Source organism: Larus michahellis, chromosome 9 (genome assembly GCF_964199755.1).
Source record: "Larus michahellis chromosome 9, bLarMic1.1, whole genome shotgun sequence".
Lineage (NCBI taxonomy): Eukaryota > Metazoa > Chordata > Aves > Charadriiformes > Laridae > Larus > Larus michahellis.
This window is the reverse complement of record NC_133904.1, coordinates 23157182-23400825: the sequence shown is the minus strand read 5'-3', so window position 1 is coordinate 23400825 and position 243644 is coordinate 23157182. Positions and strand designations below refer to the sequence as shown.

The 243644-nt window shown below is 42.5% G+C and overlaps 1 protein-coding gene and 1 long non-coding RNA gene across 16 annotated transcripts; both read right to left on the bottom strand.

Moving 5' to 3' along the window:
• Window positions 1-17633: 17633 nt before the first annotated feature.
• On the bottom strand, window positions 17634-228482 carry NEO1 (neogenin 1). Of its 14 annotated transcripts, none has more exons than XM_074601904.1 (29): window positions 228057-228482; window positions 165059-165376; window positions 141544-141819; window positions 137254-137407; window positions 128793-128929; window positions 96432-96586; window positions 95334-95454; window positions 69594-69753; window positions 63505-63659; window positions 62815-62963; window positions 60564-60702; window positions 56493-56542; window positions 55447-55591; window positions 53968-54078; window positions 50116-50310; window positions 49223-49318; window positions 47851-48074; window positions 43981-44119; window positions 41205-41312; window positions 37980-38174; window positions 37224-37256; window positions 32717-32785; window positions 31732-31879; window positions 29528-29766; window positions 28649-28741; window positions 22987-23145; window positions 21353-21607; window positions 20882-21018; window positions 17634-18463 (listed from the first exon to the last, which is right to left on the bottom strand). In XM_074601904.1, exons 1-29 carry the CDS (start codon window positions 228169-228171, stop codon window positions 18380-18382), a joined length of 4359 nt encoding a protein of 1452 aa, XP_074458005.1. In that variant the 5' UTR covers window positions 228172-228482; the 3' UTR covers window positions 17634-18379. The 14 variants fall into 14 exon arrangements, with proteins under 14 accessions (XP_074458005.1, XP_074458003.1, XP_074458001.1 ...); XM_074601902.1 differs by having other exon boundaries at window positions 47851-48026; window positions 69594-69813; window positions 228057-228434; XM_074601900.1 differs by having other exon boundaries at window positions 69594-69813; window positions 228057-228321.
• Window positions 228483-234412: 5930 nt separating this feature from the next.
• On the bottom strand, window positions 234413-238835 carry LOC141748875 (uncharacterized). 2 transcript variants are annotated; one of them, XR_012589125.1, is made up of 4 exons: window positions 238768-238835; window positions 238003-238086; window positions 234969-235030; window positions 234413-234510 (listed from the first exon to the last, which is right to left on the bottom strand). It is a non-coding gene; the product is annotated as an uncharacterized LOC141748875 (long non-coding RNA). The 2 variants fall into 2 exon arrangements; XR_012589124.1 differs by lacking the exon at window positions 238768-238835 and having other exon boundaries at window positions 238003-238627.
• Between the last annotated feature and the right edge of the window lie 4809 nt (window positions 238836-243644).

The window sequence follows — 243644 nt, the reverse complement described above, 5'->3', positions numbered from 1 at the left end:
AGGTTTTCCTGTTGAGACAAAGATCCGAGGTTGACGTGGGCCATAAAAAGGAACATCAGGTCAGGCCTGTCGCTGGTGTTGTACAGGCCTGTAGCTGGAGAACAGCTCTGGTTGGCCTCAGCTTTGCATCGCTTTGCACCAGCTGTGAACCTGACCTGCAGCACCTAGTTATGGGGGGACTTGGATGGCTTGCTGTGCGCATCAGAAAGTTTCACTTCCTCCCAGGTTTTCTCCTGTGATCAGCAGGTTGCAGAGGAAGCAGGAAGAGGGGTGAGTTTCGTTAATGCAGTTCCCTCTAGGGATTCCAGAAGGGCTGAGTTTTTGTTTGGACTCCATCTGAAGAAGATAAAGGTGACCAGGAGATGGAGAGGCCTGACTTCTTGTCTCTTTCTTATTCCACTGATGCTCTAGCAATCCCTTGTATGTCACAAGGAGGGCAGTGAATATCCCCTCTGTTTTTTTATAGGCGTCGTGGAGGTGGGTTATGGGAGAAGTCCTGTCCCTGCCAGCATGCCAGACAGCTGGCCTCAGCCAGCAGAAGAGCCTAAGCTTCAATCTCTCCATGGTTTGGAAAGCCTGTGTGCTGCCTTCCAGGTTGGGGCGTGCAAAGCAAGGGGAGGGATGAAGAAAGAGGCAGCACTTTAACCTTCCCTCTCTCATTTTAATGTCTCAGTGTCCATGGGCTGACTGCTTTGAAGAGAACTGGATAGAAAAAGATTGAGAAGTGGGGTGCAGTCACTCCAGCCCTCTTCCTCCTTAGCCCAAGGGAGCTTGAGCTTTGAGGCACCAAGGGTAATACTGGTGCCAAGCCAAGAATCCTCCAGATCTGCAACTATGTTTACGCCATTAAACCAGATTAGACCAGAAATTTGGCCAGCCATGGTCCATGCTTCTCCTCTGATGGGGGAATTGAAATCGTTTGCTTGATTTCACCAGCAATAACAGCCTGCACCTGATTGGCTTTGGTCTCGCCCTGCAGTTGCAGCATCACTGGACACATCTGGGGCCTGGCAGGCACCCTGAGCTGGATTTTTTGGGGTCCCCTGATTTAAGGCAGTCAAAGTTGGATGAAGACAGTAAGGGGCTATTGGGTGCACAAAGCTTTTACCTCTAGGGCAAGTGTCTCCTTTTCTTTTACTTTGATCCTTTCTTTCTGTGTTTTTCTTAGGCCAAGAGGTGTCTCTGGCCACCTCACTGTAAAGAGTCAGGTGCTCAACTTTTCTAACACTTGTTAGAAACCCATGTCCAGCCTCCCTCTGTTTCCAGCTATCATGGGGTCCCTCCAGCCCTCAGAGGGAAAGCAGGACTTCATGCAGCAGTGCCAAAAACTTACTATTACCACAGTAATGATACAGGTTCATATAACTCCCTCTCTTACCTCCTCCCACCCCCAACTCTCTCCCAAAACACTGGCTGACAGTTGTTTTTTATACCGAATTGTTTGCAAAACTCTTTACATGTGCCTGTATCTTGGATGTTGCTGCAAGCATTCCTGGGCACTCCTGCTTCAACGTGCTTTGGTGGCTCAGAATTCAGATGTAATCAGCTTTGGTCTTCCTTTAAGGGTCAGGGGAACTCTAGAAATGTTTTTTCTACTAGCTACATACAACTATATATGTGTGAGTGTGTGTGGTGGGAGGGGTGCATGTGTGTGTGTGTGTGTGTGTGTGTATAGATTTTATATATCTATATATCTATATATACACACATGCTTTTATATATATAGTATACAATTATACACATATGTAGTCTATTTATGCACATGTGTAAGCACGCACACACACACACATATATTTATATATATATATATATCTCCTAGTTTTAAAATACATGTCAATTTTGACCCTCCTGTAGGAGTGATTGGCGGGTGATAATTATAATATATAGATCCTGCTTTTCCAAATATGTACAGGTTCATCTCGAAACAGACTCAGTTGACGGAATTGAAGCAGACTCACAGATCCTTTCATATTTTCCAAGGTATGAGGCAGTTCCTAGAAGGAAGACTTAGAATATCCTTTTAAGTTTTCTGTTTGTTTTAGCGATCCTTTCTTCCCCGTATGCTAGAGGGCCCCTAGAATGAGCATCTCAAGAGGTTGGGAGCTGAGCTGTTTGGGTCTGGTGTATCTAATATAAGCAGGTGGCAAAGGTCTTCAGCCCAGCAATGCCAAGCCCTCATGGATGACTGTCCTGTGATTGCTGCATTGGTACTTGAATCTCAACAACCCCTGTGGACACTCAGACAAATGGAGGTGCACAGAAACATCCTGAGGGCTGTCTCTGGTAGACGTGCGTTCCATCCACCAGTCTGGTGAACATCCTTCTTCAGTTGGGTTCCTTTCCTTTGTTTTTCACGGGGGCATTGTTTGATTTTCCAGTTCTTAGCAGTGCAGTAGCCAATATTGAGTTACTTCGACTGGACCCCAGTCAACACTAGGCTTGTCTCAGTAGGTGGAACTGTATTTATTATTATTGTTATTTTTTGTTTTATTTTGGGGGGAAGGGAGGGAAGACTTCTAGGGGTGGGGTTTGCAATATAAAACACACAATAAAAACCTTAGTAAATAAAAATGTGAAAAACTCATCCCTCTGACTTGCTGTCTGCTTTAAGTGTTGAACTTCAGGCAATATGAGATGAGGTTTAAAGAAGAAAAAAAACTTGGGTGGCATTTCAGTCCTCTCCTGTTCAACAGAGAAGATGCTGGGTTTTGTCTCACTTCCTGTCTGTATTTTCCTGATGTCTTTAGAGCGTTTAGTAGTGTGTTTACGTGCTGCCACATCTCCATCTCACACATTCTCGTAGGAAGTCTGTATCAAGCCATTGGCAGTAAAATTTTAAAACTTTTGCCTACACTTGAGTTTTTAACAGGAGAAATCTGGTAGTTGTTTTGCAAATGTGTGTATGAAAATCCTTCACGTTAATGGCAGACATGGAAACTCTGGCTGACTTTGTGATCCTTGGAGAAGAGCCTAAGGAGCCCTACCACAGGATACAGACCTGAACAACTTGGAATAGGGACTGTCATGGAAAGTGGACAAAAAATGAGAGAAAGGAAATAGTCGTTTCAAGGTCTCAGACTAAGCTGGATGGTGATGCCAAGGTCAGGACCCTATGTATGTTGGGAAGGTAAAACTAGCCTCAACTCTTAGCTTTCATTTCACTCCTGTGAGATCCTCTTTGAGTCTTTGTCCAAACCCACTCTAGGAAGTATGCACAGAATTGATGATTTGGGTCAGTAGCCCACATGGGAGCTGTATGGCCTCGTGCCCTTTCTTCGTAGCCGAGAAAACGTAGGGCAAAGCAGCCCAGCTGGTGCAATTTGTCCTACAAGCCGTGGCAGCGAGATGTAGCTAGATACTGTCCTCCCTGCTCCCTCTTCTCCAGTTATTACGAAAAGCCTCACCTCTCACCTCTGTGCAGTGCCTCACCTCTGCCTTGCTGATAGTCTCACATTTATTTTTCCTTCCCTGAAATCACATTTTCTTTGTAGCTTCTCATCCAATGGTTGCATTTAGCCCTCTGACATTTTGTCCAGCCTCTGAAAGACTTGAATTTGCTTGCACGTCAATAGTGTGTCTTTCCTGCTGAGATGAGAACAAGGTCCAGAACCTTCTTTACCAGGACTCCCAATGCCAGAGATGGCAGGAAAAAAAAAAAGAAAAAAAGGAGCCCCAGGGCCATGAATGAAATCAGTATTTTGCAGAAAAGGATCCACAGATGCACACACACTCCCACTGACAGCGCAGCACAGGCTCAGTCCAAGCGGGACACTGCTTTTCTCTTCCCTCCTGCTTCTGATGGTACAGGAAAATGGGGGACCCTGTCAGTCTTCCTCTATCAGTTCTCTGACTTTGGCTGTAAATGAGCAGAACTGGTGAGGAAAGAGTAAACCAAACATTTTAATCATGCCCTTGAAACCAGATGGCTCTGCCCTGGTGGGTCGATTGTCCTGGAGTTTCAGTGAGGGGAGTTCAGGCAGTAAAATGTTTGGCTTGCCTTTCAAAATGAATGTCTGTGCTGGGCTTTTTTTTTTTTTTTTACATGCCATTACTATTATAGAGGAAACTGGGATTATGAGTCAATCCTGCCCAATGAAAAATGTCTTTTAAAATTCTGTTTCACGGAAGATTTGTAAACTTTCAAGGTTTTCATGCTGGAATAGAAAAAAAATCCAAGTTTTGAGCTCTTAAACTTCCCTGTGAAACCTGTTTTCTGTTCTCCCCCAACATCTAACAGGGATTCAAGACACAGCCCCACTGCCACGAGTTGCAGGACTACATCAGGAAGATCTCATGCCCTTCCTGAGGGCAGAGCAGATCACGGGAACCCAATAACCATGAGGTCCTCATGACAAACATGATACCAGAAGAGACATGGCTTAGCTAATGGATTCCAGTCTTTACCTCGCCCTGAGCCTTTCAGCACAGCTAGTAGCCTCGTCTCTGCTCTAGGCCATTGTGGATCAGGATGGCAGGGGCAGCTTTTCCCTGACTAAAGAAAAGCCCTGGCTCCGCTCTCTGGAGAAGCTGGAAAAAGCCCCATCAGTTGCAGACAAGTGCACATGGAAGGGCTTGACTGGTTTAGTGTATTTGTCATAGAATCATAGAATATGTTGGGTTGGAAGGGACCTCTAAAGGCCATCTAGTCCAACCCCCCAGCAGTCAGCAGGGACAGCTTCAACTACATCAGGTTGCTCAGAGCCTCATCTAGCCTGGCCTTGAACGTCTCCAGGGATGGGGCCTCCACCACCTCTCTGGGCAACCTGGGCCAGTGTCTCACCACCCTCATTGGAAAGAACTTTTTCCTAATGTCTAATCTAAACCTGCCCTGCTCTAGTTTAAACCATTGCCCCTCGTCCTACCGCTACGTGCCCTTGCAAACAGCCCCTCCCCAGCTTTCCTGTAGGCCCCCTTCAGGTACTGAAAGGCTGCTATAAGGTCTCCCCGGAGCCTTCTCTTCTCCAGGCTGAACACCCCTAACTCTCTCAGCCTGTCCTCACAGCGGAGGGGCTCCAGCCCTTGGATCATCTTTGTGGCCTCCTCTGGCCCCGCTCCAACAGGTCCATGTCCTTCTTGTGCTGAGGGCTCCAGAGCTGGACACAGCACTCCAGGTGGGGTCTCACCAGAGCAGAGTAGAGTGGGAGAATCGCGTCCTTATCGATGCCTCCTTATCTTACTGAAAGGACTTAAGACTGCCCTGGGATTTCATGATACTTGCACACCGGCTGTCAGGAACAAACTGTTCAGATACCAGAGCCAAGGCACCCTCCTATCAACAGGGTGGTTTCTCCACGTCCTGATCACTACTACCTCCCCTGCAGTGCCTTGTGAAGACCCAGCATGCTTGTCTGGGTCTTGGCGTGGGGGCTTGGAGTGGGAAAAAAGCAGGATCACCAGCTCTTGTGATTTCTTCCTTTCCCCAGCCACAGTTTGGCCAGGGCTGTTCATGGGAATTTCAGCCTTGTCTTGGGAAACTGTCCCGGACTGTCTGTCCTCCCCGCTCACCCTCCCCCCTAGAGAAGAGCAAACACTCTCTAGTTATGGGAGAGAGGCAGAGGCTCCTATACTCATACCTCTTGGACACTGTGAGAGATTTTGGGGTGTTAAGAGACCACAGAACAGACCTATTCCTGGCAATGCTTTCCTGCAGGCAACTGGGATTGTCCGATCCCCTGCACCAGCCAGCCTTAGGCAGGAAGGAAAGTGATGCCAGAGCTGCAGTAAGAAGCAGGCTGAGGCTCAGCTCTTGGAAATGAGGTTTTTCTAACTCTCTTCCTCTTTGCAAACTCACTGTGAGCTGTTTGGACCAAAGCGATGGGGTTCATTGAGCACAAAATGGTGGAACCCTGCATGGACAGCATCCTGGCAGGACCCTCAGCAGACCTCTTCCCTCAGCGTTTTCCTCCGGCCACAACTGCTGTAAGAGAGACCCTGCAGCATCTCCAGTGTGTGTTCAGGAAATCTGGCACTGGGGATGGAGGTGTGCATGCCCTGCCTGAGTGCTTTTTTTATCTCGTCTGCAGATTCAGGGATCTCATAGCACTGGGCACAGGACTGGTGAGCTTGGAGGAGGCAACAGGTACCCTACAAGGTACTCCAGTGAATGCCCAGAAGGAAAACGGATTTGCACCTTTCTGCTCCTTGTTAGGGGAGACATTAGCAAGTTAGGAACCACCACTTTAAATAAATGAACACACCACAGTGTATATTTTATTTAAAATAAAGAAAACCAGACACTGATGACAGCTTTCACTCATTCACTCCACTCAGCCTCAGGGGCTTGCAACTTCCAGCCCAAGGGACTGATGTGGCGGTGGGATGTGAGCTGCAAACCCCATGAGCTGTTACTTTGTGGAAGAGGATAACTTTGGGATGTGGAAGGGAAGGTGTGCGCAAGGCAATGCTCCTGTTTGTGTGCAAACCACAGCAAGTAAAAGGCAAATGAGAGAGTTGCTCAAGGCCTGGCACTGCTTGTGCAGGGTCACCCACTACTGCTCCTCCACCTTCGGGCAGAAGCAGGAGGAAACGGTGGCCAGGCAAAGAATCAACATCGCACTGCTCATACCTCTGTAGGACAGCACAGGCCTTCTCCAACCCCTTGCAGAGCTGAAGCAGGTTGCCCACGTGAGCTGCTCTGCAGCCACCTCAGGCCAGACTGCCTAGCACACCGCAGGTCACTGCAGAGAGCATGAGTGACTGAAGGGGCCCAAAAACCCGCCTGGGGGGCTGGAGACATGGTGAGGGGGAGGAAGGTGAGGACACAGACAGTATGTTCATGTCCTCAGATGATGGGGTGGACCAGCCCAGCCCATCTCTGCCGGCAGGCCGTGTACCTCACTGGGACAAGGGTACAGAACAGGAATACAGACCGTGGGGGAGGCACCAGGGTGGGAGAAACTCCTGTAGCTGAGGGAGCTGGAGCCCAGGGAGGGAAGAGAGAGGGGCCAGGGTTGCCTGGGAATATGCTTGGATTGAAAGGTTGACCAGGAGTTTCTGCTTCCCATAGGCAAGGGCAGTGTTACAGCTTCACCGCTAGTGAACCAGAGACAGCAGCTGCTGGCACCAGAATGGGCCCAGCACCTGATGAGGTGCATCCCTTGAAGGTAATCCTCTCACCCCAGCACTGGTGGGTGGCAGCCACCTCTCCAAGCCCCTGAGAGGTTCATTTGGGGCATCAATACCATGTGAGTCCCAGGAGAAGGGAGGGAAGAGGCCAGCCCATGCCAGGACCCTAGGAACCCAGTGCCAATGGGTTCCCAGTGCTGACCCCCTCAGCTCCAGTGCTTACCCCCTCTGCCAGGCTGGTGGGGTCGTGCTGCAGAAGAGCTGGACCAGGGTGATGGCTGCAGGGGTAAAAGCCCAGGAACTGGGATGTACTAGCATAAGCAATTAGTCCATTTTTGCTGGTGGCACTTTAATGCCATACACTCCCTCCCCATCCACCATTACCCCCTTGCAGGCACCCCCTCCACCCCTGTCAGGGGTGAGCAACTGGTGGCCTGTGAGTAGGGATGTGGGTGGCCCTTTCCCACTGCTGAACTAAAGCTGGGATCCGTGGGAAGAGAATCAGGGCATGCAAAGATGCAGTTTCGGTTTACCCTCAGAAGTCGGAGGTGGTTTTGCAGCTGCTTTTCATCAGCCATGCAGTTCCTTGGTCACATTTGTCCCTTTCCCCACACAGGGAAACGCTCGGTTTATCATGCCGGGTTTTTTTTGTGTGTGTTTGTTTGTGTGGCCCCTCAATTTCTAAGCTCAAGCCTACACTCAGAAATGTGCAGAAGTTAAATCAAGCAATTAAAACACATTGTGAGCAATACCATGCCCCACCCGCCCTATCTTGCAGAGGCGGAGGCTTAGCTGAACACTGCTTTTCTGGCAGGAGGGAGCAAAGCGGAGGAGCTGGGGGGGCGCCAAGGCCCTTTTCCCAAGTCACAGCTGAGCACTGCCTATTTTCAACCCAGCCCATCAGTGCTGCTGAAGGCTGAGGTCCCAAGTGTTTTCCCTGGTTAAGGTATTGCCTCACTGGACACACATGATGCCCCTGCATGTGAGCTGGCTGCTCTCAGTGCCCCCTCCCTGGCGCCCCTGTGAGCAGCACCTCAGTGAAGCTGGGGGAGCTTAGGGTCTGGCCTGCCCAGGGCTGTGCTGTGATCAGAGCTAGTGCCGTGCTGGGGCCTTTCCAACATCTCCCACCCTGGCCCTGCCAGGCACTGGCCCTGGCCCTGCCTCTCTCAGCTCCCAGCAGTCCCAGGAGACCGCTGCCTGGATTGGCAGTGTGTCTTCAAACAACCCACTTCCTGCTTTCTTTCTCCCTATTGGTAAAAAAGAAGGTTAGTTTTCACACATGAGTATATGCATGTTCGTTTTGTCGCTTAAGTTATTTGCAGAGGCCTCAGACATTTTATCCCAGTAATTCCAGCACACCAAGCCTGTGCCTAAGCCCCACTTACTTCAACTTTAGGCTCTGATTTTAATGGAGCTGAATATAGTGCCATCTACTATTGTCAAATTCAGGGAAGAAAATCCTAACGTGGTTCTGCCACTTAAATTTGCAGGAAAGTAGATGATTGATTTTCTTTTAAAAAGGCATTGCAAACCAGCTGCCTTTCAGCCTCCAGCTACCAGCTGACCCTAATCACCAGCAGTGACTGTTCTGCTCAAGTCCACCTTTTAGTAGGCACCTGATTAGAGTAGACATTGACTGAAGTCTCTCAGAAGAGGTAGATGCTCTTTTGTTTTAACAGAGGAAAACCAACAGCCTGGTAGGTTAAATAGGCGCTTTAGCCCAGCAGATGCCGGGCCCTTTGTAGGACATCCACTGAGTGACCTCTTGTTGGCATGGGCACTGCAGGACCCGGCTCTCCTGTCCTGTGTGCAGGGCCGGACACTTCCTCCAGAAATCCCCCACCAAGGCAGCCAGGCTGTGTGTGCCCTGCCCTGCCCACTGGGAAGGGAATGGGAGGAATGGCAGCTGGCTGAAGCTGTCCTGCAGTGCTAGGCAGGAAGGTGTTAACAGCATCTCCCAGTGCCACATGTCTGAGCGCCTTCCCCTCTCTGGGAAGCTGCTCTCCCTGACTGTGCTGCAAATTAGACAGCTCTTCAGGGTCATTTTATTTTATTTTTTTATAAACTTGCTTTCTTCAGCGGTGATGGGAATGGCTGGGGCTCGCCCACACATGGCTCACAGCAGCCTCTCTGGAGGACCACCCGTGCTTTCCCCCTCCAGCTCTGTCGGAGGCAGCATGTAGGACCAGTGGGGGTGGCTCAAGGGGGGGGCATGGCCAGCTGCCCTCCCCAGACACAGTGCTGCCTCTCAGGTGTCCTGTCCACCTGCGCTAGCCTCCTGCTGTGGCCAGAGGATGCTGTCAGCTCCGGCCTTGTGCATGCCCATCACTGTCATCTCCTCTCTGCAGAGGCTGGGTGCTGACGTGCTGCTCTGCTGCGCTGTGTGGGCCAGCGCAGCCCGTGGGGTGGCTTGCCAGAGAGCTGGGGAGATGGAGACGGGAGCTGCTCTTTGCTATTGCTGATGCTCCACTTGGCCCAGCTGCCTCACCATCTTGGAAACAGCCACCTGGGAGAAGAGAGTGCACCCTTACTGCCCAGCATGGGGAAGGGTAAGGCACTGCTGGAGCAAACTCACCAGAGTCAGAAGGGCCCAGCAGATTCAGGAGTGACTTCTTGCTCTTAGTGAGGGGGGAAGGATGGAGGACGGGCCTTCAGTGCTGCTCCTTTGTAAGCATTTCTGCCTCCCTCCCCAAGAGCCGCCTGAATGGATTGCGAGGAACACAGCATCCCTGGCCAGCTTGGGGAGGGAGGGAACAGCCTGTTGGGGGAAGGACATTGCTGGCCTGAACCACATCTGTAGCTCATGGCTGCACTGCCAGGCAGGAATGGCATCCTTGATGGATTATGAACCTTTTCCCTGATGCCTCAGGCTCTTCTTGCAGCTCACGGTTTGTGGCAAAGATTTAGTGCCAGGACAACTTGATCTTTCATGTCTCTGTAAGCTGTGTGCTCCTGGAAAAGCTGTGGCAACTGAGGACATACATACTTAACTTTAGAAAGATGCTAAGCGTGTAGCTTTTAATCAGATCTCCATGAAGGCTTGAGTGTGACACTGTACAGCCATGGTGAGGGTACCTATAGGAGCTGCAGATACCCCAGGGATGAACAGGGAGACCTGGAGGCACTTGCGCATGGGCACAACACACACATTTTTTTTCCTTCCTGCCTCCAGCAAAATGGTCTCCAAAATCATAGGGTTCAGTTCAAGTAGTATGAATTTGGTTCCAGTAGTGTGAGAACAGGCAAACATCAGCCTTGGGGACTCAGGAATATCCTCTGAGAGCCCATGAGGGGACTCAGCCTCCATCTCTAGTTTGCCGTCATGCTGCTGTTTGCTTGCTGCGTTTTACTAGAGCTCAATGGCATGTCTCACACAGTGCCTAAAGCAACCCTGGTTGGAAAGGGCTGTCCCCACTCCAGCCCACATCCCATTAAAAATCCAGTGCTGCCCAGCCCTCCATTTCCAGGCCTGCCTGTAAAAGAGCCAGGCCGGCCTGCAGAACAAAGCCCAGCCAGGTGGCCAGAACCAGCCCGCAGCGATGAGCAGCACTGGGTTGGGCACCCAGGGTAATGCTCTGCAGCTGGGAAGGGTCCTGCCCTGGGGATGGAGAGGGGAAACACCTGGGGCAACGTGAGGCCCTGGGGTAGACTCCAGCCTGGCTCCTCACAGCAAGCAGCAGGCTTCTCCAGGTAAGAGGGTTGGGGAGGATTTTGGAGTGGCTTCCTATCTGAAGCCCATCTTTTGGGGGGTGGTGGTGGTCCTCCTAATTCCTGGCTGCTGGGAGCAACTGTGGGGGAAAGGCTGAGCCTTGGCTCTGTGTTCCCCGTCCATAGTGGGGATAGCTGGGGCTGTCCCACACTTCGAGGTGGCCCTGGGGATGTGGTTGGGGTGAAAGGGTCTGGAAGGTGCCACGTGCTGCAGTGCGTTGGTAGCTGGGCTGTGTGCCCTCTCCCTTGGGTCCCCTCAGTGCTAGCGGGTTTGGGGCTAGGACTGGACAGCCGTTCTCCCCCAGCCCCGTGTCTGGGGGTGCCTTGTCTTTTTGGCTTCACCACCTTCCCCGCATGCCCAGCTTCACTCCCAGCAGCACTGGCTGCAGCAGCAGGGTTTTTTTCCCCTTCCAACCACAGCTGACAGCAATCCCCCCACGGGGCTGAGGTGACCTCAGCTCAGTAACCCCATGTATTACTGAACCCATCATTTGGCTGCTGGAGCTCATTGAAAAGGCAGCTCTAGTGACTAGGTGAAATGCTGCAGGCCAGGTATTAACAGCCTGGGGACCCCAGGCAGACTGGGCTGGGGAGAACCACCCTGGTTATCTGTGCTGGTGCGCAGAGCTGGACAAGGGAGGACAGCAAATGCTGTAGGGGTCGGGGGGGAATGCAGCCAAGGGACCTCCTGTGAAGCACCTCCTCATGTGGCTGTGCCTGTAGCCTGGTCTCCGGGGATGTTGTGAGGGATACACATCTCTTTAGAAGAGGCTGGAGAAATACCGTAGCCTTTGGTTTGCTCCAGAGGAGCAAGAGCAGGCAGGCAGAGATAGGGGGCTGTGAGAGGGAGAGGGCCCAGGCTGGGGATGGCAAGGTAGGGTCCAGCTGCTGGAGGGGTCCTGCTCCCTGGGCTTAGCAGGGCCAGAGCACTCTGGAGGTGGCTCTTCCTGGGTCACAGCAGTGTCACCCTGCACAGGACAACACGGGGCAGCCTTCGAGTTTGAGAGGTGCTGGCAGAGAGGTTACAGATGGCACCAGGCAAGGTTTCCCCGGCAGCTGCTCACTGCCAATACCTCAGTGCCCTTCTCCAGTGACAGGGATTTTTTTTTTTTTTGTCACGAGGCTCCAAATCCTCGCTACAGACAGGGAGGAGATGGATAGGAGCAGCGCGGGACCGGGGCTGTGCCTCATGAACCAGCAGCAGCTGCCAGGGAAACCCCTGCGTGGGAGGGAAGCCACCCCGGCCTCGCCATCCTCAGCACAGAGCTCGGCCAGATTAAGTGGATGCTGTTACCATGGTGACGGTGCCCACGGAGGAGAAATGGGGTCTGGTGTTTTCCTCACGTACAAGGATGCCGGGATGAGGGAGGATGCTGGGCGGGATGAGGCTGCCAGGCACGCAGCCATCGCCGGGTTTCCCCACTTTCCCATTCCACTGGGGAAACACCTCCCTGGGCTGTCCCTGAGCCAGGGCACAGGACATGCGTCTCATCACAGCTGGGCTCTACTGAGCCCAAGGACAAACCTCCGCACCCTGCAACTTCCCCCTCTGCCCTCCCCCACCATGGTGCTGTGGCCCCAGAGCTGGGTGTCCGCACCCTGGCCCCCCTGCAAGATGGGACCTGGCTGTCTGCTTTCCAGTGTCCTTGGGAGACTGTGCTCTCGCACTCCCTGGGAAAGGGCCCTAATGGGGGGGGCCTGAAGTCAGGTCAGGGCTTTCCAACACACACATCTGACTGCCCCGGCTCTGTCCGCAAGGGCAGACACCCCACCCAGGGACCATGAATGAGGTTACAAATGGGGTTGTTCTTTCTTTTCCCCTCAGGTTTGCGGCCCCCTCTTCACAGAATGATGAAATTCTAGGAGGTGGAGGCACTGACAGCCAGCCTAAAATGAAAGAAGGGGAAAAGAGGCACAGCAAAGCCTCCAGGTAGAGGAGCCTGCGACAATCCTGTGAGTGCTCATCCCTTGCCTGCAGCCCGCTAAGGGTGAGTACTGCTGATTTGGATTAAGTTAATGTGTGATGATTTTACTGCTACATCACTAGCATGTCTCATTTAATTCTCCCAGCCTTTGCTGCAATGGGGTTGCTGCAGGATATTGTAACCAGGGCTGTCCTGTGTCTGGTTCAGGTGGTGAGGGTTTGCGGATACTAGAGCAGCGCTACATCATGTTTCCAAGGCTGGTAGTGGTGTTACTGGTGCATTTGTGTGTCAAACAAAAGGGCTGTAGTTAAACTGCCATGAAAACCAATCGCTATGGGCAGAGCACCCTGCAGTATCCCCTCAGCCAGGGGCTGCTTGGTGGCTGACTGAGGGTGGGATGTTCTGAGACATCTGGGTTATGGAACAGAGAATTTACTCCTAAGAAATTACCAAGGAAAACTAGCGTTTGCTCTAAACTGCAGCCCTATGGGAGCCAGCTGTCTTGGCCATTGTCCCTACAGAGAGGAAGGTCTGGAGGAAAGCGCTGGAAGAAGGTGGGGAAACAGGAGCTGAGATTAATTGGGAAATAACTGGAAAAAGTTGATTCTCATTTACTAAAGGACAGGGAATAGGTTATTATCCTAGCGCAACCGCTACCAGCCCTGCTTGTGGAGGGGAGATGAGTCAGGCAGCTGCGCGTGTCAGGAGTCCTCTCTCAGGTGGCGGGGTGCGTGTTTCCCCACAGCAAGGTGGCCCAGCAGCACTCAGGGTAGGCTGAATCCTTCTTTGTTCCCCCTCACTGGACTTTAGTTTGGCTCCCTGGCACTCTATGGCATTCAGGCTTTTCCTGCCTTTTCAAAAGGCAGGGGTACAGTCTGGATCTGTGAGTGATTGCTACCTTTTCACTCTTAGGCTCCTGTTCCGCTTGCCACTTTTCCACATTGTGCCTGCCAAACGTTGGCTTCCCTTTGCCAAACCCGCTAGTCCCATCATCTGCTGCCCCTGTCAGCCCTGCACGTTTGCTTGCTAGGTCCCTTTGACCTCCAGAGTGTCCATCACACTGGAGAGCTGGCAAGCTTTTTCAGAGGCAGGAATTTTGCTGTGTCTGTGTATGGAAGGTTCTAGAGGGTCACATGGCAGCTCATTTGCCTTTTAAAAGTCACACAGGCTGTATGTGTTCCCACAGGAAGGGGAGATGTAACCTGGCTGAAGCCTGTGTTGAGTCAGGGGATACCTGGCCCCACAGAAATGTTGTAATGGTTTAACGTTTTTGGCCAAGGCAATTTAGTTGAGTCATGTTGAGCCTCTACGGGAATGCTTTTATTTGAGATGAACACTAATTTGCTGTGAGTTAGTTTAAATCCTGTCTCAATTTGTCCCAAGAGAGGTGGCTGTTTCTAATGGGCAAAAGCCTGCTGGTGTTGCACCAATTTATCGTTAAAGGTGTTTGAGGCAACCTCTTGCTTCTGCATTGGAAGCCAAAGTGCGGGCAAGGACAGCCATGGCGATGCATGAAAAACCTGTGGTTTGCAGCTCGAGATCTTTACTGACCTGCTACTAACAAGAAAGCATCGCTAATGTTGGTTTCCTTAACCTGTGCCGAAGAGAAACCACTGCTCCTCTTCCAGGTGGGTACAGCAGCGGTGCCGGCGCTGGTTTCGCCGTGCGGCTTCGTTCAGCAGCGAGTCACCGCTGCCCTCTAGTGTCCCCGTCCCGCACTGCCCGCAGCCCGCCGCAGCGCCAGCCCTGCCCGCTTAACGGGGCCTTCCTGACTGACAAACTGCCACCTCTTCATCTGGCTTGATCTGCAAAGCCAATAACAGCACAGCAAATGAGCTGCATTGACTCACCCGGCAAGAATTATCCTTTTGCTTTTAAAGTTAGAGGTTACCAAGTAGAGGCAGTGGGTGCTGTTTTTCTTTTTTTTTCCCCGCTGTATCCACTCTGCCTGCCTGCATCTCAGATGTGCCTTGTGGCATTCCCAAAAACTAATGTCTGTCTTCCCCAGTTCTCCTTTTCTGTACACGTACGCATGTGCAACCCCACTGGTTCCAGCATGGCTGAGAAGTCCCTGACCAGCTGCAGGGTCATGGCATCCCTTCTGGAGAATTTCTGGGATCCGGTTCCCACCCGAGACCTCAGCGTGGTTGCACAATTTAATGAGTGAACGGAAGGCCCTGGCTAGCAAAACAGGGGGCGAAATGGGGTGCAAACCAATGCAGTGGCTTGTGCTCCTGTTTGCAGAGGTCAGGATGAGGAATGGCCTGGTGCTGCCAAGAACAGGGGACACAAGGAACTGGGGGCAGTGGCTGGTTTGCAGAGAAGAGGCTGATGATCAGTGTGAGTCCAGTATTGAAAGAGTCTGGAGTCAGTATGAGGGTAACAATAAGGGTATCAATTACTGCACTTTAGAATCTATAGACAGGAAGTGCTATATTCAAAGCATTATAGTAATATTTTTCAGTGATTTACTGCTTTACTAAGGCTATAAAATGTACTTTCACCGATTTGAAACCCCTCCTTCTGATGCTTGCGTGTTAGAAGGTGACACCTTTGCTATTGAGCTTTGAAATGGAGGGGAGTTAGCCAAAAACTACGTGCTCAATGGTTGCATGGAATTGGGTGGGGGGGATAACAGCTCCCCTTCTTTTTCTGGAGGACACACCCTACAAACCACAACAAAAAAGGTGCGAGTAAAATTCCAAACCTGGTCCCCATATTGATTAAGGAGGGAAAAAAAAAAAGGTATAGGAATAATGAAAAAAAGAACAAACTCTCCAAGCAGCCCAGAATTTGATTGGATTAAAAAAAGTGTATTGGATGTCCAATACAAAATAATAAACATGAAGTTATTAAAAAAAGCCATAGAGTATACAGCAAATACTACAGAAAAGCAAAAAAATTGTACAGAAAGGTAGACGTCTACAGCAGTCCTCAAAATTATTCTACATGAGAATCATAAAACAATATACAGGTTTGGTTTTTTCCCCAAATGTCTCTGAGGGAAGCTGCCACTTAACAGCTTGACTATGACACTACAAGGATACACAATGTTCCAAATTTAAAATCACAGGATATGTAAGAAAACGTAGCATTAAAATGTGAAAAAGTGCAATACAGATTGTACACTGAATTGAATAAATGTTTTTTGTTTCTTTTTTTTTAGTTTCACCTTAAAAAACCAACTTTGAACAGTTGTTTTATCATTAAAAATATTCCCCCTCCCCAAATTCAATGACAATATTAACATTCATGGTGTTATACATAAGTAATATTCACAAAAACCCACCAGCTAAGAATACTGCGTATGTATGATGGTATTTCTTTGGGTATAGGTAAAAAATAGGCAAAGGAAAACATACACCCCCCCGCCTTCCAGGACAGGGTGCGTATTTTATTATTTAAATACATATTCTGTAGCTTATTTTGCCCTGAATTGTATTGATTAAAAGTCCAAACATCAATTATCCAGGTGGCCCACGGTGCTCCAGTTAATTTGATACCCACCCGCTCCCTCCCAAAATAATAAATAAACCCATCAAATGTCCTAGAAATGACAACACAAAGAGTCCAGGAAAAGAAGGGAATTAAACTTCAACCCAAACCCCTGCTGCTCTCCAGGATGATTCCTTGGCTCTCCCTTCTCTTGCTGACAGGGACTATGAAAACGGGCCCAGAGCTTTAGCTTTAGTCACAGGGATAAAAGACAATAAATGAAGCAAAGTTCTTGTATTCTTTTTAAATTTAACTGTAAGCAAATTACAGTATTTCCTCTTAATGTTCCCACAGGTAGAGCCATGTAGCAGAAGCACCGTGGGCCATTGGCAGCAGTGCCCTGCACCCGAAACGCCCGTTACCTGTGTGTTCTCCATTGTTATCGCTGAGCTCCAAGATCACAAACCCGATCGCTCAGAAGGAACGGATTCTCCATCCCAATCATCAGTAAGTTTTGGGTTTCCTTTAATTTTTAGAAGTGAAATTGCCCATGAGTTTGTTAGGCAGCTAGGTTTTGGTGGTTGTTTTTTGCTGTTTGTTTTTTTTTTTTTTTGCTAAAATACAGTCCCTCTTTTTATGCCATTCCTCCTCACAGAGCATGGCAGGGCCAGGCCATCGTACCAGGAGAAAACAAAACCCCTTTTCCTTCTCCTCACATAGGAGTTCCCTTTTCACTTTCCTTCCTTTCTAGACAGATACGCGAACAGCACCTGAGTCGCTAATACTGTTTTTCTTTTCAAATGGTTTCCAAAGTGTAAAAAAATACATTTTTGCCTTGCTTATGTCTCTGAAAAATCCTTAAGAGAAAGATTCTTGTTTAAATGGCCTGGGACAGAGAAATTGCGCTGGGGCTGGACTTGCTGCTGAAGGACGCTGTGGCCACGTAGCGTGCTCAAACAGATGCCGTGGGCTCCTGCTGATGAGAAGAGGTCCCCAGTTCTCCGCTTCGGGGGGGCCCGGGCAGCTCAAAGCTGAGCACCCCCAGCAGAGAAGGGCCGTGCCCTGGGCACTGCTGCCTGCGCTAAGCTCTCCCTGCTGAACGAGTGCCCCAGCTGTGGGCTCGTCTTTTAAACTAACACCACCAAAACAGAGCACTGTTGCCAAAATAAGCTGTAGTGTCATCTAAACATAAGGAACCCTACTTTCCAGGAGGAAATTTTCTTTAATGTTTCTAAAGGAGACTCTCACCGCAATTCAGTAGCCAGAGACACAGTATGCAGAAGTTACAAGGAAGGACGTTACAGAAGATGTGTTCATTTTCTGCAGCCTTTCGAGTCGATGTAGAAAGACGGGAAAACAACAATAATGAAATCTCCCACTGGATCCCCTCCCCTTCCCCATCTACTTTTCCCCACTCAAAATATTGAAACTGCACAAAAAGCGACAAACAAGCCTTTCAAATTACATTTCAATTCAAACAGACTGGTAATCTCACAGTGATGAGAGGAGAAAGTCAGGCTTTTAATAATTATAATATAAAAATAATAAAAAAAGCTTACAAATAGCAGTGCAGCATCCCAAAAGGCCGTGGATTAACTGCCAGAAGGGGACGTAATTATACGCAGAATAAAAAACAAAACAGAACAACCCACGCTGGCAATGAATTTTCATACACAATAGAACAAGCAGTCAAATGTCAGTCTAGGCTGTGGAAAACAGTTTCTCCTTTTTCTTTTTTTTTTTGATTACAATATTTTTTCCTTTTTATAAAAAAAAGATAAAATAAAAACACAAATAAAATTGTACATAAATGCAAATGTCCAACACTGAAAAGGCAGGGCAATCACACCACTGAGACAAAACCTGACCAGAAAAAAAAAAACCCAAACGTAAAGTCCATTTTTTTTTTCCTTTTGTCTGGATGCTAGATTTCAGCCTGCTGCGTCCCATCCTGCATGGTCTCAGCAGGGAAATGGAATTCAACTTGGCAATGACTTCGTTGCAGGACGATGACGAGAAAGGTCATCTCTTTTTTGACCAGCTGTAGCACAAATGCACCGGTTGGTTCGTTTGCTTTCTGTGTATGCTCTCGTGTGCTGTCCCTCTTTCTGTTTTTTTCTCTTTTTTTTTTTTCTTCTTTTTTTTTTTCTTCTTCTTTTTTTTTTTACTCTGTACAATTCCTTGTGTTCCAAGGCTGAGTCCCAAGACTTGTGAAACTGTTTGGAGTCATGTCCTGGTGAAGGTGGTCATGCTGTAGTGATGGCATTAAGGTCCTTCATAAGTCCTTCCAGGTGGGCCATCTCTTTGGTCAGCTCATCCGGTTCGTAATTCTGTGGGAGGCATAAAGAGTTACTGACAAGGTGACTCTCTTTAAGAGGGACAGAATAAGAAATAATCAGTGATTCTGGTCCAGATTGCGACCCTGACACATGAATAAGCAGAAGCAGATTTATCGACAGTTACAGGAATTAATAACTCTCTATTTTAAGCACAGATCTTTTTGCACTAGTGATTCATAGTTTCACTGATTTTTAAGACTGTGATCTTCTTATCTGTTTTCCTTGTATCAACTCCTGCTTCAAGATAACTTAGCTTCCTTTGAACCGAAGTAGATGTTTTAGAAAAATCTTCCCAGCTTAATTGGAAAAAAAGGTCAAAAGAATCACTTCCAAAAAAACTGTTTTGAGAATCATTATGTGTGTGAAAATCATACTCCCTTTTTAGCCTCATTGTCTAGCTTCAGCGACATTGAACATTCTGTTATCAATGCACGTGTGCAGACAGATACCGCCAACTAGTTCACCTCAACACCCACCTTTTCTAAGGTGACCAAGGCTTTTCCCAACCCCTTACCTTCTTGGAGCACTTCTCCAAACCCTCTTTGCTCTCTCAACACCGTTTTCACAGAAAGCGAGCCAGGCTGCAGATGCTGTTCCAACGCCAGCTCTGCTCGTGCCAAAGCAGAAGCAACGCAACTCCTGGGTGATAGTTTCTGCTCTATATAGTTAAGGTCCATTATTGACCTTCTGACTAGAGTCTAATAATACAAAAGCTACTGCTCAGCTGATCACGTACCGTAAGACTGGAGCCCTTGCCAGAGTGGAGCCCTCAGCCCTGACTCTGGCCTCACTTCCTTTGCTTCTAGAAAAGAACCTTTTCTCTCATGTAAATAGAAACGAACGCAGCAGGCACTCTCCAGTTTACCCAGCAATCTAGATTGTACCAGAAAAGTCCTCTCTGTCCTGCATCCGATGCATTATCTGCCGACTATTGACAATGATAAATAGCAGTGAGGTAGAAGTGCTCAGATTTATTTGAGTGATGCTACGGGCTCAGGATCAATTCAAATCACTGTCTAATCCTCATTTTTAAAACTCTTAACTAGCATTTAGTGTACTAATTTATTAATGAAGAAATTTATTAGTGGATACATTATAAACTTGTTGATGAATAAACTAATGAGTATATTTTTGGTACCAACCAAAAAAAAAAAAAAGAGTAAAGTAGGAGTGACAGCTAGACAGAAGGGCAAAAGTGCACCAAATGAAGCATGCGTGCCGTTTCTAGACCAGGGCGTACAGAAATAAAATCAAGAGGGTGACAAAAACAATGTGACAAAAGGAAAGGACAATAAGGGAACAAGGAAAAAAAAAAAAGAAAAATGAATTCAAAATAAGCATTTCTTGTAGCAGTAATACAATAGCTAATACAGTAACTTGTTGGCTTGCAATCTGAAAGGAAAACAGCTCTTCCAGTGCCTGACACCCAAAACCATCCTCGCTTCTTAAAAGCTACTTCCAAAGAAGCCCAACAGTTTCTTTTCCCCCATAAAGTCAGAACACTTTTATGAGTATCTAAAAACCTGTTTGGGATGGTGGCTTTAAACATTTTGGCATGAATGCTAAATTTTCCATTGGCAATGACACTTTGGATGCTCTGCAGCAGCAGAGGAAGCTGCAGCTGCACAACTTTAATAGGATCCAGGCACGGTATGCCTGCAAACCAGACAGCGATAAATGACATCTTAAAGCAAGCATGAACACAACATCTTCAGCTGCACAGAAAAGCAAACAGCGCTGTTGGAGGCCTTCAGCTCTGTGAACAAAGATGCTCTTTACATCAAGATAAGCAGGCAAAAACCAGATGTGCAGGGCACTTCCACGGCCCCAATACGGGAGCCTGCATACAGGAGCCCAAGTCATCAACTAAAGCTCCATTAGGCACTACGTACTGTAAAGAATGAAAAGCCTAGTGCTATACATGCTATTTGTCTTTCCTCTCCTTCTGTCATTGTGATAGGCTGGCAGAAACCAGCAGCGTTGAGTCAAGAAAGGAAATCTCTGAGAACACAACTCTGTGTTCAGCTAAGAGCCTCCCTTCAGCCAAAATGTCGTCAAAGGTTTCTCGGTTCCTGACTGAGTGGGCCTTGTGGACCAGAACAGATGGAAGCGCTGCATCTGTTTAGTATTGGGGAACTAGGAATGACAGTACGCTTTTAAGTACTTTTCACATTTAGAAAGCGCTACTAACACTTGCAATTAAAGTCCCAATTCTCTGACTTTGCTGCCTTGCGTAGAAGGTATTTGCACTAGATTTTTTTATATGGGTTAACAGAAGCCTCATTATTCTCTGCCTCTGAGTCTCACAGCAAGCATTACTAAAGTTTACAAGTATCATATAAAGAGAGATTCACCACGGTCTGATAATCACTGCCAAAAGCAAGGCACTGGCAGCGTAAGAGTACCTACGCTTTCCGAGTCCTCGAGCATCCTGGTGGTCTCCTGCACATCAGGGGCACTGGGAACCACCACTGGCATGGGAGGCCGAGTTCTTCCTAAAGTCCCAATTGACGCAGTCTTCACCGAGTGAACTGGATGGTTAGGAGCTGAAAATAAATTGTTACATAGTTATGCCTCAGTTAATCAGTTCTTTTGCTTATTCAGAAAGCTCTTGAAAGTAGGAGAATGAAAAGGATTCTATTAGAGGAAAATGAATGGTTCAAATTATGGAGTGCTGAATTTTTGTCTAGTTCTTCTATGTACATAAAAGAAAAAGGCCTTGAAAATCATACCAACAAAATTGCCTCCAGCCTCTGTTGTATTTCCTTCAAAATATTTCCTTCTACCCCCCGCCCCTGCAGGAGCTTCTCTCATTTTCTTCTTAAAATCTCCTTTTTCTCTTTGTGGCAAGTGCCATGTGGCCAGTTTTCCCCCGCTCACCTTGCTGAGTCAGCAGCGGTGTGCTTGGCAGCGCAGGGTCGTACGTGGAACCAGCTGGTGGAACCGCTGGCACCGCAAAACTCTTCAGCGGGTGGGAAGGACGGACGTGTGCCGTTGGGAGGTTCTGAGCCGAATCCTCTTCTTGTGCATTAGCCAGGTAAGACCCCGGGGTGCTTTCGGGATCCTGGTGGTCAGCACATGTCTGAGACAAGGAAGCCGGCATCGTGTCCGTGCTCGGTGTGTTTCGAACGGATTCTACAGCAGACACAAAAAACCCCAAAACAGGTGTTTCTTTTCTTTAACAGAAATGTTCTCTGTGGTCAGATGGAAACATAACAGTAGTGTCTGCAAGCACCTTTTCCAAGATCGCTGTTATAAGCTAAGAAGTGATCACAGATTAACGATCTGTGGCGCAAATAACACCAATTCTGTGTAACTGTCCTGTGCTAAGGTGAATGGCAACAGCTGTCTAATAACAAATTAAGCCTGAGAATGACTCCGCAGGCATAATACCAAATCCACAGTTTTGCTCTGAAACAACTGCATATAATAAGAACTCAGATAAACAGCATGGAAAACAAATCTGCATCCTCATTTCACCATTGAGTATTTCATAGTATTGGCATTCTTTAATATTAAAAAAATTAAATATACATTAAGCATATATCACTGTACTGCATATAGAACAACTAAATTTTTTTCTGAGGTAGACTTGAAATCTCTTTACTTGCTGAAAGCTAAAATGGAATCACAGGCTTCGTTTGTTTGTCTGCAGCAGACTCCACCCTGATCTAAGAGAACAATGAGATGGCATATTGAATTTAGGGCATCGTGATCCTCCTCAGACCACATGCAGAAGATCTGGATTGTGAGAGCTGTCACTTCATCAGTGTAAAAGCAGAAAAAGGGAACCCTCTGCCTCTCACGTCTGTCTGGCTGTGCATTTGCAGCCTCATGAATTGCTTTCATAAGGAAACAGGAAAGAACGCTGTTGGCTGGGGCACCTTAATTGAAATGCAGACCTTCAACTAGCGAAGCTCAGAGTTCACTTCATCTCAAGATGTTACCTATGTGCAATTTTGCAATACTGCTGGTTCCGAATTTTTCAGAGCACTGGAGACATTACAAAAACTATCGCAAATGATTGCGCTTCAAGCTTGAAAACGCTGTGCAGAAATCACTGCAATTTTCTGCGTGCTTCAGGAAGATTAACTGATGTCAGCTCTCAGTAGCAAAGTCTGGGCTTTTGTCCTCTCTTGGTTTTAATCACTACTAATTGGAAAAAACCTATCATATTAAGTAGGTCAAATTAGATTTAATCTGATGTTTCAGACTCAAGGGCTGAAGGCTTTAGAATAAGGAATCTTGCTATTTGAAGTTGTATGTAAGACATTAAGCCTCCTTTTCCAAGGACACCACCAGGTACCTCAAGGATCAATATCTGACCTACACAAGATACTGTTTACAGAAAACTCAACCCATTGAGGATTTTTGTTTGTACTTAAACCCATCACTCTGATGCTCGTGGAACACCACAATGGAGATCGACCAAGTTAAGTTTCAGGTTTTGATTTCCACACGTTCAACTCATTGTTCCGTTACAAGCAAAATCTACCTGATGGTTTGTATCTCACCTGTGGAATTGGCCCTGTCTGAATGGGACATGGATGTGCCAATCGGCCACGGGTTGACCTGGTGATGGAGATAGCTGCGAGTTGGAGAAGCGAGGCTGCCGGAGTGGAAATGATGGTGAGGGTTATCGAGTGAATGGATGGGATGAGCACTAATCACAGCTGTGAATGAATATAAGACAGAAAAATGCTTAACATACAGACAAGCATGCACATGTACTGAAATGCACCATATCCCTCCCTTCTCCCACAGCACCACGGAACAGGGGAGCCAACTGCTCGGCAGAGTTACAATGACACCAAGATGACATGTTTCAATGCCAATTTTCCAGCTCTGCTCCAGCACTTTAGTTCCCTCTGTGCCAAGACACAAAATCCCCCAAAGAGGCAGAGCTCTTCATTTTCCTGCACAGAAAGTGCTTCTCTCTTGGCTGTATCTTTCAAGCGCTTTCTGCTACACTTGAGAAAAATTAAGCTCAGCTCCCTTTAGAACTTCCCTGTATTTCACACTGTGCTATAAATGTCAGACCTAATACAGGAGACATACGGGTTCAAATTCCAAAATAACTTCTGGCTGTCATTGAATTTCTTAACATTGTAACCAAATGTGGCATCTTTGGTTAATTAAATAATGCAAGACAAATGGTAAGAGTAGGGCAAGACACCAAAGGCTCCATTTATTCCCTCTGTGCAGACTTAATAAAGCTCTGCTCCAGTGCACTCAAACCTAAAGCCTTTCTTTTTCTTTTTTCCCTTTTTTTTTATCTTGCTGTTTTCTTTTTCCTGTTTGCAAGACATGAATTTCATACTTAATGTAAATCATCCTTTGTCCTCACTCTTCCGTGATAACAGCAAAACAAACTCTCACTGCTCCCCAGCTGGGTGGAAGAGCACGTGCAGAATTTAGCCTTATGCCAGACTAAAATACTGAATTGCTTAAAATCATCCAAAAGAGTCTCAACACAGAAAACAGGAGGGAAATGCTACCATTAACACCATAAAGAAAAACAAAAGGTCGTGGCTGGTTACTTTATTTTGAACCTTTTCTGGAAATTCTTCAGATGTGCTGCCTTTGAAAGTTACTTTCTAGGAATGACGTGATGCACAAATCCATCGTTCTAATGGTGAGTTCAGTTAAGACTTCTTGTGCTGATGCATGCGGTTTGAACTCGGAGGCTGACTAAACAAACCTGAACCCTCTGACTTCCTCATTTCCTGGAAAACAGCCTGTCAGCAGGACAGGATATGTGAATTGGCCAGTGGAGGCAATATACGTAGAGATTTTCAGCTGTTGGCAATAGAGAATTTCTCCCCCCGCACTGAGATGCTAACGTCATCATCAACCTCTTGTAAATGAAGAGTAACTAAACTCTAATACTGAGTAATCAGTAGGTCTCGATTTAAGTCCTGTGAGATAACTGTCAAGGGGATGTGAAAAGTCAGATATTCTCATTTCAAGCAAGATTAAAATGCCACTCTGTCTTGCAGGGAACTGCCAAATGGAGGAATAACCCACAAAAGCCTGGAGCTCAGAAATCCAGCAGAGACAGCAGTCACCAGAGACACCAGGAGTTCTCTTGCATGTCAGGAAGGTAGGAGGCATATAGTTTAAGGCATAACATTTTCCAGGCATAAACATTTTGATTACTTCTACCTGTAGAAACCACTGCTCTACACCTGTGTTTCGGCAAGCGTTTCGATCAAGAGCAAATATAATGCATGTTAGTACAAAGGCTGCCAATACGTTTTTGCAACCACAATAAAAAATCATGCACATACACTAGACATTCAAGACATTTCCTAAAAGCTTAGAGATGGGGAGAAGAACACAAAATCGTAGCAGCTCTGAAACACCAGCCAAAGCAGACTCTGGTGAGCAAGCGGAGAAAATCTGATGCGGTGAAAAGCCATGTCCCCAGAAAGCTTACCCTGCCACCCAGCTGGAACTGCTGGGTTTTGCTAATAATTTGCTGGGTTATCAGGCCTAAATCTGATAGCTTTGCAGGTCAAAAAGCAGCCTGTAGCACCAGCAGCTCTTAATGAAGATCATGATGCACTGTTGAATTTCAAGGAAAAGTTCAGATGAAGAACTGGATAGAGAGAAACATCGTGCGTTCAGGAAGAAATAGCCTTCTGCTTCCTAATGCCCTTCCAGGATTTTTTTTTCCAGTTAGGAAGGAACTAACTAGGCACACACCATTACTGTAAATTATACTGAAATTCAACATAATAAATTATCCTAATTTAGTATTTTAGAGGTAAATAATTAGATTTGAATGCTACGGTGGGAGAAGCCATAGGAAGGCATTTGCAGGCACAGACTTAAACACACTAAACAAATGGTCCTGCCGTCTGTGTTGCTTGCTGAGAAAGGGCCTCATGTACTGGTGTCAGTTTTCTCTGTAGCTTTTACAAAAAGGTATCTAAAGACATTTTGTTAATGTTTTCACTTAGTATAAAATAGAAATGTACAGTTGGAAGCCCTCAGAGCTTTTGCAAACAGGATAAAAAGTCAAACAAAATCACAAAAACAACCTCAGGCCCTAGGGCACCAGAAGACCTTCCGTATCCGTCCTGACATGTAGTGCATCACGCTAACCTGGCACACCAAGCCAGCTGTGTCTGTGTCTGTGTCTGGTTCGTTCTTGCTGGGCAATAGCTAACAAAGAGGGGGAAAACAGGTCAGCTTTTCAAGCGAACACTGCAGCACTGGGACCAAAAATGGATGTCACAGCTGGGTTTAGTGCTGCAAGGGAAGATCATATCCACAACTGCATCTGCCAGCATTATCGCATCAGCTTGAACACCATCAAAAGGTAGAACTGGAATATAGTCCCTCCCTAAAATATGTATCACCACTATCACTTGTGTCAGCTGTACATCTTTTCATCCTACCTGGGACCGATCACCTAAGTTGCTGAGGATCTTTCTCACCAAATAACACAGTACTTTGCTACACTGCTCCGTGGAGCGCTCGGAGCACTGCAGCACAGGCTCCTGCACGAGTTCATCTTGTGCTACGTGTATCCAACGCTGCGTCCCATTTAGAGGAAAAACACACGGAAGAGCGCAAGGGAAGACTTACTGCAGTCTGAATTTGTTACAGGGTCACACAAGTCTGAACTCATCATGTTCTAGCACCTGGCATGGGACAGGAAATCATCTGAATCCAACAGCTGCCATGTTAGACACCCGTATTTGACAGCAAACAAACTTTTAAGAAAATAATTGGAGTAAAGATGACTAGGGTAAAACTGTATCCCTTACTCCTCCCTCATACGTGTAAAACTATATCCTCTACTCCTCCCTCATACACATAAAACTGAGAGAAAACAAGGAGCATCAGACTATTTATTTTAAAACCAAGGAAAAAAGATACTACTCTTGTAAAAAGGTTTTTAAACAAGCCAACAGTCAAAAATTCACAAACTGAGCTAACTGGGTCATCAGGACCCTTGAAAAAACACGTGGAGGCCAAGAAAACCTAGCACCCATTTCAGTAAATAAAGCAGAAAGTTAGGAAGTCGAAACCTAACTGAAATCATTCCACAAAACACGAGAGCTTGTGGTAGCAAATTGCCTGGCTGCAGGGTAGAACGTGAACGTAGTGCTCAGGGAAGTCTAAGGCTCAGACCAGGTAAGCACTGTGTGATTGAGCCTCACAGTTTTGTCACTGCGTGCTCACTGCTGTCCCGTTTTCTTGTGTTCAGTCTACTTGTGTAGGGGTTCAGCCAAGTCCCTCTCCATCTCAGGCACATCACTTGAAAATCAGATATATCGTTTAACTCTTAAAATATTTCATAATAATAATACTAATAATTAAAAGATATTTCTAATGACTCCACAACATTTCAGTTCAGCACTTTTGTTCAAATCGTCGAGTCTGCCCTGCCAGGTTCACAAAACCTCAGCCCCTATCAGTGGTCTATCCATGTTCGAATCAATTTGTGTAACAGACCCATTTTGGAGCAAAGCTGCTGTACATTTGGCAGGCTTTTGGTATCCTTCCCAAAAGATGAGCAGCATTACTCCTGCTGAGCCATTTCTTCTGCTCAGCACTAGCTCAGGAGCGGGGACGTCCTGCACCGAGACGGATGGTGATCTATTGCCCCAGCTCTCGAATTCTCTCCTACTGGCTGAGCAGCTGAGCTGTTCCTGAAGCTGCTCCTGAGCCGCTACCGCATTTTAGCTTGAAGCCATACTGATTTTGGTTTGTCATAGGAGGGTGGACTGTCAGCTACAGCTGGTCAAGAACCACTTCACAAATGTCCATGCAGTGGGGACAGCAGTTATACCAACGTTTTGGTATAAGAGTAAGATCACTGCAGATATGGGTACACATGGTCATTTAGAAAACAGTAACCACAACTGCTGTAAGAGTAAATCACTAATCTTAGAGTTTCAAGACAGTAAATAAGTCAATAAAGGGAACCAGCAAATATAATACAGCTAAATTTTCAAAAAGGCTCTGACAAGAGTCCACTGTAAAGTTAAAACACTAAGTTGCTGCTGAGGGAAAGCTCTTTTATGGACTGAAAGCTGGTCACAGATACGAAGCCAAGGGAGGGGCTTGGTAATCAATTTTCAAGACAGGGGAGAGTCAGCAGGAGATTCCCCAGGTATCAGTGCTGGGACTGGTTTTAATCAATTATCTTTCTCAGTGACCCAAACATGGAAGCAATCAGAGAAATCTTCAAGTTTAGAAATTATATTAAGGTCTTTAGGGCAGTCAAATGCTATTCCGATGGCAATGAACTTTGGAAAGACCTCTGACCACAGGACTGAGCGAGCAGGCGAAGAGATGGCAAGTAAACTTCAGCATTGCTAAATAAGCTATCGCACTGAAGGAAAAATAATCCAAACAGTACTTATATGATGCCCAACTCGGAGCTGGCAGTTACAACTCAGCAAAGAGTTTTTGGAGATATAGTTGACAGATCTCTGATATCATTAGCTCAATATGCAGCTGCAGCCAAAAAAGCCAACGGAATCTTGTAGCACCTCATTCAGCAGGAACACGGCAGAGGACGTGGTCTCCTGCTCTGTACCTTGGTGGTACTGCGTGCAGCTCTGGCCTCTCTGCATCTCAAGAAGCACGTAGGAAAGTTAGAGATGGTTCTGAGAATGGCAACTGAAGCGATCAAGGGGATGGAGCAGCTCCTTCATGAGGGGTGGCTAAAAAGGCTACGGCTGTTTGCTCTGGGGAGGAGAGAACTAACAGTGGAGCAGAACCTAACAGAGATGTACCGACTCCCTGCAATTCCTATGTAACAGCTGGATACTGACAGAGTACAAAGGGAATGGACTATACGAAGCAGCCAGGCTCGTAGCCTTTCCCTACAAAGCACCTGCAGCTGCCAACTGCTGGGGACTGGGACAGACAGACTGCCGGACACATTCCTAACTCTTCCCTGCTTCTGCAGCATGCCTCCTGCTCGCTCAGATACAGCTATTCTGTTTTTCCTTTTAACTTGATCTAACTCTGCCTTCATGCTCAGGGACTCGGGATGCTGCCTTCGAACTCTTTCCATGGCGGATACGCCAGGACGCCTCAGGAGAAGTGGGTAGGAAGCAGTATGGGAGCGTGCTGGTGCATACAGTACCAACACGGCTTGTTTGGGTGCTCCTGATTTCAAGCCAGCTGGTAGGTGGGCTGTTGACTTACGCTGAGGTGGTTGAGAATCAAAAGGCATCATCATCTTGGGCCTCATCCCCCTTCTTCCCGCCAGGGTGGACATGCTGTCCTCTGACTCATGCCCTGAAGGAAAAACACTGAAGGTTATTTACCATTGCAGCAGGACTTCTGTGATACCATACCAGATGATTTCAATCCTCCTCTCTTTATTTCTGGGCTTTCCTGTTTGTAAGCAGTTCTGTGACTCATAATTGATAAAAAAAGCTCTTTCATCCTCCACGAGAAGACGGCAAAGAGGACAGTTAGGGGTAAAGATTATTGGGCTCTGGAGAAACTCTCCAGGCCACAATGCCAACACAAGCCTCTGGCAGTGCAGCTCTGGGCAGTGAGTGGCAGCATGGAGTCACCCATATGGCTGAGACAATTAACAACCACTTGTTAAGAAAGTGGTTAAGAAAGTGTTAAGGAAGTGTTAAGAAAGTTAAAAAAAAACTCACCCGCACCAAAACCTGATTGTGTGTTTGACTGCTGAAAAAAATGTCCCACACCTCTCAACAGCTTAATAGGAAACACTTGCCAGATGATCTTCTGATTACTAATCGGCATTTACCAAGGGAAATTCATGATTTAACTCTCGGGCACTCAATTTTCTCACAAAAACATGTGATCCATCCTTTTCAGAGAGTCTTATAAACTAAGCACAAACCCCATTCGCTACTTGGAAAAAAAGAACATAAAAAGATAAGGGTAACTGAATAAACTAGGCACAGAACCAATTCACTACTTGGAAAACAAGAACATAAAAAGACAAGGGTAACTGAATAATATGTCAATAAAGTGATTTCACCAGGTAGAGTAAGACCTATTTAATTTTAAACATCACGGTCAAAGTACTTGTTGATCGCTCACCTCTGTAAGAATTCCGCCTCTGATGGATATTGCTGTCCATGGAATTATCAACCGGGGTGATGTCTTGGGAGTTGCGAGGGATTGGGGTATCTGTCATGATCGGATTGGGATCTGGAGATTTATCAATGGGTTTTAGCTCCAGTCTTTCGTGATGGATCCAGAGGTCAGGAGGTTTGACATCTTTGGAGTTTCCTTTGTACTTATGGGACCCATTCACTGATTTGCAGGCAGCTCGTTTCCTTGGGAAGCAAAACAAATGAAATGTTCTTAGATGCAGGCTTCCTTTCACTTGTTGAAAAAGGCAAATTTTCACTGAGATTTCCTTCAGATCTTGTATCCAGCTGAGCAAAAGCTACCCACTGGGCAGGAAGCTTTGAATTTTACATATAAGCACATCTGACATCTCAAAGCGTGTCGTGCAGCTCTGATGCCATGAAATTTATCTCAAATACTACCACATGCTGCAGAACTGTGCTCGACAGTCTAAGCTTTCATTAACAAAAATTAAGTTTCCAGTACTTACGGTTATTAAGAGAATATTCCAAACATGAAGTGTACGTACATCATGCTGTGTGCGTACTCCAGGGCTTACAAACAACCTCAAACAATAGCTGCAGAAGGAGTGTGCAAATAGCCAATTATCCCAATAGGATGGTTAACTCTAAAGACTAATGACAAGAACGTTCGTTTTACCACTGCTCAGGTTACACACATCTAACTAACGTGCTTTTTCATCGCTGCTGAATAGCGGCAGCAGCAAACAGATTGCGAGGCAGATGTCCGACATGGCGGAATTTTGTAAAAGTGAAATGTAGAATTCCAGCACTGCCCTCCACGCACACTCCTCACTTTGGACCCTGGCAATGATGGAAGCAGGCGTTCCTTCAGGGTAGCATGCTTGCTAGAAATGGCTCAGATATGACTAATAAAATTTTGAAAGTATCAATGAACACCTCTCTGTAGGCGATCCGCAGGCAGAAGTGCTGCTGGCACCCTGCTTTGGGCGCTGCAGCCGAACGAGTGAGAGAGATCAGAAGGTCAGTCATTGGCTGTGACTAACTAACATCACTGCATGCAAGGCAGGTGGCATTTAGAAACTGGGAAAACAAAGGCAAGATTTCACAGGGTTATGTCTGCTCCTTGAAAATAAAACATGTCTCTCAGGCACAGAGCCATGAATTTTGCCCTCTCCCAAGCACATCCCCCAGTTGCTAGACCATCACTCATATACCCTTGCTCCCCTTGTTCTCCTGGAGAACCTGCGTTTTTGCAGGATGGTTCAGCATCAGCAAAGCAAGTGCAGATTATCTTCTAACCATAATAGATAAGAGATTATCTGTTACGCATAACAGTCTTTTCAAACTTAAAAAAAAGCTTTCAGCTCTGTTCAGTTCTTTCAAAGAGCGTAGAGAAACAACCTTCAGGAGCCTATAAAGGCAAGCATCACTGCTGTAGTCTGAATTCAGATGCTCTAAAGGAGGGCAGAATTCAGACGCACACCTATATTTAGGATTTTGGAGCACTTTCTAAGGAGTCCGATACCTGGTTCAGATTCCGCTCCAGCAACCTGTCTAAAAATTGGATATTATCATGCACAGCTTGTAAACCTACTCCACCCAGTGAAGTACATGCCAAGAACAGAAGTGAGAATCCTCCGGAGCTGCTGAGCTCCCCCAGCTCTAAAGAGATGAATCGACTGGAGGTTGGGTGCTGCTCTGCCCAGGTGAATTCTGCCTCCGCCCCTGCTGCAAAATGAGGCATTAACTCCCAGATGACCATGCCAACTTCCAGCAAGACATTCATCAGAAAATGCTGCGAGTACCACAAACACACAGAGCTGATTTTAAAGAAGAAATGCCAGATAAACCCAATTTTTAAAGAATAATTTCTCCTCAGAGAGGGGCAAGTGCAGGTATACTTGAAAGCATTGCCCCAGTTTGTCTGTAAACTCTTGATTGTTTGTAAACTCTGAAACACTGATAAGGAAAAGCAGATCATCATCATACGCATGACAACCTACCTGTATTCATGCATGTTGTCTTCTGAACACAAGAATTCAAACTGCATTGCTAACCTGTTGTCGGAACAGAATTTCTACAGCCCACAAGGCTTAAAAGTAATAAACTCTAAAGTATCATAAAGATTAAATAATAGAATTAAGTGAGAAAGGTAGGACAGGGCAAAATGCCACCCAGACATCTTACTTTTTTTGGTGGGAAGTTGTACGACGAGTGCAGAAGACGGCGACTATCACCACTATCACAATGGTGATGACTCCAACAGACACTATGATCACAAGGAGCATGTTGCTGTCCAAGGGAGAAGTAGGACTTCCATGGGGACTGTTACTGCCTGGAAATTCGGGTGGGGAGAAAGGGGTTATTCATTATATAGAAAAAGTCCCCATCAAAGACTTGTAGAATCATGCAGATTAGCAGAATGAGAAAGACGGTTTGTCTGCCGGGATTTCAAGAGAAGCGCTTGCTTATTCTTCTGTCATTTGCCAACTGTGTTTCTGTACAATTGTTATATCTATAAGGTATTTTATAGACCCATTTTCAACTAACAGTCTATAAAAAAGTCTCTGTTGACCCTACTCAAATAGTTATCACAAAAGAATGCAATAATTTAGAGTCTAAGGAGAGTTAACCTGGGACTTTGCTAAAACTCCAGCACTATAGGCATCCCCTTGGACCCAATAATCACAGGAATCGGCATCAGTATTCTACAGCGGTCACTTGCCGCTGAAAGAAAACACATTTTATGTAACACTAATAAGTGTTACCCTAGGGCAAGGCTTCCGCAATGCACAGTGTTAATAAGGAGAACGAGTTAAGACGATTTTTTTTTTCCTTCCTAATATGTTCTCACCGAACTAATTTTACACTTGTGCACTATAGCAGCCATTTAAAACTAAACTGAGAACACGATCTGTTCGTGGAGACTGCAATGTAAATGCATGCGATGATATTTTCTCCACGTAGCCCACACAGCGGGCAAGAACACTCTGACAGAAGTATGATACAATTTCATGAGTGGGAATAGCTATCATCATAAAGAGAAAAAGTTACTGCAACAGATGTCATCAGGGTTGTAAACAGCTGACTATTTTCAGGAGGATATACCATCAGTCGGTGAAACGCCAAAAGGCGCAGCATTTAAATCGCAAAGCTTTACACCAATACTTACCACCAAGCGGTGGTTTGTAATCTGCTCCTATGTCCACTGGGCGGCTTCCTTTCCCTCCAGACCCTGACGCTGCAAAGGTCATATATGTGATAATTTTATATACATAGATACACACACACGTACACATAAACACACACTTTAGCATTTCTAAGGTAGCTCTTTCAGAACTTCTCTGAACCACTGTGAACATTTTTTTCTTCTTTTCTCTCCCCTACAACACGATTTGGCTTTAAACAGCAACCGTGTTTCTCCAAGGAGAGAACCACTTCTTCAAAAGAGCTATTTGATAGTTAGTTTCCTGCATTACTATTTTCCTAAGTAAGCTTAGGAGCCCCTAGTAGTATTCATTTTAAAAAAGATAATAAAAATTACTTGTAGAAATACATAGGTATATATTGAGGCTGTGCCACACTGGTACAGACAGTTAATCATCTTGAAACAGTAATTGTTCGGGTTTCTTTGCCTAATACCTACTTACAGTAAGTGTGGAAGACTGGAGGTATGTGGAGGACCAAAAGCACAGTAAATGTAGTATTAAGTGCCTGCCTATCCATAAAAACTTGCTTCCAGCCTCTCCCCATTCTTTGCTGTTTGTTTCACCTTTGCCACGAGTGACAATGAACTATCACAAAAGTGTTTTTTTGGGGAAACCTGGGAAAACAAATTGATTCGTTTCAAACCATTGTATTTATAGGATGACAATGGAAGTAAACAGATCTGTATGCCAATTAGTACAAACTGAGACAAATTACACAGCCCCTCCAGAACTTCAGCTGCTGCTCATGGGCTCCTTGGTGCTAAACACAAGAGCCGTCCTCTTTTTACCCCAACAAGAACCTCCCTTCGTGTAATTCAGGTCTAATTTAGGTCCCTTGCTGCCGCAGCACGACGCATCAAGTCACAAGTTCACCTCTGATGTTAAGGCCTTCCTGCAGATACAGACATACAAAACCCTGGTTCTTCCACTTCTGTGTTTTCATTAAAATGCACTAACACAAAATTACCACGAATGCTAAGAATACTGCAATAGGGGCAACACAGAGCGAGATGCAAAGAACGACATTCCTCTTGTTACAGGGATCCATAATACTTTGCACATTTGTACACTGCTATGCACAAAAGGCAAAACCACAAAAAAAAAGGTCCACAAATGCAGCGGTTTCTCCATCAGATGAAGGATTTTCTCAGCTAAAAATCCACTCTCATCAAGAAGTAATAAGTGTTAAAGGATGTGTAACAAATGGAAATTCTGAACCTGAAGTCAAAGCCTGTAAATTAGTCACCATGAAATAAAGACAATTGGTAAAAACACCAAAACGTAGCAGCATGAATAATGATGAAGCTCCAAGAAGGATAAGAAGGAATGCTACACGTGTACAGTGAGGAGTTCGATGTAGTCTAAAATAACTGAAAAGACGTATTGCAGGACAAATCTATAACAAAAAAGGCACAGAAAGACAAAGTGCACCTGCCAGTCGGGAGGGGACACCGCGTTCAGCAAAACGTGGTCTCACCTTGAAGTACTGGACTATAACTTTGCAGCAGCAATGAAATAATTTAACAGAATTTTAAACAGTTTGTATTTAATATATTTACGTGCGTACGACCAGGTAACTTGCACTCAAAAGACCTGGAGAAAGCCCCATATGAAGATACGCTGAGGCACCAGAGAAGCTGCGGGAGACGGGGGGAATGAAAATAATTGATGATATTTTAAAAGGACAAATGCATTTTTAGTGCAGCAGCTGGAGCCTTAACAGAGGCGAGATCATGGAGAAGGTGACAGCTGGGAGATAGTGGGATACTTCATGCCCATCTTTCTGTTTTATTGAAAACAGGTATTTTCAAACGAACTAAATGTCAGACTATAAATTTGGTTGGTAACAGTAACTATGCAGACATGCTATATTTAGACTTCCATAAAACATTTTACTGAGTATGATGCTTTGTTAAAAGCAGCATAATAAAAAAGCAATGTGGCACATATTAACAAGATTAACAACTAATTAACTGATAAGAATAAGAATTATAATTGCAGAACCATTATTCATGAGGGATATTGCTAATGAGTTCTGCCAAGACCTGTGCTTGGCCAAGTGTAATTCAATATCTTTAATAACACCATGAAAGAAAATTAAAATAATTGCTGCTGAAGTTAAGAGATGACATAAAATAATGGAGTAGATAGTAAGATCCAGCAAATCACCTGCACAGACCAAGCGGGATCATGAGGTCCATGGGGTCTGCGCTCCCTCGACAACGTATAAACCCACACAGCCACCCACAGATGTTATGTACTCCCATGGGTGTATATGTGATAAAATATATATATCATATTTAGACGATAAAAATGTTGGAAGGCAGCGATACGGAGAAAGCAGTATTGTGGCAAGCAGTCATATTTCCAAAGGGTGTAGGCATCCCAGGAATAACCACCTGCGCAGGATCCCTGTGGAGCGTGGCAGCGCAGGGGTGCCCTGTACTGGCACCTGCTGTGTGCTGTCGGTGTCTGCACACTGCCAGAAAAGCAAAGACGAGATACAGAGTCCGGTTTTCGAAAGATGATGAAATTTAGGAACCTAACCGAGATGCTTCTCAGCATCTAATGCCTGAAACCAGGGATCAACAGTTTAGCCTTTAAGTTCCGGGGAGCTCATCCCTTACGCAGTGCAACCTGAAGGACGACCGACCCTCTCTGCAGCTTCTGTGCACATAAGGGCCGTATCTCACGGCCTCTCTCGGAAGCGCTTAGGCACACCACAACAGTGGTACGTTCTGAACAAGCATGCTGCATCTCCTGCATGGACACCAGCCTTTTTTCCAGGATCTTACAAAGTTTGTTGTTGAGTTTTTCCATTTCCTTCTATATTAAGGAACAGCTTACTTGTCAATCTCGACGTTACCCGTTAGGTATCTGCAGCCAGACAATGTAGTTTTACTTTGTGTTACTTCAGGATAGTTTTCCTATGATTAGATACCGTGACCTTCGCTTTTGTGCTTGGCCAGGGCAACTCCTTGAAGCCTGACGGCAACAGCCGGTACCTTCTCCTAACACAAGCTCCGTGCTACAGGAGTGTGCGGGAGAACAATACGCTGTGCTGGATACAGAAGAAAAACACTGAAGTAGGGGAGAGAGAAAAAAGAGACAGAACCACTAAGGCTGGAGACTCAATCCCATCGTAGTTGTGTTCCTTCCAGTCCCAAATAACTTGTCCGCTATTTCCTGAAGGACACAATTCTATCATGTAGTGATCTTGTCCCAGAGCAGCTTGTCCGCTCTTCAGCTCCTCTTCTCCTTTTCTACAATTTACCTACTGCCATGATTTATAATCTCCGAGTGTTCTCAGAGGAATTCTAAAACAAAACTTTCTTGGCTTTTATGTAGGGTTTTATGATTTATAAATTATATAATTTTATAAATATTAATGAAATTGTTACTAGAAGAATCTATGAATTTAAGATGCTAACGCTGAATGAGAAGATTTAGCTATCTGCTGAGGTTAGAACAGTGCGGAAGAGAACACAGCAACTTTCAAACGAAACCTTTTAATCTTCCCCTCGTCCCTCCCACTTGCATTTGAGCACTCCTGATGGCACGGGGAGCATCTGCTTCCCCGCTGACAAACGGAATCTCTCCAGCGTCTCTGTTACACGAGCCTGTATATGAATATACTCCATAACTGTTTATTATCAGCACTATTTGGTAGACGGAAGGTAAAAGCATATTTAATAAATTACTTCTAAGTAACAAGCTGAAAGGCAAGTCAAAAAAACCCCACAACTCATTCTCAACCCCTTTAGGACCTATTTAATTGTATTTCTAAGTTGCTTGCCAATGTCCTTTTAAACTCATCCCTTCAGACTAATTCTTCCCCCTTTTATTGGGCTTGCACGTTATTTGGAAGAAAGCAAAAATAGCCCTGGGACATTCACCTTATAATTCAATGTCGTAAAGTCAAAGCTCCCATTTTTCAAGCTAGCATTTTAAAACCTTAAGGCTTTTAGTAGCTAATGCTGTGCTCTTCGGGAGAGTCTGGAGTCTAAATGAGCTGACAAGAAGATTCTCTCTTCCAAAAAAAGCTTTCCAGAGCAGACATGCTTCCCTTTATTACGAAAATAATTACAGATGTAGAGCTCACAAAACGGCACTTGGGCTAATTAGGTAACTGTTTGATCTTCCACCTCTGCGTAGCGAGATCTTGCATCAATGGTCAGAGGCTGGGAGATCACTTCATCCTATTCCCTTCTGACAGAACGATTCAGCCCCAGCACAACCCGCCTGTCCCTTCATCTGACATCCGACTACAGAAATCACTCGATATTCCTAGCACCCAAACCACAAACGGGACTTCCAGTCCTTCCACTATTAAAAGCACAACAGGAACTTGGTCATTTACAGTTACAGCAACAGATATTTGTTTCATTTAAGAAATGCAACCGCACACGGACAGGAAAAACAAAACGTGTGAAGGATGGAATAAAAGAGAAAGCACAGCTATTCATTTACCTTGGTCATTAGGCATTTTATCTGAGGATTCAGCTAGTGGGACAAGCACAGGGAAGGAAAAAACAAGAGAAAGATCACAAGGCTTGAAGGAGTAAGAGACAGAATTTAAAGTTTCACATAGCACATCAGACTAGCTACGGCTCTTATTTCTAACCACCAACACTCATTTGGAAAAAGTTCTATTAGCAAATCTACTCGTAACTTTTTATTTTTCACCTCTCCTTAGAGTACTTTTTCCCAAGCTCTCCTCCGTTCGTACTGTTTCACCAGTTACCCCCACCGAGCGGCTCTTGACTGAAGAGCCTGTAGTGTCACACTAGGTCCCATCCTGTCACCCAGGCCACCCGCCAGCAGCTGGGTACCACCCCCACCACCTCGCTCCATCTCATACCCACCCCACTGTTCACCCCATTGTGAGCAGACGTGGCACACAAGACCGAGAACCTTAAAGCAACTAAAAACTGGTTTTCTAAAAAGCACATTTAGGACACGGACCCTCAGCATTAACACGTACATGACCTAAGTGCCCGCCAGTAAATTTGAAATAACACAATTAATCAAACAGCTGAGCAACATTTGCATATGTATTAACTACATACAAGAGCAATCCACTAGAAAATTTCATTCTAGTCAAACTCCATTGTCTTCCTGTCTTTTCCGGTTTAAATACGAAATCCATGCCACTGGTATCTTATCCTTAGAGAGGCTGCATTCGGAACACGAGGAGGAAGATAACTGATACATGTGATAGTTTACCTTTTGGGGTTCTGAACTGAACGGCCTCAGACATAGGCCCCATGCCCTTCGAGTTGCGGGCCTGAATTTTGAAATAATAGGGCGTATCGAGGGTCAATTCCTGTATCTGATGGGTCAGTCTGTTTCCCACGACGGGTTCGATAACCCAGTCGTGTATTTCAGCATTCACATCCGTACTGTAGTAAATGATGTAGCCTAGGCAAAGGGAAAAGCAAAAGAAATTTATACATAAAAGAAACGGGACAGTCATAAGATCTCACAAAAAATGTTCTGTTGACTTACGATGTTTGCACAGCTAAATTATGAGTTATAGGTTTTCTGAAAGTGTAGTCTTACTTTTTCAAAGACCAAGAATGCATTTAAATATTAAGACAGCCTTCCCATCTTAAACTTTAAACTGTTAAAAGTATATGTTGAGAGAAGAAAGCCATTTAAAATATCAAAATTATTTTTTATGACGGTTCACTGAATATGGAGAAATTCCTCAATTCCATCCCTTTACCTGTTCATAGACCAAACAATGTAGAATAAGATAAAAGTTGTCCCTATCAAAACATCCTCGAAGTATTAATATTTATAGAAAAGTTAAACAACAAAACGTCCTCATGCACAGCTAAAGAATGTGTATTTAACAGTTTATAATTATTTTATTATTTTTCAGTTTATCAACAAAGATGATCATAATCTGAAGAGAACTGAAGTTCTCTTGCATGACACCGAAAAAAGGGCTGGGAAGAGCTTATGTTCTGTTATTAAAATATGCTGCGATTACAAACCAATATCAAGTAAAAGCTTTATCATGGTTTTTTATGTAAGAAACGCACAGCCCTGGCATGAAATAAACACTTGCACAAAGACAGGGTAAGGTCATCAGCTGCTTCATGCACAGATTGCTGCTTCCCTGGCCCGAAGACCCCAGCCTGGGGGTTAGGGTAAGGAAGGGGAGCTGCTCTCTGGAGGGCCTTCCACTTCTCTAAAGCAACGGAAGATACTGCTGACACCCCAAATTTGCAGAACTCACAGTAAGCAGTATGGCATGGAGGGGACGCGTGAAACGCCAGCCGCAGCTCTGGCGTGCTTCATTACTTGCCTTGGCAGCACAGGGACGTACTGAGCGGGAGATCTAATCAATTCCTACTCGTACAAGTCAAAAGCAACAGATCTGAAACTTGTTTAAGGACAACATGTGCATGTGTGTGTGTGTGTGTATATATGTATATATATATATATATATAGTGAGAGTGAAAAGCACTATATATAGTGTAGTGGCACAAGACTACCGATTTAACTTACGACTGTACCCATTGGCCATCAGCTGTAACGATGCACCAGCGTCTGGAATCCAGACTAGCACAGCTCAGTGTTTCCCATCCATCCCACCCACATCAAAAGGAGATCAGGGCCGTAGGGACAAGTATTCCACAGACAGGCTATCCAGTGCATGGAATTACATCATCACTTTTACGGTATTACTTAATGCACAGAATGAATTGAGCCGAGTTAATGAGTAAATTACCCAAGTAATAAGCTGCTCGTCCCGCTGACAGTGGCTCTCCCCACCAGAGGGCACTCAGCGCACGCCTCCCCCAACACTGCCCTCTTCCCTGGCAAATTAAATCTAATGTTTGGTGGACTCAGACTTACCACAGAATGGTTTATTTTATTTTTTTTACTTGTTAATTGCTGCTTATGCAAAACCCAACAATACTATATACATTTTCATTCAACACATATGAATAAATGTAAGGTTCTCCTTTGCAGTACAGACACCACAAGGAGATTTTTTACCTGGAAAATGGAACGTGTGTGTTAATTTTGCTAACTGCGCTGTGCAAGGAAATGCTGATCTCTTTGTACATTGTCTTCCCTTTCTCATGTACACACTCGATGTAAGATGATGACTTCTCTTTTCAGGACTGTGCGTAACCTAGGGATATTTGTGCCTGACATTTCACACCTCCCTGAGCGACCCTCACTGACGACTGGCAACCAAGTCCTTTAATCGCCAGTTAAGGTAAAGGCTCTTGGTTCTCCAGTCAAACCTTCCCTCCATATAGTGGAAACATCTCACCGATAATAAAATAACAAAGAATTGGCTTTATAATCAATATAAAAAAAAAATATACAATGTATAAACAGATATACGCCTGCAGAGACATAGAAATGGCTCAGCCCGGCACCGTGGTGCAGTGAGGAGCTGTCTGCGAGAGGTGCATCCTTACGGCCCCACGCGTGGACACGCTTGTCCCTGCGCGCAGGGAAGGGCCGGGCACGGGTGAGCTGCCCTCAACCCCCGGCCCCCACACCAGGACAGAGCTGGGTTCTGGCTGCCTCCTTAGTGCCGCTGTGCCTTGCTGGGGTCTGTCTTCCAGCTCACTTCCAAGTTTATTGTAATTACTAAAGGTTAAGAGCCTCCAGTATTCTGCCTTTTCAGAGGGATCTAATTAGTTTTTGCCTCCTGTCTAGAACCTGGGCTACAGCCCTGCCTCATCAGACGCCAGGCGGTGACAGGTTTCAAAGGTTTGATTCTGCACCTGAGTTAATTCTGAGAACAAAAGCAAAATCATACGCTGCAAACTATATGCCAAAAGAACCTACTTTAAGCTTAAAGCCTGGGGTAAAAAAGGAAAATTGAAGTGAATTACTTCAAAAAGCCTTTAGAAATGTGAATGCAAACAGAAATTACAGAAAGGAAGCAGTAATTAGTATTTTCTGTAAAATGATTTCTCCTACGTGAAAGTGACGCACAGTTACAAAGGCAAATAACAGTTTACTCCTAATGGTTATGTCAGGGGACTAATAAACTGACTTTAAGTCTGTTCTGTGCCACAAAAATGACAGAAAGATGACAAAGAGCACTGGGATGGAGTCTTCTGTATAAAATACTGAGGGGCCAGAGGCATTACAGATGTATTTCTGGAGGCACGCTATTAGAATAGCACAAGCTGATGAAGGCAAAGGTTATTGAGATACTTAAACTTCCAATTATATTTCTGGTTAGACTCCAATTTCACACTGCAGTTAGTTTATATCTTAATATATTTTTACTAGGTACAAAAGTAAATAATTAATCTGAGCGACTAAAAGATTGACAACGAAGATATAGACCTCTTGGCTAGCTCTAGGCTAAATGAAGCAGGGAACATGCTCACATAGTTATGCAGATTGTATTCTGCCGTTAACCAGGCATCTTATATCTGCCTTTATTGCTCATGTAAACTGCACCTGTAATTTTGCCATTGGCTTCGGAGGGAGGCTGCCAGTTCACAATTATTGTCCGAGGTTTTCCCTCTTTGCTCACCACAGTCACGTCTTTGGGAGGAGAGGTAGGAACTGCAAACAAACAGAGAGTCAGGAACAGGTTGCCCAATTTCACTGGATATAAACAAGTTATCTCAGCACCTTTGCTTTTTATTTGTTTTACCACTGATAAAAGGCACGTACAATAATAAACCCGCTTGAATGTTCGATCTTCAAATAAATCTACCGTCCTAGCGTAGTGGTCTTACTGATTTACTCCGTTCAGCTGGCACATGCCATCTGGTGCGCAGCATCGCCTCTCCGTAAGGAGTTACCTGTTTCCAAAGCACTTCAGCAACAGATGCTGTGATTCATGAGTGAGTGAGCCCACGTGCCTTCAAAAACACGGCATCCTTGCACGGCTCTAACAGCTAGGGTCAGTGACTGCTGACCTGAATTTCTTCGGTCACCATAAAATAAAACTTTGTGAAATAAATACATTTTATATGCAAAGGCGTACAAAATAGCTCCGTATTTTCAGGTTTACGGTGGGACCAAGATCTTGCAATGCCAGTCTGCCACTGAAATCTGAATCAGCAAAGTAAATTAATCAGCGATTTAGAGTCATAATCTAAAATTGCCGATTTACTTTAGTGAAGAATGATTTGTGATTTGCAAGGAAATCTGCACCGCAGAAGCATTTGAAATCTAGAAATATTTGCTGAACACCGTTGTCCAGCCTCTTCCCCTGGCTTGCCCGAGAGTCGGACTGAGGCGGGGGGAGAGCTTTTCCTTCGCCCATCAGCCTCCGACCCAAAGCTCAGGAAATGGCCCCAGTTGCTGCAGCAAAGGCTGAAACCGGACCCCCTTCTCCCCGCACACTCCAGCGTCCAGCTGGGGCTCGGATTAATGGCTTGCAAACGCACAGAGCCGACATCTCCATTAACCAGCCACAGTTTGCAACGCCACGTGACGAAAAACATAAGACTTCTCATTAGGTAACTTTTAGCAAAGTAAATCCGCCTTGGATATTTAATACTGTAATAGTAACATTTAGTGCTTACACAGTGCTTTCTGCATTTAAGGAGCTTTATGTGTATTACCTATTAGAAATTAATCTGTCCATCCTCTGAGATGGCTACCGACTGCCCTGGTGCAGGATGACAGCTGGAAACCAGGGAGAGCAAAAGCTCAAAAGTCACTGTAACTATTATCGCAAATGCTTATAAACCTGCTCAACAGAAACGCACAGACATAAAGCACAGTTCAAGGCCCCGTAGTAAGCTTCAGAGAAAAAAAAATAAAATAAAATCAGGACTAGCCCTCAAAGGATTACTAATTCACAGACCAGCACTAAACCCAGTATCCCCTATTTTTCTTCAGCCCCAGCTGAGGAGCGGGTCCCACACAACGCCGCTACTCAGGAGTATTCAAAAATAGTGAGTCACACACTCCGGAATTTGGCAAGTAATATAAATCACAAGATCTGTTATGAGAAAATATATTTAGCCTTTTTTGGTTTGGGTTTTTTTTTTTTCATTTGCTTCTTAGTTCCCTAGCTTTTAGGTTGTATTTGCAAATATTCTTTACAACCACCCTGACTAGAAATTTACTTTCCATTTAGATGAAAAGAAATGAGACGTCCTGCATCCCGCCCTTGCTCCTGTACTTCTTGAGTTTCAAATTTTCTTTTCTTTTTAAGAACTTTATTTGTGCACCTTTGCAATCTCTCCCCTTAGCGTAGATTTAGGGATGAGGATTGTCTGTCAGCACATGAAGTGTTTTACCGTGGGATGGACTCAGCCCAGCCCTGCGCTGTCAGATGGGCAGCTGACTCCACACCATGGCATTCCCACCAAAACCTAAAGCAACTGGAGCTCTCGAAGGGTTTATGGGACTTCAGAGTACATTGGGAGCTTTCTGATTTTATCCTGCTTTGGCTTTTTCTTATTCTTGTTATAGAATATTTGGATGAACTCACCAATTCTTTGCATGCTTGATTTTTTTGCTGTATTTTAATTTACCATGAGAACTAGAGGGTAATCTGGATACCCATCTTTTGTCCCTACAGTTCAAATAGGCAGAAACCTAAGCATAATAAGGAGTAAATTTAATTGCACAGAGATCATTTAACACTGCAGGATAAAAAGAGCTAATGAGGGCCCGGTCCTGGCCCTCGCAGTTACTCAGTGGCGCCAAGTTTCTCCCAGTAGCTACAAACCGTTTTCTGTTTCGTACTTTGGGAGAGCATCATTTAACAGCGCTGCGACGGCAATTCCTGCTGAAGAACAAAACTGTAGGTCTGATTTGGACATCTTAATTTCTACTGGGATTTTATTTTTAATTCATTTGCCTCATGGACTTCCTCACTGGGTAATAATTATCATCATAATTATAGCAATTTTTAATTATTATTTGCTAAAGTATTTTCTTTGTATTTGCTATTAACATGCTATTTCTGAGACGTTTCAAATGTACGCTTCCTTATTCTCTCCTGTCCGTGAACTGCGGTACATTATTCATTACTTCTCTGTAATTTGATGTAAATTCTTTTGCGTGCAATCATCCCTTTGAATTTTGAAGTATGTTGTTGTTTTTTAATCAGAATTTCTGACTACATAAAGAAAACAAGCCCCCAGCAAGTATTCATCAGCATAATCATTTTAAATACATGCTTTCCCCCCCTCCAGAATTCTGGCAGACGCGACTTTATTCATCTTGCCAGGAACGGCAGCCCTCCCAGAAGGAGAGGAAGAAGTACCTAATTCAAAAGTCGTTCCATGTGCTGTCATGCTCCAAGTACTCGATCTCCGACCTTTAGTCACCATCACGGAGAATTCATACAAGGTGTTGGGTTTTAACCCCGTCACTAAATAGCTCAAAGTGGTCGCATTCGCAGTCTGAAAGAAAAACAAAGAGTCAGTAACTTCCCAACTGAAAACCATCAATCCCCAGCTCTCACACACCCTTGTCTCAGGGAAGTGTTTAAAACATTTTAGCATCGTTACATTTTCATAACCACGGTCATTAATTCTGTAACGTTTTTGCTCTGTCATGCAAATTCATTAATCAAGTATTAATGTGCAGTTGTTTTTTCCTAACCTAGAAATTCTCTCTGCAATCAGCAAGGGCATTTAATAGCAGTCAATTATAAATTTTAAAAAAAAAAAAAAAAAAAAAAGGCAATACAAGGTCCAGGGCACACTTGTTATGCAGCAGGCTAAATCACTGTCTACTTGGGGGGTTTAATTTACGGCATTTCATTAGCTGAGCTGGCTAGGGGAAACAATGCAGCACAGCTAACAATAACCGGCCTTCCTCAAACCTGCATCTGCCTTCCAAGCTCCTGGCAGAATTTACTGTAAATTTTTAACATACTTAAAAAAAAAATTAAAAAGTATCAACTGAAGGTACAGGTGCTGAGACTTGAAGATAACAAAGCTCTACTAATACATGGATATTTTTCAGAAAAAATGGTTATCTAGGATCGCACACTTGAAACTATACATGGTTTATAGTGGAATTTGTAACAGCCATTTAGCTAGAATTTTCGACCTTTTGGTTAAAATATCTGGTATTGGTTATACATGACTTGAATACGAACAGAAGGTACTTGAGGCCCGTGACAAAAAAAGAGCTGTAGCTACATTTATGTATATTCATACATAAAGCACAGAATTAAAGTTAGGTGTTTCAATATTTGACAGGGCCATACAACTGTATTAATAACTATTGCCTTCAGAAAACAACTGTTTTCAGCTAATTAATTTTCAAGAAAAAGACCGTCTATAAATACCTGTTCCTTGAAGACTTTATGAGTAACACAGCAAAGAAACCCCTTATTTCTCAACTATCAGTGACAGCTTTTTTTGCTGCACTGGGTGAAGGGTCAGAAAACCATTAGCCGAGTGATACTTAGATTTGTTTTTTAGTTCCAAAGTAAACGCGATTGTGGCCGGATGGGTCAAGTACCCAAGCGTGGAGCAGGACAGCTCTCACACCAGTCCAGTGCCAAAGCCTCACTGACCACCACCTCCCCGGCACAAACGCGGAGCCGTGTGCTCAGAAGAGCTTTCCATCGGCTCTCCAAGAGCCAAGGAACATTTGCTCCCGGCTCTTTGCAGGGCAGCTCAGGGCCATTAGGAAATTGCCGGTGCTTCGGTAGAAGCTGCGCAGACCTTTGGCCTGACCACGTCCAAAGCAGAAAGCTTTTCCTAGCAGCTGGCGTTACAAGCTGGTTTGCCCCCTGAAAAGCACACCGTTTCTTCCTCTCCAGAATACCTAGGGAAATTCCTAACACCACTTAAGCATTCAATTCTGTTTATAGTATTTTTTAGCTCCTGGCTGCCGTCACACGTGGCAGCTGGAGTCCTTTTTTACAGGTTAAAGTTGTACTTTTCATCTCTGCCTTTGAAACTTGGTGTCTTTTAGTTTCACTGCACATCATATTGAATGTAAATGACACATGAAAGGCTGAACTGGAGTGTTAGACTTCTCTGCTTTCTTCATTTTTTAACACCACTTACTGTTTTTAAGATCACAATATATCCCACTGTACTAAACCCTGCTCACCTACTAGAAATAAACTTCATAAATACTACCCTGTAAAATTTATTTTCCTTTTATACAGTCCTAAAAGATCTAAGTTCAGATTTAATATTTCAGCTTATGCTCGAGAGCACACCGATAAATCCCAGGTAGCCTGCCAGCAGGACAACTCTGCCCCACCAACAAAGATGCTTTGAAAAACGCTCTCTGATCCACATTAGTGAAACTACACGGTTCAAAACACAGTGAGTCTTTTAGCTTCAGGAACTGTATCACATCTGGTCCTGTGTTTATATGCTCTAGGTTGACACAACTCCTACAGAAATTGAAGAAAATCGGGCTTCTTAAAGTGGAACCTCTTACGTTGTATTTGAAGCATGCAGCCTCTTCTTTAACAATAGCCTGGGAATGTCAGCATAGAAGGGGGGAGCAAATGTAGAAAATACGAATGAACTGTATCAACATCCAATTTACTGATGAGAGGGAGGGATGAAACAACTCTGTGTTGAACAGATGTAGCTTTGGATACTAGAACTGACACAAAGATAAGATTTCTGTGTGCAAGCGGTGTAACGGAGAAGCTTCGATGCAACTGGGTGAACAGCCTCTAAACATGCAATAAATAACAAAGCTGCTAGAGATGGCCCTGACAAATAATATACTAGCTCATAGTCAATAAAGTTACCAAAGACCTGACTGAAATACAGCAGTTTATTGAACAGCAACGGCTGAAAAGAGGTTTTGCCTTTCTTAAAATGAGCAGTTGTTACTGTTCAACACAGCGGTACAGAATCCATGATTGAAACAAAGGAAGAAAAGCAGGATGTGAGTTCTCCAAACAGCGTGGGTTAAAAATGATTAGAGCAAATGTTCTCCAAGTTATGTCCCTCCAGGCAAATGCTTTTTACAATGAGTAATTTTGAACCGTATTCCATCATTACATATTATTTTTGGTCCAACAATAAACCTTCGTGACCACTGGCCACCAGCACTGAGAACGGTGGGAGTATTTCATTTACCACCAAGGGTGGGTTTTTTTAAGCATTTAACTAATGAAACTGCAGCATTATATAAATCACTCCCGAGACATCCTCTGCATATGACTCAGGAATGTGGGTTCATAAATAACTCGCCTTTAGAGGAAGAACACACATATATACATCTTTTCATTTCAATAAAAAAGAAAATCTGGTTTGTAACAAGATTACTCTGCAAGAGCATAAAGGGAGCTCCACTAGCTGGATATTTTAACAACCATTTCCTTTGAGTCTCGTTTCAAATGTGAAATTTGCAGTCAGCATTTTTGAGGCCTCCAGATAACTCTGAAAATTAAAAAAATCCAACCAACCGACTAAAAACATCCAAAGCAATAAGCCGAACCCCCAATCTAGTCTCCAAATCAAAATAGCAGATGAAAACCAAGAAAGGCAGGGATATCATAATTTTATTGTTATGTATTTTGCACCCATTCAGTTCCCAAAGGAAAGGTTCATTATCAACTCTGTATGAACAGAAAAGGTTGTAAAAGGAAAGTTAAAACCATCAGGGTAAATATTTTCCCTGCATGACTCGCCCCAAAAATGCAGATTGTTCCGCTCACCGGAGAGAAGGCGTTAGCAGCGCTCACCTTATTCACGCATTAGCGGCCCCTCTAAAGGTAAGCCCACCTCCGTCATACAAAGCCATCGTGTCGGGGTGAAGCAGAAAGGACAAAATGGTGACCACCGTGACCATGGTTTCACAGCAGAACCTACTCCGGGAAGCGTCTGCCTGCCTTTCCCGAGCCAGCTCTCCCACCCCCTCACACACAACACCCCGTCTCCCTCTCTCACACTCACGCACACAAAAGAGACCACAAAAACAACTACTTCCACTACACTGAGAAGAACCCTTGAAGTGACGATGTACCTGAGCAGTACCGAACTCAGTCCGGGCAGCTCAAATAAAACTGGGCACATTTCTATACTGATTCCTAAGTGCTTGTCTTTACTCTCAGCTTTCGCTTAACCCTGACTTGCACATGAATGACACGTCTTCTCACTGAAATAACGCAGCCGTGTTAGTGGTGTCGAAACGCCAATACCTTGTACTTCGTATTTGCAGGAATATTGGTTTTCCAGCGGACTGTGTAGTAGCGAGCATCTGTGATCTTCTGGTTCTTCGGCAGAGAGTTGTCTGCCCAAGTGATTCGTATGGTGTCGTGGCTCAGGATGGAAGCCTGAACTCCCACCGGTGGCATCATGGGAGACGGATCTGGCACTGGAGTGTATGGAGCATTAATAACAAACAAATCAACCTCGGAAGTGTCTAGGGAATTGATGGGTAAAAAGTCATGTATTATAATTAAAAAGGGAGAAGGTGGCATTTTAATGTAAACAAAAACAAAAAAGGGGAAATGCAGGGTAGTACAATGAAATGAAAGGTGAGAAATGGAGAAAAAGAGAGAAAAGCCAGAGTTAATAGGTGACATACGACTGGCTAATAAAATTACTCTTGCATCGTGTTCCTTTCTTAAGACAGTAAGACAATATATATATGCTAGTATATATTAATAATCGTATTAGTGTTCAGTGCATCCAGACATGGCCTAAGAACCCCAGACATACAGTAATTTTAGCTTGGACTTTATTTGCCTCAGAACGTCCACTGATTCCTCTTCCAGAAAACAAGGAGGAGGAAAAAGAGCTGGCGGCCTTCTAGATGGGTAAATGCCGCGTTATCAACATCACAGGGAACTGCCATCATCTTTTAAAGAATGGTAATGGCAATCAAGTTCCAAGTATCATACAAAATTGCAGTAACTGAAGAAACTGCAATTCCAATGTCGTCTACAAAATCTGTAAGAGTTCCTGCTCTTCAGAAGACTAAACCAAATAGAAGCGGTAACATCTATACAAAATAACTAAATAATGTCAACAGTCTCGTGGGGAGCAGAGTGAGCCAGAGCACAGCAATCGCTCGCTTGCAAACACATTTGTCTGCCTAAAATCTTTTACTAATGTATTACATGATGGAAAAAAATATATACTTGTTTAGTGTAAGTGACAGCAGATTGAGACTTAGACAAAGAGAATGCAGGCATCATATTGAAAACCTCAGCGTAAAAGACCAGAAACATCGATACTTGTCCATAAAAAGCAAAATAAGGGCAATGCCTTTACAACTGCACCCACACAATTTGTGCTAACGGTAACTTTTCGAATGAGAACATCACTAAGTAGTTGAAAGCTAGGTTTTGTAATTTAAAAATGAAACCAGTTTTAGGTGGTTTAACAAACAGACGGAACAGGCGCGGTAATCGCGGTGAGCCCAGTCAGCTAAAGCGATGGAGTCTACTCGACGCCGCTGAAAAACAAGACCCTTACAGTACAGTCCAGCCTATCCGCAGTGGCCCTGCGGAGGTACGTCAGAAATTCCCAGCTGGGGGGAACTCCAGAGCGGCCCCTGGCCTTTACCTGAGTGCGGGCGGGTGACCGCGCTCTCGTACAGAGGGATTCCTTCACCAACGTTGTTAAACGCCTTCAGAGTTATGACATAGTGGGAGCTCGGGTCTAAAGGGGGGAAGAAATTAAACACTTTTTTAGTGCAAACTGTCAGCGAATCCTATTTTCTGCTTCTCCATGTTCTCTGTTCAGTCTTTTATTTTTTAACTGAAATACATGAAATAACAAGACTAAATTTTAGTTGAGAATGTCTCTGCGCAGACCTTCGGTTAGTGTTCAATAGTTCTCATGCAGCAGAAGTCTACAGTTGCAGCAAACCCACCCGAAGTACTGTCAAAACAGTAGTCAGGAAAAACATTTAATAATTAACATTTTTAAATTGCTCTACTATAATATTGTCCAAAACTCCAATTTTATGGAACTTTGCAATCCTAATATTTATTTTGCTTTCAAGGTATTTTACCTACCACAGAGAATTCTGTGGAGGGGCGAATCTGTATTTTTCTTTTAAAGTAGATGCCACTGTATCTTGGTGACATTTTAGTTTCTTTTTTGCCTGAAGCCACCTGTTCTGCAGCAGCAGCAGGAGAATAAGGGAATGCTGCTCGGCATGAAAGATTCTGTAATAATCATTAAAGGGAAAGCATCAAATCAATGCTTCGAACCTGGTGAATTTAGGATTCTGGGTTTGGAGGTTTTTTTATTCCTCTGCCTCTACCAGCAGAAAACTGAGTTTATTTGAAATTTATCAACAGTTTGGCATCAGGCATAATATCAGAATAAGGAAAAAGATCCTCTTAAAAACATGCCTGTAGTTTCATTTATTTATAATACCGTAAAAGTAGAAAACAGCAATATAAATGAGAGGTAAAAGGTGGGCGCTGATGTTCATTCCCTTTGCTTACCCAGGTTTTCAATGGTGTAGTATCTCTGCTTATAGTCCACCTTGATGGTCTGCGCATGGGGACTGCCAATGCCGTACCCTATGGCGTAGCCTCTCACCACGATGTTCTGGTTCTCGGGTGGAGTCCAGCTTACTACGATGCTGGTGACAAGCGGACGGACATGTAAGGAACTCGGAACTTCAGGAACACGGGTTTCTGTTAAAGGAAAATGATGGATTAAATAAAGGTAATGACATGAAGAGCTCTGAGTCTGTAGGGTCAAATGTAGCACTTGTACTCTGTGGCGACTGAAATCAGTACGCTCCAAAGGAGAGAGCTCTATTGTACACCAGAGAGTGAAGAACTCTAATAAGCAGAAGAAAATTAACATAGTTTCATATACTAATATATTTTAATAGATACTCTCTTTAAAAGAAACGACAATTGTACTGAAGAAAAACATCAGATTTCCTTTGAGGCAAACTTTTTTGATGTTTGTGCATGTTCTTTCCCATTTGTAGTTCTTCAAAATACGCATTAAATTTATCACACCCTCCCCTCCACAAAGCAATCTACTTTTAGTTCTATCATATTACTTACTTGTGAGCATTAAAATAATCACATGGAAGACACACTGGTGATAAAAGGAAGGTTCCTCAGCTCGTTGTACAACTAAATAGAGTATTCCGAAGAACTGTCAGTGAGGTGGATATTGCACGTGCTGCAAAGGTTTGTTGTGGTTTGTCCTATACTCGTCGCTGTTTAAATCCTCCAGTCTCTTCTACACCATTCACAGGCTATACAGACAGACTACGCAACCCTACCACGAGATCAAATAATCCTCAGAGTCCGTATTGAGCGCTCAAGCCCTGCCCCGACAAGCCACACCGATCTAGTCACGACCCAACGGAGGGATGGAATGTGGATCCTTAGCAGCAGCAGGACCCCGCGGTATCTCACCATAATCCCCTAATATTTTTACTAAAAGGATTTTCCCCCAATGTTGATTACAGCTCAAAAGCAATCTAAAAGCACAACTGCACTGTACGTACTAGTGTCCACACCTTTGTTTTAACTTCTCAAAAATGAAATAAGTACTTCTGCCAGGCTACTGGAGCCTGCCATACCTTGACAGATTTTAAATAATTCTGCGCAACAGCAAGCCGAGTTCCCCACTCTAAAATAAAATCAGTTCCGAGAGTTCTGCTTCCTGCAGGGATTTCATTTTAATGAAACATGCTGCATTTATCTAAAAACATTTAATAAAGCATCACAACAGGATTATTTGGCTCCTAATACGGCACTGGCCTGCCAGCCAGGGGAGTTCGTGGTCTCCAGCTGATGCAGCTGATCAATTAAAGTTCACAACTAATAAAGACAAAAAAGCTACAGAATTGCAATACAAGAGATGACATTTTTAACTGCGCAGAAGTTAGAGCATTGGGCATAAACTTTGTACAACTGTTTGACACCGCTTGCGCACACGCTCCCGGCGGGACTTGCACCGACTCCGCAGAACTACACAGCCCTGCTAACGCGAAATTGTAACTGTCTGGCTCCCATTTACATTGATGACACTATAAAGTGAATTATTTTCTATTTAAATTCAAAAAGCAGCCACGGAATAAAATGGAGTTACGCCTTACATGTCTACCGAACCCAAGAAATTCAAGATTAGCTGTAAATGCATTTGCATGGTATTGAAATTACCCACGAGCTTACTAAAGAAAGAAAAGCAAAAAATATACGTCATCTTTCCAGTATGCACATACACCAATATCTCATACACATATAGGGAATGATATGAATACCATGCTACACTGTCTTAACTGTGAATTTTTATTACTTTATTCACTGTAGAGTGTATGCATGAAATTCGATTTCCTGCAAGGACTGCAACACTCCAATTTGAAACTCACTAAAATTAAAAAATCAACACAGAACCAAAGGGTTCTTTTCTTTTCCCTCCTTCTGTCCGATTTAAATTTAATCCTGATGCTCTTGGCAAAGTGTTGCTCGCTCTCATTCCAATGCAGAGAACATGGTCATTACCTTGTGTAAGTGCTGCCTGTGCACAGAGCTGTGCTTCAGCTCGGGGAACCAGCGGTTCCTCAAAGCCACAAGGTTGTGTCACATCCGCAGAGAGGAAGATACACACACGGACGAAAGCCATTTCAACTCTAAAAAGGCATTTTCAATACCTACAAACCTGAACTCTACTGTTAACACTGGGCTTTGCGCTGTTCTTGATTAAGCCATGGAGGATAAGCAATGACAAGTATTAAGATGAGCATCAACTTTGCACAACGCAAAGACTGAAGCCGGGCTCTCGAGTGCTTCATCAGCCGACTGCGGAAGCAATTTTCCAACAGTCCAGAGTAAATATTGAAGGTCTTTTATCATTCTCTCTCCCCGCTGCCAGCATAACTGAATCCCGAGCCACACAGATGTGAAAGCCGTTACTGGATCCCGTGGCATGAAGCTGGAATGACCCTCCAGCTCCTCTAACAAAGCCAAGAGGGAGACGGCCGGTACAAAGCACAAGGTTACCTGTGTGCAACAGCACTAATTAAACACTTTTCAGAAATAGGAACTGTCTACCCAGAACCACCAGCTCCACGCAGGCAGTTCCAAAGGGATTCGCCCCAGCCATCCTTTTAAAAATGGCACTTTTCTTCCATTTTAATTGTTCTTCGTCAGATGCTGGGAAATGCTCACAGATTTGCTCATTTGAATTCTGCAAGAATCAGGTTCCCTCTTGCGAATTATTCTAGTGTAGTAAATACCAAACATCTGGACCAACTATCAAAGGTCGACATTTTTCACAGAATATTTTCTACTTTTATTGCTAACCTCTAAACTGGAAAAACAAGAGGTTAACATGGTGCCATATACCGTATATCATGGATCCATGGATTTGGTGGAAAAGACTGCATCTCTGATGGAGTTATGGTCCAGACTGCTCTACCACTACTGAAAATAGATCAATCTCCCTTTTCTTTTAAAGTGGCAAAATAACAATTACTGGGGGACGAATGTTCTCTTTAGAAAGAGCCCAAGCCAAAAATAAAAATAAAAAAAAAGCCCAGGAAAAGCATTTTAACAAAGCATGGTACCAGTGAAACAGCGGCAAGACTGCAAAGGTCTCTGGGCCACACACCAATGTTTTCCACCGTTTCTTGCTTCTTTCCTCCTACTGTGGCACCTCTCTCCTGTTCGACAGAGTCACAGCTCCAAGTGTGCAACCACAGTGCAGACACCGATAGTTGCACTGCTGCCAACAGGAGCTCCTCTAGTCCGTCACCACACGGTATCCCCGAATACCAAAACACCACATCACCACTCTGTGCTCTCTGAGGCACACTTCGATGGTTTCATTTGCATAATTTCGGTGGTACGTAAGTACATAATCACTATTTCACCTCCCTCCAGGAAAACAGTCCCCCCACTCTGTTTCATAGCATGTAAACCCCTGCATAATTAACAAGATGAATTTTATTACAATATAAAAAGCAAGCCACTATTACCATTATATGAATCTGATAATGTATGATTATTTAAATATTGAAACACTGACGTTGTAATTCATAATTGGGTGTTTCTTAGCAGAAAAACACAGTGCCAACATACAGCAGTAGAAAGCGTAGAGGCAGGGTTTAATTTCAAGCTATTTAATTGACTTGGCAAGAATTTTATGTTAAAATAAAAATTAATTTTAATCATAAATAAAACACATTGTATAATTAGAACACAGTAAAAACAACCGAATAAAATCAGGCTTGCCTTTTAAAAAGGCAATCAAACATTACTGTGCCCTGTCCACGAATTCTAATGCTTTTGAAGTCACAAGTATCGTCACACTTATGATCTTACCATCTAGGTCACTCTCAAACGTTTCCGCTGATACCCAGTCGGTGGCAGGTCCAGTCCCGTTAACGGTCAGGGCAGCTACTCGGAAGCTGTATTCTGTGCCTCGTTCAAGACCTAAGAGACAAAGAGCACCCAAGACATCACCACCAGAACTCTGACCCTGAGCGCAGGAATCACAGTTCCTAATTAAAATACAGGTACAGCCTGAGGGCGAATTGCCTCTCACCCACCATTGCCCCCTGAGCGGAACAGGCGGCCAGGAACAGCAACAGCAGCTCCACTGATACCAGTCGGGGTGTGACAGCTGAACTGTGACCAGGGACACCCAGCGCTGTGACACTGCAGACTGTCCCTGTGGGCCACTGGCAGACACCGTGAGGTGCTGTCTGCAGCCGGCTTTAATTGCTGGCGATTAATTAGTTTTAAGTACAGAACCACCCGCATCCATAACTAAAAATAGTATACAGTATAGACAACAAGTGACCAAAATGAGCAAATAGTTGATTTATGGCACATAGGAGTGGATAATCAGTAACGCAAGCAGTATGAAAACACACTCAGAATTTGGTATATGGAACTTATTAAACCGGCTTTGTTGCTGGCAAAAATATTCTCTAGTTACAGGCGTATATCGACTCCCACTCTGAGAAAACTAAAACTGAGTCACAGCTGGAGTTTCTGAGAACAAATCAAAACATCTCGTTAAAAAGCGTGTATTCATTTTCTAGAGAAGCACAATTTCTTCTCTTTTGACCAACTGCTTGTTTACCGAGATTTAAAAAATGAACAATCTGTAGTCTTGCTCCTGTTCTCGTGTACTGTTTATTTCTGCTATACAAAATTATAGTTCTGGTAACAATATATAATTTATACTAAACCATGTACTAGGCTGTATTTTCTTTAAGTGTATAAAATCAAGAGAAGATATATTATGTTCATGCCAGAAAGAAGAAAAAAGGTTAATGTCAGTGAAATTGGGTGGGATGCTGTGCGCGGGTGCCTGAGGTGAGAAGCTCACACGCGGGATCTGCGCTGGGCTGGTGGGCGAGTGGGGCAGGACAGAGCACAGACACCTCCACCACACCCATGCGCAGAGAGGGGAGTCTGCCAACCGCCCCCCCCCCCCAAACGGCATCTCTCCAACATCCGTCTCCAGACTTTTACTTCTGGCATTTGGTCCTGAGCTTATCGTGTCTGTCCGTCTTCTCCATGCAACCCCTATGCCTTCTCTATAGGTTTTAAGAGGACTCATCCAGTCCCTCGGCAAATCAACGGCGAAATGAGGGCTAGAAAACAGGTCACAAGACTTCGGTTACTGTGAGCCAGCCCACACTACCGCATAACCTACGACACTCATTTTAAGTGCTTTTATTTTTCCTTGCAAGGCAAGAACCCTACACAAACATGTCTTCTCAGCCTCAGCCCGCTAAAAGCACCTAAAAACCTCCTTCTGCCAACAAATGCTTGCAAATAACAGCTCACCTTCGATCAGCTGAAACAGCTGGGTCCCACCAATGCTCTCCGTTACGTCACTCTTGCGGGACGCCTTACGGTAGCGAATTTTGTAGCCAGTGATTTGCCCGCTGTGTGTCCCCACAGGAGGAGGCTGCCAGTGCAGCATGATGCTCTGCGGAAGGCAGGAGGTCGTTACAAAGCCATCGCCCCCCGCGCAGCCAGGGAAACTACTACTAATGCTGCTAATACTTCACGAAACACAAAACAGAAAAACACGCATACAGGAAGTACTGCATTTTCATACAGTAAGCCATAGGCTTATCGGTAAAAAGTAAAGCACCTCTGATTCATCAGCAGCCCAGGTCACGCCTGTGCCTCGAGAAGTTCAGCTCAAAGCGCTTCAATCCTATTAGACCTTCTGAGTCCAATTTCACAAATGGCCCCTTGGGTTTCCCTTTCATTTTCTTCAGGTTATCTTAAGACACATGTGACTTGAGGATCTATCTTTAAGAACTGGTATTGCCTCTAAAGGGTACAAGTTATCTGACCGGTAGTTTATGTGGAGGAAGTTATTGATTTTTAATCATATGGGAAGTAGAAGAAAGTATTTAGAAAAGAGTTCTTAGAAAGGGCTTTTTAAAAAATCTCCAATCATAATCACTAAACTCGTAATGACGGAGTACATAATTTTCTCTTTTGAAGTGCCCAGGACACTACAAACGCAGTTTATATCCACATGCACATAAACAATAGCTCATCAACAGGAACACATTCAAGCTCTGGTGCTTCAGGCCTTTGAGCCTGATTAAACCTTATTCATAATTAGCCGCCAGGCTTTGGTACACTGTCACTGTCCTCACTGCATCCCATGATGTACAGCCCACAGCTGCATCAGAGTTTCTAACGCTTCAAGCCCCATGTTCAGGTATTCTCCTGTTGAGCAGCTCATGCACAAAGAGCTGAAAAGCAGCACGGTAGAAAAAAAGACCCAACGCAGCTGTAAAATTTGGTCGATCTGAGATCCACCAACTCTTTATTTACCCACTACCAAGGGGAAATTCTCCACATCTTACCTTGGAGTTCCGTACCTCCAGCGTTAGATTCTGTGGTGGAGCACTGGGGACTAGAAACATTAACGGAATTAGAAAACCAAAATTTCCATATACCATATCAAATACTGTATTTCCATACACAACTACTCTCTGCTATTGTTCATTATGAAAGTACAAACCTTGCTGGTTTAAGAGACCATATAAAGCAACTCCAAAATTCTACCAGATACTTTATGACATACAGTGACCGGCTTAGGAGGTTTACGGATTCTCATCACAAAGAACGAACTCACTTTTTATTCAGGTCTTTACTTATCACAGGTATCTAAATAAAAAACGTCTGAAATGTAAAGGTACTTCCCATAAACTCTGAGAGAAGAGCACATTCAGTACTTTTCAAAATCAAGTCTTTAATTTACATGCCAGATTCTGTGAACCCACATTTAAAATTCTAGCCATGTTTTTTTGTTATTGTGACTTTCTGCAACAGGAAAAACTCAAGACTCAACTCAAAACTCAAGAGTCAACACACCGCTGTGTTACTGAAGAGGTGAAGCGCATTGCAAAGGTAGTGTCTGCTGCTGAACTTCCACTCTTTGTTAGTTCTTTACCAGCTGTAGCGAAGCTCCATCAGACAAACAGGCAACGTAAGAGAGAACCTGAGACGGAGGAAATCCTCGTCGCGGCACTTCAGCCTCACAAACATTTGCTCAAAGGCAAAGATAAAGGTTCCCTGGGAGGAAGGTGAGGGTCCAGGCAAAGCACAAGGACAGGCGAGCGGCACAACAGGACTCAAGATTGTTCCGGCCTGAATAATGCATTTTCCAAATAACTCACACCAGCCACAACAATACCTAAGAAAACACTCCTGAGCACGTACAGTGAAAGTGGCCTGCGATAAGGGAAAGGTACACTGCGGTGTGGCTAAACAAATACCCCTCTCCCACTAGCCCACAACAGAAACAGAGACAACGAGGATTTGCTTTTCCTTCTCTCTTGCCAACTGGACTGAGTCTGAAATCACCAGACCGAGGGGTTAAAGTGCTACGTCCTTCAAAAAGCAAGAACACAGGTTAAGAGAAGGAAATGAAATAAAGTCACGGGGTTTTTTGATGTTTGTTTGTTTTACACAGTTGGCGCCTACTTCAAGAACAACCTAAAAATACGTCATGGGTTTCACAAGGAGTGATTAATAATTCATGCTTATATTGCAGATCTGGTGAGAGAAAGACAATCAGTAGGACAACAGGGAGGGATACACGTATGTAAATATATTCATATACACATATCTCACCACGTGCACAGTTCACGTTACGTCAAAGTAAGCTTAGACTCAGATCAGACTATGAACTTGTCCAGGCGGGCAGATGAAATGGATTTCCTACGGGCTTCGCGAGGAAAGGCAGAGCCCAGTGTGGTACATTGTAGAGTGGTGCAGAGATTACCGATGACATACGTGATTGCTTCCTCTAGACCAAGAAGACATGAGAAGAGATGCAATCCTTGGTTCAAACTGTAATACCCAAAGAGCTATCCCGCAACAAACCACCGTAACATACTTAGATTAGGAGCAAAAACCTACATAAAACCACGGCAGCTTGTTAAAAGAGAAGTTAAAGGTGCTTGGAGAGAAATCCCCCAGGAAACATGGAGATTGTTTACAGACACCACAATAACAAAACACAAGAAGAAAATATGCATTGTTCATCCGGAAAGATTTGACAGATTGAAGGGGAGATCGGCATGGTTAAACAGCAGGGTTGTAAGACTGCAAGATGACATCCTTCAGAAAGCTGTAGAAAATAAATATCCGTAGGTTAAAGGTCAAAACCTAAGTCGGGCCAGAAAGAACTTCAGGAAAACTTGAAAATGACATTACAACTAGTGATAAATTCTTCTTCAAACACAGAGCTGGAAGCCCTTCAGAGAAATTGTAGAGTTAGCAAATGCTCAGAGTATGACAGAAAAAGAAAATTAATTAAGCCGCACAACTACCTTCTTTGCCTTTGTACTGAGCGAAAGGATGAGGAGAGGTTTCCATGACACCCTGTACAAGGGACTTACAGAATCTCTAGAACAGAAATGTCAATAGAGAGGATTATGGAAGAGTCAGAACAGCAGTGTGTTGCCAGGCTCCGATGCTATTCATCCAGGATTTCTCAAGGAGCTGGGGACTGAAACGTTTGCCTGACTGACAGTGGGCTGTAACCTCCCACAAGTTACCTCGACACTGGGAGATGGGAAATTTGATGCCAGTCTTTAGAAAAGGCGTTCCATTTGAGAAACTTCAAGTAGTAAGTCAGAAACCTGTATTAGGCAAATAAACTGAAGCTACAATAAAACACGAAATTCCTAGCTACATGCAGTAATAATGTATTTGTCACTTTTTAAAGGGAAATCTCCCATCGCAAACCTGCTGGAGGGCTCTTAAGAAACGAAGCAACGAAGGGACAGAAGAGAAGTCCTTGCCTGAGTAGACAACTGGCTAAAAGAAAAGAAAGAGAAGGCAGGAACGTACGTGGTGGGGGGTGACCTGTGGGCCTCGACCATGGTGTGCGCCGAGACCCCTGTTGCTCAACACACTCCTAAGTGATGAAATGAGGATGAGCAGCAGGGTGACAAATGTTAGTACAGACAAGATCCGACGGTGAGGAATTGCATTAAGACTTCAGGACATGTTGTGCCGGGGTGTTAAAGTGACAGATGAAATTCATGGTAGAACAAGTTACACAAGTGGGAAAAATGAACCTGCCTCTATATGCAGAATGATGGCCCTAACGGACCAAGTCCACCAACACCAGCCTACCCCAAAAATGTCACCTCAATGCTCAGAATGAGCCAAAAAGTCAGTCAAATGCCAGCAACTACGCACTTGCATGTTTGATACAGTTGTAGTTCCCTCTACCTCCAATTTTGGAAGCATGCAGGAGAAAAGCAGCCTAGGAAAAGTTCAGAAAAGGGCACTGAAGGTTTAAACAGCTTCCAGAAAAGTAATGGCTAATGCCTTCTGAGACTTTGGGAGCTGGGAAAGAGATGAATGAGGGAGAATACAGCAAAGGTCTAGAAAGTGAGGAGTGGGACAGAGAGGGCTGGCGCACACCAATTATTCGCCCTTTCAGGCAGTACAGCTATAGGCAACAGCTGACATTGACATACAGCAGGTCCAAAACAGACAAAAGGGGGTGATTTTTCACAGAAAGTTTATTTGTAGAATCCTTGTCCACTTGATGTTGTGGATGCTAAAAGCTGACGTGGGTTAAAGAGGATGCTGGCAGGGTTTCACGGAAGAGAAACTGAATTAGTATTAGTATTTACGCAGAATTAGTAAATACGCAGAAACCACTAGAGAGTCAAGAAGTCTCGGAGAAACAAACTTTTGGATGCAGAGAATCCCGGACAATATTCCTCTCTGCTCCTCTGCTCTGCTTTTGGTCACTACTGGAGAGAGGATGCCAGGCTAGGCTCGCTTTTGGTCTGACTGTTCTTACACATAATTTAACTTCTCTACAAAAATCAAAAGTTAACATTAACTCTGATCATTCTGCAATTCTTCACATATTTGCTCACATTACCTCTTTATTTGCCTTACAGAAAAAAAACTGTTACTATTTCCTGCTTCCATTCTTATATGCAATTGATTTAATAGTGCTGGAGTCCAAAGACATGCATCATTTTCCCATACAACCGCAATTAAAATAAAAACACTCCAGAAGCAAAAGTCTGCTCATATGTAAAAATATTATAGAAGCTAAAAAATAATTTGGAGTCGTTGACTTCAATTTAATCGTGTTTCTGTCCACTCTTAATACTTTGTAGACTCAATAACCCATGAAATAAACTACTGATGTTGAAATGAAGGACACAGTTGTTTCGTATTCAGAATCAGGTACAGTAATTTTCTTTCACCTAATTTGGAAAGCCTCCGGGGGAACTTTCAGCATGTGTGGCCATACACAACCACTACATTATTAATAAAATAGGGCAACAATGAACTAAAAACATAGAAGTCTTCCTGGTTAAAAATTCACTTAAAGGAAATTGCCACATAATTCCTGCCAAAAAAAAAATAATAATTGGAATAAAGCAGCTTACCGTCTGACAGCGTTCGTACAACCACATCTTGGGTCGAGACTCCAGGACCGTGTTTATTGTAAGCTACCACTCGGAAACTATACTCTGTGTATTTCTTTAATCCGTTAATGGTGTAGGAGAGTCCTCCTACATCAACATCCTGTTCACAAACAAACACGCGAACAAGTCAAGGTCAGAAGCAGGTCTGCAATTATTATAAACGTCTAAGACTTTCAGTGCAGTAATAAAGTCACAACCAGAACGACACCTTTCTGTAGCCCCTGCAGATCAAATGCCCAGTTCCTATACAGCCAGGACTTGTGAAGATGCTCACAGTGAGCTTGCAAGAGAAAGCGCTACCTCTGTGCCATGAATCATACTGCGGCCACTGGTTCCGTGAATGAAAAGTGACTGGGCAAATTTCTCTATTAGGAGAAAGTATTATTGCGTTTTGAATAGTGGGATGCAGAAGTAGAAAATGACATTTTATCTTGTCTCTAAATTGGAGAGGAATGGATGTGATGGATGGACCACTCAGTGGATAAGGAACTGGCTGGATGGCCGCACCAGAAGGGTTGCGGTCAGTGGCTCAAAGTCCAAAAGGAACCAGTGATGAGTGGTGTTCCTCAAAAGTTGGTACTGGGATTGGTACTGTTTAACATCTTTGTCAGCGACATGGACAGCGGAATCGAGTTCACCCTCAGCAAGATTGCCAATGACACCAAGCTGTGTGGAGCAGTCAACACGCTGGAGGGAAGGGATGCCATCCAGAGGGACCTGGACAGGCTTGAAGAGGTGGGCCCATGGGAACCTCATGAAGTTCAACCAGGCCAAGTGCGAGGTCCTGCACATGGGTCGGGGCAATCCCAACCACAAATCCAGGCTGGGCAGAGAACGGATGAAAAGCAGCGCTGAGGAGAAGGACTTTGGGGTGTTGATGGACGAGAAGCTCAACATGAGCCGGCAACGTGCACTGGCAGCCCAGAAGGCCAACCGTATCCTGAGCTGCATCCCCAGCAGCGTGAGGAAGGGGATTCTGCCCTCTGCTCCGCTCTCACGAGACCTGACCTGGAGTACTGCACTCAGCTTTGGAGTCCTCAGCACAAGGACACGGAGCTGTTGGAGCAGGGCCAGAGGAGGCCCCGGAGATGCTGGGAGGGCTGGAGCCCCTCTGCTGTGAGGAGAGAGCTTGGGGGGTTCAGCCTGGAGAAGGGAAGGCTCCGGGGAGACCTTCCAGCCCCTTCCAGTCCCTAAAGGGGCTCCAAGAAAGCTGGGGAGGGATGCTGGATCAGGGAGGGGAACCATGGGACAAGGGAGAACGGTTTTAAACTCAAAGAGGGGAGATTTAGATGAGATATTAGGAAGAAATTCTTGGCTGTGAGGGTGGTGAGCCCCTGGCCCTGGTTGCCCAGAGAAGCTGTGGCTGCCCCATCCCTGGAGGGGTTCAAGGCCGGGTTGGACGGGGCTTGGAGCAGCCTGGTCTGGTGGGAGGTGTCCCTGCCCAGGGCAGGGGGTGGTACTGGGTTGTCTTTGAGGTCCCTTCCCACCCAAACCATTCTGTGATTCTATGATCTAAGGATTACAACTTCCTTATTTAAAGACAGATGTGAAAAATTATTTTAAATGCTATCAAAAATATTCTTCCCTTAGCTTTTTTTAAACCTGGAATCATATTCATATGCATTCGGATGGATAATTAAATGACTGGGATTAATCATCCCAAAATTGTGATTATTCTCAGGTGGCAACCTATATTTGTACAGAACATCCTGGATTTTTCCAGTAGAATGATAAGAAAATGTAATCAATTAGACACCACTACCAAAATATCCATCACTGGATCAAAGAACTCAAGAAGCAAGGACAGTTCATATTAAGGATAATGCTAAAATCAGTATTTAGCCTACTTAACCAAAATAAAACCAGCCAACCTCCAAAAACTATGCAAACATCCTTTATGCTACTTGCACCAGAACTCTTAATGATATAACCATTATCGAGTTCTTCTCTTGTGATATGATGGACAACCCCAAATTCTCCTTGAATACCTAACTAAGCCATCAGATAAAATATTGTTTTAATTCCAAGACATATACATTTCGTGCTGGATTTTTTATTTTAAGTATTTCTGTATTTTAGGCCCAAGAATTCAGTCTATCAGAAAAACGAGCACTTTCACAAGTTGTTTCTAGAAATTTGAGGTAAAAACATAATAAAAGACAGAAGGCTGTTAATGGCATCGTGTATCAGGCAGGAAGAGCCGGCTCTGTACCTGTTCAGTGTCCTGGCCTTTCTCCATGTAGTAGAGCTTGTAGTTCTGGATTTCTCCATTGCCAGCCAGCGGCGTTTCCCAGGTGACAGTAACGGAGGTGGGTGAGCTGGCGTACGCTCGGATATTGGGTGCTGGACCAGGAAGCTGAACTGAAATGTAAGCACGGAACTGCTAGTCGCCAAGTCTAACCATTTACATTGTCAGTAGCTCACCATTTTCCCATCAACTTCACTATTAATCAACCCCAGTTAAAAGATGGGTATTTTTTCACACTTCAGAATTTCACATGCATTCATTGGGGTTCAAAGGCGGGACCAAGTTTCTGAAGGAGATCCTGCTCCCTGCGTCAGACGTTTTGACCCGAATGATCCGAACAAATGACACACTTTGGTTTTTCCTAAGGTTTTCTTTTTTTTCTCTTACAGTTAACATCAATTTAAAAGTATTTCTTTTATAACAGAAACTTTAGAGAATTTAACAAGTAATGTCTGATCAGTTCTGCTCAAGGGGGAGAATAAATCACGTAAAGCACATCAAGATGGTGGCTTGGAAAATCATTTTGAAACTACGGTCGGGAAGTGCAACTTTGAAGAGTATCAACTTATTCTGGGAAAGGTCATGAATGGGGAAGACAAACAAACAAAAAAATTGATCCCAAAGTCAAGAAGGCTCACAATATTTCCGGCTTACCCTCAGGCTGGGTTGCCACCTTCAGCGGCGCAGAGCTCTCGCCGGGGCCGTGCTTGTTCTGAGCCACAACGCGAAAGACATAAACCGTTTCTGGCATCAGGTTCTGGATCGTCACTTGTGTCTCTCCAGGACGACTTGTATTTTCAACACGTTCCCTTCAGGAAGCCAAAGGGTTGGGCACAGAAACAGTCATTGATTAGTAAGAGGGTTTTTGAGGGGCAAATAGAGAAATAGTTGCTACTAAGATGTATGCCATTTGAATACATCTAATGTGTTAATGATGTGGTTATTTATACAGCGCAGAGCACACAATAAAACAATAATATGCCAAAATTGCTGGTGACAAACAGCTAATTTTGTAACTTCTCTTTGAAAAAAATAAATGTACTGAAGTAAAAGAATAAATTATGCTCGACATCACAAAATTCTAAGTAGTTTCTTTGTTATTCTCGTAACAGCATGCGATAATTCACAGTGACAGTTTATCCTACTACTCTGAAGGCAGAAGAAAAAATATTTAAGCAGCATGCAGAGTCTGGGGAGATTTAAGGCATTTTTTGTTAATGTTGTGGGGCTGCTTTCTGTGCCTTTTTCAAAGCAGCTGTTTTAATGTATTCTTCCACCTCCAAACTTTACTTTAGTTCCTCCCTAATATTTAGATTTGTTAAAAACACCCAGGGGCTCTGGCTCGCCTCCGCCCAGGCAGACAGCTGGGGCATTTACGCCGTTTACGCCACACAAGTAGCGGAGTCAAGACAAGGCAGCGTCTGCCCGTCCCTCGTCCCCGACAGGGGAGCGGAGCAGCCCCCGGCACCGGTTCCTCTCACACCATCCCCAGCCCAGCGGGAGGGCGCGCACCTCCGGGCTGCGGGACCCCCCGCTTGTCTGCCAGTTAAAAAAGGCCGACATTTTGCAAGCTGAAAGCCGCAATCCAGCTGGGAGAAGGCACTCTGGGTGCTGGGGTGAGGGGGCAGGATTATTGCCCCACATTCGGAGATCCTCCATCGCACCCTCGGTCACGGGGAGCCGGGGCTTCACCCCGGGAAGCACAGTTTTCCGTGCGGGCAACTCCGTCAGCTCTTATCAAGCTCTGGATTGAGGGGAAGATGAAAAGATTAATCATCAACTAACTGCAGCCTTTATTTCCAAGCCACTGCCGTTCTCAGGTGAAATCGCGGGGAGCCGGGCTCGGGCAGCGACACCCACACGCTGCACTGCTGCGAAAAGGGGCTCCCTGCGCCCTGAAAATCCACATCAAAGCAGGATGACAAAAGAAGAAATCAAGAACTTCCCCACTGAGAAAATAAAGAGAAAATGGGACTGTTTTGAATACAATTCTTCCCCTTTTGTCTGCTAGACTTTGTTCAGCTCTACAGCAGAGGGCAGACAACTCTCAGCCCGATGATTAGCTGCTATTAAATCACTTTTAACACAGAAGCCCAGGCAAAATTATTCCACAGTCTCCTCTTTCCTACCTTCCAGCCATTATGCGTTAGTTTACACCATGGAAATACGATGCCAAAAGCCCCATTTTTAATTTATTTCTTTTTAAATCAACTGGTACGGTTGATTTAGCATAACTTGGTTGAAAACATTTCGAAATCCCCATTGATTTCTGCGCTATTACACTGTATCTATACCGAGGGAAACAATACCCTTTCCTGTAACTAAAGAACGAGTTAAACACATTTTCTAGAATGTTCTCCTTCATGAAAGTTGAGCTAAAACGGCATTGCATAAGCAGCTTAATTTATTCCAGATATCTTTTTAAATTTCCATTGTTAAACAAGGGGTACCACTATAGCATATTTGAGTTAAAAATGGGTACAAAAGATTTTTCTTCTCCTAATGTTTATAAAGTATTTTTTGCAAGAAAGCAGCTGACAGAGAAGCGAGACACGCGCTGAAGAAATACCATACCCACCACAGAATGAAACTGGGTGGAGCAGGGAAAAAGATAAATATCCCTCACTAACTTTTGCAGTTGTAGCTAGCACACAACGTTTGCTTGAAAATGCGTTTTCAAATGGATAATTTCCTTTAAGATGCGTCTTAGATACAACGCTGGGTATTTGCAAACTGATTCACAACTGGGGGATAACATTTGTCTCCCATTGACATGCAAAATATATTGCATTTTCTGCCTCAAATGTAAACGCACTCACTGATTTTATCTAGGAAAAAAACCCCCAGCAATCCAAGGTTATTATTTAAAATTACAAAAAAAAAATCGATTTTTTTTTTTAAATGGAAAGACAACATTTATCAAAAAATAAATAGACACATCAAAGTACTGCAATTTTCGGTAATAACTAGGAATTGTGCCTTCCCTCACAACACTATGTTAAAAATGCGTTGAGATTAATCTAATGAAGTGCTACGTGAATCTCTCATTTGCGCCCTTTCTTAGGGCGCCTTGAGCACCATTTAGGAGCTGTGACGTGTTTAGGCAGGGATAAGAGGTACCAACCCAGATGGGCCATACTAGTAACTCTGGCACCCTACTCAACATGACGACTATTCTAACTCACTCCAGTTTAATCCCAATTAAGGAGCTTTGTAAACTAGAGTTAAGGTTTAAAATAGCTATCAAGTACCTAAGGGAAAAAGCCTATGGTTCAAAACCAGAAACAAGTGTTAATCTGGAAACGTGAAGGTTAACGCTACACTTCTAATAAAACACAACCTTCCGGGCCCGGTTAGGAAGGGCGGGTGCCCTGTGCCAGCTGGAGAGCCTGGTGCAGAGCTCGCAGACGTTTTGACGCTGTGATTACACACAATTAAACTCCATTTTCTGCATTTGAAGCACACTAGGGTGAACCCTAGGTTTAATATCATTTGAATATCTCACACGTGTGACGCACCATCTTGTACCAGCAATGTGCTAGCTATTTCTTTTATTTTTTGGCCAAATCCGGAAAGTTTGGACCTCTGCCTGCACGCCTGTCTGAAGTTTCACAGAATTAAACCTCCCTTTGCCCACCCAACACCTTTGAATTTTCAAACCCTTTTCAGGGAACTGCCTTAAATTTGGAATACCTAACGCAAGGGTGAAATAACCAAGTACAATCTATAGGGCGGACAGTCATTTTTATCTCATCAGACAACTTGAGTTCTTCTAGAGGTGTGTCCATAAAGCCACGAGACACTTCATTCCCACGTAATTCCCTCAATAAAAGCCTCTCTGACACCATGAAGCCAACGCGAAGAGACACCACCAGCTGGTGACATTCTGTAGCCAGTGAAACAAGCAGAAATGCGCTCATTTCCACGCTCTGAAATGCTGCTCTTCCACGGATAGTTTCAGTTTCTGTGTTAAAGAGTAACCTCCCAGCCCTACAGACCCGCGTCCTCACGCGCTCCTCCTCGGCAGACACTACGTACACTACCAGAACCACCTTTCATCAGCGCAGAAGTAAAAAATTTCCTACAACTTTGGCAGCATTTTGCATTTTTGCTGTAATTCTCTGTTTGCTGCTGCTTACAAATCTTCTGTGACGTTCAGCTTAGGGGCCAATGTTTTTCTGCAAGCAGACACCGAGTTTCAAAGGTGAAATACAGCATTTCTCTGGGGCGGGGGCAGAGGGCAGGAGGCACCTCTTGGCATCCAGAGCTGCTGGCGGCATAAAGGGAAGGCATGGGGCAGAGGAAGAGCCTTTCGCAGGAGCACCCCATGATTCCCGGTGGGAAAATCACGTTCCAGGCACCTTGCAATCCTCTAAATAAGTTCAAAGGGCAAAGTTAAGGAATACCTTACCACATTTCTGTGTGTCTCTCCTTTCACTCAACAGAGAAAACTAAAAGGAACGTAAATCAGTGGTGGCTGAGCCAGGTTATACCTGAGGAAACGCACACCTTGTACGCTGCAGAGGGATTTAAGTGCTCCAACAATTCACAAGGTGAAAATGACTCTCTACAGCTCTTTAAAGATGGCTTAGAGATGTCAGAATACCTAGCTAAGCCAGGCCATATTAGGTTGGCGTGTTTATTTTTCATTTTTCACAAGCCTGGACTAAAAGGTAAATAAATACCTGGTCTGATCACTGCTCAAACGCAAGCGAGGAAGAGACAATGCTCCGTTGCTAAAAGGATCCAGTAATGCATGCAATGAAAGCAGTACAGGTAGCCAAAAATCTAATAGTATGAGGAGATGGCACATATGTGCTTAAAGCCACAGCAAAGCTACACGATCACGTAGAATTCAAGGACTACAAAGCGATCATTTAAGCAGTGTTTTAAAATGCTGAAAAAGAAAGGAGGGCTGCACATCCAAGCTTGACTTCAAAATTTTCTGATTTCTGACTGCTCAGTTGTCTGTGACAGACTCATCTATTTCTTTATTCAACAACCAACCAAGGGTTCCACAAGGCCCAACCAAGTGGTCAAAAAGTACCACGTAACATCACCATGGTAAACAGAATATTTTTTTCTTTCCTTTTTCGTAAGTTTTACTGTTCTCATTCTCTACATCCAGGTCCAATGGCAGGATTTCACAGTATTTTCATACCAGGCTGGGAAATGAGCGATACCAACTGTCTTTATGAGGCATAACAAAAAAACTTCCAAAACGCAAAGGCCTGGTGAAGCTCAGAAAATAGGGAGTCCGTGCTAATAAAAGGCTTTCAGAACTTACTTTGAACCCTGCTCCACAAGAACACTTAAGCAAACAAAGATCTCATTGAAGTCAATGAAACCACCTGCTACACATAAGCACCAGCTCAAGCACTTCGCTGTGTAAACCTTCCGGGGACTACATTAACCCAGGCCGGGAGGGCTGCTGTGCAAGGACTGGAAACAGCCGTTTCTGCAGATTGTCCTATGATTTCCTTATTTATTCACCACAAATTATGAGACGCCCTTTGTTGTGCACACGCTTTTGGCCCAAGAGGAATATTCTTCTAGATTTCTACAGTCTTGTGGGTAGTGGAAGGGGATGCGTTTTGTTCCCTTGAAAGCAAGACCCCATAGAGGGAGAGGCATGGAGGCGTCTCCAGCAAATCACTGTCTAAAACCCCAGTGGGTAGAGCAGTTCCAACAGGAACACGAAGGAGGAGAGGCAAGAAGCAAGAACGGCTGCAAGATCCCACCTTTCTCCCTGTCTCACTTAAAATATCTCCAGTAAGAATGAATATTACCAAAGTAAGGTAAGTAGTAGAAAAACAGCATTTGTGAAGCAAAGAAAATTTTACTAATTGCCTCCATTAATTGTCACGAGCCTGGACATGATGTGATGTCTATCTACAGACTCAAGAAAGAGTGGCAATTCCGCACAAGCAGCAGTGCGTTTTATGTTCTCTTCAAATGACTTTCTTAACTTTGAGCCTCACGCTCCAGTCAGTAAGCAGGCAGATCATTTTCTCTTGAGGAATAAATCTGATAAGGAAGCTAATTTGCAAATAATGACGCACTGCTCAAAATGATTGTTAGCTCCAATGTCTTCAAACTTACCACAATTTGAAACCCTAATTCTGAGCAGTAGATCCCATCAGTAAGAAAAAGGGTAGACTAAACTAAACCACTGGGATAATAGGTCAAAAACTCACGGATGCTTCACATCCACGAAATTTCTTCACATTCATGAAATTTCTGTCTGCAGGGATTACTAGGAGAGAATCAACATTTAACCAAGCCCTACGACGTGGTTCTCTCTAGGATCAGACTACAGTGACAGGGTTTTAAAGCCTGAAGTGGCTGCTCGCTCGCAATAGCATATGGATTATTCGGAGGATGTTTCTGTGCCCACTGTGGATGGCATTTATAGCGGTGTCAGTGTTCCCGAAGAGGTGTTACAGTCTACGCTTGCTCTTAGTCTCTAAGCAGTCTGCTAAAAGCAGGTAGCAACTGTCTGCAGTCAATCAAACACATGCACAAGCGTTGCCTGTAAGAATCCGTATATGCAGCAATGAGGCAAACAAAAACGCTCTTCCTCTCATGGGGGTGCAGGAGGGAAAGGAACGCAACCCCCGGGACTCCGCAGCCTGTAGGACTTTGAGCATTAAAGACTTCAGGGTTATTGTGCTTCTAAGCAAAGCCAGCGTGAAGAAGAGTCACGAAAGAGCACGACCCATTTTACACGTGGAGATCTTTACCTGTTTATACCTTCCTTGGTGTAGAAGATTGAATAGGTGAGGTTGTCGCCTTGAGGGTCGGAAACAGGCGTCCGCCATGTCAGTCTGATGAAGCGAGTGGAGACGAGGGTGGCCACGACATCCCGCGGGGCTGAAGGCAATGGTCCTGTTGTAGCTGGTGCTAGATGGTCATTAGTGGCACTGGTCAGTGAAGTGGGAGGTAATGTTGGGATGGCAACATCTTGTCATGTGCAAACATTGGGGAATATGAAGGGCAAACATCACCACGGTTTAAAAAAAGAAAACAGAAAAAAAAACACAAAAGAAATAAACAAAACCACGATGGGAAACAAAAGAAAATGAACACACACAAAAAAGGCCATTAAACTGAAGGCTGACATGCAGGCAAAGGTAACTACTGAAAACTAATGGGAAATATTAAAGGACACGTCACTGTCGAGCAAGCAGACCAAATCTCCATTGTAATGGAAGTGGCAAGGGAAAGGGAAGGGTGAAAACTGAGGATAAAATATGACCTTGCAAGAGGACATACCAGCGGCAAACAATATTTTCATTTCTTTGTAAACCAGATGTCATACCAAACGTTTACCAATAAAAAACCCCAACTTGCATTATGTACTGAAAAATACACCCAGACCCAATTTTCTACTTTATTTCATTAATATGCTGAATTTATACTATCCTCAATCAGAAAAAAAAGACAGACAGAATACACAAAATTCATTTAGGAAGTGCAAACTCATCCAGGTTGTGCGATTAAAGGCTGACGTCAGTTCCCCCAGTACGCGCTTTCTGAGCCGGTTGGGTTCTACTGCTGCCCGTGGTAAGATGTGGTGACTGAACTGGCATGGCAGTAGAAATAGAGATTTTTTTCCTAACTTTCACTAAGGTCAATTTTCTTCCCATCAATGCTCTTCCTCCCTCTCGTAACACACATAACATCATTTTACAAAGGTACTAACAAGCATCAACAACTCTTGCTTCATATTATACGACGACTTTACAAACTTTTTTGTGGTAAGTCATGCACGTCTTCCTGTATTACTACTTTAAAGCTAGGATAAATCTCCAGGATTATTGCATTAAAGGGTTGGCAAGTTAACAGCGCAAGCTGTAACGTACAAATAGCTGTTCTCCAAATCCTATTAAAGCAATCCATCCAGTAAATCTAACAGTAATATTCTGAGCAGCTGGACCCCAATTACCACAGAGTATTACAGGAAACACAATTAGTAACAAAACCCTGAAGCTCAGGATACCCTGATTTTTTCTGGATTCCTAACTCTTTATCAAGCTTAAGCCACCCGATGACATTTTCCACACCAGAATCTATGTGGCCAAATACCTTTATTCACTTACTAATTATGGAAACTAACAAAAATGGCTCAGATTGCCCCCAGAAAGACTTCAGGACTAGTCGAGCTTTTGTTGAGAGCTGCAGCATCCCCACCCAACGTACTGCTGGAATATGTGGACCTGTCTCGATAGACAAGGAGAAAACTGCACCCAAAACCCCTGACTAACCCAGAAAGCGTCATGTGAACAACCAAACCTTCAGGCAGACACACTGAGGTCTCAGCTGCACTGAGACCATCTATCATCAGCAACATCCTAATTTTAAATCCTAAAAACACCTTGTCAACCAAAGCATCATCTCACACATAGGTCTTGACTTTGCAGAATTCTCATCTTTTCATTTCTATTTCCCAGGCAACTACTGACAATGGTGGAAGAGCAAAATATTTGGTTTTGTCACACTTGCACAATGTAATAAAAGTACATGGGCAGAACTATGAAATGTTTAACTGTTTCACGTAAAACACGACTGTACACAATACCTCGCAGACAAGGGTGTATTTCTTGAGAGCAACAACCACCACCAATGAGGCCCAGCTCCATGGGGACAATGGCAATGGCCTCCCTCCCTTCCCATGCTGCTGTGCCCGTTACCACTCCATCCCATCTCCCACCCCCCTCAAGCTCCCATTCACCTTTCATCTCCTCTCTCTGACACCGCCAACAACACTCCCCCAACAACTACTGCTGTAAATACAACCACCAACTTAACTACATTTCAATTCCGTGTCTCTTCTTCCTTTGATACGAAAATCAAGACTTTTTACTTAATACCCATTTCTTTACAGTGCTCTGCAAGACTCCCAGAGCCAGGAACATACATATTTTGGCACTGAAAATACAGATCATGGAAAGACAAGTACTTGAGAGTATCTTCTTAATTATCCTTTCCACACTGTAATAGCCACAGACCACAATTAAGTATTCTCCAGCACCCCCCTTCTGATCAATAGACTACACCATTAATTTTACGTTCATTGCAAAATCTAAACTATTTTTATGTTCCCATAATTAGGTTTCTTACAGAAACACATGTTTTATCTCTTCTTCTGGACTCAGACAGGGCCTCTGCACCCCGAGGGGGAACCTTGTCATTGCAGACTCCTCAGTACAGCCTGTGTCATTGCACAGCTTCACCCCTTCATCCATGGCACAGCACATACCAAGGGGCGGCAGCAGGGTCTCAGGACAGAAAAGGGTCTAGATAAAGTTATCACCACTTACAGTTACCACTCGAAGCTTACACCAATCTAAAACATCACCATTTCTCAGAGCAGTGAGCACCGAAGCGTGCTGAGGATAACCTCTTGACACCAGTGCTGAATGACCCAGCAAGAGAGATGCTCCTAGATCTGCTATTCACAAATCACAGAATGGTTTGGGTTGGAAGGGACCTTAAAGATCATCCAGTGCCACCCCCTGCCCTGGGCAGGGACACCTCCCACCAGACCAGGCTGCTCCAAGCCCCGTCCAACCTGGCCTTGAACACCTCCAGGCATGGGGCAGCCACAGCTTCTCTGGGCAACCTGGGCCAGGGGCTCACCACCCTCAGAGTGAAAAATTTCATCCTGATATCCAATCTAAATTGACCCTCTTCCAGTTTGAAACAATTGCCCCTCATCTTATCACTAAATGCCCTTGTAAAAAGTCCCTCCTCATCTTTCTTGTAGGCAGTATAATATTTTCTATATAATAAAATAACAAAAAAAATTTCAGAGATTTGATAGTCAATGGCATCCTCAGCTGAAATGACCCTTGGATGGTAGAATTGAAGATCCTGAGGAAACTGAGGAAGGCATTTGGTGTAATCAAGACACTGAACCACAGGAGAAGAAACCTGAGCATGGTCAGAGGACATGTGCAATCCCATGGACAGCTGCCCTTGCGGGCAACAGAGCCCAGGAGAGCTGGGTGACCTTCAGGGACAAACTCCTCCCCAGAATGACCCCTGAGACCAAAATGGCTCACCACACGAAATACAGAAACACCAGCCAGGCATGCAGACATGCAATTAGGAAAGCCGAATCTGGACTGGATGGGTGGCTGGTGGGGTGTGCGGAGCGCCGGCTGGCCCAGCAGGCATCCAGTGTTGTGGTGAATGGGGTGAAGACAAACCGTCGGCCCAGGTAATAACCAACATTACCCAGGGCTTGATACTGGGACAGAGAGGGTTTCATGTCTTCATCCGCGCCCTGGGTGAAGGGACAGAGATCACACGCAGCAGGTTTGCAGGTTATACCCGACTGGGAGGAACAGTAGATGGATGGGCAGAGAAAGTGACCTGCCAGGCTGGAGGAGTGGGCTGGTGGGAACCTCAGGGTTCAACCCTGACAAACGTGGAGCCCTGCATCATGGTCAGGGGATCTACCCAACAATCATCTCTCTGCTCCTAGATGACAATTCGAGTGCCAATTCAATATCACGCTTCCGGTCCCAGTTATACCAGCCAAGCTCCTCCCATGTTTAAATTCAAGCCTGTGTTAATAATCCCCTGGGACTGGAGACTTACTGCCACTATCTTGACTCCTTCCACCTCATGTGTGCCCTGAGGACCAAGGTACGGTACTCAGCGAAACACCTCCTGGGTGTCTGTAGCTTTCAGCATCTTTCCAGAGGGCCTGCTGGATTGACTTCCATTTCATTTCAAATGTCTGTTCACTTTACACTTTAGATGAATATTTTCCCCTTGCAGAGAGCTTTAATTTCCCACCCTTCTATTAACTAATTACATTAATATTATTTAAAACCATAAAACAGTTTGAGAAATAATCTGTAGGGAAGCTGTTACAAAAACAAACTTGTGTTTTACAGCTGCATCAGCCAAACGCCTTCCGAAGCAGCAGCTTCTGAGCCGTTCTGGTGAACTCTCTGATTGATTGCTTCACACCTTTATTTAAACTACTTAACATACGAAGCTCCTCTATTTCTTAAAAAGAAAGTTAAACTTTCTTTAACTTTCTTAAAAAGAAAGTTAAAACGCTTCATATCCAGCAGAACGGGCAGTTGCTAGTTCGGTACAGAAATTTCTTATAACCACCCTTTTGGCTGTTCATTTTCACTCAGGGACGACTGAAGATTAATTTATCTCCATTCTCTATGAACTTCCAAAGAACAGAACTCCAAAGAACAGTACCAGCTGCCACTCTGCAGTACCGCGGTTGTTTTTTAGAGCTGGGATACTCATTCACACTCAAATGCAAACCACGCATCTTCCATCACCTTACAGTAATGCTTCGGTTTCTCATATGTGCCTCGGTAATATTGTCGGCTGATCTGCTTCAAATTACCCGCTCTTGACACAAAAGCTAGACCTTACCTAGCTTTAAAAATCCTTCTATTTAGTTAAAATGTAATACAAATATTTTTTAAATAATTAAATTGAAACAAAATGCTGAAATTTCTGCAAGGAAAATTATTCCCCTGATAGATTTTTAAAATTCGTCTGCTTAATCTAAAACACATCCCACATACTCATGTATTTGTCTTCCTATATAATGAAAAAGATCCATCTTTCGCTTAAGTGATCTGCACGCGGTGCTTGAAGAACCTGCAGGCAGCAAGATGAAGAGTCTGGGAGAGCTGCCAAGATTCCCCAGATTAACAAAACCCCAGTTTTATCCTCGCCCAAGACTCAGACCCAGAAATATTCCTTCTGACAGCATTATAGGTAGATCGGTCAAACACAACAAAAAACTAGCGGCGTCTGAAAAATAAACCGTGAAGCAAATAAAAGCACAAAGGACTTGTAAATCGTACAAGTAAGGTAAGCAATGAATAGGCAAGAAAACTCCCCCCCGAAAGCTGCAATTAAATACCAGCTTGGTAGCAATTTGGCACTGTTGATAGCTGTGGAATGTATTTAGAAGACAAGGTTATTTCCCTCCCTTTTTTCCCCATTCTTCCTCAAAACGCCTTGAGTGCCATTACAAACTGATTTGTACACAGCCGTGTGAGCAGAATGCTCAGCAGTGCCGAGCTGTGTTAATGAGTAATTACACTAAAATTAGTTTTAATGCCAATAAGGGAACAGCTTTATTACTTCAAGCTTTTAAGCAGGGCGTAACAAGTAACATGGCAAAACAAGTCTCTCCTTTCTAACAGATATTTCATCACTTTTTAAAAAGTAACTATACTCTGGACCATTCTTTGCAGGCCTATTCCTACACAGCTTCATGTTAATCTCATTTTTTAAAAAACCACAAAATATGCATATTCAGCAAGTGTCAGGCTAAGATCATGGAAAAAGAAGGATGCTGTTGCACACCAGGCATATATACAACAGATTTATCTTTTCAACCTCTGCTGATGTATCAGTTTTTCTGAGCTTGTGTTTTTCTAAGGGATCAGGAACAAGTCCTCGTTCAATCTGGCATCACACAAAGGCGCTACAGTCGAGATATCGCACGTCGTCTTGAACAGCATCCGAAAGAAAAAACAAAGCAAAACAGCTGACGCAGAATGAATCCCCCCTTAAACCGGGGCTCCACTGCAGTCCGGGGAGACTGAGGGTGAATAAATGTTGCTGAGAGGATACATTAAAACTGTGGCAATACAATTTCAATTCTGGATCAATAGACAAGGAAAGTCGGTTGATTTATCTGTCTGCATCTAACGAACTTAAAAGCTAATGAAAATAAGTTAAAAACGAAGCGAAACAATGCAAGCAGTTCCTTTTCTGCTTCGCGCAATAATTTTTCTAATGCTTATGTAGTAACCTGGGCCACAGAATGATGTCTGAACTACTAACAAATACAGATAACGTTCAACTACTGAAACCCAGCCACTGCAGGGCATCCGGCACGCTGCCAACGGGATGAGGTAGGCAGAAAAAGGAGAAAGTGGGATTTTCTTAACTTTCCACTAGCAATTATTTTTACCCACGGTTCCTATACTTGACACGGGACTCCAACACGTAGCGTTGTGCATTTGGGCTGCGAATCCCCCTGGCCCAGCGCAAGAGCAGATTCCCGCCCCCCTCTCTCCCTACAGACCTGTGTTTTGCAAACCGAAGGTGCCCAGCTCATTTTGCTGCGCAGAACGAAGACGTGGGGGACACACATCTGGAGTTCTCAAGTCCCTTCTGCCAAGCTGCTCTTTCCAAGGGTTTCTTCTGAGCAGACATCACCTATTGCAGACATCACCTATTGCAACTATTTTATGAGAACGTTCTGGGGAGCACACAAACACCCGCAAGGAGCTGGACTCAAACAAACAAATAACCATCAGTGACTTCTCTAACCGGCAAAAGCACAATGTTTTAATTTTAGCAACATTAGGCTGGTAAAGTTGAAGAAGCAAAAGCCATGAGTGCCTACCAGTTTGATACACTAATGCGGTCTTCAGCTTTTAATCATGCAGGAAAAATGACCCCCGCTGCTATTAGCGTAATTCACTGTGGGGAGATAACAAACAATTTGAACGTGTGTCTGTAGTGCTACTCTATCATCATCATTTCAGGATGCTGATGTGATCTTTTAAAAACAACTCTGTCAAACATGCCACACCTGAAAACTAGTCATTGAAATGCTCTATTTGTTAGCTAATGATTAGAAATATTTTCCATGTTGTCCAGCCCCTCCGGTTTAGATTTCCTTTTTCCTCCTTTCTTCCTCCTGTGGCACATCATTGGCATACTCACGGCTTCCTCCTGCTTTGGGCAATAACATTCCAATTATACCATCGGATATACTACACAAAGGAAAAGCGGAATAGGAATGTTATCTGCTTCAGCTTTGCCGCCCTTATCTGAGTGACCTGGGACCAGTCCAATTCTCAGTGCCTCGGCTCCCTCCTATGTATAACGAGGATGCCACTGCTACAACCTACCTCATGAAGGTAGTATTGAAATGTATCAAATTAAGATGCATAAACACTTTAAGAACTACTTAATGGCCATATTTAGGCTATTCTTGGCCATATTTAACTTCTTGCAGAGTCACAGTCACAGTGCCTGTCACAGAATCACAGAACAGTTTGGGTTGGAAGGGACCTCAAAGCCCACTCAGTGCCACCTCCTGCCCTGGGCAGGGACACCTCCCACCAGACCAGGTTGCTCCAAGCCCCGTCCAACCTGCCCTTGAACACCTCCAGGGATGGGGTAGCCACAGCTTCTCTGGGCAACCAGGGCCAGGGGCTCACCACCCTCACAGACAAGAATTTCTTCCTAATATCTCATCTTAATCTTTCAGTGTAAAACCATTCCCCCTCGTCCCATGGCTCCCCTCCCTGATCCAGCATCCCTCCCCAGCTTTCCTGGAGCCCCTTTAGGGACTGGAAGGGGCTGGGAGGTCTCCCCGGAGCCTCCTCTTCTCCAGGCTGAACCCCCCGAGCTCTCTCCTCACAGCAGAGGGGCTCCAGCCCTCCCAGCATCTCCGGGGCCTCCTCTGGCCCCGCTCCAACAGCTCCGTGTCCTTCTGCTGTTGGTGCCCAGGGCTGGAGGCAGCACTGCAGGGGGGGTCTCACAGAGCGGAGCAGAGGGGCAGAATCCCCCCCTCGCCCTGCTGCCCACGCTGCTGGGGATGCAGCCCAGGCTGCGGGGGGGTTTCTGGGCTGCCAGCACACATTGCTGGCTCATGTTGAGCTTCTCGTCCACCAACACCCCCAAGTCCTTCTCCTCAGGGCTGCTCTCCAGCCATTGTCTGCCTAGCCTGGATTTGTGCTTGGGATTGTTCCGACCCACGTGCAGGTCCTTGCACTTGGCCCCGTCAAATGAAAGCCTCAGGGATTTCTGAACCGTGGCTGAGGCTCTGTCTACATAGGAAGGCAGCAGGAGAGGAGGCACCAGAGGGTGCTGATTCTGAAAGCCCAGTACCCATGTCGTATGGACTCTATGGGTTTCACTTTGGACTAGCCCTTACTGTGAACACGCACCAGGGACCAGAGTCCATCTTCCAGTTCAGTTTCATTCCAAAGACACTGAGATCCAAGACTACTCTGAGATGCAATACAATGGGTAAGGAGCAGGCATGGGCGGGAAATTTCATGAGAACTCTCCTGTTGGAAACGCAAACTTTCATGGAGAGGCACCCTCAGAGGACATAGATAATGCAGCAAGCGGAGAACAAGATGGACCTGGCCAGCAGGAAATAGTTATGGGGATAACTGAGGAATCTGGGGCACCAGAGAGTGGGTAATATATACTATTGAAGAAGAAAAGAAAGTCCTCTTAGTAAGGACTTCAGAGAGGATTTTATAGCTTTTACATGTAAATAAATCTTTGATTTCAGCAGAGACCTACTACAGCAATAGAGACCTACTACAACTAAAAAAAGCAAATTACTATTTTGCTAAAAAAACTGTTGGAAAAAAACATGACCTAGGACATTCAGATCTCTACACACCTTCAATATTTTAAGCGTATACCATGAGAAAAAATATCTCGGAGGTACCAATATGTTTAATTTTGACTTGGGGTATTCAGATAAAACTGTTTACTTGATAAATAATATTTTTCATATAAATTGCTCTTTAACTGATAAAGGTAAATTTAGGAAAGGTAATAAAGACTTTGAAACGTTTTTCTTAATTTTACCTAATGCACTGCTTTCCTAAACTTGAGCTTTAGTACAGGGTATCATTCCTCCTGCTTTGGAAAAGAAGGATTCAACTTGGATCAGGATTAAGACGCTGTGATACTTCAAAGAGTCATAGTCAAAAAACATTGATTTTCTTTTGTGTGCTTTCCGTCATAGCATTCAAAAAAGACAGCGCTAACCGTTTGCAATGTAATAAGCATGAAATAATAAAATGAGTAAGGCCATGCTATACAACTGTCCTTTACAATTTTGCTTTCTCTCCTTCCCCCCCTCCCCACTCCGTGTTTTTACTCGTATCAAATTGTCGTCCTTCAATGCTTACTTGATAAATTTATGACAGAAGGGACATCATCCTGTTATTCCCAGTAGCTCTCTGCATGATACCATAACCAAAGAAAAACACGTTAACTGGCCCTAATAAGTTTTTACAGGACAAATGACCACAAGGCTGAAGTTGGTACTTTATCTCAATAGATCAGTTATAATAAGTGAATTACTTCCTTCCCCTGGAAAAACTAATTAAAAGAAATCTCTCAGACTCCTAATTCTTCTATTAAGAGGTGCTTTGATGCAAAACTGAGAAAGTGAATAAACAGACATGGGAAGAAGAGTGTATTAAACTAATTTCTGCTGTATATAATGAACACACATTTCCTGGATTTCCTAACGACAACCAGCAGCACCTCCATTCACCCGGTGGGAGACACAGATCTCTGTCTCCTTGACGTGACCGTAGAAAGACAACAAAATTTCATATTTCAGAGAAAATTCAAAATTATATCAATAGTCCTGTAGAAAACTGCACTTCACGGGGTAATTCAAACTGCAGAACTGCGTGCGTGTCATTGTGCTAGATAAGGAGATTTGTCAGAAAAAGAAAATACCAGAGAAATTTAGGGCAACACCTACAAGGAAGCACAACTGAGGCCAGCTGGGCATAAAGCCTACTAACCTTGAAATTACTTCTACAATTAAGATTGCAGGAACCCTTCAGAAACGCAAAGCGCACCTGCTGAGGAAGTGACCCCAGAAAGGCGGCCTGATGCCTGCAGGCCTGGAACGGCGCTGTACTATGGAGCAGGGACAACGGGCTCAAGAACTAAAACATACAAGGTTTTTACGCTCTATATTGCAGCGGTTTAATGTGTTATTTGCTATGATTAACTGAAGATCCATTAGCAATGCTTACCATTGTACATAAAAGACATTTGGTACCAAAACGGACAGAGAAATAATAGAATTTTTGATAATGGTATTTTTCCAGTGACTTTTTTTTTTTTTTTTTTTTTACAGCATGTTCACATGGCAACAGTATCTTAGTGGCTCTTTGTTCCACCACTCCACTTGCCCAAAGAAACCTCCAAGTCACCAGCAATTTTCAGCCCTGGGTGCTTTTTCTATACATTTACACACTAGCCTTATTAAAGCCAACACTTTTAATTTCTGTAGTATTTTAACTACTTTTGACTATAATACACAATCAATTACTGATGGGAAAACAAGGCGGTGTTGTCCAGGAGTTGATGTCTGCTGAAATGGAGAGAGTCTCCTCTCCCACCCACCCCTCGCATGCTGTAGAACTGGCTGTACTTCCATAGATCCAGACACAAAACCCTGTATGGGCTTTACGGCCTAGACCCCAGAGCCAATTTGCCTCATTAATCCAGAAAAAAGAGCGGACAGCTTCCCGTGCAGGCCACAAGAGCTGGAGGGACTGAAAGGGTTTGACAGACACCAGAACTGGTTCAAAGGAGGTGGCAGAACTAGACTTCCCTCTGGGACATGAAGAGCCATGAGATGGTGTCAACTGCCCATGATGCTGTTGCCTGAAGCCAAGAAGAGTCTGAGCGAGCTGCCCAAGGGGACGCAGATGACATCCACCACAGTGGCACCATCAGGGGACCCAGCCGGGCTACGTGGAGCACCCAGCTCCAACTGGAGCATCTCCCACTCCTGCCCTGGGAGGTGGGCATTCATCTCAACCTACGAGGAAGCCACTTCAAGGAGCTAAACCTGGACATTATTATCATCTTCTTTTCACTACTATAAAACTTGCTGCTTTATTGTCCTGAATCAACTAACTACTTTTTCACACAAGCCAAGAACCATAGAACACTTAGGCTGGAAAAGACCTTTGAGAGGATCAAGTCCAACTGTAAATCTCCCTAGATCGTCTCAAAGAAGGGAGAGGACTGAGGACAAGAACCCAACACAGCTCCTGGAATCAACTTTGTGCCCAGCAGACTTAAAAAAACAAATGCAATTCCCCCATCCTGAGGAACAGACCCTCCCCCAAACAAAAGCAACCGTCATTTTCTTCATAAAATCAAACAGAGATGCTTGCTTACTTATTTCTCCATGCTGAAAAATTTTTGCCTAAAGTAGACTGGCAAAACGTCCTTTTTCTTTTTTTTTTAATTGCCTTAGCTTAATTTACATGACCACTGGGAATGAGAACTGTTATTTACTCTTCAGTCAATGCATTCTACTTGCAAAAAGCCCACCAAAAATACCTAACAAGCAAATGTGTAACTAATACCCACTGATTGAGATTTTTAAGCATTCATCTGGTTCTATGTTCTAATGTAAAATGGACACTGACGGGCACTGAATAAATTGTGACTATATAAAGATACTGATAAACACGTTCTGACCATGAGCCTTGTTTTTTAAAGGAAGTCATAAAACCCATTCCGATAAAGAACACTCCTCCTGTTTTCATTTCACGATGAAATGCTTTGGTGTAGAGGAAACAATTTGATTTTTTTCCTGTCTCCTAAAACAAGCATTAAAAAGGTGGGACGCCCCCAGTGACGCACTCCAGGCAGCCTCTCCTACAGCCCCCGGCACAGCCCCCGCCGTTCGGATCAGATACCGGTGTTTCAGGGGAGGATGTACAGAAAAAAAGCCCCGCGTGCATTTTGATCACGAGACTCACACTATGAAAAAGGAAAAAACATCTCTCTACCTATCCCTGAGGAGTTTAAAACTAACTACTTTTAAAGAGATTTTGTTACTGGAAAGAAATTCAAACCGTAACTACATATTGCAAAATGATGGATATAACAATCTTAAAACTCTGGAGTAAAGATTTCATTTTTAAAAAAGATTTAAGTTTTTTATTAATGAGCACTCCTTGAGAAAAGAGAGTCAAAACCCCTAAATGAAACACACGTATAGAACCCCAGGCAGTAAATACACATGTAAATGCCCCAAAAGAACCCTGTACAGGTTATCCTCTTCATGTCAATATCCATAACTTGAACTTTTATGTGGAACAAAAATCTCTCCAGAACAGCAGAGACTGCAACGGTATGTTGTGATTTGACCTTAATAACAGGAAAGCAATAATTTTCTTTCAAAAGCAAATGCGCTACATTTGAGCAAAGCTCTTTATGGAATAGTTACTAATAGAAATACCGCGTATTTTTGGAAAGCGTTCGTTTTGACAGCAGGCATTTGCATATTTGAGGAGTTAGGCAAGACTGCTCCCTCAGGCTGAAGTTTCACTGGGACTCCGCCAATGCCCGGTTTTATCACCGTGAGCAGACCCCTTCCCCCTGCCTTCATGCCCACTCTCTCCAGTGCTTTTCCCAGTGCTGCCCAGTGCTCACCCAGCTTTTGCACACCCAGGGCCACAGTTCTGCCCATTCTGCGAATGCTACAAATAACTAACAATAAGAATTTCAACCAGCCCGATTTAGGACTAAATCACTGCTGTGACGGCAGAGCAGTAGCGATACACCGGTACCAGGACCAAACCACACTACTCGACTATCTAAGGATGTATTTTCTAAGAAACACCACAGGGTAATTGCTCGCTTTCTCTCTTTTCTCCATAACAGCCTAAACTGCAATAAATTAACCCATGCTTGAGGTGAGGTTGCTAATCCACCAGCTGCAATTCCTCCTACCGTCCCACGCTCCTTCTTGTAAATAACCTTGATAACCCGTGATTTTAAACTGAAATATCTTATTTAAATGACCACAACTCTCCTCAAAGTTTCCTCTGGATAAAAAGTGCGTCTTCCCATTGAGGCTATCTGTGGCTGACGCGAGCCATCCACAAGTGCCTGCAGTAGGCAGAATTTATCCGAATGTGAGCCTACAGAGTTGGTTTTCTCCGAGAAATAACCTGGAAGTGAAAAATAATTTCCCTCTGTATGGGGGCTGTTGACACTTTGAACAGCTCTGCAGCAACAACTGTGGCAAGCTGAAGTTCCAGCAGATGAGACTGAACAAGCTGTTTGTATGTCAAAATAGTACTCATTTCTGCTAATCTCTCCAACATCAACTTATTTAACTACTTGTTTCTCATACGGATTTAGTGCAATCTATTTTTCTTTCATCTAGGTCGACACATACAATGATTATTTTTTTAAGGGAGAGAAGATGCCAAGCAAACCCCCCCCCCCATTCCCACTTTCAGGCTGTAACCACACGTGCAGCAACACTACTAGATGTGGTATTGGGGTTTTTTATATTAATTCCCACGTCATTTCTCTGTTAAGACCATACGCTTGCCGCTTCCAGCTTACCCCGGACCCACCGCTTCCACAGAAACTACATGAAGTACCAATCAAGATGTTTGGGAATTCATACAAAGGACACCCGAGCCAATCTTAGGAACTCTAATTAAGATATTATACTCTCTATTTTTAAAGAGCTGGGTAATGTTCTTTTGCTTCTTCGTATTTCTAATTCTAAGAGAAACAGTAAACCCCATCTGCATTTTTAAAATACAGCTTCTTTCACTAGCAGAGAGCCTGGGAATGACAGCACGCAAGAGCTGAGGTTATTCCCTACATGCATACAAGTAAAGTCTACAGCAACACATGCAACACTAAATGTGGATCACTCTGGTCACTGACTGCTGTTAAAAACTCCCGACCGGCCAGATTAAAAAGCAGTTATACGTAAAACGGTGCTGAAGAAGAGAACGAGGGGGGACCCTGGCTCCAGTCCCAGGGTGAAACAGCCATAGCTGAGACTCAGCAGCCCCCATGAGCTCTGTGACTTGGACCCAGAAAAGCAGACCCAGGTACAACTTTCCTCCTCCTCCTCCTCATTTTCCTTTAGCACCTTCAGCAATAACGTGCCCACAGGAAAACCATGCAGAATCCATTCGTCTTTGACTCCACAATTATTACGTTATTTGGGGGGGGGGAACAGCGGGGAAACAATCAAGGAAAAAAGAAAATACCACACCAGGATATTTCCAGTGCAGTGAGAACTGTGACAATTTTCAGCTAGTTTCAGTACTGAATGCACATTTTAAAAAATTAAATTCAGATTTGTTAGATTTATTTGGTTTCCTTATGGTATAAACCCCATAAGCCTATTTAGGTTATCTTGGCAAGACTGCTGGAAAAATACGCGACATCAGAAGTAAAGAGACCCTCTTCCTAGATTCAGATATTCAGTTGTATGAATCTAATTACACACGCAACCAAACTGTAAACCAATCCTTCTTCTTTTTCTCCAAATGGCATTCAGCTGTCTCTGATATTACTGTATAATTTAGCAACTTTGAAATATAAGCAACCAATTAAGGCCATATCCACACGTTTGTTCCCCCCTCCGGTGCGAGACTGAAAATCTGATCTTTTCCTTTACAACCTGAGGCTAGGATCAATTACAAAGTAAGGCTACTTCTGTCAATCTTCGCAGCCCTGGTTATGAATAATAAAGGCAGAGGAAGTGCCTTCAGTAGTCGCAACAGATACCAAGCTAAAGCGACTCCTGCTGTTGTACTCTTCATCTAAACAACAAACAAACAAAACCCACTAAAACCAAACACCCATCAGGATACAATGAATGCATCCTGGACTGCTGACGTTCTTCACCCGGATTATTTTTATTTTCACCTCTAACACAGTCAGAGGAACAAGTAAACACCGCTCAACAACTGTAGCCCGTCACACTGAATACACTCACGTTTGCTCGATAGCCTTTCAGAGCTTGGGTTCCCGGTAATAACCACTGCTGGCGAGGTAGTAGCTAGTGAGGTAGGAGCCAAGCTGATAGCAACAACAATTATATAAAATGTAAGAGGATAAACAGAAAATGAAATTGGTGAATTTGGTAAGTGATATTACAGTAAGGGTATTTGCTTTTATTAGCCAAGGTGGCAAAGAGACTTTTATTGGACTGAGAAACTCTACTGGGAATTCAGGATGACCCAGAAGAGATGATATACAACTGGGACTCAAAGCCTTTGATCCTGTTTCACAGTTGGTGTACAGACACATTCTAGATCATTCCGCTTTTGCCGTGGTACAATAAATACAGAATAAGTAGAGGTGAAGGGTAGAAAACATGTATTAATATCTGTTAAATGTTCCTCAAAACACAGTGAAGCTTTTCTCCACTACCACCTATATATATATACTATACCACCTAATATATATACTACTAATATACTACCACCGCTTTTCGCTGCCTCCACCTAATATCCCTTACGTATTATTCCTCTTTACAACATGATATATAATATCTTTAAACCCAAGTACCTTTTAACCATTAACTTCACTCATGAAAACTAAAAAGGTGACGTAGTGCAAGTGTTTCAAAGGAAAACTGCGTAAGTAGCAATCCCAGGAACCCGTATTTGCGCCGAGCAGACTTAAATTTCAGCCACGGTGCCCAGGACCCGATGGAACACCTTCACAAGGCTTCGCATTTCTTTGCCAACTCAACTGTAAATACAGCCATAAAACAAGAAATGAAAACTAATAAGCGCAATCAAAGCATCCTATCAATTTTGTTATGCCTTCCTGCAATTCACCACGCACTGGCAAACATTAATCTATTACTAATTTAATCTAAATTAGAGCAATTTATTTAAAGCGCATGCCAACTTTAAACATGAACAGTCTATTGAACGCAGAATATGAGAGCTGTTTAGGTCCCGGTTTCATGAACTTAAAATTCAGGAAGTTTGTGATCTGGTGTAGCTTAGTTTCATCAGCTGGACTTCTCAATAAGACTATATATAAGCGGGGGCCATAAAGAGGGAATAAATAACTAAAGGTAATTTTTTAAACAGGGCTTGAGTCAAGAAATATAACTAACTGAATTAAACAGCTTTCTGGCAACTTCGAACATCCATACGGTCACGAGAAACATAAATGCTGACTTTCACTACGGAAGACTAGCTAAGTAATGTAAATTAAAATCAAAATTAAAATGAAAAAAGTCTTTCAGCATTAAAGAGGAGAACATACTGTTATGTTTACAGAAAATCAGCAACGAAGTGTACACAACCAGTAACAAAATAGAGCTTGGCTTTGGTTTTACAAAACACTGTTTAAAGTCAGTTTGCAATTTCAGATGCTGTTTATGTTCCTAAAACACAACTTTCCAAGGGAGGCTCACAAGCTGTTCATCTCCCGTTCCGAGGGAACCATTCCGACATTCTAACTCAGTGACTGAGGCAGCAAGTTTAGAAAACCTTTTGCCTACTTTAAACACAAGCAATGCCATCATTTTTCATAAGCTTCACCGTGCAACCAGTATTGCGGTCGTATTTGTTACTTTCATGGCTTTTAGAGTTTTCGCAGAATTGTAGGATCTACAGCATCCTAGAACTCTTCCATTTAAAAAGATGAGCACTTCTGCACGCAAATCTTTTGGTCGATGTGAATCCGCATGTGCGCACAGAAGGGCGGAGAGCTCATGTGCCAGGACAGCGGTATACAAGGAAACGACTTGGATTTTGTCATACAATAACTGCCATGAATAGTCTATTTTAAATGGCATATATCATATAGAAGATATTTGGCTCAAATACCACAGTCCCATAACCTTCCGTACTGTTTTCTAAAATTAAGGGACAACTTTTGACATAAACTGTGATAGACACCGTACGAAAGTCATGTTTTAATGTGGCAAGTGGGTGCCTACATTAAGCAAAGCCACTGAGTCTGTTGAGTAAAAAACCCACGCGGCCCTACGTTGATATACGATAGATGAAAGCGGGGAGACTTCTCAAGGGCAGAGGAAATTCCCCTGCTAGTCTTCTCTCTAAAGATCCCCACGGCAGTGGATTCTCCACCCTCCCCAAGAGAGCAGCTGGGATCTCTCCCATCTCACCAGGCTGTCGGGCCCAGCAGCGCCCAGTGCCCTTGCACAGATCTGCTCTCAGGGCACATCGCGATGTCCTCTCCCCCGACAGCCACCCTTCCTTTATTGCCAGAACTTTTTCCTCTTTACAGAAAATTGGAATTCTTGGCTGCAGGGGTTTGCAGCCTTACTATTCCGTTTTCATCTACAAATCGTTTCTTCTCTGGTGGAGACTGAGACTTTTGAAAGCCCCTCAGGTAAACCACAGGGACCTCTTCCGATTTGCCTCGCATTAAGACAAGTAAAATTGTATTAGACAAAACAAATAGGAAGACACTTTTGTTTGGGCGAAGAAACAGAACAGTCTTCAGGAAGAACACCCAGCAGAGTCCTCCTCTTTTAGTCAATGGACTGTTTTTTCACCTTGCTCTGACATTTCATCCACAATACCCTGCATTTTTTTCACATTTCAGACAACTCCATAGAATTCTGTGGACTGAGAAAAATATTTACGGCATTACCTTGACAACAACACTATAAATGTTCTTGATTCACAGTATGTGACTGCATACAAAATGCTCTTAAAAATCACCTCTCTAAGATGTGAGCGGGTCTGAGAGATGACATTTGACATCTGTGAAATCATCCAAAATAGGTCCTGAAGTAACGTGTGAGTTGTCTGCCTCCGGGCTTGAACCAGACCAAGGGTAGAAGTTAAATTTATGTAAATTTTTACATATGGAAAATACCCAAAAGTGCAACCGAGTTTTTCAAATCAGAGCACGTGCCTGTTGGTGCCAACTTTTGGATTTCTTTCAGCAGAAGCCAAAATTTGTCAAAGAGAAATCATATTTGCCTCCTACTACAGAATAATGGAACTTACAGATATGGAAAACACAGAGTATTTCATATCTCTTGATTTAAATACGGCTTTTGACACTGCCTCGCATGACATTTTCAAAACCAAGCAAATACGTTCCAGACGAGGCTACTACAAGAGTGGATTCATAACGGGCTGGAAAATCACACTCAAAATAATTCTCAGTGCTTCAGTATCAGAAGGAAAGGGGATATTGAACTGGGGTGTACAAGAAGGTATGCTGAGTTCCATATGATTCAATATATTTTTTTAAACAACCCAGATGGTGGAGCAGAGCACGTGCCCGTAAGGTTTAAATGAATGCAAAGTCAGGGGGTTGCAAGCACCCCAAAGGGCGCATTTAGAATTTCAGAGCACGCTGTCAAAGTGGAGCCACAGCCTGCAAAAAGCCACAGTTCGGCACTTTGCAAGTTAAGCACAAAGGGTCCAAGGTCTGCCTAACAAGAAATTGGAAATCCAATTATAGTTGGAATTTTTTTTTTGATGGGTGTCAGTCTAGGGGAGCTGAAATAGCTTCTATGAGTAGAATCTGACCCACTGAGATCTCTGAGTCTGTGTCAGCCTGAAGTAACCTCAAACAATCAAATACCGCTCACGGTACAGAAATGCCAGATTTTCGGCACAGTCTTCGCTGAAATGGGCTGACTCCAAAAAAACTTGAGTGGATTTCTGATGTTCTTCTCCCCGCTGCGTGTCAGGGAAGCCCCCACCGTGCCTTGCCCTACTCTACCAGGACTCCTGGCCCAGGCTTGAGACAGCTCATAGCCAAACGCTGGCAGAGAAGTATCAACATAAAATGGAATTACTCATGCAGCAACGGTCTTGGACAGAATTCAATTACACAATAGCACCAATTTAGGTCAATAAATGATGTCTTTAAAACTCTCTCAGAATTAGGATTCATATAAGGCAGTGGAGGAATTAATATCACACAGTGCAACTGAAATGGTATTATACTTTAATCAAATTTGGTTTGTAATGTCAAACTGTGCCGAAATACCAGACATTTATGTTTCTCCTAAGGAGATCAGCAGGGAAATGCATACCACAAAACTGTCATAATTTGACTATTACATTAATATTATATACAAAGAGATAAATGGGGTCCATTCACACCTCTCAGACTGACAGTTTTTCTGAATCATGGAACACTAGTAGTTAGGAGGGATCTCAGGAGTTCACCTGCACAACCCCTCGATCAGAGCAGAGCCACCAGGCGCTCAGGGCCTTGCCTAGGTGTGTCTTGACTATCTCCAAGAGCAGATTTCACAACCTCCCCGAGCAGCCTGTTCTGACTGCAACTACCCTGACTGTGAAACTCTCTTCTCTTATATGATCAGAAATTCCCTTTTTGCAGACTTTTCCTGTTTCCTCCACTTGTTCTATGCCCTCCATCACCTGGTTGAGCAGTAAGACTTTGTTACGCTTCCATTCTTCAGGATTAATCAAACTCATTTCTCTCAGAGTCACATCTGAGTACACCTCAGTACATCCCGTGCTCCCTTATTATCTTGGTGGTTCTCCACTGGGGCTCCAGTATGCCAATGTCTTTTGCGTGTTGGGAAGCTTAAAACTGCCCTAATGGGTCTCACCACTGCCAAGAAGGGGAAACAATCACATCCCTTGACCTCCTGCCTATCCCATCAAATCCTTTTCTGCAAAGCTGCTCTCTTCGTTGGCGGCCAGCCCCTACCACTGAGTGGAGTCACTCTGGCTCCACGTTTGTCAGGGTTGAACCCTGAGGTTCCCACCAGCCCACTCCTCCAGCATGGCGGGTCCCTCTGTCTGCCTGTCTGTCTACTGCTCCTCCCAGTCGGGTATAACCCGCAAACCTGCTTCATGTGACCTCTGTCCCTTCACCCAGGGCGCAGATGAAGATATGAAACCCTCTCTGTCCCAGTATCAAGCCCTGGGTAATGCCGATCATTGCCTGAGCTGCCAGTTTGTCTTCATCCCGTTCACCATGATGCTGGGGGTCTGCTGGGCCAGCCAGCATTCCGCATGCCCCACCAGCCACCCGTCCAGTCTGTACTTCCCCAGTCCAGCTGCAGGGATACTACCGGAGATGGTGTCAAAGGCCTTGCTAAAGGCAAAGTAAACAATATTCACTTCTCTCCTTTCGTCTCGACCACAGGGCCAACCATTTAATCTTAGAAGGCTACTGGGATAGTTGGGCACAATTTGCCCTTGGTAAATCCATGCCGGATTTTCCCAATCATCATCTCTTTCATGTACCCATAACACGGCTTCCAGGGGGATCTGCTCCATAACCTTCCCTGAAATGGGTCCAGCTCCAGCTGAGCTTTGTCTTTCCTAGTTCCATCCCCACACATCCAGACATATTCCTCCCTTTTCTGCCTTTGCTTCCAACTTCTGTGTGCTTTCTTTTTGTGTTTGAGCTCAGTTAGGAGCTCCGTCTTTATCCCTTCTGGTCTTCTCGACATGCATGCTCAAACTCCTGCACTTTGGAATAAACCATTCTTGTGCTTGGAGAAGACTGTCCTCCAGGATCAACTGGTTTGCCTCTTGCCCATCAACACAGTCTCCCATGGGAACCTGCCAGAAAGATCCCTGCACAAGTCAAAATCTCCTGTTGTGATGTCCAAGGCTGTAATTCTGCTAGTTGTTTTGCTCAGTTCTCCTAGAAGTCTAAATTCAAGCATCTCATGATCACTGTTGCCAAGGCTGCTCTGACCTTTGAATCTCTGATCAGTCCTTTTTTGTTCCTGAATTGCAGGTCCAACACACCACCTCCCCTAGTCATCTGGACACATAGAACCTGTATCAAGAAATTCTCTTCAGCCTACTCCAGAAACCCAATATATTACCTGCCACACCACCAAGCTGCCATTCCAGCACATACCAGATGGTTAAAAAAGCCACATAAACACCAGGGTGTGCAATCTCCAGTTGTGCAAAGAAGGCTTCGTCTACTTCTTCCCCATGATTAGCTGGTCTCTAGCAGACACGGACTGCAATGATGCCCTTCCATCCTGTGATCCTTAGGCATAAGCTCTCAGTTGGCTCATCACCCTCTCCAAGGCAAAGTTGCGTGCATTTGAGTCAGCCCGCAGCATACGGCACAACCCTCTTCCTGGCTTCCCCACCTCATCCTTCTAAAAGAGCCTGCATCCATCCCTTGGAACTATCCTGAAACACCCCTGCAATCCCAAGGGCCTCACACACAGACACACATACACACAGACTTCTAATTCCTCCTCCTTGTTTCCCATGCTGGTAACATTTATTCACACGCAGGACATCCTTTCTTGGATATAAACTATTTTTCATGAAAAATTTGAGTTCAACGAAATGGACAGTTCCACTACAAAAAAATCTTGACTACTGAATACCAGCAGCATCTTCAATTCATTCACTTCAGGATCTCATTCCTTATACATCTCACAAGGATGGCACAGAACAGCAAACACTAACTTTTGCAGTATAAAAGTACAAAAATCACACAGTATACTACACTTACTTTGGAATTTTGAAGGTGATACAGTGCATCTCAAATAATGTTTTGAAATTGTTCTTTTTTAAATAACATGGCATATTTGTTTACAGTCTATGATTTTTCTTTAAACAGCATTTAATTTATTTTTTTTTGGTGCCTGAATACTTGTCAAATGCCTATCACATAGGGGTGACAGGGAACCATCTGCCTCCCCGGCAAAGGCACCTCCTTTTACTCATCACCACCTGTTCTTTTTTCAGTCCCCAAATGGCAATCCCGCGCCACGCCAGATCCACTGGCAAAGGCCAGGTTACAGGGCCTGGCTCAATTCTTCAGCCTTGTCCCTAGCATTTAACCTCCACAAAGAAAACCTAAACGTACCCATTACTGAGGTTTTCACAGACCACACAAAATAAGGGTGTAAGAACAACGACAAGAAATAGCTTTGTTGTCATTAGTCATATTGGTATGTCTGATCCATAATTGAGATGGTCAGAGGCTGACCCATCAGGATCTAATTGTAAGTAAGAAGGGCTGAGGCCGTGTAAAAAAGGAGGGGAGAGATCTTGAGATTGTTGAGAAAGTCATTCCCAAGGCAGGACTAAGGTTCTTCCTTCTCACTGGGATTGGCAGGAGTCCTCCATGATGGCATTTGCAGGACCTAAGAAAAGCCTGTCTGTCGCTTAATGAATGAGGCAGAGAGAGGAGCACTGAGACTGCAAACGCTGGCAGAGGGCAAATGCAGGGGAATGCAGTCATCGGGGTACTCCCCTTTCTGCAGGTACTTCTTAAATTCCGCCTAAGGGGCAGACCAGGCAGCAGAGCCCAACTCCACTGAAATTCCCGAAGGTATCTACTCTCCCAGGGAAGGACACCATCTGAGAGACAGCGACAGGATTTCCAATCTCAACATATTCTGAAAGCAATTGCGATGCTTTCCAACCCGCTTGCAAAACTCTGCACCTGAAGGGAAGTACAGGGGATACTGGTGGAAGAGTATTTCGCTCAGACCACTTACCCAAACCCTACTCCTTTCTCTTCCCTCTTTCAACCTTCTCAATTACAAACAGTTGTCCTAAAATCTCTTCTCTCCATGCCACCATTCTCTTCTATATGTTGCAGAAAATGCAAAAGTTATGGAATCTGTACAGCCAATCCATTTTCAAGTACAGCTGTCTTTTCTAAACTTATTAACAGAGACTTACAGAATTTGAAAATAAAAAACCAACTCCAATAAGCCTTCAAATTGCCCTTTTTTAGCTAGTAAATTCTTTGCTTTAATATTTCCCACAAATTGCTTTCACATCTATCGCAAGCTTTTCAGAATTAACCCCAAATAAGACCAACCCAAAAGAAACTTAAGTCTGATCAACAATTATATTAAGCTTATTCTAGCAGATGAGAGTCTGCATTTACACTGGTCCGTGTGGCTACACACAACACACGCTCACATACATTCACGCATCAAAACTGTCAGTGTGCAGAAGACGAGGTGGATGACCAAACTGCTGCTTTCTGCGACGGCAGAAATCAATGTCCAAACACAGGCAGCTTTTGTTGTAGCAGATAATCACTTTGCATACTTTACGCCTGTTGTATTTAAAAATTATGCTACCTTCTAAGACCGAAGAAAAGACAGCTGTGGTATTTTACCTTCAGACCACTCAAATACCTTTAAGGTAGACATCAGTAAAGCTATGGGTAAGGCAGCAATGTTCTAGGCGGCAAAACCCAACGCACTGGAGGAATTCCGTATGAAGGGCTTACATTGAACCAAGTTAATGCACAAATGAGACAACTAAGTTCTGATCTAATGTTCAAAGTGCAAACAGTTTTAGTGGTCTATTTGTATTTAACCTTTCTCAGCACATCTCCCTCAAAGTCTGAGCAACTCGCCCTTTTCCAACTACTCAAACTCATCTTGATGGCAGCCAACTACCCCTTCCTCACTGTCAACTATACCACAATCAGCGCTGGAAGTTCATCAACAGATGCCCATAAAATAGTCTTGCTCCATTTCTTCAACATTGGCCCAATAAAGAAGACTTGTGGCCTGCCTGAGGAACTGCATAAGGCTTCTACTTTCCAATATAGATTTAATTTATTAAGGATCAATTTGATATGTTAAGCAAAAGGGCTAAAGGGAAATAGTTTGTAAATAGCCAGATGTTTGCCAGTTCCATTTAAGAAGGAGAAAGCAGAGAACAGCAAGGGAAGGCAGAAAGTGCTGACTGGCAAGTACAACTTTGCTGAGCACCTTGATCAACATTTATTTACTGAAATTGCTTTTCAAATTGGCAAAGTAGGTATTTCTCATCATCAGGTATGAATTTAAAAAAAAACATCTTTCTGTATTAATGACTGAAGTGTTCAGAATAGTTTCTGGTCAAATTATGTTTTTAATTTTCATATCAAGGTACCTGTCATGAAAGAACAACTATATATGATACCTTCACCCTCTTTCCCTGAATGTTTCCTTCTTTGCCATTCATGTATTGTGAGAGGGTATTAAAATAAGATAACAAATATCTGTATTTTCTCCGACTGTGTATATTATATCAGTTTTCATATATCACAACTGAGTAAGACATAGCACAGTCATTCCTAGTCGCACTACTTGTTACGCCACTACTCAACAACAACAAAAAATACGATGCACTTTCAGTGATGTACCGTGTGGTTATCTCTACTGTTGGAAAACAACTAAAATGCATCAGTGTTACACAGGGAGTGCACTGTTAAAAACACTGCAGGCCACGTAACAGAATGATACGACTTCGGGGGTGCATCTTTACACCCGAAATGAGACTCCACCAACACTTCATCCACAATCCTTTGGCAGCATGCAAAAGAAAAAGGACAGCATTATAAGGCAAAGTCCTTCCGCAGAAGAGGACAGGTTGCCAGAGCAGAACAGGAAGGAGAAACCACTGGGCAAACAGCAGGGAGGGAAAGGAAGAAGAGTGAGACCACGGGAACTAAAATAACAACAGTAATAGTAATTTATATACCACTCCTGGGAACTGGGTGAAAGTACAAACTTAAGCAGGGCTTCAAAACCCAAGTACGTTAATTATTCAGTATTTTTCAAACGTGGAAAATATGGAATAATGCTTCCACTTGGAAGATTGGAAACTACTCAGGTGATTCATGCATATAGGAGAAATAATTTTACTTTTAATAATTTTTCTGGCAACCTGATAAGAGTAGGCCGTTGCTGGATCCAGGCGCCTAACACTACTGGGAGGTTGGAATCCCACGGCTCTATAGTATTGAAGCTACTGAATCTAGTAGAGGGCACCTTTCATTCCCCAAATAATTGTGGAAAGTACAGGCATCTCTTCAGCCAGCAATGACACATACCCATATCCAAATGAGAATTCAGAAGTTACAAGTGCACAACTACTCTAGAAACAGAAAAGAAATGGAAAATCTCTCTCTCTATGGCACGCTTGTAACAGTTTGTATGTTGAACGCCGAAACCAGGTCTAGCAGATTCACACCTGTTAAAATTCCAAGTGTGAAATTACATCATGCCTCTGACTTACAGAAGACTTTCTCCTAAATCCTTTCCATCCAAATAAAAAAGAAATTAGAATTTTGAAACAATGTCAAGAAAAACCCAAAAAGTCAGGCAACACAAAAGCCCCCAAAAGTGCACAATTAATATTTTCTTGTCTGACTTGTCTCTCCCGTCATCCCCTTTATTATTAATTTTCTTCCTTGTGCTCTTAGAAATTATTTTTAAGAACTGTGTGACCTGAAAGAGCAAAACAAGCTGATGCCTTAGCAACGGTATTTGTACTGCCTTTTTCCTGGAAGACAGTAGGGCTTTAATCGTAACAGCAATTATTCTCTTTTAATATCCAAAATATGCAATGCAGGAGATTGCAAGAAGGTGAGCATTGTTAGTAATTCCACTAACTGGAGCACAATAACAAGTATTTATCTTAAACTGCAGCTGTAACTCAAAAATTTTTTGCAGTCACAGTTTGCAGAAATGACAAAGCTTGCTACTTTTTAAACTAATAACAGAAAAAAGCTTCTGAGACTGGAATGACTTCGATGTAAAATACTTCATTTGTGGTGTGCTCCATAAGCACTTATTTTTCAGTTTGATAATTTCAGTGATGGTTTTCATTTCAGCTATCCTGTTATTTTTTTTAAAATCTCAGCATGCAACAGTATTTCAGGTTTCTGGCTATGGTTTATTATTGCACTAAATATTTAAAAAATATTTTCCAAAATGCAAGGAATACAATAGATTTCCTGAAATTCTCCCAAGTAACTTGAAGTGTACAGCAGATGACACTGAATCACTCATATGATTTAAAAAACCCACCCTACTCTAGCTGTTACAACTGCAGAAAAGGGACCTGTGGAACAGGTCCCGTGAAATTGTTCCTCCCCGTCTTTTGGCAGCACTCTACTGTGACAATTTATCTTACCGAGGTCAAGTATTATCAGCTGGGCTCCAGCCTGCGCATTTCCAACATCATTTTCTGCAATGCACTGATAGAATCCTTCATCTGATTTCACCAGACCCAAAACTTGCAGATTATGTTCTTTCTGAAGAGCAAAGGAAAAACACAACGCTTAAAAATGGGTTGCAGTTGCAAAAACAATGGCGTTATTATGGCACATTACTATGACAGGAGAAACTTCTGAACAGTAACATGGAAAAGTATATTTGGAGTTCCCGTCAGATTTCATCTCTCTTGCACTGAATTCTCAAATTATATGGTATCAAAAAGCAGCAGAAGCTCTTACTAATGGCTATCATTTTCTAGCATCACATATCACTGGCAAGTCATAACATTTCCACAGCCACTTTTATGATATTTTAAGCACTGCATATAACTGCATGGCTCCCTGTTACAACCCTACAACCTCAGGTATACCCAATTATACAACCATTAAGCTCTCAACTATGTCTCAATAATGACTTTCACTACATCTAAAATTTCCCTCCAGAAGTACCGCTCTGCCAAAATTCATGATCCACAACTCAGCTATATTTATATTTAAACTCCTGTTTCAAATTGTGACTTTATAGAATCATGGAACAGTTTGCGTTGGAAGGGACCTTTAAAGGCCATCTAGTCCAACACTCTGCAATGGGCAGGGACATCTTCAACTCGATCGGATCGCTCTGAGCCCCGTCCAACCTGACCATCGATGCTTCCAGGGATAGGGCATTTTCACTGATCACAGACTGCAAAAAACACAGTCAGTCAGTGTTCACAGGTTCAACCAACAAAGTGTGGTTTTGTCATTGTGTGCGTGTGTGTCTCTCATAGAAAATCTAATTTATAAAAAAATAGATTCATACAATACAAGCAACATGCCTTAGCGTTTCAGTAAAATGACTGAATACGGAGCATTTAAGGTTTCAAAAAGCATTTCTCCTCCAGGCCCAGAAGATCAATAGGATGAAACCAGGAAGCTGGTCCTATAGAAGGAACCTAGCTTTCATGCCTATGTGTTAGAGGACCAACAGACAGGCCAACAGCTTAAAAAATCTGCAGAACAGACAATATACTTACAACGATTTTGAAGTAGTCACTTGGGATCACCATGTCTCCATTCTTGACCCATTTCACAGTTGGAGTAGGTTTTCCAGTCACCTCACACTCAAACACAATGTCCATAGATTCATGAGCATAAATATTTGTAGGCCGCTTCAGGAATTCAGGAGGAACTTCAAATAAAATGGAGGAAAGACAAAAGATGGTGTTAGCATCCACAAAAACACATCAGTTGTGCTCCTACACAAAACTACAGTAAGATTCACCACAGAAAGATGGTTTCTAGCACAAACAGTAGCAATGTTGGCAGAAATTTTCAGATCGGGGTTTGACAGAAGCTGACACAAGCTCTGCGTTATTTCAAAATTACATTTGGGTCAGTTAAACGGCCAGCCATTTTAATTTAAAATGACCTCCTGAGAACACATGAAAGAAGAAATCGAACCGAGATGTATAAAATGTAAAGTTAAAAGGTATTTTAAAACCAAGAGACAGAGATGCCATTTGGAAAAAATTATTTCCGTGGCTGAAGGACACATTGCAGTCGCTTATCTGCTGCAGGCATGTTGCTGCATGCTAAAGAGCCCCCAGCAGGTCGTGGATTCAGACATCATTCACACTCTTCCTTCAGAAACTCACAATTCATCTGAGCAGATCATTTAGTGCTCCATTGTGCAACAGTTTTACGCCCCTTTCCCAAATCAAGAAGCTTGTGGGATAAGCTCCCAGCCAGACAATCAAAGTTACACAAAAGCCTTCACCCCCTCCTGCAGCAAAGCTTCTTCATTTGCAAAACGGAAAGATTGTAAGTTAGATTTGAAATAAAAAAAAAAAAAAAAAAATCAGGCCACACTGAAAATGGCTGTCTGTAACTTGTTCGGTAATCTGCACCTCGGTGCACAGCGAGGCCAGCTGGGGCTCCTACAACGCAGAAGAACGCAGCCAGGCTACGCTCTGTAAGGGGACAGCAGCAGCAATTTATTTATTCCGGTAAAATCCTTCAGTTGATACACCAGAGATTTTTCAGGGAGTTTTTCTGAACTCAATACTTAAGTCACTAGGTAAACAAAAGCTAAAAATTACATTAAAAATTACTTCTAGAAATGAACGGATACAAAAGTAAGATGAAAGTTTCCTAGGGTGCCATTGCCTTCTGTTTCTGTGCAGAAATTCAGCTATCAAACAGATAGTGCTGTATCACCCAAAGACGTTCTTCTCTGCTTTGTGGAAGCCCAAGAAACACTATGTGCAGGACTACACACATCCCTTGTATCGCAGCGACGATGTATTACAGACATGTATGACCAAAGATGGTTCTTGCGGAACACAGTAAACCAGACGGGCTCTTCACATTTAAGACACGTACCAAACCCTCTGGGCCTTGGCTGCCTTTTTTACATGGCCTTATGTACTCAGAGTAAGACTGATTAAATTAAAGCTATTTAAAATCCATAGAAATTCAGCGATACAGAATTTTTTGGTAATACAAACCCCAAAGTCTCCAATGCACAGACATGTTAAAAACCTTCTCGGAACAAATGTGCCCACCAAGAAGCATCCAGCGGCATACGAGGGCTCGCAGCTCCTTTGGCTTTGTGGCAGAAAGAGCTGCTGTTACACATACAATTTGAATATCATCTATTATATGAAGAACATTCACCTATTTATTTGTTTTTACTTCACTCACAGACATAAGGGTGATTTGCTTACTTATGCTGGCAGATCTGATTGTTCGAGTTCCAGGAAAGTCAAAAGTGGCCTTCTGCCCTTTAATATTTATCAAAGAAAGTCAATATGGAAGGGCTGCAGAGTTTAGGCAAACATTTCACACGCTTCACCTATCGATGGGATTTATTTCATGCTAGGGAATAAGGAATACTAGATCATGTTTTACTTCTTCCTATGTAATGATCGTAAAGGTTTGTAGGTGGATTTAATGCTTCTAAAAATAGGCAGCTGGAGACAAGCAGTTCTCCAAAATAACCTCAAATTTTGCATTATAAATGAAGTAAGAGAACATTAACATATGGAAATATTTGTTTATAGAGTAAGAAGATGGCTTAACTCTCAGATGAACATGTTAAACCTATAGCAGAAACCAGATAAAGATGCACATACACATTCACTGCTCAAACTCTCTCACATAGGAGCCAAAATCTAGATGGGGCCGAATCCAGTTGCCTATGACTTCAGACATCCATTTCATATAATCACTTCCATACATTTACCAAAAGCGCCATAAACTCCACCTCAAAATGATTTAGATATTTTTGTATTTACTGTCTGTATCAGATGGCTGTTGTAACTGTACATAACTCTGACATTTGAAAACTGTCTTCTGAATTTATTTCTGGCCAAATTACTTATTCTTTATGAAAACAGTGCCTTTTATTTGAAACTTTTAGTCTTCCCTGGCATTTATCCTTGGCATTTTTATTTCTTGTGAGCTGCACTATTTCTCCACTCCCTTGCCACGTCCTAGCCTTTATTTTGGCAGGCTCAACAAGTTGTGTTTGCTTAGTGCTGGTAGGACAAGTCACCCACAGCCTCCTCGCAGACCCTCTCTGTTTGCTCTAGTTTGAATTAATCTTTGGAGCCTGCAGAGTTTCAATTATTTGCATGCAATTTCAGATGTGTCTCCCCAGTGACTTGAAAAACAGCACAAATACAGTGTTATCACTATAGCAAATATCCTGCCCAATTCATTCTACCTTTCCTAGATGCATTGTACTGATGTCAGCCTGTGACAGATCATCGCTCTCTCATCGTTAGCCATTTTTAAATAATGAGTAATTTTGTCCCAGTCTGCTTGATCAATAGTTTCTGTTCTCATTTCGTTTCAATCTCTTTCTCTGTATCTATACAGACACAGATGCATTGATTCTTGAAGTGCTTACATAGTTGAAGAAAAAAGGGGACATAAAAATTGGAAATGTGAAAAGTTAGTTTTTCCATGAACATACAATTATCCTATTTTCATAGTGTTTGTTACAGGCTAACATTTACTTCCTTAGCCATATATTACACTTATTACAGGAATCCTAATAAACACAAGTCAGTAACATTCAAAAGCACAAAACTTGTGTAAAAAAATTAATCTGATGACCTCAGAATAGACGCAAATTGCCGTACTGGGTAGTCACACTGTGAAACTCAAGTGTGCGAAAAGGGATATGTAAGAGAAGTTCAATAAAATCACGAGCGGCTCTTAACATGAAAAATAGCTGCTCTGCGTTCAAGACTGCCTTTGCCAAAGTTTGTTACTTTATCAAAAGAAGCATTATGATACAATTTGCCTTTAATTAAACCACATTTTTATCCAGTTTTCCATTTACTTCTAAGTATTTCATGGTTATCTCTTTCAAAAGCATACTTAGACACTCTTTCATTTTGGAAACGATGAGCATAAACGTCACAGAGGAGACACACGAGACCTTCCCTCGAGAAGAGCAGCACCAGAAAGGCCAAGTCCCTACTGCTGGGCGTAGACACGTTGTGTGCCCAGCACAGACTATGATGGGAGGATCCTATCACAAAGCCTTGGAGACTGATGTCTCCAGTGGTATTCCGCATATTTTCCTCTTGGAATACGTTGCCAGAAGTTCAGGCTTCCTGCAACATTCACCTTTTAGGTAAGAGGCTTCATGATACCCAGGAGGTTTTATAAGCAACCCCACAACCGAACCACAGCTGGAAGAGCAGCAGGAGATTGGGAATGGTCATCGCTAACCTGAAAGGCTGAGAGACGAGTTGGAGGGTGAGGAGGAAGGAGGAGCACCATAAGGGAACTGAGGGACCATCACATCTGAAAGAAAACTAGCGCGAAGTAAAGTTCTAGGATTATTTCTGTTTCTCCACTAGTGTTTAACTTGTAATAAAGACATTTGGAAAGTAGTCAAACATCTTTAGCAACTGACTTTGCTTTAACGTGGGGCATCATCCACAAGCAGGCACTAATATTGAATCATAATATTCAATATTTTTTGGCCACAAAAATCAAAGTTGAACTTGATATCCTATTACCTGCTCTCAAATATTTTTGATTTAGAAGATTAAGAATTTGAAACACATTATTTTTTCAAATTGACTTTGCTTTCCTGGCTTTTGGGGCAAATGCCAAGCTGCTTACAAAGGATAATAATATGAGAAGTTCTCGCTTTATTATCATTTACTTTCCAGTTAATGAATTAAAAAATGATTTTAAAATACGCTTTTATCGTTTAACTATGTCAATGTTTAGCATTCACAGAGATTAACACAATGCAAGTACAGATGCTTGTGGTAGAGAAGTTAAATTGATAACCAGAGAGCAAATGAACCAATTACCATATAAAATAAGATTTGTAATAGAAGATTATGTGTTCCATTACCAAACAGACAATTAAACTTCAAAGACAACTTGGCAGCTCAACCCACTCTTCCATCCCTCTTAATGTTAGCACGCAAATAGCAACTATTTAAATTGCAAGATGCTTCTGCAGAATTTCACTTGCACTGTAGTACCCTTATAGATTCGCCATACGAGAGTATCTTCCATCCTGTAGATTTAAAAGACAAAATATTTTGATCACAGCGGTGATCAAAAAAGAGAAGAAAAACCCAACAATCTATGTCAGCAGTTGATTCAAACTTGTAAGCTAAATCCCAGTAAAGGTGAAATAATTGAAGAATAATAGGCTTCTTTAAGCCAACGGCTGTACAATGATGGGAAGAGCTGAGGAACTGCACTTAACTCCAAAGGAACTGCACTCCAGGTAAGTAGAAACGGAAATGGATGCTGGGTGTGGATCCCATTCCACAAAGAAAGTGATCAGAAGGAAACAGAACCCAATTGCCCCAACTCTCTGCTCCTCCACCTGTTCAGGGATAAGAGTGACAAAAGGCAGCACGCTGCCATAGAGGCAATGCACGCTGCCACAGAGGACCGAACTCTGCTCTTCTTCCTTGTGCACCAGCATGATCGGCCACGGCAAATTCACAAAGAAAAACGTTGGCTTAGGATCCATATTATCTTTTAAATGCCCAAGGACTAGAAAGCTTTGAATAACTATACTGAGAGTATTAAAGCAGCATCATTTATCCTGAACTTCAGAGAATGACTATTTCTTCAAATGTCTTTTCAGTGGTCAGTAGCTCTTGACTGTTCTCTCTCATTAAGACAGAAATTTTGTGGCCTTCAGGGGCATAGTCGAAAGAATCTATTTTCAATTAAGCCATCTGCACTGCTTCAAATAAGAGAGAAATTAATTACATTCAGTCCTCCTCTCCGTCTCTTGAAGAGCCTTCCTTTCAGTCTTACAACCGACATAAGAACAAAGGTTTCTGGTTTCACAATCCCATTTCAAACCTGAAACATCAAGCCGAGCTATAACTACACAAGAAAAGGAAAAACTCAAGTTCTGCACAATTAACCAATCAGAACTTTCAACTGTCTTAGTTACAAGCACAATGAACCTTTCTCCCGCAATAACCAAATCAAAATGCTGCTATTCTAGACGAGATCTCATATTTATGCTCGTTAACCTTTCCCAAAAGTCAAATCCCCTCCACATTCTCCCCAGAAGGAGGAAAACCCTCTTGGTGGCAAAGCAGCGATTCCTGTTCACCAGACTTGAGCGACAAAGAAAACCTTGATGAGGCAGAGAAGTGATCTCACACAGACGGGCCATTCACATCACCAGAGTAAGAAAAAAAAATAAAATTGAAAAGTCTAAATTATTTTGTTTTAAAGTATCCAAGAATGAACTAAGCATTACACATCTAGTACTCCTCAAAGGCCAGGCAGCTGCAGCTGCACCATTATCTCACTTCCTAACATGTATAAAACACTGTCTGTCGTACATGAAGCACGTAAGAACAGTCTCATTTTGATGCAACAGAAACACAGATTGCAAACGATACTTTTAAAAGACTTACTCTCTTTTTAAAAGGCATTAATAAATAGAGCTGTTGGTCCAAGCATAGGGTCAGATGAAAACCAGCACGCACCTGACCGACTGCAAAAGGGAGATATCATCTCTATTAGAGCGTTTTGCTGTTTCTCCACGTCCTCTATCACCTTCCTCCTTCCGGGCAGATGAATCACTCTCTTGCTGCCATCAATTCATCAAACTCCCATAGACAGCACTCCTCTGTGCACTACCTCTAAGCCCCTCACGAGCGACGTAACGACACAAGCACCCCATATGTATAACATGCTGGCTCACAACACCCACTTCATGGTCCTCCCTAACTGTAAATCAAAACTCACTGTCACCACTGCCCAAAGGAGCTTTTGACTAGTCTGAGGAGGTCTCCGGTAAGCCTGGAATGGTGAAAAGCCTCACCTCGAAGTCAGGAGAACTGCTGGTGACTGCTGGCCCAGCAACGAGTAACTTGAAACAAACCCCAAGATCTCGCTCGGCATCACAGCATCACAAACTGACAAGACAATTCATACCACGGTTATATTTCCGGATTAAATATGATGCATATGCTGTGTCACCTGCTGATTTCTATAGCACGAGCAAAGACTATGCATTAACTCTGCTGTAGGGCTATTTCCCTTCACACCGACACAGCGTTATAACTTCTTCAACAGCCTCAGGCAGCCAAAGGACTGAAATGCAACTAATAGAAATCCTCAAGGACAAGACTGGAGTTGCCATTTCTGCTTCCTCAGCCACCTACAAAAGCCCTCAAATCCACAAAAATCAGGAGTGTGTTTTCCAAAGTCACGCGCTTAAATCATAGTTCTTGTCCACATCTCTATCCTCTTCCTTCTATTCTTTTGTCCCTGACAAATATTTCTCTATCCATCTATGCTTACCGTTCAAATACAAAAGCATTTTCTAAATCCCAAAGTTCTTGTGTACTCCAAACAGCACATATAAAAACTAAGTAGACTGGATAATTTTTCATAGTGTATCTATGATTAATCACGGCTTAAGTATTCCTGGTCAAACGGCTTCCATTTCATAACTACATTTCTGATGTATACTCCGGGTAGAACCCCAACCTTGTATTTCAGTTAACAGTCAGGATTACGAATAGTATTTAAAGTGGGCATAACCCCCATTTCTTATCAGCCTAAAATGGTAAGCCCAGAGGAATTTCATTTTCTCCTCCAGGGAGAATAAGATATCCCATTAGGGTATGTTACAAATCCTAACAGAATCCTTATAAAGTTAAACTTAATTTTAACAACTGCAAATTCATTTCTGAGGCGGCTGTAACCCTGCATTATGCTGATCACACTGTTCAGTTGCTCATTCCCACCTTGAATCAGCATTAACATATTCAGCGGTATCACTGCAATACATACGACCACCTCCAAATCTACCTGTCAAGTGACAAATCCTTCTATTGTAATAAGATGTTTCGCAGCATTTAAAAATCCCTGAACGTTTTTTGTAAATTTGCCAAACTGGAGGGTGTTTCAGTGGCTGGTTCCATCTCCCAGCCAGACCACAGGACACCATTTCATCGCTTGGGAGAAGTTTGCTTTTCAGTGCTAACCCCAGAGAAGACTGCATTACGTTCAGAGTGAATTTTATTTAAACTAACAGCAATTTCCCTGGTCAGTTAGCTGAACCCAACTAATTTCCATCAGCCAGCTGGCGTGACACGTAGGGCAGACTGACGAAAATGTTTTAAACGATTTGTATTTACCATCCCCCTTGGGAGCACCCATGGAGAAGACCCACAATGTTAAAAACAAAGGCAAAAGTGCTTAAGTATCATAAGGGAAACAATGAAATTAAACAAATACAGGATAAAATAGAACATTAAACCATTAAGGCGAGAGCAATAGTTGTCAAAAGTCTCAGTTCTATCATACATTCACCTAAGTCTATGAAAACATTTTCTGCTTCATGGTATCAAAGTGTAATTACAAACAAGTTAGCAAGCCTATTGGCCTTCTAAATACATGTTTTTTCAAAATTTTGATTCTGCTCCAAAATAGCATGAAATCCTTCACCTCCTGCCATTCTCACCAAAACACAGATAAAATGCACGGACTGATGTTTACGGAATTTTTTATTATCTTTTAATCCCATGCTATAGTTGTACAAATCAGCTGGTTTTCTTCAAGTGTATCCTGAAAAAAAAATAAATCGCACTTTAAATGGAAACGGGGAATTATAACGTTCTTCCTTAAAAATGGCAAAGGTATACGGATAAGTACTCTGAAAAAAGAGATTTAAAAGGCAAAACTATGTCGCAGGCAAGTCAAAAGTCTTCCCGACCTCTGAGCAGGGCTGCCTGTCCTTAAAACACACTTAATATGCAGCTGGAAAATTTGCATAGCAAACAAAAGCTGACAAAAAGGAATGTTTTCAGAGAAACGTCCACAGAATAGAAAAATGTCAAATGACTATAAAAAAATTCAGTGTATCAAGACACGAAAAAGTTATAAAAATGCAAACTAGGACATGGCACAGCATCTTTGATTGTGCAAAGCCCGAAGTTCCAGTTTATGAACAGAAATTGCAGTCAGAAGATGAAAGTTTCTGTGGCAGTGACCTAATGTTATTTTTCTTGCCTTGTAAGATAATGACTGCCTATGTCTGTTTTTAACAAGTAAACAACTGACGTTTTTTTTCACGTTTCAGACAATTAAAGCTAACATAACCTCTAGCTCACTGGTTCCCTGTCTGTGCCATCTTGACCAGTATGAATTCATAGAATCATACAATTCCTGACCATCCTCTACCATCCTGACCAGTATGAATTCCTCCCCCGTTCTTTACCAGGCAAAGCAGAGAAGGAGGGACTGCTCTTCCCTTCTGCCCACGCGTCTCCACCAGACCCCGTCAGACCAGTCGGACTCTGCTCACCAGCCGGAGAGGCCCCACGAGCCCTCCACGCTCCGCTATGGTTTTGCCCATGTGGACTGTGGTGCTTTACAGCTTCCTCTGCACAGCTACTACAGGAGATACGATTTCTGTGGTGGCAGAAGGGCAGGCGATGACCAAATTGCATTCCAACACTAATATTTTACATTTAACAATGAAAAGCTTTCATTTAAAAATCACTAAAGTATGAACTATTCTTACCCTAAGTAAACATTTCAGAAGCAGAAAACTAGAACACCCACGACATTCAATGATATTACAACTATCAAGAAACCAGATAAGGATGGATAGTACAGAACAATAATAAAGAAAAATTATATTGATCAATTAGAAAGGTAGAATAAAAACATCAGGATACAATTCAAGAAGCATGCATTGCTTTTTCAGGGAGAAATACTGAACTGTATCTTTACGGAATAGGAAGTAATAGCAATAAACTTAGCAGAAAAAGGTCTAAGAAACAAAGACTTTATCAGAGATCACAAATATGACCATGAACTAAACATGACTCCCAATGTCATCCTGGTGTGAAAAGAAGTGATCACACCGGGAGGGATAAGCAGCAGCTCCTGAGATTCCTCTTCCATCCATCATGCGCTAATGCCTCTGCTGACCGTGTTATTTGAGCACCACATTTCAAGGAAAACATGAACTCTGATTTACAAGAAAGCACTGAAAATGATCAATGACTCAGAAAATTGGCTCCAAAAGAAAAATGGAAATCCTGGATTCAGTTATTTGAGCAAAGGCAAGGTGAGGCAGTCATGCAATCAGATAGGTAAGAGCGCCTCAAATAGGTAAGAGAGCTTAATACCTAAATACTTACTGCAACGGAGAGGAAAATCGTGTATGTATTTATGCATCTTATTCTTGCACAGGAAGAACTACATAGGAGTAACATCTAATTCCTGCCCTATTCTGCAAAAAGATAAAACTCTAAACAATTAATTGCTCACTCTCCGCTTGGGTATGAAAATGAGGCTTTAAGTATGAGCTTCAGTAAAATCAAAAAACCACCTTTTAAAGCATCTTCTGAATATGCAGGACTCTAGATATTCAGCAAAACCTCTCCTTAACAGCCGTGAGCTGTTAGCCCGGCACACGGATTGGGACCGCAGACAGTCGGAGGTTATGTACGCCTACACACCAACGGGCTTGCCTGGGAAGTTTTCCAGGTGCAGAAGCACACAGAGAGTTCTCCGAGCATCCTATAGACTACCAGTATTTTTCTTTACGTTTTTGACTCGTGGGGCGCCTTAGCAGTTGCAGCCCAATTCAGTACACTAATTGCATGCCGGTGTTAAACCTTTGGCAAGATTGCAACATCATCCACACCTCCCTTAATCCTATCTATACAAAGGTAAGTGTAAATAATGTCTATTATCATCAGCCGATCTGTTCAACAACAGCGAGAAGTGTTTAGAGAAACCACCTTATCTAACCAGAACCTGCTGAAAGAAAATGTAGCACTAACTCTGCAGTGCTTTCTGCAGTAACCCTACCCTGAAAGCCGCGAACAAAGGTTGCTTATCAGCAGGACGCATCCAGGAACATAAAAACCCAGGGAAGGCTGCAGAGTGCCACACAGCAGCCAAGTGCAGGTATCAGGGAAAGAAGCAAAGCATAAAAGCAATCCATCTCCATATGCGTCCAGCAATCCCCAGACGAGGGGTTTCCTGAGAAAGAGGAGATACCATTGTGTTTACTAGTTCCGGTTAGATTGTAAAAACTTGTTCTCACTGCTTTCTGGACCCAGGTAAGCCTTCAGGAGCCCTAAACTTCCACGCGATGCTCCCTGAGAAAATCCACCATTTTTTGCATGTCTTTGAGTCCATCAACCACCTGATGTCTCTTGGTTGTTGCAACTGAAGAGGAAGGAGCATTCATTTCCTGTTTGCTTTCCCCACGGCACTCATGATGTTACAGAAAAGAACAGTTTTCAACCTTCCGTGTGACTTTGATCCTCCTTGTTACATTCTCCACACCTTCTCTGGCTTACTACACCTAAGAGCTTTGCTACACTGAAGAGGGGAGGGAACAAGAACTGCCCCCGGCATTCAATATACAGGGCCATTACAGATTTAGACAGCACCGTAACAATTTTTCTGTTTAGGTGCCAATTCCTAACGATTAGGATTAATTGCTTTTTTAAGATCTTGCATTTTCCAAAGACCTACATATTACAACTTCCATATTTCATGCCTGTGCAAAACCCAGCAGTCCAGAGACCGCTGCTGTATAAATTTATAGAACTGTTTAACTGTATGTACCACTTTATAGTACATTGAACTTCGCCTGCCATTTAATTGCTTGATTGTTTCTTACACAACGCGGCGTTTCTGAGGCTCTTCCCAGCCAGCATTCACTCTCGCAGCCCCAGCCATCTCCCAAGGAACAGCAAAGTTTGTCCCCTAGAAACCTTACCTCACCCTTTTCCACATCACTTACAAAAACGCCGAATAGACTCGGCTCCACTTTTTCTATACGTGTTAAACAATCGATTTGTTCTCTTTTGCGTGTGCGAGGTCACTCCCTCTGACTCCACAGCACCGTCCTCTGAGGCTCTCGGCGAGAGGGACTGTTAGAAGCGTTCTGGGAACGGAAGAGCCCACAACGTCCTGCAAAAGGTTCTCAACAGTGAAGGGTGGCTTTTCCCCCACAAAATATACGCAAACGGATTCAATACACGGTATTTCCCAGATGTCTAACAACACTATATTTTATTATAATTTTTATCAATTTAACTGGTCCAGACATCAGATTAACACGTCCATGGTTTCCCAGATTTCCCCCAAAAGACTTTTCAAAAACCTGATGTCACATTGACCAGATATCTTTAGTCTGATTTTTTTTTTAGTCTGATTAGCCAATTTAAGTGATAGGTTACACACCACACTTGGTAACTCAGGATTTCACACTTAAACTCGTTGAGAAATTTCGAGTGAATACCATCTGCTCCTGATGATTTCTTACTGTTCACTTTATGGATTTGTTTTGAAACACATTTTACTATCTCTACTATTTCAGGTATACTCCTGCCCGCCAAGCTCCCTCTCCTTTAAAAAATAAAATATAATTTAAAAAAAAAAAAAAAAAGCTTCCAATTTTGCAGAGAACAGGGATATAAAGAATTAACTTTTCTGCTTCGGGCCTTTTTCTCACCCCTTTCTCTTTACATTCAGTCATCTGCCGACCCCACGCTTTCCCTGGCAGGCTTCCTGGCCCTGACAGGCTTGGAAAAAAAATATTAGAGGATTTTTATGTTACTAACAAATGACTGAAAGCTTTGTACTATTTTACTTGCATGTAAAATGTGAAAAAGAATTTTCTTTACCTTGCTGTTAGGAGATTTCTGGTAGGGTTTTGGGGGTGGGTTGCTTTTTGTCTTTCCGATATAATTTTTGACAGGTATTAGGCATTCACTGTGAACATCATACAGCTCCTTAAACAAACACCACTTGCCAGGTATCTAACCTTTCCGGCTACGCCTTTTCATTTTGTTTTTAGTAAGGTTTCTCAACATTATGTAGATCCCCTTCTTATAAGCCTAAATGCTGATGGCGACAATCAATGTCACCAGCCTGGAGAGGCAATCGGCTGAACAGCCCTAATACTGTGGGTTTCATATGTAAGCCCAGAATCTCAATTTAAAGAGATTCTGCGTTAAAAATTTCAAACGTACCCGGTGTACCATCACCTTCATGACAACAAGGCATCACGTCTCCTCCGATCCACGTGAACTCCTGGCGTTTGGACAGAAGCCGATCAGGTCCCGGGGTGAGGAACGAACACCCCACACCACGACGCTGCTGAGCTCCGTTTGTTAAGCAGACCATGCAAGAGAGAGGCGGTGGCTGGGAAACTTCTATGCTCGTGCATGTCACCAGCCCCAGCCCACCCCAACACCAGGCTGGTGAGTGGGAGCAGCAGAGCTCCAAGAAAACTCGACTCTCCCTTGGATCAGTCTGTCTTGGGTTCTGCGGCAGCAGCTCAGCACCAACACGCAATGGTTCCTCCTTGGGCACTCTGCTCCTACATAACACCTTCCCAGGCTCAACCATTCCGACTCACTCCATCATTGACATTTGGGGTATCTCTCAGTTGATGAGATGTGCAGTAAAGTGCAAATGGTATGCTTCCCCCGACATGGTCTATCACTCGGTCTGCTTCATAAACCCAGCTCATCAATGTCATGTTGCCTGGTGTTGGTTCCCCACCACCCTCCATAACACAAATGGGTGGAGAACACAGACAAGCCTCACAGGAGGTGTAGAGAGAGCTTTGGGGACAGTCTACTTGGAAGAATTTGAGTTGTGTGCACTGCATGGTGCCCCAAGAGCAACAGAAGGTGCTGTTTTCCATATAGGAAGAAGCCCCCCTCGAGGAGCCTCATCCCACCTCCCTGCAACGAGCAGCTGGGGCATGGGGAGGTGGGGCTCAGTCGCTGGTCACACAGCACACACCAGTACTGCAGGGGTGCGACGTGCACATGGAAATGGGAAGCGATGCAACTGGGATCCCAACGCAGCTGGCAAAGGCTTACTTTAGGATGGCAAAGCAGCAGTGTGTGGCCACACTAGAGTGTCCGGCCTCATGTTTGCAAGGTGATGCAGATGGATATGGTAGAAAATTACATGCAATCCCCTGAAAACATTACTCAAAAGGATAAATAGTGGTAGGCACTTTTTTTGTTGTTTTACAGAATTTTCTGCATTCTGTATGTTTCCCTGAAAAACCAACTTGTCTGTCTCTGCAATTGGCAAGTCCGTGGTGATAAATGAACCCTCAAACACACTGCCCGTGCTGTGGGGTGACGCTTTCGGCAATGCTGAAAGCCTGGGATTTGTTACTGATTGTAATTGTATCTGGTTCAGCCTGTAATGCCCTACTCTGCTAACTGCCCCGGGCCTGGAAGGACTGTCCCTGCAGGTGAACCGCAACTGGAGCCCAACAGAGACGCAAGAGCAGGGGTAGCAACAACACAGCCCTCCCGGAGCTTCACTTCCAGATGACAGACACAAGGTGTGCTGTACAGCCACTGCCCTCTCAGCCACAGCATCCATAATGGATCAAGGAGTGGAATATGGCCCTAACGCACACGCTGAGCAAAGGGAGAAGACATCCCAGAAGCTCCTTGGCTCTGCATGGATCAAACATGGAACTTTCCAAACATGGAAAGCTGCTTTCATAAGACTTAGGAGTGTCAGGAGCCATTAGTGAGTCAGTGCTTGTTCTATACTAACCTAAATTGTAATTGTTTTGCACAGAAGAGGTGAACGCACACATGAAAGTTCACGCTGTTTGTAGACTAATGATGTGCAATGTAAAGTGAATGAATAATTGTGTGCACGTACAAAGCCTGCAGTTGCCAGCTGTCAGCAAGATCAAGGTGTGGAGTGGCACAGGACCATCCCAGCATCTGGGATAAGAGGTGAGTAAAGCAGAGAGGCCAAGTGTGGTGAAACATGGCCAGGAGGACAGGGCAAACAAGAACTGAGTGCGATGAGCCTTGATGCTGGCCACAGATCAACAACAGGCAAGAGACCTTCATGGGAGAGCGCAGGAAAGGCACACCATGATACCATCATGGCCTGACGTGATGCCAGCACCTGGCGAGGAGGACCCTGGGGCAGACATCCAGCCCCACACACAGCTCATGCCAGGGTGGGGCTGTGAGGCCTGAGAGCTCGCTGGGGGCTGGGAAGGGCCCTGTCATGTCCCCCAGGCCCCCTGGCGTAGTAACTGGGGCAGCTGCCACTGCTGGTGGCAGTGGGGGTCAGCACCCAGCTCTGCCTGACACGGCTTTGCCCCGCCTTGGTCTGTTTAATAAATCCAGCTCAGCAACACGAGGTTGCTCATGTTCCTTCTTCCAACACAAAGCTTGTTTCCCATTTTGTGCACCTGGTCCAGTCCAACACTGACTGTTAGATATTTTTTCTTCACCTTCTTCCTATTTGAGCTTTGCTAATTTCTGTTTCCTTTTTTGTGAGGATGTGGAGTTTTTGCCTCGATACCTTCTGCACTTGTCATCTCCCCTCCAGTCCTTGCAGTAAAATGACCCTATGAGCATTTTTAATTTTAAATACCAAAGATTTATTTCCTTTTTGTTAAGGCCGAGCCCACCCTTTGTGTATGGACAACATACAAAAAACAACAGTTTTTTCACCCTCTGTGAAAACTTCTGACCACACTGCCTTGGGACTAATGTGCTGTTATCAGGGGTGAGCTTGACGAATAAGGAAGAACTCAGGACAAAGAACAGTGGACAAAATAGAACTCTATATCAAAATGATATAAACAGATCATATGCAAAAGCTTATCAATCATAAGATTAAAACAGAGCTCACGCACAATGCTTATCAGTGCACATTACTGATTATCATTCAAAACAAGCCTTCTAAGCAACTTCTAGGATGATTTATAGAAATAAAAACCTCAATCTGAGCATCAGTAATGCAAAAATGTTACAGTCATTATTTCTATCTTTTACTAAGCCCTCCTTCCCCAGTCCTTCTAGGAGAAATGAAGCCTGTTTGACCCCGAATCTACACCAAGTACCACGGAAACATCTGAATTAACAAGAATGCTCATCAAAATTTAAACTTCTTATAACAGCACCACAGGCAATGAAAATTTTATTGAATTCCAGAGCCCTAATTTTCTACACAAAGAACACATGGTGAAGAGGCAGCAGAGACACCCCTCCGGCAAGATGGAGGCCTGGAGCCTTTAGGCCCATGTTTCGTGTTTTCGTTCAAAGCGAGTTCCAGTGGAAACCCTCCATTTCAGTTCCTATCACATCACTGCTCACACGCAAAGCTGCAAGAGAAACTTGGGAGACGATTCTGTTTAGATCCCCTCCTGCCCCTGCTAAAATGCCACTGTCTAGAATAAAACACTACCGTGGATCCTCCGTCTATACTGGGACTGTTTAATGAAAGGATCTGCAGAAGTGCTTCAATCATTGTGGGAAATAAAACCCATTACTTCTGGCATTTACAGCTATTTATTCTGGATATGGGGATTATTTTTTTTCCCCTGAAAGGTATGTTTAAAGCAATTGCCAGCATAGCAAGCACGTGTCACGACATACAAGTTCAAACACATCCACCAAGTTTCAGCCCTCAGTAAAATGCTTTATCACATTGTTTATCATTATTCATTTATTATTGTATAAAGACCTTTTAAAGATGATTACCACACTTAATGCACTTGCAAACACTGCAGTGTTACCATAAAGCTAGTAAATGGTTATGGCAGCTAAGGACGAGCCTTTCCAGTGCAAAGGTTTGGTTATTTTCTGAATTATTCTTATGGGTAAAGCTGAGGCCTCCATCTACAGTGAATGACACCTAAGTGCCTTGGTAAGAATAAATCAAAAACTTGCAAAAATGTGAATTTGTCAAGTTTTCCACAGGCATACCTTCCTTGAATTCCATTTTTCAAAACCTCAAATCGTAAGTGCACAATTGTTAGATCTTTTTGATCAGCGAAGGAAGAAATGGACTTTATTTTTAAATTTTTCAATTTGTCAAAGATGCATAAGAGAAGGGAAATGCCTAGAGAATGGGGAGGGGCCTGGGGAGCAGTAGGAGGGGGTGAGAAAGCTGGGAGAAATCCAGGCACAGAGATACAGGTGGAGGGAGAGAGCACAGGACGAGAAACGGCCCGGCTGGACACAGATAGCGAGAGCGATGGGCACTGGCAGCACCACGATTCCTAACAGGAAGGTACGGGGACTAACAGAGACGGGAAAAAGGAAAGAGGTGGCGAAGGAAAAAGGCATGAACCAACCGAAAAGGCAGAGCGAGCAAAGAGCAGGCATCTGAAGGGACCCGAAACCTGAAAAGTAGGATTTAGTAGGACACTAGAAAGGAAAAAGACATCGATGGATGTGGCATAGGAGAAAGTTTAGGGACAGGCTGGGACATCAGAGAAAGAAAAATTCTGCAAGTGTTGCCCCCTTTAGAGGCTGGTGGTGCCCAGGAAGGGCAGCCGTCCCTTCTTGTACCCTCAGCAAATGGACATGAGCCTCCAATCCCACCCACCCCCCCAGCACAGCAAAGAGCCCCTGGTAGCTGGGCAGACAGGGAAGGGGCTGTTTCCCTCCCGGCTCCGGTGGCGCAGATCAGGATGAAAGCCGCTAACTCTGACTCCCTGCCGGAGCCGCGCAGGGCCTGGCAAACGCACCACGGAGAGGCAACGAATGGTCCCATATCTAACGGGGGCCTAGAAAGGCAGATGCCTTCCCCATGTGTGCCTCACTGGTGGGACCAGGGAGGATGTTTGAAAAGTAAACCCAGTTTTTGACAGGCGACCGCAACCCCTCTGGCCTTGTGATGTGGGTCGGCAGTTGGACAGAGCAGCAGAGCCACTCACCCTCCTCCAGCACCGAACGCCAATCACAGCTCTAAAGGGACATATTAAAAGACGCATATTCTGAAAAAATCAATGTTTAAGTGTCTCACACTGGGCGCTAAAACAGCTGGATACATTTCATCTTAATTTTTCTGTGTCTCAGTCAATTTTTGAAATGGATTCAATACCACTTCATTTCAGAGTGCAAAAATATGTTCATTAGTGTTTATGAATGATTCAGATTCCATGGTGCTGAATATCAGAAGGGAAATAAATATGGATTTGAACTGAACATAGTAAATAAATGATGGTACTACCCTCTGAATAAGAAAAAATATCAAATAGTGAATATTTTCCCAATAAAGTACTACTATGAGGTTTGTGTACTGCAGAAGGCAGTAAGATCCTATGGAGAAAGAGGAGGAAAACACATATTTTAAGATTTCCGTAACTTCATCCCATAAAAAAGGGAAAGGACTAGATGACAAATTAAAGACAGCTAGCCTTGAAATTTCCTATTTTTGAATATTTGCCTGTGCAGCCCTCACAATGGGGCAGTGCATTTGTGTGTTGGGGACTGAGAAGCTGTCAAAGGCCAAAAAGGGCATAGATTTTAAGATAATTTCAAGTATTAAGCCCCTCTCATCTTTACCAAAGCGCGATGGGAGCTTCCAACAGCATGCTGCTGCAGGGACCGGGCATATCCCTCCAGTAATCTCCTGCTAGGAAAAATGCTTTTTTTCTGATCAAGTCAAAACAAAGATGGAGAGTTTGTGATTTTCCTATTTTTTTTGGCTCGTAACAACACAGATTCTGTAGGCTTGTTTTACACGTCAATTAAGAGTTATCCAATTGCTTTCATTTCCAGATCAATGAACGCAGGCCTATCTTCACATCAAAGTCCCTTCTAATTTACAAATCCCCAAAATAACCTTAATTACAATCCACTTCAATAATAGCTTCCATATAAGGAACAAGCAAACAAGCTAAGGCTCTGCAGTCTGAAAAGAAACAACTACAAAGGATACAATAAAGACCTATAAAATCATGTCTGGTACAGTGGGGGAATAAGGACAAATTGCTTCCGCCTTTTCCCATGCAAGCTAGGAAAAGAAAAGAAAAATCCACTAAAGTTAACAGAGATTGGTTGAAAACAAAACAAAAAGAAGGTGCTGTTCTTCCCAGCGAATACAAGATGTTTACATGGGGGGAAGGGGGCAAGAGTGGGAGACGGATTAATGGAAGAGAAATCTATTGAGGTTTGCTGAATAATGGAGAAACTACTTGGAGCTCAGAAAATTCCCAGTCTGCAAATGGCCGGAGAACAAGACATTACTCAAGGGATGCAACAAATAGTCTTGCCCTTTATTTAAATTGTATCAGCCATCTGCTTTTGGACACTGTTCAGAACAAGATCCTGAAGATACGGGCCTCTCGCTTGCCCTAGCGCCACTACAGTTGTGCTGCTGGGTTCACTTCCCTCACAAAAGCACGCGCATCATAACGCTAAGGTGTCACACACCTTTGTTTGCACAGTGTTATCATTAAATTAAGAGGACTTTAAATGCACAGCCATCGTCCTGCCCTGTCTCCATCCCACCGGCTGCTCCACCACGGACGTTCCCGCTCCTGGTCCTGTGCCAGCCACATGCCGCTCCATCGACACAAACGGGAGGGCACCTCAGGCCTCAGACCTGGTGGTGGCCACATCTTGCAAGAGGAGTTTTAACACGTATCTATGATGCTGACGGGAGTGTCAGCTGGGTACGGTGAAGACAATGGTGCCACCATCAGCAGGTGTTTTACCAAGGGAGCACACCGGAAGAGTTCTCCACGCTTCAAGTACAGGCACTCCCAAAGCACAGGCTGTGACCAAAGGGAACGGACCTTTTCACATCTGGGACACTCCGCATTATATTTGAGCTGGTATGGCCAAACTTAAAAAAAAAAAAACATTTCACTGTGCTGAGAGATCAAGAGTTTTACAAATTTGAGGCAGAGGCAGGATGGATTTGGAATATCTTTCAGCTTCTCTATGACTGAACAGAAATGCCGCGTCACTACGACACTGTGCTGAACCAAATTACTATGTTCTGATTTCCCTTTTTAAAAAAATAAATAAAATTTGTATCCTAACAACTTAAAGATACAAAATAAACCTAAGGCAATCTTTGTACACTGTTCAATTAGTTGCACAAAAGCACATCATCTAATTAATTTTTCAGCTTCCCGGAATTACTAAAGTTGGAATCTGGGGATGTGCTTCTCACCACACCGCAAGGCTCAGTCACAAACTGGCAGCTGAAGTGACTCTAGAGAAGTCGTGCCATGTGCAACAGTGCTTCCCCCTCCGACAAGGCACCAGCTGAGAGGTGGCCACCGCTTGCATGAAGCCTGCAGTCCATTCGGTTTAAACTTAACCCAAAATAACCGAGTCCCTGGCTCTGTTTCTGCAGTCTGAGGAAAAGAACGCAAAACACAGAAGTAATGCAGCAAACCAGCATGATTTGAAAGCACAGTTAGAAATCTGCCAAAGTCTTCTGCCTTTCCAGTTTGCTTATCTTGAAACACTACCCAGTACAAGAGTCACTGCTTTCCAGTCACAGCAGCTCACAGGCAGCAACTGGAACTCAGGAAAGCACATACCTCAGTCCAGTTCTTTTTTCAAAGAAAATCCAGTAATTTTGGTGTTCCTAAAGGCAGATAAATCAAGGTAGAGATTACGGATAGGGAGCAAATCTCAAATCCATGACAGAACTCTTGTAAGTTTGCAGTATTTTAGGAAATAATTCTTCCTAGCAGACAGAAATATTAGCCTGGGGGGCATTCACACAATACTGAGACAAATTAAATAGATTAGGAAGAAATGAAATAAGAGTCTCAATTACTCGTATTTCAACTTAGTAATTAATAGTGACCACTTTAACATAAATAAAGCACTACAGCCTCCCCAGAAAAAGACTGGTGTGAAATTCTAAAGAATATCTTATAACCTTTACTATTTTTCACAAGGTAGTTGTCCTGGTTCCGGTGGGGATAGGGTTAACTTTTCCTGGTATTCCATGCCATGTGAGCCACGCCCACCCTGAGCTGCCGGGGGAGGGGGCAGGAAGTTGCTGCTTAAAAGCGGGCTGGGGTGTCCCGGGCCCGGCCGGTCGACGAGCAGCGGGGAGCGGCGGTTCCGTAATCGCGTTTGTATATTCCCCTATCCGTGTTGTTGTTGTTGTTGTTGTTTGCCTGTTCCCTTTGCTGTTCTGTTAAACTGCCTTTGTCCCAACCCAAGAGTCTTGCCTTTTCTTACGATCCTTCCTGTATTAGGAAGGCACGTGCGAGCGGCACGTGGTTCTTTGTTGCCATCTGAGGCTAAACCACGACAGTAGTACAACAGTGGATCACTATTTTAATAAAAAGGGAAGAGTGCTCTTTCAAATAAAGTTTTACATACCTGAGCTACTCCAGGCAAACAGAAAAATTAAAACTATTCCCCTTCTCCAGGAAATTTCTCTTTTACTTAGAAAACAATGATCAACAATTATAATCCAATATGAAACTAAAGAAACAAAGCTTAAGTTTTGCAAGAGAACCAGATTAAGATTTGAAGTCACAATATTTTGCCCAAGTACTCAAACTACTCATTTAATGTTGCTGTGTGGTTAATACAATGAGCAGAGCTTTACCAACAGTAATACAGAGAAAACAGTCAATGGAAACCACTTAAGAAGCTTCATAAAAGCTTTATTCCTTGTATTCTATTGCACTCGCTTACAATCCAGCTAAATTTTACATAAGTTAATAGGTTAATTGTTTAAATCCTCAGTTCTCTTGCTTGTAATCCTCTGAGTTGATGCCTATACTATACCAGTTATAATCAAAAGAAGTAGCAGGGAAAATCACTCCTATAATGGCTAATCACACTAACGATAATTTAAGCAAATTAGTAGAGCCATAACCATGCAACGTTCAGATTAAGTACATGGCTGGAAGGAAACCCACAGTCAGTGCCAAGGACAGATACACCGCAGCTCACGAAACCTCCCGTGCCTGATCCCACATACCAAAACCTCCTTTTTCATCTCCACAAAGCCTCCAGTGGGTATTTTCCCTCACTACTCCATGCAAATTCTTGGGTAGCTGTCCAAAACAAAGTTTCAACTAATTATTTAAAGCACAATGATTTGGGCCTTATGTTTTTTCTGCAGCAAGGAGACTCTAACAGGACAGTGCTGGTGCTGATGCACTCCGTTTTTCTATTATCTTCTCACTAGAACCACCTTCCACAGACACGGTTTACTCTGTACCTGGCATTTCATGATGTGCTGGAGAGGAAGCAGAACAGGCAACAGATAAATGCTGTAAATCAGAGCTATGTTACTGTTGACATTGTCAGTAAGCAGAGTTATTAATTATACATGTACTGGAAAAGCTGAAGAAAAATTATTTGCCCGGAGGGGATAGGAATGGCAAAATTATATTTTAAAAATTCTCCCCAAAGCATCATGCACAGCCTATAGTAAAACATCTGAATTTACTGGAATGTATGCTGAACGGCATGGACTCAACTCTCAGAAGCTATGAACCCATCTCAAAAGAGACTTCATTCCAGAAGACTGACATATTTTAAATTGCACTTCTAGCCTCTCGGCATTGTCGCTGTGCACAAAGCCTGCCTCCAGCTGCTCAAAAGGCTGTATGCAGACTCGCAAACGTGAAGCACATCATCCATTTCGTAAAAGATATTCCATTAGAATAAACAAAGAAAATTAATTTGAAGTTGGAACTCAAAAATATGATTGAGCTTGGTGAGTTATAAAGCATGAAGGGTGATTATTTTCCAAGGCTGCTAGAACTTTCGTATCTCCTTCCTGTACAATTCTGCTCTGCGACATCCCTATGCAAAAAATACGTTGTCGTACTTCCGTGAACGGCTCCTTGTGTTTACAGATCTTGTGCTTTACTGATAAAAAGCACTTTTGGGGAAGATTTTGCAACTTACACAGCTACCACCACCGCAGGCAATGCATTTGTTCATTTATAAATAAGAGAAATAAGTCTACGTTCTGCGTATTAACTTACCAATGACAGTAAGGTTACTGTAGCAATCCTGGAGGTTTATATTTGGCCTTTCAAATATTGTAACTTATGATGAACACCAAAAATCCTCTTGTACTTAAGTTGTATCTACAGAACAGAATACTTTACTGAAGCTAAACCCATGTGATGTGAGTCAGAGGCACATGAGCTGTGGAATGCCACTTCCAGAGCACGCCGGTGCTTTGAATTACCACACAGTATAGCAGCTTATGGCCTCACTTTGTAAAATGCTTTGCTTTACACTAGACTGAAACTACACCTAACCTCCTAGGGATGCAAAACAAAGACCATGGAAGAAAACTTTGAGTCGGCACTTGAAAATAAAGAAGACTAGCAGAGCTGCCAGAAATCTGGGCTGTTTAGAAAAATATTCAATATAAAGATCTCCTTCTGCCATTTACTAACCACTAACTCTCCTGCTGCGAGCCTGGTTTCTTTCCACCTAACATTTGGGATCCTGGTCACATTCTGTTACAGGCTCCTTCCAGCACTTTTCCGAAGAGAGAACCTCAGAAGTGTCACCAAAGAGCATGTAACAGCTTTATTATGCGGATCACACCTGCCTCAAAGGTCTTCACATCTACTGCAAAACAGTATGTTTAACTTAAATCGACGCCGCAACTACAGAAACTGTGTTTACTCGAGGAATCTAACTCCATGCTGGTTTTGTTTTAAATTATTCTCATCATGAAGAGAAAATAATTAACTGCAAGACTGCGTAGGGAATAAGCCACCACAGATAACAGCCCGCCTCCTTACAACAAATTACCGAATTGTTTCATCTTTGTAACTTTGGGATAAAGTTCTAGGTCTATAGTCTTTATAATGAGACATCTAGTAACTGCAACAATCCAGCTCTCATTAGAGAAATAAATTATCCAATGGGATGAGAGTCAGCTTAACTATCATAAAAATTTAACTTGAAAGAAAGTATGTGTGTACTTTATGGTACAGTCTCTCTCTTGAGACTTCAGTAATGCATGGTGTTCTTCAGCATTTCCAGTTTAACATCACCCTCAGATTTCATCACAAAATGTGGTGGTGCAAAAACAATGCAAAAGCCTCTGGTGAAATGGAAAAAACTTAAACCCCTTAAATCCAAGAATCAAAGTTAAAGCTTGATTCAACCAATCAACCATGGAAGGATGACCCTGATACATAGAGAAAAATACTTGCCATTTAGGGCACAATTTCTATAAAAAGAGTTCTCACTTAGAAGAAGAAGGCATTTTAATGAGCTTCTCAGTTCACACATTCGAATTTCTGGGAAGTCTCTGGCATATGCAACTTAAAAACTACTACTGACTCCTTCAGTTTTTATTTTTAAAATTGAAATTCTGTCATCGCTTTTTGATAGGGAATAAAAGCAATAAGAAAAAAAACCTATAGTCTATCTCTGGTCTATCTTACATCTACGATATCCTTACCAAGTATTCAAGAGCACTTGAGAGCAGGAGGCAGTTGTGCTGCCCGACTGCCTTACCTTTCATCACCGGGTGAAAAACATGCATCATTTATAGCACTGGGGCAGCCATGCAGAGGATGAACTTCCCACCCAGTATTAATTATTCCTCCTGTCTAACTCACAAGGAACCTCACGGTGTGCTTCACATCGCGTACCATACATATTCATGCATGATATACATGATATGACAAAATTCAGGGAATTAGAGCTTTTGTTCCAAACTATCTGAAGGAAATACATCGTCTAGAAACAAGCTGAAAACGTACAGAAAAAAGAGATGGCAGGTTTCACTGCATGCCTTCCCAAAATTAAAAAGCCACCTCAACAGTATTATTTCAGAGGAGCATTTTATTGCAAGGAAGCAGCATAAGGAATGAAAACCTGGGAAAGGGAGCGGAATAGCGGCTCATGCAGGCCTGACTGCCCTGTGCTGCCGCACGCGTCTCTCTCCTAATCAGCAGTGTAACATACTTCATCACGTCACTGACTGCAGAAGGTAAATCCTGCTCCAAGCGAAAAAGTACATTTTTAGTTTGGAGACTAGACAAATACATCTAAATATGAAACTTAGGCAAAAACATGCATTTTCTGTAACTGATTGTCTAGGCCAAAGTTATTGATAGCAACCTCAGCCTATGTTTTTTTAAAAGCCGTTGTGGGGGAAAAAGTATTTCTTTCCATAAAGCAGCAGCTGGTTCAAACCCCCGTTAATATAATCTTAATTTATTAGAAATTCTAGCCGAAAGAGAAGACAGCTTTTACAATTCCCTTAGTTCAATATCAGTTTCTACATTGTAGATACTTAAGACACTGCTGCTTAGTATAGTAACATTTTCATCATCCCCAAGGATTACTCAAGAACATTTACAAGGAAAACCATTTGTGTGAATGGTACGGGTTACCGATAATTTGGTTTTGTCTTTCCTAATGGTATTTTTTAATACATATATATAAAAATAAATCACAAAGCTTTTTTTTAATTCAAAAGTGAGCCTCATCTTCCTTGAATGTGCAGTTCTGGAGGCATTACCTGCATCCCCTCCCCCCAGTTCAGTGATGGGCACTTAGTCAAAAGGGTCTAATCTTTGTACTCATTAGCACTTAACCATTTTGGGCTGTTTTGCATTTTTTTCCATGCCACAAAAATCTGTTTGAAAACGATGCAACACCCACATAACACAAAGAAAATTTTTCCAAATATAATTGAATTGTCTAGTGAATTACAGATGTTTCATGTAGAGCAATCTCACGATTAATGGTTGTCAGGCGCTCAGAAAAGATACTCTTTTAAGAGAAAAAGCCTATCTTGCAGCTCTGTTATTATCTACAGACCACTCTGGCTCCACCTCCACCACACCTGCACCCACTGCTGGGCTGCTCCAGAGAGCTTGTCCCCAGGACAGCGTCCAAACCCAGAGGGATGCCACATGCATGGTCCTTCCTGCTGGGCAGCGGGAAGCCACCGCTGCTGGGAAGAGCCCGTGCTGCGAGCTGATGTTTCTGGATGCAGCAGGGGTGTGACATTCCCAGTCACGGCACGATCAAAGAGTGGGATTGATTTCAGGTTCCCAAATGTAGCCTTTCACATCCTGTGCCAGGAGCTTCAGGGATGGTACACCCATTTCCAGTTCCTCATCCTGGTCTGCCAGTGGGTGGGTGTCAAGCTCTGGCAGCAGACCATACCACGCTCACACCTCTGCAGCACTCTAAACCAAAACACAGCTGTCAGGGCAATGAGGGCCTAGTCTGTGAAGCCTACAGAACACCTCATGGACCTGTGGATCGTCCATACCGGAGGGGATGCCCCCTCCAAGGCCCACACGTAACCCTTGCCTTCACGGGCAGGTTTCAGCAATCACCCCGGACTCCTCCTGACGGCAGGAATTAGACTCTGCGCAGCACAAGGCACCAACGGCAGCTGCCTCTGCTCGACCCTGACCCCAGGAAAGGGCAGAAAACCAGCCCAGCCCCAAGCTTCACGGAGCAGTTGCCCCCTTTGAACACTGAAAAAAGAGAGGAAGCAGCAAGGCAGAGATCACTGCTTGTGATGGCTCCCCAACGCTTCTCGTTACAACATTCAGTTTGTGTTGTTCTGTAACACCACCACCGAATTGTGAACATTTGCAGTTCTACAAGGGAATCCTCCTTCCAAATGCCAGCAAAGCTCATTCATCCTTTTTGGAAATACGATTAAAGAAAACACATTTTTGTGCCCCTACTAAGAATTGTGGAAAGCTCTCCTCAACAAGCTTTACTGTCCCGTGCCTCTGAAATATAGCAAGAAGTGGACAAACGTTCCTCCTGGTCTTAGAAAAATATCAAGACATACCAAAATAATTCACAATGGTTCACCAAATAGAGCAAGTCTTAGAAACTGAGCAGCTACAAGCAGAGGTTCTGCTGAGCCCAAGCCCTGCATAATAGCAGTGGGCAACAGCAATCAGATCACAGCATCCTTAAACGCAACCAAAGCGTGATGTTTTGCATGATGCAAAGAACAATTTATTTTTGTGGAAAATAATTACTTAAAATTATTTAAGTTACTCCAACAGCAACTACACAAAGGTCACAGAACACTTCACAGAAAGTCTGAGCTAAGCACACCATCAGATTGGTGAAAACTTCCATTTTTTCCCTCCTTTGGGTGCACCAAAACTTGCTCCGAGTGTAAGAGACCCTCCATTCCCCACATCAGGTGCCACACTGCCAGAGGAACGCTTCAGCTGGTAGAGTCCCCAACCAGCTACAGTTCTGCTGTGTCCTAATAACATTGGCTTTTCAAATCTGATTTGTGCCACCGACTATTAATTTAAAACCTATTGGTTAGGCAAAATATAGGCTTTATCTAGTTTTCTTTTATTATCCAAATTACTACCCAGCCCTTGCACAGAATGCACAAAAAAATTTTTCTTACGCTGCAGGACCAACACTCCAATATGTGTATTTTTTGCAAGAATAAGGATTTTCCATTAGCACAAGGCTTTTCAGCTACACTGGAAGTATTTCCAAGTATTTCCTTTAAAAGCACAAAATTGATAATTCTATCAAAACACTTCTGCATTTGTTTTTTGCATGCGATTTGCTCTGGCAGCACAAAAGAGGTAGTGATCACCCTATGCCACGTGCAACCTCCGATTCATCACTACAGATACCCAAAATAAACCTTTCCTTTAATTTTAGTATATTAACACAGTACGGCCTTTAATGCATAGTATTTAAGATACACTATCAGATGCTGAACACTGTCCTAGATGACTCGAGAGCCAACCTTCTGCAATTACAAAAAACATAGAAAGGTATTAACATAGACAACAAATCTGGCTCTTCTCACACAAATGCAGCGATTCGTTTATTTTAAAGTCTTCAGACCCACCACAGCAATTTTATAAGGAAAAATTTAAATGGAAATTTTTGTGGTTTATTATTTTCTGGTTCAGAATTAACTGCAGTAAATATTTCAACCGAAAGAGAAAACTCCCTCTAAAGTCATTATCTACAACATAGGTACCAAGACAGGCGACAGGAAGCCCACAGGGTGATCTAACCCGCGTCACAGCATTTGCAGAAATCCCAGGGGTGCTGGGCCCAGTAATAAATTTGAAATATTTCCCAGATGAAGAATGAACTTATAACCTTCTCAGTATTTAACTGCCACTATGGCTCTTCCAGGCCGCAGGTTTTAGACTGAACAGAAGCCAGCTGACTACATTTTAAATACATTTACTACTTGTTTCCCCAGCTTTTCTTTCATCACTTTCCACTCTTTATCTAACGGAAATACTACAGATTCTTTCATCGCTGGTGAGAGCAAAACAAATTTTTCCAGGGCTCTCAATTCATTACACGTGTTGTAAATAAGTGTGGTACCCAGCACCGTTCCTCCCACTGACAGCAACGGGAAGGAACGCTGTCAACACAGCTCAGAGAAATTCGGCTTTGTATCAAAGATTTTCAGACACCAAATTCTTGCCTCCCTTTGTGGGAAGTGACCAACCCTGGCACAGGTGCCTTCAAGGTGCTTGGCCTGGGAGCATGACGACACACGCTTTTTGTGCCCAAGATTAACTCAAGGAAAAGCGAGTAGGTACAAAGCTGTATGCAGATTTTATCCATTTGATATTTGTCCCTAAAGGCTATCTCCAACATGGATGGGATTCAGAAATACTACGCTTTACGGGCTGAGACTCTCTCAGCCACAGATCTTCCCGAGGACATTTCATGTTCTCTTCCATATTCAAACCACTTCTCAGATGAGAGAGTCAAAAATTTGCCGTGTGACACATGCGTCCATGAAATCTCCTGTTTGCACACACGTAACTAGAAACTTTTATTTTCTGTAACTCTCTGATGCAGAGCAGTCTTGTGAATTTGCTGCAAGGTGTCTCCTCACGTTGCAGTAATGTGCATATTCCCCTTTTCAAGGAAAAAGCCTGAAAATTGTGCTTCCAACAGATCCATCGCTGAGGTCATCAGACAGTTTCTCCCTCACCCGTTTCGGTCAACATGATCTAAGGTAGCTCAAACCGCCTCAAAAAGTCTGGTTTAAGTTAACTAAAGTGCCTTAGAGCTCACAAAAAGCAGGTGAGTCAGCAGATGACAGAGGGGCTGTGGGGAGGAGAGGTGTGGGGACAGTGCCCACCTCTCCAGTGGGCACGGCCACGCGAAGAGCAGGCAGAGCTCTGTCTCCCACTCAGCAGGGTATAGAGAACTAATTCCAGGTGGCTGACAGAAGCCATACCAACACCTATCATCTTCCAGGATGTAATTTACAATTTTGTATTTTGAATTCCCTACACATTTCTTAAGAGATCCCCTCGTACCATACTAAAGAATAACAACATTTAACAATGGGCTGAAATTCAAAGATGTTTCACAGGTAAAGGTACAAAGAATGTTACTGATGACAAAAACAGGTATTCATTTATAATTCTTTCTTTTGTCCTCCTCAAAAATGTAGACTACATAAAAAAAATGCACTCTTCCTTCCCTCCAAACCCACCTAAAACGTAAATGGTTTCTCAATTAAAAACACTTTCAACACCACTATTTACTTTCACCAGTAGTGAAATACTATTCTACCCTGTATTCTTAGGACCTGTACTGCATACCTTTTGCATATTCTTAGAATAGTCTTCACCAAAATATTCCATTAATTTTCCATCATCCTCTGAATAAAATGAAATTCCCATAACTCTAGCTCCCAGATAAACTTTGTAGATAAAGATACTGAGGAAACAAGTTTGTGTAATATGCTTCTGGACCCTTAAGTGCTTTTCTAGTCAAGTCCTTTCCAGTTAAAGCCATTTTTTCCAGATTCTGTCCTTCTGCAATGTATGTAGGGAAATTAAATCAATTTTTTTTAAAAAAAATTAAACATTAGGGCAATAGAAGGCTCCTCTAACCCTTTTTTTCCCCCCAGTGACTCAAGGTAGCTCATTCAGCAGACTGTCTCCAGGTGTGTGAAACAGATGATATCTTGAAGTGTCTCTAACAGGATCTGAGTAAACTGCGTTAGTTTAATCCGAATTCAAAACAGCGCCAGATTTAACAGAGAAATATGAGACACTTCACAGAACCCTACCCTTTAATGCAGAAGGTCAGCAATTCCATCCTTACGGCCAGGAAGGAAGGGGGATAATAGGGATAAGGATACAAGTAATCAGTCCAACACAGCAGCTGCGCGGCAGCTTGTGCCACTGGTTCCACCACAAAGAGAACACATGTGAGCTTCCAGGGGTTTATATCCTTGTTAAAGGATATACAAAAGCTGGTCTTGGAATGAAGTAACATTTAATGAGCATTCTTTTTATTCTGTGCACAATTTAAGCTTACAACTGTATAAGGCGGGATGTTTCTAACTAGCTGTACGTTTCAGTCAATCCGCACCTGGCACTGCGGGGAAATCTCAGATAAGAGGAATGCCATTTCACATTAACCGTCCCAACACTGTCAAACAAAGCCACCTTACTCACGCTGAAATAGAGATCTACAAATGTCTCACTGAATTGCCATTCTGAAATGTTGATAGAAGGAAAAAAAAATTGGACATCCTTCATACCACCTCTAGTATGCTACTGAAATCTCCAAACAAAACCCTCCAGGTGCTTCAAGAAAAATAGATGAGACAAGGAAATGAATTACCCCAAAAATGGATTTCTTGTATGAACTTCTGCCAGACTAGATTCTAAGAACGACAGAAGCAGCTTAAATTAAGCTAAATCACACAGTTATTAGGTGTGAAGAGACGACAATTTTTCTAGTCTGGAAGAAAATGATACAGTGATTGGATAACAGTTACTCAAACTATTCAACACTTCACCAAATTACAGTAATGCAGAAATAGAATTACTCTCTACAGTGACCTCTCAAAGGAAAGGAGAATTAAGATTAGAACTAAGTAGTAAAATTAGAAATGCAACTTTCCAAAATGCATTCTGTATAATCTTTAATAAATTTTAATACTCAAGCATTAAAAGAAATCCCTTTTTTTTGTGCCAGGCGCATATGGAAAATTCAGCGTAAAAGAACTGGCAGAATATATTCTAAATCTTTCCAATAAAACAAACAAATCATTTATATTAGTTTAGATAAGGAGCAAAGAGTGATCTCAAGATCACTTGCACCCCCCAAGTGACCTGGCTGTAATACCCTACATTAAGGCTACAATCTCAGCCTTATCTATGACTTGCTTTGCCTAACTGCACCCTATCATTAATATTACTAATTTCTGCCATTGCCCATAAAACTCAAAAGCCTCATGCCAATTCTATAACATATATAGGTTGGAACTGAATTAAAAACAGAGTTGCATAAAACCATCATAAGGTGGTACGAAGCACCAAGCATGGATGTATCTAATGAGACAGAGCCCCTGTCTTTATTCTTCCGGCCCAAGACACAAGGTAAGAAAAACGTGAGGTTTCTTCTGCGGGACCAGAATTTGTGGTTTTCAAAACACTTCAAGTCAAAACAGAGCTACATTGCATTTGCACAGGCCTTACAGAGAATGGATTTTTCAGATCATCTCCCCCAACTTTTAAGGGAGGGCAGAGGGAGTGAAAATGCCTGTCTATCAGTAACCTGCAGAAAGCAAAGTCCCACGGCCAGCGGGGGACACAATGCCAAGGTGCAGCTTCAGGTACAGGCAGCAGGTAACAGTGTACAGCGAGCACTGATAATGTGCTCCCAGGAGAATACTTCCCCCCCCAATATGGTTGGAAACAAATTCTGCACCTTGTTAATGTTCCATTTTACACAGACATGCTTAAATACGGCTGTGACAAGGCAGAAATGCTGTGGATGCCAATATAAACCTTCCACACTCCACTTCCCTAACGAGGAAGGCTTTAGCTGTTCAATTCTGAAAAGCTCAATGACCAACTTTCTTTGAAAACCTGTTGTCCTTTCTTTATATATATATTTAATTTATAATTATTTTTTTTTAAACCCAACTGACCTTCTCCCACTCTTCTACACCAGAAGCATACCTGGAACTTCGTAAATAAGTTAAGACATGTAAATTTTATCACCTTAAGTATATATGCCTTGAGTACTAAAATTTGTAAAACCTTTACACATTGTGTCGATAAAGAAGCGAGAACTCTGCTAACGTGCCTTTACATAACACTTCATGGTATAAGAACAGTTATCCCACAATGTAACACAGTACCTTTTTTTGTCATGGAAGTTTCATCTCTAAACAAGCCTTCCCTAATAGTTGTTCCAGTGATTACATTTATCCCTTCAGACATATTTTTAAGACAAACCTTCTAGTACCACAACCCATCGTAAAACAAGTCAGTTAAGCTCTTACAAGGATACTGCATATATGAACCATTCTCACATGCCAGTAAATTCTAGCAGAAGAATTTTAAACCAATATTAAGATCCTATTAATAAAAAAAAAAAAAAAAAAGACAGATTTCTTCATGAAAAGTAAGAAAGCTCAAGACGACAAACTTCTGCCTTTTTTTCCCCTGCTCCACAACAAATCTACTTTATTTGCACAGGTTACCCAAGATGTTTTTGAATCAACATTTCATTGCTGTTTCTAGTACAAATAGCTTGCAAGAGTAAGGAAGACAGTTATACAGACAATAAATCAGTGTATTACTAAATAAGAATCTCAGCTTTTATCTTCTGTCAAGCTCCTTGAAAATAACAGTATATTTTAAGGATTACAAAAAATACTTTATATATGTCCTTTTCAAGGAAAACTTAAGTAGTAGTGCTACAGGTCAATTTTCAGATGTGATTAGCCACACTGTGACCTTTGTCATCCTTTATAAGAGTATATGGCAGTGAGCACAATTAATATTATAAGAGCATATAAAGCAGTGTTTAACCATGCTCAAGATGTATTATATAAACAAATTCCTCATTTGAATATTGATAAAATTATAAGCAGTTTGAGTAATAACTCAGAGTAACACATTATAAGAGAACTGTGAGGGGCGTTTGAAGGTCTGGGGGGTTTTTGTTTGTTTCAGTTTGGGGGTTTTTGGGGTGGGGTTGTTTTTTTTAAACAGAGCAAAAAACCAATGGGGTCTTTAACTGATCACACAGTAACACTCTTATGAAAAGTCATCTGGAGATCTGTTTTCTCTGAAAATTAAATATTCGACCTACCTTGAACTGTAAGTTCTGCCTGAGCTTCAATCGTCTCGTTTCCGTTATCGGCTATGCAGGTATACGTCCCGACGTCCTCTTCTGTCACATCACTGATCTCCAGGCTGCCTCCCGCAAGCAGTAGTCGTCTTTCATAGCTGCGCAAAACAGGACATACGGGTGATTTGATGGAAAAATTGCCTTAAATGAAGTGTTACCAGAGAAGCACACACAAACACTCTACCTGAAATAGCTACAAAACCCAAAGAATTGTTTACGTGTAATACTCCTGGGTGCCATTTACAAGGAGCCATGTTAGCAAGGAAATTTGAACTTGATGGTTACATTCCATATTTGGGCTTCGCATTTAAGTTCAACTAGATCAAGTCTGCAAGAGCAGCTCATCGTTTTGCACTTTCAGCTTCAGTTCTTAATTAAATGTGATCCAAGATATTTAGACAACAGGAACTAAAAGCTAAGAGAAGTGAAATAACACAACCACATCATAAAAAAACCCAAAACCCACAAACATCTTGCAGACACAGTGGAAATGACTTATACTTGAAAAGTTAACTGAATTACAACACACCAGACTTATGCCTGTACAACATAAGTAACAGCAATGTATATTCTATAATGTAGAGTTCACATATTAAACGATAACCATTTCAGTAAGATTTCAGACTAAGATATAGGTTAAACAAAATTCAAAAGATAAATTCAACAAGTTGGCAAAGTTTCTGTTTAGAATTTTCTCCCCTGACTTAGAAAGGGCGGAGAGACGGTTTACAATTCAGGCCTTATAAACTACCTGCTTTTTAGGCTAAACGTAGTAGCTAAACGTAGCATTTTCTGTTCCATGTTGCACCCGCAGCACTCTTCTCCCATTGCAGCCATCATTCTCCTTTACGTGATACAAATTTGTACAAGGGTTTTCCAAGATTCATCACCATTCCAAGCATCCACAATGAAGAGCCAGTAACACTACCAAAAACTCCAAGCTGAGACAACAAACCATGACCGGATGCTGATCCAGAACCATTCCTAATTGCAGCTGAAAAAAAAGAGCACGTCTACCTTATGGCTTCCTTTCCGGCATTATTGAGCAATGGCTTCGCAGACAAAAATGGACTGAATTCTTTCAAAAATATCATCTGAATAGCACATTGTAACAATTAACTTTTTTGGTCTCTATAGAGTGGCCAGTGTACAAAAATCAACCTAATTGCTTTCTCCATTTGAGATTTTCCTGGAATTATATCAGTAGAACCATCTTACCTTCTTGGAAAGGTAAATTCATAGGACACAAAGACTTTTGACTCCCCTAACTAATTACCACATTAATATCAATTTATGATAGTACTATAATTGTTAATCAAATTTCTGATTCCATACATTTAAAATCTGGACAAACAAAATCATTATTGGAATTACGTGAAAGAAACCAGTCTTAAAAGGATCCAGGGAGATGTCCTACCCAGGTATAGCATAAAGAAAGGGATCCTGCTTCCATGACCTACTAACAGCAGGACTACAAAAAGTTTGGGTTCTAAGAAGTGTGAGAAATTTGAGTGAAGACAGAAGTAATTTTGAAAAAACATATTAGGAGCTTTAAAGAGAGGAACGCCTGAAGAAATAGTAGAGAAGTACACGACCAGCACTGCAAACAGGTTCTAGCCAAGAGGAAAACAGCAAGAAGTTTGTCATTAAACCTTTTTTTGGAACCACTCAACAGTGATTCAAGGACAGAAAGTAAGGAGATGGTAAGATGTATCTTGGATTACTTTGATAGAATTTTATTGTCATTGCAGCCAAAAAAGCAGAAGCCTCCTACTGTGGATCAGATGAAAGACTAATCTGTAGGAAATAAAACAGGAGCTTTAGTGCTAACTAAAAATAGGGAAGGATGATCCATCTCACATCTCCAGCAAGAAAACTCCGTACAAAGGACATGAGAACAGAAGCTGCCAAAACCGTATTGCTTTTTTATCCCCCTCTTCTCCCACTTTTTTGTATTTTATTTACCTGTATTCTATCCAGGTAAATTCATTAGATTTAAATCACACAAATTTGTTGAAATTAGCACAAAGGAACTGAACCTAGAAGCGTTGGACCACACCACCTCCACGGCAAACCTGACCGTCTGAGAAATCTCTGAGAACATCCAAAAAAATGTAAGAAAACAATGCTCTTCCCAATCCTTGATCCTCTTTGTCTGCATCTGGACATCAACAGTCCACAAACACAGAAAAGCTTTCCAAACATCGTCAAGGTGAACAGTAACAACATCACCAGAGCTTATTTGTGGGAACGGCACATTAGACATGTTAAGACTGCACTAAAACCATGCCTAAAGAAAAATAAACAACTAAGACAAGTCTGGACCTCGACACATCCACATATTGCAGTTTTGTATCTCCTTTTATTATGCAAAATAGCTTCTTTGATTATTTGTTCTAGCAGTTGTGGCACATTAAATTAATCTGAGTAGCATATAATCTGCTGAAGGCTGAGACGAATGCAGGAAGAACTGGAGCCAGCGGGTCAACGTGCCAGGTCTATGGCTGGCCATCAGGAGACAAACCAGGAAGGAAGGCTGGGCAGAAAAGACTGACGGGATGCGAGAAGCTGAGACTAGCATAACTGCAAAGGAATGACAAAAGGCTATACAGACTCTTAGTGTAATTTTGATGACATATAGTGCCTTTTTCTGAATATCTACCAGTTTCCACAGTTATTCATCTAAAAGGAACACGTGCCTTAACGATGCTTGTTTTTCCCAGAGCCACCCTCTGGAAAAGTGAAGTAACATGCATGGTGAGACAGGAGACTCATCGTTAATAACCAGCAATTAAGATGTTACTAAAACTATAAAAAATTACTAGATGTTGTCACGTTAGGCAACACAAGTTTGTGGGATAGGATCTCACACGCTACTTGCAACGTGACAGCATTTACGGAATCCTCCTTTTTGTCAAGAAACAAGGTTATGTAGTTTTCAGCCATCTAAATTACATGCAACGTTTTTTATTCTCTTTGATTATTTTCCTCAAGAAAACCTAGAGTTGAGTTCAGAGTTTACCAACATGTGATCCAAGACAAGCTCCCTGCTGTGGAAAACAGGGAAGAAAACAATGTGTCAGCCTCCTTGGTGATCCCTTCTGCAGCAGTAGCTGCCGAAGAATTCTCGGCTTAAAGCAGAACTGCTTTTGTAATAAAGTAAAATGTCTTAATTTTGTAAGTACAATGAAGCATTTCCACAAGACTGAAGCAATCAGATTTCAGACACTGGAGACAAAGAATCAGCTTAATATAAAAGCGGTAACATAATTTAAAGTGTCATTAAAACCAGCAAAGATTGATCATTCAAATGTCAGGGAAGAGCAAAATCAAATTCAAGCCTTTTTTATGCATCCTGTACAGCCCTCAGTTACACACTCCTAATGTACAATTACTTGAGCTACTTTGGATACCTAACTCGCATGGTTTTTTTAAGTTCATTATCACAAAACATAGTGAGCCTTTATTAATTTACTGGATTCAAACAGCCAGTTATACCCTGAGGTTTTGGCGCTCTTTTTTCCCCTTCTTTTAAATTACTATTCCCAAAACATCTTATAATCTATTTGCAGTCTTGGTAAAGTACAGCAGATAAAATTAGACAGCAAATTAGATTATTTTGTGGAATCTACTACCAGAAAAATCTCCGTAATTACTCGGCTATGTTTAACCTTTACCGAGTTGGGCAAGCACAATTCAGTTAATACAAATCACTCGGAGCGCCTGGCAAACAATGAGATGTAATAATTAAAAACACCACACATTTATGTGAAATATGAAGGAAAAAACCTACATTAAAAATATGTATGTGATCATATAATTAAAGGCTTTATTTGAATGCATACAGCAACAGCATAAAATTAGTGCCGCAGATGCAACCTCAGCTTTGCGATCTCCTCACTTTAGAAAATGATTAACCATACGACCGTGTCTCAGATTACTCCAGGAATTTGTCAATGACATAAAATCTTGCTAAATGGAACAGCCCAATAACACCAAAGAGTTAGCTGTTCTTCAATAGCCTTATTAAAATATAATGTTACTGTTCAGGGTCTTTTCAGTTGTTTATTTTCAGATTAACCACCTCGTTTACTGTGGTATGTGCATTTGTGATTTCTTCCATATAAGCGTCCGACTATAACTCAAGACACACAATATATGCTGTCTGAGCACATATCGATCCAACACACAGGGAAGGCTTCAAAGAAGAACTTCATCTTCCAAACATTTGAAACTCTCGGCGTATTTCCCAAGCTCCGAAAAAAAACCTCACCTCACCGAAATTTCACTTTTCAACTTCAGAATCATCAAAAGCACAAAAATACTCCTGCATTTGCTAACGAACAGACCCTCACGCGGTAGGATCCTTGGCCAGACATTAAAAAAAAAAATAAAAATGAAAGGCTCAAAGTTAGCAAAATCTGAAAACTATCCAAGCTGTATATAGCATTTCCATTATAGCCTTTTATATCAGGTGATAATGACAATGCGGTAAATTTTACTTTAGAAAGTTTTCTGTAGAGGACATAAGATTTATTCAAATAGCTTTACACTTCAGTGGCTTTCCTCACTTCCTTCCATTTCTCTATATATTTTCTACATTCCTGGCAGAGACACCACTCACTGGGAATTCCTGGAGGAAATCCAAGTGAAAAAGCAGAACACAGACGCGTGTTGCTGAACCGCCGGTACGCCGGGGTGGCTGTGAGTTGTGGTGCCAGTCCTAAAGACCTATGAGCAGCACACCCCACACCGCAAGGTACACGCACATGAACACATCCCAGTCTAGAGGCTTACTTTGTATTTTGAATTGGAGCTACAAGCACCAGCACCGTAAATCTCAACACAGAACAGAATTTAGTCTTTTCCTTTCTATTCAAACAATGAAGTTCTGAGCAAATTACCACATATCATGAAGATTATTAGCTTGACTAGTAAGCCAATTCAATGAAATCTTTCATCACAAGTCAAATGTTTATCCCAGTGACAGGTTATTGGGTCCAATTTTCAACTTAGTGATTGCTTCCTCTCTGAAATTGTGCCTCGGGGAAGAAAGGTCCCGAGGGAGGTGAGGGAAGCCAGCCAGCAATGCTGGAGAAGGGCACACCGACGGTGCGAGCACCGAGCCTTTCTCCAAATAGACTCCTCACTCTTCAGCTCCCGAGGACTGAGACTTCCCCAAGTCCTGGTGGAATCTGGGCATTTCAGAGTCTTTGATGGACTTCTTTATGAAAAACCAAAACGTCGGTAGACTAACTGCCGCTTATATTTCTTTGAAATCTTTAAGTCAACAAGTTCTGAAAGTATTCCTTGAAGCTGCAGCAGTTTTAGTACAATGGAAGCCTCTAACGTTGCATTAACTTCACCAATTTATTGCTCAACACTCAAAGCTTCCTTCTCTTTCACTCAAATTAGTTGGAAAATATTTTATCGCAGCAAGCTAATTTCACAATATACTGCATTACAGGCTGCTTGTCTGAACAAGTGCCAACGCTGCCATCATTAAATTTACTCATATTTATCCATTAACATAAATCTTATATTTGTCTTTGACAAATACTCCATCTGAATTAAACATCTTCCCTTTTTTTTCAAGTCTTACAACAAATATTTAATTCCAAAACCCCGCTACTCCCAATCCTAAAAAAAAAAAAAAAAAAAGATACAGGCTCCTACACATATTCTCCTTAGCAATACAGCTTGAAAGAAAAACATTGAATCTTGTATTAGATTAATTGTCACAGTTAAAAAGACAAAAGCAAAAATACGGTTGTGCGCCTAAACCATTTAACAAGGGCTAAGACTTCGGGCCATACCTGACCATGCTATCCCAGTTCTGTTTCCTAACCCCATACCTACACACCCAGAGACATCTATCAATATATATATGTCTATACATGTGCATATACATACTTATACGTATGTTAATGTCTGTAGTATGTGTGTATAGACAAAAACCATGATTTAAGAGCATTTCTGAGGCAGAAGTTACATTAAAACCCGTCCAGATGAAAAGGATCAGTTTTTTGTTGGGACAACAAAAAGCCATGCTGATAAGAAAAGTCTTACTTTTATATCACAAGGGGATTTTAATAAAAATTAAAAGTGATCCACTTTGTAATTGAAGTAACAGAACATGCGTAACAAGCCAAGATACCTATTTTGCAGCTAACTGTAGGCTTTACATTAACAAGGAATCTTAATTTTTAATTCTAGAGATTTTACATTATTCTATTCAAAAGAATAATACGACAGGTATTGAGGTAAATGGAGTTTAAGAACTTTTTGTTATGTGCTGTTTGAATCTCTTCTCAGTAAAGCCATAGTCAGGAGTAGCAGACTTAAGAGTTTCGGCACAGTTTGATTACTTTAATGAACAATGAAGGAAGCTTACTCCTACAGAATGGAAAAAAAAAGACCAAACCAAGTCTGCTCCTTTACCTACCTTAAAAGTAAATTCTATAATAAGCACGTATTTCATTGTAAGAAAAAAAAAAAAAAAGCTAAGTGTTGTAACAAGAGAAACAACACTAAAGTTTTAAAAAAATCAATTTCATCAGCAAGGTAACTTGACTCACTCCTCTTTAGCCAGACCAGAAGGGTTCTGTAAGTAACAGTAAGTCAAAAGAAATACAAATTTTCATTGTTCAAACCCTTTATTTATTCCTCTTTGGTTCTATCTTTGAGCAGAAGAAAACACTTATTTCAAATGGAAGAGGAACATTTCTTTGGCTCTTCAGCGTTACCCTCCCTGGTGAATACACACACCGAGGATGCCACCACCAGCAGATTCCAGGAGCAGAGAGGTGCCTGCGGCCAGGCTGTCCCCAGGCTTGGCAGAGGCCGTGCAGAGCTCACAGGGAAACATTTAGTAAAACTGTGGACCCATTCTTCTAACAAAGGGACACAGTGCTGAGAACTAAGGGTAAATATTCTGAAATATGAGGTCCTACATGGTTCAAATTGTGCACATATAAAGATCGAATATATTTACTAATGTTATCGCTCAGCTCTCTGATAATTCTCACTGAAATTTGAAAAGAAAAAAAACATTTGGGAAGCCCTCAGAAGTTATTGTGACAACCTGCATTGAAAAGCTCATAGGGGAATTGACAGCACTGTATTCACAGCAGGATTTGAAAATTTGGGCTCTATATCAAAAAATGAGAAGAAAATAAAAAGGAGAGATCTTTAGTAAGTGAGCTTTAACCTCTTTGTGCACTGAATGTGACATAAGCTAGAGAACCGGGGGCAAAAGTTTATAAAGGTACGACATGACAGGATTTTACAGACGAGAAAAACAAATTAAGATCTTACAGGCACATTTATGCTGACATTTCATCACATTGGATTGTGCAATTCTAATGAGTCTGTACCATCCTTTGTACGTGAATGATTTCTTGTATTTACAAAAAATGAATCTAAATCATATGCCATCAGGCTGACATCACCACAATTTCTCAGTGGTGTTAGAACCGTTAGTCACTACCCACAGGAGCTTGCATTTTCCAGATAAAGACAGTTCACGTTACAAGCCCCTGGATTTTTTAATTTAAGGGCTGACACAAAAAAGAGATATATTGCTATCGCTGGTACTGCAGAAAGACTTGCATATTCCTTCAGCTGCTTTCTGTATCAGCCGTGCCACCGTGTAACTTTACTCATTGTTTCACGATTAACTTGTTTCTACATTAATCTCACCATCGACTTTGTGGGACATTGAGAACATTCCAGTATCCATTTGCAATTTCCTTCTCCTAGTAAGTGTGTTTATTAGATGGACAAAAAGATAGCTTTTCTTGACAAGATTTTCTTATGCATATTTTCTACCATGTTATTTTGAATGAATACACCAGCAATGACAATGTATAACAGTTTTCACTCACTGCATTCCTGAAAGCCCATAGGTTTTTATTGACCACATCTAACATTTTAATATTCCGTTTTAATGAGAAATTATTAATTTCTGCTCTAAACGCTTATTCTTAAATTCTTACGGAACATTTAGAGGCATACTGGCCACTTTCACAGCAGAGAGAGTGATGCAATTGCAGGGCTTCGCACACCTAATGTGCCAACATGAAGAAGTCTTAGCTTTTCTGCAGTGTCCTTATTCCCTTAACTGCTTCTTTTACTCCAGTGGCAACCTAAAAGTAATATATTCTTAATAACCTTTCTGCTTCAAATCAGATTTCTTGGTTTCAGGTGTCTGTAAAAAAAAAAATACCACGAGATTGTTCCACAAGTCTCATAAACTATCTTTTTGTCATTACACTCGGTCTAGGAGCCCTCCAGCAGCCGAAAACCAGCTTCTGTTCTCCTGGTTTCAAATTAAGTAGAAAGCAAATTGTGCTCTCATCTAAAATTGTAACTGGCTGGATTCTTACCACTATATAAAAATAACACGTTAGCCATTACTCACCCTTCTGTGATAAGCTCTTCTGCATTTCTTGTCCACCTGATGGATGGAGTTGGAAATCCTATGGCAACACAGGGGAAAACGGCGCTTTGCCCCGTCACCCTGGTGAGCGAAGAGGGCGGCCTCACCAACACCAACTTCTGCGCCACCTCGGGATCTGCAAACATTTTGTAAACGACAAAGCTGTTACCAGCCGCAGAATCGGAAGATCATATTAAGAAGAACGAATGAAACATCTAATTTCTTTCCTGCATCTTCACAGGACTGAGGCATCACCTTAGCTCCATAACCGGCTTTCTGTAAGAGACTCTCCCAGCCTCCCACACGAGCAGCTCTTCACTGGTTCCTCCAGACACACACAAGTGGCAAATCAGACACTGCTGGGATTCCAACTCCTCAGACTCCCTGGGAAATAGTTTCAGCTAAAAGCTATGGCCCTGAAACTGGAACTTCCACGAGCTTGCCAAGATTTAGTAAAGAAAGGTATAGGTTTGACTTCGGACAGCCAACCTCTGCAATCACCTGACTCCATCAGGTACCTGCCTGGGAAAGTGCTTTTACACAGTAAGGAATGAAATTGCTGCAGCTGAGAGTCAACCCTAAGCAAAATAAAATAACTAGATCATTTGCATGTTGAAATAACACAAGATTTCTACTAAAACAAAAATCCACCGCCGTTTCCCACCCTTATGGAAATGGTAAATCCTCTGAATTAGTTTTTGTTTTGCTTTGAATTGGGCTGGAGAGGGGTCTGGTTCTTTTTTTTCCTCCCTCCCTTAAGAACAAGCACAAGCAAAGTGCCTTTTACTATAGGAAAAGGCCATTTTGACTGCGAGAATTGAAAACATGCCCACCAATAACGGCTGTCCAGCAACCTACTCTGAACTAAACTAACACAAATAAGTACTCAGAACAAAAGGCTATTTTTCTACTTTACTAAAAATATCCATGACTCCTCAAAATGTAACGTTAGGAAAAAGGTTCCAAAATCAATTTTAACTAGAACTGTAACCAATTCATCAAGGGGCCCCAGTAAAACCTGGACAAAACATGCTGTTTGTACCCTTTGCCTCTACAGTAACTTCAGCACGTACCTCGCACCATAATGAGAATAAACGAGTTCCCACACACCAGCCACAGCTTTTCTACCCTGTTAGTTATCGTAGCTCTTTCTGCCAACTGCACAAATCCCCAGTATTTATGCTGCATTAATTGCTGTATTCTAAATAATCAGATCATAGAATCGTTTAGGTTGGAAAAGAACCTTAAGATCACCAAGTCCAACCATTAACCCAGTACTGTCAAGTTACCACTAACCTGTGTCCCTCAGCACCACGTCTGCCCGGCTTTTAAATACCTCCAAGGGATTGCGACTCCACCATATCGTCCCTGGGCAGCCTGTTCCAATGCTTGATAACCCTATCGGTGAAGAAATTTTTCCTAATATCCACCCTAAACCATCCCTGGTGCAACTTGAGGCCGTTTCCTCTGGTCACAAATGTGCACTTACAAGTTTGATAAGAAGCAAGCTCCAGAATTAGACAAGCTATTTTTGGCCCCCTAAATGAGGGCAGGCTATTCTGTACCTACACTACTTTTGCCCGCTGAAGCCCACTCCGTGCCTGTCACACACAGTGTCCGGCCCCTGTCTCACCTGGGGTGCAGGTCTCCCCTCACAGCAGCTTCTGAAAATTGATAGGTTTGGTATTCTTCAGCTCAAAGCACTAAAAATAATAACTGAGCGTTTACAGCACTACGCTAAGGGCATGCACGTGCCCCAAGATCTAATGCGATGACGTTGCCAAGGTATTTGAGAGAACCAGGCCCGATGGAAATCACGTTTCAGAATTGTCCCGGGCAGAGGGAGCCAAACTGAGAGCGATCCTGGATCACACCATCTGTCTGTATCGTAGCGACTCTGCCCACGTTCCCTGTCAGAGGGAACTAGTCTGCCTGCTCCAGAAATACGACTGCGTGTGAACAGGCGGGTAACGCAGTGAGACTGACCCGCAGGGGCATGTGGAGCAAGCCAAGTTGCAGAAAATGTATGTAACAGATTGCCAGCAAGCAATCATGACACTAGGGAGAGGAGTCGGTGTGATTCACCGGAGACACAACTCATTAATGCTCCAAGCTCCCAAAAAGGAGTTTAGTTCTCAGGTCAGTGGAAACTGGATTCAAAAATTAAGTGGGTTTTTTTTTTTCCCATTGCATTCCTATATTTGAAAGCATGTGTTTTTAAGCAGCAGAGCTTGGAAAGGTATCCTCCTGCTCGGTGGCAGAGGAAAGGCAGAAGCTCACCATAAGAAAAAGTAGGCCGCTGTCTGTGGATGCAAATCTGTGCAATGCACGTGTGTGTTGGGTGTATTTCAAAGATTTAGAAGGAAAGCAGGGGGGTCGCTGTCAGGCACGCATCAGATAACAATTTAAAAATGCAATAAACTGAATGAAAAACAGATTAATACAAATCCTTCTTTCAAATACATCTCAGACCAAACAATCAATTATGGGGCCACTCAAGATTAAGAGAGCTTTCCATGCAACAGTTTAATCCCACTTTAAAATATAAAAAAACACTGGGAGGGATTTCACAAAACTATCAACATTTTCAGAGTCATGATCAAGCAAGGAAGCAGCATTATTTGTATTCCCTAATAGTGTTATATTTAATCACCTTCAGCAAAACATTACAAAAGCAAGTAAATTACATCTGGAGCTAAAGAATTTGAAAGATTAACACAATATGGGACTTGATCAGCAAATCTTTAATTGCCAAGTATCAGAAAAAGTCTTAAGAATTCATTTGAGGGTGTGGAGAAAGTGAACACAGACCAAACTAAAATAGTTCAATTAAGCGTCTTTTCCAAAAGTGTCCTTCTTCAAAAACTATATCCTTAGTAGAAGAAAAGATGAGCCTTTCTTTTCAGAAAGGCTAAAGAACTAAATGAAACAACTTCCCACTTTAAGCACGGTTAGTTTCCAAAGCCTAGCAAATACCGCCATTGTAAGAGAGGGAAGGCCGCAATTGTAAAATTGGGGTATTTTAAATAGAAAAGTGCCATAGTCATGAGGAACAGAGGTACTCATTGCAAGGGAACTCTGAAGACACCTAGTGCACCCACCTGTGTGAAGCCCACCTGCTGCCAAGGCGAGGTCAGGCCAAGCATGGTATCGCCCAGCCTAGCCCCAAAAACCTCCCAAGATGGAAATTCAGCAGCCCTCTCGGGCAGCTCTCCAAAAGCAGTAAGAATTGTATCAGAATTCCAACACGAAGACCAATTCAGAGGAGATGGCATAAAGTTCTGGAAATAATTAAGAAAACTCGTACAAAACACAGCCTGAATTTCCCTAGTTTGGGAAAGTGCGATTCACGTTCCTGCCTTATTCTTGGTCAATTTTCAAAACGCAGTATTAGACCATCTGGTGACACACAGCTCTGTGCAATACTGTCATTCGAAACAGAACACACTAAATGTAGAAACAGGGATGGACTTTCGTTCTTATAAAAAAAAATAATCTAAATGTTTCTGCACAATAGGCACAGATAAACCTTTTGAAATAGAGAGTCATCCCACCTTCTTGGGGTCTGGAGACTTCCCAAAAGGCTCCAGCGTTTGAAGAACCAGAGCTTCCTAAATATTGGGAGAACTGAAAGTGCCTGAGCTTAAGCATCCCAAGAGTGAGGGACGAAGCACCAATTTCTTTTGGAAACTTCAATGGGATTTTAAACATGGGATTTTAAACACGAGATTCAAGCCTGAGAAACTTAGAAATCCCCAAACAGTCAGTTCCCTCTTTGTAACACATCACAGCAGAAGTGTATTACTAGTGACTCTTTAAAAGAAGTCTTTCCCAAAAAGCCCTTAAAAGCTAAACCATTAAATATGGCAAAAAATTATGTCCGCGTCTCCGGCTTATCTCCAACTACTGCAGAGCTCAGACACTAATAAACTGATTTTGCTTTTCTGCTTCCCAACTGCAAGATACAGGTCAGTCTTCCCAAAGACCAAAATCCTTTAGCTTAAGTGCCTGCACTCATTTTAAGCTACATTATAAAAAAAAAAAAAAAAACACAAAAAAACCAAAAAAAAACAGAAAAAAAAACCAGAAAAAAGAAACCCCAACCACCAGCTTCCACAACACACATTACACTTAGTTCCACTTAAAATATACAAAAATGCAACAGAGCAGATTCTCACGTGTTCCCTTTTAAGTATTCTTGTTAGGTTCCCCTCCTATCGCTTGACTAATTTTTTAATTATTAACTTTTTAAAAAGAGAAACAGATTAGTACCTGGAAGAATCTTGAGCTCTGCTTCATCACTGTATTTGGGGGTCCCACCACTTTCAATGACGCAGCGATAGAGTCCTCCATCCATTTCAGTAGCATTGCTAATAATTAGAGCTCCACTTGGCAACTTAAATACACGATCATCCAGAAAGACTGGCTGGCGATCCTGCTCCCACCTCACAAACGGTGCAAGGTCAACGTTGACTTCACAGTTGATGATTGCACTGTTTCCTTTATAGACAGATGAAGATTCTGGCTGACTGGTGAACCTGGGAAGGCCTGCAAATACAAAATAGCAGAGTTAGAAAAATAAAATAAAAATAGAGGCATTCTGAAGATGACACCAAAGCTCTGAAGTCCAAGTGAAGATTCATTAATCTAGTTTTAAAAAAATAAATTAGGCTGCTCTCCAACTTTGTAAAAATCCTAACAGTTGGTAGCACAATGCTAAAACATAGCTGGTGTAAGAACAAACAAAACTAGTAATAAAAGTACTGATTTAAAAACAAAAGTAGTTTGTTTTTAAGCAAGTGTCAACAACAAAACAGAAGTCTTTGGAGTCCTCAAAAATGTGAGGAGACACGCAGGTAACCTCTGCTCACTTCTCCAGTGCTGCTGCTTCAGGAGTAGCTAGCACAAGAGTGGCAAAAATCAAGACAGCGTCTCTGCCTGGTACATCCGAATAAAGAGAGTCTGAACCGTGTTCTGTTAGAGCTACCGATTCACCTGCAGCAGAACACAGATGCCCTCTAGTACTCGCTCAGGAGATAGTAACCAGGACAGCAGAAGGCTTCTGTGTACCTTCCACTCCCACCTTTACAGCCTACATGACACCTTCAGGTACTGCCTACAGGACTACTTACAGGGGTTTTTTTTCCTGTCAACTTAGAAAACTTCCTATTTTAAAATTAGAAGTATGGCAGTTAAGAACTTAAGCCAAAAAAGTTGAAAAAGTATTTTATACAATTTTGTCACCATGTCTAAGTAAAGGTTTAGCTTCACAGTAATTTAACTAGACCATGAAAAGGAGCCTGAAGTGTTAAAGGATCAAATCTCCCAGAAATTCAATGGAAACTGGATATCCCTTTGAAGATTCCAGCTACAAAAAGCCTTACATATAGCACCATAAGGTAAAAATTGCATTTATTCATATGCAAACATTTATCTTTCTCACGCTGGTGTACCTGAGAACCGCACTTCTCCACAGCGTAACACAAAGCTCCCGCTTCCAGTCTGGCCCAGCAGTGCCACGCAACAAACGTGTCACCTTCTGAGGGAAAACATTCTCCAGAGATACCCAAAGTCCACTGAATGGCTTCACATTGGCTTTGGGTGGCCGTGTCCCAGTGCTGGCAGTGGGGAGCTGCTGGGATGGCCTCTGTGAGAAGAGGTTCAGGACATTCTGCGCTGGACATGGTGGCTGGTTCCACAGTGGCCCCGCAGAGGCCACAGCTGAGCCAGTCAGCAAAGCTCGTGGCACCTCTGTGAAAGCATATCCAAGAAAGGGGAAGCCACTGCACAGCAATGAGGAAAGTGGGAGAACCAGCCCTTGGCAACAGCCAGGGCAGAGCAGGAGGAGGAGAGGAGGAAGAGCAGCTCTGGGTGCCACCCTGGGGAGACCAGGATGGAGCAGGAGGCAGAAGAACTGAGAATGAAGGAGGGAAGTTGAGCCTGGGGAATAGGAAGAGGGCAGGGGGAGGTGTTGTAGTTTTTGTCTTTGTTTTTTAACCACCCAACTTTAATTAAAATAATTTTCCCCAAGTCAAGGTTGTTTTCCCCTTGTAATAACTGGCAAGTGATTTCCCTGTCTTGACCCACAAAGTTTTCCTCCTTCTTTTCTGCCCCCCACTCCCACCAGCCCTGCTGAGGAGTGGAGTGAGGGAGCAGCTGGGTGGGCAGCCAGCAGCCAGCCAAGGTCAACCGACCACAAAGCGTTTTCCATGACAGCTTTCCGTAACAGGGTACATATTGGATCTTCCAAACAGAAATACCCAGTCCAGCTGATGACTGCACACTGAAGAACATTACTGGTGTAAGCAAATGGTTCAATAAAGGCAACAGCATACAGGAAGGAGGAGCAAAAATGACAAACATGGGACAGGAAAAATAAGAGTGCCCTTGCTCTCCATTTTCCACAGCAGTTATCTGGATTATCAGCTCTCCCTTTACAGCTTGCACAGGGGCGGTTGTGCGGTCCACGCTCGCACGGGACAAGGCACAGCTTGCTCACTGTAGTAATAGTCTCCAAGTAAAATTTTCTTTTGCTCTTATGCTTGCACTTAAAACTAATATTGTCGTAGAAACAGCCTGTCAGTACTCTTGACATCTTACCTTTCCCTCTCAACAGTGCATAGCTTCAAGTACATATTATGATTTTTTCTTTAAAGTCAGTACACTCCGTGCTTTCAATATAAAAGACGGAAAGTGGGACTCTGGGTTACACAAATTAAACCATCCTAGTACAATTATTCAAGCATGAGAACGGAGCCTGCTGGGAAGCAGTGGGTTCCGTAACCTCTAATTCAATGCTACTGCACACAGCCAAGACCCCAGATCAGAAAACACTTCACAGGTGATACCTTATAGTCACGATTATACACAAAAGAGGCTGTGACGGTTTAGATCAGTTCTCACCTCTTCCACTTTGCCTAGCAAGCTTAAGGGTGAAATTCCTTACTTACTATCTTCCATTTTCATAAGTTTGACCTAATTGGAAAAATTCTCATTTATCTCTTGTGAAGATGATTCTTTTACATTGTTTTTAGACGCTCATTTCCAAACAGCTCAACCCAGTATTTTTATGTATCACTTAACACCTATCAAGAATGCACTGAGAATTTAACAGTAATAGGACCCATTTTTCTATATTTTTTAATTTGTTTTTTAAATACCTAGTTCAGTGCTTTGCAATCCTTTCTTCCTTCAACAAGGGATAACAAACAATCACTCAGATGAGGGACTTGAACTTGATATTGAAGTGTGCAAAATCCCCATGGCTGAAAAGTACTGCATGGCTCTTCAGTGTGAAAGGGTGGAAAAGGGATGGACGAGTTTTCTACCTCTTGTGCCTTAGCTTCCCGATAAAGTATATCGCCACGTGCAGCTTAGCAGTTACGTACTGGTGCCGAAACCCCACCTCCTGTAGTTTTCTCTGTCCATATTCACTATATGTGACTGCCTAAAGAAAGAATCTATAACATGCATTTTTTTTTAATTAAGTGGTACTTTCGATCATTTTCAGCCTGAATCCCTATTTACTGTCGAGAAAATTCCACAGGTTTTTGGGTTTGTTTTTTTTGGGGGGGTTTGTTTTTGGTTTTGTTTTTTTTTTTTTTTTAAACTGTCTAATCTTTGCTCTCCAATTTTTGTAGTAATCTTTGGAGAAGCAGCAAGAAGCAACATCTGATGCCACATGTCCAGGCTTTTCTCACTTGAATGAAAAACTTCTTTACTTGGACTGTAGAATTCTTCATTGTTAGCACCCACTTAAGTACAAATTTTAATACACACCTCTCATAAAACTTTCATATATTCCTCTATCATAGAAAAATAAGCCTGAACCAGGCCAACAGCACCAACTCCGGTGCTCTGCAAAGCCAAGCACATGAGAGATTTATTTGAGTAAACCCACAAAACATTGTCTTTGCATCCTATATTAAACATAAGACCTACAGTAAAAGACCAAAATCCACCAACTATTATGTGCCAGCACGTGAGAGATGAAGAAAGTTAATGCAACAAGAAGTGGCAGCATACCTGCTGTTAGTTGTGGCTAACCTCTGATGCTACAGAGAGAAAACAGACTGAACCTAAAACACGTATATCATTGGGGAAGGAGCACAACTCCAAAGATCTTCCCAATCCTTCAGAATAGCTGGGCTGAATTCTAACACATTACTTCTCTCACATACAGCTCACTTCTGTTCTGTCAAGTAATTCCTTCCATAACCTTGTACAGGTCCATCTCCAACCATTACATATTTTCCTCCCCTCTTGGAGTTCTATCTAGAGGCTCCTTCCACAACTTCGTTCCTCTGAAAGTTTTTGGTTTCCCCTCCCAGTGTATTTACAACCAACTTCTAGTCCTTTGATCTTGACCTTGTTTTGGTATTAATTATTTTACATCTTTGATATTTATCCATTACTCCCTCCCTCTAAGGTATTCGGATGAATAAAAATCATAGCTTCTTTCAACTTTCCTTCTGCTTAGTTAATGAAGCTACAATCTTCAGTTTCCTTTCCGCATTTCCCTAACCACCCTGTCCACCTTTAAAGGCTCAGAATCGCAGAACCATTTGGGTAGGAAGGGGCCTGGTCAGAGCAGGTTACTCAGGTCTCGAAAATCCCCATGGATGGAGACTGCACAACCTCTTGGGCAACCTGTTCTACCACCTGACCATCTTCATGGTGAGGAACTTCCTCCTTAATCCAGTCAGAATCTCTTTTGCTTCAACTGGTATCTATCACTTTTCACTCTCCCACCACGCACCGCCGGCAGAACAACAAAGAGGCAACAGACAAATTGAAGCACCTATTGTAATTTAAGATCACAATCATCCATGGAAATATGACAAAATCACTTCCCTGTGTCTACTGAAAATATCTTCCCAAATGATCTAAGAATCACATTAACTCTCTGCACACTGGCAGGTTACAGTCTATCCTATAATCCACCAACTACCTTTCTTTTCTCTCCTACCATACCAAGGGTAGCGCTGTACCTGCACGACTTTGCACGCTGTGCAGTCAGTTTCACCATTGTTGTGTCCATAGCACCATTTCATTCGTCCTGTAAGACCATCAAGACCTCAGTCTCCCAGATTCGCCACACTTGTTGATTTTGTAGGTATATACTTTGTTCTTTGTATTTTGCAAAATGACTGATGAAGACGACAAATGTGATCTTTCTAAAGTCTAGTCTCTGAGGCACCTTTCCATTCTGAAGATTTCCCTCTCAATATAACGCATTAAATTCTCATAATTACCTCCGATCCTTATCAATCTCAATATTCTCATTTAAATTTCTGTCATTTTGACCTTTAACAATTTCTAACGGGACAGCGTATCAGAAGGCTGTGTTGCGGCATGCCCATCGTATTATAGTGCTCAAAGACATGAACTGCTTCATCAAGAAGCTGAGACGCAAACCACAGACCAGAGTCATGTTACAGTTTAGCCTTCTTCCCACTTCCCTCCGTCTTAATTACCCTCGCCTTCACAACCCCTTTAAAAAGGGCACAGTGTTGAGATCAGACTAATTGGTCTATGATCACCCCTTGCCTTTCTGGACACGCATTCTCCATCAGTTATTCTTCAAGAAGAACATACTAGCCCCCAAATTTACAATTCATTAGAAATCTTTATTAACAGACATGCATATCAAGGCAGTTCTTTCGCCAGCCTGGAAGGGAGTCCTGGACCTCATCGTTTCGTCAGGAGCACTAGGACTTCTCTCTGCACCTCAGCTACCACTTGGAAAATCATCCTATCCACAACTTGGAGCATAAGTGAGAATGTTACTGGAGGACTAGAGCCCTGTAATTTCTAACATAAAGCTCAACTATGCTTTAATTTAAATCCCTTACCAGTGCTGTTCACTTTTTGGACAAGATAGGCATTGCATATTCTGCTGTGTGCAGGTGCCTTATTAAGGTTAAATAAGCTTTATTAGAGATGGTTTCATTACTTACTAGCAATGAAAATACAGTTCATCTTCCAGGTCATCTTTAATGCCAGTAAAACCTTTATATGATCACAGTTCTGTGTGTTTTTAAAATATATATTTTATCCTAGGCTATAATTTTGTCCTAGAGAGTAATCTTCTCTTATTCTACGATTATTTGCAATTTGCGCTGCTTAAAAGCCTCCATTGTGGAGAAGGACCCTTTTGCTTTAGCCAACAGACAACCACAAAACAATAATGATGTATTACAAAAGGCGTTCTAAATATAAGCCTTAATTACTATTAATTCTGAGACCTGTTTATAAACACAGTAGCAGGTCCTGGAGTGCTGGCGCAGCTCCTGCAGCGTGTACTGCTGGAAAATCCCCTTTCATCCACCAGTCCAGAGTCTGGCCACTCACTACAGTTTGTCTTTTCCTCTTCAAATTACCAATTTACTTGTGAGCCTCCATTTCCTTAAATTTCTATAATCATTTTCAAATGCATGACCATGAAACAAATTCACAGTCTTCCTATTTAAACTACAAAACACACTTAAAACTGTTTTTCAAAGTTAAATTTTAAAAAATTTTCTCTGGTCTGTATTTCTCCAATCACTTCAGTCACCAAGACTAAGCCAGAAGATCTAAAGAAAATAAGTTACATTTCTTATGAGCAAGGAGCACCCACTTTTCACCCACATGTTGCAATAAAGGTATTACCCGTCTTTTGCTAAGGAAACATAATGATAAATGATACTTTGAGGTTCTGATGATTTTTTCACGTTTGTACGTACATTAATCATTCCGTGGCAGTACAAATACATTATGTATTGATTTTAGGACACTGAAGGAAGATACTACTGACCTAGCAGGATTGCAGGTTAATAAACTCAATTTGGGAAGGATGATTTTCCACTTGGAATGTTTTCTGAACACTGGTAGGAGAACAAATAAGCAACAGCGAGATTCTCACATGCATACAATAGGAATTAGACGCACCACAAACTTCACATTTTCTGCTAGGACAAGGCAAATGAGAGGAGGAGAAAAAAAAAAAAAGTCAACTCTGTCCCTATTTTCTCCTTCCCTTTTGTCTCTCCCCTCGCTGAAAGACCAGAGCAATGGTAGGAATGTGAATGAACAATCCACTTAACACAACTGTGTTCCATTCAGCCGGCACCCCCAGTCTAAGCACTACTGAGATTTGTGGCCCATTGTCTCGATGTCTGAGAAAGCAAAGATGTGCCTAGAAAAGCAGTAATTCCCATGCTCCTGGGAAAAAAAAAAAAAACGGTAAAAATTCTGGCTGTAGTCTGCTGCAGTCAATGGAGCCAGTGTTTCCTCTCCTCTACTTCCCAGCAGAGGAGGACTGCGCTGCACCAGATGCTGATCTACTGGAGCAGTCTCCCTGCAACCACGGCCTGTGCCAACCATTCCCAAGGAGACCGAAAGGAAAAAGTGTTCCATAATCAACAAATACTAAATAACTCGCTCATATGACTACCTTCTAAGTAACTGCAGAGTAAATGCTTGCGTTCTGCTCTAAATGCTGACTGTCAGCAGCCACTGTAAACACTTACTTTTATTCAGTGTGGATGCTATTACCAGACACATATTTAATCCTCTTTAGAATCTTACTAATCTTTTGGCATCGAGCTTGCCAAATCAAGTCTGCAAAACAAAAATAAGAAAAGAGAATAACTTCCTCGTCTCAAAGGCAACAGAAGGCTGCAGAGGAATTCCCTTTTTCCCTGCCCAAGGCAGGGCTGTGTGCCATTACTCCACGGTCACAAGCCTGCCGAGCCATTTTGTCATGTGCCTGAGTCTCCTCTATGGCTACTCCACAGACTGGAATTTAACAGAGTAACTTGTATAAGCATTAAACAGCTCTAAACACACACACATATTACACATTTATGCAATTATCTCTTTCCCAAAGCTGGTTTCAGCTCTTTTGTGACATCTCAATGTGCTCAGCAAGTGTTTTCCCTGTTTTTCCCCCCCAATTATTTCTATAAAACACAGGAGTAGATCACAGTTTTTCCAAACCCGTTCCCTCCTGTACACCAGGCTCTGAAAATCCTCCATCACCCAATGTTACTCTAACACAAGTTTCTCATAACTTACCCAAGCCTACGCTAACTTCTGGAGTATCATTTACAAACACTGCCACCCTGCAGCTTTCACCTTCAAATCCTTCTGCATTAACCTCTTTGGGGCTAACGCTGAGAGGCTGTGAGTGGTTACACAAACCGCTGATAGTTTTAAGACACTTTAATTTTTTCCCCATTCTTGTTTGCCTGATCGAATTTGAACTTAGGACAAATCCATAACACTATTACTGCTTTATTAAAATCGCCTCTTGGGAAGCGTGAAGATTTTAGCCATGCAAGTAGGTAAAGGAGTATAGAAACACAATACCCTATTGGTAAAAAAGCTACAACATCTGTTACCCTTCACTGAAGCAGTGGATATCAAAGATGCCGCATATTTTTTGTTAGCACATCAGCTTCTCACCCCAACCCTGTTAAAAAATTAATAAATCCAGCCATCTGTGGACACTTCATTAAATTATCACAGCTCCTTTTCTTCTCCTTTGCTTGAACATTATTCAGCATCATTTGTCTGAGTGGCAGAGGTGTGAAACACGTTTTAAAATACAATTTTGTTAATAAGACATATTTCATGAATCTCACTAGTGAACAGATTAGACTACATAATTACAAAACATTCATGGAGAACAGAAGTCCGGGATTACCTGAATTACGATAAGGCCAGATGCTTCTAGTCGTTTCTACAAATGAGAAACACAAACTATCACATAATTTTTCCCCCCTCGCTTACACAAATTAGACAGGAGAGAATGCAACCTGGCCAAAAATCTGGGCAGGAGACAACTAGTCAGGGGAGACAGAATATTCTTCAAAGGATTATAACACGGAGAGAGGAAAACCCACCACGAAAACATCCTCATTGGCTAAACTAAAGCAAGAAGTATGCGGAGGGTACAACAGCAATGAGACATTCTAGTTCATAATCAGAACCCTGACTTTGTTAAACACAGACTTGGTGGCACAATTGACATGACATATAGTGATTTAAAAAAGGCATCCCTTGATCAGAATTAAGAAGCAGAGGAAAAGGGAGAGGACATCATTAATGCACGCACTGACATACCCACCTATACACATATAATTAACACAGAGCAGCCTGGCGTGAACTCTGAGCTGCTTTGAACGTGCAACTGAACCTGAGATCTCCTGAGGTCCCTTCCAAGTTCAATTATCTGATGACGCTATGATATGGGGAAGCTATACCGAAAACTATGGAGAGAGAGAGCAAAATATTGCACAAAATATTGTGCAAAGAGGAAGAGAATTACACTTGTCCAAACGAGCTTCTAGCAGGGAAAGCTAGGGCAAAATTGATCCTGGCCTGGAGCACAGGGTCAGACTGCATGAATTTGAGGTTGCCACCATCCCCTCTCAGACTTGGATCCAAGCTTCACCACAGAACCACAAACTAAAGACAAAACTAAGAAACCACACATGCAAAAATTTAAAAGCATGTTTGGACTAGTAAAACTCATCACAATATTCTAAAGGTTTACCTGGCAAGAAAGTTTCTCACAGAACATATTTTAAACAGAAAGTATATAGTTGTCCTTTACATACCAGTGGCAGACTTTGCAAACCTGAATGTCCTGGAAGCCCAAACTGAAATACAACAATGTAAGAACACAGACGCGTAGGAAAAACTCACAAGTTGATGAGATGAGATCAAATCTAATAGAGTATTACAGAGCAACTCTGATTTTGAACCAGGACACAGAAAGCTCAGAGTACCTGTTGAACTCAGTCCATCAACGGAAACAAATACAGAGATCCTGGCTTCTTAAGAAACTTCACTTAGCCCGGAACAACTCTTCACACCCAAATCAGGACACAAGAACCCCCTGTGAGCTTCTCTCACAAAAGTTTGATGAAAAGAAGTGAAACAAAAGTCAATAAAACAATCCTGGTGAAACAACTAGACTTGTGACTGACAGCACAGTATCGAGTAAGTCAAACATCTAAAAACAACTTTATGAGGCCACTTTGCTGAACACTGCCTTTGACAGAAGTGCCAGGAATAAGGAAGCACTAGAACAGACCAAGAAACAAAGAGCAGACTTGATGGACATCCTGATGCTGTGCCAACCGGGGTACAGGTTCCTAACCAGAAAAAAATGGAAGAGCTGAGCATATGCTTGCTATGCTCTGTGGCATCCCAAGGCTGCAGCCATGATCCAGCTCTGAGCCTGACCAGCTGCAGCTCCAGGAGAAGCTGTAGAGGAATTCCATGAAGGAGTAAGATTGGCTCTGAGAAAGGATGAATGCCTGGTGCCCGGTAACTTCCAAATGAAAGATGGTTGCTCTGCAACTGCAGAACGTGTCCTGGCAGAATTTTTAATGAAGATAACTGAATGCGTACAGCCGCTCAAGTTTGGAGTGAAGCAGTTATGGAAAACCCTAACAAAGTAAGATTCAGGTATGTTTAAAAAAAAAGAACTAATAATGTAGAAGGAAAAAATGCTAAGCAAGAAGTTAATCCAGCATTCCTTGATGGAAGTACCTCAGAAACAAGGGGACAAGTGGAAACGGCCTCAAGTTGCACCAGGAGAGGTTTAGGATGGACATTAGGAAAAATTTCTTCACCAAAAGGGTTATCAAGCATTGGAACAGGCTTGAATCACTATCCCTGGGGGTATTTAAAAGCCGGGTAGACATGGTGCCGAGGGACACAGTTTAGTGGTAACTTGGCAGTGCTGGGTTAACAATTGGACTTGATGATCTTAAAGATGCCTTCCAACCAAAATGATTCTATGGTTCTATGAAACCCTTTGGAGGAAACAAAAGACCAGAAAAGAAGAACTGATCTTTAATAAGGTATTGGAGGTGTTCAAAAACAACAGGACTAGAGAACAGACCAAGGCTAAACAAACAAATCCAAACTCTAGTCAGGTGCTATCAAGAAGAGATCAATGAATTATTCCAGGAATAAAATGGGAAGAAGAAAGGTGATTCAAGGAAGATTTTCAAAAATACAGAAGTCACTGATAACAACCATAAACTACAATAAACATAATGGGAGGGGAGGTGTGGGGTTTCGTCCATGGCACAGTGGAAGGTCAGGCTCAGAATGTGCTGCAAGAAAAGGCACAGGAATACAGAAAAATAATTCTACTACTAGAGCAGGTGAAATAACAGCACCATTAAAATCAGAGACAGGACTTGCAATTAAAGGGCCAAACAAACAGGAAAGCTCCAGCACCACCAGCAGCAGCTCAAGGCGGCAGGAAGAGCTGCAACAGCCACAATGGATTTCATCTACACAGACACTGAGAACATGGTGAGCAGACATTTCTAATACCACAAAAAAGTGAACTGAGGGGGTACAAACTATGGGGTAATTTATTTGGTACCATTGAAGATCATTCTAATAGCAAGGACAATGAAGAAAGCACTGTGGGATTTTAAGAGAAGACCTTAAGATAAGGTATGAAGATTGCTTCATCATTTAAGAAATCTCAGGTCTCGATCAATAGACTGCCTAAAAAGAAAAGAGTTTAGACTCACAATTACTCTTCCTAAAACAAAATCAATAGCTGTAACAAAAGAATAAGATCTGAGTATTCTGGTGAAAGAAAAGAGCTTGACAGGTTAAATAATTTTATATCCAGGCGAGGCTATCGCTTACAAAAGCTCACGTGAACAAGCTATTCAAAGAAGATTAATGCACAGAGGACTGTCATGATAAACTTGTCATGAAACTGGAAGAAAAGACAGATCAGAAAAACTTTTGCAGGCAACTTTATAGACAGTGAGAAAGACAGCTGGTACCTGGCAACAGATATTTAGAGATAGGAAATAACCTAAACAATTTCACAGAGAAATAATCAGAATCCAAAAATAGCAAAGAAATCCCTCAAAAATGGAGTACTTGAAGACATAACAGGATACATAAATACAGCAGGAGAAAGAACATCTATAGATAGAAACATTTAGCTGGAGGATGGTGTCTGGAGGCAACGAGGACACATGGCAGAAAGGAGCAGAAACACCAGAGGCGTGTAACTAGCAACTTACTCGATAAAACTGTCCGTCCCTCAACGGGATCCCGAGAAAAACTGCTAAGGGGTGGGTTACCACACCCCGGCCCTTGAGTCATGAGCGGTTTCTAACAATTCAGCTCATCGTATCCGAGATGGTTTTTTAATGGCATCTCCATAATGAAGCCTTTCTTGGCTTTATTTTTAATGTGTTCAATTTAAGAACAGTCACAAAAGAGCAGACTGACAGCGCACCTAATCCAGGAATGGGACTGCAGAAGATTATTAGAGAAGGAAGAGCAACAACTTCACAGAAACTTCTAAGTTATCTGGAGACATTTCCCCACGCTCCCCCCAGAAATAGGGATTTATATGTGCAAATAAGCAGGAGTTCCAGAGGTTTTGTAATAATTTTTAACATTTTTATTTCTAGTGTACTTACGTGAATGATGAGACATAGCCTATGCTTCAAGAACTAACCTCACTGAAATCAACCATAGCAAGTTTCGGAACTTAATTTTTTTTCCTTATTAAAAATAATTTTCCTCTGTTTAGTTTTCAGTGTCATTAAACTTCCTCTTGAATTTCTATTATGAAATAAATAAAGAATTTATTGCATGCACACTTCTGCCAAGGTATTTCTTACCCTTACTACTTTTCTGTCCCCTTTCATTCGGGTAGGTGTGATAGCACACGTTCCTATCATTTTCAACGTGCCGCATTCAGTTGATAAAAACTCTGAACAACGCCAGCGTGGAGACCCTTCACTTCTACACCGTCTAAAGCTGAAACGTCTTGTTGAATCCCAGACTAGAAAATGCAGTGAGACACGACTACAGGCTGCATGTAACCAGCACTTGCCCGACAGTTTGGGATTTAGAGAGCAATCTATGTGAAAACTTGTCAAACAAAATTACAAAAGGGATTGCTGGTGCTGACATGCAGAACATAAATAAGGAAAAAAATACATATTTGAGTGAAAATATTAACAACTAGGAAAGCTAATCTAAACAAAGTTCATCCAGCTTTCTTGTTTAGGGGTGTTGATGCATCATCAATATGCTCTCACTTTCTACTTCTGCATCACCATCTAGAATCACCCATCAACAGATCCTCTACTATAAACACAAGTAACTGTAGAAATCTGGCACTGAAGCTCCCTGTCACAGAATTCAGGCTTCTCTAGAGATCAACTATACTGCTTTCCATATTTTCAAAACCAAAGGTCAAAATTTGAATGTATACTGCCAAAAGCTTTGATTTTTTTTTATGATTTACAGTAAGTTTCTGTTATGTTTTTGAAGTACATTAAGATAAAGACAACTTTTTCCATTAATCAAACACACAAAGGATACTTTCTTTGCTAATTACAGGACTTAACAATTTAAGTTGCAAACTGTTAAACTGATAAAACCTAATCTTTTTTGTTTATAACAACATGGAATGTTGCACCTAAGATAATGGCTAATTAAGAAAATTTTAACTTAACGAATGACCACAGGATTTAAATGCTTCTGTGCTGTGTGTTTGTGAATGAAGATGATCAGCTACCACAACCACCTGAAACAAGACAGGGCAGCAAGAAGGCAGATTCCCACTCCGTGGCAATGGGACAGCTGGTCACGGACAATCAACAATCTGGATTTTTTCCTGCATCTACCCACCTGAGAAAAGGATCCAAAAGCACCCCCCCACCACCTTTTCTGATTCGGCTCAGTAAGGGATGTCTCACTGCATTAAACATTAGTTCCATTCTAGAAAATACATACCAGTTAGGTTTTTTCTAAACAGTAACATTAAATTGTCACTAAAGCAGAAAGTTCAGGCACAAGTTACAGATCTACTGGTACCCCCTCTCCTATAGCTACAGGAGAGGATTCCTTACCCTCCAGTGAGCACAAACAAGCTTTAACCAGCCCACCACACAATTAGGGACAGGGATAGTATTAGCGAAAATAGGCCATTTGATTTTATTTGACATTAGGTGTAATAAACTTGAAACACAAAAGCTTAAGAAAAGCTGCAGTTTTAAATAGAAACAGTGGTTTTAACGTCATTCAACTAGCAAATTAAAATCTCTTCACCTAGGCAGTAAGTTGATCATTAGATATCGATGACAGTTTAAACAAGCAGGTCTAAAGCTCTCCTGCTCTGGACTTTCACCCAGCACCAGAATTACCAGTTCAGCCACAGCCAAACTGCACAGCTCCCGGCTTTGGATGTGGCAAGAGGCTGATCCTAAATCAGAACTTGGTATGTTGCTCTCAGACGAGCTGCTGGAGAGAACACAGCACTCGACAAGGCTGGATAAATGAACCGGCTAAACAATGACTTGAAACTGGGCTCTAGGAATTCCAGTAGCAACTCCTGGCAGGCACTCCACTAAAACAAGGGGCACCAAGCAACTGCTGCCCAAGAGGGAACAGATCCTGGAGCAGAACCAACACGTTTTCCCCCTCCAAGTCTGAAGACATTACTATGTCGACACCCTGCTACTCTCTCCAACGCCTCCAGTTCACAGACAAAACAACACAGTTTTAAGTTTGATGAGATTTCTACTGATTTCTTTTCAAAGAATTATTTCAGGCATGAGAAATTCCAAGTCCTCTCCTACCATACCTCCTAAAAAGAATTAAACTGAAACAAATTCTGGAAGAAAAATTGTACCCTAACTCTCTAATATCACACGAGAAGTATACGAGTCATTCACAATGAGAGTAAAACATCAGTATCATTTTGTTTTGGCATTTGTTTGGGTTTTGTTGGCAAGAAGGAAGGAAAGGAAATAGACGGCACGCCAGCAGCCTCCCAAAGACAAACCTTTCCAGGCCGCATATCCAGAAAGTGAAGCACTCAAGATCACAAATCACTTCAAGCACTTCAGTTCCCATCTCCCAGATTTGTACAGTTACTACTTAAAGAAAAAGTAAATGACGACAAAGTCTAGGAATTTGTTCTTCCTAACCTTGCACTGAAAATATTTATTATAGTTCCGAATCCGGACCTCTGCTTTCAGTCCAAGTACTACTGTAGATCAGTCCAAGGGCTCACATAGATTTTTTTTTTTTCCTACTTTAACTGGACAAACGTGGATTTTAAGAATTTTGAATGACATATAAGGTCGAACATTTATTGTTTTTAATGTCTAAATCTCAAGTTTTTAATAACAGCTGACAGAAACAGTACAAACCGCAGTTTTGTTAAAACCACCATTGACAAGAAACACATTTTGATCTAAGCCAATTTATGAAAAACGCAGATGCTTTTTTCATAGTAAATGGATTTTTGCAAGGAAAATTTATCACCCATGTCACTCACTCTTACTGGTTAAGTGCTCTTAAGTACCCTCCACTGAAGGATCTACGCTCTTAGGTTTTTTTCTAATTCCAAGGTACAGAAAGTTACTTATGAAGATCAGATGAAGACTTTTCTTCCCCTCGCTTTTAAAGGAAATATGCAATACCAAGTAGAAAAAGCGCTGTTATTTCTAAGCTGACTGCATCTCTGAGGAGACATAGTTTGTTCTGCTGAGCCACTGAACTAAGCTTCTCTCTTGTCCCTTAGGGATGGCACAGACACATGCAGAGACCAGTAAGAAATAAAACGCTGTTCAGGTGTAACCTTCAGAGTTAGACAAACTTTGCAAAAGACACACAATTCCAGAACCATACAACCTGGCTACTTTTATGCAGTTCTTAATAATTATGGCAAAAAGGAAACATAAAATTTCAACACAAATTAATGTTTGAGCAAAATTCTTAACTCTTCACCACTGTTTATACACCAGTAAGTGATTTTGATATTAAATAGCTAAATCATAGAATCATAGGGTTGGAAGGGATGTCTGGAGATCATCTAGTCCAACCCCACTGCCAGAGCAGGGTCACCCAGAGCAGGTGGCACAGGAATGCGTCCAGGTGGGTTTGGAATGTCTCCAGAGACGGAGACTCCACCACCTCTCTGGGCAGCCTGTGCCAGGGCTCTGCCACCCTCACAGGAAAGAAGTTCCTCCTCATGTTGAGATGGAACTTCCTATGCTCAAGTTGGTGCCCGTGACCTCTTGTCCTGTCCCTGGGCACCACTGAAGAGAGCCTGGCCCCATCCTCCTGACACCCACCCTTTCAGTATTTATAAGTGTTGATAAGATCCCCCCTTGGTGATCTTTTTTGCAGACTGAAGAGACCCAAATCCCTCAGCCTTTCTTCATATGAGAGGTGTTCCAGTCCCCTCAGCATCTTGGTCGCCCTTTGCAGTCCCCTCTCCAGCAGTTCCCTGTCCCTCTTGAACCGGGGAGCCCAGAACTGGACACAGTGCTCCAGATGTGGCCTCCCCAGGGCAGAGCAGAGGGGGAGGATGACCTCCCTCCACCTGCTGGCCACACTCTTCTTAATGCACCCCAGGATGCCATTGACCTTTTTGGCCACAAGGGCACATTGCTGGCTCATGGTCATCCTCTTGCCCAACAGGACTCCCAGGTCTCTTTCCACAGAGCTGCTCTCCAGCAGGTCACCCCCAATCTGTCCCGGTGCAGGGGGTTATTCCTCCCCAGGTGCAGCACCCTACACTTGCCCTTCTTGAATTTCATGAGGTTCCTCTTTGCCCAAATCTCCAACCTGTCCAGGTCTCTCTGGATAGCGGCACAGCCTTCCAGTGTGTCAGCTACCCCCCCCAGCTTTGTCTCATCGGTGAACCTTCTGAGGGTGCACTCTGTCCCTCATCCAGGTCATTGATGAATATATTGAAGAGGACTGGGCCCAGTACTGACCCCTGGGGACACCACTTGTCACTGTCCTCCAACTAGACTCTGTGCCCCTAATCATGACCCTCTGAGCTCTGTCTTTCAACCAGTTATCTATCCACCTTACTGTCCATTCATTTAACCCACTCTTCCTAAGCTTCCCGATGAGGATGCTGTGGGAGACTGTGTCAAACGCCTTGCTGAAGTCAAGGTAGACCACATCTACTGCCCTCCCCTCATCTATCCATCCAGTCATGCCATCATAGAAGGCTGTCAGATTAGTCAGACATGATTTTCCCTTGGTGAATTCATGTTGAGTACTTCTGACAGCTTTCTTTTCCTCCACATGCCTTGAGATGACGCCCAGAACGAGCTGTTCCATCATCTTTCCAGGGACGGAGGTGAAGCTGACCGGCCTGTAGTTCCCCCGCTCCTCCTCCTTGCCCTTTTTGAAGACTGGAGTGACACTGGCTTTCCTCCAGTCCTCAGGCACCTCGCCTGTTCTCCAGGACCTTTCAAAGATGATGGAGAGCAGCCCAGCAACAACTTCTGCCAGCTCCCTCAGCACTCTCGGGTGCATCCCACCGGGGCCCATGGGCTTGTGAATATCTAATTGATCCCTCACTCGATCCTCCTCAACCCAGGGGAAGACTTCTTCTTTCCCCGTTACTTTCCCCAAAGCCTGGGACTTCTGAGGGCTGGGCCGAGCAGTAAAGACCAAAGCAATGAAGGCTTTCGGTAACTCCACCTTCTCCGCATCCTCCGTCACCATAGCTCCTGTCATTCAACAGTGGGCCCACAACTTCTCTGGTCTTCCTTTTGCTTCCAATATACTTGTAGAAGCCCCTCCTGTTGAGCTTGACATCCCTAGCCAGATTTAATTCCGAGGCGGCCTTGGCTTTCCTTTTTTCATCTCTGCACACTCTGGTGGTATTCTTGTAATCCTCCCAAGGGGTCAGTCCATTCTTCCACTTACTGTAAACTTCCTTCTTCCACTTGAGCTTTTTCAGAAGCCCCCTGCTCAACCATGCAGGTCTCCTGTGTCTCTTGGCCGATTTCTTGCTCTTAGGGATGCACCGATCCTGAGCTTGGAGGAAGTGGTATATATGCTATATAAATGCTATAACATACCAGAAATCAAGTTCTCACAACCACTACATACCTCCTTGATGATGTGCCTTGCAGAGATCATGCTTTAATTGCAAGAACACATCCACCAAGGTCCTCCTCCCTCCCATAAGCTGTGCTCAGGGAATAGTCCATTTCTTGGCCCCAACTTTGCCTACTGCACATCATCCAAGTACTGTAACGGATACAAAATTCCTTATTTCTACATGGTCTTTTCTCAGTGTATTCATTTACAGCATCTTGCTACATTATAAAAAGTAATACTCTAAATTTATTGAAGAGAAATCCTTTATTAGCCCACTGAGAAAAAGGCAAAACGTATAATCAGCCTGCAACAGAAGCAGGATGAGACATCAGCACCTCCTGGCTCGTAACTGATGGCTCCAAGCCACTTTACAGTAAATACCGTGGTAGTTGCTCATCCAGGCCGCCTTTAATTTCAGTGGCAGTTATATGACAGCTCTTCTATTCTAGATAAACTCAAAATGCAAATAAACCTTAAAAAGGCAATCTAGTCAGCTAAAATTGGACTAATTTCTCAAGTGAAGTTCATTCTCTCCACCTGATGTGCTGACATGAAGCAAATTGCATTGGTCAAACAGCTCAAGAGGTGGCCATCCTCGTTATTGAGGGGTTCTGCGCAATGTTCTGCAGCAGGTTAGAGAACAGAGTGGACAGCCTTCGTCCTCTGGTCCTAAGTCTCCTCCTCACTAAGGAATCACCTTCACTTTTTGCATCCCCTGACCAAGGGATTACAGATCTCCCAAGCTGTACGAGACCCGAGGGAGCAATATCATGGAGCATTTCTGTCACCACACAACTCCAGCCCTGTCCCTGGCCCCCGAGTTTGATTCTGCAGCTGGATGGGGACAGGTGAGCAGAAGGGATGAAGGTGACTGTGTGCTGCACACCGCATGGATAAGACCATACCATATACAAAGGGACAGGTAACTGCGGTATCAACATGCTCTGACACTTAGCCTTCATTTCACAGCCAAAAAAAATTACTGCAGAGGTTTTCAATGAAGATTCCTAGCTTTTGAAAAGAAAAACAGTGAAGATGTGAAACAGTGGATTTTATTATAATGAAAATACAAGTCCTTCCACTGTACAACAGCCGTAGGACCCGAAGCCAGAGGCGTCACAGCCCAGGAGAGCTCAAGCTACATGATGAGCTGAATGAGGAGGATTTATTCGGGTCAGAAAAGCAGAGACCTTCAGAGGCCACCATGCCCAGGAGCAGAGCACTAGAGCATACCTGGAGCTCAAGCGCAAAGTCTCTCTTCCCAGTATGCACATGACATGGCTGAACCCACCCAAGTATCGCTGGCTGTAAGTGGAAAAATGGGAAGTCTACCAAGGTTTCAGTGTTTGTGTTTTCAACACAAAACAATACTTGAACATTCACCCCAATAGTTTTCAGAATTACTTTTCCTTAAGAAACCATGCTCCTTCTGGACAGTGCTGCACCTGCAATGCTTTCAGATGGTTCCGAATTAAATATTTTTACTAAATACAAACCTGTCTTTTCTGCTTATTGAACCCTTTTAGATTTTGATACTACATGGCAGGAATATTTCTTAACAGAAGTGACTTGCCTGTACTTTTTCTAAAAGTAACTACAAAATGAAGGTTTGAAAATAAAATTTCTATGATATATAAATGAGAAATAATAACATAAGGAGATTATTTAATCAAAATGTGAGAAAAAAAAAGGTCATAAGTTATCACCCAGTGCTTTTTGAATTAATGAAATTTGGACATAAAGTTAGTATCAAGGCAGCTACCTCATCACAATCAAGCAAATTACACTTAAAGCTCAAAGCCAGGCATTGTCAAATGCAAAAATAAATGGAAGAAGAGGAAGAAAAACAGATGGATTCACTTGGGGAAAAAAAGAAGACAAGAGGTGAAATAAATAATTTAGTGAACAGTCTTTAAATGGATGTACAGAACTGATAAATCCTTACAATGAAACTCGGTGTCACTGTCACGCTTCAGACCTTTTACATCTTCATATATCTCTTCCCTCAATAAAAGCTTTATAAAAGCTTTAGCAAAGTAGTTCCAAATAGTGACTGGAAAAAAAATCATCTCGGGAATATTTTTCAGCTAGTATCATTATACTTTTCACTAAAATATATATACTGTTACATACAAAGATGAATTACAGCCAAAGTTCCCCAAAATTCTGTAACCCTTTTTTTTTTTTATGTGTGCTTTTTACCAGCCCCTCACCCTGCTTAAGATCCAACTGGCACTTAAGTATCAAAGACAGATTTGCATTTCAAAAGCCAATTAAAAAAAAAAACATACTGTAGTAAGGCGCAGATTAAAAAGCATTGTGGCTTTACATAAATTAGGCAGTTCTTTGACTTTCCGTAGTTCAAATCCATCATAATAATGGCAAAACCCTATAAATTATATGGACTATATGACCACCACACCACCTCCCTCAGGTTTGTGCAGTCATATTCTGGGTTCAAAGAAGGCAAGCAAAACCACTTTGAAAAATAAATGAGTTCTTTCACAAATCCAGTGTAGAGCATGATAACGTGGTTACGTTTGCACAGCGAGAGGAAGCAAAGGAGGAGAGGAACACTAGAAACTGCAATCTCAGTCTTCATTTGCTAATGGAACCAAAGCACGGAAGCACACACATTTAGAAAATTAACTAATGTCTTGCTGTTTGCAGTTTCTGAAAATCAAAGACTTACTACTAGAAGTCTGGTAGAACAGTAAACAACTTACTGTCAAGGTGCTGTACCATACAATTTTGAGTTACAGCCTAATTGCGCTGATTCAAGTATTCTTCATAAGGTAATACTTCATCATAACTTCTGACTTGCTTTTAAATCACATGAGAAACTAGATTAAAGAAGGAAAAGATCCACTTCCATAGGAGTCTCAGTTGCCACAGAAACTTTGATTCTCACACCTCAAAAACCCTGCTGAGTAAAGGCTTCTCATTATTACCGCGTATGGAAAAGGTTCTTTAAAAGCACATTGTCAAACGCACTACAAACTTGCCAAATCCACGCCATCATCAATTTTCCCCTGCCATGACACATTTATAGCACTGTGTCAAAACCATAAATTGGAGCAAGAAACCAAGAAAGTAGGTGTCTAACGTAAAGCATTCAGTCACTGTCTGCAGAGCCTGGTCTGTGCCCAGGTACTGAGAGTGTGTGTTTTGGTTTGATTTTTTCATACAACAGTTGACTAAGCCCCTCTGTCACCTTGCAGCCCCTTGCGCTATCAATATCTGTCATCCGATGGCAATAAAAGAGCTTCAGTTGCTGATGTTCAAAAATTCTAGATCCGTCAAGCTGTAATACATAAAAAGTCTTTTAAATAATTTGAGAAATTTATCAAAATTTATCAGCCTGTTAAAGCTTAATGGAAGACTCACTGCAGGTGGATTGCTCGGCATCAGCTGCTAGGGAAAACACTGCAGTTGTAAGACTGAAAACTCGAAGCCTGTATTCTTTCATATATCGGATCTAACATGGCATGTTTTTACTGGATTTTCTTTGCCCTGACTTACATTACTCACCAGAATTTGTCATTTTCAGGTACTGAAGTTATTTAATGAGTAAGAAGCAGTTAAAACATGCAAGCTACGCTTCTTAATATTCTCTTTTCAAGAAATCAGGTGCATCGCAGTACAACGTTCACACCCACCATATGAATTCAACATACCACTGCTCAATTAAGAAGGGAATTAGCTGCCTCCCGCTGTTACCTTGAAGCCGAGGAGAGACCTTGCTATGCTAACTATCCCCACACTTGCCTGAAAGCTCCCAATTAAAAGGAGGGGGGGGGAGGAGGGAGAAATATTAAAAACCACTGATAAAACTGAGGGATTCAAATGAGGTCAAGAAAAGCAATACAGTTAAACCCAAATTTAAATATTTCATCTCTTATTCCAAAGCCTTCAGCAACCAAAGCTACCAATCCTCCCAACTAAAGGATTAAGCTCTGTGGAGTCTTGCACAGCACCTGCCGCTTAACTGAGTTAATAAATAGGTTTCCACACCCCCACATTTGATAAGTCTTTCAGAGTAGCAGAACAGCTTATGCACACCGCAGCTAGAGGATGCTCCTATGCTGGTTTCTAACCTAACAGCAGGGCATAAGACAACGCAGAACACCCGTCAAGAGCATTTCCTCTACTTCTGAACAAGAAAACCCCACAATTCTTATTGCACGGAATTGATCGACAGTCTTCTAATACAGCTGCCAGGCCAACTTGAGACAAAGGGGCAACTATTTGTGTTGTAAACGTCCATATCAGCTTGGGTTAGACTATGTTTGTTTCATTTCCTGGGACAGATTTTTTGAAAACAAAACTCACCAGAATTGCGTTGGGGTTTGTTGTTTTGCCTTTTGTTTGTTTGTTTTGTTTTTTGAATACTAAAAGGCTCTTTAAGATTCCATCATTTTAAAAACTATCCAGTAAATAGCCTCTTCTACACTGATGCTGGAAAAATGAACTGGAAATTTTGAAGACATTTTGGATTACCTTCATTTTTAACCCCATTAACCTTACTTAATGATAGTATAGACCAGAATGATAACAGCAGCAAGACACTGAATGATCTCATGTGGAAAACAGCAGAATTAATCACCACAGCAGCAATGTAAGAAGGTGGTAATTGCCTGACATAAGTGTGCAAGAACTGCTTTTATTGTCCTCATTGCCAAGAAACTTAGAAACCTATTTCTCACTCAGAGACTCTGAAAGTCACTCCTTTAAGGTATAAAACCCCAATTTTATTTTTTTTTATTTCTGACATTTGATGTTTCACAACAATGCTACAAGCTAACTTAATCGAAACAACATCAGAATATAAATGACAGTAAGCAGCAGCTCTGGGAGATGCTGTAGCACTAGTCAGGAAGAATTCATTACCTCGAGACATTTATTAAGCAAAGAAAAAAAAACTGTTTGAAAAAGGCTGGCAAACATCATTAGAGAAACAAAAGAAAATTGCTTCATAGGCTTCTCTGAGTTACATTGCCTTAATTCACTTTTTTTTTGCTGGTTTTTGAAGTCTCACTCTTACAAAGTAATAATAAGTCTCTTCCAGCTACATGGTTTACAAAACACTTTCAGTCTGACACTCCTGATCCCCGAAACAGAAGCAAATGGCATTCTGAAAACAGAGCACTTTCCCCAGTCACAGTCTTTATTTTTGCCCGCAAACTCCACCTGCTTCCTGCTTTCTACCCCCTAAATAAAAGCTATTACCAAGTCATGTCTAAAGGTTACTCAAAACACCCAAAGTGAGGTTATGACACGGGCTTCTTAATGTCTGTCAAGAAAGTTTTAGGCCTTTTGCTGTTTGTTACTTCTCAAACTCCCTTGTTCACACCTGATACTCGGAAAACAGCGAAATACAAAAGCCAGCACTCCTGCTTTCTCCACCACTCTTCTGGTTCTTCAGGGATCATCCACATTGCTAGCTTTTAGGACCTTCCCAAATGTTTCACAACAAAGGGCAGATAAATCTCAACATAAGCAGACAAAGTTCTTTTTAAGGGTATTTATACATAAAGAAAGTAGAACCCTGCTCTTTTTTCCCCCCCTTCTAAGCTGTGGTAAATCTTCATTGTGATTACATGCACCTGACACTTTTTTTTTTTAATCTATTCATTTCAGTTGTCCTGATCTTCAGCATTTCCTGAGAAATACCCACACGTTAAGCTGCTTAGATGAATAGAATATATGACAACATTTAGCGAGTAAAGCGAGAGATACAGCCCCAGTTTCACTGATAACTGATGAAACCATCTTTTCCTTTCTTGGAAAGCGCCTTCCTCTTTTTGCAAGGGCAGCGTATACATCTACATTCTCATGCTGTTACACTGAGCAACAAAAAAAAGGGACTTACCTGCTACTGTGAGCTTCGCTGTTCTGCTGACAATGGTCCCCAGGCTTTCCACAGTCGCCACACACTGATAATATCCTTCATCAGGTTTATTATGCTTGGAATGCACCACGCTGTTTATTAATAAAGATCCATCTGGTAGCAACTGGCGACGGTCATCTGACACCAAGTTTAGAAAAGTCCCGTCTTTTTTCCATTCAATTTTTGGAGAAGTTTCACAATGAGCTGAACAGTTCATGATGACAGAAGCGCCGCGAACTGACAGAACGTCCATTGGCTCCACCAGAAAATAAAAAGGAGTGAAGGTTCTCACAAGGGATCCTGTAAAACACAGATCACATCACACAACTTTGGTGTTAGCCTTCTACAGTTTTTAAACATAAAATGCATCTTCATTTCAAAAATATTGTAACGTGCACAAGAGCTACCGCTACTTGCGGTATCGTCTCCCTGAACATATTAGAAATAGCTTGGTCTATACGACAGTATTTTCTGCTTTGGCTATTTACACTGATGGACTCTTAAATACAAAGAGGTTTTCACCCCTGCACCATATTCATCCGCTCATACGGGAATCAATATGGTTAACAGTCCTGAGCCATCCACCGCGGGCACACGTCTGCCTCATCAAAACTTATGCAAACTAATATATGTACCACATTTGTGACAAATGATATATCCTCATAGGACTCTTTTCTTGGCCTTTTGTGGTATGGCTGCCATACCACAGCAGTGCTATAACTTGTTTAGTATAGCAAATATGAAGAAACATTAAAAATAATTCAGCCCTCGAGAAAAAGCGTCTCCAATTCTGAGCTTAACACATCATGCAAGTGCCATAAAACATTTTTTTTACATCCATTCTAGTTCAGGATAAACACGATTACTTTTCCATTTTAAGTATTCCCAGAAGACTTCTGTAATTAACCTCTACTTTCCATTAAGAAGAGAATTTTAATTACTGTATTTCTGGTGCATTTGGTCAAGCAGAAAGATTGTGTGTCAATATCACTTTGACTAGTCTTAATCATCCACAGAAAACAGAAGGAAGAAAGTCTTTCAGGGAAGAATTCAAAGCAGCATGATGTGGAGTTGAGAGAAAAGGGGGTCTTTGTTTGTAAAGCCAACCTTAGAAATAAGATGAAGGCTCCCCACCTATGCTCTGACAAGCTCCACCTCTCTCCACCTGGGGACTAGGAGTGGGATGCGCATACAGAACATCATGGCAACATAAACTGAAATCCTCCTAGCCGTCTACCAGCAAAGCAAAACCACAAGCGCACCAACTAAAAGCTTAACAGGGCTTTTGAATCGAGTCACTTCAACCTGGGTCCTGCAACAATTCCTCCTATCTTTATACAAAGCAAGCAAGTTGCAAGAGGAAACACTTTAAAATACCAGCTGAAAACAGACACAGCCAAACTTACCACGTCTTTTTGCAAGGCCTAGAACATGACTGTTTTTGTAGACCCAACCGCTAACTGCCAATCCTGGTGTCTAAAGCAGATTTTACAAGCTCTGCGTCTACTGATGCACCCTCAGCATGAAGTGCCAGACTCAGAGTCCCCTTCTCTAAACATTTTAACAATAACTTTTTGAAGTCACAGGCTGTTTAGAGACCAAAAAGGAGATTCTATTGATAACACTTTTAAAAAAAACAAAACACAAACAGTTCAGTGGTTTCTGTCATTAAGCTCCCTGTTAGCACACGCTCCAGAGCAAACATGGGAAAACCAGTTGGTCTTTACAGCCTGTGCATAGTCCTTAAATGGGAGGGGGAAAGTCCTGAACTTAGTGGGGGCAGGCATCGTCTCCCAGTTACACGGGGTCTTTAATAGGAACACTCAGGCAACACAAGCAAGCAGTGGAGACAGACCTGCTCTGCACTGCACAGGCAGATGCTACAGTCATTTAATTTGACACCACTGTAGCAAACCTTCCTCTGAACCAGTTTACTCCACCTGGCAGCGAGCAGCACCTGATACAGCAAGAATGCTGTTTTCCTTTTAGGCACTTCAAAGAATGTGAAGGCAATGCCTAGCTCTTGTGAAAGGTGTTGTTAGAAAAGGGTTAAAATGCATTCACAAATATAAAATGAAGCTTCTACCGCACACACTAAACCCTTCAGAAAGGCTCATAAAAACATTCATCTCAAAACTATTTAATCTTTCACAGTAAGGTCAATAATGAAATGCTGAAGTATGGCAAGAACACCTTGAAGAGGAATATGCACATAACAGCCAGATTTGTTACATTAAGTCACAGAATAATTACGAAGCCTGTGTTTTTAGAAAAAGTACAAATCTGAAGGAGACCTTTACTTGCGAAGTCTGTCCTGTAAGCATTTTAGCTTCTTCAATTGCTTGTTGGTTTTGTGTTCTGGGTTTTTGAAAAAAAAAAAAAAAATCAGATTTACTTTCTAAAATAGTCTTAATTAACAAATTGATATGATTCCCTCTATTGCTGAATTGCACAGAAGGTCTCCCGTCTCCAAAGAGCCCCTTCAGCATCCCCCTGGAGAGGGATCCCAGCCTTCCCGCACAAAGCCCGTTGTCTTCACTACTCAGGATTCACCGAAACTTGAAGATAAGGCAGAAGGAGCGGCGTGAAAGAAACAGATATTATGCTTTTGTAGGTTGTATCATTCAAATATTCTTCTACCTTCAAGAATTCAAAGATTAAATAAGAAAAAAAAGTATAGAAGACTGAAGTTTCCCTGGTGACAGTAACAGCCTCAGACAAGTCTGGAGACCTGTTACACTGGTATCCAAATCCTTGAGATTATGTCTTTCTTGAGGATAAAAAGAAGAGAGACAAAAAAAACCCAGAACAAATTACAAAATTTCTAGGTGCTGCTTACATTACTCCAATTTGTATAATCACACCTACATGCAGATGTACTTTATTCTCTGCATGCAGGGTACTGAGTACGTATACCAGAAAAGAAACAAGAATCACGAGCAGCATGAAGATATTGTAATCTCTTTATCAGCTCTTCCATCGCTCCAGAAAGCTAAAGGTTTTTTTTAATATTAAATATTCAGCTTTACTGTCCCTGGGTTTTCCAAGAAAAAGCATTCTAACTCAAATTATCAACCTTTTTTCCCCCCCATTTACAAACTTCTGTAAGTTTTTCCAATATAGATCCAGACTCCTACCAAAACACTCTCGAGTTTGTTTTTCTCTCCCCATCTTCTCTCACTTTTCAAATAAAACCTAGGAAACCCTTAAAGGGAGAGGTCGGCTTGTTGTTTGCCTTGTCCGGCTTTGGTGTAGGTCAGCGATGAGCAAATCCATTGATAGGATAAGGTTGTTCTTACCCTGGAAGCAACAAGGTGCCCAAGGAAATAACATTACAGAGCAGAGGATGTCAAGAGCGAGCACGCCAAGAAGAAGCAGCAGCACAGAAGGGATTGGAGACGTTCAGAAGGAATGGGAAGCCGATTCTCAGCCAGATTTCAGTGGTAACACAAAAAAAGCTCTTGCCAAGAGCCCTGTGAAGATACTGCACAGCCCCCTTCAACTTGGGATACTACCACGCTCCTGCACAGAAAGCAGTGGATAAAAAAAAAAAAATAAAAGCTTTGGTAAATAATTATGTCCCATCTTGAAGGAAGTTAGATTAGAATTGATGCCTTTCTAGCCCACAGTCTTGGAAAGTTTTTGCAATTTAGAGTTGGGGGCACTGTGGAGAAGTACTGGTGGGCTTCATCCACAGTCCAGCCAACTGAGTTCATACCTCACTTAAACCTTGATTCAGCATAAAAAGGCTTGCTACATATAAGACCTTAATAAACTTCTATTTGTATCAACAAGCCATTGCTCCCACTCCATCAACCTATTGATTATTGGGTTAAATGACAGCACATTAATAAAGAATTGGTGTATTTTGTGGAGGGAGTCCTCCCTCTTTCCATGTATTTGTCTTGGGGGGGGGGGGGGGGGGGGGGGGGATGTGCAAATACGTAGATATGTACACACCAGTGGCTTGACTGGTGTTAATATTGGCCCAAGAAACAAATAAAAGCAAGACAAGTCTATCTTCCTGCTCAGCAATAGGAACAGTTAAATCTTGCTAATTCCCAACAGATTATGATTTTTTCCCCCCAGATCTGCTCTGAAAGACCAGTGACAGGGACCCAGCAGTTCCTGCGGGCATTCGGCTCCAGTGCTTCACCCTCTAGAATGAGGGCTTGCGAGCAGTACTGCTACGCCTTAATCACGTTCCTCTTTGCCACTGTGGGTGTGGAGAACAGGCTCTTCTTCCCAACGGTCTTCTATGCATTTGAAGACTTAAATCCTTCTCTAGCCTTTTACTTAGGCATAGCATTTCTAGTTCAGTACTAGGCGATAGTAGGGCTCTGATAACAAACTCGGAATCCTCTCCAACCAGCCCACGTTCTTCCAGAAGTGCCGTGCCCAAAACATGATGGAGGTCCCCAGCAGACACTAGATCAGTGTTAGGTGCGGGCGCAGTGTCATTTCACACGTTTTGGAGGCTCTACGACTCCCTTCCTCATCCCTCCCAACACAGAGGCGTTAGGTTTTAGCGCAGAAGCGTAACACCCCTGACTACATCGCTCTGCAATCCCTTCACTACCCTAATCCCTAGATCCTTTTCTCAGAAACTGCCATGAGGCTGGTTCTTTTCCATTTAATGTTTGACTAGCTGATTACTCCTGCCTAACTGTAGTAGCTTTCACTTGGCTCCTCCAAATTCTTCCTCCTTCCAAAAAAAGTGTACCAATTTGGAACTCTAATCTTGTCCTCCCTCTTGCAGAATTAAGTCATGTAAAAATTTAACAAATTAGCTTACTTTATTATCTCGGCTATGAGTGAAAGACATCTAGAAGATTACTCAATATACAAGTGCAAAATCCCACACAAAGAAGCCTTCAATATCATCATCTTTATTTCTTCTCTCAACGTTTATCCATCCCTTTTTGTAGCCATCCTATGTCAGTTAAGACCACATTTCCTTATGTCCTTACAAGAGTGTAATGGGATGGTAGCTGTTGAGGAAAGAATAAGGGAAGGTGCGCAGTTTTTTTTCCCTATGAAACTTTTTAAACTAAGGAAATCAGGACAGTCTGAAAATATTTCCTTGACAATTCCATATCAATTAACTCTCCTACACACCTTACTTTCAGAAGTTAGGAAAAAAAAAAAACCAAAAACAAAACAAACCATGTTTGTTCACTCACTCCTTAATTTTTCTAGGAACTGAAGCCAAGCTGACTACTTCTACACATCCCTAGCTCCTTCTCTCCTCCCATTTAAAATACTCTGGGTTTTCCTAGTCTTCCTTGTACCTCATCTCTCCTCAAACTCTCACAATTAACCAACAGTTCTGAAATTGTTTCAGCCAAGATAAAACTCATCACAAACAACTGACTGGAAAATAGTTAACCAAGTACCTTCAGCCTGTCAGTTGCTAAGCCTAGCTGATCTCTTATCCCCTCAGTATTAGACAAAGGACCATAAGCATGCATTTCTCACTGAAAAGGGACCAACAAAAGCACATCTGAGATATGACACCAAGTTCACAAAGTTAAGTTGAATGTGCCTGAACTTCTCCTTATAGCACACTTCCCTGAAGACCATGAAAAGGCTTTTAAAGTCAAAAGAAGGAAGTTTTAAAACAAGCTTTCCAGCTACAGGAAACGCAAAACAGGTAGGTAAGACAGGAAGAGCTCATCACTCGCCCTTTCCGAATGCTGCATTTTCAAAGGGCGATACACCTCAGTGGAAAAAAGAAACCCTAGACTTCCGTTAGCCTTCTTTTTACTGCTACCATGCCTACAGAAGGACCTCTTTTATGTTTTGTACGTTCTGCTAGCTGCATCACATTTTGTGCCATGGTACATCTTTAACAAGGCTTCAGGTGAGGAAATGCCTGGAATAGTAAATGCAAAGTGGCTGCTCAAGTGGGAAGAAGCTTCCCTTCATTATTCAGTTAATTTCTGAAAGACACAAGCATGCCGATATCAAACTTAAATCATTAAAATGTGTGCTTTAACAACTGCCTGACACAAGCTCTTCAGAAATTATGGCGTTCAGGAAAATAACTTCAGACAAAACCACTCTGATCTCAGTTCTACTTAGTGCATATAAATTACCCCACGCTGGTGCACGGCAGCATGTGGCTGAAGATTTCCCTACCAGCAGTGCTACAGATTCAATTCTAATCCGCTGTTGCCACCAAAACTCTTTGGCAGTGCTGTATTCCTGATGACAACCACCAACTGCATTCTAAGCAGAGGACTTTAATACCAGATTTCGCATAACTATTGGAACTAAACTGCATTCCGTTTTACAAGGACCAAATGCAACAGCCATCCAGAAGGAAAACGTGAAGTACAGGTATAATTTCAGAGCCATTTCTTCCAAACAGAAGGCAACCAAACACATCTTTCATCCGAAGTACCTGACTTTAGATTAGTAGTAGACAAGGACTGAGTCGTCGGAAGGAGTCACACAGGGCTCTGATGAAGAACAATTACTTCCTTTTACACATTGAGGAAAGATATGTCAATTGAGGGGCATGGGACTTGTCCTTTTAAGTTAGACTCCAAAGCAATTTAAGAGTACATATATACACCCTTGAAAACTGACGTTTAAAATAGAAGCCTTGGACAAAATCCTAATCAGATGGGCAGGAACTATTATAAAGCCCCTTTTTATGTATTGCAAGTCAGTGATAAAAGATCCAAGCTCTCTTGCTGCAGGACTGATCTTTTAAAAGGCTTTTCACCAGAATTTAATTAACATTCCCAATGGCCCTTATAATCCTAAAAACAATGTGTCATGCCCTTCCTAACCTAGATCATTAAAAAAAGCTGTCTTCAAGAATTAGCCAAACGTATTTTAATTGAAGATGCTGCAAACATTGTTCTTTGCAAGCTGCCAGCAAGTGCTCACAATAAACTTGTTTTCTAGTTTTATTAAAATATTCATTACTAAGGAGAGCATTATCTATATGGATAAATGGCTACATGCATTAACCTCCAAGTAAAATCTAAGTATTAGCAGGTTGGTAATTTTTTTTTCCCTTGACAACATTGGAAACATTCTGCACTGCTCAATAAGCAATATTTCTACAAGATACATTATAATATACTACAGCAGATTAGGCAAAGATGGATTTTCTGCTTAATATTACATTTTTCCCTTACGGCAGAACACAGACCACCTGGCCAAATTAAAGTGCATATGACGGCAACATACACTTTGTCAACCAAAGATGGTTAGGATAGTACTTTTTTTTAAAAGACCATCCAAAGGCCAATCATACACGTGGTGGTTGGCAAGTTCACTCCTACTGAAAAGCCAAGGCCAAATTCTCTAAACGCCACTTCATTTCTTTGCAAAGACTCTGCAATCCATAAATTAAAGACAAAAATGACATTGCACTTAAGCATTAAGGAAAAAAAAAAAAAAGGAAAAAGTGTAAGAGCTCGCCATGACTGTGGATGTACAATATAAATCCTCCTGGTACTTTAATAATTCCAGTGGTAGGCTGACAGCGGAACCTAGGAGAGTAAGTGAGGTAACATTGTCAGATAAGTAATGCCATGCATAAATCTAGACTTTCCCAGGCTTAGTAGATTCCTTTCTCCTTCGGCACAAACAGATTTCCTCTTTTTATGATTTAACACTCTGTAACCAAGATATTAATCAAAAAGAGTAACTCATCTTCGCCCCAGAGTCATTAAGCATTGTGGGCTAGCAGTGATGTCTGAAGAACAGTAAGGTGGCTCAGATCCGTCCTGGCCTACAAGGGAAGGGGTCACGTTCTGGGATCCATAAGGGAGAAACATCCTTTTCTTTGCCATATGGAGAAAAAAGTCCTACAGAGCCCCTTTACTAAAAAGCGGGCTGCTTCTGTGCTGCAGAGACAGGAAGAAAGCTGCTTCTTCAGGCAAATTCTCCCAAAAGAGCGCAGCACAAAGGCAGGTGCTTTTGCCCTTCTCTTCCCTCTAGCCATCAATCCTGTGCACAGGTGCCTTCCTACAATACAGGCCAAGAAGACAATACTGAGTATTAACAGCCTGGGATACCACCAGAAAACTGGAATCCTCATTCTCCTCAGTAAAATGGTAACTTTAGAGAAATTATTCTTTGTGGTCCACCCTGAAGAGCAGCCATCTGAACCCCACCAGCCCTACGTGCAGGCTGTCACCAACACACAGATGGCAGCTTCCAGCAACAGGGAACTCTGCTCTGCCTTTTTCCTCCCATGTTTTTCAAAAGGCACCCACCTAGAAATATGAAGTTGTGAAAACGCTAAGTATTTCCCCATATTATTCTCTAATGCTTTAACATCACTGAGTTGAGAAGTTTTTTGACACCAGGTACTAGCAAGAACACAAATGTCAAGATACTCATAGGAATTACTATAATATAAAGAATATACATTTCAAGACTTTGCTTTTGGTAACTAAGAGTATCCTTGCACATTTCAGACAGCACAGTCAAAGAAAGAACAAAGTCAAGCAAAGCAAACTACATTTTTGCAATAAGGCTTTCATAGCTTTGTCTATACTTCCAGTTACCTTTCACTTGTTAATAACAAATTATTGTTGGCTTAATCTTAACTGACCTTCCCGACAGACCTCAAGCATGACATCATATTTAAAAAAAAAATCAGCCCATTAAAAAGAAGTATGCATAAATAGAATTAAGAAAAAAGTATCCAAATAGTGTACAGCATGCCTGCAGTAAAACACTGAAAAGTAAGCATCTGAGCATTTACTCTAACCACTCTTTCTGTAACCGATACCATCTCCTCATATATTATTAAATAATGGGAAGGAAAACAAGATAATGATCAAGAGCAAAATCCAAACACAGATTGTAATCTCAAATATCAAATGTCTTAGGAGATGCATTTGTCTGGTGTTTAGTTGCACAGCCTTCCTAACACCTCTAGGGAGTTAGAAATTCTTACCTGAATTTTGAACGCATGGAAGTAACTTTATTATTTACAGGGTTGCTGCTTAATTGTCTAAAGTTCTGTGACAATGTCTCCCTTACGCAGCCAGCTAACAAGCACTGCCAGGCTGAGTCACAACCCTTATGTCCCTTTACTAAGGGGCTGCACAGTGCCATTACACTTTGAAAGCTGAAGGAGAAAAGATGGCACAAACTCCTCTTGGAGCAGTGTCCCCTAAAGCACAACTCACCAGAACCGTTTCTTGTGCAACCTGTCCCAAAAGAAATCCCTGCCAAGGAGATGTTCCACTCCTATCCAGCCCAGAGTCCCGCTGTCAGACGGTTACCTTCTCGCAAGGATTTACTCCTCTGCCCTAAACCTACGTTTAAGCCCAGAAAAATGTCTACCGGCCATGCTTTAAAACCAAGTTCTGTTGGACTCTCTATTCCTCCTGGTGCGGAAGGAAAAAGAATCCTTTATAACCACTTCAGATCGAAATTTGGATTTCTTTCAGATTGCTTGGGTTTTACAGAACTCACATCTAGGAGCTAAGTCCCACAAATGTCTCACCTCTGCAAGGAACATCCTTTCAAAGAGATTCTGCCTTTATCTCAAAGGAAAAGCAAGTCAGACCATCTAACACCACATATTCGAGTTAAGCCAATGAACTACTCTGAATATCCCAACTGCAAAGTCTCTTTTCATAACCATTTCAGAAAGAGAGCTTAAAGGATTTTATCCACCTTTTCCTTTTTTCGTGGAATTACTAAAGCCATTTCTCTCATTTGAGAGAAGTCTCCGTTTTCATTCAGATAGCCGATCTCTTTAACCGACACATCCCTTTAAGCCTGCACAGGATTTAAAAATGGTACAATGTTTTACTCGATACAAAGGACAAAACATTCTTGCATATGATATCCCCTTCCTATTGCTTTTAATGACAGAAATAAGCCAGAACGATAATAAGGTAAAACCTTTTTGACTTCAACTGCAGGCACCAAAGTTACCTTAATCAAAATCTCTTGGGATTGCTTGTTCGATACACGATCTAACAGCAGAGCTAAGATGCTTTCAGGGTGATGACTGTCATCCGGGCAGCAAGTGCTGTGAAAACCCACATGCACTCTACCCCCAACAAAGCCTTCATCCAGCATCAAACTTCTCTCATCTGTCAGAATAAGCCAAAGTAATTACCTTTCATAGGAAATTAACAGTATACCAGGAGATTATTTTTTTTTGCCCATTCCAGCCCGTTTTTGAAGGCTTTACATGGCTCTTATTCCCCTGCAATTTTCGTCCTCATACTTCAAGCAAAAAGGTAAAATTAGTTCCTTTGCTTGTAACTTCACAGCCCTGGCTGAAACCCTATTACCGCAGTACCCAATTTCCAGTTGTCAGCTCTGGTAGCTCTTACAGCAATCCGACTTCGGAGAGATGGGGCTTATAGTTTTCATATTCTTCCTGATCAAGCATGAAAAAAGAAAAGAATAGCAAGCAATTTTTACTTATTTTTAATATTAGCAGTGCTCCCTTCAGAAAGCACTTCAGTTACAGGGGGACCAGAGTTCAATTATTTTATTTTTTTTAATTCTTCCAGTGACCGTTTTCATTACTTTATCAAATTGGTCTGAGAAACGACACATCTAGCATTTCTACAAAAGATTACTAGAGGGCACTGTAAAGACACCTACAAAAGGAAGAAAATTTATTTCTGTTCATCATCATGAACAATAGTACTTTGACTTTTCCACAGAAATAGCTACCATATGTTTGCTACTGACAATACTGCATTTGTTAGAGCAGGTGAAGAGGAATTTCCATTTTTTCCTGGAATAATGGATTTCCTTTCCTAGAGTTGCAGTCTTCTGGTCAGTCAGGCACATCATTTACCTCTTCAGGTATGTGCAACAGTAAAAACAGAGGGCTTTCAAAGGGTTAAAAACCAGACAATCCAGTTATAAGACTCAAAATACCTATTGTCCCCAGTACAGGCAAGATATTAACCATCCAGCAAAGATTCCTCCATCTTCCCTTCCTTATACCCTGTTTGGGCTCCAGTTAAACCACCCAACACTCACTCCAGGCTCCGGCTGCTCAGACTGGAGTAACTGGTTTGCCCAAACCCTCACTGGGGCTAGACAGGCAGTTTAGCTCCCCATGGAGATTCCCTCTTGGTTTGCAAACTGAGCCCAGATAATCCAGGAGCAGATTCCTTGCCTCAGTCTTCTTTTTTTTCTCACCCAGACTGGTAGATCAAAAATGGTTTGGAATATAAATAGAGAAAAAAATCCCCACACATCACAAGAGGATTATTTGCTGAAACCAATTACTTAAATATTTTCCAAGTAGTAAACACACTGCAGTATCCAAGAACTCTACATGAAGGGTAAAGTAATATTACTATTCCTCAGATGCCAACAAGGTTATGGGGCACCCAACAGAACATATTCAATGTAGCAAATTCATTTAAAGATGCAGTTCAACTGAGACAAGAGTTGCATTCCAGCGAGGCTGTGGATCTCCTCCAGCCCCCCTACTCAATTCTCTGCTCCAGACGGATTACAGAGATTATAAAGGATGCTCACAGGAGAAGGGCCAAGGGGGAATGCTGTTATAAAGTCGGGGGGGCTCCAATCGCAGGAAACAGTCAAAATGGCATACAGGAAGATATATGAGGAGTAAAAGAAGAAAGCTGGTTTCTGTGGGAAGCTTAAAGTGAAAAAAGCGTTGAACACTAAAAAAAAAAAAAAAAAAAAGATGCAAGCAAGAACCAAACTGGAAGTTGCTGAACATCATTTCCAGTGTGTTTCTAAAGAGAGACCTCTGTTACGCTTCATAAAAGAGGAAAAAATTCTAAACAAATACCTTTAATGTTAGATCAAGCAATGACTATCTAAGAGGACCTGGAAACAGAAGAACATCCCCATCAGATAGAGCAGAAAAGATCTTTTTAACTCAGTGTCTCATCAGAGCACAGCAGAGAGCAGGTGCCAGGGAGCACCTAGAACAGAGTTAACACGGCAAAACTCCCCCATTCCCCCTGGGAGCAGCTCGCCAGTGAGAGACTGCGGCAGCCAGAAGAGGGGTTTCTTCTTCAGCTCAGCAGCTCTTGGAGAAGCAGCACCAGCAACTTCTGCTGGCACCTCTGACCTGCCTGGGGGGAGAGGGGAGAGTTTCAGCATTCAGTTTGAGAGTCCCTAATCTAGGGCACCAATGCCGTTAATTCCATACTCCCACCACAGCTAATTTTACAGCCTGTTTCACTCCTCTGGTTTCCTGTGCTAGTAAAGCAACCACTGTCCAATCACACTATTGATCCATAATATATAAAATTATAATAACCTTAGCAACTTATAAATGACAATTTTATTGATCCTTTGGTATACTAGCAAAAAAATGGGAACAGTAGAAAGGTAAGGAAAAGGTGCACATGACAAACACTACTATAAACATATTGCAACGTTTTCAAGAACCACATTTTAAAGAACATATTTACACTAGTTTTTCTATCCCATAAAATTCAACATTTGAGGCAGAGGTTCATTACATGAGTAAATTAAGTCGCAATAAAACTGACCCTTCACAAATTTAAGTCATAAGGCTACTCTTGTAAAAGCAAGCCAACGAGCTATAGAATTCAAAATAGTGACATTTTAGCAGAAAGGTAGACAGCCAGATGGGAGGCACATCATCAGTGCCACAGAGAGGGACAGAGATGCAGCACGTGCCTTCGAGTGACACGGAAAGCCACGGCCCATTCCAGCTACAACAACGCTAAGATAAAGAATGCAGCAGGAGACCGGAAGAAATAACAACCAGTAGCACCATCAATTTGTTCAGCTTTGCTATTGAGTGTAAAGGTTTGCTACACTTGTTGCTTGAGAAGCCCAAAATAAAGTCTAAAGACAAAAGCCTTCGGAGATGCCTACTGTTGTTGCAGTCAGCGAAACACGGGCCTCTGACACGGAGAGTCTGCCCACGGCGCAGCATCAGAACATCCGCGCTGAGGGAACACCATGCACAGCCTTCATCCCACTCCACGCTGACCAAGTCCTCAATGTTCACACCCCCTCATCCATCTCTGTTTTCAAATTGAGGGTTGACTGTTCGTGCTTGAAGAGCCTGCTGGCATTATAGTAACTGAGGCAGACAAATGTCTTGGGGTAGAACATTTGGTGGTCACTGAGGAAAAGCTATTGTAATTAGAGAAAAAATTCGTTTCTCTAGGAAGAGCAACAACAACAAAAAAAAAAAAATCACACCACTAACTGGACTACAGAAACATAACCAAGGCACTTTATACCAAAGAAACAGAAGATTAGAAATTTGCCTAGTTCTGACCCCTTGGAAAGTGTAAGAACGAACCTTGCGATTTAAAAGTTGTCTTTCTATCAAGTGAGGCAAAAGCTACCTGGATTCTGTACCCCAGTAAGACGGCCCTACCCCCCAGCACACCCACTTGCAGGCTGAAGCCTGGGGTTGCACGAGGAAACGACACCAGCAAGAAGAGCCTGTCCCATGGGAAACATTGCTGAGAAATACTACACTGGCAGGGAGAGAGGGGAAAGGGCAGCTTTAATACTGCGACCAATGTGTCTCAACTGCACAGTAAGCAGTGGCATATTTTTGAAATAAGCAGTTATGCCTAGTTTTATATTACTGTACTGCTCCATAAGAGCACCGTACAGAAAGACAAGAGGCAAATGTACTCATACCACCCCCCGTACAGACACCTCACACAGTCAGGTATGTGGACGCGGGGTCCCACTGCACCATCGCGTGAGCTGGAATGTTACGCTGATACAATCTGCAGCAAAGAACTTTAAAAGTTGAACATCTATAGTCGTAATACAGTAGCACCCATCTAGAAGTCTGCATAAACTACCTTGGTGAATTTTAAGCAACAAATCATTAAGTCATGTACTCCACACTTTTAATTATTTTTAATTTATATTTACATATACCCCTCATACATATATAAACTTTATTCATACACACAATTTTTATATAAGCTACACATATACACACACACCTGTAGTCATGTACACCTACCACTGTCCTCTGTAAGATTGTTTTTCAAACCTCAAATATTTCTTCAAGACAAGCATTTAAAGATTATTAAAAAAAAATGACAAAACCAAGCACCAAACACATCTTATAAGTACCATCTATGAATTGGCCATATAAAAAAAATACATAATATAGCTTACAAAACCAGAATGTCACTGAACCAGATTTCAGGAACACTTAGCAGATTTGGAACTGGGAAAAAATGAAGAGATATTTGCAGATGTAGAAATTAAAATCCGGTATCCAGATCAGCTCCAACATTAAAAAATGAGGAAAACTTGTTACAAGTGAACAGCATTTTACCTGTCGCCAAGAATAAGCGAAGAAACAACACTCAACTACGTCACAGACTGGTGTCCACCAGGAAAACACTTCGAGTGGTAATTCAAACACATGTTACTGAGTTAACAACTCCCTCAAGTTACTACTATTACTTCCCCCCCCCCCCTTTTTTTTTTTTTTACTGTGAGCAGTGGATAAAACTCTCCATTTGTGTCATCTCAACTATACACCACTTTTACAAGTTTCAAACATTTTTTTCATCCTCTCAAGTGTGAGTTCTGCACATTGATCCTGTAAGCATTTAATGCCTTTGATACAATTTGGCTGGGTCGCGATCAATAACAGTTAGAGACCAGCATTGTGTTTGAAAAGCAGAATAAGGCTTTGGCTGGCCTGGCACCCCCTGCCCAAGGGGGAATACCCATCGACAACAAAATTGTTCTACAGCAAGCCTGAGTTACAGCTTTGCACCAGCAACTCCAGACTCCGGCCATGCGTTAAACAGGCTGTCCCAGGAACAGCACAGCGACCTCAGAAGCTTCAGCATTATAAATTAACCTCCCTTCGTACCCCGAGCCAAAACATGACAGAAGTATTTGTAAGTCTCACAGATCCTTTATCATGAAATGCACAAACCTGATCTGGAATAAAAAAAAAAAAAATAATCACCAAGCCTTATTTATTGCAACTTAATTATTTCAAGTGCACTGACATACAGAGTAGAGCAAATTATTGGATTTTTGTTTATTACTTTTTTATATATGAAACCAAACAGCCATACTTCAGGAAGGCAACTGCAGAGTATTAGCAGCACATTTGTATTCAAAACAGATCTATGAAGGAAATCTAATTGCACTAATCCTTTATTATAACTTTGCAGTTGTGTTATTTTCTCCAGTTGACATTTTTCCGTAACGGATTCCTACTAAGGTGTTAGTGAGCCCTTTGTAAGCCGAGAAAAGCGAAAAGAAAACCAGCCAAATGCCTCAATTTAACTCCCGGTTCCTGATGGCTCCTTTCCCAAGGGCAGCGGGCAGTATACGGTTCCCTCACTCCTCTGCCGGGGAACTGGGAGCAGGGAAGCTCCAGGGGCAGCACTGACATTCCCGTGCCTTCCCGGAAAGCACCGGAGCTGCACCTCCAATATGGGCTGAGAACGTAAACCCTGGGATGGTGATCGGGCATGTCGAACTGCCACCGCGTTCCCTATTTGATCTCAGTTGAAAGGACAGTAAAATGAACTGAAAGACCAGTTTTAAAAGCTTTACGCAGATTCTTGTCTCCTCTGAAAGTGTATTAATGAAACGGCTTCCTGTTTCATTTTCTAAAGACAAACACAAGCTTTCATCTAGCTTGTTTACTTGCTTAACCTCCTAAATTCCCATGAAGCACTGTAGCTTTGATTGGCGCAGTTTTTGTCAGAATAAAATAACTGTAGCTTTGCAAATATATTAGCAGCAATATTTGCAAGTATTAGCTTTGCAAATGTTATATAGATGTGCAAGGAAAAAATAGATTTATCTGTTCATTTATAATACAGATTATTCCATCAAAGTGAGAAAGCAAACATGTTTAAGAAGAACTTACATAAGAGTGGAAGTACAAATATTGCATACATTGACTAGATTATCATATAGATATGGGTATTACCTGAATTACTAAGTTAGTCAGAAATGCGTAAGAAAAGCAAATTTCTAGGTCATCATTAGAAGGAATTTGCTTATATCCCTTTTATTCTCATTTCCCCATAACTGTAAAAGTTCTCATCTCACTCTCACTAAATATGTAAAACCTGCTGAACAACAATTTGACTAAAGAGTGCAAGATGGGCTTAGCGCACAGCTGCTCCTTAGCTTCATCTAGGAGACATCTCCTTTCAGTTATAGCCACTCTGCCCACTTAGAAAAAGGCCGAAAAAAGAAAAGCCAGCTCAGGTCATCTGTCATTTCAGATGCTACAGACTACGGGCAGTATCAGACTGTTGACAAGGAGCTGACAGTCTGCTTCCCAGGTTTTAATTTGGGTCATTGCTTGTCCTGCGAGAAGCCTGGCTCCATCTCCTCGATGACCTCCGCACAGGTACCGGCAGGCTGCTAGGAGGTCTATCCCCACCACCCAAGACTTCTTCGGGCCAAACAGGCCTCTCCTAAAGCTTCAGCCCCCAGCCAGGCTGGTGGAGGGCCAAGCAAGCTCACTCCAGTTTAATAAAGTCTTTGACACTGACACTCTGGGGAGCCCCAAACAGGATGGAGTATTCTGGATGCAGCCTACAGAGCTTCAACCTCGCCTTCCTCAACCTGCCAACCAGCTCTGCTCCGGCTGCTCCTGTTTGCGTTCCGAATTGGCAGGCACGGACCACGTTGGATAGTCCGACAGCGACGTGCTTGGCTACCCAAAAGGTTCCACTTCATACAAAGTGGAATTTTGTATTCCACTGCTTAATACAAAGCAGAACTTTACCGCCCAAATAGTATCAAAGCAGGACCCAGATCTGAACTCTGCAGATCATGTCGGAAGACAGTACTCAATTCAAACAACTTCATTTTTAAGCTGTTAAACAAATAGACAGACCCAATGAAATATTAATTTCACTAATTATGGCAACAGAACCCCGGAAGGAACTAACAACTCCACAGAAACAGAGCAATACCTGTTTCCAGCACTGACAACCATACAAGTTTCAGACGTGGAACAGATGGCTCAGAAAAACCTGTGCAGACTGTGTTGATATCACCCTTCGCTCGGGCTCTGCCTCCCAAGTTTTTAAGATGCAAAAGCTTACCTGACTAGGGAGAGCTGAAGCGTGAGCTACAAAACAGAACTTTAAAGTAAAGACAGGACACAAAGTATTTGTACTTCACATTTCTTCCAATTCCTAGACTGTAAACAAATTTGAATTGTTCTCGCCAGGGAAGCATTTACCTTCATATGACAAAAAGCTCTTAAACCTGCTTGGACTGCAGAATCAAACTACCTGGCAACTCACTGCCCAAAATAAAATTTCAGCTGATAGCACTTCATCAAACATAATTTGGGTGCAGTTCTTTGTGGAAGGGATCTCTGGAGGTCATCTAGCCCAGGACCTGCTCCGAGCAGGTCTCGCTAGACCAGGTTGCTCACGGATCCGGCCAGCCAAGCTTTAAGCTTCTCCAAGGACATGCAGGAATAGAAGGCAAGTAAGCAAGAAGTGTACCAGCACCCAAAGGAGGAAAGCATGGGGAGAGATACCTCCTCAAACTGGCTTTCCATTATTTCATTTCTGACAGCGCAATAGAGAGCTATGGTTAAATATATTCATATTAAGAGCACAGAAATCACAGGAAGCAGCACATAAAGCCACAATAATGACAACATTAGGAAAGATCTTTTCTGAGGAATCTAGTAATAAATGCTACACGAAGTACCTGATCCATCTGTTGCCATAGTTAGAAACAAGCGGGAAGACACAATATACCAACACGGTCCAAAAACCACAGGTTCTAGGTATTCAGCCTGGCGAGAGGAAGGAGAGAGCTGATTCTCAGAAGAGCACTGCTCAAACCTGCGCCCACCACTCGCCCCAGGAGGGCTTTGCAGAACCTATTTGAACAAAGCAACATGTTCTTGAAGGAACCATGAGGCTGTGACACCACCTCATTAACCTGAACACAAGCACCTGACTGTTGGGCTTGCTGACGCTGCAGTGGTGGTTTTGCTTATACTACCAGTGATGTTAACTGCACTGTTTTGGCACTAAGAACACAAGTCCAATGACCAAGAGACTCAGCAACGACTTGGACCTTGACGCAGAACTCTTAACTACCACAGTGTCCTTCAATGTCCCCAAACACCTCTTCACATCAGTCCTCAACTCCAGGTAAACTCCAAACTGCAAAAGTTGATCCAATAATCAACTTTTGTGGTGGAAACAGGTTTGGTTGTTAGTGACTGCATGTCCATCAGCTGCGCTGACCATAACCAAAGCGCAGAGTAAGCTGCCACTGCCTGCGGATCTGCGAGGACAGTGTGCTACAGCTTCAGATGGGACTGCTCCCCCCAAAGCCACCACTAACACGGGCAAGGAACACAAGGACCTAAACACCCTTCAGCTCCAGGCTTTTTTTCATTCCCTTTCCACTATAACCTACTATATACTGCCAGGTCTAGTTCTCTCCTCTATTTTAGGTCTCTAGCTAGCGTTAGGGTAAGGGTTTTGGCATATCCTTCACATTGGCATCACAGTCCATGCCTGCTCCAACAAGCTTTCTATTTTAAATAATACCTGTTGACAGAACTGCATTAAAATGTAAAGCAGTTTACCCAAATAAGTCAGCTCAAGCATCACAGCATAAAACAATTTCCAGAAGATGTTATGGCAAAGCTTTTCCCAGGTTCTTTAAGATTTTCTGCTGTAATTTGTCCCAGTCACTAAAACATTACCTTTAGGATAAAACCACAGACATTTTCAGCTGAAGGGCAGAGCTGCTCCCCACAGGCATCCACCACTGGCCACCGTCAGACACTATCGTAAAGCTAAAAATTCCTTTGGTCTCATTTTCCCTGTCCATTCTGAGGTTTTACGTAAATAGCCTGTACAACCTTCTCCTGAGAAACTTTCCTAACTCAAACACACGTTAATCACAGTATAATCAGATAATTAGACTGCAGTCCCTGGTAAGTCTACCATTAACACTTCGAAGCTATATTTAAGGGGAGGTGGAAAGCTATTTCAATCAATTCACAGCACATTATGACTATCATGAAAGGGAATCTATGGTTTTTAGTAGAGCAATTTACACTTTTTAAACAAAAATTCCCAAGAAAAAAAAATGTCTAATAATGTGTGGAGGGCTTTTTTTTGTGGGTTTTTGCTTGGTTTAAGAACTAGAACCAGAAAACAGAACTACTGAACCACCCCACTCACAGAGGGATGAAACACAGCTTTCCATGAGAGCCAAGCACTCGTGTCACTTTCAACCATGAAAAAGGCCCAGACAAGAGCACACAAAAATCGTTGCATCGGCTCCATAACAGAAACATCCCCTGCTACGGATCTGATTATAAGAGGAAGTGGCCAAACTGAAGTCGGGAACTGGTCAAAAGATGAGGGACCTGTGAGGTGACACACTTTACAAACACCACTATTCTGTGTCTACAAATATGTTGTAAAACATTCATATGTTGTTCTCAATGTTTGTTTTTTTTACTCAAAAACTAAGTTTCTGTAAGACATTGCTTATCTTAGATTTTCTGGCTTTGAACACCCAGGAACATGCATTACTCAGGTCCTCCTTCACTTACTGCACTGCTGTCCTACTTGCACATGAGAGGGGATATAAATCACAGAATATTAAGTAAAGAAAGACGCTTTGCCCTTATTTCATTACGGTTTCTTTGCAGCAAGGGTTTCTTAACAGACAATATTAAAATGTAATCACTTTGTCTCCCGAAGTTTTAGCATACATAGCTTGCATGTATTAAAAGGGGTTTTCATCTTTGTAGACATGCAGTAAAAGAGGGATGGGCAAGTTATTCACATTTTCAGACTTAACATGTTAGTTTCAGTTCCAACAGCATCTCCTTCCCAGACCAGTACGTCCAGCCACAGCAACCCACACAAGGCATCTTCAGCTGAAGAGGGGAAAGCTGGGGGCTGAGGGCAGTGTTAAATATTTGGCAGCAGTTTGTGGCAGTAAGAGAAGCCTGCAAGAGTGCCCAGCGTGACACAGCTGCTGGAGGACCCGCAAGCAAGGGAGAGAGATGGACTGGCGCTCAACGAGCCACAGGAATCTTGGGAAATAAGACATTAGATAATAATATCTAATCTGAGTGCCAGAGCCAGGGCACCTCCATTTCACTGTCTGCACACAACACAGACATCCCAAATACAAGCATGTAAAAATTTTCTTGTACCAAGTTATACATACTGACTTATTTTTAGATATTCTTATATATAAAAATATACGCATCAACATAGCTGTACAAAGGTATGTATGTAATGATTTCTGAAGCAAAAATTAAGATAGAACTATCAGTGGGGCAGATAAATCCATGGTTTTTGATAAAGCATACAATAGATTATTGGGGACTTAACCAACAATGGCATTAGATCTACCTCAGTATTCAAATTAATTTTATTGATAAAGCAGACCAAGTGCTCTTCATAAACACGCTGAGTGAAGCGGGCGGTGTGCTGGCCAAGGGCAGCTCTTACACAAGGTATCGCTTCTTGTATATTTTCAGTGCCGTGCAATTTGGGGAAATGAATCTGGGCTTCATCTCATCAGTTTAACTGTTTAAGCAAAGAGAAAAAGGTAACCCTGGATACTAGTGTTACTATGTTAAACCGGTAATCTAGGTGAGCTATTTTTACCAGAATGTATTCCACCAGAGAGATGTCCTCAGAAGCTACAATTATCCAGAGGTTTCAGAAAATCTGGGGCTACACTGCAGGACCACGTGATGGAAAAAGACCAAGAAGCCTAAAAGGACGGTAATGAGAGTCCCGTCTGGAATGGGAGTGGCAAAAAGGAAGGCAAAGCAAGGTCTCACAGCCACAAAGCACAACCAAACCAAGGGACAATGATGATACTGGAAGGACTGTGTCTTTTGGGGAGCAGTTAGGACTGTTTGCAGAGACCAGAGTCAGTTTTTCAACAAGAAGCGAGCATGAATAAAACCAAACACACAAACCGGAAAACCCTCAGTTAATCTTAAAGTCTACACCTCGACAGGGACCCCAGGTAATGGTGATGTCTGGGGAACCAGCAGTGCCACTTCCCAGGTCTGCAGCACAAAGCACAGCCTGTCCCAAGTTCATCCCAGCAGTGGGTGATTCTGCACTCAAAACCAATGCCGAAAGGGCTGGTGACCAAAAACCACCCCACCAAAAGCATATCAGATGCAAAGTTCCTGTCCAAACAGCAAGCTGGGGAGAACATTACAAGAAGAGCTCTTTAAGTTTGCATAACTTGCTTTTAGTTCATAGGGGGGAAAAAATTAGTATTAACACGGTCAGAACTTATTAGATTAAGATGCCTGTGATATCTCATCGATTAAATTAAATATTATTAATTTTGAATGCAAGTCGTAGATCATTCTCTAAATGCTATGCCAAAAATATAATTGAGTCTTCATTAAGTGATCAGATGGGAAATGGGAGCTCTTTCCCCACTATACAATTCAAGGTTAAGCTGCAGCTCACCAAGGATTGTTAAGAACTGCCACAGACCCTCTCCTTCAGAAACCATACAAAAAAAGAAGTCTGTATTTTATTCACTCCAGATTCCCCTCTTATCACCCAGCTCCTCCTTCCAGCTTACTGGTAACCTTGAAAGAATGACATAGGTGGAGCTACTAAATAAAGACAGACGTGCCAATGTAGTCAAAAGGGCTAAAAAAAAAAAAAAGGAGATTACTTCAAGCTACAATTAGAGTATACCACCAGCCTCCACTACACTATTTCAAAGTTGAAATTTAAATTAAATTCAAAATAAACGAAGCTGCATTTTCAGCGACCTGTTTATCATTTCGTCTACAGGATGACAGTGTCAGGACAAAAAACCTCCTACTCTTTCCTTAACGACCCATGGCTACGTTTGCCCACCCTTCTGTTATTTGTGTGTCATGGTGGAAGAAATCTACTTTCTAGTATTTCATAGTTAACAACTAGGCTTACCAAAAAAGTGGGTGATTTAATACACAAAACACAACACCACCACAAAGCAGAAGAGGCAGGGGAGTTTATCACTGCAAACAGGGTACGCTACTACTTGCAAAGCAAATCTGGAAGATAACTTTAGATAATGATCGTAAGCAGAGTTAATTTTTCTAACACGGAGAATCGATCAAGCCCTCAGCTAACGCCAGGCAACACAGCGAGATCACCAGGCCATGCAAGGGGTGAGAGGGGAGCACAGGCTGGCAGAGGGATGCTGCTGGCTGCCTGCCCCAGAGCCCCTGTGGCAAGGACTGGGGCAGGCGGAACAAGAGCGACTGGGCACAGAGCTCTGGGCTTTGTGAAGTATTTTACATATCATTCTGGTGTTTTGGTTGAATGAGATCACAGCTCTGGGGCATGGACTAGCGATCTCTCAAAATGTGGTCATTTCTGGTGGTTAATGGCATGCTTCTTTATTTTATTTAAACATTAAGTTCAAGAAATGAACACCTGTCCTTCAGATTTCTCCAGAACTCTACCCATGCTTACAAATTGCATCTTTGTCTTCATTGCTAGTCTGTCGCCTTGGTTCAATCTTTTTAAGTACAGCCTTGGATCTTTGCACCCGTTCCAAACTGTGTTCCCCTTTGTGTTACACTGCAGGAGAAGGAATATTAACAAAGTCTATGTCATAAATGTTTTCCTTATCAACCCAAAGCTGTACATTAAGATTAACTTTCATCCCCCTGTCCTGCAAATATGCCTCTAGATCACAAATTTCTTATTAGACCTCTTATTCAGCATAATTGGTTTCAGTCATAAATAATTTATTTCTATGAGAAATATTTTTTAGCTGCGGTATTTTGCATCTCCCCAAATCACTGATCCATTATTGATCCAAGACGAAAATACACTATAAATTTTTCACTGAACTACTGATCAAGCTAGGTCAAACCTAGCAAGGTCCAGAGCACCAGAAATCCACAAGTAAACAGATGGAATGAGCTATGATATTTCCAATAACATGTAAGGAAAGGAATTTAGAAAATAATATTTAAAGAGCTTGTTGGACTGCAGACTACTTGTAGGAGGGCTTCAGCTGATCGTGTACTGATTATAGTGAAAGAATGTGATCCCCATTTGCAGAAAAAGAAAAAAAAAACAAAAAAAACCAAAAAATGCTTTTTGCAAAGTGTTTCTAGAGGAGGTGGCAACTTCCCCAAGCTTCTGCAGACACAAGCCTTTTTTGCTCAGGTACGTTTATCTGCTGATAGTTGCCATTCTGATACACTCACCAAAAAAGTTGGTACATTGGGGCAGACTGATGAAATCTAGTTTTTTGAAACAGCTCCATTCAAAGCTGGGCATCAAACATTTTTCTTAGATAATTACTATGGCTTATTGTCCCACAATTTCTTTTGTTTTAATTCCGAGTACTCTAGCAAAACTGCTTGCAAGATACGAAAGCAAGCCAGAGAGATGAAGAGAAGATTTCCAGCACACTGCACCACGCAGCGTACTCACAGTTCACGAAGTAGGAAGCACTGCTGCTCCATTTTTTGGCTGTACCTAGAGGTCAAGGAAACAGCTTTACTCAGAAGCTTTCTGAGGCCAAGGCCGGGTTTTCTGGGAGCCAGCCCTGCTCCAGCAGCCCCAGCGCAGAGCCCGGTAGGGCAGCGAGGGGGATGGGGCGCCCTGGGAATCCCATCCTGCCGTTTCCATGGCAACACCAGTTGAGCAGGGAGCGCTGCGCAATAACCAGGCTGCGGATGCGCCCTGGGCCCTCTTGGAAGGGAGCGCCGATGGAGTGGGGGATGACCCCCAAACAGGGACAAATGCAGAGCGGGTCACGCAAAGCCCCACGTAAGCTGAAACAAGCTTGGAGCCTTGCATTCATTTTTCCATCACTTGAATACAAAAGAAAAATAAGCCTGGGTTATCTCAATTAAGGTGAGCCACAGAGAGCAGCACGAATTGCACGAAGTCAGGGGGAATTTAAATATTATGGGTGAGTGTCAAATACCAATTTTTGCCTTGCCAGTAAGGCATTTTCGTTTGCTGTGGCAGGAGTGGAAAAAAAAAAAAAAAAAAAACATTTTATACACACTCATGTTTTCCCCAAAACTGGTATTCACAAAAGTTACAGTGAAGTTTTAACAAAGAACACCCGTATGGGCACGCTGATTGCTAACTGCCGCGTACACAACATTCTCTGGCTCCAATCTGTGGTGTGCAGTATTTGCATTACCCAGCTGCTCTCTGAAAAAGCTTTTTTTTTTATTTTCTCATTTCCCTACAGTCTAGTTTGTGAAATGAAAATAAAAACAATAACAACTTACCCTCATAAAAATCTTGGAGATATAACTTTGGCTATTAGTTACCTTTTGAGATGTTGGTACCTGACTAGTTTTCTGCTACACTTCTTTAAAATAGACTATTATGAGATTTGTATTGAAAATCAATTTCCAAGAGCTGCAGGTAGTCCTGGCCTCCTTTTGTGTTACAAGGCACATTAGTCAACCTGAAATAAAGCATTATCATTTGACTCGCAGCCTGCACCATGTAAATTCTGGATGTGTCGTGCTACAAGTCCCGAAGACAATGACATCGCTCATCTCCGTGTGGGATTTGTTGAAGGTAAAGGCGTTATGATTCCTTTTAACTATTATTTCAAAAACTACAGCTAAAGTGCGAGTGTTGTCCTCACAGCAACAATGAAATAAAAAGAATGAAGGGAAGATGAACAGTTTTGCAGTCAATGCCACTCCAGCCGTTATGTTTTTTCCAACTAAGCTTTCAGCAGTCAAAAATGGGAAAGATTATAGACACAGAGCCTGCAATTCAATTCAAAAAGATCTTTGTTAACAGCAGCAATGAAAAGAAAAAAGCCCACAGAATTCCTCCACTTAAAACACAATCTCAAAACATATGCTTACAATCCTGGAAATCTTTGAGAGATTCAGTGTGTTAAACAGCTGCAGCTGAGCTTAGAATGAACATTGCAAATAAATGCTAATGAGATGCTTATAGATCCTGAACAAATTGATTTACTGAGATCTTGTCAAGTGTCTCTTATCAAGGGTTTGTCAGAGTAAACAACCAAATCCTTATAAACAGAAGAAGTGACTCATTCATTACAACTGGAAAAAGGCAGAAGTAATAACCTGAGCTTTAGTTCAGGAAGACAACAGAACAAGCTACATACACATATACAGACACATTATTAAAAAAAAATATATATACACACACACTTTTGAAACCACAACTAAATTTTCTTGCCTCTAAAGAAATGTGTCAACAAGGAAAACAGTGAAGGGTATCGGTAAAAACATGCATATAGCTCACCAGAAAGTTATAGACCTGTTTGCAATGCCGTGATTACATTTAAACACTCAAGAAACAGTTATCAACATAAGAACTGTCCATACTAAAAAAATACTTCCATAAAGCTTTAGAATAAACCCATTAAACTGGATGTACAATGAGTTCATATTCGTGTGCTGAATCGTTTTATTGCGCATTGTTTTAGTACAACCCTTGTGTGGAACCAATACCTTGGAAATCAAAATAGGCAGTAAGCCCATCTTCTTAAAAAGAATTTTATTGTCCAGAAGATTACATATGATTATGAACAAAAAGTTACATAGAAAGAGAAGCGAGGTAAAATTTCAGCAGCTACATATCAAAATAAGAATGAATGTTTCTAAATCAATAAAACTTGGATAATTGCATAGCATTATAAGTATGCAGGACAGAAAACCCTAGAATTTCTTTTTTGCCAGTCACCTATAAAATATAAACATTTAATAATTTTATAATGGTAGGCAGGGAAGGTGATAACACGTATCCTCTGGACAAGTACAGCCAAAGAGTTTCTCTCACAAAACACGAGACTGAGAAATTGAAATTCTCAGAACCGGAATGAAAAGAAAGGGCCAGTTTATTAACACTAATAGTCTTTGGGGAAGTTGTGCGAAAAAATATGCAGCAGGAAAAGCTAAGAAATGCAAGAAAGCTTGATCCCTTCACCCCTTTTTTTCTCCACAACTCCACTTACTGAAATCCTGGCAGCTCTTGGGGGAAATTACCAGACTCAACCTCCTGCTCAAGCCGCAGCAACCCCAGAGTCAGAGCCCATGGCTCTGGCAGGCGACGTGCAGCAGACCCTCCTGAAAGGCCCCCGTACTCTATTGCTGGCTGCCTTGCAGTTATTCACACAAGGTACTCGGAGAAGCAGCCCCTTCCTACTAGAGGAAGGGCAGGACTTTGGGGGTTTTTTCCTGCAATCGTGCCACCGACTTTCATTGCTGACATCTCTCTGTCCCTTGCACAAAGCAGAATAACATCAGTTATCCAGAGAGCACATTCCCTTTGAACTAAACAAAGCCAACTCTTCCCAGGTTTCAGATTCTCCATTGAACCAGGAGAGTACAACCAAACTGAAGTATGAGTCTCCAGATTTTTTCTACACTCTTCATTTTAAGCAACATAAAGCAATTTCAATGTTTAGGAGAAACAAAGTCAAGGTTTTTTCCCCAAAGAGACCCAAACCTCCCAAGTGAGTGATAAATGCATTTCTAGCAACTGAAAGCTGTGAAGTCGGGGGTGTGGGGGGGTGGAGAGATGAGAAATCTGTCATAGGAAGCCTCTTCTAGGGAAAATATAAAGTTCCTACTGTTTTGTGTGCAACAGAATTCTTGCCAGGAATGTTCCTTCTCACATTCAATCTCGTTCTCATGAAGGTGCACCACTGTCATGGTATGACTTGCTTCTGCATCCCCTTTCCTCTATTTTGCTAGTTTTTAAGTGCACGCTCCTATAAGTCAGTAACCACTTGCCCTCTTGTAGAGATAGTGATCGATGGAAAATAAAGATAGAGAAAATAAAGAAAGATAAAGAAAATAAAGATGGAAAATAATCTTTTCAAACTTGAGCCATTTGCAGAATCAGTGCAAGGATCCTGATATAATCAGGAAGCTCTTCTATCTCCCTACAACCACTTCACAAGCCAAAAGTGCTACGCAACAATACAACACAATAGGGATGTGCCTTTTGTGAGAAACGCCTGTATTTCTGCAAAACCGCTCTCCTGTGAAAGAAAAAAAATATATATATAACTGACTCCCACCCCCAGCTATGGAGCTTAAAAACAAATCAACTCTCTGTTGCAGACACAGGGCCACCTACAATGTCTGTGTACTACGCCTTGACCAGATTGATGTTGTCTTATTTTTTTGGACTCTCAAACCGAAAAACATATGGGAAAGGAGGTTATACAGATATGTACTTCCCAAAATACTCAAGACAACAAAAAAAATCCATCTTCAGGCAGTGGCTCTCATTACCTCTTGCCAGGCAGGTCGCCCAGAAGTAATCCTATTTTTGAGAAAGACAAGACTAAGAGGACAAAGATAGAGATGATAGTGTCAAAACAAAACGGTTAAATAGTTTACCAAATTTCTGTCTTTCTCAACATGCAGGCAGGAGTCAAAATGAAAACTAACTGAGAATTCTAGAAGACAAAGGAAACCCAAACCCACATGCTCTAACAAAGTTACAGTCCTCCATGAAAACTGGCACACTTCAGAGCAGTTTCCAACCCCAGGAAGCAAAATGGTTCACCACCCTAAGGGGATGCATTCGGACAGTAAGGGTGGTAAGAGCAAAGCTGGCTCTGTGAGATCAGGGCATCCACAAAACCACTTCATTTTAGAATGAGTTTTTGCTCACCCCCATTCTCCTTGGTTGAGAGTTGTCTCAGCATGTACCAAGGCCAGTAAGACAGAATATAGACTCATGAGATGCATCCCAATTACTATTACAAAAGGCTACTACTTTACTCTGTTTAAAAACCAATCCACCCTTCCGAATGCCAGACAATAATCTCCTTTTTCTCCAAGGTGTGAGCGGAAATAGAACATGTATTCATTGTTGACATGGTTGGCTTCCTGCAGCTACCAACCTAAAATGCCCATTTCTGCCTGTATTAGTTTTTTTCCACTCCACCTGCTTCATCTGGTTTATGTGTCTGTTCCTCTTTGGTCACATTTCCCAGTACAGATGGAACAGGGCAGACGTGAAGGTGTGCAGCACAAGCAAAAGCTGGACCACTGCAACCGCCTCAGTCTGTCTGCAACTGGGGTCAAAGACAAGAAGTAAGAGACAGTGGCTCCCAAAACACAAGTGTCAAACATTAAGACTAAGTAAGTCTACTTTCTTCTTTCCACAAACCCATATATTATTAACTGTAATAACTACCAAAAAAAGGCACCGAGTAGCATTTCAAATGGAGTTCTACACTCTGGAAAAACAGCAGACCACTAACAGGTGAAAAGAGACCAGAGGAAATTATGAGATGATCCCAAACCAAATAATTGGGTTTGGCTTTAGTGTTCAGGTTTGTGGTTTTTTGTTGTTGGTGGTTTGTTGTTTTCTTTTGTTTTTTTTTTGTTTTTTTTTTTTTTTAAAAAGCCATGGGAAAAAGACTGAGATTAAAACATAAACTACAGTAAGAAAACATTCGTGAAAAACAGATAAAGCTTAGAGAATTTTCCATTTGAAGTTACAGACGTTCATAACGATATCTAGCAAGCTCAACAGGTTTTTATAATTTAAATAGTATTTTATAAAACAGAGTTAAGCTGTGCAATTTCAAAAAATGAAAGGACGTACAGATTAGGAGATATCAGCAGTAACCTTTTGGTGATAGGAGTTTCAATAATGGTGTTTTGGATAGTTTACTTCCATCCTCCACAGCACAGTAATGGGATTGTAACTGTACACAAAAGAGAACTGCCAGATCTGGATTAACAACGCCACACCACACTCAAAGGAAAGCCATTTCTTAACTCCTTGCATGCAAACTGACAGCTACTGTGAGCTGCTCGTTTCCCCAGGATGCCATTTTGCCTTTAAAAAATAAAAACTCATTGAAAAAGCTGCAGCTATTATTTAATGAATTGTAACAAAAATAAAATGGAACCAAACATGCAAGTGCTCTCAAACAAGCAAGCAACCTGCAAAGATGGGGATCACTAATACAGACAGCATTAGTTTTCCACATTCGGGAAATAAGTATTCTCGAAAGTTGAGCATTTTGCAAAATAAAGTAGCTTTGCAGTGCCGCAGTCAGTAAATTAATCCCCTATCAGCTAGAAAGACATTGCTGGAAGCCACATTTTTTCAGCTGTCTCCAAACCCAAGCTTTCCTTCCCCAGAAGAAAACCTCTTCTCTGATCTCAACTAGATGCACACCTGAAAGATGTGCTTGTGTTAGTCCCCCAAACCAAACCTTCAAACTGCAGTTAGCTTATAGCTCCTTTTCTCGCATTTGAACCACTTCAGTATGCTGCTTTGCCCTTTAAGTGCATTAGAATAAATAAATTCTGCCCCACACCAGAACTTAAGCAATATATTAGTGAATATATTGAAAGTACGCTTCCAATCCCACGAGTCTACAGCTCCAACTTTCTCTCCTGCATTCAGACTTTCCCATTCTTTTGTTCCTGCAAGAACAGAATTCACAAAAGCCTAATAACGAGCTCGTCAAGAGCAGCACTCCACAGCAATATGCAGCATAGGAATGGTTCAAAGCTTGTGGTTTTTTCATTTTAATTTGCGTCTCCAGGGAAAATTTAAATAAAAGCAACAAATGCAATAACCATGAAGCAGCAACAGTAAAGACAGAACGTCCAGATGTTTACTTATTCCACAAAAACACTGGCATTTTTCCAGACACAAAAGGACAAGATATGGGTGTTAAGCCTATGCAGAATTCTACTATATAACTCCAATGCCTCTCCCATGTCCTATCCTTTCCATATTTAACTCTTTAAAAGTTACCCATAAGCTCTTTGGCAGAGATACACGTGTGCATATGCAGGACCCCATTTGACATGACCCAAGCCCTAACTGCAATTCTTAAACATCACTTCAAAACACGTACGTCATTTGGTTTTCTTGAAAAGGAGACTGCACAAACATCAAAGAGGTGGTATTTCAGTGAAGTTGGACAACGGGTAATTCTGATATTCAGACTCCTATTTTCTCCCTTTTAAAACGGCATGCGCGGAGCTCCAGATGATTTACAGCTGAAGTGCGTGCAAGCGGTAATGCACCGCCTGTCACTCAGGTACTTGGTAAAGCATTTGTGTATGGAGCACAATAAACACAAGGTACTTCCAGAAAATAAATTTCTTTTCATCCTAGTCTAGATTTAGAAGCCCCATTTCAAGTTCACCATATTATTACCACCAATCACTTGAAATTTATCTCATGCTTTCAAAGACACTGTGTAGTAAGCACTGCTTCAAGCCTGAAAGGTTCAGATGAAACAGCGTCATTTCAGATGTACCCAACGTCAATGTCCTGCGATGCGCATGCAGCACCACTGGCACACCTTCCCGGCTCCCAAGAAAAACCTTATGGCAGGCACTTCAGCCTAAGGAAATCTGCAATCTGCTGGTGAGAGAGGTGATCGCGTACCCTGATGCGTTTCCGCTAACTTCAATGGATAACCTTACTCATTTCATAGCTTTTGCTAATCTACTTCTCATTCCTTACAGATGGGAGTTGTCTGTGATCCGCTTGGCAGTGAGAGGCTCCAGTGACTTCAGACACCTCAAAAAGGGCACAAAATATAAGGTTTATTTGCAATTAAGACAAACACAGGTTTCAAAATTTTAAATGAAAAATACAGCAAACATATTCCATGTCTCCCCTATAACATTAACTTTGAAAATACTGGCATTATGCTGCTAATGCTCAAGAAAACTCAAATCCTGAGCAATCAATAGAATCATTTAGGTTGGAATAGACATTTAAGATCATTGAGTCCAACCATAAACCTACCACTGCCAAGTCCACCACTAAACCACATCCCTAAGTGCCACGTACTCCAGTGCTGCCAGTACAAATGGAAAAGTGTGTGCCATATTTCCCTCTACAGTCAGAGCATCACACAAATTTAACATGAACTATGAATTCTGCCATTGATAAGAACTTATTAGAATTCATCGTTAAGAACTTAGTAGAAATCTACATTCAGATCCAACACCTACAGCATAGGCCAAACTTACAAACTGAGAAGACGACTACAGCAGAAGCCTACAAAAGTAAGCGATGTAGAAAGTGCCTCCGGAAGATCTCATAGGACCTAATTTTTATTGAGGAAATTAGAAGGCATCTCAAGAGGAGCAGTTACTTTCACAAAATGATACCATAGAACAGAAGAAGGTACTTCAATTCCTTGTGTTGCCTCCGTCCACAAGCTCTAACTACTGGAGATGTCACTTTTTAAGACAAGTAACTGACCACTTGACTGGATGACCAGCAAGTGTGGAAAACTCCCCATTACTTCGACTCTTCTGATCAAACCTGGAAGATTCTCAAGGATATATTTGCTATCACAGAACACCCTGCAGTGTAGAGACACACTTGTTTAAATGTCTTTAGCAGTCATATACAAATCCTGTAACTGTTGGTTAACAGGTACTGAATGTAAGATTGTAAACTTGATAGCATATCAACAGTTCACGTTTCTAGTCATGAGAATGAAGAAGTCACACTCCTGTTTCTTAACTGATAGGGCACAGCAGTGTACTAATAAAAAAGAAAACATTCCTTGCAGCAGAGATCCTGCACAGTGTGTCATGAGAGCTACAGGATTTGCAAAATACAAGACTCAGTGAATGAAGAGGTGTAGAAGCAGGATCATAAAAGGAAGGAGAGAAATGCATCATGACAATCAGCTGGAAGCTTAATTTTTGTTTAAGCAGGATGCATTTCCTAGAGTTGTCACCACTTTGGTTAAGAAAAGATACATAATACAACTGGGTGAAACCTACAATTCAGTTTCCAGAAATTGCAACAGCTACTTAGACTTTTGCTGTCCTGTTGTTCATCAACACACCTAACCCCTTTCTGAATCTGCTGTCTGCCTCCAGCCTCCTGCGGCAGAGAGTCCCAGCAGTCCAACCCCCACTGTGTAACATGGTTCTCTCTACAATCTGTTTCTAACTAAGCTATTTGTATCACGAAGTTACCCGTAGCTGTAACTTCAGGGTTTGGTGAGGAGCATTGCACACTCACTTCACCCACTGCCTTCCTGAGTTGGCAAACCTCAGATTACTCTCCAGCCTCAGCCTTCTCCACCACAGACTTCACTGCTTCTTTCCTGAGCTGCAGAGAAAAGACGAGAGCTGCACGCACCGCCAGTGTTTTACAGAGCAGCAAACGATGTTCTCAATACCCTCTCCCTAGTGAATGAGGGACTACGCTCCATCCACTTGTCTGGCTGCCACTCCATACCGAGCTAATGCCATTGGAGGACCACCAGCCGTGACTCCAGGAGCTGGGAACTGCCACCGTTGAGCACGGCAGCAGGCAGGTTCAGTCTGGATCATTTCTCCCCTCAAAGCTTTATGTACGCTGAAGCTACACTGATGCTCCCCTGCTGCCCTTTCCTCACTGCCACGGTGCTGTGAGGTCCTTCTGAAGCTCCTCACCATCAGCACAGCCTGTGACCGCCCTGATCCACAGCCTGGCACACTTCACTACACAACAACACAGCAGAACACCACACTTAACTCTTTTCCTGTACATTTTTACAGCAGATAAATATATCCATCTCAAACCACTGATATTGGTTTGCATTGGATTCTGCGTGGTAAAAGAAATACAGTAAAGTTTTACGTAAGAGATTATTCTCTGTTATGTACCCCAACATGTGTATCCACAACACGGATACCCACTGGGACCATGTTTTCTGCCACTCAATCACTAAAGCAATAGGTTTAAAAAAGCTACAGTGTTATGCCCAAGGCAAAAAAAAAAAAAACTTAAGATAAACTAACAGGACAAAAGCTTTCTAACCACTGAAACTGTCTTTTAGGACCATCACAGTAACTAAATATTGACGCTGTTACCTTTTGTATAACATAAAGCAAGCTACAATTGCAAGTCATAGTAACAGTGAAAAGTAAAAGCACTATTGAGATGACTGAGATGTCGCAAAGTGCTCATTTAGGAACCAGCCAGGAAACCCTAACACTTCAGTACCCCTTCCCCTAAGCAAGGCCAATACTGCTTCCCCTCATGTGCTGTCCTTGCAAAAGGGTGGACGCTTTTAAATATCTTTACTATCTTTTCAAAGACAAATTCCCCATCTACCTTCACGGTGTGTTCTTCTCAGTGTTTCAGTGCCTTGACACAAACTGTCTGTGGAATAAAGCTGGACATTTTCATGAACTAAATCTGTGGCCTAAAGAAAAGCGGTTATTTACCATCAACAAGTCCAGAAGGATGGTCCAAGATGAAAAAAACCAACAAAAACAAAAAACCCCAAAGACAGACAAGATGGAGAGCAAGACAGAATTTACCTATTTATATACGTATATATGCCTTTGCCTCTCAGATAATTGCTAAAATGAGGGAAAAAATATAATTTCACACTTTTTCCAAATTACAAAGAAAACACATTTTTGAAAAATAGCGAGACATAAATGTGATAGCAGCAATCAACACCACAGACTTGAGGGGTCTAGAGAAGTTTAGGTGTTTGGCTTGTGGGGTTTGTTTTGTTCTTTAATGAAACTGACATCTCGTAACTTCAAAATTACCTAGTTTGAAGATACTGCTTCCTAAGTGTATGAAAGTATCACAAATTATATCTTATAAACAGTACAAAATTGCACTTTATGTGACTGTCTAAAAAACAGCCTGCATTAACAAAGTACACATATGAATCCTTTTAAATAGGACCCACCTACAGTATTTACCATTACTGTGTGAGTTTTTATGAAACTTTTAATTGGTTTTGAAACCACTAGTTCTAAAATGCAAAATAATTTATTGAAAATTAAAATGTAACTTAGTATGCAGCAATTTTACTCGACTTCAGCCACGGAAGAGAATTTTTAAGTGAAGCTGCATTAATTCCTGAACATTGAAAATGAACAGCATATGAATAATTTATTGATGGCTTTTGCTTCATGTCAGCAGCTTTGCTGGAGGAAGTGATATTTATGAAGTCCCCGAGGACACCAAGAAGTTAAACACGGGCAAAGAAACAGCAGGATAACATTACTACCTCCACAGAACGACACTTCAGGTAGGTAGGCGTCACAGGTTTCTGAACATGAAAGAGCTATACAGTGCCAAAATTCACAGGGCTGGCAGAGGAGATCAATGAGCTCATCCCAAGAAAGCTGGTACCTTTCAAACCATTGATAAGTAGAAACACGATCAGTTATGCGTAACAGGTATTACAGGAAGGCATTATCATTTTGAGAGGCTTTTAACTTCCACTTTAAGCACGCTCCTGCAAGATACACCTCATAGGCCAGGTTCAGGAGCTTCTGTAAACATGGTGCTGTGGAACGTGTCTTGGGGTTTGGAAGCTCGGAAAGGTGCCAGGTGAAGAGGAGGAAATGGGGCCAGAGGAAAGTGTCTATGACAGAGCTAGGAAACAGGATGGAACAAGGCAAAAAAAATGTAACCAGGGAGGAAGACTGAGTGTAAAGAGCTCAAGGTTAAGAAATGCATTGCCATCTCTAAAGCACGATCACAGAACAGCACAATCACGATGAAGAGATGCAGCAACAGTTCCCAACATCCATTTTTCTCCTCTTCACGCTTCCTGGCAGAAACTTACTGTTACCATTATTATTGCATTACATCTTCTTCCCTAGCGAATTCCTCCCCATGCTATTCCCTGTCCAACCAGATGCATCTCCTGAGCAGCACACCTCCTACTGGGTAATAACTTCTTTGCCCTCTGAGTTTGAGGGTGATCTAAGTAAGAATCTCTTCAGGCACCTGCAAACAACACCCCACAGCTCTTCCTGAAAGCACCTGCCAGTTCTACATTACCACCAGTTCCAGAACCAGAGTTTTCATTAAAAAAAAAAAAATCTACATTTGTAGCTGAACTTTGGTACAAACACAACGCTCCATCATATGCTACATCAAGCAATGTTTCTGGCTTCAAAAATATGGTTCCCATATATAGAAAGAATCAATTTGGATTTTTTTTCTTCCTCACACCAGGCTAAATTAATGTCTCAGACTACAGTGACTTTGGATTACGCTGGTCTTGTCAATAATTAATACACCTCTATGGTGCAAAAGCATAGCAACAGGCTAGATTAACAAAAATCCCTTCCGCTGTAACACCATTTTTTTCCCCCTCCCTTTGAATGAGTATACTCAAAATTGCTAAAGAAGGACAAGACTCTTTATGACCTTGATGTAAGAGTTATGAACACCAGAGCTGGCGTTCCCCCCACCGCTGTCCTTTCATTTAGAGAAGTGCTTTATAAAATAAACATTTTTATTGTAGCAATTCAATAAATTGGAATCGTATCCAATATTACCATCTTTAAGCTGGTCCCAAAAACTTATCCAAGATCTTTATTATGCAAGTTCTCTTCAAGTCTTGGGGATTTCAGAATCCTAATGCAACAAATAAAAAGCAATGAACAAAGACAGCAGCAATGCCGTTCCATCGGCTCGGGCACAGTGATCAGTCATCCTAAAAAACAACAGATGAAGCAATAACAGACCCTCCTTATATAGAAGCTTTAGCAGTCATCCTCCACGGATAGATTAACCATTCCACTAAAACAGTTATGAATTACAGAACTCACATTAAAGTTTGAATTGTGACTCATTAGAGTCAAGCCGCAGACAGTGTTTATGCATATTCACACTGTCCTCTCTGTATTTTTACATTCCTCTAACAGCAAAATGAAAGTACTGAAGGTATTAAATCTGCAAAAGGCTTGAAAGCGGAAAAAATCAGTTTGCAATTTAGCAGATCATAAAGAAAATGTTTTAACAATTTTAAGTATCAAACTATGAAATAAAATACAGAAATTTAATCAGTTGTAGCCTAAATTAATTTCTTTGTAAGAACATTTTGCTTAAATAAAAACCTCTCCCCGATAATCCTGGATTTCGGCTGTTTTGATCATCATGCAATCTTAACGAGGCCACTGCTATTGAAGGACATGACCTGATTTCTTCTGAGGTCAACGGTTATCAGTAGAATTTGAACACTACAAATTTCTATCCTGACACTCAAGAAAAGCACTGAATCGGCATACTTTTTGTGAATTTTCACATCTGACACTTCATTTCGCCAGGAAGTTCTTACAGTGACATAGCCCTCAATTTCTGCATTACAGCAAGTGGTTGCATTTGGTTAATTCACATACTGATTTTGGAAAAGACGCTTGAAGATTCAAGGAATATAAGAGATGCTGCGTGTTAGTCATGGACCTTGCAACCGTTACAAAGTGATACATAAAAGTCCATTAGGGGTTTTCTTTGTCTTCTTCAAAACAGGTGCCCAGAGTGTTTTTCTTTTCCTAGACAAAGGCAGCCTTTTTGTGAAGAGTGCAACAAGTTTTGGTAATGACAGTTCTGGTACTTGTGGCTGGGCAACAAAAGCATTAACTCTATTACTCAACTCACATATGTAAATAAATAGCAATTTAAACACATTTATATTTTAATGCCTAAAGCTGTCAAGTGACTCAGCTCTAGCTGTCCTTCTAGATGTGTTCTCAGCAACCCCATCTCTAAGCTAAGGTTTTCTTCCCCTTAGCATCACCTACAGGAGCAAGGTGCAGGCTCAGACCTCTTGTCATCCGATGATGAAAGATGAACCAGCTCTTCTCAATTAGTCTCAGGTGAGCCGAACTTGGACAGGAAGGAGGGTGGTGAACTGTTAAGGACTGTTAAAGGCAAATAATTCGTGTTCTTCATTCAAGCAATCGTCTACGCTTCCACACAAAATAAGGGTGATTAAAAATAGTACCTATAAGTAAGTAGTGATCGTATATGATCTGAAGGAAAGCCATTGTTTCAGGGACAATCACAGAAAAGATCCTTTAAAAAAGCTGCATCGCTTCTGGACATTTTAGTCAGTGAATTATGCTGTAAATAAACAGTTCAAAGTAACTGACTACATCTGCCTTTGGTACAGCTCATAGGCAGCTACTGCTATTGCTCAAGGTTTTACAAAACACACCTTTGAAGTGGAAAGGATTTCCTGAGGACCCAGGCACACACGTTCGATGAGATACTACTGTGTGAGGAGACAGTCTCGCAGACCTTTCTGGCACGGAGACAAAGAATGAGGTCCTAATGAGAATCTCTAGTACTTTCAAACACAAACTACAACAAACAATAGGGGCTTCCAAAGAAGCAGCATAAAGCTCAGAGAAAAACAGCAGAATAAACTTTTACAGGAACAGGTAGGAATTAGAAGCTATTTTGGGTAAAAATTTTGGAAACCCACTAAAGGTTATCTCATCCTCATGAAAAGCCTCCCATAAAAGTGACCGATGCTGGCACTATTGGGAACTCAGTGTGCATCAAACCTTAAGGACAGTGGTAATTTATAATAAATCCTGCAGAGCAGGTAGTCCTACCTGTACACCACTGGAGATTTTGTTTAAACACACCTAGATCCTACATTTAAAGTTTCCCTTTGGCTCAAATTTGTCTTTTCACTCAAAGGACTTACCGCCTGCCCCAAACTACAGTTAGTCAATATTTACTAGACTAACATGCAGTTTAATAAATCAAAATCTTTTTTCTTGTCCATTCGCTTACACATACAGAGGTTTTACCAACAAAATCTGCTACAACATTGGTCCACGCAGGCTTTAAGCTGGTGGAGCCAGTACGCTGCAAAGAAATTCGATACATAACCACAAGTGCCACATCAAAGTAATTTAGCATAACCAGAAAACATGCTAAGTCAAATTAAAACCCAATCCTTTCATTAGTGGATGGGGAAGTCTATTTATGTTCAGGCATTCTCTACTTAAAAATTACCAAAAATAGTCCTTAAAAAATTTGCTGCCCATTTCCTTAGAGCTTGACTAGCATTAGCACTGTTGTTACAGTACCAAATATATCTTGTGCTTGTAATACAGCCAAAATGTAAGTCATGTAAGGACACCAGGACCAGCATGGACCCACAGTTTGCACTGCCAGGGTCTGGAGAAACAAAGTGTTTTCATGTAGCATGGCTGACATCAAGATCAGTATGTCCTAGGCAGTCTTTGCTGAGATTCAGCAATTTCTCAAGCATTTGAGTGATCAACTTGGCTAGCTCGCTAACTGATGGGTTCTTCTCAAAACTGGATTTTCTTTTCCTTTCCAAATCTGTAGATATGGGGGCCAGTTGCTGAATTCTACACGAACCTAGGCTCAACACATCACAAGTTCAATTCAAACAGATGCCAACTCCCCAGATACTGGGTAACCCAAAGGAAACCATGGATAAAAGTGTGGTAAGAACACTCTCCCACACCTGCTTAGGGCTCTTAAGTGAGTTTAGGAGAGCTGAAGTCCCAACAGCAGACCCTCTATTGCCTTCTGCCCTAGCACCACTCCCTCCTCTTCTTCAAGCAGGCTTCACAAAGCTACATTCATTAACACAAGAAATTTCAGCACTGCACAAAATGTAGATGGACTGTCCTTTGTAATATTTTTTTAAGCAAGCCTATAGTTTCTTCCCCTGAAATCCAGTGTTTCAGGGAGATGAGTGGAAAATGCTTAGCAAATTACAATGGTGAGAACATCATTATCTCCCAAGCAGCACGCTGGGGATCGATCGGGTGAGGGTTCTCACAGTAGCCACTCCTTGACTGAGAAACAGAGCCACAGGAAGGGGAATCCACACTTCAACTGAAAACAGACTGCTTGAGACATCTGCATTCTTCCTACACAAGTCCTCCTCAAGAAGGGTAACAAGCACATAACAGCTCCTATAAAGAACACGACTAAGATATTTCAAGAAACAATTACAGTTAAGATACATTAGAACTTCCTTACTTTTAGACTATAGTGGTATCGACACATCAGCAATATAACAAAAGTACCTAGCATCTGTAACCACTAAACTAACACAGCAGCTGGATAAAATCTCTAATTGCTATCAAAGAAAAGGCTAAGCGAGAGACATCAACACACAATACAGATTAAAAGACAGGGCAGACGGGTTTTGATAAGTACAAGAGTTCTGAGCTGAAAGTCTCCCCGGTTCCGTTAACACCACAGTTACGTTCTCTGAGGATTATCTTGCAGGACTAATAGCAAAATTCTGAAGATGGGGAAGACAAGCATTTCCAGCAATAACAGAAAGTAGAAGAAACGGACAGTGCAGGAACATGCAGAACTCTTCCTAACTGAATTCTTTCCAAAGCTCTTCTGGAGGGCTCCACCATTCTTTCAGCTTTAAGAGATTATTAAAAATGTGAATTTTAAACTGTCCTCATGACGCTGTTCTAACTCTTGCACAGCAGAATATATAAATATTGGATCAAATTCTAGCACCACTTCTTATATTAGTAATTCCAGAATAAAATAAATTTCCAAGTTCTTTTCCTTTATCAAATAACTTTCTAAATGCAGCAGAGGGGCAGGGAGGGATGAGATGAACCCTGCACATTCATGCTTAAGTACTACTTACATTGCACCATGCCTGAACATCTCAAAAGTCTGGGTATCACTGAATTTGGTGCTGCCCAAACCTACTTCATTGTAAATCCCACAAATTTTCCAGTTTAAACATGAAGATGTGCAGAAGGAAAAGAAACAAGTTAAATAACCTTTTAGAGTTCATTAATGACGTACTTAGATTTCTGTTCTCTTCAGAAGTAAATCAGTTTAATCACAGCCCAATTAGTTCAGTTCAAGCAAGCATGGCCAGCCACTGCACAGAAAAACAGACTGAGTTTTGCTAACTCATTCTACAAGCTGCTTAAAACATCGAAACCCACTGAGAGGCCAAAGCTAAAAAAGAACATAAAAACTATGTCAAGCTATAATTTAGCTGAGCAGTAAAATCTATCTCCAGGTCAGAGATAGAAAGAGCAAGCAAGTCCAAAATCCTTCTGTCCACCAAAAATCAGCTGCACTTATATCACCATTTCTAGCTGCTTTTAAGGAAACAAGGCAAATTTTGTACACATGTGCATATATATGTGTTCATATGTGCACACACAGTCCTGACTTGCAGAGACTCTTGAGTCTATATTAGCAAATTTTAAGCAAATTTGACAGAGATAATGATTTCCAAGAGGTCACACGAAGTTAATAAAATCAAGGAGGAAGATTTACTGCTCAAGAGGAAAAAGGCTGCATCAAACTCAAACTTTTTAAGACTACCAAAAAACCCTCATAGTACTTTATTGCTAATTACAAATATATTGGAAGAATTATTCATTACATTGCTTGCAGAACTATCCATTACTTCCCTCCTTCATCCCAGATTTATGTTATAGAAACAAAACAATGCAATAGAAATACTGAATGCTCCTTTTTGAAACTGTGAAAAGACACTTGTAGTTCCACAGCAGTGCTGCTCCCTTCAGCAGCAGTGCCGACTGCAAGGGGATGATACACAGAGATACGGTGTACCATCTAATTTCCTGAGGAGGTGGACAGCAAGCCTGCAGTCCATGACTAGCTAGGACAGCTTTCCTTCAGATAAGGACCCAACCACAGCACCATTCCATACTCCTGTTCCAGGTGTCATCTACAGCTCACTGTATTTACAACTGAGCTTGAAGAAAACCTTTAATAAACACCGAACACAGCTGTCCTCTCCCTCCCAAGGCAGAAGGTGACAAAGGAACAGCAACTGACTGCAGCTTCTTTCACCGGCTCGGCCAGCTTCCAGCATCAGTCTAGGAACCAGTTATGATTTTCAAAGCAGCTGCTGGATAAAGCCCTTGCTACAAAGACGGAATTGCAATTTGTGAAGCACCATTACAGGGACATACCTCTGTGATAACACAGGTATCACAGTACAAGTACACCAGAGACACAGAATTACTTCTAGAAGGAGAATCCACAAACTAAGTCTGACCATATTTAAAGACAGTTGTTCTCTCTGACTTCATGTGGCCTACCTCCTTCTGTAGACGGGTGTCTCATCGTGTCGGGCTAAGCTTTAAGGAGAGGAAAGAAGATGAAGCAGCTGGACAGGGTTTTTAGCAGCATGGTCTGTGCAGCAGTAAACAACCGTGAAACAGACTACAAAATTAACATGACAAATATGGCACTTTGCAGCTTCAAAAACAGGCTTCAGCTCCCTCAATAACATTCTGCCAGAGTATGTTAATAAAACAAGTTAACAGCATCTGTGCCAAATGGTAAAAGTACTGCCACAAAATATACATTACATTCCATGTTAACGTTTTTCCTTCACACCCTGAAAACTAGAGAAATTTCTCACATTTTTCCGTTCTCCTCAAGAACATTCTCAAATTCTAGAGACACTTTTATACGTTATCAGATTTAGGAAAAATCTGAACTCAAACTTGCTCAAGTTTCAAAATGGTCCTGTTCAAATACAAAAAAAGCTATTCTTCATCCACACTATCATAAGGAAGGAGGACAGACTGATTTTATACTTTTGTAACGCTTGCAGTTAGTTAACCAATCATTATTCCACCTGAGACTATGCACTTACATGCTGAACAGTTCTGATTTACATTAAGACGACAAAAACAAAGAAATCATGCGTATTATAGCAGCCAAAGAATACACCTAATCATCTAAAGTTTTCTTTATCCTCTTAGTAAAAGAAAAAAGAGAGATATAAAGGATGTTTAATCATATGAAAGAGATACTGCTTTCTTTTAAAAATCAGTCTAACGTAGCGAGGACAAAGCACAGAGGAATGGCAGTGCCACAGCACAGCGACTCCCAGCCTGCACCAGACTAACCAGGTCTGGCCAGTAGGTGAGAGCCAAGGCAGGGGGGAACAAACAAAAAAGCACATTATGTCACTGCCACTAATAAAAAGTGTTACTAGAGAAAGCACAATACAGGCACCAACTACAAGGCTGTTTCCAGACGAGGTTAAAGTTTAAATAAAGAAAACCAGGGGGGCCCCTATGAAACTAGATGGTAATATACAGAAATCCAAGTGCATCTGCTGTTATGCCTCCCTTTTCAGGCCTGACTCTTGTTAGGCTTTCCTTCTCTGTCTTTTCTATTCCTGCCTATTTTTCCCAGACACAAGTATAGTGAAGTTGACAGGCTGGCATTCAGAACTAAAACTGGAGCAATAAGAAAAATAATGAAAATTAGATCTATTTCTATCAGCAGTGGAGAGTTACTGCACATCACAGAGACTGCCACAAACCATTTTTCTCAGGGCAGTTAAGAACCTTTCTAAAAGCCCGAGCTTTAACATTACTTGATGTTACGTCTCTGACATCTAGTCTACAAAAAAGTTTCCTATTACTGAAGAACAAGTCCATGTTTTTCAAGTTCTACAGCGCGCAGGCTTGTGCCTTATAAAATGTGAGCACTTCATATAGTTACCAGACAGGAGCAGGAGTTCGCATTTCCTAATAACTTCCTGGATATTTTATAATTGCTTCCCCTCAGGAAGTTTATTCAGTCTTTGCAGCTCCAACACCAACAATTCTTGTTGAGAGGTAAGTTGTCCAAGAATATTAAAAGCACATTCCTAAAACGCAGACACAGACCTGTTTCTGGCTCGCTAACAATAGGTTTTTCTTTTGGCCAAACCTGTGGCTATAAAGGAGGAGGAGAATAAGAATGAACTGGTCAGGTAATGCCCAATGTCTCAGGCTTTTCATAATTCATCTGTAAGCAGTACAGTCTGCGAGCACAAATGGCAAAGTGAGCTGGGGAACAAGTCTGAAAGAAGAAAAGTAGTATGTAGTAAATCATCACAAACATTTCATGATTTATTTAACTTGATGCTTCTTCATGCTCCAAAACCTACATTTTCCCCCATCTTTAAGGTAACAAACAATTCCTTCTGTAACAGTAACGTGTCTTCACATGCAACAGATCCTTTTTGTTCCATTTTTACACAATAAAATTTTACCTGCAACTGATCTTAATGTGTAATGTACTAGTTACTTGCTAAAAATCTGTCAGACTTATTTTCTATAGAAGTGCTGTCCTTGAAATTAAAAAAGTTAGGTCATCAGAACTTTTCAGTCAGGAGTTTGTCAGGTGGTGGCCTTCCAGTACTCAGTCAGACCAAAGGGAAAAACAGGAGAGAAGATACACAATCTATCAATTCTATTACTCTGAAGAACAAGAAAACAGAGTTTTATTGTGTCACCCCATCCCCTGACTGTTCTAAAAGTAATTATTTTATTCTTATAAACCTTCCCTCCCCCAAAACCAGACTGATAATTTTCAAGACGATACCCTGTAATCACGACACCAAACCTTAATTTTGGGACTGTGAATAATATTTTATGTATATCATCAGGCAATCATAGTGCTTCAAAGCCATCTGCATTACTTTTTACACATTACTACATTAGAAAGAAATATTTATCACATAAAATTACTTAATATCAGTGTCAAGCTGCTTTTCTAAAGAATTAACTTGAATGCTGTAAACATATGGAAAAGTTGCTTTGGTGGTGTTTGGGTTTGGTTGGTTGGCTGGTTTTTTTACTCAATAGATATTAAATGCTCTTGAGTTACAAGTTTATAACGTTCAGCACATTTAAGATCTATCTGTTGAACAAAAGCCTCTATAGTTGGTGAGCTGAACAGCTTTGATCATAAGGGCCTACGATCTCTGCTTCTCACGCGCACTTCTTAATTTTCAGACTGAAACAGAAGACACAGATGCCCTGCCCTGATTTTTCTATTCCTTATTAATATTTTAAGGTTGCATGAAGTATCTACTGAACTTTCATCGAAGTGACTGTTCCTCGCACTAGGATAAAGCCTGATATCTGTCAGAATCCAGCTGATCACTCAAACTCTACTTCCAGCACTTAGCTAGTGACCTCCCCCTCCTACTTTCTTTTAAATGTCAGGCTTGTACTGCCAGAATATTTAGTTACATATTAATACAAGTGTTGATTTTAAAGTAGGTAAAACTTTAAATATTTAGCTTTAAAAGAATAAAAAAATCAGCTTTAAATGTTACCCTATGTTTAAATAGTATCTTAACCACCTTGCCAGAAAATATTCAGATAGGATTAAACAAAATTTGCAGGAGTTAATGGGTCAGGAATTGCTTGAAAATGAGATCTCAGATCTTGTGAAAAGGGAGAACAGTGATAATTTCTAATAATTTTTTTCCTAACTTGTTATTAGTAACCAAATCCACAAGGGAAAAACATCATAACTAAAAGTATTTCAGCGAATAGCTATAAACAATTTTGCCATAGATGTTACCCATATCTGCCATCTCCTCTGCGTGTTCATCAGTTTGATTAACTCTGCCTCAGAATGAAGACTGCTTCTCACTTTTGCAGCACTTGACATTTTCAAAGCTCCTTAACAACCTTCACTAGTCAGCAGTAACAAGATTATTCTGGAGTCCCAGGTCTGAGTACTACAAATACAGTAGTTTCACCATCTCGTAAATGTGGACGGCCGGCTCTGCTAAAACAGCGCTAGGAAGGATACACATGTATTAATACATCCTACTTACTTATCTCTCTGAAATTGCAGAGAGATACCAACTTATAACCCTGTTCTCCACTCAAAAAAAATTAAGCAGGGAGACTTAACATGGCTGGCTAACAGAATGAAACACAGCAAGTACACCTGAGCAACAAACTGGAGAAACCAGGACAAAGGCAACCGGGAGAAAATGAGATTTTAAGAGAATGCACGTGCAAGAGTTCTGCGCCCAGAGCTCTTAACCTTAAATAGATTAATGGAAACTACCTAAGTTGCATTCTAAGCCTGAAAGTGGCTAAGTAGGGAGCAGAGGGAACATTAGTGCCAAGTTTCAGTAATTGATTGTATATGCTTGCACGCTGTATCTTTCCCCTCAAACTACATTTTGCCTGCATATGGTTTCTCTTTCTGCCACTTTTAAAGTGATTTATTCTCTTCAGAAGGGGAATTAGGTCTTATTTTGATCAAATATTTAGGACCTTTTAGACATTAAAAGCCACAGATTACAAAGAAGGAAAGTCAAAAACAGTAAAGTAAGATTAAAATTGAAGATAAGCCACAAATATTGAAGTAAGGAATGAACAAACAACCAGCAAAACAAGATTCAAAGAACTAAAAGGCTTATGAATCCTCCTTGCAATGTCTGGCTCCCTTGTGCTAAATAACTACCATGAAGATCTTAAGCACACAGAAGCTGATGAAAGGGGTCTGAATATAGGTCAGCAAAAGGCTTTTGGATCCAGCTACAGATACTAATTAGATCACTTTCAGTTATTAAAAACAAGACAAAAAAAAAAGTCTCCAAAACAAAGGGTTTACCCCTCCAAACATTTTGAACTTTTTTCTTTTCTCTAATTGTCAGTGGCCTTTGGTTTCAAAGCAGCTGGTTACTGCCCCAGATTTGAAATTTTCACCAGAAGAGGCAAAACACGTCAGTGACCACACTGAACAAGAACCTCCAGCAAAAGTAAGACTGAACAACATTTGCAACAACGCACAAAGATCGAGCGGGGGGGTGGAGGGGTGTCTTTAAAGATGTTTTCAAGATATAAAAGAATTCTTTAGTTTTTCTAGGAGAACATTGACTGTTTTGTCTGACACTGCCAAAAGCCATAAGGCCAAAAAAAAATCTGACTTTTTTTTCCCTGAAGTATACAGTATAGCTCAGTTCATACAGCATTCCTTGTACCAGCTTGTTTATGCCTTCTCTTCTGTGAAACAAGCCTTTATGTCTCCATAGCGGAAAAACCCACCGGTTTATATCCTTTTCGAGATGTATGCAGCCAATTAAATTGTAAAGTAATACCTGTTTGAAAGTAACTCAAAGAAACGATACATTCCTGGACTGGGACCAGAGCCAAAGAGGTCACCTTACACCCTGCGGTCACGTGAGAATATTCAGGTTTGGGAATTTGGTATTTTGATTTCCATATACAGTAAAATTGGAGGCTGAAAGGATGAAATATCGTGCATTCTGTGCACACAAATTGTGCTCGTTTCTCAAGTGATAAAGTTAATATTCTGAGGAACAAGAAAAGACAGTTCAAGAGTTCATAGTGATTTCAAGCCCTTCAGAAAGGCTCAGGAAAGTGACAACGGCTTGTAGCTTTGCGCTTCTGCAAAATAATTTTTAGTCATGAATAAACTATTATGTGACCAGCCTATATGCATAAGAATGGTATAATCTGCACAAAACAACAATGAAACAACACATTACAATAAGATCCACTTGTCAAAGTAACAAGCCAAGTAGATTTATTTCCATATGAAAACCATTATGAAAAGACTGACACATTTTATTTCAATTTCTAGTTTTCTTCAAAATAAACAGCATGCACACGAAGTGCCTAGTGCCACTAGACAGAGCTACTGGGGCCGGGGGCAGGCGGTGGAGGACAGTGCCCAGCCAATTGCTAATGCGCTTCCATGTCAACAGGGTTCCTTCACAGTCACACCACAGCCAAAATATGTAAAGATCTACAGGAAACATACACTACAAAAGGTAGCAAAAACCTGCTGAATAAAACAAGAAGTACATACAAGTATAAATCGATTAAGAATTGCCCGTGTGACAGGCAGTGTGGCTTAGCCTCATCATCAGGCCCTCGTCATTAACAGGGACCAGTTCCCCAAATAAAGCAGTACCAAGGCCCCATCATCCATTGCCTGTGCCAGACATCCCAACATTCAACAACTACACCTTTACATGAATTCAAAGAACCCAGTAATGCCTAAAATAACTTGTGTATTTCAGAGAGCAAGAGAGCAGTACGGCACCAACAATGAAATGCAATGGCTACTACCAGCACACAACACCTTCTCAATTCACAGGCTCGTTAAATGACGCAATGAAGGAAGCAGATTAGCAGTTTTTTACCTTCCCTGCAGCAGTTACTTCAGGACAACAATCATATTTTCAATTTTTTGTGCTGCACTGCTCTTCAAGCTCTGGCCCAGGAGGAGCCATCACCCTTCCAGCGTCCTGGGCCCAATACAGATGTCCTGCCTTACACCTTTACTGCACATGGAGAACCAACCACCTTTGAGATGTGAGGGGTCTCACCACTCGCTGAGTCCCCACCTGGTGAGCCTGGCTGTACTGCTCTATAGCACCAGACAACTACGCATTTTAAACTGTTTTTAAGTAGGTCTTTGAGCTAAATATTATGCTTTACATCTAAATTTAGCAGCGTAAAACTGTATGCATGGTACCCTCTACCTCCAACTAATGCAAATAAGAAACGTATCCTAAAGTTCTCATGCCATGGAGATTTTTTGGATGGACGCTAGAAGTCTAGTAAATTCACCAAAACAAGTACTTATATGTTCTGGCGACATCTGTGTCTGATAGAAGCTGTCGAGTCAAATTCATAGGTTGTATTCTTCTGAATTACTGAAGCGAATCGCAGTGCTTTCTTTGGAGCTTTCAAGATAAGGCAGCTAGCTGTGTTGTGTCCCATAAACCTCTCTGTTTTAATATATTAAAAACTATATTGTTTAGCCCACATGAAAAATCCTTGCAATGACAATATACATTTCATTGCTTTGCCAGGTCCACACCATGCCACAAAACCGACTCTCGTGTAGAAGACACTTCTCCACCTGTTTGTTAAAATAATGTTCTGGGGACCCAGGAAAGCTCAAGACAGATAAGTAGTGTTAAAATCAATTTTTGGCACAAAAAATATTTCTATATATTGATTAGCTACTCAGTTTTCAGAGAAAGAATTGACTTAATACTGGCATCATTAACATCTAATGGTGAGATTCATAACACCTTTCAAGCAAAGGATACATCAAAGGGCTGTGCCATTGACTAATGTTTGCATAAACAACATCAAGAACACACAGCTACATCTCCATGTAACCTGTCCACACCTCTGTATTTTGTAATGTTCCAGAATAATATTTTAACTGTTTAACCTCAGACATCAAAAAAGTCAATTTTTATGTTTAAGTCATGTGTGAAATCAATTGTGTTGACAGAAATATAATTTGAACATATTTACTTCTTAGAAGCTTTTCTGCATTTGTCCTCAGGGTAATGAAATTCACTTAGCTGTCATAGTATATGTATTTTTCTTGCCAAGAGGTAAAACTCAGGATTTATATCTCTGAGTAAGTCTACAGAGTAGCTCCTCGCCATGAAAACATTTGCAGTGCAAGCGTGAATGAAGAACAATAAGCCATCTTGACAAACTGCCACAACAGATTGTGAAAGGCTTTGTCTTTGATATCCATCACATTAGAAGTAACGGTTTAAGTTCTTAGTCTCTCTTGAATTCATCACCACTAAAAATTGGTATCATTTTGTTTCAACTATTAGCCAAAGCTGGTACCCGAGAGGCAGGGCAGGGCAAGAGTCACTCCAGGTATAAAGCAGTTAGTTGTACTCCTGGTCCTTAGTGACCGTAGTTACAGAAAGGCATTTAATTTGTCGAGCAAATAAAGCTGCATCAGTTCAGCCTTCATCCCTCCCAACACCACAAGCCTGCTGGGCCCTGTGTACATGACTCCTCCTCACCCCGGGAAGGAAAATCCACTGGGTTTCAACCACATCCTTTCCAAGGCAGGGCAGCCCGGCCGCCTCTCCCGGTCCCAGCTGGGTCCCCGCTGCCATTGCTGGCTCCCAACAATCCCTGGCCCCTGCGGCGGCCTCCGGCATTCCTCTGCTCGCTCAAGCAGCGAGCGCAGCAGCAGCATCACAGCCAGCCTCGGAAGGAAAGGCCGGCGCTCCAACATCCCACACCTGGGAAAGAACACGGCCTTCACAACACTGGTAACGACTATACATCACAACCGTTAATGGCAGTTTTTTGAGCTTCAGACAAATTAAGACCTCTAAAAATTCTGTGATACTTTTGCATCAATAAAAAGCCTTATATTCCTGCAGAATGCAACCAAAGTTTGTAAGCGTACATTAAGCAAGGCAGACTTCTGCTCCTGCACTAATATGTACCAGAAAAAAAAAAGAGAACAAGCAAAATTAGAAAAGCAAAACTTCTCTTCCTATTTCAAATCTTGGTACAGTCACACACAGCTACTCTATTCTTCTATTCAACTTCATACCAGAGTGGTCAAGGGTTAAAGCAGTTTAAAAAAAAAAAGCACTAAGAAAGAAAAAATATTTTTTTCTACAATGAGGAACAAGAGGAACACTTGAGAAAGGCTCTGAGCACCACACTAATTGAAAGAAAACAATCCTGAGGAAGGAGGCCATCACTACAGTATTCAGGCTGTATTCTCCTACTTAGCCAAGTAAATCTATCTAAATAAAATTATTCAATCACAGTGCAGCTTCCAGGCCACATTAAGGTACTAAGAACCTCATAATTATACTCCTCTTCACAGATTTAAAAATCCTTACAATGTTTACTTGAAAAGCTAATTGCTGACAGCTAGAAATGAGTGTAAACTCTATCCTTCCCAACTCTGGGCTGGAGGGGAGAGTATTGTCCCCCTCCCACCCCAGTTCTCAGGAGCTCAATTCACCTTGCAGCCCTGCCGAGCAGCTTCCACATCCATAGAGGGCCCCACGGCTTCATAGCACGTCACAAAGTAAATACAGCAATCTCCCTTAAAAAACAAATTATATTTCTGTAACTTTATCATGTGGAATCCTACTTCTACAAAGCACGTACACATTTATGCATTACACTGGCATTAAAGATGCACAAGTTTTATATTTTTTAAATGTAGGTAACGCCCTCAGTTTGCAAATCCAGTGAAGGTGTAAGGGGACACACATGTACAAACACGTTACTCACCCACATAACATACAAAGCTAAGCACAACATCCACGGTGGATTTGCACAGAAAAGAGGGAGACACTAAGAGATCTGTCAAACTCTTTTCCTACCATCATCTGATGCACTGTGCATGTCAGTGCTGCTGCCTAACAAGCATCTGTGGCACTTCATAGCTCAGCTCACCACCACCTTGCCTCCCTTACACATCCACATTGCAGCCAGCTGACCTTTTTTTTTTTTCTTTTATTGTTTCTGTGTTTCTCCCTTACCTCTATCTGTGTGTACATTATCCATCTCGTGCAGCTTCCCACAGACACTGTGGTGTGGGAAGATGCAAAAGGAAACCTAGAATTTTCTCAGGGTTGGAAAAAAAAAATCCATCAGCAGATTCACACAAAGGATTTTTCATTAAAATACCAACTGGGATTTTAACTACAAGACTTACACACAGTTTCCTAATTGTTATTTAAGTTTTGCCTTGTAGATGACACAAACCAGGTTATGTCCACATTCCAGAAGTATATTCTAAAAATCTTTATTTTTGTACACCAAAAATCGTGAAGCAACTTCAGAAAGATTTTACGTGATACTACAGCGGTGCTCAAAAATATCTCCAAGTTACCCATACAGTTTCTCAAAAATGTACAATCTTCATTTAAGATGACTGTCCTACTGCCTAGAGCAGGTTAGATTTTCTGTGACAGTTATGATCACCAGATTTCTTTTTTAGTCAAGTATAGTAAGATAAAGAATGATGCCAGATGTCACAAAGTTTTAAACAGACTTCCATGATAAACATTTTTATTGATTGTTTTCTGTAAAGCAAAGTTTGAAAGTGCAAAAACATCTGTAAAGGAAAAAAATTAAATCAGGTCCAGTTCTTTAGAGAGACAAGAAAGTTAGACATAGGGATGACAAAGCCACAGCAATTTAACACTTATCACAGAAATATGTTTCTAATTTTATCAAAAAGTTGTGAAATCCAGCTTAGTAGTAACTTTGGAGGCAAATGGTGAGGAAATGCACTACAGAGTTTACACCAAGGTGAGGGGTGGAAGGAGCTAACCTGAGAGAAACAGCAGCCACCGCACCCCACAACAGCTGATTAAAGCAAGAACTCCCGCATCAAAGCGTACAATAAATAATTAACATGCAATGCCTTTGTGATAAGTTACCAAACTTAAGACTTCTGGTAAGCTAAACGATACATAAATGCAAAGTTCCACAGTTGCTTTTTTTCCTGCCTCAAAAGCCTGCTAAGAAAAGGAACACAGAGACTACATTTATCAGCTATTTTTGCCAAATATTTATACCATCTCAATTTCATTCCAACTCATGCATACCCTCATTGGCACACTGAAACGATGATCAGTTACAATTACAAAAATTAGAGAGGTTTTTTTTTTAAAGGTGATTTTTGCCCAACTGGTCTATTCAAGTTCATGCTTTCATTTTCACCTCGTTTACAGCAGGCAGTAATGCACCTGCAGAGTACATTACAGCTACCTCCTTCAATCAATTTTTTCCCCCTACATGCAAATCAGAAGACTTGAAAACAAGTATTATATTTTTTATTCTAAAAACATTTAGGAAACGGCACCTCAAAATGAAATTACTTCTACACAGACACCACTGAAAGCTGCGTTATAGCTTTGGAAGAGTATATAAGCAATTACAGAACAAGCATGGATGTTTCCAATTCAAACTGATGTAGGAGACTGCATAAAATTTAACAGTTGCTATCATAAAAGGTAGAAGAATGAATCAAACTTGGATCTGCTTTTACGGTGATACCCAGATACCATTTGGTCAACATCTAAAGCCCTTCTATCAATCTCTTAGAAAATCACCTGAAGAGAAATTTTCCAAAAGATGAAGCAAAAGGTGCTCTCATTACTAGAATTACAAAATGTTACCTAAAAAACTGTAACAGCTTCCACAATTAAAAGAACAGCATAGCACTAACAGAAGTATTTCTGCTTACTTGCAAAGAATAGGTAATAATTCTCCACCCACACAGCACCTTTGGAAGCCCTGAAAGACAATGAAGACCAGTTTCTGAAACCACTAATAAGAATGTTATTTAAAAAATCATCAGTAACATCCATGACAATTTCCTGGCCACTGGGGAACAGTCTATTACCCCGTTTTACCATTAGAGATGGGGAGGGACTCTGGATCAGGGAGTGGAATGACAGGACAAAGGGGAATGGTTTTAAACTGGAAGAGGAGAAATTTAGATTGCATGCTAGGAAGAAATCCTTTGCGTTGAGGGTGGTGAGCCCCTGGCCCAAGTTGCCCAGAGAAGCTGTGGCTGCCCCATCCCTGGAGGGGTTCAGGGCCAGGTTGGACGGGGCTTGGAGCAGCCTGGTCTGGTGGGAGGTGTCCCTGCCCAGGGCAGGGGGTTGGAAATAGATGAGCTTTCAGGTCCCTTCCAACTCAAAACATTCTGGGATTCCATGGTTACCTTTCAGGTGTCTTGAGCAATAACATGACCTTTAACCTTCAGTTTTCCAAAGATACATGGTAACAGGTAACACCAGACAATAACCATACAGCTACAAAAAAGTAATTATGACACATGCATCAACCTCTCACTAGTTGAAACCAAACTCTACCTTTTTCTGACACTGCAGGACAAAGTTAAAACCGTCTGAACCTCTCAAGTGCATTTCCTATCTTAAAACCATTTCTTGATTTAGTTCTGTGACAAGAGTTGTACCTTTTTTTAAAAAATATATGTATTTCCAATCTTTGCACTACCGATACAAACCATCGACTCACCCTACAATCCACTTGCCTTTCTTAATACACCTGTCAGCAGCAAGACTGCACAAGTTACAAGAAATTAGATGCTAGCAACATAGGTAGTTCACCGAATGTGTTGTGATTTGAGGTTCAGTTTGCCAATTCAATCCAGCTGCTCTGTTTCCCAAGGGAATCCAGTCAAGACAGGCCAGCAAATCTAGCTTTGCATTTAGTAATAATTCAGCAAGGCACTTGATACCACCAGAGGCTGTGAGGCAGAATCTACAAAGGCCAATTATTATTATTTTACTTTCTTTTTTATTAATTTTTTTTTTAAATGAACACCATCACCCCCATCACACCTTCTCTTCAGTGCACTCACGATAACCAACAGCCCTTCAGCATGCAAGTTAAGAATGATAAAGTTACTCATATTACAGGAGCTAAACTAGAATTAAGCCATCAATATGCTCCATATATTAATCTGTACTCAGAAACAATCAGTTGATAATCTTTCAAGGCTTCTGCAGAAACAGGAATGACATGTGTATAGGCTAAACTGGGGAAAAACGTTTAAGATCACACAAGATAAAAATAAGGGCAAAAATCTCTTACAGGTCCTTTTAATTTTAATAAATAAGCAAAGTGCATGCTTGAAAATACTATGCTAAAGTAACAAAGGCTGTGCATGATGAACGTGAATGCAGAGAAGATGAAACGCCAAAGCATAGGCTCAGCCTCTGCTATGGAGTCACAACCAGTGGTGCCTCCACAGTATATTCTGGAGAGAACAAAAAATAACAGCGATCAAAATGCACACGCAGATCAGGTCTAGTATAGACAGATACTTCCAGCTACCATGAATGCTAACTTTTTTCTTTAGATTGACTTCCACAGTAAAATGAAAAGCTGGCAACAACTGCAAACAAAGAAACAACTGGAAAACACTACTTTAAAAGGTAACACTTTGGATTTTGGGCTGATAATACTGTTACCATGCACACAAGATATTCCAATTGAGTTGAACCAGAACAAGCCTTTAACTAGCACTATCCAGCAGTCAGAATATATCAGATCCTGCTCTGGATGCATTTGATGACTGCCTTCTCCTTCCACATTCAGAAATTGACTCCTCTGCCCTCCCCTCCCCTCCAGAAGCCTCAAATTTGAAATATGAAAACCTCTATCCACTTGCTGTTGTGTTACTTTGCAGACTCTGTCTCCTTACTTTAGACTAGACCTACAATATTTACATCAGCTATAAGTAATACTACTTGTCCGTAGTCAAAGACAACACATTGAAAAGTGAAGGACACTGATTTACACTCAATAACACAATTGAAAAAAACCTCTGTGGTTCCAATATGACACTACATTTCCTGTACCCGTGGTTTGCGTGTGCTTTCTTTCATCCGCATCTCAAAAAAGTTACATGAAACCACAACACAGAAATGGTTGCCAAATCACTGCAGATATCTAAACCATTTCTGACCTCTTAAGAATTTTTCAAAACTACAACTTCGAATAAGGAGATAAGTAAGAAGAACACATAACAAAAGAAAAACTATGGAACATAAAATTAAGGCCCCCAAGACCTGAAGTAGGTATAAGCAAACAACTACATGTGATGATTAGGATAAATAAGCTATTTTACACTTCAAAGAGAAGACAAGCCATGTCAGATTCTACAAAAGGAAGCAACCTGCAACTATTATGGAGAGCTGTCACACACAAAATTTGCAGTATACTCTCTAATAGTTCTTAATGCTAATAAAAATAGCTTGTCCCACGAAATGTGTTCAAATTTGCCCTTGCAAATGAATAATATACTCCTGTAATTTCAGATACAATCCCCGAGACTGTCGCTTTATCAGCATCTAAACAAGCATCGCACCACTGCACTGGTTGGTAGAGGCAGGTCTATCAGCATAACAATGATTTCTGCCTCTGCATTACTGCTGTCTCCATAAGCAAAAAGGAGTAATTAAGTCATTTCATAAAACCCTCCCCTTAACCGCTCCGCGGAACCACCAAAAATATACCGAGATAGGCCACACTGCAGGAAAGGAACAGTCTCCATCTCCCCCACCTGCCTCAGCCACACAGCCCCCGTACACCTCGCCTTCACGCCAGCCTCCCAGTATGTGCACATCCCTGACAATTTGCAACATTAATTTTTTTCCTGAGAAAAATGGAGCAATGTCATCCTTAGCCATTAAATTGGCTGGAAGTCTCCACACACTGGGGGTTGCTTTGGCTGCCAAGTTTGTGTCCCAAGCACCTTCGCTGGCATCTTGTCACATCATACAACATCTATAAGCTTCTCCTACGGTCCAGACCAGGTCTCAATTCGGCGTTATCCTCACAGGATTTCATTATCGGTACAGGGATGATTGTCAAAGTCCTGGCCTCACAAAGCCACGAGACAACTGTCAGTACGTGACAGATTCAAAGCGACACCTGAAATGATACGCTACGCAATGTAATCATCATTAAATGAAGGTTCCTCTGGACTTTAAGCAAGTAAGCGGCTTTTTTTCCCTCAAAGAATTACCAGGCCACTATCCTTTTCTGAAAGCGTAGCCTATTTGGTAGTTTTAAATTTCTTTTCCTCAAGGCTAAGTATTTTCCGATAAAGCTCATAGCTTTATTCCCACTTAGGAACCAGTCAAACAAATGAGATTTCAGTGCGGGGGAAAAAAATAACAAACGAAAACAGTAATTAAAGCTGAACTGAGAATTCATTACCAATCTAGATAAGAACTTTTATGAAACATTTTATTAGCAAATTCATTTGAAAACAGTAATGCACACTTCCTGACAAAAGTCTAGTCTACAGATCTGAAATCGATGTGCTATAATACATCATAATATTAAAGATTAACGTGGTGACAGAAGACTCGGGATATATTTTGCTCCTAGAGCTTTTCGTGTTCGAATACTGAGCCAATCTCTACCCCCACTGGAAAAAGCAGCCTCCCTTTCCTGCAGCACCGTTCCCAGGTGCTCACGTCCCCCTCTCCCTCCTGCTAGCCCAGCTTACTGGTGCAGGATGTGGGACAGCAGACCAGGGAACCAAGCCAACTCCCCACGGCCGCCACACACGTCTGTGAAGGCAAGTGGAAGGGCATAGCATGCAGGTCCTCCTCCTTTTAGTGGCAGTGCCAGCCTGAAACTAAACACATGGAAATAGGATTAACGTTTGGCAACGACTTCATATCTGCTGCATTTCGTATCTGCCCAGACGCATTTCTAATAAAAGATTCGCAAACCGATAACAAAATACCTGGGGTTTCTGCAATGTGAGCACTGACACCAAAAAAGGCCAATTCCAACTGCAAGGGAGTATCCTGCAAACTGCTTCAGTGTCTTAACACATTAAAAAACATCTCTGGGTGCAGTTTTACTTTATTTCCAGTTCTCTTATACTTCCTTCCGTGCCTGTTTTCAAACAGGAACATTTGGCTTTATAAATTACTTTTGGAAATATTCCATCTTCTTGTTAATACCCAGCTTTTCTCTCTGCTATGTACAACAATGCAACAACCATTGGTTTCAAGCAGTTACTCATTTTTTAACCAATGTGACAGTAACCCCTTAAAATTTAGAGAGCAAGCTATACTCCCCTTCTCAATAGACTCAAGAGATTTTAAAAGTCATGACAAGTCTAATGACTTAAATGACTTTTGGCAGCCTGTTCTACTTTTAGAATATCCAAACACCTCTATTTGTGGCGCTCTCTACAGTTACATTATAAGGTTTCAATGCATGAATGGCAGAGCAGAGTTAAGAAGGGATGTTCAGGTTCATTAACTACAGGGGAAAACTGAGAAAGATGAAGCTTATACAGAAGGACTTGACTCCATCTCAGCCCAAGTGGAAGCAAGCTGCTGGACCATTACACTGAAAACTGAGCTGAAAAAAAAAAGCTGGAAGCTGCCTCCGAGTGCTTAAGTGTGGTGCCGATGTCTGTAATACAAAGGTGTCCCTGCCAAAAGTAAAATAAAAATCAACGGGGCCAAAATTATCAGAGATACAACTTCTACATCCAAGACAATGTAGTGGAAAGTGCTATGTCACAGACATAAAAAATATTATATGCAATCACAGAGTCACATAAATGCAAAGACAAACTAAGATTTTCCATGGCACAAGTTACCTTAGTAAAGAAAACACTAAATAAAGCAAAACTTTTATAGAAAAACACTCATTATTACCTGGCTGTAAACTACACACAGAACATTAAATAAATCAAAACTGCAGAAAAGCACTGTCTCTTCCAAATGATACAAAGTCTAAAACATCAGTTAAAGATATATTGGCACAAACCTCAAACTACAGAATACCATACACATACTAGCAGCACTGCATTATTCACCTCTAGGTCAACATCAACATTAGACATATGTCGAAAAAAGCTAAAAGCACATCAAACAAGCTAAATTTATCCAAGTATAATAATAATGGAAGACAACTGTGCTGGCTACTGACGCATGCTCTGACCCAGTGTCACAAAACGTGACAGCTTCAAGACACGTAGAAAAGACATCAAATAAAAACAAAGGTAAAATATTAAAAGCCCACACATACATGAGAGCAGAAAAAGCTAGAATCAAAAAAACTCAGAAGTTGTCCAAAGAAAAAGATAAAAAACATAAATGGGGGCAAAGTTCGACAGAGTTATATTGATGAAGCAGAAATAGAACCCCCACTGAAACCCAGAAGGATATAAAGCACATAGGTGACTAGAAAACCAGGAGAGAAAGTGAAATGTGGAGGGAGCAGTGGACAGAAGTACAAAACCACAAGAATTACTAATCATACAAAACAAGACAGCAAAGACATTCAGGCCTTCAGGGGCAGTTAGACACAGGTAAGGGACTTCCTTGGCGTGGCTCTCCCATCATCACATGGCAAAAACACAGTGGGTGATGTGAAGGGCTGAAACACCTGATGGACCTGTAAGTGGCTCTTCTACCTCCAAAAACCAAACACACTTTCTAAGCTTTTGTAGTAGATAAACGAAAAATTTAAAAAAAAAAAAGTATACAGTTTGGGTTTTTTTAAGGCAATAGTAAAAAAAAAAAATTAACAAAACCACAGTAAGACTCACTCCTGAATGGGTAACTTAATTAAAATCTTACCTAACTACACTACAAAGGGCAGTAGTATATTCAAATTCTTTGAACAGATGAAGTAGTGGGCAATTTAATCACAGAACAGTTTTTCCACTTCTAAAAGACCTCTGGACAAAACTACATGACCAGAGGATACCAAAAATTATCAAGCTGCTATGCTTTGATAAAACACAAAATAACTGAATCATCAGAATCAAAAATTATCAAAAAGTGAGTCATTCATATGAGCCAACACCTATACAATGCATTAAGAAAAAGAAGATCAACAGATTAAATTCTGCAAATGAAGAAATTCAACATAAGCAGAGCCTGTGAATTTCTTCAATGGTAACCACTACGATGTCAGCTGCACAAACTACTTCACAGCAAAGAAAATTCACTGCTAATGTATGCAGAACAACGCATTTTGAAGGAAAAAAGCTCTCTCTAACATGCAATTCACTGTTTCTAGATCAACTTATCAACTCAAGAGAAGATCTCTTACTGAGTAACTATGAAAACTAGAATGCAAGTGGAATAGGAAACATAAAACATGGTCACATCATAAATTACCGGTACCTTCCTAAAAAAGCCATACCCAGTTCTGGTCATTTCACTATAGCAAATCAAAGCTGAACCAAGAAAGTTCAAAGACTGGCAATGAGAATCAGTGAACGCCATAAAAAAAAAAGAAAATACATAAGTTTAGGTATTTGGAGGCCAGTGGGTTCCCCAGTTGGACAGTCCCTTCTGAACAGCACCTTCAGGGATATGGTTGGGATTTTGTTTTCCCAAAACACCCAGAGGCAATGAGTGGGTGCTATTGTTTGGTCACATGTAAAAAAAATAAACTCTTTTTGCTTTGTAGTAATTAACTTCTTAAGCAGACTGTTAAAGAGACATTAAATAGTTTTCATTAAAATTAAACATTAAATCTCTTCACGTCGTACACAACTCAAACATCTCTTGGCTGTCACGTACTCCAGGGAATTACCCAAACTCCCAAGAAAGTTCAGCAGCAGAACATTGCCAATTCCTTCACTCCCTTTAATAAGGCAGCTTTCACAGAAAATAAAAGCTATTTTAACTGATGCAAAAAGGGTTTATCATAATAGTCCGCTTACTTTGTAAAATTAAGATGCTCTCTTCAGCATGAATACTAAATGGTAAAACACCCACTTAAAATTAAAGGATCTGAAATACCATATAGAGTTTCAGTTTTCCTGAAGAGCTCCACAACTATACACATACAAACTGTACTTATCTATTTATATGGCATTAATCAGGATTACTACTTTCATCTTGGCAATTTAACTGGAGAACTTGATCAACAGCATCCAATCAGTAAAATATGACTGTTGTTTCCACAGTGCTGAGACATTTTCTCTATTAAGAGCTGTTTTGCCTTTTAAGATCGATAGCCCCAGAGCATTGTATTTAACTATTGAAGGCCCAGAGATCTATTTCAGGACAATAGTCTGAAGTGGCACCTCTCCTGATACCTGGGGGCAGTACCTCTCCACCTGGAAATTCTGCATATATAAAAATACGGCATGTTTAGAAAAGTTAGCTACAAACATATCAGCATACATGCAAATTTTTTTATACACGAAATTATTTCCATGCCAAACTAGCAAAGGTACAAAAATTTGCTTTCAAACCCTATATCAAACTCAGCTGACGTTGCACAAGTTAAATGCTTTCATAGTTTGAAAGTAAAGGTTGAGAAACATATCGTATTTCTCTTTGTGTAGTTTTCTTAAACTCCCATGCCATTTCCATGCTCGCTCCTTATCACTCTCCTCTTGGCAACCCAGCAAGCGCCTACAGAGTTTTCAGACCTCTCTGAGAATCTCTGTTTGAAGGTTAATGTCTTGCAAATCACAACACTTTATCATCAGGAATAACCAAATACTCTTATTTATATAAAGAAAAATCGACTGTATGTAATTTCCTTACTTAAATTGCACCAATAAGCTAGTGGGAGGTAACTAAGCCTAGTCATTTTTAAAAAAAAAAATTACAATTTTTGTTCACTGTTTTTCACTGTGATAAGTATTAGGTGAAGGTGTGTACACACCTCTTATAATTTTTAAATGGAAGTGTTACTTTATTAGGATAGCTTCATAAGCAAGTCAGATCATTTTCTTTGGTGACTAATAAAACAAAAACACTGCAAAAGCCATGTGCAACTTAGGCACTTCTAGTGGAGGACAAGCGACAATACATCACCAGAGCCACAGTGAAAGGCAGCCCGATTCACAGATTATTAGAACAATAGTTCACCCTCACAAGAAATACACTCCACCATCAACAGGCCTTTTCACTGTTGCCCATATATACGTGTGGCACCGGTGTTTTCATCTCTCAGGAGCCATAAGCAATCAAATCGTTTCTATCAGCTCATACGCGACACCCGGAACACACGTGGCTGGCACATACCGTGTTTACATGAAATGGGAATATCAACCAGAGACCTGTGATTAAGTGTCTTGGGATGTAACTGAGACCTGAATATTTCTACTCTATTTTTAACCTGCGATATATATTTAGAAATAATCAAGAAGTGCACACAAAACAGAAACAAATTATAACCTTACGTTTCTAAGGAACTCGGATGATCTGTGCTCCCATCTTCTTCAGCTTTCAGTACACTACTCTCACCCTAGAAGGAGCATCCTATAGAGCAGCACATGTTGTGCCAACAATCTCTAATCAACACATTGCTAAAAAGACCTGCTCAGTTCTGGGAGTCTCCCTGCAGTTTTCATGCCCACCAGTTTCTAATTGCATTTGGTTGTGGACTTCCAGAACTGCCAGTTTGCCCTTTAACAACAAAATACACATCGATTCCAAGGACTTCAAGAATACCAGGGAGAGACAGAACAAATTTCCTGCTTCTGAATAATCTAATTTGCAACCTCAATGGTGTATATATAGGTTATCACAGCTTTTCTATTAAAAATTAAAAGTTATACCAACTTCAATTTTATTCTTAATAATGCAATCCTGTATAGATCAAAGTTTTTATGCTAATCTCCAGTCAGTTTCAACCAGTTACAAGAGGCACGATTTCGCTTCAGTTGATGCTTGTTCAGTACTACTGATATTTTTTTATTTTATTCCCTTAGCTAAGTGAAATGTCCTCATTCTAGAACCAGTAGCTCATTTTACCTTATTTGCAAAGCAACCAAACAGACTAGGAAACACACTAACATTTACAGATACACAAATAAATGAAGTTATACACTTTTTTTTTTCTAAAATAATCCAGCTACACTCTTTTCTTCTTCAGAGAGCAATGACTGGCTATTAATAGATGGGATCAAATGTCACTCTAACATCCACAGCTACATACAAAGAATATGGGCTTCCAAATCTATAACTTCTGCTCATTGATGTCAATTTTATCAACACCAAAAGGCCAGCGTGTTTTGGGGTTGTTATTTTTGCATTTAAAACCTACTGTTCTGGACACAGCAAGAAGCACTTCAGTCTTGACAAGCAGAGCCCCAAGCCTCCCAGCTAAACCTCCATCTGGACCTGGAAACCAGGTGTTCCTCTGCCTCTCCAGCCCTTTACACCAACCTAACAAGACTCTTCCAAGCATGCCAAAGAGACCAAGCTTCACACAAAACATGGGAGAGAAGACAGCACTACCACCCCTGCATCTGAAACACAAAGGGGAGCGCTCTCACTGCATGGAGTGAAACATCTGCACCCAATTCCCTCTCCTTTGAGCAGGAAGGGTCTTGAATGTCCTGCCACATATAAGGGCATGTGGAACATCATCTGCTTAAGAAAAAAAACAACAATAATCAGGTAGAAAACAGTGTGAATCAAGATAAAGTTCGTTCACTATGTGTGAAGTATCTCATCTTCATCGAGACAAAGAATCAAGAAAGCCCCTTCCTTCTCAGTTACTCACTCCCTAAGTAACACCCTCAGGGTTAGCGCAAGCCTGCCTCTGGTCCTCACCAGGGATACAATGGGACAGCACACATTGACACAGCATAAAAGTACATTCCGCAAAAGAGAGAGAGGAGAAAGTAGGGGTTCACCAGAACTTCCAAGATTTCCAAACTATTACTTCTAAATTCCCACTCCAATCAATGGTCAGCTTCAATGGAGGTTTTATTTGGCATGTTTTCAGCACATCACTCCCCCTTTGCTGACTTATTTCACATATTTGACTTCAACAGATAAAACTTCACCTATCGATCTCACCTCCTCAAACCATAAAGGATTTTTCAAAGTAGCAAAGAGCAACCAACATGACGGTAACTATGGTGAGCTGTCAGTAAAGCAGTAAATACTAAAAAAGAATCACCACGTGGTAAGATTTTACACATCAAAAAACGTAACTTATCTATTACACATACTTGGAAGATCTTTGAATCCAAGTATAAAATTTTTTCAAAAGGGGAAAAAGAAAAAAAGTCTGCTTCAGACCTGGAATCTGCAAAGCCTGTCCTGTGCAAGAGAATAAATACGTTCTCTGTCAACAGGAGTCAGCATACGTGGTTACGCCTGTAGTATCTAAAATGAGAACTACCACAGACATTTCTGCCTCATGTGATTTGCGATAGGACAATTACACCATTTAATATCAGTGCAACCACTCTCACTTTTCCAAGTTGCTAAAACCCACTCATTTAAACAGCAGTTTTTTCCAAAATACCACTCGCACAGAGCCTTCTGTTAAAATATTAGGGTTCAATTTATATGGGAGTATTTAAAAAAAAATCCCAGCATTCAACATTCAAGAACAGATTTTTTTCAAGCTTTCTACTAGTTTGTTACTGACAAGGAGGGGGGAAAAAAAGTTACTTTCTAAAGCCAGCATTTTGCAAAAAGATCTGAAAACACTGCTGCAAAACTAAGGAGCCTTCTACAGTACTAGCGGTCTTCCGCAAGGGCCTTTTTAGACATCCTTCTCGTATGCACACCGTGCTTCATCTGGATGAGATTACGTTTTGCGCAGCCTATAAAGATGCAGGATCCAATAATGGATCATTAAAGGTAACAATGGTAAAAGGTGTGAGAACTACAGCCGCTGAAACGCTGCCAGACCCCTCATTTCTGGGCTACTGCGGCACAGTTTCCAGGCGAAGTTCCCCCCCCCCCCTCCACAGGTTGTCTGTCACCTCCTCTCCGCTAACGAGTCCCCACCGGTGCGAGGAAGGCTGCCCGGCTCGCCCAGCTCGGACCGAGCCCTCCCGGCACAGCCCGGCAGGTGATTCCCGAGGCGTTCGCGCTGCGGGAGGGGCACTCAGGTGCCCGCGGTTACCGGCGGTTACCCAGGGCCGCCCGCCCGCTTGCGGAGGTGCGCAGTGGCCTCTGCTGGTGCGCCCGCCACCGCCCGCACCGTCCCGCTCCCACCAGCGGCACCGGCCGCCGCCGCCGCCCCCCCCGGCGGCCACGCGCCCCCTCAGCACTCCCACCGCCCCCTCACACCCCGGGCCCGCCGCGCCCCCCGTTCCTCGCGCCGCCGCCGGGCTCCGGCCCCGCTCCTTACCTGTGAGGAGGCTCTGTGAGCCGCTGCGAGCGGCGGCACCGGCCGGCTCCGGCTGCCCGAGGAGAAGGGCGATCCAGAGGGAGCTGAGGAGCCGTCGGGCTCTCCCCGCCGCCATCTCTCCGCTCCCCGCGCCCGGCAGCCGGGCACCCAGCGGCAGCCCCTCCCCCGGGGGGCTCCTCCTGCCTTCCCTGCCTGCCGGCCGGGGCGCGCTCCCCCGCTCCTCCGCCGCCGGGCTGCGCCCCTACGGCACCCCCGAGGAGGCGGCCCTCAGCCAGGCGGCGGGGCTCGGCCAGCGAGGCGGACGGGCGGGAGCGGCCAGGCTCACTCCATCGCGGGCCGGTCCCAGCGCCGGGCTCCGCCGCTCCCTCGCACGGAGCCAGAGGGGCGCTCGCCGTGCGCTCCTCCCCTCGCGCCCTCACCGCCCCCGCCCCGCCCCCCCCCCGCCCCGCGCGCAGGCGCATGCGCCCGCGCGCTCCTCCCTCCCCCCGCCCGCCGCCGACCCCCGCGCCAGGTGTGCGCGCGCCCGGCTGCCCGCCACCGCGCCTGCGCGCGAGCGTGCGCCGCGCCCCCGCTCGCGGGGAAGGGCGGCACGAGGCGGCAGCGGCGGGGCGGGGCGAGACACACACCCCATCCCCCCCCACGTTTTCGGGCCGGCACCGTCGGACCCCCGGGGCCGCTGAACGTTGCAGGGCGACACCGCTTCCCCCTCGGGCTGGCGCCGCCGAACCCCTCAGGGCGGCACCGCTCTGCCCTCAGGCCGGTGCTGCCGAATTCCATCAGGGTGACACCGTTCCCCCCTCAAGCCGGCGCCGCCGAACCCCTCGGGGCCGCACTGCTCCCCCCTGAGGCCCGCGCCGCCGAACGCCTCAGGCTGGTACCGCTCCCGCCTCAGGGCGGCACCGCCGAACCCCTGAGGCCGGCACTGCTCCCCCTTCAGGCCGGTGCCGCCGAGCCCCTCAGGCCGACGCCGCTCCCCCTTCAGGCCGACGCGGCCCCCTCAGCCCTGAGGGGCGCCCCGCGGGGGGGGGGGGAGGCGGCACGGCGGGCCCCGGGAGACGGTGCGGGGCCAAACTCTGCGTCTCGGCGGCACTTCGCTCCTGACGCTCCTCCCGCCGGTGTCAGAGCGCTGCGATAAAGTTACGTCTTTGAGTGAAATAAACTTTTATTTTCCCCCCTCTGAGCCAAAGCCCGGCGTGACTGCAAAAGCTGCACGTGTGGCGTGCACGAAGACGTGCCAAAACAAATTAAAAAGCGCCAATCTGGTTATCCTTGCGCATTCGGCGAGTCGGGGGAGTAGCTGCGAAGCGAGGAGTCGCTGCGCTGTGTGTCGCTGGAATCCGGCAGGGAGATGCGGCAGTCCTGCCTCCAGAGCTACCGAGAGAACAGAAATCACACTAATCGTGTAAAAATAACTTGCAGAAACTTGGTTTCTTTGGGGGGGGGGATGGTTAGGACACCTCTGCTGCTCAATTTGGGATGTCGACTTTCGTAACAGGCATGTTTCTCAACAAACCAAAGGATAAATAGATGTGAAGAAAAGACCAAACATACTTTGAAAAGGCAAATGAAATGTATTTTCATCCTCCTGGGGGTAATTAGTTTTATACAGCATTTGCCATTCAAATCCAAATCATTTGAATGCTGCATGGTTACCAGGCGGTTTTAGTTGTACTGTTGGATCCCGTATCCTTACAAAGGACACAATAAGAGCTATAAATATACATTCCTCCTTCATTAATCATATGAAGTCTACCCTTATATTTTTTTGTATCTCAGCTTGTTGCCCACTAAACTGTGTTTTTACAATGTGCACGTTATCCTTGCTCATTTTATGATTGACTAATTGAATTGTCTCTTTCAGTACATAAATCACGGAGCGCCAGGGCTCAAGAAGTGGTAACCATGAGATAACCGTACCCCTGGGGCACCACGAGATGGGAAAGACGGGTACATGCCCAAAAACATGTGTTTGTATCGCAAAATGTTTTAAAACTAGCTTAAAATAATTTGTTCCAGAAAGAAACGGGGTTTTACAGCGGGAAGTGACACTTCTGCTAAGGAGTTGAGGACTAATTTCAGGAAAGTTTACTTTGATAACCTCTGTGCATGTGGCAAAGGTGTCCCTCTTGCTGTAGGCACCTCTGTCTTCCCATGAAATTATCCCTTAACCAGCGGGATTTGCAGATTTGCTTGTTTAGAGGCTTTTCAGCGAGGCAGACACCGACACATTTTGCAGCACACCAGAACGCAGGTGTGCGTTTTGCTGTACATAGGGATGCAGAGACGTGCGTGACTAATTAAACGTTGACGTGACTACAAAGTCTCAGCCAATACAGGTGTCTGAAGTGTTTCTCATCATGAAACTTGCTTCATTATTTTACAATTTTGTTCGGTGTTTCTGTCAGGAAACAGGGGGTTTGTCCTCCACTAAAAATATCCCGGAGCCTTTTGGCAATGATGAATAATTACCTCCCCAGAAGGATGTTTGGGTTTCTCCGTATTACACTTGCCGAGTTACGCTGATATCTGATCTGCCAGAAGGACTACCAGCTACAAACTGTAATTTATACTGAAAATGGAAGCACTGATTAAAAGGCAGGACTGGTAGTATAACTCCTATTAAAGCTGGTTAGCAATTCCCGTCATAAAATCCTACCTCCAGTCACTTTTAATAGTGCCAGACTAACCACTGTGCTGAAATTTAAGCATCCTAAGTTCATACCTTGGGTTAAATTATAAACATTTATTCTTTCGTTTCTTCTGTCAGGGTTCTTGGAGTCTGAAAAGGAGAATGGTCACTTCGTCAGAGGTGTTCCCTCCAAACCTGCCATGAAAAACCCTACTGAAAATTCCGCTTGTGCTCAGCGGGGGCTTAGCAGCGCTCCCCAGTGTGGTTCTCCAGCGGTTCCATCCTCCCCCAGCACCTCACAGCCCCAGGCTGTGGGAGTCGGAGCTGGACCTGTAGTTCCAGTTCCCGGCTGCTCTGGACCATGCCAAGTCTGAAGGTAGGAAGGGCGAGCGGGGAACCTGTCCTTCCAGTCGTCTCGGGCAACACGAGCGGGAAGCTCCTTGAATAACACGTGGTGAGGACAAGAACTGGATCGGGGCAGAGTATGTTGGCAGGCACAGAGGGTCTGGAGAAAGACAGGTTCTCCGGGACGGTGAACGGGAACGGGGAGTTGGAAGGGGAAACTGGGACTGCCTGGAGGGAGGGATAAAGCAAAGCTCATAAGCAAGAGTCTGGAAGCCAGCCTATTGGAAGAAGACTTGAAAACAGGCTGGGAATGGGGGAAAATTGCCAGGAAAATGACATGTTGGGGCTATCAACACCAGTACAATCTCTGGCTAAGGGCTGAAGGAGAACTCGCTGGGCAAAAGGGATCAGACAGGTGAGCTGGAGCAGGGAGAGGGAGGAGGATGTGCGACCCCAAGGCTGAGTGTGGGATGCAGCAAGGGCAACGGGAAGAGGGAATTCACTAGAAACAGTGGTATAGAAATGGGATTGACAGGGACTGAGGAAGGGAGGCAGGGCAGGAAGGCCGAGGATTTAGGAAGGGGAGTGAAGACCACCTGGAAATCTCTCACATCTTTACTGGCAGCTCCAGCAAAGGGCTTCAGCCCCAGGACTCCTGTGGGACACAAAGCACAGTGCTTAAGCAGAGACTTCACAGCAATGCACTAATTGTGTAGTCTTCCCTTCCTAGGTGCCTGATTTGACATTTTGATTTGCAGAAGTGAAGAGCACTTGCAGATATATCTGCAGTAAATAAGAACTTACTCGACTTCTGACTAAATTATATGCTTTGCCATGTTATATCTTCTGACAAAATCAGGCCATGAGTATTTCTAATTGGTTATCTAAAATTAAAAGATATTTTTTACTATTCTGTCTGTATGCCTAAGTTTCTCATCTGTTAAATAAGGGTAACGCCAGTTCTCGCAACACTGTTGAGAAAATAAATTAGAGTTTGTGCAGCACTTGGATACCATAGTGATGAGTACCATGGAAAAGCCCAGGAGGAAATGAATAAATCTGTCTTCAGAACAATATTTGAATAGTGTGCAGTAAATAAAGCATGGGCCACATAGTGAACAGCGAGGAGAAAATAAAATTATTACTTAGTGAGCACAGTCTATTCTGTACAATGAGTGAGGCCGGGAACCTGTCGAAAGAACAGCGTGTGATCTAATTACAATTAAATAGTGTATCATAATGCAAATGCACAAAAGGGACAAATTACAGTTGCACAGGCCACCTTCATGTCGGCATTTCTAAACTTTTAAACTCTTGAATTAAAAAAAACCCAACACCTTTAGGCTGCAAACATGTAATATACATGTATGAATGATTCCCTCGCCCTTTAATAGCTGGAGACAATAAATTTACCTCATCTACCTCAGCCACTGCTACATGGTTGAGTAGAAAAAGTGTTTTTTCTCCTCTTGGAGATATCTCAGCCTTACAGCCAAGATTTAATGCTGTCATTCACACATTGACGTTGTACAGTTCTGAATTCAAAATTTACCTTCGTTGGGAGTCTGTGCGTGCGCACTGGAGACAGACAGTTCTCTCCAGAGAGGGACCCAGAGGAGGACCTTAATTGCAGTGATTAAAATTTTATCTTTTGCTTGAGGTGCTTCATATTTCAAACCAGCCTACTGGTTTTTGGTGCAGAAGCAAGGTCATGGAACAACGACCGCTTCACGGGTCTTTTGCGACTCCTCAGTCCCGGCCAATGCTGAGCCTTTCTGACTCCTGCTGAGATTTGGAGCCGCTTCAGAGCTGCTGTAAATTGCACTGTGTTATCTGTGGCCCACAAGAAGAGTGATGAAATTAGGATTCGACTGCTCAGTGGCACTCTGGTTGTGTCTGTTTTTCTGATCATGATTTCTCTATTGCTTAGCAGGATGTGAGGTGACACTGAATCGTTACACCAATTTATTGTTATCTAGAGAATTTCCCATTACTGGGCATCCTCTAGCAGCTGGTTAAGGCAATTTTGGGATAAAAAGGGGCTGCAGCGCAAATAAAGAGCTGTCTCATTGAGTTTAAGAGGTACAGCTATGAGATAGCTTCGGTTTAATCTGCTGCGCTGCCTCCCTTGTGTACGAGGTATCGGCTGCACCCACAGACCTTCTGGCAATGGTGACCTGTCTGGTTATTCCTGCACAGGTCTCCATACTGATTCCAGCACCCCAGTGCCCAGCCAGGTAGGCTGTCTTCCATCATTCAGTAGGGACTAGTTTTTAATTTTTTTTTATTTTCATAGTTATTGGTCACAAATGCGGTTTTGAAAACTGCTCTGAGGTTAAAAGTCATCCCCGCCTGACTGTGCAGAGCAAATCCTAGGTTAACGGGCCGTTTGCCAGAAACCCTCTAACCCCAGCACATATTTATGTCATTCCTGATGTCAACAGCTAGACAATTCCAGCTCCTCACTGGAGTCAGGGAGGGTCATAAATGGAGGCAGACCTTCCAATAACTAAAGTTAGTTCCCTGGGAAGTCTGAGAGAAAGATGGAGCTCCTTCGCTTGAGTCAGTGTTTAACGGACTCTGAAATACGAGCGGAGCGGTTGGTGTGAAATGCTTTTAAAAGCTTCAGTTGCTGAGTGGAGGGAGCTTTTGAGGTCTAATCCAATGTTTGTTTATTTAGGGATTTCAGAGGTAGATAGAGGGAACCTAGAATCCAAAACACAGGGTTTACCAAATCCAGTCCGCACTTTAAAGGAAAAGAATAATTTATTTGTTATTGGAACGTGCATAATAATGTGGGATGTGGCTGTCTGGGCATTCAGAAGGAGGGAAATCCAGGTAACCCCCAAGGGGAAAGCCTGGTGTTATTGCAGTCAATGGGATTTTTGCCATCCAAGTAACCAGAGTGAGATTTCATCTCTGGAAGCCTGTCATGGGATGACACTGTGCCACAGGCATTCACAGTGTTATCAGGGACACTTAGTTTGGTATTTTTCTCTCTGTTTTGGTTGTTGCCGTATAGTCTTTGTTCTCAGGTGGGATCATCACTGGAGACACACTGAAAATCGAGTCTCCATTCTTCTTCCCCACTGGCAATGCCCTCACTTTTCCAGTGTCCCGCTTCTCGCTGAGGTACCATAACTCCTCTCTGGGCTGAAAGACTTTTTGCACACCCAGTGAGAGAAGAGACAGATGGTCCGTGCCCTCTCGCGTGAACAGGATCAGCCTCCTCTGCAGCTTAAAAATCCAAGTAAGCCAGACGAGGATTCCAGGTGGTGTTTATCCCAAAGCATTTCCAACAATCCCACAAGAATGTTAATTACTGACACCAACAATCTTGTTCTCATTCACATAATGTGAGTGCCTAAAGGTCTTACCTGAGGTTGGGTCCTATTGTACTAGACTAGTGTAGGATCGCACAATAAAAGCAAGTCCTTTCCCCAGAGAGGTGATAGTCTAGAAGGCCGGCCTGGCAGGAAGCTGGAAGGAAAGCAGAACCACGGAAAGGTGGTGTGAGTCACCAAAGGTAGCGCAGCAGGTCCCCATCGCGTATCTCCTCACTCCTGTTCTTCAGTGCTATGTAAACACTACCACATTTTCTCCTGGTACCTGTGCCAGCGGAGGCAGAGAAGTGAGACTGCAGCAGACTGAGAGCAAATCAAAACAGAGAGGAAAAAAGTGGAGAGGAGGAGAGCTAAAAACAAAAGGAAGAGAACTGATACCAAGCACACAGAAACAGTCATTTGCCTCTGGGCTTGGGGAATCAAAGAAACAATCTTAGACCAGCAAAAGAGGATGGCTGGAAAATATACAGCCCATTGCCCCTTGGCACGTGACAGTTGCTCCCCATTTCCCACACACACACAGAGCCCGCAACCCTGCGCCCACAGGACAGAAGAGGCTGAGGCACGCTCCCCGTGGCTACGCAGCACTGTCACCTCTCTCCAGCTCTGGGACCCCTCCACTGGTCAGGGGGCTGCTCAGCTGCGCTTGTGGAGGCCTGGAAGTGGGAAGAAAAAGCCACGTTACCTGCATGATCAGACGGAGTTAGGTGAGCAGGTCTCAAGCATAAAACTTGGGACTAGATAGATTTGACTGTTGTCTCAACACGTACAAGTCGCACAAGTGTCCCTGGCTGCTGGCGGTCAGACGTGGCTGGCTTGTTTCTCTTGCTACTATTTTAGGTGTTTAGAAGTGAATATACACATAGAATGATTCCAGGAACCCCTGTTTGAAAACAGTGGCTAAAGTGTCCCTCTGCTTTAAATGGCAGAAACTGGAGGCACAGAGTAGTTTTAGAACCTTGTGACAGAACAGTAAATACGAATAAAATTACCTTAATCCACTTATTTAACAGTTCAAAAACAGTGGCACCCGTCATCACTATGATGTAGTGAAGACAGGGACAATGATCTGCAGAAATGGGAAATACTACTGACATTGGACAATAGGTCGGGATGTGGACGGAGTCCTGTTTGCTGTGTCTTGTTCATGCCCTTCTCAGGCAGCCCTTTAAAGTTACAGTTTTGGATCTGCTTCCTTTTGCTGCAATGCTCCTCAAAACCTCATCACCCTTTCAAATGCTGTGAAGGAATTTCCTATACATATTAATGGATTTTTCGTGGAACAGATACTGGACTTCTTAATTTTTACTATGTCATCTGAAAAAGGAACAAGCTGAAACAGCTGTAAAATTAAACCTTTCAGCGCAGATCTTCAGGTTCACATATCAGATGCTTTGAAGACTTTACTGTGCGGTTTTAGACGTAAATTCATCTATGCATAAAAGCGCACAGTTCTAATTTGACTCTATCCAATAAGTTAAACATCTTGATACCTATGCCATAAAGCAGCAGATCCAAGACCTCGTTTAGACGTGGTTTCCACTCCCCAAGCTCATAAGGTGCCACTGAAGGAGCCCTGGAGGACTTCTCTTTTGCCAGTCACCTCCTGCCACATGATCTCTGCACCGTGACCATGGTGTCCCTCAAAGCCCCTTCCTGCCAAGGGGGTCATGCTGCAGCCCCTGGGCACGCTGCAGAGGTCCAGACAAGACCTTGGTCACATTGTTCTCAGAGGAGCACGCAGAGGTCTCCGAAAGAGAGCAACAACAGCGATGCAGCCCTGATTTGCTAAGGAGAGCAACAAGCTTCTGTTCCCAGTAGTTTCTAGTTTGAAAGCAGAGCTACGCCTTGAATCATTCTGCATAAATTTTATTTTTAAATCATTTCTAGTCTCTTGCAAATTTTAAGCATCTTCAAAACCAGGTCAAATTTGCCAGTGTTTCTTCCTAGTTTTCAGCTGTCCAACTTCTTAGCTCCATTCGTGCTGTCTAAATCTTTCTCAGATGCAGGACTGAGCAATTTGGAGACACAAGGACAGTTTAAAAAAAAAAGAATATATTTTGTGCTGAGGAATGGTACTCCGCTGACAGCTCATAAAACGTGGGTAGCCTTCAAATAGGTAAAGTGTTTTACTCACTAACGCTGTCAATCTGGCACTTTTCACACACATTAATTTTACTTTCTTTTTTTGTTTAAACATCCCTTCAGGGCAACAGTTCTGGAAAAACACCACCATTCTGCCACCTTTCCATGCTCCTCTCAGGGGACCGGTGATCAAAGCTGGGAGAGCAAAACATGCAACTCCAATGGGTTATGAAATGCGGGTGATCACACCGTGAACCCTTGTATCTTCCTGACAGGTAACGCTGCACATTAAGCACATCAGGATGTATATACATTTGCTGTCACAATGCGGTTTTATCACATATTTTTATTTCCTTAATACCTGAATGGCAGCTTTAGAAATCAAATCACAGCCTGAGTGCTCCTGGCTGCAGCCCCCTGACTGGGCCACTAAATCAGACTAATTGAAACAACAAATATGCCCAAATGGCAGTTCCTTAGGAAAATGTCGCCCTTACAACACACCGCTTTTACTCCTAACCTAACTTGACTGGACTTATTGACTGCTTGGTATTTCTGCTACTGCATTTGAAGTTTATTGATTCTAAGAAATATGAAATGAGTTTCAAAGAGGTCAGAATGTGACTTTGTGTCCAGGGGAGATACAGAGACATTCGGAGATACTAAACAGAGCCGAGGGAACTGCAGGAAACTGAAGGTTGCCAGTTCATACCAGCAGAGATCAGTGGGTTTTGAAAATCACTGGCCATTGAGCAGCCTGTCCCAAAAAGAGGTGAAGGTGCAAATCCACCTTCTAGCAAACAGGTACCACCACATTGTAAATGCTACCCAGGCTCTCGATCACCTCCTCCCCCTCCAGTAATACACATTCTTTTCTGGGGGGATGCTCTTAGAAGGACCAAAGGTTGAAATGGCATCTCCTCCTCCAGTGTAGCGGAGGCACATGCTGGCAGGGAAATCAGAGAGGAAAATACTCATGCTATACAGGCAGTGGACATTTTGGGTAAAAGCAAGATGCCTTCACATCCCCAAAAGAATTCAGCTAAAAAGGATCACTACCAAAAACTGGAGAGCTGTTTGGGACAAATTTACATTGCTAAAAATGGGGAATTGGTAGAGAAAAAGGTGAAGGCTATCAGAAGTACCCTTCATTTCTGGAAGTACAGAAGTGTATGCATTCAACAAGAAATCAATTTCTCAAAAAGACTCTCATTTCATGTTCAAAAACCTACAGTGAGGGCTGAGAAGAAATTGAGGTTTATGTCTATATCATCTGGAATGAACATTTACATTCTATGAAGAAACGAAATGGCATTTTTCAGATGCGAGCCCTCTGAGGCAGGTAACAAAAAAGATATATTTGACAGAGGAAGAAAAGCTTTCTCACAAATCTAATGTTTTTCTAGCCCCAAATGGCTGCAATCTGCCTCTGAAACCCTCTTTCAGGCTGATGCTTCCTTCACAATCTGTTAGTTTTGTCTAAACCATCCTCTCAAATGGTCATCCAGCTTTTTCCTTCTGACCTCTGGCCCTGGATACTCACCAGGTATCAGGCAGCGCTCATCTGCTCTGTCTGGGGTTGTCGTTGCAGCATCTGCAGTGAGCCAGGTCATGCTAGGAAGTACTGCTTTTGGAGAAGGCAACGTAGGGGAAGACAAGGAATAGTATTACTGACATGCTTTTATGTTTACTGCTACCTCTGCTGTTAACGTGTGTTTTTACTAAAGAGCAGAGCTCGTGTATTATGCTTAGCTTAAAAAGCACCAGTGAAGACATCGGGAAACGAAACCCCACATAACACTCCTATTCTCTTTTTCTTTTTTTTTTTTTTTAAGTATTGCATCCAACTTCTGGCAAATGCAGTAGTCCATGGGGCATGGTGCCCCCAGAAGGCTCCTGAAGAAGCACATGCTGTGCACAGGCTTCTGCTGCAGGAAGCGAGCAGCGAGAGCTCCGACACCGAGCGAGGCAAATACCTCACTGTGAGCAATTGCCAAAGCAGAAAGATGAAGTTAGTCTTATTCCTGGCTACAGCCAGCTATGCATGAAAGGTTTTACTAATTTTCAGTTGACGCAGGGGAACGATGCCTACCATGCTAGAAGTGACAAATCTATGAAATCTTGCGCTTCACCTAAAAATGACAGATATGACGTATGTGAAGGAGGACTAAGCACCGAAAGCTCTGTGATTCTCTAACCTGAATAGCTTATTTGCAGTGCTGAAAGGCTAACTGAACTCAGACAAGAGATCAGGTCCTGACTGGGTTTTGGAACAAACCACTCAAAAGTAGATTTTTTTTTTACTCACAATTAACACGGGCATCGATGAGTCCAGTGCTGGATCTGTTGCACCGCAGCAGCTGATTTGGAGACCACCTTGCAAACTGCGGGTCTGAGGCCAGTGAACCAATCTGTTAAAACAGCACTGGAAAGTCACCGTGTCTACGGTAAAGCCGACAGAGAGATCCAATAATCCAAAAGTCTACAGCAGAAGGGAGCAGGGTAGAGATCTGTAGTGTTCAGAAGCGGCCGGCAAAAAACCCGCGCAAACCCTGCAATGGAACAGAGCAGTGGAGCAACAGAAACCAGTTCCCACCTTTGGGAAAAGACATGGTACCTCAAGTGATGGATGATATCAAGCACGTGCGAATGCCAACACAGCCGTCAGTGTGGAGAAAACCCCCCTCCGGAGTACTTCATGGGCCAGGGCAGGGTGGGGTGACACTGTAGCAGAGGGTGAGCAAACCACGGCCTGAAAGATAAATTGGTATTAATGGCCCCTCAAAAACAGCTGCAAGCAGACTCTTGAAATTGGGTAGTGAGAGAAACTGCTCTACGTCAGCACTTACAGGGGGGATCTTCACTCTGACCAAAGGAATCCAGTGTTAAATTTATGGGGAAACAACAGACGGCAAAAGAGACGGTCTGAAAAATTAGCAGAGTACATAGTTGTGTTGAAAAGCCTTGTTCACATTAGAACACCTTCCCCGGGGTACCTGAACAAGAGAATGAGGATTTAAAAAAAAATAGGGAAGCCTGCACAGGGTGCTGGGTAAACCCGAATAGAGCGCACCCACCTTAAAGCTCATCTCCTCTATCAAAGTGATACGTGGAGTATAGCAGACACGAGAGGCAGGGGTGGTGAAAAGGCTCACAGCTCTGTGAAAGATAAGAGGAAATGCAGAACTGACAGCAAGTGGACACTCACGGGTCACCAGAGAAAGGGGGAAAAATGCAACCCTTTGTGATTACAGTTAAGTACAAATAAATATGTAGTAAAAGAACTTTTTCTGTTTCCTGCAAGGAGTAAAGTTGGGGGGGAAATGGCCTTGCCAAATATTTTTCTCTGCTGGAGGCATCAGCAGGGTTCTGACAGGCACGTTAGGAAAACAGACCATACGTTGTGCATATTCAACAGCCCCGATGGGAGACATAATTTTCTCAGGCTGCCATTTGGGTTGTGTTTGGCACTTGAACTGTTTCTTGGGCTTTGATACCCTAGGATCTGTGTAGATGATGTTTTGTTCTGCGGGAAAAGAGGAGAAGCACATGACCAGAAGCTCTGATCAGCTTTTGAAAGGCCCAGACCAGCAGAGCTCAACCAACAAAATTCCTTTGTAATGGAAATGCCATACCTAGGCATGAAATGAGAAAAGCAATGTGTACAAGCAGATTACAATAAGATTGAAGTCATCCCCAGTATTCCTGCCCCAGCAGAAAAGGATGCAAAGTTGAGATACCTTTGAGCAGTGAACTGTCTACCCAATTTAGCTGCCCGAGCAATCAATGACAGATCTTTATGTGCAAGAGCGTTCAGGAGACCTAACATACAGATCTTCACAGCGAAACTGAAAGGAGCTAATGAATAGCCCCAGATAATGAGAATTAAGTGCAGAACTGGACATAGATCTTTACAGACCAATGCTGACCGAGCCGAATGCTCTCCTTGCACTCTCACTCGTGCTTATGACCCTAGTGAGGCATAAAGATTAATGCTTATACAAAAAGCATTTGCTTTGTACTTTTTGTAAAGCATTTGTAGGCTGCCTAGTTGAATGTTTCGTCTGGTTTCAATTAGAGAGTGTATTAATCTTTACTTACAGTCTTAGCTGGGTGTCATTTTGCTCTGGACAATTCAAGCTACTCTCCCCTGTCCCATTCCAGAGGAGACTGAGTGACACCTTTCTCTTCTTACCTCTGTGATTGCTAGGAAGTTAATTAATAGTAAGTCAGACTCTGTTTACACTCCAAATTGACCAGCTCTATTCATGTCAGTGGGGTTGCCCTGTTTGCAATGCAGTTTGAAACCCTCTGGTGCCCCGAACTCTGGAGAGGTAATGACTGTTATTCTGAGTTAGCACACAAATCACTGGGCAGGCAGGAGATGTTGAAAAGTCATGCAAATTCTCTTTGTTCCCAGGAGGCGCAGCATAAGTGGCCTCACAGGAGCTTAAGGAGGCGTTTCAAGGCTATCCTTGAACATGGAAGGCTTCCTGGGGCATCACAAATGCCAAAAAAACTTCTTTCTTTAACTATTTTGCTATGTACGGCTGCTGTGGTGCGCAAAGGGGACACCAAAGGGTAAACCCTCTGCCAGGAAGGCAAGCACTTCAGTAAGCCGAATACACTAAACTGCCCAAAAGAGCCCAGCTGCACAGGCCAGGTCACTGTGTAGGTAGCGAGTCTCTGAAGATGTCTACACTGACAGAACGCCTAGAGGGCCAGCATCTTCCTGTTTGACTCCACTCACTTTCTTCATTAGGCTTCTGGAATCATAGAATCCTCAAATCATCACACAGCAACAGGAAAAAGCTGGCTCCCTTTGGAGAAATATCGCTGTAGTGCAGAAGTGGATAATGTGTATTTTCCACCAAGGCCTATCTAATATTAGGAATGGCGCCCCAACCCTTACTCTGTCCCCACAGAAGCTACGGGCAATGTACTAGGGATCATTCGGCCTCGTCTAGAAAAGGTAAAAAGACATGCGTTTACTTTGAGGACTGGACTGGACATGGTGTTTTGCAGTCATGCACAGGGGACCTACCAGCACAGATGGGCAGGCCAGTGGAAGCACAGCTACTGCTCTCCTCCACCACACCAGTTCATTTTGACCCAAATATTCTAGGGAGAAATCGCAGACACGGTCTGGCCAGCAGGTCAGCATCAGGAAAGGTCTGTCTGGCAAAATATACCCCCAAGTGCCTTTGAGAAGCCACGGGAAGAAGAAACACTGAAAACAAAGTCTGCAGTTCACAGACAGCTCCTGCAGCAGGGAAAGCTGAGAGCAGGTTTTTCAGGATCATAACGTTGGACAAAGGTGCCTAAATTCTGTGCAAATTTCACTTCAGATGTCTGCTTGGATCTAGCCTTAAATCTGCCTTTATTCCCGTGGAGAAGAGCAATATTTCCATGGTGTTTCACAGTGACACTGTTAAACTCAGTAATCCCTCTTCAAGACCTAGGGGTGGAAGGTCCCAGAGAAAAAAAGCTTTTATTTTACAACTAAAAGTAAGGTAAAAGAGACATCAAATATCAGAGTCAGCCTGAAGGCACGGAGAGGATTCAGAGAGATGCAAAATGCTTGAGAAAGGTAAATCTCAGGCTGAAGGGCTGCAGCTGATCTCGGGCCCCTCCCCTCAGCGGACACGGCTGCCTCAGCCCTGCGCAGCTCCACACGTTGTTCCTCGAGCGAGGTCTCTTGGCTCCAGTTTCTCCGAGGTGCCTTGCTATAATGGAAGCTAAAGATCATTAAAATCTTCCAGAGGACAACCATGAGATCCAGCCAACATTCCTCCCTTCAATAAATAAAACAGTTGCTAGCATAGGCGGCTCTGTGAATTATTGCAGAGCACATAAAAGTCCCTGTATTTGCCTACACAATCACTGCGCTCCCCAGATCCAACTCATTACTGTGCTTAGCGAAGCGCTTTGAACTGCCTCAAGCATGAAAAGCACCATATAAGAACAAATTTTATTCTCATAAAAAGGTATTAAGGCAAGTTAGAGGCACTATTGACGCACACGATATGTTATAATTGGCAAATGTTCACAAAGGCAAAATCCAGCTTTGTGCATGGAGCTGGAGGGTACCTGTGTGCACACCGCGTCTGTCTGCGTGCATCCTCTCCTCTGCCCTGCAGCGCACCCAGCTCCCACAGACAAACTGGCTGCTGGGGAGCCGCCACTTCCTAAACACAGCCCTTTTGTTCAGGACGAGCAGCAGGGCTCTGCTTGACCTGATTTTAAAGGGAGACGTGAACCCCGCTGGCTCATATCTGGTGTTACTCAGCCCCACCTCGGTCTTTCCTCACCCATCGTTCCCCCACAGTCATTTCGGTCGCTGTCGCAACACAACCGGCCACCCCCAGGGATCTCAGCTGCATCCCCGCACCTCGACTGAAGCATGTGCCACCCTTCCCACAGCGCGGCTGTGACCTGCAGCACCCTCTGTTGTTCCCTGCCTGGAGTTCACCCAGCTCCTCCTACCTACCAGGACTCTTCTTTTCCCGTTTCATTTACTGTTGTCCAAAAAGCTACCAGGGCACCACTGTTATTCCAGTCTGTCCTGGTCTGGACTCTCATTCCCTGCTTGCTAGTCTTGCCAAATTTGTTTACTTCCAACACATTATCTGTGAAACGGAAAGATGCTATAGGTATAGGACTGAGATAGCTGAAGTCCTTCTTACTAGGAATAGCTGGAATTCAAATAGCTTCTAGTAACCCAGAAGTCCCAGAAAATAAATATTTGGAAGTGTCAGGTCATTCATCTAAAGGAAAGTCTTTATATCAGTGCTGTGCTTAAGGATGTTATCAGAGAAGCCAGGAATGTTCTTGGGGTTGGAGGGTAGCAGGCAGGACATTTTTTGCAGGCCGACACAAAAATGTTGGATTGTCCGAAGCCAATGTCACATCCCAGAGGGACATCAGAGTCAGCACTTTCACTGCCGTCATTACCAGCAACCAAGATAAATACATTAAATATTAATGGGAATATTGAGAAATAACAAAAACTAATAGAGAAACCACAGTGGTATGTGCTCGCAGGCACATGTGCGAGCACGTGTGGGCAGTCTGTCCAATGGGCTCATGTGATCATCCAACATCCTGGCTCACAACCTACATTCAGTCCCTGAAACTTTCCAAGGTCTTGAATTCCTTTTCTACAAAAGAAGCCTCACGGTCCAT

Excerpts from the sequence above, each read along its gene's own strand:
- NEO1 (XM_074601900.1), bottom strand. The coding sequence starts at position 228,171 with ATGGCGGCGGGGAGAGCCCGACGGCTCCTCAGCTCCCTCTGGATCGCC. Across the intron at positions 128,930-137,253 it reads GAAGAGCTTATCACAGAAGG|CTATGAAAGACGACTACTGC; the intron begins GTGAGTAATGGC and ends TGTTTTGCGCAG. Across the intron at positions 37,257-37,979 it reads TCAGTTCAGAACCCCAAAAG|CTGAATCCTCAGATAAAATG; the intron begins GTAAACTATCAC and ends TTGTCCCACTAG.